Consider the following 231,471-nt stretch of genomic DNA (forward strand, 5'->3'; position numbering starts at 1 on the left):
AAGCACGCATTCAGCAAATAAGCGTGGAGTTTATGGGGTTCTCAGGAGTGGAGTTTGATGGCATCCAATGTGGATGACACTTTTGTGACACTTATTTTGGAGGCAGTTTTCCAGCTTTGCTCCCTCTACCGTAGCTTGGATTGTCTGCAGACACAAAGGTAAGGGTAGCAGAACTCTAAATGTTTGAGGTTTCTTTTTTTAAGGGTAAAGCCATTTTTAAAGCTCAACCAAGCCCAGCTAGTTTTAGTTCTTGGTAACGCACTGTTCAGGCAACTAGTGTTCTTAAAGTGCACAAAAATGATGCTGTCAGTTTTCTAACTAAGCTCAATCTGAGTCTCAGTCCATTTTTCTAACACTTCACTAAGACCTCCACCTGAATTTTAATAAGACTTGAAATGCAGGGCTTTTTTTTTCTAGTGGTTCTTTATTTATAATGTAGGCTGAAGCAACCGATACAAGGTAAAAGGGAGACACGTTACACAATTGTTATTTATACAAGTTTAGAACAAAAAACTGCACAGGGAGAGGTCAACTCTCAGTACAAACTAGCAACTAAACCACAATAATTTACCTTTAGAAACGATTTCTTTATTTTTAGCTGTGACACTGCTTTTACAATATGCAAAAACACAAACAGAACTACCCAAGGCGTTTTGTCACATTCTTTCTACATTGAATTTGGCAACATTTTATATTAAATTTATTCAGATTATACTAACGTTTAAAAACTAAACAAGTGAAAAGCTGTACCAAGGTACAGTTACATCCATTTATTTCAAAGGTTTAAAATACCACTTTTATCTATCGTAATTACCTTGCAGTGATTCCTGCTTTTGCAAAAACCATCTCAAGCATCATATGCACAATGCATCAGCTACTTTTAGTCATCAAGATTGGTGGGCTAAACCACAGGCACTACTGTTGCTTATATTCTGTAAATGGAGCTTGTTTTTCAAAGAAAAAAAGCTTAAACAGTTTCTAATAATCATGCCTTTGCTTGAAAGCCATAACATAAAATGTTTTTGAGCAATCACAGCAGTGTTAAATGTTAATATAGAGAACACTGACTATACAGGTACGTTTCTTTCACATCCAATGCAGTTATGTATTAAAGCAGAAGATTACGTAATTGAAGATTGGAGCCAACAGAGATCTGCAGGGTCTGTGGGACCCACCAGGCTCCTATTCCTTGAGAGGTTCTGTCCCAAACGAGCACTTTCAACTGACCCGAAGGGGCTGGCTTTCTTTTTTAAACAAACAAACACCATTGCATTCCCCAAACGTGATCCCTTTAAATCTACAAATCTCTGCTGGCTTTAGGGGATGGGCATTATAACAAATTTAACTTTCACTTAGGAAAGAAAAGACAGAAATCCATTCCAAAAAACATTACCTAGAATACAAAGAAAAAGGGACAGTATGGTGGTCAGATTCCCAGTGACGAGAAATAAATCCTCCTCTCTTCGATGTTTAGTATGAAGCCAATTAACTGCCATTATTTAAAAGAAGATAAGAAAAACAAGCCCCCAGACTGGTAAACACATTGGCAAGTTGCTAGACTCCCAAGCTGGTTACCCTTGTTAAATCCGCTCCAGTTTTTCCAAAATATTTGGGCTTTTCAACGCACCCAGCCTGCTAGGCACGGTTAAGTAAAAGGCATTTGCTATATCTAAGAATTCCCTGCTATCAATCATTTTTAAATGTTTTCACATTTTTAAAACTGCCTTACCCTTCTGGATGTGTTTGGATTCAGTGAAAGTGGGTATAAGTAACAGGTAACTGAAGTGGGGGGTTCTATGTCTACCTGGTGGCGGCAGCATGCACGGGACTGGAGGTGGGTGCTGTGTGCAGTCAGGAGCAATGGTGGGAGAAAGGAAGTCCTTAAACACCCTACAGAAACAAACACTGCAATCCAGTGTGGCTTATTCGGATGCATTTACCATGAAGCTACTAGAAATTCAACCTACGAGGCTACTCTTAAATGTAACAGGATCGGCTGTGTTGACAGTGTGCCCCTCCCGCGACCCTCCCCCCCCCACCCCACCCCCCCCCCCCCCCCCCCCCCCCCGGTCCCAACGCAGCCTGCCATTTCCAGAGTTCCCTCACTCCTAATATTGCGCATCAACTGACTCCCGCTTTTCTCATCCCGAATGTAGTATACTTGAATAAGGATTTTTACCCCTTACCCATTTTGTTTGTACATTACAATAACTTGAATTTGTGTCTAAGCCAGACTACTACAATGCATCTACAAAAGCTTGCAGGAAAGAAAAGAAAAAAAAAAAAGCTAAGTATAGTTATCCTTTTTTCTGAAATTACTACTTCGTGGTTCCCCTGCCCGACCTCCCCCCCTTATTATGCATTTAAAATTTTACAAAGACTTGTAAAAAATGGAATTTGGCACCTTCAGAAAAATCAAAAGGGAAACAAACTTAAGATTAAAATGTGCAGAAAGAAAAAATATTTACAAATTAAAAGATCAAGGTTATGTCAGTTACATATGTTGCTTTTAATTCTTATCTAAAGGTGTCGAGTACTTTCAAAAGAGCTGTGTTCTGAGTTGCCTACAAAATCTTTTGTTTGATTACAGATTGGAATGGATCAAGACAAACTAGGTCTTATTAATTAGACAGTTCGTTCCCCACTGGCAGCATTTCTTGTGAGCCTAAGAGAGCCTAAGTGAAGCGCGGGGCTGAGCGGTCGTTTGTCGTGGTCTTCTTCAGTTTCACGCCCCTGCGGATGGCGTTCAGCATGTCTTCTCCTTGCGGGGCATCCCTTGGGCTCAGGTCTGCAGGGTCACTCTCTGGAATCTGGCCTGGGGAGGCACTGGCACTTGGGGGATCCCGTTCCTGGTCTTCGGCCTCGCTTTCTGGAATTGCTTGTCTGTGCTCCTCGGGGATGCTCGGCTTCGGGCCTGGAAGAGGAGGGTTGACGGAGGCTTGGCCGCTCCACATTGAGGAGGGCATGCTGGTGCCACCCTGGGGGCCCTCACCCACGGACGGCGACTCGGGGCTGTGCTCACCCCGCTCCTCGGGCCCATCTGGAGGGGCTGGCAACACCCCAGGGAGGTCTGGGACGGTGGGGGTCTTGACAGGGATCACGGGTGTTTTGATGGGGATGGGACCAGCTCCTATGGTCCCCCGGCGGACAGAAGGCTTGGTGGAAGGGGTCCGTCGGATGGTTGCAACCCCTGGGGTGACCATAGCAGGTCCGAGCGTGGTGGGGAGGCCAGCAGTTGAGGCTGGGCGCTTCGCTTGGAACATCCGTCGGTAGGACTGGCTGATGTCACTGTTTCTCGGAATGGTGGAGGATTTGTCAAACTCCTGCTGATCTGCCTCCTGGTCACCGCTTACAGAGAAATAATCGTAATCTGAAACTGATCACAGGATCTGATTAGAAATCGCCGAGGCAGTGGCTGTGCTTTTTGATTCTTTTGTGTTGGGAGGACAAAGGGCCCCAGAGGCCATACTTCACCCACAATCTCATCCCAAGCCTCCCGGGGTTTCCGGGCCAGCCTTAGCAGGCCTCACCATCTAAGAACTCCCTGACAGGGACCGTCGTTTCGTTCACCAAGGGAACGCTGAGCACCAAGCGCAGCGCTGGACACAGCAGCCCCGCACTCAGATACCGCTGAGCGGTGAAGGGTGCAAAACCGCCAGGCCGCAGTGAGGCTACCTCTGAGCGCCTCTGGGAGGAGTAAAGGGGGAGGAAAGAGCAAATAACCTCTACAAGCCCTCCAGCCCGGAATTGGACGCGAGAGACAAACCCCACACGGACCATCACAGACCTCACTACCTCCCTCATGATCAACTCGTTAGGCGAGGGCTAGAAAAGCAGTGGAGCTACTGGTAACGAGTCTCCGAAAACAAGGCACCATCAGTGTGAGGGGTGCTCACTTTCTCTCCAAAAATGGGGTCACGTGGGAGGGGGAAGCATACAGACGGAACATCGTAGAGCTCGTTTCTGAAGAGCAGCGCTCTGACGTTCGGGTAAGTCCTGTGTGGTGGGGCGGAGCTGTGTGCTGTATGAGGGGTGGTCAGCAGCGTCCCTGGCTGGCTACCAGATGCCAGCAGCACCCCCTCCAGTAGTGACCACTAAAAATGTCTCCAGCCATTGCCAAATGTCCCCTGGGCAGCAAAGTGCCCTCCACTGAGACCCACTGTCCTAGAGACTTGGACTGAAGGACTGCCGATAGGCTTGGTCAGCTCTCACAGATCTTTCCTAGCGGCTAGCCTGCCATCTTGCTGGCTTGTGTGTGTGTGCTGGGGAGGGCGGTGAGGGAGGCAAGTTCATAGAGAATTTGGCTGGAGTTTGGGCTTCAGACTCTGACAGACCTTTGACTCAAACTCCAGCTCTGCTGCTTATTGTGTGAACTTGGGCCTCAGTCTCCATGTATGTAAAATGGGGATAAATAGACTTATGACATAAACGATTGTGAAAAATAAATGGGAAAATAAAGAAAGTGCTTGGTACAAAGTGCCAAACACAAATGATGTCGTTATCATTAACAGCATCTGTCTGCCTTCAAATTGGGACATCCCTGTACCCTGATGGTGAAAGACAAACCAAGCTGTGAAATCTGGCCACTTTCCTGCATGGCAGCGACCCGACAACTACAGACGAGTCCTCCAGAGCATTCCAAGATGCTCTACTGTGGCTGGACGGACTCCCGCACGTCTGCCTCCTCCCAGCGGGGAGGGCCCCCTTCCTCACCTGGCACTGCTCAGGAAGCCCGGCTGGAAAGCTCAGGCTCTCCTACCTTGGGAGGGGATGGTGTCCTCGGAACAGCAGGGAGTGGTGGTCTGGGTGCTGTAGCCGCTGGAGCACTGAAGCGAGTCCCGGCTGCTCCTCTGGGTATCAAGCTGGAGGCCCCGAGACAGGGCCAGGGCCAGTTCCTCACAAGCCTCCATCTCCTCTCCAGGCTGCAGGTGGGAGGAGAGAGACAGATGAGCCACCGGGGCCGTGAGTCCCCTGTCTGATACCCCCAGAGCCTTTCCGCACTCCTCGTCCAGTGGGGGCCTCAACAGGACCCCTATTCTGCTCCCGTGACCTCCACTGTCTGTGGGCCCAGGGGGCTGCCAACTTGCTTGGACCCTACCCAGGCTCTAGAAGGTTACAGAGTCTAATTCCCATATAAGGCCTTCCCTGGGGGCCTTCTAAATGCTGTAGCAGGGAGTAGGGGGAAGGGGCTCGGATCCCTCCAGTTGCTGGCCAGCACGTGGCCCCCGCCAGGTCCCGAGGGGCCCAGCCAGCTGTAGAGAACAAGAGCGTCACCCTGGTGGCGGCCGACACGGTCATGCTCCGCGGCCTCTGAGCCTCCTCGGCGGCGGTGGGCGCGCCTCCCGCTGCGACGGGGCCTCCACCGCTGGGGTCTGGCTCTCGCTTGTCTTTGCGGCGCTGAAGGGTGTTCACCAGTGGCTGATCGTAAGGTCCTGGCTTGGCCCAGTCCTAAGTGGAACAAGTGTGGTCAGGCGCCAGGGCCTCTGCCTCCACCGGGAGGCCACAGAAGCCTCCAGACAGCTGCCCGCCCACAGAAGGTAGCTGGTCCCCTCGGGGGAAGCTCAGGCTGGGACAGGCCAGCAGCCCCTCCTCTGCCCTCACCCAGCACCAGAAGAAGGGAGCAGAAAATCCTCTGGGGGTCCCCTGGGTACCTCCCCTTTCCTCACATCCGCCCAAAGACTGAAAACACGCAACAACGGGGCAGGTAGCCTGAGGGAGACTCTTAGTTACAGCCATCAAACAACCGACCAACTGCCTATGGTGTCTGAAGGCACCGGCCAGTGAAGAGCACATCCCCAGGGACCAGGCCCTCCCCTCCCATGTCTGGGGGCCCCCTGCGGGGCCTAGCAGCTCAAACGACCTCACTCGCCTAGAGTGTCCACCAGGGGGCGCTAAAGGGACTTCAGCCACTCTCCCTGAGGCTGGACCTCACTTCCGGGAACCCGCCCCAAAGGGCGCTTTAGGATGTGCTCTCTGAGGTCCTCACAGAGGAAGGGAAGGCCCCTGGGCCAGAAGAAAGATTCTGAGGGGTCTGAGGGGTCCGCACCACTTGTGAGGGAGGAAGTCAAGGCCTGCTCGCAACGGCGGGCCGCCTAGGGGCCTACTATTCAAATTAGGGACCTCCTCTCCAAATAAAGGTAGAATATCCTCCTGGCATCAATCGGACTTGCTAAGAAATAATATAAAAACTTTTCGTTTTTATATGAAAGCAAACATGTTTTACTATAAACAATTAAGACTAAAAATAAAGTCTGCAGGTACTTTTAAGATAAAACATAAGAAGCCACACCACATTTTGGGGCATGGTTCTGTTACCATGGCCCCGTAAGGGTTCAAGGGAACAGTCTGGGCAACATGGCCGAGGAGGACAGCCCCTCCCTGGTAACAGTGACACCCTCAGGAAACCCCCAGGAGGGCAGAACTTGGACTTACAACTTGGGACCGACATCCCTGCAATGCCGCATCTGGGTCTACTGGGGTCTAATGGGGCTTAACTGGTGTCTCCTTTTAAAGGGAGCTCCTCCAATCTCAGCTCCATGTGGACATTCCTATCTCAGCGCCGCCTGCTGGTTCCCGGTTCTCCCCAGTGGGGATTTACTTAGGGAGGAGGTGTTATGGGGAAGGCGGCAGAGTGTGAGAGGAAAAGGGCTGGGGTGGGGGGGTGGGAATCGTGGGGCAGCAGAGGGGTGAGCACAGAGGCAATGAGGGACGGGGGAGAGGGCGAGAGGAGGGCGGAGAGACACAAACCTTCCAGCTAGGGATCTGAGATGACGGGAACATGCCGGGCCCAATGGTGTAATAATGAGCGTAGTCTGGAAGGTGGGCAGAGGTGACCCGAGGGAGCAGGCGGGAGGCGGGCAGGCAATGAGGGAAAAGGCTCGCCCCTACGGGCCCCACATGGGACTCACTTGATAAACTATAGTGAGAAAACCCGTTAGACAACTGGAAACAAACAAAAGAAGGGAGGAAAAAAGGAAAAAAAAAATTAATATAACAGGATGAGTGTGGAGATACAAGATGGCATTGACATTCAAGGGACGGGGGAGATCTGAATATTTGCAAATAAAACAAACATCGGGGCTCTGCCACTCATGGATGGTCCAGGATGCGAGAGAAAAGCGCTACGGTGCAAACAATGCCCGCGTATTTGACACCAAGTAAGTATTCAGTTGGGGAAATATTTTATCTACATTTTAGAATAGTTTGGAAATGATCAGTGTCCCTAATGTGTGGTGCTCTCAATGGTTTTCGCTTATTTCACTAATAATTTCATAGTGATGGTGATTCGCTCATCTCATTGTGCAAATTTTTAAATTCAAAAGTGTCAACTGAAAGCTGTTCATTCCAGGTTTCCAAAATCATCACGGTTCAGGAGCAGATTCCAAATCAGGGTGAAGGGTGGGGTGATTGCAACTAAAAGGCAGGAAAGCACACAGCCTCTGACGCAGTGAAGTGTCACATCCAAGGGCACGTGCCGGTGAAGAGGAGGCCATGGTGGGTGGGGTGCAGGGGAGGGGAAGGGGAGAAGATGGATGACCATCCACGTCCTGGGAAGAAGCCTTCACACCTCCGAGTTCCCCATACCCCTTCCTCTCCCTCCGGACGACCGCAAAGTCATTGCTCAGGGCCAGGCACCCATTCTGGAAAAAGCCCTCAGTCCTGTCCCTCCCTCTGTCCCCAAGAGGGGCCACTCTTGGTGGAGATGTTGAGTTTCCAGGTTCCTGCGGCTGTGCGGGGAGCAGCTGGCAGGGGATGGGGGAGAGGCTGGGACCCCAGCCGGTCACCTTCTCCGTGGACGCCCAGGCGCCCATGGTGGAGCCTGAGCTGACCGAGGTGGGTGAGCTGCACTCGCTCACTGACTGGCAGGTTTCCGAGGCTTCAGAGGAGGCCGAGCTGGACGAGTTCTGCAGCAGGGGAGGGACCACACGAGGGGACCACACGCCACCAAAAAAGAACGGTCATAAAAAATAAAAAGATGGGGGGGCAGGAGGGGAGAAGGGCACGCACAGAGAGACAGACAAGTATACAGAAGAGGGAAGGATGAGAGAAGCAGAGGGTTAGGGTTATTTTTTCCCCCAAAGCTGCACCCACACAGAGGCTTCCAAGCCCTGGAGAGGAAGCATGAGACCCAGCGAGCCCCAGACCTGCCGGACTGCAAGGCCCCCAGAGCCCCGCCATCTGTGTGTGTGCCTGGCACAGGGGAGTGTGGTCAAGGTGCTGGACTCCCTGTGTTCTCTAGTGCCATAGGCCCAGGGCCCAAGGGATGCCATGACTTTTACATCTCTCAGGTGTCCAGGCGTTACTGCAAGAGGACTGACCCCCAACTTGGGTTTTTTGCTCCATGTCTGCCTAGAATGGCTCTAATTCCTGGACTCTCTCCCTTCGTCCCATGCAACCTCTGGATGTGGGTGGCTTCCAGCTATGAAGCTGCATCTTCACAAGACATGATTTTAGGTCTCTCTGCCTGGGGAGTGATTTTGAGGTTTGAGGCAGTGATGTCCAGTGGTTAGGGCAATGTTTCCAGTGGCCGTCGTAGGGAGAGATGAAGCATCCTGGCGAGATCTGGGACATCACAGAAAGGAAGTCTGGCTTGCAAAAACATCTCTTCAGCCTGATTTTATCAAACCTCCAGTCCCTGCCAGTCTCCCGGTGTGGGCCAGGGAACCCGCTTCCAGCTCCTAACCTTCGGCAGAGGCAGAGACTGCCTGTCAGTTCACCACTACATCGCGACGTTCTGGTCCTGTCCTGGCATGTGGCAGGTGTTTAAAAGTGCTGAATGGATGAGTGACAATGACCATCTCTTCCATGTAACTGGGTCCCCCAGGATAGTGCTTCGGGCCCACCCAGGTATCTGCTTTAAGTTTTCTTCACTGTTAACTGCAGTCTCATCCCATTTGTATAAGGAAGTCTGCGCCTTCTCTACTATTTCCCTGGAAGTGTCCCTGTATTCACTGGCAAGGAGGCCAGATCCGTGTTTCTGTCCACCCCTTTCACCCGCCAAAGAAAGGTTCCTACAAAAGGACAGATCTTTAGCCTCCCATCCTGCAAGAGCAAGGAACTGAAAAGGCACTCCACAATGCATGCAGCTCCGAGGAGCCCAAGCAAGGCCAGGCCCCATGGTGGAGGTTCTGGCCACTTCCCCAGCTCGGTGTCTGGTTAACCATCCAGGATCTGAAGTCTGAAGGTTTAGATTGAAGTCTTTTTTTCTGCCACTTCCCAGTCAAGGAACCATGGGCTTAATCTCTCCAAACCTCAATTTTCCTTCATCTTTAGAATAGGGATCAATAATATCTATCAGATGAAGATTAAAGGAGATCTTGTGTTTGTGCATCTATGTATATAGTGCTTAATCAACTATAAATAAAAATCAGTTATCACTGTAATTTACCAGGACTATTTATTTTGGTTCCTGTAACTCAAATATGTTCAATTTGAAAAAAGAACCAGTAAATCACCCCAGGACTGCAGGTTCATATTTCTTTTGACTTCTACTCATTTTTTTCCTGAAGAACTCCTTGCCTTGATGGAGTGAACGGTTCTAGGCAGGAGCCTAGCTGCACACGTGGTCCCTCACTCCTAGGCACACATGGTACAATTTGAAAAGAGCAGAGTGGAGGAAAACGGGAGAATTCTGAACACATCCTGCCACGTGGCATTCATTTACATCCGTGTACCTGAGGGATCTCCCCCTTTCGGATGTTTGCTCCCTTCCTCCCACCCAAATTAAGGTAACGCTACTTCCTCCAGGAGATTGTACCCTCTGGCCTGTGTGATGTGTACAACTTCCTTAAATCTCCCCTCTGCCTTAAAGGCAGCTGTAATGCCTTTTTAAAAAAATAGAATTCTCCATTAAATTTTGCAGTATCCCTGAGTTTATTAAAACTACCCTGGAGTTGCTAGTCAAGCATATCTTGGGTACCGGCTTTCAGATTTCAGTAAATCCCAACAAGCTGCCTTCTGCTTCCCTCGACGTTACTGGAAGACAGAAAGCCCACTTCATTCAGCCTGATCCACACACGCACAGCAAGGCTGGAGCACACAGCTTCTTTTTTTTAGAAAGGAGTGTCAGTGCGCAATACTTTGTTAATGTGTCAGTTGTTAAAAACACACACAGAATGACGCTGCACATTAGAAAAGCCTTTGAGGAATTGCAAATCCCTGCTTCCCCTCTGACCACTCTCACTCTCTGCTGGCAAGACACGCAGGTGCGGTTTAGCGCCACACATAGTGGGGACGGACAGGGGACGGGTGTTGACCCCTCAGAGACTGAGCCAAAGCACCCCAAGCGCATCAGGACTTAAAGCTGCAGCTCCTGGCTCCAAGCGTTTCCATCTGAAATTGAGTGTCGACCCCAGGAAGACAGAGCCAGGCCACAGTCCCCGGGGACGGCTGTAAGATGCCAAAAGGAGCACCGGGCTGAGCAGCTCTGGGTTCACCAACGTCAGACACGCCAGGCGAGTGACCTAGGCTCCCAGAACACCTCAGGTGCTGCTTCTACGTAGAGTGCTCCCCAGAACACTCTGCCAGGGGCACCTTATGGCCAGGGCGGTACAGAAAGGGTGCTGGACCAGTTGCCAGGAACCCTGGTTCCAGATCCCCAACCTGCAGGTCACATAACTGTGCAACTCGGGCAGGTTGCTTTACATCTCTGAGCCTCCGTTTCCACAACAAAACAGGGACAACAACACTCTGCGTGGTTGTTGGCAGGACTACACAGTTAACACAGGCAGAAGCTCCTAGGTTGGTGCCTGGCACACAGGAGATATTCGGTGACTGTCAGGCAAATTGGATACCTGGATGAACAAGACAAGCACGTGACCCTCTGAATCCCAAGGATCTTGAACCAAAGGCTGTGGTCAGCCTCGAAATGTACACGACGGGCTCGGAGCCACATGCTCCCCAGCGGATGGTGCTAAGAGGCACCCTGGAGGTTCACGCTTCCCGGTGTCTATAGGTCAGGTCGTGCTGCTTACTAATCTAGAGGCCAACCCACTGGCACAAAAAGCGGACAGAGGGGAGCAGGTGAAGGGTGTTCCGACGCCCGGCTCCTGCCTTCTGCTCTGGCTGGACCCACTGGGCTGGGCGCCTAGCGCCATCCAACCCAACTGTGGTCAAAGAGACTCAACACCTCCCCTTCTCCCGGGAGCAAGGTGCCAACAGAATTACCTGCGTGGGCTCTGAAGATGCTTTCTCATTCTCAACACAAATCGGTAAAAGGAAGCTGAGAGTGCCAGGGCAGGTCTCCAAGGCACCGTTCAATGACAGAATCTCCGCCCCCATTGGCAAATGCCCATTAATTACTACATCACGCTAAGCCGGGCACTTACAGGGACGCCAGGGAGTGGCCAAACCTCTTTGAGTCTGTGTACGTGTGAAAACTCCCCAAATCAATGCAGTGACTCAACCATCACCGGCATGATGATCGTAAGCTTCAATGCCCCCCCCCCACTTACGGTATCTCTCCCTTCAGGGGAACAGCTCCTCTAGAGATGAGAAATTAAACCAGAGGTTTCCCGTCAGAAGACAGGGGTCTGTCCAAGCCCAGGTCCCTCCCTGGTTCCAGCCACTGAGGGTGGTCCAGGCCCCAGGTGCTGCGGCTGCTCCAGGAGCCAAGGGCCCTTACCTGGTTGGGGGCCTCCGGCGGCATGGGGGATGGCGACTTTGACTGGAAAGCGTCCTGGGAGATGAACCCTGAGTCATGGGAGGACACGCTGGACAGCCTCACGGGCGCCTGCTGGGCCAGGCTGGAGCCGCGGTAGCGGTAGTGGGAGCTGGGCGAGTGCGAGTGGGAGCCGTGGGAGCCGCTGGACCGCGAGTCGCTGCTGTTGACACTGTTCAGGCTGCTGCGGGGGCAGCGGGGGAAGGGGGACAGACGACAGGGGAGAACGACATCACGCAATCAGCCCCCTGCCCCAAGAAGCAGTGCAAACGGCGAGCCATGTTTTCAAAACACCCAATCATGAAGCTAGTAAACAAAACGTTTTTTTCCCGTGAGCAAGGGGGGAACACCAGCCACAGAGACTCAGTTCTCCGACGGCACAACGAGGCGTCCTTAGGATGGAGGCCCGTGATTCAAAAGCTCTGCTCTGTCACCTACCACCAAAGCCAGGGGACCCGATGTCCGCGGCATGAAAAGGGCTCATCTCATCTGCTCGTAAAAACTGTGACCCTGAAGCCAAAACCGCTAAGGCTTCAGCATGACCCGGTTGGAACACCCACGTGTCTCCTTTCGATGGACCATCTGGGTCCAGGAGACCAAAGTCAACCCGGCCAACCATCACTCGGCACCCAGAGACTCCTCAAGGAGTCCCCCGTACAGAATATCAGCAAATCGACTCTCTTTGTGTCCATGTGTTTTACATTTTATTTACAAAGTTGGTGCTTTAATGAATGGCTTGACCCTGAGCACAGGTGTTTCTCTGTTAAAATATCCATGGGCCCAGCAAACAGAACACCAGGCAAGAGGCAAGCAGCTTTCAGGGACTAAAGGTCATCAATCTAAGCTGTTTGCTTCCAGGATGGAACAGTAAACAGGATTTCAGAAAATGACACACGCCCTCTGGTGTTCTGTCTGCGTTTCATTTCCAGTCGTGAGAGACACGTCCTACACTCTGTCTAATCACTCAGATTACGAAACCCAGAAAACTGAACAAAGTCTCGTGGTCCAAACAAGCAGAGCTGACATACGAGAGCAGCTGTAGAAGCATCAGAAGGCGTGAAATAAACAACCCAGCCTGGGATTAGAATGTTTGTGGTTTCTGCTCCTAAACCCGCAAGAGATTCTTGTCAAATTTTGCAAACTCAGACAGCTAATAAGGTAGTCTAGGGCTGAGTGACTGTTCTTTTTTTTTTTTTTTTTTAATTTATTTATTTATTTATTTATTTTTGGCTGTGTTGGGTCTTCGTTGCTGCATGCGGGCTTTCTCTAGTTGCGGCGAGTGGGGGCTACTCTTCCTTGCAGTGCGCGGGCTTCTCATTGCAGTGGCTTCTCTTGTTGTGGAGCACGGGCTCTAGGCACACGGGCTTCAGTAGTTGTGGCACGCGGGCTCAGTAGTTGTGGCTCGTGGGCTCTAGAGTGCAGGCTCAGTAGTTGTGGCACATGGGCTTAATTGCTCCACGGCATGTGGGATCTTCCCGGGCCAGGGCTCGAACCTGTGTCTCCTGCATTGGCAGGCGGATTCTTAACCACTGTGCCACCAGGGAAGCCCTGAGTGACTGTTCTCCACCAGAATTACTTGGTGCGAATGTTCCAACAGATATAGGGGAGTGTGCTGGAGGGAAATCACTGGGGACATTTGCCAGGGATAATTATCGTGATTTTTTGCTTCTCCCCCAGTCAACCAGAAGAGGGCATTTGGAGACTGACAACAAAGCTCACTGCAATTCCACTGCAGCAAGCTCAGAACTGGTGTTGCCCATGTGACATGATTTTCTATTGAAACTAAAACTGTAGAAAGAAAAGATACTCATGCAGCTTTGTTCTATACTAATCGAGATAAAGTTTTCTTGGTTACCAAACAACAAACATCCTCAGTAAAAAACTTGAGTAGATGTGTCAATACACACGAACACACACACAGCCCACAAAGGATGACAAGAAACCAACATCTTCAGGTTGCTGAACGTCAGGATGAGCGTCTTAAGCCTGAACTTCCTGCTCCGTGTTCACTGCACAAGCTCAACTATGAAATGAAACACACACACACACGTGTAGAGAGATATTACCAGACACAGATTCGGCAGATCCATCCTGCTTTTTACTCTCAAGGCTAATTCACAGGAAGTGGACATTCATTTGGCTTTGAAAAGTCAAAGAAAAAGATTAGCAGGTGAAGTGTACCAAGAAAGGAATGATGCACGAGGATGTTTCCACCCTCACGGGAAGAGAAGAAACTTGGCAGTCAGCAAGCCAAGAATGGTGCTGAACAGAAAACTGCCAGAAAACAGCGTTGCCAATGGCAGAACTATTCCAATGGATTCTCGCTGTGAGTCACTAGGTAACGCTAGTGCTTAACAGAGCAGTGATGGTAGTGGTGGGAGTGGTTAACAGATCAAGAATTCTATTCACTTTATGAAGCCCTGAGACAAAAACTGGGGGCCAAATGAGGGCATGAGCCACTGTGACTGCCTTCACTTGTTCTGGCGACAGCAAGATGAGTCTGCACAAGAATCAACCTCTGTTTGCCCTTTTTTTAGCCCATGTGCTTCTTACTCTGCTAAACAGGAAGATCCAATGCGAATTCATAAGATGGGAAAATCCGTACAACGCACACTGAGCGAGAAAGCTGTGGCCACTAGTCTAAGACCTGATGGGATTTTCCTTATGACCCAAAACTAATCCAGAGACTAAAGAGTGAGACCAAAATCATGATGGGATCCTTTCACCTGATCACCATTTCCTGTTTAAAATGAGCCATTTTAGAGCTCAAGACTGACTCTGATGCTCACATTAGCATAAAGAAAAATGCTGTGTCCCCAAAGCAGTGGCCCAGCCCGGTCTCACTTACCTGCAGACACTTGATTTGCGGGACATGGTGGTGCTGGGGGAAGAGGGTGGAGTCTGGTACGACCAACTGTAATCAGAACCTTTCAAGTCCAAAATCACCTAAGGGGACAGAGCCAGGAGGGTAAGCAAGGTGTTGAGAAGCGAAACGTTATCTGTCCAATCTTAACAGCCATCATAACGTGGAAATTCTGCCATCATCGAGGAGTGGGGATCAAAGAAAAACATGTTGTTAAGATTTTTTTTTTTTAATTAAAGAATCATAGTACCAATCCATCAACGTCACAAACCTTTTTCTGAGACAAGCAAAAATATAATTAATGCGGACAGGGGAGGAAAACCATGACATATCCATCAAAAAAAGAAAGAGAAAGATTTACAGTTAGTTACATTAACAATTTATAAGAGCCATTTAGACCCAAGGTTAGAATTTGTAGGGTTTTTGCTTACACCACCACATAGACAATAATGGTTTCAGGATGTGTTGATCTTATTACATCTTAGCTACCTGATATTCAGTGGTCACTTGTGCCCTGTTTGACCCTTAAAACCTGACAGAATCAAGAGCAAACCAATTCTTTCACAATTACTTCTACATCTGTCTCCCTTACTTGACAAAGAGCTGTTTGAGTATATAAGGTCTACCTTCCATTCATACAGTAGGTGCTCAATAAATGTCTACTTACTGAATGAATACCTGCAGGCTGTAGTCTGATAAACACAATTTCATAGGATGGAAAATATAAACTCCCAAATTTGTCTTCCTAGTTGGCTCCCAAGGCAGTGATAAGAACTTTATACAAAAGGCAAAGGCCAGCACATGATTTATCACCTGTTCCCCCAAATATGTCTCTTCCCACTGGATACAGTGTTAATGTCACATGAACCAAATGAATCAACATTTTAAAAGTCACCTTTTTCATAAGATAAGAGAAATCCTCATGCACTACTTACTTAGAATGGGAAAAATTCAGTGAGAATGATTCACAATGATGACCAAGATACACCACTGACATGTCCCTAGGAGAGTTTATTTCTAGAGGGTCGGTGAACACATGGTTAAGAGCATGGGCTCTGGAAATTGACAGCTTGGTTTAAATCCCAGTTCTACCAGTAACTACCTGATTAAGTGACTTTATCTCTCAGTGCCTCAAGGGTCCTCCTCTGTAAAATGGGGATAATAGTAGATGAAGTCTATGTAAAGAGCTTAGAGCAGAGCCTGGTACACAGTAGGTGCTGTATAATGACTAGGGAAGATTATTATGCTTCACAATGTAAAACGTGAATGTTATTTTAAATGAGATATTGCCGCAAGGAACCCTCAGGGCCTTGAACCTTCATCTCTTTGGCTTCCTCTCCCATGCTTACCCCTTGACTCCTACCTGTTCACTTGAGGAGGGCAGTTTGTGAGGGTCCATGGTCAGGCTTTTCAGATCTTCTGATATGGTCTGCAGGTGAGTTATTTCCCCTAGCATTGAGATTTCTTCTTCCTGAAAGTAATTCACAGCCTGTTATCATGAGTGATTCACTTTATCATTTTGATCCAACTGTTTTTATTAGGGACACTATCTAACGCTTTCAGCTTTTCAGAAAAGGCATGCAGGGACTGGTACATCTTTGCTGAAGCCATTACCAGCCCTTTTTTGGAGGAAGTGGAGAGGAAAACGAAATCAGCCATAATCATGGAGAGACTTGTGCACCTGGAACAGGGGTGAACGAGCCACAGAAAACACGTGGGCCTTCCTCGAAGTGTCTGGGGGCTGGTGGGCCTGCTAGGGTGGTCCGCCTGCGTGTCCTCACGGGATCCTGCAGCACAGCCCCTTCTGCAGGCCACGACCCGCCCTCCCCACCCCCGAAGTCACTCGGCTTCAGTGGATGACAACCATTTGGAGATATTTTGGTCCAGATCTGATAGCCCTTTGTGACAGCACATGTGTGTTCACTGGAGGTTAACCTCCCCCTTCTTTCTTGTTTTTTCCACCAACTTAATCAATGGCAAGTGAGGCAGGAACGGGGGACTATGGAAGAAACAGTCATTCAACGTTACCAATGTACCAAGCTGCAGCTGTGGGACCAGGGAAGAACGAGTCATGGAAAAGTGCTATGCTCAGGGGAAGAACTCAGATTTGGGCATCTTGCTAGGGCTGAGCAAAGGGAGCTGGGGCACTTCTACCGGCTTCAAGAACACCTACAGCAGAAGTGTTCAAGGCATGTAGCCGATTTACTTAAAAAATAAGTCTGCATTGATTCACTGAGGCTTTTCCCATATTAACCTCACAGTCACTCCTTGGCATTCAGCTTGGTCAGTGGGTCTCAAAATCAGCTGGAGGACTTGTTTAAAACCCAGATGACTGGGTCCTCACCCACAGAGTTGTGGATTCAGTAGGGCTGGGTTGGGCCTGAGCATGTACGTTTCTAACCAGTTCCCAGGTGCTGCGGCTGGCCTGGGGACCACACTTTGAGAACCACTCTACAGGGCCTTCTTGACTTGGGGAGAAAAAGTAAGTGGAGCCATCAGTGCTCAGAAGATAGAGTGGGCCGTGCAGCCATCAGCAACTTGCAGACAACTATTCATCCATAAAAATGACTCCACCATCATGATTCCTGACACACCGCAGCTTCTTAATGACTCCAGGATAAATAAGGAGGTTCTCCTCCAAACTGGCAGTTTACGCCTTCTGGAACTTTCCACTGACTCACAATCACGGGCCGCAGCATAGAGATGAAGGTGCAGAACCGGCCACGTTCTTCGATCAAAGCCTTCCGGACTGCCTGCTTTTCTGTTTCTTCCAACAGGAGATACTTATCGTTGACGTCTTGGAGCGCACTGTCCAACTGGGGCTGGATGTCACCTCGCCCTGCAAACGAAACAAAGCCCCAAGCTTGGCATGCTGAAACACCAGCTGCTGGAACCAATGCCCTCCTCCCTCAGGTCCTTGCTGGAGTAGAAACCACAATTTTCCAGGACTTTTAAAAAGTATGTATTTATACCCAGAAAGGATTTAAAGAAGCTGTTTTTCTAGGACCAGCCACTTCCAATTTCCAATGCCCAAAGAGCATATTTATCCTGGTTTATTCATGACAAGTAAAATTTCCTGGGGTAACTCGTCCTGACCTGCATTCTGAAGAGGCTAAGGGATGAACAAGGTGAGGGCCTATGGATGTTGCCAAAAATGGGCACAAGCTGGCTTTGTTGGGTCATCCTCAATGAAAGAGCCTCTGTTTAGACAGAAGTTTCTGTCCCGGAATACAAAGGTGGCAAGCATCAGCTCTCTTGGCTCTGGGGGGCCCCTGGGACGCCTTGGCAGTTACTTTAATTCCCTAGTGGAGAGTCCTGAATGCCCTTCCTGTAGAACAAGCCCAGCAGCAGAAAGACCTGCAGTCAGGTCTCTGCTGGTGGAGGACTGAAGGGGGCCTGGGTGCTGAGCCTGGCCCATGCCTGGGCATCATCTGGTCCTGTCCACGCAGCCCAGTTATGCAGAGGCACCCATTTCTAGACTTGTTGACAACTCTAGAGCTTGGTGAGGCAACTGTCTTTATAAAGTCTTATTTGAATCCAGCCACGCCCATTCATTTACAGGTTGTCTATACCCGCTCTCATCACAACTGCCGAGTAAAGTGGTTGTGACGCAGACTGTTTGGACCCTGGACTGAGAAGACTTACAATCTGGCCTTTTACAGAAGTCTGTATAAACATGGGCAAATAGGCACTGTGTCAAGAGGGCGTGGCTACTGTAAACCTGATCTGGGGACAAGAAGGGGACTGTCCCCGAGACCAGCGCCTGAGCTTCCACACTGGGCTCCCATGCTCACCTACCACCTGAACCAGAGGAAGAATTTCTAAACTCCTTCAGGACGGAGGCTTGGACTCTCCGAGTCCAGCCCCCAGTGAAATGCCATCTGTGTATACAAGTACTCAATAGGTGTATACAACAAGTACTCAATAGATGTTTTAAACAGAATATTGGAGTGGAGGGGCGGTAGGGGTTATCCAAGCAAACCTGCTCCCAGTTCAGAGGAGGTGGAGGCCTAGAGAAGGGGAGGGACTGTCCAGGGCCACTCAGGGGGGCAGGCAGAGTCGGGACAGAGCCCACACCGCCTGACCCTCTGACCCTGGACTCCTCCTCCTCCTCCTCCTCCTCCTCCTCCTCCTCCTCCGCCGGCTGCCTCAAGCCGAGGGACTGGATTCCACTCGCCTCCTGGGAAGGGGCCTGACCAGTCACCACGTACCCCTCCGTAAGAATGCGAATGCCACAGAGCAGGAGTCCCCAGCCCCTGGCCTGTCCGAGGCCTGTTAGGAACCGGGCTGCACAGCAGGAGGTGAGCGGTGGGCGAGCGAGGGAAGCCCCATCTGCCGCCCCCCCATCACTCCCCATCGCTCACATCACCGCCTGAACCTCCCTCCCCACCCCCCGTCCGTGGAAAAATTGTCTTCCATGAAACCGGTCCCTGGTGCCAAAAAGGTTGGGGACGGCTGCCGTAGAGAACACTAAATGCAATGTGTTATCTGGTTTGAAAAAGTAGAGGGTCAGGGAAAACTGCCTCGTATGTAGGAATATATTCTGTATTTTCTCACAAGCAGATGAGAAAGCTTCATTTGGAAACAGAGGCAGTCAGGCGTCAAGAACATCCAACTAGCAAAAGTCACTGGATTTTTGGCAGGGGTTAAGTCCTAAGTTAGCACAAAAGGGGGATATCATGGGCAGTCAAAGGTCACCCTCGAAACCGCCTTAGATGGCATTCAAGTACAGCCCGTGCTCCGTATGTGGAGACCTCACTAGTCAGTTGAGCACAAACGTATGCTGGGTACAGCAATACACAGTGTTTAATTCCACGCTGGAGGGATTTTATCCAACAATTACATTACGTGAGAATTTGCTCTGAGAAGTTTCGCTGTATTTTTAAGGTGACCCACTCACCCATTCCTCCACTCAGTCATCAGTCACCATCTCCCATCCGCCCCCCCCAACCCACCCATAATTCGACCAGGTCTTCCAGTTTCTCTACCATGGTCACTGTTTCCATTCCTTCCGCCAGAATGCCAGAGAGCCACCCTCACACATTACCTGAGTCACAGGTTTCACAAGTTTTTGGTAGACAAGACACTTGTCAAAGCATCCTCCCATTCTCCCAGGGGACTTGAAGGGAAGCAAGGGCTCCCTCTTGACACAGGCCTCATGGAGGGTGGGCGGGTGGGTGCACCTCCAGCCCCAAGAGATTGGGAGTTTTCTCTATTTTTTTTTTTTTTTTTTTTTTTTTTGGCCACGCGGCACGCTGCCGTCGGGGATCTTAGTTCCCCGACCAGGGATCGAACCCAGGCCCTCGGCGGTGAAAGCACGGAGCCCTAACCACTGGACCACCAGGGAATTCCCCAGCATTTTAAAATAGAGGAAACTCTGGGAATTCCCTGGAGGTCCAGTGGTTAGGGCTCCATGCTTTCACTGAGGAGGGCCCGGGGTTCGATCCCTGGTCGGGGATCTAACATCCTGCAAGCCCTGCAGTACGGCCAAAAAAAAAGTTTTTTGTAAATAAATGAAATGCTGGCTTGCGCAGATGAATCCACACACACCGAATGTGTACATGATACAAGCCCTCTGGTAATGAAACTCCCTGTGTCCCTGCAGCCTGCCAAACAGCCTGGCCAACCCCGGGCCCTGCAGGTGAGGCCACACGGTTGCGGCTGCTCCAGTCGCCTCCTTGTAAGCCTCTCAGCCTCTCCAAGGGTGCTCCAGCTAAGGAACCACGGCGGCTGCAGACCAAGTCAGCGTGTCCTTAACTCCAGAGGAGGGGGGTTTGATGATGGTAGCAATTTCTTTCAGTACCAACTTACAACTCTAAGAAATTGGGGAGGTAGCTTTACGTCCCTTCACAAGTTATAAGGCACACACCTATCTGTAATTAAAGACACTGACTTTTAAAAATACACTGACATAGGAAAGCAAAGTTACTAGAACCAAGTGTTACCTAATCTGGTAAATATAAACTTAAATTATTCTATGATTAGTCAAGTTATTTTCAATGTGTATTAGGTTATAACTAAAGGACTTCCAGATTGTAGTACTCTAAAATAAGTATAATCTATGAAGACTGCTGTAATTATAGTGAGTACATTTCCATGTAGGATATATCGTGATCTAAAAACACAATGTTTATTTCTTAAATTCACTAATACAACAGGTAATTATATTTATAAGAAAACTACCGTGGAAGAAATTATTCCATGTCCCTGTTGGATGTATTGGTTTTAAGATACAGGCATCTTTCTAGGTCCACAAATTCAGAGTAGTATTGGCACTGACTTAATATACAAAAACCCGTTCATTTCCCTCCCATCAGCAATGTGAGGAGAGCCACTGCCGATGACCTCAGTACAGGTCCTGGTCACGCCAGCTCCCACATGGACTCGACTCTGTCACCTATTTCACCTCTGCTACTGCCACCCTCACTGTGCCATCTTGATCTCTCACCTGGACAGCTCCATCAGCCCCTAATAGGCCACCCTGATTGCATTTGGACCAGCTCGCCCAGAACAGCCCCAAATTCCTTTCAAAATGCAAGTCTTATCACTTTTCAGTAGCTCCCATTGCTTTCAAGAAAAGTCTAATGTCCTTAACATGGCCTGTCCCGCAAGGCATGCGTGGGTCAGCTTCTTAGACCACCCTCTGCCTTTCCCCCTTCCCTCCTCTGTCCACTTCCCAGGCGCTTCTCCAGGGTCTGGCTCCATACCTACACATCCACTCTCCCTCCCCACCTGTCTAGCACCTGTTCATCCTGCAGGTCCCGGTTCTTCACGAAAGCCCTCCTTGAACTCTTTCACCAGATTAAATTCTCTTACTTGATTCTCAGAAGTTCCTTATACATAGCCTTCACGACACTCCTTCCCAATTCTAATTTTATCTTTATTTCTCCAGTTCTTTGATTGATGGCAGTCTCCCCTACTGATCAGGAAGCCCCACGAGGATAGAAACCACAAATATTTTTGTTCAGTGCTGTACCTTCTCTGTCAGCACACCTGCTCGTAAGGCAGGTACTCAAATATTTGCGAATGAATGAGGCACTGATAAAATAGCCTGATCTGAGTTTGCTCCTGGCTCTACCATCATGCCCTTAAATGGCCTAACAGTGGAAAATGAGCAAATTCCAGGGCTGCCCATCAGCCAAAAGAAGAGAGGAGGTGCCTTAAACAGGCTTTCCAGACAAAATTCCTGAGCAAAGCATTGCTTGTGACCTTTTCTGGAAAATCTGAGTCAACTCAGTCTCGAGAATTTTTTTTTCCCCTGCCGGTTTCCAGGTCTTGGTTGGATTCATGCTGGAGAACTCCGCTAAACAACAGCCAGCAGCCCCTTACTCCCTGCACAGGGGAAATCAGATGATTATTCTCTTTACAAAAAATGCTCCTGGGGCAAAGCACTATTAATGGGCGCCATGTCATGGGCCAAAGCAGCACCCCTAAAGGAGAAAAGAATTTGATTTTTTTTTAAAGTAGGTAGAGGTCACAAAGCTTTCCGGAATGAAACCAAGATCCCATATTTTCCCAACATTTACATTTTAATTTTCCTTAATCTCCATACACATAAACGTTCAATGCAGGAATTAACACCCCCATTTGGCAGAGGGGGAAACTGAGACTGAGGGAACTAGGGTGGCTTGCAAGTCCCTGAGCTAGGAATAGGTGCAGACAGATGCAACCCTCCGTCTTTCTCATTCAGAAGCCCACGTTCTTTGTAGCTTCATGCTCACAGCAAACATAAACCCTGGGAACAAGGCGGAAGGGGCTAAACGTTCTACATAGTAACAGCCTGATCAAAAAGCCAGTCAAGTGATTAGCGTTATCTGGAACCTCCCAGCCTCTTCCTACACACACTGCAGCCCATACCTGAGCCTCATGGCTGAACCAAGCCAGATGCAGGCAAAGGGCTTTCCAACGGGCAAGAACCAACCCAAGACACACTGGGCCAAGCTCACTGTCAGGAACACATCCGAAGTCCTCTTTTCCCCCAGACAGACGTATGGAGAAGCCACTAGAATCCCACAGAATGACTTCCATCTGCCCCTGACACACTCATGCAAATACCAAATTTCATCTGAAGATGCCCACTTTTTCACGTTTATACCTTACAAATTAAGATGTCTTACAGTCAGTGGGGATGTCATAGTGTAATCGGCATTTTTTTTTTTCTTTTTTCATCATTCAGAAAATAATAGTGCATCTTACAACTGATGGCATATGAAGTCAATGGAATACGGGATATAAATACTGAAACATGGGGGTATAGTTTCAGAAATAGACATGCAAGGTGATGCTGGAGATTAGAATTTGGAGTGAAAAATTCTTTTTCCACCAAAAGGTGGCTATCCTTATTATCGCTACATATATTATCTTCCACTCTTAATATCCTGCAGCGGTTTTCGATCAATTCCCCAAAGCAAAACCAACCAGAAATCAAAAGAGAGAGAGATTTGATCAGATAAGACTGGAAGCTTTTGGACTTAACCATTTCCTTTTTTTTTTTCTTTTGACTTAAACAAACTTAATTTCTGTTATTCTTTCAACAGGCTGTGCCTCAGTTTCCACTCATCTGTTAAACATAAAAAACAGTACCGGGTTCACATGGTTGTTGTAAGACCAACCAAATGGACTCATTCACTAGAGCATTCAGCACAACGGCCAGCACGTGGTCAGCGCTCGGGAAGTGGCAGGTGCCATCGGCAGTCGCGCAGCATCTCTGACTGAAGTCCTTCTAACCCGGCGCACCGCAGCAGGGGACAGCATGCCTCCGTAACGATAAAATGTGACAAAAACTCTGAAGCGGCGAGCTCCAGGGAATCCATCAGCGTGCCTGGCGAGGGCACAGAAGCTCTGTGCCCACGCCCGCCCCACCTTGCATCCTACGGAGCTCTTCACCTGGGCGCTCAGTGGTTTCCTTTATAATAAGTCAGCAGCTGTTAAGTACCGCACTTTCCTGAGTTCTGTGAGTCCTTATAACAAATTGTCAAACCTGAGGGGGTTCACGTGAGAGCCTAAACTTGAGATGGGCTGGGCGGAAGGGTGGGTAGCCTGCGGACCCCACTTGTGGCTGGTGAATCTTGAAGAGGAGGAAGTCTTGTGGGACTGAGTCCTTAGCTAAGCCAACTCCGGATAGTTAGTATCTGAACGGATGTGACTTGCAGGACACCCTGTTGGTGTCAGAGGACTGATGTTAGAACATAAGGGCCTCCGCCATCCTGGGGACGGCTTGAGGGCAGAGGCTCCTTCTGCTTCCATGGCTGCCAAGGGGGTGTAGCCCAGAGGAGGCACTTTATATCTACTTCCTGAATGAGCGAAGATGCGCGCTTGCCTCACAGGGCTCCTCTGCGGCGGTCACTGGGGATGTATGAATGAAAGAGAGGCGCCGGAAGTGAAGCAACTAACCCCGCGAAAACTGTGAATGGCTTGCAACTCAAGAAGGGCAGGACTACACCCCGGCCGTCCAGTCCTGCACCCGCAGCACCGGCTCAGCGTTCTCGGGGTACATCAAAACCACGTTGTGCAAGGAATCGATATTTCAAGCACGTCGTCCTTTTCGTCCTCCGGCAAAATTAACACGGAGAAAAGCACTGGGCTCCTGCTGTGCGCTCTCCCTGCCCCCCGCCTCCCCCACTGTAAATGCATCTTCCCAGCTTCTAAATGCAGCCACAGGGAAGCCAGGCGCTCCAAACCTTGCCAACAGTCTCGTCATGCACAGGGACGTTTCAGGGCATCTGTTTCCGCTCCCCCAATCAGCCATCTGCAGCCAGAGTCACAAGCAAGGCACTTGATGAGCTGCATCGGGGCAAGGCTTTCCCAGAGACCAACTCTGCGAAGGAAGGGAGCTCGTAGCTCTGGGCCTCGGGGGAATCTGTTTGGTCTGTTTTTACCTAGAATTCCCTGGTGTGAAGTATGACGAATGAGTCCCCTGGCCTCCGAGGACTACATGCTTTCATCTCAAAATGCAACAGTCCCTTTCAGGAACTTCTTGGGTTAGATTCCAACATCCCTATTGACTGCAGTTAGGTACAGCGTTCCGAATGCCACCCGGGGTCTAAAAAGTAAAGTTTGACCACCGCTGCTTGTACAGGCTGGCAGGGTCGGCTGCATCACCCGCTGACCTCTCCCTTCTCTCTCCTCGCTCTGCTGACTGCTTTACCTGGCATTTCTAGGGTCAGAACCTTATGTCAGGCTGTGGTTCTCTAACTCTGACTCATTAAAAAGTCCATTTCACACAGGTTGTCCCATTTAGTAAAACTGTACCCATTCAATTATTTCCTGCATAATTAAATGTGTGCACTCTTATAACACCTTTCCCAAGCCTAGAATGAAGCAGTGACTCAATAATCTTCCCTGCTATGTTATGTGCAGTCGCATCTAAATATCCAGAAAGACCGCAAGGCTACATACAAGTGGTCAAACAACCCCTGGAGGTCTAAGTGATCACCTGTCTGCATTTACAGTCACCCCCTTGACCTCAGAAGGAACTTTTCCAGCTTTAGTTCCAATATAGAACAAGCATTGGTTTGGGCTCAAAGTACCCTTTTCCCAACCGCACTGGTGTGGCAATCCATCCCCCTCCAGGGATGCCCACTGGAGGTGAGCAGGAAGTGGGGAAGACGCCTGGGATCATGGACCAGCTCTTTTCACCACCTCACGTCAGCCTTCAGAAAGGACCGTTGTTATTTTCGGTTGTCCCTTTGCAGACAGCTGACACGCATCACGGGGAGGTGGTCGGAGAAAACATCCAGAGGAGATTTCTGGGTGTCGCTGCCTTCTTCCAGGGCTGGGTCTTGCAACCTAGATCGTCGGCAATACAGGGCGGGCCACCCTTGGCTCCATGCTGACTCCAGGGGCCCAGGAGGTCCTGGGGGCATGACAATTCCTGACCACTCCTGGAGGCACACCCACGACAGATGGGGTTAACCGCTGAGAGGGTCTCTTTGTGCAGGCCACACCACCTTCTGAGCAGTCTGCTTCTTCTCCATCTCCCCTAACTCGGCAGTAGGAACGGAGCAAAGAAGCCTCTGCGCTGTGCCAGGCGAGAAAGCCAGCTGACCCATGAACAGATAAGCCAGACTTCAGATCTGTAGGTGGGAGTTCCCTCTGGGCAAGAGGGCTCCCAGGGCTACTCCTTTCCAAAAACCAAAAGGGGGAGTGGATGGAGGTGGCTGAGACATACCGTTTTCACCACTGAGGCAGGGAGAGTGATCCACTCATTGACTGCAGTTTTGCCAGTTTTGTAAGCACAGAAGAAACGGGTGAGGAAATGCAAACATGCACCCTGATGCAGCCAGGGGCCGCGGAGACCACTGCGCCAGCGGAAAGGATTCAGCATTGCACAGGCTTTTTGCTTTCTCCGCGTGGAAGAAAAGAAGGGTGATGGGTGGAGAAGTTGAGTCCAGTATGGGGGTCTGATCAGAAATGGGGCCGAGTGATAGAACCATCTGGAGGCAGGTAGCTGAGGCTGACACAGGGTGTCACTGTGGTTCTCAGTCCACCCAAGGTGGAACTGGCAGTCTCCCCAAAAGCTGACTTGGGGTATCACCCGCACTCCCCCTCTGCAGCACGGTCACCTTTCCCACGGTTCTGGTGCTCCCGTCCAAATGGCGATGGCTCACACTGTCCCCTCTACCTTGAGCAGCCCTCGTCCCACTCTCCACCAGCTCATCCCTCTTCATCCTCCTCATCACCCACCCGCACCAAGCGTACATGGGTTCCTTGCGCCTTGCCCAGCTGCTACATCTTCTGCTTATACGCGTCGTGGTGCTGAGCTCACCAGATTAAACTACAGTTGACCCTTGAATAACACGGGTTTGAACACGGGTCCACTTATGTACGGATCTTTTTCGATAAATATGGAATCGGCTTCCAAATCCACAGGTTCCGCATCCGTGGATTCAACCAACCACGGATCGTGCACTATCTTCACAATCCTTGGTTGACTTCGCAGGTGCGGAACCGTGGATATGGAGGGCGGACTACAGGGCTTGAGCATCTCATAGTCTGAGGCAGGTCCTGGAACCAATGCCCCTCGGATACCGAGGAACGACTATAATTGGTTTCCTCCCGCTAGAGTCTCAATTCCTGGAGGGAGCAGTGTATCCCTGGCTCAGTACACTTTACTGAGTTGTAAATTTCTCCCCTGTGGAGGCCCCCAGTCATTGCTTATGCAAGATTCAAGGTAAATACTTCTAACTGACCGAGGGAAAGTTCTGTATATACGTATTATTTTCTTCTTTTGTTAAACCAGGACATTTTAACTACCATGAAACTTTGTTAAGATACAGATCTCCAGGTTCAAACATGATTTAAAACTTGTAAACTAAATTTATGAGGGCTTCAAGCCACACAGCTTTCTGAAGTTTTTACCCCCAAGTTCACTGCTATAATATGTCACTGTGGCTCAGCCCTGTGAACTGGCCCCTGCAAGACAGAGAACTAGAGGGGGCTGCAGAGATTCTCCCTACGATGGGCAGAATCTAAGTCACAAAAGGCTGCGTGGTTCCTTTTCTCATCCCTAATCCTACTGTCGGTCACTTAAAACAGAGAGCACGCCCCATTTACTCCACTGACTCAGGCCAGGCTTTCAAGCAAAGGTTCTAGTGAAACTCTGTGTCCTCAAACAGGCCACATATTGTATGATTCCCTTTATAAGAAATGTCCAGAATAGGCAAATCCATAGAGACAGAAAGCAGATGAACAGCTGTCACGGGCTGGGGGGAGGGAGAATGGGGCAGGACAGCTTTAAAAGGAAAGGGATTTCTTTCTGGGGTGATGAAAACGTTCTGAAATTAGACAGTAGTGATGGTTGCACAGCATTGAGAATGCACTAGAGCCACTGAAATGTACACTTTAAAATGGTTAAAACAGTGCATTTTATGTTATATGAATTTTATCACGATTAGCACAAGAATGGCTGTGTCTTACCTTCCTCCCAAAGGTGCACTAAAAACTGTTCAAGCTGTCTCAGAACCACAACACTGAGGACTGGAGAGGATTATCACCTTTAAAAGGTGGGGGACACTATCCCAACATCAACGTGACGGGAGGGAGGCAGAGCTGCGTCCCCCGCGACGGCAGGTCATCCCAGCCCCACCTGTCAGAGGGGACCTGTGTGGTTCGGGTTCATCGTAGATGACAGAATCCAACACAAAAACCTCTTTGGAGCTGCTCAGTGCAAAGGCTCAGAGAACACTCGGGCACACTCAGGCAAGATAAGCTAAACGGACAGCTCACAGACAGACCTCTGCGAGACACAGGCACAGCCACGAGACACCGAAAGCGACTTGAGGTTTTAGTAGCGTTGTCACCCACAGAATGAGGGTCAATTTTCAGTCAAGAAGAATCATTTTGATTACTGAATTTGAAGATCTGATACCTTTGAAATGAAGCATTCCACAAACTCTGCTGAAATAAGAAATACTTTTGATTTTTTTTAAAATAAATGGTTGGTTTCGAAAAAACTATATGGTCCTGGGGGGACAAAGTTAAAGATATGTGGCAAGCTTAATACAACCAAATCCGATTTGGGAATTATTTTGAGGAGTTATTTAGCGTAGCTCTCCACGTTTTGTTTGTGATATAAATACACACATATACACTTAGATATGTATGTATAGTTACATTTATTTCCTGTGGAAAGGAGGGTTTAAGTCACTCTGTATTTCTTTTTTCCATGAGTCTAAGGCTGAATTATGAGGATGCAAAGACTCTTAGAATGTTGAGCTAACCCATTAAAGGGCCAGACTTCAAAGAAAGAAAATGATTGATTGAAACAGACACACACACACACACACACACACACACACACACACACACACACACACACAGAGTTTTCTTAAAGTTATGGAAGATTAAGTAGGCGCCACTGATTGTTCTGAACTGGCAGGAAAACTGGGGCAACTAGCATAGGTCTGGACAACCACGGAAAGCCCACAGTAAGGACCACACCGTGACCAGCCACCAGAGATTCAGGATGACAGACTTACCGAGAGCGTCCACTGGCATGGGGGGGCGTGCGGTGAGAAAGTGCAGGATACACAATTGACACAAAAAGGAAAATAATAAAGTCAAACTGGTATTCGAGCAGCAGTCTTACCTTTCTTTCATGTGTTAAAACAGTCCGTGGCTTGCCACCGAATTCGACATTGGGGCGATTAAACTCACATCCACCAAGAGCTGCAAATCCAAGTTCCCTTCCTTGACTTGCTAATAGTCTTTCCTTCCCATCTAAACAGACATCTTCCTAGTTAGTAATCAGCACCCCTAGAGAATGCAGCAAGGTTTTCTCTTAAAAAGAGAGATGAAGACTATATTCCTGTAAGAAGCCAATTAAGATGCTTTAACAAGAAGAGCTTTCAAGTGTAATTTATTGTAACTTGAAAAGTAACTAGGGAAACCAGGATCGAAAGTTCAAGCTGGGGTGAAAATGAAAATTAAAAAAATTTTTTTTAAATTAAAGAACTTAAAATTTTCGTATAATAGCAAATAATATGCTAATATGGGACTCTGGGAGTCTGTTTATTAGGTTTGTAATACTAGCTTTGCAGCCTCTGGTGAAAACAACTATCTCAACGTCGGGCTCAAGGGTTAACATATTAAAATGTTCCAGTTCCCTCCCTCAACGTCTCTGATAAACTTTTAGTAGTTACAGATGGAAACAGAAGGCTTTACCATAATTAATTTTTTAATTAAAATTAATAATAATATGGGAGTTAACTAAATGAGAAATAAGGCTTACTGGCTATACAGTAAGGTGGCAGAAGTGGGCAAACAGCATAAAACGTTTCCCACTTCTGATCCTCTCTTACTTGCCCCAGTTGGGTGACAACCAGCTCTAGGACCTCAAGGGTCACGAGCTGACGTCAAGCAGCAGGGCTCGATGAGGGTTCAAGAGATGCCACTCAGAACCTGGGGCTTCTGGGTCAGCTCCACACCCCCTCCCCACCCTCCTGGCTGCCTTTGTCTTGTCCCCCTGACCAGTCAACAAGGCGGCTCTGCCCCATGCACTGACCCTGGGCGCTGGCCTGGAACTTCTCGGAGGGCGGGGACCATTCCTCCAGCCCCCAACTCCCTGCCTAGTTTTTACGCCCGGTAGGTGTTCAATAGCCTGCCTTCCACAAAAATAGGTACATTCACCCACAGCTGGAGCACATGTCAAGTTGTTTTAAAATGATTTTAAGGTAAAGTCTAATCAAACCCAAAAAACCATTAAGAGTTTTTTGACAGTGATATTTAAATACCTTTAGAGTACAAATTACCCTTCTATAGCATAATAAAAGAAGAGTCAAACAAAGAATGTGGCAAAAGGTGATACAGCTGCAGAGTGAAAGTTAAGGTAAATTAGTCGCACACAAAAATCACACCCCATATGTGCCTGCCTAGGTCAAAGGGAAGTGCCAGACCCACGCTTAAATGCATAAAGGCATTTAAACTTTGAAAAGGAGAGTCAGAAGATTTTTTTAGATCAAAGATCACAGTTTTGGAAAAAGGAGTGGCAGAAAGCTGTTTGATGACCTTCTGAAAACATATTTAAGAGGAAGTGATTATTGCACTGTATAAACCAGATTCAGTTCTATCAGGACAACAAAAAAAAAATGTATCCAAAGCATTGGATAAATCTCAGAAGGAACTACCAGCACTTTAAAAGTCAAGAGTCTAGGAAGCTACCACTTGAGCACTTGAGGGAGATGAAACCGACAGAGAGGCATTTAGGCAAAAAGGGAAACCGCAGCTAACCAGACCCCAAAATAACCGGGAGTCTCTAATAACCAGATTTCTTCCAGGCCTTAGCTTGTAGTGTTTCCGTTCTCTGGCCATACTGCTTCTAGGAGAGCACTTCATAACATTCACTCAGAATGATAACTCTGGTACCTCCTAGAAAGCTCCATTCACCCCAGAAATATACAAAATGTGAGTTTTAAAAGGCACTTACATATTTTAGAAAAAAATTTTTTTATAAAGGAAAGAAACAAAAACTGTTTTCTGGTTGTTCACTGGAGTATCTAGAAAATCATCCAGAACATTCTAAGCTACTGATCTGCTGACTTGGCGTAAGAACACCATCACTGCTACCTTGTCTGGAAAGGATATGGTGCCCAAGACCATCAGATATACGACTGGGGCTGGAAAGATGGATGCTTCAGAAACCCCTGATCACAGCCTCTACTGTCTCAGCCTTCAGGCCCAAGTGGCCCCAAGAAACCTCACAACTAAAAGCCAATTATGCCCGAGTCCCAGGACCAGAAGCATCCCCTCATGTCATACAGTCCGGCACCTCCATTGTGTCCTAAATCTTTCTATCCAGCGCCTTAATGGGAAACTCATTATCCTCTCTAGGCAGCCTAAGCAGACCTGGGCAAGTCTAATTACCAGCAACTTCCTTTTGTGTTGCACTGCAATCAACCTATCAGGCATCCCCTGTAGGTCCAAATTCTGCTAAATTGGACAATGCCAGTGACTTTGAGTGACAGATGAAGACTGTTTCAGCCTCCATGTAGAATTCAGATAAAAGGATCATCACTGCAGCCAAGAACTTAAGGCCTCTGAAAAGAAAACTCTGGAAGAGAGAAAGGAAAACCTCTACTTTTTCTTACCTCATCCCTTTCACCAAATTCCCAAACCTTTTCCAAACCACAGATCTTCCTTGGACCCTCTCTCCAAACTCATTAATCTCTCCTATCTCAAAGCTGACGTGTTGTCAACTCGGTAGAGTTCAGCTCCAAATTTTTACCATCCTGTTCTTTTATGGAACCTCAGATTCAATGCAATATGGTGGCAGTTTTATTTACATTTACCTTTAGACTCACTAAAATGTTACTGGCCACAAACCCTATTCCACTTGTCGAATGCTAGCTCTCAGGCACCTGAGTTAGACAGAACATAAACTGCAGAAGCACCAAGACCAGGAAAACACATCCAAAAGAAACAAATGGGGCCAATACTAACAGAAAAACTGATCGTGGGCGAATATCCTGCTGTCTTTATCTTGAAACGGTCTCCTGGTTATTATAAGAACTGGGGGGACATTTTTCAGAAATGCCAAAGCTTGAAAACTTGGTCCTGTCCTCGCCCCTCTTCTACCAAAGAATCCCATCTCTCCAGATGTTTCTTTTAATTCCAAATGAGAACTGCTTGCTTAGGAAAGAGGAAATTTGGTTTTGGGGATTTCTACCTTAAAAAGTTGTTGTCTCAAACAAACGCTAAATACTACCCACCCACAGAGCATCCTGATGGGGGGCAGAAAACCCATTTTATCAGCTGTGATGCAGCAAATTCCAAATCGTGGTATCGAGAAGAATTAGTCTAGAGGGAATGTCACCTGCTCAAGTTCGAGAGAGAGTCCCTACATCTTGTTAGGTCTTAGTAAAATGTTACAAATGCTTTCAAAGTGGATGGAGCTAGATTTTTCTCTTAAAACTCCCAGTTCAAGCCGGAAGAGCAAAGCTGGGTCATGGATCTGATAATTAACTGGTTTGCAAATGACAATCAGCTGGGGGGAAGGAGGGGCATCTTGCACCAGCAGTCTCATTTTCCTTATCCAGCTCCCACCCTCATGAACACCATGAAAAATCTCCCTACACAGCAATGATTCCCGGCTCCCACTGCAGCCTTTTCTAACATTCTCACGAGACTTAATAAAGGGTTTTGGAGATTATAGGCTGTGAAGGATAGAGGAGAAAATGACGTAGTTTCTGCAATAATTACTATACAACATTTGCAAAGAGGCTTTTATGCATTATCCCAAGCCCTCCAAGAAATTTATAGGTCTCATCACAACACACAATAAGCATGGAAACTGTCAAATTTTGGAGACCGGGTGGGGGGAGGGAATGAGTCAAGTACAACTTTGCAAGGGTCTCAAATTAATAGATATTCTGCACTTGGGGACTTCAGTTCAGATAGATTCTATTAGCTCCTATCTGTTCACAGGACCATTACATGTAAGGCAGTCTGATTGAAGACTTTCCACTTCAAAGAAAAATCAAGCACGTGCTCATTTTCCCCAAGTAACACATTAACAGCAGAATTTGCAGAATTACCTTTTTTTGCTTTCTTCTGCAGTTTCAGTGTATCTGAGGACTTCTTTTTTATCTCTTGGCGAGCTTTTTTATATTCTAAGAGAAAGCAGAATATTGAATAATTTTACCACTTAGCTCAACAGAAAACACTTTAGCAACAGCCACTACTTTCATCACCAAAAGCATAAACTATGACATGCAATAAACAGCTCTACTGGAATACGAAATGATAAAAATCCCATGAGGACATTTTACAGCAAAGGGGCTATATGAACACGAAAACCAACAAAATGCACTGGGGTCTTTCCCTACGGTATTCGTTCATACCAGCTTTGAGGAGACATGGTACCCGGGAACATTTTAATAAAAATTTTAAAATTCACAATTTCTCAGCTTAAGTATCAGGAAATATTTTCAGTACTATCTACTTTCCCAAGGCCCAAATCCACAGTGCTTCATTCCAAAACGAACCCACGTGGCAAGACGCTGGCCAAATGTTACAATTCAGAAAAGAGCGCCTCAGACTACAGCAGGAGAAACCAGACCACATGGAAAAGAACTGGGAAAGGCCCAGCTGCCTTACTTTCACATTAGTACCGAGGCCAGACACTGTGGACACGGAGGAGGGGCAGCCCACGTGACTCACATCCCCACCGGCCACTTCCTCTTCCCCCACCAGCCTACACCCACCCTGGACTTTTCCATCTCTGTTGTTGGCATCTCCGTCACCCAGGCATGAACATCTGAAATGACGGTCACCTCTGATACTTCTCTCCTTTGCTACCCTTATCAGCTAATCACCAACTCGACCAGTTCCCACAAAGCCATCCCCGACCTTTCCCTCCCACCAGCCCTGAGCCTATCAGAGCAGGGCTCTCTCTTACATGCTCTTGGTAGCACCTATTAGTCAACCCTTTCCGGTTTCATCCCCTCAGATCTGCCCACACGCTTTCCCTCCACCACACTTACTGCAGGTTGTATGATCCGTGGAGTAAGGTCTCCTGCCCCTTCCATACCACCAGCACCCCACCCTTCGGCTCCAGGAAGACTGACAGGGGTGGCGTCTGCCTGGACCATTCTGTCCCCAGACCTAGCACAGGAGGTACTGAGACCCACTGATTGCAGGTTAGCCTACATCATCAAAAGTTTGGTTTTCACAATGTGCTGAAATGCCCTAAGTGCGTCTCTGGCATTTAAGCCTGCTGTTACAAATCACTTTTAATTCAGCTGATCACAAATAATGTCACGGAGCGCAATCAGGCTACCCACTGAGCGATGCTTCATGCCCAAAACCCAGCACTGAGTCCTGCAATGGGATCACTTTTGACCCCTCATCCTCCAACACTGAGATGTCCGCAGGAGCAGTGGGGAAAGAGCAGGTCCTCAGGGTGACATCAGTGAACCCAGCAGAGGCACAGGCAGCAGCCGGCAACATGCCACCTGAGACTAATGTGCATCAGCCGCCTTGCCCAGTACCTTTTGCGTGGTCTTTATCCAGCTGGTTGGCCACTTTCTTCCATTCTTCCATCTGCTCTTGAAGTGGGTTTATCAGACAATCGATTAAAGCACTTGTACCAAAAGAGAAAGAAAAGGAGACATTAAACAGACACATTCTGTTGTCAAGGTTTACACTCAGTTGTCAAAACGTACCTGAATCACAATTACCTGAAGCAAAACAAGGCAGCATACTAATAAGCCCAAGTTCACATCCAAATCCCCCAATTTCACAGCAACCGCGTCCTCAGGAGGCTTTTCAGTGACTCTTAAGAAGCTGTACACGTGACTGGTGGGCGTGACCTCTTCTCATGGCCCCTTTTTCCATTCCCACACTCGTATTAACAAGCAACGCTGCAGATCAGTGGGGTCACACCTCTGGCTGCACAAGGGAACCAGCTGGAGAGCTTTTTTTTTTTTTTTTTTTTTTTTTAGATGAAAGTTACTTTATTTTTATTTTATTGTATTTTATTTTTTTTTGGCTGTGTTGGGTCTTCGTTTCCGTGTGAGGGCTTTCTCTAGTTGCGGCGAGCGGGGGCCACTCTTCATCGCGGTGCGCGGGCCTTTCACTATCGCGGCCTCTCTTGTTGTGGGGCACAGGCTCCAGACGTGCAGGCTCAGTAGTTGTGGCTCACGGGCCTAGTTGCTCCGCGGCATGTGGGATCTTCCCAGACCAGGGCTCGAACCCGTGTCCCCTGCATTGGCAGGCAGATTCTCAACCACTGCGCCACCAGGGAAGCCCTGGAGAGCTTTTAAAAGTTGAGGACACCTGGGCCTTACCCCATACCTGATAGAAACCTGGAGGGTGGGGGGCCAGCATTAGCTTTTTAAAAAAAGGCCCACATGATTCTGACGTGCATTCAGGATAATAAGTCATGAATGTAGACTGCGGACAGCCTAGGGAGGATCAGAGGGGTGAGGGGTCTCCAGGTACATCCCTTCTTATTTTGTGCACTCTCCCAAACAGACTGCAGTTAAATGAGTGGAAAGGTAGCCCTCAACAGAGAGGAATCATGAGTCAGGGGAGCCGGTGTTTTTTGTGCAAAGGAAGTAGAATCGACCCGATCCTACATTACAGAGATGTTGTTGAGAACTTAGAGAATGCCCATAAACTGTTTGAATGGCATTGGTGAGAACTGCAACAAAGGTATTCTCAGACTGCTTTTTGATCCTGGGCCTCCTGAAAATCTCCAAGCTTTTGGTACCACCCCCGCTTCTCTTACCAGGGTCTAGTGGCACCACCCCCCTCGCACGCGCATCCTCTGGCCTCACTTCCTCCAGCTCTCTGTCCAAATCTTCCTTCTGAACAGAGACACTCCCTAACCAGCCTGTGTCCAAGAGCCGCCACCCACCTCATCCCGTGTGTTCCTCCTCCTGTCACTCATCACCGCCTGACATTCTATCAGGTTTACATAAGTGTCTGGAGCGTAAGCTTCATGAGTGCAGGATGTGTTTCCTACTCAGGGCTATGCCCTGTACACCTAAGACAATGCCGGCACATAGTAGGTGCTCAATACACCGTGGCTGTTGAATTGGCATCTCTTCATCACTAAAATGGAATGAGGTGTCACAGGACTGGCCCCAGAATAAACAAGATGACGTGTGTGGGAGGAGGCGCAGGGGGTGCCGTCTCGGGGAGCACTCCCCAGGGGCGAGGAGGGAAGGAGGAAGCCAGATTTTATCACACGCTCCAGCAGGTGCTTTCCACTGTGTGGACACTGCGTGCATCTGCACAAGAACCCTTTAGAGATTCCTACGCCCATCTGACAGGGGCTGAGAGCCCAGCCCAAGATTACGGCATGTCAGCGGCCAGCCCGGGGTTCAAACCTAGGCCCGGTTGACTCCCAGACTAGGTGCTTCCCACTATATTCTGCAGCCTCCTGAGGTGGTCCTGCAAGAGGGTCAGAGGGATTCCACCGTGACAGCCTCTCACGCAACTTGCAATTCACAAAGCAGAGCGGTGCAGAAGTGCTGAATTATGCTGACCTCTTTGGGATAACGTCCCACTCTCACTGGAACACTGGTGACTGTAGACCCCCGTGCCAGCCACTGCCATTTCTACCCATTCTGGACGCTTGTGAAAGAGGCTGGCAGTGTGGAAGGTTCTATGAGCCACCCTTGCCCTCCTCGGCGGGCCTGGAGGACATACACAGGTCCCGGGTAACAGGACAGCAGTGCACGCCTCACCCTCCAGTACGGCAGCTCCTCTTCCTACGAGGTCCCTGCAGGGGTGGGGGACCCAGAGGTCTCAGCAGGGCGCTCGGTTCCTCACAGTGACGGAGCGTGAGGAGAGACACACAGAGAAGATCCCAGAGAGGGGGTGCAGGCTCCATGAGGCAGGGACCCAGGCTGTCTGGTCCTTCACTGGAGCCCCAGGGCCCAGACCGCTGCCTGGCAGATGCCCAGCCAAATACTTGTTCAGTGAGTGAGCAGAGGGGCGGGTTGTGATGAGAGATGGGCTGCGGGGATTTAATGTTACGGGGAAACCAGTGCTGCTTGAGGCAAGTTAGGCTACGTATCACCGCTTCCTCAACCTGAAATCAGCAAGGGCGTCTGAGATCTGGGGAAACACGGTCCTCACCTGGAAAACTGCCTCAGCTTGGCTTCTATGCTCCGATGCCTCATGCACATCCTGGTTAAGGCCGAGCCGATCTCCCTGGTACCACCTGGAAAAGCAACAGAAGCAAACATGAGGGACAGAAGACAAGGAGGAATCACTGAGATCCTTAAAGAGAGAACGAAAGAATTAAAAAACTAGCCAGATTTCACCACGTTATAAAACCCAAGCCACGGTCTTTCAGACTTCTCCCCAGGCTTGTGTACACAGATGTAAACATATACATATGGCTACATATCTTGAAATCATCATCAAAACAAAAGCTACTTTTACTATATACGATACCCTCTAATATTTTCTATTCTGTTTTTTTTTTTTTTTTTTTTGGTTTTTTGATGCTGATTGTGACCCAGAAGTTGATTTTACAACCCACTCATGAGTCTGAAAAGTACTTCGCAAGGAAGATGATTAAAATAGTATCTGACATAGTATCTGATATTTAGGGGAAAGCTGTAGTTTTGTTTTATTATTTTTTCCACTTCTGGCAAAATAATCCTCTTAGCATTATTCAGAACCACCAATGAAGCCACTCCATAAAGCCACACATTCTAGAATACAAGAAATGTAGAGAAGAGCAGGGCTAAAGCAAGATGAAAGAGCAGGGTATGTTTTTTGATGGGTTTGGGTAACACCAGAGAGAGAAGTCCTCAAACGCAGCAACTGTCGAGGGAGTTGAAATACAGCTTAGTGTTCCTGAAATTCTTGTCATACTTTTCCCTTCGGGCACACCCTTTTCTAAGATTATTTTTGAAGTTCCCTTCCTTCCTCCCCTTAGAAACAATGCTTAAATCAGCATTTACTTGGGCGTGGAGGAGGGGGAAGCAGACTGTATCTACAGATGGTAACTCTGCACTGAGTACTGGAAAGCACAATTATAAATGTTATGAAAACACTGGGGCTCATGAAATCAGAGGGAAAAGTGTCCCCAAAACCATTATTTTGTTTTTAATTTTTTTTTTTTTTACAGACAAGGCCTTCAAGGGAAAGCGCAGTAATTTATGGCAGGTTTAACCAAATCAAGTTAATAGGAAAAACATTCCCTCCGCTATTAGCACTTGTGACATTATTATGGGCTGTATTTTCCGCTCTGCCTTCTCTCCTAGAAATGCCAGTGTGAGGCTTCACTTCCACCCGTTTTCCATTTTATTCTGAAAAACTATCAGGTTCCCAGAACCAAAAAATAAAGTAATAATGGTGATACCTATTTAATATTTCTATATTTTATTTTAGTCTGAAAAGAAGCCTTCTGGAGCAATTCTTCCATTCCTCTAAAACAGGGTTTCGCAATCTGAACCCTACTGACACATAGGGCCAGGATGATTCTTTGTTAGGGGGCCGTCCTTTGCGTTGTAGGATGGTTTGCAGCCTCCTGGCCTCAACCTACCAAAAGCCAGTAGCAGCCCCCCGGCCTGTGATATCCAAAAATGTTTCCAGACAGTACCAAGGGCTCCCTGGGGAGCAAACTCTCCCCCAGTTGAGAAACACTTCCGTAAAAGAAACTGAGTAAGAATTAAAGGTCATCTGAGGCTGACTTTCTAAACGGCCAGAAGTGTAAACTGTTGCCCTAGAGCAACTGGCACCTGCCAGGAGTTCGTGACCACCGGAGCCTCACCATCTACACTGCAGCTTGCACCTCTCCACCCGGGAAAACCAGTAGAGGGCGCTGTTTTCACATGAGCCACTTGCCTTCTGGGCTCACTTCAGGTTCTTAAGCCTTTACTGCTTATAAGCAAGGACGAGGAACACTTAATCCGCAGGGAAATATCTCTTATTTTTCCTGGGCCTTCATTTAATTAAAAGTTAATAACCTGGCCACACAAGGAAACTGGCACACTCATTCACAGCTGGCAAGAGTGTAAACTAGCACTTTTCTGGAGGAAAATTTGGCAGCATGTATCAAGGAATGCCTTAAAAACAAGCCCCCTCTTTGACCCAGCAATTCTACTCCTAGAAATTTTACCAGAGGAAACAATTAAGGGTGAGAGCAAATCTTTACCTATGAGGACAGTCACTGAAATGTTGCTTACGGCAGTAAAAACTGGAAATAACATCCCATTCTAGGGAGCAGGTTGAATAAACCCTAGGACACAGCCACACAACGGACGAGCACGCAGTCACCCAAAGTGCTGGAGAGCGATGGTTCAGGTCCCAGGAAGTGAGTCATTTGCAGAGACCTGAGGATGTGCTGGGCCCTGGGATGAGTGCTTTGCACACGTGAGCTCATTTAATCCTCCCAACAAGCCCAGGTATGCTGGTGTTACTATCATCCCAGACAGGAAAAACACCTTCTGTAATTTGGCCAACGTCACCCTGCTAGTTAAGTGGGATTCTATCCCAGGCCAAATCTCCGGAGTCCATGCATTTAACCACTCAGCACATGGCACTTACTACAGACAAAGGGAGATGGGAAAGGGCAGAGCCAAGAGCCCAAAACACTCCGCTAAGCTAACTGAACTACACACTCTTATGGATGTTGAGGCTTTACGGTCCAGCTCTCAAATTTTTGTTCCTGAGCCTAGAACTGTTGAATTGGCACCACGGGAACTAAGCTCCAATCTTCGCTAAGCTGTTACACAGAGCTAAGTGAGCGAGAGCTGCTTCGTTGATTACCCGTGAGTTTGAGTTTCCTCAAAATAAAATTCTGCAGCTGGAAAAGATCACCTCAGAGCTCAGCTCCCTGACCCCATCTCTCTGCTCCCGATTTCTGTTAGCTTCCCAGGTATTTTCATACACTGCCACTGGTCATGTATCATCCCCAGGAAAGCCCAAGGCTTCCCAGAAACAGCTGAACTGTGGGATGAGAACAAGCAGTTTCTACACATGCTGTGTGCAGCCCACCACTGTGCTCTGCAGCGCGGGGCTTCCTGTGAGAGAAGGAAATGAAGAACCAGAGCACACTCCCAAATAGCAGTGTCTCTGTCCAAGTGGCACGAGGGCAGGAAGACAGGCAGCTGACATCCTCCGTGGACCCCAGGACCCAACCATTAGAATTACTGCTGATCTCAGCCACGCAGGGCCCTCTAAAAATAGCTCTATCTATGGATGTGCTTAACAGGGTCTTCTGCTCTTCCTGACCCTTGCTAAGAACTAAAAAAAAAAAAAAAAAAAAAAAAAAATCAGCAGGTTTGAAAAAGCTTCAGAGGAAGCTGGCTTTAGTTACAAAGCCAGAGCAGACATCTGGAAGAGCTCTGAGCTGACAGAGAGAATATTTATGGAATCAAATGACTGCGATGTACTCAGCAGCTTGCGAGTAAGGACAAGATCTTACTTGTTTCTGTTTTCCCTGCACCCAGCACTGGTGCAGACCGAAGAAACCAACATGGACCACTTGGAGAGCATTTTTTTTTTTGCTATACCTGGAGGCGGAGCAAGGGACTGGGTTTGTCTTTCGTTTAACACATAAATATTTGTGTATCATCTTTGGCACACAATAGAAGACTCAAAATAAATACAAGATCCTTATTATCTTACAAAAGGTCTATACTGATTCAAGGTCAGCCTGGAGAAACAACGGTGTATTAGTTTTTTTTTAACTGCAGTATAGTTGATTTACAATGTTGTGTTAGTTTCTGGTGTACAGCAAAGTGATTCATATCTATATATTCTTTTTCAGATTCTTCTCCATTATAGGTTATTACAAGATATTGAATGTAGTTCCCTGTGCTATACAGTAGGACCTTGTTGTTTATCTAATTTTCTATTGTTGCTGTAATAAATTACCACAAATTTAAATTTATTTAAATTTTAAATATATTAAATTTAAATTTATAAATATTTTAATTTAAAGCAGCACACATTTATTATCTTACAGTTCTGGAAATTGGAAGTCCAAAATCAATTTCTCCAGGCTAAAATCAAGGTGTCAGGAGGGCTTTGTTCCTCTGGAGGCCCAGAGAATCTGTTTCCTTGCCTCTTCCAGCTTCTACCGGCCGCCTGCATTCCCTGGCTCCTGGCACCTTCCTCCACCTTCAAAGTCAGTGGCGTCACAACTTCAGTCTTCTCTAACCTCTGCTTCCGTCCTCACATCTTCTCTGACTCTGATCCTCCTTCCTCCTTCTTATAAGAACTCTTGTGCTGTACTGGACCCACCTTAATAATCCAAGATAATCTCCCCCATCTCAAGATCCTTAGCTGAATCATATCTGCAAAGCCCCTTTTGTCATGTACAGTAACATATTCACAGGTTCTGGGGTTGAGGACCTGGGTATTTGGGGGGGCATTATTCTGCCTACCAAAGATGAATAGGAGTCGTTAATTTGGGGAGAGTGCACGGGGCACTATGGTCCACTCTCCAGAGTCCATCTATTCCTCCCCAGAGGATTAATCAGGGCCAACGATCTAATGCCATCCCCTTTGGCAGTGGCTGGTTCAGGGATGAGACAAAGATGGAGAGGTTGATGGGGAGGCCTTTGGGGGAAATGTCCCTATGTCCCTGATCTTTTTTTTTTTTAATAAATTTATTTATTTATTTATTTTTGGCTGTGTTGGGTCTTCGTTGCTGCATGCAGGATTCAGTAGTTGTGGCACACGGGCTCAGTAGTTGCGGCACGTGGGCTCTAGAGCGCGGGCTCAGTAGTTGTGGCGCACAGGCTTAGTTGCTCTGCAGCATGTGGGATCTTCCCGGACCAGGGCTCAAACCCGTGTGCCCTGCATTGGCAGGCGGATTCTTAACCACTGCACCACGAGGGAAGTCCCGAAAATGTCCCTGATCTTAAGATCAACACACCGAAGAGACCCCACAGGTCATGAACTGGAAGCAGGCTGCCCAGCTGCCGTGGTCAGCCCGCTTTCTGGCCGTGGCGACACCTGCCTTAGGAAGAGGCCCGTCCTGTGGACAGAACACAGAAGGAGCCCGAGTCTCCAGTGACCTCGCTGAGCTGCCAAATTAACGCAGTGGGAGCCTGCTCTCCTGGACCTGGGGCTCCTGTTTTGCAAAGTCACACATCTCCTTATTTTTAAAGCAACTTTGAGTTGGTTCTCTCTTTTGCCAGTTTAAAGAAGAGGGAAGGGAGCAACAGCCTCGTGCTTCCTCACAGCACCGGGAACCACCCCGTGGCTAAAAGAAATATTAAGTCCATCATTCGCTGCTGAGAGAGGCACAGATACTTCATGGCAAAAATCTTCATTCTTTTCAGTGTGATACATGTTAAGAACTTTCTCCCATAACAAGCAAAGGTTTTTATGATAAATTAGTGAAAAATAAGCCGACGATCAAAACTGGGTGATCTGCAAAGGAGATAATCAGTGGAAAGAAAGAAGTAAAAAGCCTAGAGGTTAGACTATCAAAGTATGAACACGGGGGCAGAATACGATGAGTTTTGCACAAGAAGACACAAATTCCACAAACATTTTATTCAGTATTGTATTAGTTTCCTAGGGCTGCTGTAACAAAGTACCCCAAACTGGTTGGTTTAAAACAACCAAAATTTATTGCCTCACCATTCTGGAAGTTAGAAGTCCAAAACCAAGGTGTCGGCAGGGCCCTGCTCCCTCTGAAACCTACAGGGGAAGAATTCTTCCCCGCCTCTTCCTAGCTCTGGTGGTTGCTGGCGATCCACAGCTGGTAGATACATCACTCCAGTCCCTGCATCTGTCTTCACATGGCAATTTCCCTGTGTGTCTGTCTTCACGTGAGACATATGTGAAGGCATTCTCCTCTCTGCCTGTATCTGTGTCCAAATTTCTTTCTTCTTATAAAGACACCAGCTGTATTGGATTAGGGCCTACCCCAATGATCTCATGTTAACTTGATTACACCTGCAAAGACTTTATGTCCAACTGAGGTCACATTCACAGGTACCGGGAGTTAGAATGCAACTTGTCTTTTGCGGGGGAATACAACACACCCCATAGTAAGTATCTACCATACAACAGAGATTAAAGTGATTCCAGAGATGACAAAGACCTAGCCCTGGAGGGGCTCACAGACTGGCTGGGGGATTGCTATGAAATGGTGCAGGGAATGTGATTGTTGCAGCAACCCTATGAGGCAGGTACTATTGTCCTCATCTTATAAATGGAAAAAACTGAGGCTCTGGATGGTTAACTAATTGTCTGAGGGCCACAGAACTGGTAAGCGGTAGAGCTAAGATCCAAGCCCTGCTTTTACGGATACCGAAAGGCTCTCTCCCACCACAACAAGCTGGAGGCATTCCCCACCGAGGACAAAGAGGCACATTAAAGTCCCAAACAGAATACAAACCTTTTAATGCCTACTGGGGGAGGACACAGGGAGTGGGGGGATAAGGAGAGGAGAGCCACTGACCCAATGTTCCTTCCCCCGCATAGCCTGACATGGTTACACCCTCCAGACTGCCACCTGCCACAGTGGCTTTGCAGACAGAGGCGGGCCGGTGGCATCCATCAAGTGGCATTGCCCATCCCTCCATGCCGCCTCACTGGCAGGTGGCGTCCATCTCCCCACACAGCGGAGGACTAATGGACAGGCCATCTTGCGGTTTACAGTGTGCAGGTGGTGAACGAGGCTTGAAAAGCTGTTCTTTCAGGCTCGGCTTCTGCTGCAGGAGGGGTCAGGGCTGGAGGAAGCGAGGTGTAAGAAGTGCCTGGGTGGAAGCGCACGGCTACGATAAGGTGCTGTGCATCTTGGCCACCCCTCTGAGCGCTGATGTTGTTGGGAGGCTAATTAAGAATCAGACGGCACCCCTGGACGGGAAAGTGCTCTCTGAAACCTCTGCAGGGGAGAGGGTCACAGGGACAGGCCCACCCAGGGCAGGTCCTGACCTCAGCACTGCTGACATTGTGGACCAGATCCGTCTTTGCTGAGGGAGCTGTCCTGGGCACTGGGGATGTTTTGGTTAGCCCTCCCCCGCGCAAGTCAAGTCGACCAGAAATGTCTCCAGACATTGTCAATTGTCCCCTGGGTGCAAAATCGCCCCCGTTGAGAAGCACTGGCCTAGGGGAACATGTGTCCACCCACGAGGAGGAGTCGCTGATTCCGGTGCCGGACCTCGGGGAGCCTCAACTGACACACTCCACTGTCACGGCAGCTGCTATGGGAGCTATTAGCTGGCTGCCCACCCCCAGCTTCACAAGCTCAGACAGGCAGCTCCTGTCCCCATAATGAAGAAAAGATTCCACTGGCCACTAGAGACACACTGATTTCAGAATACGAAATTGACATTCCCTACAAAGTCAATAGGCACAAACTCCCTCACCCACAGACTTAGGGACACAGGAATTCAACCAGAGGCAGAATGTGTTCAAGTTCAGAATATGAGAATACCCAAAGGATTACGAAAGAGCCCGAAGCCCACGGCAGGCAGAATCTAAGCACAGAAGTCCCACCATCTGTATGGTTAGGAGAACTCCTCTGTGAGGCCAACAAGAGGCAGGGGAGTAAGACACTGACCTCAAACCACTCAACGGCTTGTGACTTCTCCCCGGACACCAGCCAGCGATGCACTGTCAGCCCCAAAGCGTCTCTGAAAATCTGTGACTCTGGACACAAAACAGGCACCAAGCACACCTAACCTGGCAGGCACTCTCTTCCTGTGGATGTGTGAAACTGCTTGCTGCACCCAGTTGTTTATAAGTTTAAAAGATCTAAGAGAGGTGGCCATGTTCCCAGGCACATAACCACCAAACATACCGAACATCAACTACACCTGTAGGTTGCCCCGTGACATATTTTTATCAGAAATCTTTTTCCGAAACGTATGTTTATCCACACCCAATCTTACCTGTTGAGGTGTAAGTGGGCCCCCTCGCCTGCCCACTGACCCCCCAAAAGAGTCCTGGGGGCACCTTAGCAGCTGTATCCCACCCTCCCTCTCCTCCGTGCCACACACCTGGGTGACAGGCAGACCCTAAGCAGCCTGCAAGCCGCAGAGCGTCCGAAGCAGCCGCGTTCCCACTGTGGCTGATTTGGAGTCTTAGCACAAACTCCTTGGCATCTCCCGAATTAGCGTGAGGGTCAGGAGGAAAAGCAGTAGAGCCAAAGGGTTAAGAGCTTGGCTCTGAAATCAGACAATGTGGATTCAAAGCCCAGCTCTCCCATTCGCCAACTGCGTGACCTTGGGAAGGGTCTAACTTGCTTAGATTCAAATGCTGATGACTGTACTCCAAAAAAACGGTTATGCCAATTGGTGTTTCATGTCATCTTTGTTGCATATAAATACCACATCCCAAATGCATCATCTGTAATTTCCAGTTGGGGCTTCTTGTGAAACAATCTGAGGTATCCTAGATTCTTTTTTTTTTTTTTTTATGATTTTTGTCCCGGATCTTTTACAACTGCCTCATCCATATTTAATTTGATGGCAATATATATATTTTTTGAAAAGCAACTTGCTTTTGTCTTTCTAAACATTCCACTTATTCTGCAGAAACAACCAATCTTGATTTTCACACTCCTATCCCAAAGATTTATGTACCTTATAATTAAATAATGTAATGACATACAATTGGCATATACAGGTTTGGGAACACACACAACTGACCCTTGGTTAAGCTGACAGCTCAGGTAGAAGAAGTGTGTGGACACAGAGAGAAGCCTACTTAGCTTCGAGCTTGTTGCAGGCAGGGGTTGGTATATTTTATAGAGAAAATAAAGAGGCCTGGTTACATCGATGGGCCAATTAAGTAGGGCTTTGATGTAGCAATAATCAGCCAAGTCCTACAAAAAGGCGAAGGCCAGAGTAATTAACTCAGGCCCGGCTGGGGTGGCCGTCCACGACGATGCGCTAGCCAGCGTGTGACAGCCCTCACTTCTCCTGCATCTAACATCGCCCTTCCCTGAGGAGCTAGCTAATGGGTACACAGAAGGCAAGGTAAGAGTACAAAGGAACAAAGCCAGAATTGTTCCGCTGGGGCTCAGGGTGGGCCGCCCCCAAACGTGCCATACTGGCATATTGATTAGTTTGAATTAAAGTTACTTAAGAAATGGCCAATGCAAGAGGGACACTCTGACCCTCCTTTCTGTCTCCCTGAAAGCAGGGAAGACATCTCTCACGTGAAAGGTGCCCTCCCTGCATCTGAAAGTAGAAGGACACCCTTTTGGCCAGAGAGGGGGAATGTGGGCCAAGAAACCTGGTTACTTCTTTCATTTACTACGCCAAAACCAAACTCTGTTTAGATTCTTCCCTAACTGGGCACACAAAACCTACATTTCATTGTCCTGTCAATTTCTTACAAATTTATCGGGTTTTTTTGTCTAAAAAGTCTCAGAGTTGCCTGCTTTGGCCCTTTTGTTGGTCCCATTTCTATGAGACCTCCATGCACACGAATTTAAATGTGTGTCTTTTTCTCCTGCTAATCTGTCTTGTGTCAATTTTATTATTAGTGCAGCCACAAGGACTCAAGATAGGTAGAGGGGGGATCTTCCACCTCCTTGACAGTTCCCTCTTCCCAAACATCTTCGAAGACCAAAGGCCAAGAAGGAGTAGTCCAGAGGGCCCGCCGGGGAAGGATCTCCTCCTTATCAGCAGTTATGCACCAACCAAGTGGTCACTGGATGGAACTCAAAGCTGTAGCGCTGAGAGGTTCACGGTCAAGCAACTACAATGAGTCCAATCTCTCGGGGGCCCACACCTTCCTGGTTAACCAGCTTCTAAAGGTGCCCCCAGCCCGAGATCTCTCTTTGTTGTTTATTTTCATGTCACAAAGCTCAAGACCGTTGTGTCATCAGCCTCCTCCTAACAAAGAATGGAAAGGAAAGTTCCTATGGAATCCAGGACCACTTCCGCAATGACCTGCGGCAGGTTGCGGGTTCAGCAAACGAGGAAAGAATGTCTCACTCTCCTTCCTCTCAAGCCCCTGCTCTCAGAGCCCAGAACCCTGAAATGTCAGGTGCCTTTTCACCTTGACGGCAGGCAAGAGGGCAGCCTGGGCAGCGCATCACAGGAGCCACGTCTGCGTGTAGCAGCCGCCACTCTGGCCGGCCCGGCGGGCACACCATCTGCCAGCCCGGGGGGTGCCGGGGGAACCCACGGTTCCGCAACCGCCACGCCAGCGTCACGCCTGACGGTGAAGCCAGTGTGCCCGGGGATGCTTTCAGTTCACGAGCTTAAGTGCTGGTACACGGACTGCGAACGGCAGAGTGAGAGAGTCTCAAAGTGGCACCTGGGTGTGAGCCTGAATTCTAAGAATTAAGAAGGGAACTCAATTCTGATGCCCGAAGAGGCTCAACCATGACGCCCAGCTAACGAAGACCACACTTCACCCAAATGTTCAGTCCAAGGGACCGAGTCCAAAAGGCCATTAGATGGACCCCTACAGTGAGACCAACAACAGGGTCAGCAGGGAGCCCTCGGGCACTCCAGGAAGGGGACCAGCAGGACCTCAGCTGGAGGCCGGCACACCTGCTTGAGGTTCTAGGCAGCGGATCTTCCAGGTGACCTCCAGGCTGGATTAGATGAGCCCCCTTTAGCGCTGTAAGAAAAATGATCTTACGGCAGCTGGGATGCTGGAGGAGAGACAAGGGGCGTTCCTATATGCCACAAACACTACTGTGTTCGACGCTACTGTGGTCTGACTCTTGGACTGTCAGCGGAGGAGACAACCCCTGCCCTCCTGGGACGCAGCTCATCTAAACTCGGAAGCCACTGATTTCAGGGTGACCTTAGGGCTGGGAGGTGCCTCGGAAAACTCACGAAGCAACAGACCAGTGGTTCCTTACTGCTCGGCGCCCAACGCTTGCCTTTAATGAGCAGAGAAGCTCCGGATGCCCCCTCAAGAGTCCCTCACTCACTGCCGTTTCTCTTGCTCAGGGAAATGCATCCGCGTCCTTCACTGTGTCCCTGTGAGAAGGCTGGTTCCTGTCGGGGGCACTGTCATTTTCATTAAAGGTCTAAGGAGGCACTCAGGGTATTAAGAATATCAAAAAAAACAAACTGTTTCTTCTGGCTTCCTCAGCATTTTATATTTATTCTTGGGCGCAGACAGAGGGACAGCGGAGAGGTGGCATCATTTAATGCCCTGTATCTGTTTAACTACAGGGAGGGAAGGGAAAGGGATAAACAACTAGTTCCTGGTATTATGAGTTACCATACAGACCATCTATCATTTATATCAGCCACTCAGTAGAGACACTGGTCATCCATAAATCACTGAAGAATATCCAAATACCTTATGCTAGTCCTTAAAATGGTTTCAAAACTATCCAAACATTTCTGTATGTGCTATTTAAATCACCGAAATATTCTTGCAACAAATACACAATTTGATTTCAAGGAAACGAACGAATGAGAAACATGCATAATATTTTAAGCACTGGAAGGATCTGTCCCTTTGTCTTCAGAGGGTTACTTAGGACAAAAGTGGAGAAACTTAAAAGATTTTCAAAAATAAACCCGGAAAGCTCCTGGACAAAGGAAGCCTGACTTCCCTTTTGCTACAATGGCAGTCCTAACATGCTTCCATCCTCAAGGAGGAGAAAAACATGCAGAGTTTCCTGTTCAGAAACTGTATTCTTGGGCTACTGTATGTGGCTGAGATGTGTGGGACAATCCAGCTGGTGTTCACGGGGCACCTAATACTGCGCATGCAGCAAATGCTGGGGAGGATCGGCCACAGGTTTTGGGAAGACGCACACGCGGGGTACCCACACGCGGGGTGGAAGATACTGCAAACTGTTATCAGCTGACAATCTTTCAGCCAATCTCACACTTCCCAGCTTCTCTCACTTCACGACTTTTCAAAAAGCAGAGGAAACAAGAAAGAAAGAAAAAAAAAAAAAAACTACACACAGTCCCACCACCATCTGGTGGCTTCAGACCAGCAAGCACGAGATCCTGGCATGCACGGTACTGGCAGCCATAAAGACCAATATTCCTCTTCTTATGTTGCTGTTTCAAAAGCAAAGTGAGAACGGTAATATGGAAACACAAAAACAGGACACGCTCGCACTTCTAGGAAAAACCCTAGTAAGAGCAAAGGCGTTCCGACAGGGACTCTCCCCACCTTCATTTCTGATGGAATGGCGCCTGGTTGAAAAGTACTGCGGCAGTGTCACCTGGGAAATGCCGCCGGCTCCCCGACATCTGCCACCATGAACTCCCGCTGCCGGGGTCTGCCTCTGCCGTATGGGTGCAGAAAGATGCTCCCGCTGGAGCCAGGCGTGAGCAACTCGAGGACGCCAACGCGTGCCAGCAACGCAGATGTGGGCTGATGTGCAAAACCACACGTCGTTTTCTTAGCTCATGAAATTGAACTGTCAGGCAGATAAGATGCTCACAGCCACTGATCTGAGCATTACCTCCCAGGCGGCTTTCAGGGATAAATCTCAAGGTGGCTTGAGGAATATGGAAGCAGAGGAGGGCAGTTCGTGTTTTAGGGGTCAGAGTTAAGAGCCTGAGGCACCCATCTCCCCCAAAGGGTTGAGACCCCAGAAAGTGAACCCTTAATGCCTCTTTAGCTGCTCCTTTGGCTCTGCTTCTGTTGGTGACCAGACTCCTTGTGACAGAGATTATCCTTAGGACAGTTTATCCTAAAATCTCCAGTATCTAGAGTCAGGTTACCCTTGTGTGTTGCTGGCCTAAGAGCTACTCTGTTCTTTTAAGGGGCTTCTATACCTCCCTGAACTACGCCAGAATGTGCTGACTTTACCATCTCTCAGGAAGCAATCTTGCTGCTTTCCAAATTATTAAGAGTAGCTACCATTTACTGAGCGTTGGCAATCTAACAGGCACTTGCAAGCACACTGTATTCAATTTTTAAAATCTCATGATATTCCTTCTATAGGTATCATTGTAAGGTAAGGATTATTATCCTCATTTTACAGATGAGGACAAGGGGGCTCAGAGAAGTTAAGTAATTTGCCCACGGTTGCACAGGAGAATTCAGGATCTGCATCCAGGGCTGAGTCCATAGTTAGAACTTTTAACCATCTGTGAAGACATCTCCCTGTTGCTAACATGTACCAACATATTTGGTGGATGAGAAGTTAGGCGTTTGCTCTCCACCCCCATCCTGTGATTGAAGGAAAATAAAAACCCTGCCACCCAGACATCTGTGTTATCAGCCAGACTCAAACCACACTGCCGCCACTTCAACTGTGTGTGAGCGGGCTGGTCTGCGTGCAAGGCCCTGGGATCAGGTGGGCATGGGCTGTCTCAGCATGCCTCACCTCCTGTAAGCTTCCTGTGGCACTGGGGTGCTATTCATTCGTGCAGAGGACCCTTCCCTACTTGCCAGAAGAATCTTTCCCCAAATCACCCTTTCAGCTACTGACCCATCCCAGGAAGGGCCGCTGAAGTACCGTTTCCCAGAAACGGCCATCCCTGCTTAGCCGAATTCAGCATCCCTTGGTTTTCTACAAACACTGTGTTTCTCATAAAACAGCACATAAAGTGCATATCTTTGGACATAGTAGGTGCTCAACGAACCTGACTAAGTGGGACCTGGCAGACATGCCAAGCTTCAAGTTCTAGGCCCGTAACACTGGCTCTTCCCAATTCTCTTAGTACATCTCCCTCCTCCCCACTCTTTTCTCCATCCCTACTCCACACCCCACCCATCCCTGTACTAAGGAACCCATCAGGAGAGGTTAAGATTTAAGATTCTACAGGAAAAGTGGTTGCACTTAGGCCGAGACTACACCTGTGGCACTGGAAATGCAGTCAGAGTTCCCTTTTGTAGCTAACTTTCTAGCCAAATTCACTTAAGATCATTCAAACAGACTTAATTACCATCTTAGTGTCTTCTTCCCCTCTATTTCTATTTCAAGTCGTACCTTCCCCCAACGGTTTCTGAATGAATGTCTGGATGGTTTCTGACCTAAGTAAGAGTAATTGAAACTCTAACCCTGGTACAGCCAACAGGAGGCTGACTCTTACAGCCAAACCGAGAAAGCAGGTCTAAGGCTCCAGGTGGCAAGAAAGCAGCACCGTGACACAACCAACGTGTCCTTAGGACCCTACAAGCCAGGTCAGCCCTGACCTCCCATCCTCCATACGGGATGCAAACTGATTTTAGTTCCTAGTTCCCCAACTGAGTCTCAAGGTCAAGCAGTAGTAATGTGGGTCCAAAAACTATTCCTTTCCCCAATTCCCTGAGAACTCCACCACCACGCAGACCGTGCCAGGTGAAATGCAGGTGGACCAGGTGTCCTTGGCTGGGAGGAGAGACACGTCGAACGTGACTGTTCACCGTGTTGCACGCCCATAGGACGTGCGGGCTTTTGCTGGGACAGGCTCCTGCTGGTGAAGCCTCCCCACCCCTGCCAGACGTCTTCCTGCCAACAGAGAAACGGCAACTCCGGGTCCAGAGAAAAGAGGAGGCTTGGGAGCATCAGACAACGTCTGAGGGCAAAGTGGCTCAATGGAAGCTGAGAGCGGGTCACAAAGTGGTCCTCGGTTCCCACTGGCCTCCATCCCTCCCCATGCCTGGGACAATAAGAAGCCTGCAGAGAACTCAGTATAAAAAGGTGGGCGTGGAGTAATGTTTCTGCTCTGCCTTGCACAGGACTAGCAACTCAGAGGCCTCCAGCACTGGCACTTAAGGATGAGATAACGGAGGGAAGGAGCGAATAAGGGGACCAGATGATTGCTAGCTCACCTCCCCGTTCCCACGCACATACACATGTTGTCACATTTGCAGCACTGTCCTGGGTTTACTACTTCTTGGGCCTGTGTCCCCCATTGATAGGTGACCTCCAGGGACAGTTTCTGACCCACCCCTGAATTCCCAGTGTCTGGCAAGATACATGACCCACCTTTGACTCAATAGGTATTTTGCAGATAAAGGAAACCAAAAAAGCAAAAAAAAGAAAAGGAAAGTTTAATAATTGGATAATATCCTATTCTGAAGAGCTGAGCTAAATCTGAGCTCCCAGGAGACGGTGGTAAGAGGTTCTTTATGAGTATTAGCCTCACCCCTGGATCCACTCTGCCATGATGTGAAGACAAAAGGGAACAGGAGTTCTGGATGGAAAAGCTGTGAACTCTGGGAGGCCTGCCTCGTTTAAGGTTCAATATCGTCTAGGGAAAGAGCATATCTAAATGCTAATTTGATAAAGAATATTTAGACCGATGTTTGGCTATTCTGCCAACCTTTCAAATGAAATATTTGAGCACCTACTACATGCCAGCTGTTGAGGAATAATAAGAGGGTGAGTCTTCTTCCAGGTAAGAACGCACACAAAAGAAAAATAAGGAAGGCAAAACAAAGAATCGAGTCTTTTTGTTTTAAGATACGGGGTTGATAATGGACCTCAAAAATCCCCGTTAGGATGGAAGAGGGTCCATTAAAATGTTCACAATATTCCGAGCATATTTTTTTTAGAAGATAATTACTAAGAATCTCAGGAAGCTTCAGATCCCCTTATATGCTGTTAGAAAAGCCTTTGCAGGAGCAGCTCTGTTGCCATGACAACAATCACTTGGCTGAGTATAAAGGAGGACGAGGGACCTACCAGATGGTATTCTCAACAGTCAGCCCTGAGATTTTTTAAAGCCACTTTCTAAAGGACCTTCAGCATCTCGGAGTTACAGAATTTACAAGCTGAATGAGACCTTAGGAGTAACCTAGTTTTAGCAAGTCACTGCAATTTCTCTTTTCTCACCCTTGCCTGAGTTGCCGAGACTCAGCTGAAACATCTCTAGGGCCAGAGATCTTACTCTGCCCCACCCTCATAGGAAGAGGGCAGGGAGCTCTCCCCGCTACCCCCATCATCCTTAGAGTGGAGTGAGCATAGGTTTAGGAAGAGAGGGAGTTATTTGAAGAAACTTTCCCTCCCCAAGCAGAAGGTTTGGGTAAAGCATTCTGGCCTCTCTGGCAATGGCTGCCACTGTTCAATGAGTCTGAACAAAACAAGAACAGCCATGGAAGGTAGCTCCTCCCAGGTCTTAAGCACAGAGCTGGTTTCTAATTCCAGCCATCGAGTACTACCTGGAAATTCATAATCGTCACCTAAACAGAAAGAGTACCAAGGACTCTGGTGGTACTCAGTAAACCACTTAGGAGGCTACATACGGCAAAAACATAACCACATGGCTTCTCTCCACCTGCCGTATACACAGCGCACACGTGAGCGTGAACATACACACAAACCCACCGCGATGTGCCTCTTCAGTCACCCTGCAGAGCACCATTGAGGACGGCTTCTCCCAGGGCCCTTGTCATTTTTTGAGATGAATGCATGTGGATTCTTAGGTAACTCCCAGGGGGACACATCTATGTAGACCAGGATTGGGAGAAGAGGACGGGGTGAGCTGGAGGGATTGCAGGCTAAGTAATTCATAAAAGTGGGTGCAAACCTTACTGAAGGGGAAAACCCACACCTCGCCCACATGTGCTGCTATAAGAATTTCTACCATCCCAAAAGAAAACTTTGAAAAAATGAACAAGATTTGCATGACCTGCAGTACTCTCCTTGATACCAGACACCCAAGTGGGCTTATTTTCACAGGAACAGATTTGATATGAAGACAGCACCAGTGAGCAGGGGTCTCCCCAAAAGGCTGCCATGCAGCCCCCCAGGGTTTGCCACCAACGTTTCCAATCAGGAACCCAGCACTCCTTGGGTGCAGAACCCAGCAAACCATCTTGATAGTACTCCATCGGCCAACTTTAAAGTTTGAGGCAGGAATTAGCTCCAGTAAGAATCCGTGTCGATTCTGTGGGCATCCCAGAGAGATGGCATTACACCACTCCAAACCAGTGGTGACAACTGGGGGAGACAAAGGCAGAGAGCGGCTCCCGACCAGAAGGCGGAGGACAAAGAGGGTGGGACGGGCAGGTTAGTAGGCTTGTTCCTGGTCCAGAGAAAGAGCTGGCCCTCCCCCTCTGTGGGCCTGTCAGCCAAGTTTCCAGATGACCACGCAGGGCCACAGGAAGCGGCACCGGCGGACAGCCATTAGGTAAGAATGGCTCTGTGTCCGGATGGCTGAAAAGACCAGACCCCAGCCCTGGAGAGGCTGGTTTATTTTAGGAGACAATTACCAGTTATTACAAAGCTGAAACTGACCATTCAGGTAGAAGTCTTAGCATCGGGGACCTTCTGGTTCCAAGCAAGAAAACAGGAAAAGCTATGACATTTGAATGAGGCCAAGTATAAAGAGTGTGCCTGGGTGTCTAGGAGAGACAGATACAGACACGAGTGAACCCAAGAGTAGGGACAGGTTAAGGCACCTGACAATACTAAACCACTCGGTTAACACAGAATTGTATTCAGCCCACAAACAAGCATTCAAAAGCAGATTAATAACGGCTTAAAAAAAGAGAGAGACTAAAGAAACCCAATTTTCTTCTTCTTCTTATTTTTTCCAATTTTCTTATTTTTTAAGGTCAAAAGACTGAGACCCATCTGGTGGATGAATAAGCCCAGGACACCCACCATCCAGCTGAGTGCCCCACCAGAGAAACAACCAAATCCCACATGCAGGCTATCCCTCTAATTTCATCCTTCGGGAAACAGGGAGAAGGGAACCCTAGGGAACGTTTCTCTGGCCCTGGAGAGATGGCCTGTTACTGAACGCCTGCGACGGACAGTAACAGGGCCAGCCGGTCACGAATCTAGACCCAGGCCCCCGGGTACACCACCTCTCAGTTAGCTCAGGGCAAGCCAGCCAAGCAGCAGTGTCCCACCAAGGTTCAGAACTGGGTTCAGGTGTTGGACATCCCTCGTCACTGTTCCAGCTCTCCCTCCAACCAACGGTACAACCTTGGGTGATACCCACTCTGACCCTCAGTTTCCTCCTCAGACAGTACCTCCTCCACAGACCCATTAGGATTGAGTGAGATAATCCAAGTAGGATGCTGAGCACCAGGCCCTGTGCGGACGGAGTTAAGTGCGCAACAGATACTTGCTATTAACATTCAAAACTGCAGCTCTCTGTTTCCAGACCTCTTCACTGCCTTTCTGCTCACAGCTTCACACAAGACTCTCTCAACTAAATCTGGTTTTGGATTTACATCTCACCTCATTCCAAAACGCATTTGAGTTTTCTGTTTAGTACCTCAATGGCAGCAGAAATTTGTGTTATGATCAATTAAGAGAAGGAGGTTACTGCCTTCAAAGACAGCCACAGGCCCTTCAAGCCTCTTGGGGCTGCTATATATGGCTGCACAGGTTGTGCACTGCACAACTCCAGGGGACACCATTCCCATAGACAATGAGTCGTGAGCATCCTAAAGTCTGGTTTCTACCCCAGTCAAGTCTGGAATGAGGTCTGAGTGGAATCTGAGTCATGGCACTGCCAGCTCTGCCATCCCCCATCCCGCACCCTCTTCTTTCGTTTCGTCTCTTGGTAAGCTTTAAAATAGACTAATTCACTCTCAGCAAAGGGACAGCTCCCACCCCAGACAGCTGGAGGACAGAATGGGATGATTATTTACTACTGAAACCTGGTTTAAACAGAGGGTAGTACCGATGGCCCACCCACATATGCTTAAAAAAAAAAGTCACACATTAAATTCTCGGGAATTACTCAACTAAGAATGAGGTTGCAACACCCTTTTCCTCTCCTCTCTGGGTGGATGGGTAGATTTGTAGATTTGATGTAGAGAGGACCACTCATCTTTGCCCTCATTATGGGGCTGGAAAATCATCTCTGATTTCCAAACCAACAGCAGACTCACCAGCTGACTTCAACTTACCAAAGAGGTGCATGTTCCAGAAAACTGTTTATACTTCAGCTGTTTTGGAAATAGACATGATTTCTTCCCCCAAAGAAGCAATGTCGTGAATGGTAATTATGTTCTCAGGGTAACTGACAAACTGAACCCATTGCATATCTAACCCAGGTACTACTGAACCTAAGTGTTTCTATCGGAAAAAAGTACTCATTTTCAACTTGGGACGTGGGTTTTAGTGGCAAAGAGAAAAGGGCAGAGAGAGAAAAGGAGGAGACTCCTGCATTTGAAAGGACGACACTCCCTGCACTTAATAAATATTCTACACCCTCCGCGCACAAACACCACGATGAGTCAATAAAACAGTCCTCGCTCTAAAAAAAGCTCCCAAGCCTGGAGTACAAAACGACAGCTAAATAGGAATGGATGATCCAAGGGGATAAGGTTCCAGATTTGGGGAGTCAAGGAGAGCTTGTCTAAGCTGAGACAGAAGGGCCCAGACAGGCTAAGACAGGATATTGGAGGGTCCAGAAGGTTGGGAAGATAGAGCATTCCAGACAGAGAGAAGAACATGTGCAAAGGCCAGGCAGCAAGAGGGAACAGAGTGTGTCTGGGGGCCTCTAAGGAGTCCAAAGTGGCTAGAGCATCACAGACATGGGGGTGGCTCAGAGGATGAGGCTGGAGGGAGAGGGCAGGCTTTGAAATGGTCTCGGCAATAAGGTCAAGCTTTGTGGGGCGGGTAACTTCACCCCAAGGCAAATGGGAGCCACAGAAAGGTTTAAAAGAAGGTGTATGGCCAAGAGGTGGAAGCAACCCATGTCTGCCCACGGATGATGGATAAACAAGATGTGGTATATACACACAATGGAATATAATTCGGCCTTTAAAAGGAAGGAAATCCAGTGACATGCTACAAACATGGATGAACCTCGGGGGTATGACATCAAGTGAAGAAAGCCAGACACAAAAAGGCAAATACTATATGATTCTACATATACGAGGTACCTAATTTGATCAAGTTCATAGAGAAGAAAGTAGAATGGGGGTTATCAGGGGCTGGGGGCAGGGGGAAATGGAGAATTGTTTAATGGGTATAGAGTCGGTTTGCAAGATGAAAAAGTTCTGGAGATCTGTTGCAGAACAATGTAGATATATTTAACACTACTGGACTGCATACTTTAAATGGTTAAGATGATAATTCATCAACTAATGTAAAAGTCAGGTGTGAATGGCAGAGGTCCCAGCTGAAACGATCAGTCCTTGGCTATAGGTTTTTCTTTTTTCAAAAAAATAATAAAATAACAAATAATAGTCACTCACATCCATTTTAAGCTCTTTGACAGCAGGGACCGCCTCTCATGAAACAGGTGTCCACGGGCATTGGCAGGTGGAAGATCTGTGAATGAGATGCTCCTACAGGAAGTGCCTGCTTTCATGCCTGCCTGCAACGACCTACTTAAGCCCGGGGCGTTTCTGATACACATACCCGAACAACTCCTCTGTGCACTGAGTTAGTTATTTGTCTCCCCTCTCGCCTGTGTTCCTAACAGAAAGCCCAGTCCTTGGCCAGGGCCCCCTGAAGAACAGTGGTTCAAGGGCACAAGCACCAGAGTCAGAACTCGGTTCAAATCCCAGTTCCCCCAGTCCCTACCAGTCCTCACCTTCCCAAGCCTCAGTGTCCTCATCTCTAAAGTGAGGGGTAATTAACAGTAGCAGGTTGTTGAGAGGACTCAGTGAGAAGGCACCCGTGAGACACAGGGCCAAGCACACAGTCAGCACTAACGTGCTGGCTGTTATTTGTAGAGTCCCTAACACTGTATCCAGCGCAATTAATAAAAAAAATTTTTTTAACGGTAATGTCCATTCAAAACTATTCAACAAAATGGCAGCTGTGGCTTCCAGGCCCAAGTGAAGCACTGGCAAAACCTTTCAACAAATGCAACAGTCGTACTTGGTTCATATGAATCATAACACTTCTTAAAAGCAGAGGAAGTGGGGGCTTCCCTGGTGGCGCAGTGGTTGAGAATCTGCCTGCCAATGCAGGGGACACGGGTTCGAGCCCTGCTCTGGGAAGATCCCACATGCCGCGGAGCAACTGGGCCAGTGAGCCACAATTACTGAGCCTGCGCGTCTGGAGCCTGTGCTCCGCAACAAGAGAGGCCGCGATAGTGAGAGGCCCGCGCACTGCGACTAAGAGTGGCCCCCGCTTGCCGCAACTGGAGAAAGCCCTTGCACGGAAACGAAGACCCAACACAGCCAAAAATAAATAAATTAATTAATTAATTAAAAAAAAAAAAAAGGCAAGAAATCCTGGCACAGGCTACGGCATGGGTGAACCTTGAAGACATTCTGCTGAGTGAAATAAGACAGTCACAAAAAGACAAATACTGTCTGATTCTACTCACAGGAGGTGTCCAGAGTAATCCAAACCATGGAAACAGAATGTGGAAAAGCCAGGGGCTGGAGTAAGAAGAAAATGGGGAGCTGTCATCTAATGGGTATAGTTTCAATCTTGCAAGATGGGCAAGTGCTAGAGACTGGCTACACGGCAATGTGAATATACTTAACACTACTGAGCTGTACACTGAAAAATGGCATTTTTTAATATAAAGATGGAAATTGTTATATGTATTTTCCCACTATTAAAAACTAAATGAAACATTTCAAAGGATCGCAACAATCTCATCTCAGCCTGTTTCCGCTTTAGGGATGGTTCTGGAGGAGGAACTGAGGCCAGCACAGGAATGGGATGCCGAGTCTGACCAGATCAGTCTGGTGGCCTTAGAATGAGTCATTCAGAATCACAGGGTGAACCAGCCTGGGCTCCAGGGCCTCTGAACCTGCAGGGTCCCCTGTCCCTCCTCAGTACCACTTTCCCCTTTGCCACCATCAGAGGTGACAACATCAGGTCCTCACGCCTCTGGGCCACATCTGCCTCCAACCGAAACAGGAATGCAATTTCATGTTTGCAAATGCAGGGCGTGGATCCACCAGACCAAATATGAAGACGCTCAGCGTACAAAGGAGCATGCAAACACTCTGCCGAGACTGTGTCAGAAGGCTCTGCACTGTCCTAGGCTTGCGTCTGCAACACGTGACTCCAGGGCAATGGACTGCACACAGAGCCATGTTCATGTGCATCTGGGTTGACTGGGAAGCTGGTGGAGGTTAAGAACACGGGCTCAGGCACCTTCTCAGTCTGTTTGTGTTGCTGCTGCTGCCACTGCTGCAAGTGTGCTTCGTCTTGAGCAGTAAAAACACACCATCAGCACTGCTCTGTTACGTGGGCTTATTAGCCCACCGATATGTCTCAGTATGTTCTGACATCCTGCCCACGTGCCAGCGCTGGGCACGGGAGGTATAAAAACAAGTAAGGCCATCCCTGCTGCCAAGAGTCTGTGGTCTCCTAAGAGCGTTAGATACGGAAGCTAGTGGGCACCTGTTCCTCACAGGTACTATGATGGACTAGGGGGCATGAAAGGAAGAAGATGGAATGACTGGATCCGGTGAGCACCCCTCCCCCGCCAAGCCGCTAACACGCTCCCTTCCTGAGTCTGAAGTGATTGCTGCTGCTGCTAATATCTGGGAGAGAATTAAACTCTTTCTCAATTCACCCCTCGAGCGATAAGGCATTTCCCTGTTGAAATCTTGATTGCTTTTTCATTTCAAACTTTGAGCTCCTTTAGGAAAACAGGGATTGATTAGCAAACAATCAGATTAACTCGCAGAAATCCACACCTAAGGACTAGCATTTCATCGGCTCTCTGCCTGCGGCAAATCCTAATGTTTTTCCAATCAGGATTATGTAAGTAGGCGACCCACAGCTGGAAAGGTTCTCTGCTCAGAGTGAGGGCAGGGTGTCTCCTTCAGCCTTCAAAGTCCGTGCCTAATGTTCTTCCCAGGATTCCTTCCCAGAACACTGGTGGCAAAAAGATGCTTTGCAGGCGGCCTGGGCATCCAGTGAGGGCTTCCTCCCTGCTGTAAGAGGTAGTCATGTGGCCGCCACGCAGCCTGGAATCATCGGGAGACCAGCAGCTGCCGCCACGAGGTGGGGTCCCATGCCTCTCCCTTCCACTTGCAGGAGAACGAGTACCCACCAGAGGGCCAGTAGGGTCCCAGGGAGTCCCCACTCAGGTCGGGAGGGAGCAGACATTCAGGCGCAAAAGCCATTAACTCCCTGAACCCGCTTACTTAAATTTTCCTGGCCAGTCAATGATAGAAGACCTAAAATTCAGTTCCTACTCCTTAGGAATGAGAGAACCAGGGGAGCTGGGAGGATCCTTGAAAAACCATCTGGTACTTCAGAAGGGATCTTGCCTGAACCAGAGGTTTGCAAAAGAGTAACTTTTAAGCAGCAAAATGCTATTTAGATTTGAGATGTTTCAATGGAGAAAAGAGGTCCAGCTCTGGCCGGAGCGGGTAGGGACGTGCAAGGGGTCTTTGCAGACACCATTCTCCACCCCAAGGGCCTGGGCACCCTCCAAGAGCGCACCCACCTGACAATGCCACTGAAAACCAGAGCATACCCGAACTTTAGAGACCTCTGAGATTTAAAACAAAACAAAAAAAAGGGCCACTGGCAACGACGTGTTACAATTCCTGCTTGGGACAGCAATCTTGTGCTAGGCAACGCATATACTGTATTTCTAGTATTCATGTCAACGTTTGCGGTGGGCATGAATATTCCCATCACGGATGAGGAAAATAAGCTACAGAGACTACAGTGATTCCAGGAGGTGGCCTGGTGCTTTATCCCTCACCCTGCCCCCAACTCTGTTTTTGGAAGGGGAACTCCTTACATATGCTATGCACGCTCTCTCAGTCTTGTATAAGTACCATGTAAAAGTACTCCTTCCAGACGGACTACTATCTAAACACTTCCTCTAAAACATTCTCAAGCTGCCTGTGCACAGAAAGGGTAAGTAACCTGCCACAGGTCACACAGCTAACATGCAAGGGAGCCGGCCTGCAGATCAGGTTCTGTGCCTCCAAAGCCCATGCACGTTCCATCAGACCCCACTGCTTGTCTAACTGAAATCCCTAGGGCTGCTGACCAGGCCTCAGGGGAGCTGAGGAGGACCAGTCACCACCCCAGTCCGTACCAATTTTTCACATGCGAGCGGACAAGTACCCAAAACACACTCCTCTGCTTCACAACGTGTCTGGCCTTCCTTCATGCAGAGAGGAAGCTGCCGCCACTGCGTCCTTGCGCATTATCACAAGACAGGTTTCCAAAGATGACGTCAACAGGACAGAGTCTGAGTGCCAAGCTTTTCATATTTAATCTGCAGTTGACAAAACAAACACCTGGGCAGCTGGCAGACCAGACTTGGTGACCCTGCTAAAACCGCACTGCCTTGTACGCGCGTTGTGACCAGGTGGAGGGACGGCAAAGAGGAGCAGGAGCCCGCTGTCACTCCTTTCATTCCCAAGGGGACACCAAGTACGGGGTTCCCTGCACAGCCTTCCCCGAATCGGCTCCGCGATGACCCTGGTCCCCAGCAGCCTTCATAAGTCAGGAGCCTGCCCACCCACAGCACCACAGACATGGGGCAAGAAGAAGAGGCTTCCCCAGACGCAAGGGACAAGGATGGAAAAGCAAACAAACCCCCCAAAGCGTCAGCTAATAATAAGCATACTGAAGTACGGTTCCAATGACCAACGTTAAAGGGAACAGATGTGATACAGTCTCGGGCTTAACAATGACTTTTACACACCCTCAAAGTCATTCCACGACAACAGATTTATAACATTTTGGGATAAAATGGCTGGAAAATGTAAAGATGAAGTGCTTTGCTCCAAATGATTTGGACAGATGCTTGCTAAATTGGGTTATTGCAAATTTCCTTGCACGCGGTTAACGGGAGGTAATTAGTATTCACGGGAGGAGGATTTCACCTGAATTTCATAGAGTTGACATCTATTAAAGTCAACAGACAGAAAGGCAGATCTGTGAATGTTCTTTTAAACTGGCACTTGAGAGTCTTTGCAAAAAACAATCGGCACCAACTGCCAACACACACGCTCCAGACGACAGGCTTCCCAGCAGCTCCCAAATGCCCCGTCCTCCCTTCCCCTCGTCTCTCGGCCTCGGTACATGCTGTTCCCTCCACTGGGACTCTGCCCTGCCTGCCGGCGTCTGTGCCCCCGCGTGACCCTGCCTGGGTGTCACCGGGACTGAGCAGCATTCCGGGAGCTCTGCCTGCAAGTGGCCCCCTCTCTGCTTGATCTCTGCGCCCATCACAGCCCATCACACACCATCCTGCCATTGCTTCTTCACGCTGTCTCCTCCGTCAAGACTAGGCTTCTTGCAGGTGGGGCTCCTGTCCGTTGCACAGTGCCCGGCACGGGCAACACTCAAAAGATATTTGCTGAATAATGGAAACCGGGACGCTGGGAAGGAAGAAATCACTTGGGAAATGGTGGGTGAGGGCGGCGAGGTTCATTAAAGCCAATGGGAATGCAAACAAATTCACACAAAATAGATTTGGTTTCTCTTTCAGACTTGCTCCAAAAGACTTTTTGACATCTCTAGCTGGTTAGATATTAAGTACCACAGAGTTTATTAGACTCACGGAACTGGAAGGGATCCTCGGTCACGTGGCCCAGCGTCTGTATAATGCAGGAAACATGTGTCTGCTTTGCTCCCAAACACACCACTGATGCTCTGTTACCCTGGCAGACATTTCTCCCCAAAAAAGCCACCAACTGCAAGCCGGAGAATAACAGTACACAAATTACAGCCGAATTCTTTTCTTCCCACTGCTTCAGCTTTCTCCCTGCTTGTCCTCTCCAACAGATGCAAAGAAACTTGGGAGTTAGGGCTTCATACCCATAGCTGGGCATGTTTGCCCTCGGGAAAATGGCATGGAGCAGTCTTCTGAAAGGGATAGCTTTTGCTCGTCCCCGCTAGATAAGGCACTCAGGGAGGTCATCGGACCAACTCTAACTCCCAAGGGTGCTTAGCAAGGTCTTGGCGTGCAGTGGACACTCAAAATATTTCACAGTTGGTCTTTACCAACATCAATCCAATGTCAACCACACACCTTCCCTTTCGAGGTCCTCAATTCCTTCCCCTTAAATTCCCATCAGGTAGAGCAGGGCGAAGCACTTTCTAGGACTCACCTAAAGCTAATTAAGTCAACCAGTTTTAGAGCAGAGTAACGTCTGTGTGAGGACAGACGTTACAGTGGCAGGAACGGCTGGCTTGTGCACACAGCAACACTCCCAGAATTTCCAAACATCTTTTCTTCTGCCAGTTTGCAAAATTAAATTAAAAAGCAGGACAATGGGATTTCAATGCCTCACCGGGCTCTGAGAGGGCAAATGAAACACCATCTTGAATGACTGGACAGGGAATACGGTTTCTCCTATTGAGCTCGGCTGTCTAGTTCAAAGGCCGTCCTCGCCCACATTCCAGCCCCTTCCCGGCATCCCTCTGGATAATCAAGACAAGAGAAGGCAAAAAGAAAAAAAAAAAAAAAAAAAAGAAAAGAAAAGCACATCCACCCTGACCACCTGGAATCCCTTCACCCATAAAGGCAACTTCTATCAAACCATCTTCCTTCCCACACGCCCCTTTCTTCCCATTCCCCACCCAAACCCACAAGGAAAGAAAGCAATGACGCCACTGCAATCACCATGACTCTGACCTTTAAATGTTTAACCACGGATCTATTTTTTTCAGGGCCCGATAAAAAGGCAGGTGATTTGCTTTCAATGTGAGTCACAATATCCCCGCAGTGAAATAATTCAATTATTTAATGAATATTAAATTATTGAATTAATGAATTATTTAATGAATTATTTAATGAATTTAATTGAATTTTAATAATTCAATTATTTAAATATTTCATATTTAATGGCCTTAGGTTTTGTTTGAGGCACTGCTGATGGCTGTGTCGTGTCAGCGCTGGCCATGGTCTCATGAGTGAAGGGGTCGGCCCCAGGAAGGGAGAGGGGCTCAGGGGAGGGCGGGCTGCCCTAAAACCAGAGAAGCCTGGGAAGCAGGCTCGGGGGTGGGAGCGGGGCCAGCAACGTAGCACCATCTCTTGATAACACAGAAGCAGAGGCCGTGACCTCTCATGGACTATTCCCTGTCGCTTTTCCCAGAGAAATCCTTCTTAACCCTTGGAGAGACAGACACCAGGATTCTCGAGGGGGCTCTTGGCACTGAACCGTACGGTTCAGGAATTGGTTGGGTTTTGCTTCTCTGGGGTGATGTGCTACCACGAGCTGGCTTTACTCTCTCAGTTCAAAAGACCCTCCCTGACTGGAGTCGCAAGAAAATAAGGGGAGGGGGCCCAAGGGCAAGGTCAGAGTGCAGACACACACACACCACCCCCCTACAAGAGTAAGAACAAGCCAACCTACTCGCCTTTATCAGTCCTTTCAGGAGCTGAAGTCTTGGGTATTAGAGAGGAAGCATCCAAGTGATACCTAATCCAGAGAACTGTTGCATCTAAAGGATTCCAGTAACAAAAGACTCCCCAAACTACTCAATTTAGCTGTTACAGGGTATGGTTACCCTATGGAAAATGTTTAACTTCATTTGTTGTCATCTGAACACACACAAGTATTTATCCTTCTTACAAAGAACACAGGGGACTAAACTGCACGTGTTCGTACAGAGGTATTAAACTTGTCGTATTTCCCCCAGATAATTTCCATTAAGGTACTGATCCATCGCCTTCACAGGTGGCAAATACTGAAAGGCTGAAATTATTAGAAAACGTGGTTTAGGCTCAATTCTGTGAACCCCACATTTCCTTTTTACCCAACATAAATAAATCCAGCACCCAAAATAGTTTGGTGCCCTGACCTTCTCCCAAAACCACTCACTCATCTGCACAGTGAATTTCTGTTGAACTAACAAATCGGCCAGAAAGCGAAATTTATAGTATCAACCATCCAGTTTAAGCATTTGGCTTAAAAAACAAAATCAAACAAATAAACAGCACCTAAAACACAAACAACGCCTTCCAAAATATGTTGCCATCTTGTCCTTCCCTGAGAAGACAGGAAACTCGGCCTTCTCCCGTCAGCTCATCAGAGCTATCAACCATTGCTTCCCTGGGTGAACGGATAAGTGCTGCTTAAATCAGCTTAAAACAAAGGGGAGAGATTTCCTTGCAGGCCCCACTGAAACATGCTAGTCAGCACTCACGCAGGGTCGAGAAAACTCGTCAGTGTGCAAAGACCTGTACAGACAAAAGAAGAACAAGACGGCCCTGCTCCCAAGGACCGGATCCCAGAGTAGGGGAGATAGGAGCCCACACATACTGTTTAACAGGAGCTACAAAAGAGCTCCAAACCCATGGCAAGGGAGTGCCATCTTTCTGAGCAGGGCAGGGCCGTGGCGCAAGATTTTCTGTCCAGGTTGCGGAAGGGCTGGTGAGAGGCATGGACCGAAGTTCAGAGGGGAGGTGAGCCAGAGCAGTCTAGACTCGGGGGTGATGGGACAGAGAGAACAAAAAAGGAAGGGATGCGTCTGGGAGGGCTGCAGGGAGCAGTATCTGTTCACCCTGAGAGCGGAGGGGGATGAGCGAGGCAGGACCAGGAATGGAAAGTAAGTTTGACATCCAAGGAGCAGGCAACCTCGACTGGGAGTTCTACGAACAGACACGGAAATCAAGAGGCGACAGTTTGGTTTGGCTGAGTCTCAGGTACCACTGGGAGGGCCAAATATCCCTGTATTGTGCCAGGTGTGTTGATGGCGCTGAAACAGATGTCTGTCCGGATAAATGGAGACCAACCAGCAGACAGCGGGAGGAGACTGCAGGCTGACCCAAAGGGGTGGACTGGCCCAGAGCGGGGAGGTGTGGGCACGAGAATGAACGAAGCCCTCACCCAAAGCTGTTCCCTACCCTCCACACGACAAACGGCAGATGTCTGGCAAATGCCTGGAAACTTCCTGACACTCAGCTCCTTGTCCTTGTTTCATAGATGAATGCTATAAACGACACGGCCACATGTCCCCGATAGATACTTCAGCGGCTGGAAGAGCACGAGGCCCCCAGTCTGTCGGGGTTTCAGATCCAAATATGCAAATCATCCCCTTTTAGGGGAAATGGTTTTCTGGGCAGGACTTGGGGCTTGGGAGCCAGAAAGAAGAGTGAATGAGAAGGCACATGTGAACGGCTGTCCTCTTTGCTGGGCAGAATCAGACTCATGGCCGGGCTCTGCCTCCTGCTAGTTATGTGACCCTGGGAAGGATTTCTCTGAGTCTCGGCGTGCTTGTCAGCAAAGTGGGCCTTTTAAGATTCTACTCAGGGAACATATGAGATAAATCACCTGAGAATACACTACAAAATGCAAAGAGCTCCACAAGGGCAAGTGGCAGAATCCTTCTAATCTTTGCATTGAACCTATCACAATAATTCTGACTCATTCTTATAGGCCGGAGTCCAGTCCAGAGAAATGAACGCGTGGTAGAGAACTTAAGGATAATAATAAAACCCAAAACTTTAGACAGACCAGTACTTTCAGACACAGACTTTTAGTTCCCCAACACAGGTGGCTTTCATGGCCAAGTTCAGCTGGTACAGACCATCTGCTTGCGAGGCAACTCTACCCCCAGGGGCAGCCCAGTCTTGGCTCTGAGACAGAAGGCTAGTTAAGGGACCCCAAACCCCAAATACACACACAAAAACTGCAGCTTTGAGAACCACTGTGAAAGGCACTTAAATGCTCCAGCTGCAAGTGCGGCTATGCTGCCTTCTTTAAACACATCGAGTTTTCTTTAATTTCTTAATGAACAGACTCCTAGGCGCTGCTACAGAACAGGAAGGCTACACATCCATTTTCATGAGCAAACCCTCATACACAGCAGCGTGTCCATCCAAGAAATCCAGACGACAGGATTACATCCGGGCAATGTCCCCAGTGCCCGCCTGCACCTCCCAGGGGGCTTACCGGGTCAATTTTCCATAGTGTGTGCCTTCGATGTAAGCAAAATGAGCACCCACTACATGCAGGGTACTGTGCAAAGCCTGATGAGGACAGGAAGGGGGAGGCTGAGATTCAAACCCCATTATGCCTCCAGGGCCAGGGCTCTTAAGCACAACACTATGCTGACAAGGATGATGATGATGATGATGATGATGATAATGAGTGAAGGAACCAGACAAAGGCAAAACCACAGCCTATCTGAAGGGTGCGGGAGAGGAAGTTGGGGTGCATGGATCTTCCAGAAGTAGAATAATTTCTCACTACACGGAGCCTTTCTAATGTTTCACTGGTTCTTTTCTGGAGAACCTTCTACATGCATTCTACATGGGTTGGTCCAGCCCACGGACAGCTTTTCAGCTGCCTTTTCTGCCAAGATGCTTGAGCTAGAAAACGATCCCATAGCCCAGGTAGCCCCAGTCAAAAAGACCTGAGAAGCATGAAGTCCAGAAATTAGCAATCTCAGCCACAGAGCAGGGGGTCATAGGAATCTAGTGCGATTCCATTCCATGAGGCAGTGTTTATTGGGAAGCACTCCTCCTGCCCTTGGAAAAGAGGTGATGAGATGTACCTGACCACAGGACAGGGTGGTCAGAAATGACCGAAGCTCAGTGAGAAGAGATCAGAGTGCCCTGCAAATTCCATCTGGGATATCTGGTTGCAGGTTTCTTCCTCTGGGCGTGGCCCCAGCCTCTGCTCCAGCAGACAGAAGAGAAAGGAAGCAGGGATGGCATCTACATGGTGACGGTCGCAGGGGCTGGCGCATGCTTCCCTGGCACTAAGGTCTCCCGAGGCATCTCCCGGTCACTGCGGCTGATGAGCCAGCAGTTTGTCCCCAGCCCCTGGCCAGCCTGCACACCTGGAGGCGGAAGTGAGCCTGTCACAGGATACTGCCCCACCCCTGGGGTCCTCCCCACATTCCCGTTCACCAGGTCAAAGTTCGCACAGAGAAAACTTTCCAGGGCCTCAAGAAGCTGTCAGCCGGTTCTCAAAAGAGAAACTGAGGCTATGTTTAGGCTATGTTATGGTTGACTCTCCCGCTCCCTGGCACCTCTGATGGCGTCTTCACGGTGCCTTTGGGCTATCTGAAGACCCGGAGTCCTCTTAAACTATCTAGAACTGGTTCCATTAAATTATTTAAGTGAGTGCTCGAAGGATGAGGGTTGGCGACCAGGGAGAAACTGGAGCCCCATCACTGCATGAGCTAACACTTCTGGGCTCCACTGCGTGCAATGGGCACTCGACACTTCCCCTTCTCCACAGTCCCACAAGGCAGGCACCTCTACTTGATAAAGAAGGAGACTGAGGCTCACAGAGGTTGTCACTTATCCAAGGTCACAAGATGAGAATGTGTTGGAGCAAGGATTCAAACCGGGGCTGTCAGGTCCCAAAACCCCATTCTCAACTCCTCCTCCATAACACAGAGCTGCAGCCAAGGAGAAGAGGTGACACGGGACCAGGAAGGCAGGAAGGTGCCAGGAATAAGTCACAGAGAAGGGAGGATGGGATCAGAGCCCGAGCAGCACCCTGGGTCCCCCAGGGACCGCCCAGGGGGTCAGGTAGGGAGGTGAGAGGCCTCGGGTGCCAGCCTGAGGTGTCTGAATTTCCACAGGTCACAGAGAGCCAGGGAAAGAAGACCGGGGAAGCCACATGAGCCACACTTTAGAAAAAAAAAATCGCCATTTCCTAGGGATAGAACTACCCGATGGATAGAATACTAGCTGTGATGCAAGGTACAGGACAGGTCCCTAAAAGGAGCAGAGGCTAAAAGCTTGGCAGGGGAAGAGGGGTGCTTCCCGTCACAGGCAGCAAGTCTGAGCTCCATCAACCTCGCCGCTCCTGGCCTTCTCACTCTTGGATCATGCTCCCAGTACACAGCACCAATTATCTGTTCCAATTAAACCACTGCCACAGGACACTAGATCCAATGACACAAACCAGCAGCAGGATGCTTACCCAGCCCCGGGCTGGCATTTATGCCCCTGAGTAGCAGGAAGGCTCCATCTCCTGCTCCCCACAGCTCGCCCAGGGAACCTGGGACTGCAGGTGAGCCCAGCGGGAACCCAACCTCCGTCCCCCACAGGCCCACACAGCAGGGGCTCTGGAAAAGGGCTAGAAGACACCGACGGCAGGACCTGCAGAAGACAGGGCTCGCTCACCTTCAAGTCCACTGTCCTGGGCAAGGAGGCTTTCGGGATGCCAAAGGCAATGGCACCAATCCCAAAGGGGGTTCTTTCCCCACTGACAAGAGCAATTTACAGAACATCCAAGTTACAAGCATTCTGTTAGTTCACTAATAGACTCCTAAGCTTGGGTGTCTACAGTGGGCCAGAAACTGTGAGAAGCACCTGATATAATTTCATTTAATCCTCACTCATGGCAACCCTCGGAGACAAATGTTACATTATCCACCTACTTCCATTTTATTTTTTTACTATTTATTTATTTAATGTATTTATTATTTATTTTTGGCTGCATCGGGTCTGAATTGCAGCACGTGGGATCTTTCGTTGAGGCACGCAGGCTTCTCTCTAGTTGTGGCACTCAGGCTTCTCTCTAGTTGTGGCGTGCGGGCTCAGAGCACGTGGGCTCTGTAGTTGCAGCACGTGGGCTCCCTAGTTGTGGTGCGCAGGCTTAGCTGCCCCGCAGCACGTGGGATCTTAGTCCCCGGACTAGGGATTGAACCGGCGTCCCCTGTATTGCAAGACAGATTCTTAACCAATGGACCACCAGGGAAGTCCCCACCTCCATTTTAAAGATGGGGAAACTGAGGCTAAGAGAAAGTTGCTGTATGTGGGTCAACCTAGGATTCAAATCCAGATAGGGTCTAGCTCCAAAGTCTGTCCTTCAGGTCCCATTACACCATGGCACGTTCTGGAGGGAACATGCATAGATTTCATGTCATCCTAGACTATCTACAGGAAAGTTTTATCCACCAAGAGGGCCCACGGGGCAAAAAGCGCAATGACAGTTAACATACACGGAGTGCTCATGAGCCAGGCCAAGGCTTAAGCTTTATACACACGTTCATTTATTTTAGTCCCTCTAGCAAACTTGTGAGGAGGTACTATTATCATGCCCATTTTATAGACGAGGAAACTGAGACTCAGGGCAATTAGGTCACTTAAAGTGACACAGCTTAAGAAATGCTCGAGCTGGGTACTGAGCTCTAAGGGTACCTGACTCTGACACCCAAGATCTGACCACTGAGCCACACTACAGCTGGATTTTCTGTAAGCCCCTCCCCAAAACAGACCCCAAGTACAAGTGTCTACGTTCCCAGTTGCTGAGACAGACAAGCGCCTCCGATGTAAGTAGCCTACTGTCCTGGTGGAGGTTGGGCAGGCATTGTTTCCATCCCAACCCACACAGAGCCTGACTGAAGAGTGGGTCCCTTCTCCCAGACAGCACACCGTAAGGCCTCCCCAACACCCTGGAAGAACAAGAGGTCTCCCTAAGTGAATCATCTGGACAACGAAAATTCCCTCTGTGAGCATCATGAGACTTCATCTTCATTTTAACTGTGAGCTTTTTAAAAACACATTGCACATATTATGCCATCTGTCAACACAGCCATTGAGAGCCAAGCAGGCCCCTGTTACACTGAGGGATGTCATGCACACGGGGAAAAGGCGACTCGGGGATGGAGCAGAGCATGAGACCTGGAGGATGAGGAAGGGGAAGGACTGGGAAGAAAAAGGACGAGAGAGGCCACTGATAGTTTTCATTATTTTGATTTTCCTTTTTTTTTTTTTTTTTAATTTATTTGTTTATTTATTTTTGGCTGCGTTGGGTCTTCGTTGCTGCACGGGCTTTCTCTATTTCGAGAGCGCAGGCTCAGTAGTTGTGGCGCACAGACTTAGTTGCTCCACGGCATGTGGGATCCTCCCGGACCAGAGCCCGAACCCATGTCTCCTGCATTGGCAGGCAGACTCTTAACCACTGCGCCACCAGGGTAGCCCTTGATTTTCAAAGATGTCACATCTACGATCTGATTTCTCCCCACAATTCTAAGGAAGGAGGAGCAAGTGAGAACTGCTGTCCTTGGTTTACAAACAGTGGAAGTGAGAGTCAAAGAAATTCAGCCACATACCAGGTGGTATAGACACTTGCTGTACAACGGGACCCACGGACCGGCAGCAAGACCTGGGAGCCCCTGCTCTAGACCTCCTACATCACGGCCTGCATCCCAACAAGACCCCCAGTGATTTGCAGGCACTTTCAAGTTTGAGATATGCTGGTCTAGTGCACAGGCTTTGAGGTCAGAAGAATCTGGGTTCCGGTTCCAGCAACACTATTCACTGGCCATGTGACTCACAGCCAGCTACGTAGCCCTACAGGCCTGAAAACTCTCATCTGTAAAGCAGTACTTATTGACAAGGAAGTTGTAAGAAGTAAACAAATAATGCATGTAAAGCACTTAGCACAAAATCATTACCCGCCCCCCAAAACAGCAGTGAGCTCTGCTATTGCCAACATTTAAGGGTAGAACCCAAGTCACCACATCCCGCCTCTCATTACTTTCATCCTTCGGGAAACCTCTGGCCAAGGCACTCCAGAACCTGCCTGGTAGGTTGCAATGTTCTGCCACCCACCACTGTGTCTTAAATACACAATTTAACACAGCATCGTCACCGAGATAAGGCTGCCAACCACACTTGGAGCCAAAGACCCACTTGTGTAAGGAAGGGAAAATAGTGCCTAACGGTGGCACTTACACATCTCGTCAGCCAGCACCACAAGGCTTTGCCCTTGAGCCTAAAGCTCAAGGCTGGATTCACACACCAGGCACTGAGGTCAAAGGCAAGGAAGCCGGGGGACGGGACAGGCCAGCTCTTCTGGACTCTGATTCCAGGCGAGTTGCCACAGCTGGGGGCCCTGAGGACATGGTCTCTACCTTGACCCAAGAATCTCCCCATTGACACAGAATGTCCTTTACTTCAGGGCCAGTAAACACAAGACACACAACACGTGAGCCCTTCCAGACACCGAAGGCACGTACGAAGTAAAGGTTTTGTCTACACAACAGGGTCCCAACACCTCTGTGCAGGTCAGAGGCTGTCCCGGGCAGCTGGCCGTTACCCCGCTCACAACCCTGCTTTTCCCCTGAGCCTCACCAGGCACTTGGCCTCGAGTCCTGGTCAACTCTTACCTGTCCCTCACTCATCTCAAGGCTCCCCAACTGTGTCCTAAGATGTCTCTGGCTCCATACGGTGCACTTCACTCCCAAAGGCCCCTGGGTCTACCGGCTTCTGTCTCTTCCCAGCTCAAACCATTTGCAGCACCACTCTCATCTTTGTCAACCTCCTACAACAGATCCTGCCTCATCGGGCCCTACTGCTTACAGAATAAGACCCAGGGCTCTCCAGAGTCAAAGGCAGCAAAGCTAAGGCTCCCATCACTGCCCGACCACCCACGCCCAGCCTTCTGGCCTCGCCCCTGAGATAACAGATCTGGAGTTGGCTGGTGGTGATGGTTGTCCTGCTGGTTTGGTTTTAACAGAAGGTAAACAGAACAGGGAGGAAGAGGTAAGGAGCTGACTCTCCACGCTGCCCTTTATTAGCGCGCACACACCACAAGCCAAAGTCAGCAAAAAATAAGCTGGATCTTGCTACCAACTGGAAATTTCTCCAACCATGGGGCTGTTGCTGTCTTAGGAGCCAACACTTTAATAAACCTACTGTTGGTCAGAAACTTTTGGGAACTCACATTTAAAGACGGCATTCAGAATCAGGTTTATAAGTAACTTAAGAAAACCCGTTTCTGCGACTGTTTCACGGTCATATGCACGTTCTGATCGTAAGCGGTACTGAACAGCTTTGTCACCCAACCTGGTACCAGGACTTGGCTCCAACTCCTATTGGAAAAATTAGGTCCGATCTCAGTGGGGTACAAAGTTACCACAGTGGGGACTTCCCTGGTGGTGCAGTGGTTAAGAATCCACCTGCCAGCGCAGGGGACACGGGTTTGAGCCCTGGTCCGGGAAGATCCCACATGCCGCGGAGCAACTACGCCCGCGAGCCACAACTACTGAGCCCTCAGGCCTAGAGCCCGTGCTCCGCAACAAGAGAAACCACTGCAATGAGAAGCCCGCGCACCGCAATACACAGTAGCCCCACTCGCCACAACTAGAGAAAAGCCTGTGCACAGCAACAAAGACGCAACGCAGCCAAATATAAATAAATTAACTAATTTAAAAAACAAATTTACCACAGTGAATGGTTTTAAAGTAATGTTTGTTGATTCCAATTTGATATTTGTGTAGAGTTCTGATGGTGGTTCTAGAAATGGTTCCCTGGAAGATCTGAGCAATGGCCACACTGATGGAGCAAAGTGAAATTAGTTGCGGAGAGCAATTAATGCAATGACTGCTCTCACACTTCAAGGTGTGATCCAGATCCAAATTTAGGTATGAAAGTAGACATTCATCAAAATGACAAAACAGCCATGACCTTCTCCAGGTAGCTTCCTTTGAGACCAGTAAGAAGGATACTATATAGGCCAGTCCTTCTTCTAAGTGAGATACACAAAGCTCCAATGACCCCTATGTTTCTTTGTACTTTCCTTCATCATCCTTTCAAACCACATTGTATAAATATTTACAAATACGAAGAGATCTCCACCTGTCACCAAGGACACACCGTTTGCCAAAAGGGTTATGACAACTGGAAAATATAAGTCACCAGCCTGATTTCTGTGATCAGCTAACTAGAGCCTTCACATTTCCTTGATCTAAATCCCTTTTCTCCCCTGTTGCTAAAAACAACATCGGGCAGATGTACAGTCCACGCCCTTGGTATTCAGTGCGTGGTCCCTGAATCAGCAGCACTGGCGTCCGGGAGCTCAACAGGAATGCAGCATCCCCGGCCTCACCCAGACTGGCTGACTCAGAACCTGCATGTTACAAGACCCCGAGTGATGCCTGTGCACATCAGTGTTTGAAAAACGCTGCTCTATGTGACAGTTTTAAAAGATAGCAAATGATTTTAAAGAGCCCTAATGAATGTTTTGTCTTTACAAAATAATGAACCCTCACCTTTTTGTTTTTACAAAACAACAAACTCTCCTCTGACTCCGTTTCCTCATTTACTAAAAGGGAACACGGCACATTCTCAACCCTGCACAATCTCCCTGGATTTTTGTTAAGTTAATGCGGAATCAGCCTTGCTCAGAGCCTGGAACATAAAAGGCGCTCCGTTAAACGCCCACTTCTTAACCCTCCAATCATCACTTCTCTCCTCTCCCTTTCTTCCTCTAAGCAAACCTCATTTTGGGGTTGAAAAGGAGAAAGACTAAGGAACAGCACTTGAGAGAAGAGGAGGAAACAAATGCAGAGAACAAGTCACAGGACACAGCTGCTCTACTTTGCCTCAAAAGTAAGTAAATAAAGTGAAAGGATGCTGGTTGTAGCTTCCCCTTCAGGTAGCAGATCAACTCCAGTCAGCCCAGAAACATGGCTGCGGTCCCCAAAGCTTAAGAAGACTTAGACTTCTTTCCTAAAACGCTCAGCTGTAAATTTACATGTAAACAAGAGAAATGTGTAATGCTTGATACATCCCAGCCAAAGGCCCTAACACCGCTGTTCCTATAAAGCCCCCAGGTCCCTCTAGCCAGAGCGCAGGAAAATCTTTATCACTGTCACCTATTGTGGGTTATCTCCCATCTGCCACGCTAAGTTGCTTGAGGCTGGGGAGAGTGGCTTATTCATCTTTACACCCTCCAAAGCACTGCAAGACCCAGGAGACAGTGGGTGTTCAATCACTGCTGTTGCGAGGATGTCCTGAGCTGTTATTGTCTGTACTGCAATTGCCCTATTTCGAGGTGGACTCCACTTATTTTATGGCCCCCCCGATTTCTCTTTTGTTCGACTGCTATCATGCTTTCCATCTGGCTGCTAAACAAAATAATGAGGAAGTTTACTTTCTCAGTATTCTCACCTAGGCTAAATAAAATGCCCTGTACATACACCAAGTATTGCACGGGTCTCTGAGGAAGGTCTTGAACACAAAGGTGAGAGGGTCTGTTTGCCAGGCTCCTCGGGCTATGACACTAAGTCCAAAGCAGCCTCAGTCACAGGTTCCTGGGTTTATTTGCAGTTACTGGCAGATCTCTTTCTCTCTTTTTTATTAAACATGTTTTGAGACTCCAAATGCGAGGAAACTGTAACAAAGGTTATTAACTCAGGGAGCTTACCTCCAAAAAGTTTTCCAAAGGGCAGCCAATGTGACACCATCATTCTGACAGCTGTGACAAATTAAGCTTTATTTGCCCAAGAGCCCTCCCTGTTCATTTAGCTGTGATCACTGACGCCTCATGATCCTAGCTGAGGAAAGGCACACCCAGCTGTCACTCAGAGCCTCAGAGCTCACAGATTGCATCTCCAAGTATTCCTGTACAACGAACAGAAAGCACCCGAACACCATCACCATCGGGAAGGGCGCCCTCGAGAGGGGGCTGCCTCACATCTTGGTACATGGGGCTCCATCATGACCTTGTGTGATGGCCTCAGAGCCTCTTTAGAGGAACCAAAGGTCAGCATCTGCTGTGGGCAGGGAGCCAATGGCAACTGACTCTACCGACTGCATGATCTTTCAGGACTTGCTTACATCATTTAAAAATTCAAAGGTATAAAACCTGGAACTAAGATGAGACTTTCCTCTGGTGTCCATGGAAATAGCTAAGGAAGGAAGGATCTTTTAATCTTCTGCTGCATGCCCTGTACCTTACATGGTCCCCCACTCTGATATCACAACAACCCAGAGTCAGACATTTACCCCAAAGACCAGGAAACTGTGGCCCTGCTAAGGCCCCAGAAGTAAGTACCAGGCTCCAGGACTGTCTACTCCAAAACAAGTACACTTGTTCTTACTTTTCTAAAGGGCCATCCTGTTCCCTCAAAAGGGAGTTCAGATTAAGGTGGCTAGATTTTAAAATCAATTTATTAATCTAATCCCTCCCAAGGATATATTCTGTGAAAGAGAACAGGGAAACGGGGTGGGAACTAGAGAAGCAAACAGAAGCAAGAGAGGTTTCGGATGGTGACAATAAAGAATCACTCACGGGACTTCCCTGGTGGTGCAGTGATTAAGAATCCGCCTGCCAATGCAGGGGACCCCCGGGAAGATCCCACATTCTGCAGAGCAACTAAGCCCGTGCGCCACTACTGAGTCTGCGCTCTAGAGCCCGCGAGCCACAGCTACTGAAGCCGGTGCGCCTAGAGCCCGTGCTCCGCAACAAGAGAAGCCACCGCAATGAGAAGCCTGCGCACTGCAACGAAGAGTAGCCCCGGCTCGCCGCCAACTAGAGAAAGCCCGCGCATAGCAACAAAGACCCAACGCAGCCAAAAGTAAATAAATTAATTTTTTTTTAAAAAAAGCATCACTCACGGCCAATACCACATGAGGGTTGCATGGGGTGAGGTGCCTGAGTGGGGTGAGGCGGGGGATACAAGCCCAAGGAAGCCCTTCTCCCAAGGGGGAAGCAGAGTACAGGGCTCTGATGTGGATGGGCTGGTGCGGGGCTTGGTACTGGAAGGTGAGCACTAAACACTTGCAGAAATGCAGGCAGGAGGGGGTTAGAGCATCTGCAAACCTCTGGCCTTGGCCCAGCTGCTGTTTCATGCTGGGGCCTGCAGGAAACAGGTGGTCATTTCCATTCACATCCTGGCAGGAATGGAATTTCTGTGTCACATTTGGGCCTCAGATTCTTCACCCAAAGCAGTGTTCTCCTGATGAGCCTTTAAGTGAAGGGGTGATCTGCCTCTAAAAGCTAGAGGGCTGGGTTTCATAGCTACACTTTGGAAGCATGCACTTGCTCATTCATTCGTTTCATACAAACTCTGACTGAGCCCAGGTGTGAAGGTTGCTATGGGAACACGAAACCAAATCAGTCTGAACTTGCCCTCAAAGAAAGTCTGCTCTCATAGAAGACTTAGACACAAGTTAGATAAATTAAGGAGGTGAAACAGGTTTGGGAGTTTATAAAGGAGATGTATTAATTTCAGTTGGGAGTTAGGATAGTGCTTCCCAAGCTTTACTGTGCATAATAAAAATCACCTGAGAAACCTTCCCTTCCTTCTCATGAAATTCCGTGATTCCTCTATCTTTTTTTAGGGCAGAAGACATTGACTTTATGGTATTTTCCTTTAAGTCAGAGAATGTAGCCTTTGACAATAAATCTAATAAAGATGTTAATCATAATTTTTTTTAACCTTAGAGAGATCTAAGGAAATTTCAAATGTCATGACTACAAAAGGTCTAAAGATTGAACACTGCTACCCAACGTTAAAGGTCATTCCCTTTGATCAATGGAGAAGACATAGTTAAGAAAGTACACAGAAGTGTTTGTGATCAAATCCACAACCAAACTGGCCCTTAGAATTCAGTAGTGCTGCTGAATGGAGCTTCAAAGGAAGCCCCAGTCATCCAAAAATAAGCTTGGAAAGAGAAGAAACAGGAAAAGGGATCACACTCGCACATTCCATTTCCAAAGTTCCTTCCCTGGAGGAGATCCGTGCCCTTTGGAACACTGTCAGGAAACCGCAGGGTCCATGGTGGGATAAGCAGACACCTGCGGTCCCCACATCCTCAGAGCAGTTCTGGTCTCCCCGATGCTCCAAGAGAACAGAAAGGGCCACAGAGCTAATTACTACCATTCAAGCATGAAGCTGAAATATCCCCCAAATGCTTCCCTTATAATAACCCAGGAGTTTTTAGATTAACACCCATCATAGACATACTTCCTGCCACTTTGGTCAGGACACAGGAGGGTGACAGGGACCCTGAGGCCACGAAAGAATGAGTAGCAGAGGACAATGGTGCATTTCTTAATCACTAGTGATTAGTGCCTTAATGTTAAAAGCAAACAAATGATAAATATCATGTTGGAAATACAGAAACAGCCCTCACAAGGTAAAGAATTTTAATTAACTGGGAAGGCCACTTTGAATTCATCGAAAGGCTGAACTGGCGATACAAATGGATGTATTAACTAGACATTTTAACAACAAAAAAAGGACTTCTATTTTTCAAATGCATATACAGTAATGAGCTAGGTTAAAAGGTGTTGGCAAGCAGAAGTCCTAGCAACCTGCTTTAATGAAGATGTAAAATTCTCACAACAAAACTGTGTAAACAAGCTTCTCTAAAGCGCCATAAAAGCAGATGCTATTAAACAGACAATCTTTCTGATAGTATTAACTTGCCTCATAGATTTCTTTTCTATGTAGTGTTAAGACCGTTATTGTCTAAATGTGCATAAACTTGGGAGCTGGGAAGCCTAATTGAACAAGATTTCTGCTAAACTGCCTGCCCCCCAAAACTAATAATAATAGTGAATGAGATAAACATTATAAAGACAGACTAATATAATAAGCCTATCACGCTGAGCTGACATTTAATGAGCACCTACTATGTGAAAGGCTCTTTCACATATACTGTTTACTAGCTGGACCCCTCTCAACTTCAGTGTTGAAGAAGAGCTGTTCATCCCATTTCACAGATGAGGAAACTGAGTGGCTTCCCTTAGTTCTTACAACTGATCATGCTGGGCTAAGAACCCAGCTCTCTCGACTCCCAGGCAGCCCACTCCCTATTCTTTCACCCTCTTGAGCCTATTTCCCACCAAGCAACTGGAGGCAATGCTAAGAAATGCAGTCACTCTGGGTCAGTAGAAAAACTATCCTGTCTGATGTGATGGTTGTTTGATTATTTTAAGAAGTCAGAGCAGGAAAGGACTCAGAAATTATACACACTCTTTAAACACTTTAACTTAAAACATTCATTCTTCAGTCTTGTGATAAAGGGCCAAGGTCTTTCCTTTCGAGTATGGATCTGCTGTATGGAGGTCTGTGGTCTTTCTAGCAAAAAACCACACCCTGCAATGTGTGATTTCAGGTTCCTTTAAGGAGAGTTTCACTACTTGCAAAGAGAAGAGTCCTTCTAGATTTGAACCACGACGATCCACCCCCCCCCCCCCACTTTTTAAACCGATTCAGCTCAACCATACCTAAAACACCAGGATTTTTTTTTAATACGTAGTTTTTCAAGTCTTTCCAAAACACACAATGTAGTTTTAAGAAAAACCGTGTCTCTTCACCCTCAGAATTCATCCGTTACTATATTTCATTCAATTACATAATTACAAAAAGCAAGTACTAGTGGTAAAAACAACTTTGGGGGACAAAACACAACTAACCAGGAAGGAGAGCACACTCCTCTGGAGGGAGCAGATGTGGTAGGGGACAGACAAGGGAGCAATCACACCCCCACTGTGGACCACGGGGAGGGAGGGCAGCATCTCTGCCCACTGGAGGCCAGTTAAGATAGGGTTTGTCACACACACCTGTAAGTGCCTTGGGACAAACACTGGGCGATTCCATCAGAAAGCAGAGCAGTATTAGAGCAGGAGAAAAGGTGAGCCCCAACAAACATGGGTCTAAATAACCATGACCTTCACAAGCCCCAGGACCTCTGTGAGCCTCAATTCCCGGAATGAGTGGTTAAAACAGTGTTCCTCACACAGCTGCCACAAAAATTCAATAAGAATATAGAGAAAGCACCCAGCCCCAGCCTTGGAACATAGAAATGCTCGATAATCATGAGCTCCTTCTCTGCCTGTGTACCTTTCTCCCTCAGCGGCTAGCAACGTGCTTCAAAGTTGAGAGCACTGAAGATGGATGGATGGATGGATGCACAGACAGACAGAAGGAGAGCCAGAAGGACAGCTGGTGTGGTGGCAGAACTTTAAAAACCCTTCATTTTAGTAACTTCCTTGGCTCACACAGCCCAAATAAATGAATCAAGAAGCTATATCCTGAAGCAGAGTTTTCCCCACCAAAAGATGAATGAATTCTAATTTTATCAACAACATGGATAAAAGGAAGAGAGGCAAGTAGAAGAGAATTCAGAAAGTATCAGTCCCGGATGTTAAACAAAAGAACTGGCTCACTGGTGGATACATCTTTTTTCCCTCTTCCTTCCAATTGCAGTTACTGAGAATGAGGATACAGGAAAACGAGTGTGGTTTTTTTCCAAGGGGCAGAGAAATGCATAGACAACTAAATCCAGCAAAAAGTTAAATTATTTACCTTTTGTTTTCAATAAACAGCAAGTCTAAAAAGGTTAAAAGGAAAATAGTTCCAGAAGGACAACCATGTGGCTTGGTTTCAAGTATAATGCTTAGCATTTCATAAAATGCACAGTTAACTGGAAAGATGTTTAAACTCTGAAATGAAGCAGGTGCAGAATACACACTTTCTGTGGTGGAAGTGGTATGAATGAAAAAGCAGGCAGAATGGAAGGCCCTAAGCTCAGCACATCTTAAGTTTTTTTAATGGAATCAATCACAGCAGATAAAGCTTTCACTCATTCTGTAGATTTTTTTTTAAACAAAAGCTCAGAGTTCAAGAAGACACACCCAAAATACCTTGGGAGGGGAAACTATACTCAGAAGAAAAACATCTCAATTTTAAAAGGAGCCAAAGTCAGCTTACCCTTCTCAGTTTCAGCTAATTCCCATCTTCCTTCCAACAACCCATGTGGGTGTCACTAAGCTTTAAAACTCCAGATATTTCCTCAGCTAGTAACATATGCATGAACCCACCCAATTGGGAAATAATGAGTCTCTTAAGGCAACCTCACTTTTCTTCTATGTAACTTAAAGAAAATATGAAAACAGTCAATGGCCTCTGTTTCTCTAAGCCTCAGTTTCCTCATCTGTGAAATGGGGATAGTGGAACCTATTTCAGACAGCTGTTGTGAGAACTAAAGATACATAACAGACTTAGAACTCCCTGCATAATAACTCCTCAATCCATAGTAGCTGCTATCATTCTTCTGCTCTATATAATTAGCAAAAAAAAGAAAAAAAAAGTAAGGATCTTCGATCAATAAACTTGGCAGAGTGAAAAAAAACCCGCTAACACTTAATGTAAAGGAGACAACTCTCCATCTAGTGAGAGGTATCTGGCCAAATCCTTCCAAAAAAAGCATTTGGCAATAAAGAACAAAAGCCTTAAAAATGCTTGTGCCTTGACTCAGTAATTCTACCTTAGGACTCTAACCTAGGGAAATAAGATATGCAAAAAAATGCACAGGAATGCTTGCTGTGGCATCATTTATAATACCGGAATGCTGGGAACAAAGATAAAATCAACGGCCGGGAAATGGCTGAAGAAACAGTTGTATGTTCATATGAGTTCATGTTTCTGCAGCCATGAAAAAATTATTACAATATAATTTAAAAATTAAAATCTGTACCCCAAACTTAGAGACTTTATGTGTAATATATTAATATATTTAAAATATTGTGCATTCACACAGTTGAACTATACACATATGCATGTATATATGTATATACATATTTATGGAAAAATATTAGAAGTACAATAAAATATTATGCTAGGTATTTCCAGATGGTGAAATTACAGGTTATTTTTACACATTTGTAAGAGGATAACTGCTCTGTGTTTTTGAAATTCTGTGCAAAGAATTTATTTTAAAAATCAGAAAAAAAAGTTATCAACAAGTTTGTGGGAGAGGGAAGGGGGAGGGGCAGTATAGGGGTAGAAGATTATTAGGTATAAAACAAGCTACAAGGATGTATTTATTGTACAACATGGGGAATATAGCCAATATTTTATAATAACTATAAAAAGAGTATAAAAAAAGGTTTGTGAAGTGTGTGTGATGGAGAGAGAGAAAGTACATTAAAGAGATATCTCCACAGCCTATCTTCATGAAAACCAATTGGAAGCACACTGTTAGTAGCTGATGCTTGAACACACTGAAAGACGGGACAGAATATGATCCCCTTAGGCCCACAGTTTGAGACACATTAAGCTTGGGGTCATTTCCTTGAAGACCTGGGCACAAGGGCATTGCCCATTTCCACGTATGTATGAGTGTGTGTGTGTGTGTGTGTGTGTGTGTGTGTGTGTGTGTGTGTGTGTGTGTGTGTGTGTGTGTGTGTGTGTGTGTGTGTGTGTGTGTGTGTGTGTGTGTGTGTGCGCTCCCAAACCAAAACCACATTTAAGTGCGTGAGTAGCACATAATTCTGTAGCACTTTGGTTTCCCCGGCAACCTTATCTCTGTCTTCTTTGATCTCAGCCACAGATGAAATCATCTTGGTCCTCCAAAGTCCCTGAGATCCACTGCCAGCTCCAGAGTGGCCGACCATGGCAGAATGCTCACTCGCTAAGAAGTTCTAATCAACAAATTTTTTCATAACACAATGGATCTTCAAGAGTGGAATCTTGATATCTTCACCATTTGAGTTCCAAACTGTCTGATTTTCATATGTTACCAAAATTTAATTTTAGCATCACGTAAACATAATTAATCTTTTTCACTAAGAGGAAGGAAAAAGGAAATTACATTTAAGTCTCTAACTTTGCTAAACAGTACCAAAGTCTAAACATTTACCTGCTGTCTCCACCTGGGGTCCCTTGAGCAGCAAGTGGGGGGTTTCCCAGACCTAATTTTAACAAGTGAATGTCAAAATGGGGGAAAAAACCTTCCAGGGTCTGTGAGCAAGGCTTTGACATCTGAACACTACAGGCAGAATATTATGGAGAAACCAGGAGATAATTTCAAACAGGGGATGAGGAAACTGTAAGTCATCCATTTATGATCCGGTAACTATAAGAGGACTTAAAACATTTTATGAAAATGTGTCTGCCCCTTAAGTCATTTTTCTAAGGATGTGTCTGTCTAAATAAACTGGCTCAAGTTAGGCATGTCATGCAGTTCTTTAACCATAAACACTTAGTGGGGGCCGACCATTAGGCTGGCATTGTGATAGGTCTTGGGGACCCAAAGGTGAAAAAAGGTCGCCTGACTCAGACACTTTCTCGGGTTTGTCAAAATATACATCTTTCCGTGTACAGAACAAAACAGGGGCTCCCACACACGCAGGGTGGCTGGTAGGATTGTTCTTCCCCACAAAAACCCTAATAACACTGATCTTAGAGCAGCTACAGTAATGTGCGTCCACTGTGGAATCACAAACTTAAAGCTTGTGATTCCTTTACAAAAACAATTTTTAAACTATTTTCCCAAGTCTCATTTTCTCTGTTATATAGCTCAGCATGATTTCCAATTTTAAGCTCAAACGTTTGACTTCAACTCCTTATCATAAGTGCCCGGAAAGCAATAATGACCACGTGCATCTTACTATTCTGAGAGCTTCTAAGCTTTCAGCGGAAAACAGTTGTCCAAGTTCCCAAAAAGACAAAACCCAGCGTCCTTCTCCCTCAGCCCAGGTGGTAACACAAGGACCTTTGCTCTCTAGGGGCAGGAAGGTCAATGACCCTCATCTAACTTCAAAAAGACTGTGGTACCACCATGAGCTGCTAAGGCAAACGAATCCCAATAGTTCCTGCTATATTTTTCCCCCACCGCCACCCCCCGCTGTAAATATGTCTATTTAGAAAAAATGATGATGTATTCAAAATACATTTAATGGACAGTGGGTTTTTTTTTTAATTGTATTTAATTCTTTTTTTTTTTTTTTTTTTTTTTGGCGGCACCACACGGCATGCAGGATCTTAGTTCCCCAACCAGGGATCGAACCCGCACCCCCTGCAGTGGAAGCGCGGAGTCTTAACCACCAGACAGCCAGGGAAGTCCTTAATTCATTTTTTAAAGGCAGTCCTGGGCCATGCTGAAACCTCAACTTCAGGAAACCAGGAATCCATTTCCTTTGTATTTTCTTCCCTTCCTCCCAAGGTAATATTACCAAGGCTGAGTTCACAAGCTTTAGTCCTTTAACCTAATGGCTCTGCCATCTCATCTTTAGTCAATTATATATTAAACAGTTTATGATCTGGAAAATGTGCAATAATAAATATAGCTGACATCTAATCAGCATTTCTTTGTAAATAAATGGAATAAATAATCAGATACTAGGAAATTTTTTTAAGCTTCTAAACATATTTTCCTGGATCACAAAGAATAAGTCCTGGAGTTTCTCAAATTATCTTTTAAATAAGGCATCTCTTACACATTCACTGATTTTTAATTTTTATTTATTTATTTATTTAATTGTTGGCTGTGTTGGGTCTTCGTTTCTGTGCAAGGGCTTTCTCTAGTTGCGGCAAGTGGGGGCCACTCTTCATCGCGGTGCGCGGGCCTCTCACTATCGCGGCCTCTCTTGTTGCGGAGCACAGGCTCCAGACGCGCAGGCTCAGTAGTTGTGGCTCACGGGCCCAGTTGCTCCGCGGCATGTGGGATCTTCCCAGACCAGGCCTCGAACCCGTGTCCCCTGAATTGGCAGGCAGACTCTCAACTACTGCGCCACCTGGGAAGCCCTCACTGATTTTTAAAAGCAAGTTAAATCCATACTTTGATAATTTAGACAACCTGCAAGAAATCCAATGGCAAATCCTTAAAAACTTAAACTACTACTGAGAAAATGGTATGCAATATTTGGATACAACAGAACCAAGGTTTCCCAAGTGCTTTTTAAAAGACTAAATGCCGAGCTTCCCTGGTGGCGCAGTGTTTAAGAATCCACCTGCCAATGCAGGGGACACGGGTTCGAGCCCTGGTCCAGGAAGATCCCACATGCTGCGGAGCAACTAAGCCCGTGCACCACAACTACTGAACCTGAGCTCTAGAGCCCATGAGCCACAACTACTGAGCCCGCGTGCCGCAACTACTGAAGCCCGTGAGCCTAGAGCCCGTGCTCCACAACAAGAGAAGCCACTGTAACGAGAAAACAAAGAGTAGCCCCTGTTCACCACAACTAGAGAAAGTCCGTGCACAGCAACGAAGATCCAACACAACCAAAAATAAATAAATAAATAAATTTATTTTTTAAAAAAAGACTAAATGCCCCTGAGTCTTAAGCCTTTCATACAGAAGAGAGCCATTAGAAAGCTATTACCCACTCACTGAGAGCTCACTTTGCCCTCCTCCCCTAATTCCTCAGGCCCACAATGAAGCTCATCTAGCTCCTGAGCAAGACGACAAGACTAGCACCCATAGGAGTGCACCCTATTTCCAGAAAATACGTTAACTTGGAAACGCTTGGGGCCTTTGCACCAAAGCCAGTGGGAAGCGCAGTGACATTTCCCAAGGAAGCCCAGCAGCCACCCACACCCTGGTCTCAGGTTCAGGAGGCAGGAAGCAAAAGCCACCCTCCCCTCAAACTGCATCCACTCCCAGCTCCTGACCAGGAGATATTTCATCACAAAGTGAAATAAAGTGAGACTCCAAGGCTGCGGGAGCTGCAGCGAAACAGACATCATATGGTTGTGACTATGCCACGATGAAAAATGCCTAATTTAACCAACACCCATGGGGTCCACGTCTGCAATCACCAAGCCGTGGGGTGCACACAGCCAGCCCTCCCACAGCTTCTACAATATCCAGCCTCAAGCAAGAATGGATTGTGATTTAATCTCCTCCAAAAAAGAGTTACCCTTCCTATCTTTTGTGAGCTACCTGTTATCCATCTTCCAAAAGTGTCAGAAAGTAATAGTCCTAATAATAATAGCCATTTCCTGCAAATCAAAACTACAATGAGGTATCACCTCACACCAGTTAGAATGGGCATCATCAGAAAATCTACAAACAACAAATGCTGGAGAGGGTGTGGAGAAAAGGGAACCTTCTTGCACTGTTGGTGGGAATGTAAATTGATACAGCCACTATGGAGAACAATACGGAGGTTCCTTAAAAAACTAAAAATAGAATTACCATATGACCCAGCAATCCCACTACTGGGCGTATACCCAGAGAAAACCATAATTCCAAAAGACACATGCACCCCAATGTTCATTGCAGCACTATTTACAATAGCCAGGTCATGGAAGCAACCTAAATGCCCATCGACAGACAAATGGATAAAGAAGTTGTGGTACATATATACAATGGAATACTACTCAGCCATAAAAAGGAACGAAACTGAGTCATTTGTTGAGACGTGGATGGATCTAGAGACTGTCATACAGAGTGAAGTAAGTCAGAAAGAGAAAAACAAACATCGCATATTAACGCATGTATGTGGAACCTACAAAAATGGTACAGATGAGCCGGTTTGCAGGGCAGATGTTGAGACACAGATGTAGAGAACAGACATATGGACACCAAGGGGGGAAAACTGCGGTGGAGTGGGGATGGTGGTGTGCTGAATTGGGCGATTGGGATTGACATGTATACACTGATGTGTATAAAATTGAGGACTAATAAGAACCTGCAGTATAAAAAAACAAACAAAAGTAATACTAAACTTTCATTGGGTTATTTGTATGGAAATATGTTAATATAAATGTTTCAGACATTATATGAAATTTCTAAAAATCTTATATGTTCTGGTATAATGTTATAAGTCATAATTCTAGTTATTACTTTAAAATGTGTATCTCAGAAATAACTAAATTTCCTTGTCAATTGCATTATTATGAACTTTCATCACATCTTTAACCGTGATCATTTTTAAGTCTTTTGTCATTTACAGACAGTTCTGGGTGTACTCTGATGCTTTTGCAAATATGTTCCTATAAAAGGGGTTCATCTTCAAGGAATTCATGGAAAAGACTCTGACAAGTACAGGTTTCTGGTAACTGACTGTACTGCTGAACTGAATGAATAAGCATTCATAATGAAAAACTGATGAACTCATAAAAGTGCTAACAAAAGATCAAGATGAAAAAAAAATTAATTACATGGGACTGAGTGAACTGATGAGGATGATTATAATTTTTGTGACTTTCTGTTTGAATTTAAAAAAAAAAATCCCACAAGCACTCAGAGGCAAAGAATATACAAATCAATTTTCACTGCAAAGTAAAGGAGCTGTTACAGTGGAGGATTACTGGACTGAATGTCAATATTATGACATAGTATGAGTGTGTTTCGTGTTTGGTAATTGCAATCATTGTTGCTTTTGTTGTGGTCATCCACTTACAATGCTTGGTGTCAGTCTATTTATCTCTTGTAAAAATAAAATACAGTGTGTGTGTGTGTGTGTGTGTGTGTGTGTGTGTGTGTGTGTGAAAAAAAAGTAAGTAAATAACTAACTAAAAAAATAATAATAATAATAGCCATTTCCATTCAGACTAAACCCTTAATCAGGAGTTGGCAAACCACACACTGCAGGCCAACTCGGCCCCACTGCCTGTGTTTGTAAATAAAGTTTTATTGAAACACAGCCAGGCCCACCCATTTACCTATTTCCTTTGGCTGCTTTTGCTCAACAATGGCAGAGTTGAGCAGTTGTGACAGAGACGTGATGGCTCTCAAAGACTAAACTATTTACTCTGTGGCCTTTACAGAAAAATTTTCCCCTAAATGGCACAAAGCATTTGATCCTCTAGGATGTACATACCATTATCAGCAGGAAGCAGCCCTTACCTAAACAATGCGCTGGTGTGGACAGAGGGCTGGGGGCCCTGCTTCTTACCAGTTTTCATGACCACCACATGACCCTGGCAGGCCGCAGCTCCTCTGTCTATACAATAAGGGCATCGATACCAGCTTTACAAGGCTGTTGTGAGGCTCAGACAAGAAGGCATATATAAAAAGCCCCTAGAACCAGGCCTGGTTCTTCAAGGTCCTCCATTAATGCTAGTGACCCACCACAGCTCCCTGAGTAAGAATTTAGAACTAAATGTGAATCACTGAGATACTACTTTTAGTCATTAAGGCCCCTCTCGCCGTGATCTCGAAAGATCACAGACTCAGAGCACTATAATGCAAGGAAAGGGTGCAATGCTCTTAGAAAGTGATAGAAAGTTAAACGTTCAGGATTTTGTTCTTATGCTTGGGGGAAAATACTGTGAACTGTTTGAGGATGAACTCCTTCAATACTAAATGGAAGGCCACCTCCTGGATATGGAAAAGACCCAGAGCTTAGCCAGCCGCCCAGAGTCTGCCTTCAAACACCGTGTGTAACCTTATTAACAGGCATCAAGTGGAACGGGGGATCCCCAGATGGTGACCAAATCACACCACGGGCCAGCCAGGGCGGTGAGGAGACGACATTTTAAAGGGCTGTGAAATCAGGCTCCTGTTGCTTCGTGCTGAGAGGAGGGGTCACTCCAGCCAGAGCACATAGTGATGACAAGGAACCAGGTCACCAGGATGTGGTGTCCGACACAACCAAATCACGACACTGTCCCAGGCCAGGGCAGCCGTGTCTCCTCCCCCCCCACTCCTGCCCTCCCGTTTCCACCCCATCTTCTTGGACACTTACAAACCAGAGCCATGCACACACACAACCTTCAACCACTCCACACTGCCCCCAGACATTAACATGACATCACCCTATGTCAGGGCAACCGACCGTAAAAAACAAATCTCATAAAGTAGGCAGGGTTTGGGTACCAGTTTTAGAGTTAGGGAAACTGAGGCTCAGAAAGTCAGTATGACCTAGCAGCAAAATCACAGCTATCAGACTTATCCACCACTCCACATCCATCCCTGGGGCCAGCAAGACCTTGGTAGCTAATATGGGTGCCCATCTACTAGCTGTTGACCTTGGGGATGTCAATTTACCTCCCTCTGCCCAAGTCCACTCCTCTGTGAAATGGAAAAAACAGTAACCTAGCACACGGGGTTGTCATGAGGCCTAAGTGAGTTAATACCTGAAGAGTGCCCAGGACAGCGCCTACCACCAAGTACGAATCCATTAAATGTTGGCCATCTGGTGAATCAAGTCTATCTGACTTCAACCCAAATCTTTGGACCACCTCTGCCTTCTCATTCACACCGTCATTGCCCAAACACACGTATGGCAATTTTTTAAATTATGATCTAAGAAAAGCCACCTCCTAGGTTGTGTTAAAGCACCAGGCAACAAGAGCCTTTTTCCAAAGGACATCTGGCTTAAGCTGATAACATGCCACAAAGAAAGCTGATAGCACCCACTGGTCATGCGAGGAAGTCTAAAACAAGAACTTGAGTAGGACACGCCCCCTCAAAGAGCGTTTCTGTTACACACACGTAGCACACATGTAGCACGCTCACAGAAGTTACACTGATCAGCTCCACCTGCTTCGAGCTACCAAACACGGTCCTCGTGGCCCATTTTTTTGGCCAGAGATGACTATAGTTGGGAACGTGTCACATTAAAAACATTTCTCTGGAGTTCTGCCCTCTAAATAAAGGCCACTGATGAATTCTGACTGTAGAAGGGCCCTTCTCTGCAACCACAGACCAGATAAAGAACAATGTGAAAGCCTTTGCAAAAAAAGCAGTTATTTCAGCCAATCTGGGACCTGAGTCTCCACAGAGTCGCACAGTCCCCGCTGACACCCAGCAGGAAAAAACCCTCACTCAGGAAGAACTTGCTAAATCGCCCAAGGGTCACAAGGACAGGAAAATGCACTGAGCCTGGGTCACCCTGATCCCCAGATTAGGGGACTCAGTGACTTCCCGTTTGCTGGGTTTCACCCTTTCCTGTCTCAGAGCTGCCATACACGCCATCCTAGAGGGAGAGCTTCTTTTGTGATTGTCTCCCAGACCCCTGTTCCTCCTCGGGGGCGGGCGTGGGCCATGCCTGTCTGTCAGAGAGGGCCCCATTCTGTTTCCTTTTCCCTAAAGGATTTTCACTCCCCAACTTCAAAACTCAGTCTAAAGGCCACCTGCCCCTGGAGCCCTTTCCTGCTAGTTCCACCCATTTCAACCATCCCTGGGGGTCCCTTCTCCTCATCCTCCCTCCCTGTCTACCCATAATCATAAACTCCTTAATAACTAGATGAGACCCAGAGAATATCCATTCTAATTTCCTACCCAGTACAGGAATGTACTTATACATTAGCAATGTCCAAGAGAAACATCAGGCAAGCCACATAAGTAATTTTCAAATTTCTAGTGACCACATTAACATAAAATGAGATGTATGAAAATAATTTTAATAATATGTTTTATGTAACCCAATATATCTACAATATTGTCATTTCCATATGAAACCAACATACAAATTATTAAAGAGATATTTTAATTCTTTTTTTCCCCATACTAAGTCTTTGGAATCTAGTATGTGATTTCCACTGGAAAATACATCTCCATCAAGACCGGTCACATTTCAAGTGCTCAAGAGCTGTACGTGGCCAGTGGCTACAGTATGGGACAGGGCAGTTCTATACCACGGTCTGTGCAAGGAGTGTGCTCCTTTAAACAATACATAGGAAAAACACAGTTCCTTCCTACAAACACAGCACATTAGTAAATCAGCAAAGGCTACCATGGCTGGAAAACACAGGGCACATGCAGGAGGCCCAGCATTTCCCTGTTAATTCACTAGAACAGGAAGGGACCTGAGTGGTTTCATTGTCCAACTTGACAGATGAGGACACTGAGACCCAGAAAATTTACGTGAATAATCTGAAATCACACAGATAATAGCAGACAGAGGCCTCAAATCTAGATGTCCAGTCACGGGTTCTTCAAATATTAAATATCACACACACACACACACAACCATATATCTATTTGGTCACCACCGTTGTAGTCTACGCATAATTTAAGATCAAAACTGTTTTAGAAGGCAGCACAACTCTGCTTCCTCCAAATAAGCCCTAAATTTCTGAGATGTAGGAAATTCAACAGAGTCTCACCAATTCAGTCCAATGTTCCCCCTTCCCATCCTTAACTGGGACATGAGGAATAGCACAAGAAAAAACAAAAAAACAAAGATAGTCACAGGCACACCAAGCATGCCTCTTAACTAAATGTACAAAATAAGCAGTATTTCTCTAGTCTAGAGGCCTTTAAGACACACCCACCTCCAATGGACATACTAAGACAGTGAACCTTCCTATCTTTCGAAATTGGATAGGAATCTGTAATAACTGCCATCAAAAGTGCTTCCAAATATTGATCCCGTTGGTTCTGTTTTAATGAATAACCACCTAAACACTCTGAAGTTCTGCCCTTGTGTGAGACACCTGTGATGAGTTAATCTCTGCAATCTCGTTCACATCATGGCTTGACCGAAATGAATTCTCTGCCTCACCTGGACCACCTGTATTCCAAGCTATCTGTCCATTTGGGGGCAACTTTCAAAAGGAAGTGACTGGGGAATTCCCTGGCAGTCCAGTGGTTAGGGCTCACGCTTCCACTGCTGGGGGCATGGGTTCGATCCCTGGTCAGGAAACTAAGATACCGAATGCTGCACAGCGAGGCCAAGAAAAAAAAAAAAAAAAAGTGACTGATTTAAAGCCAAGACATATTCCGTTCTGTGCCCAGATACACGGGGGCTGGCCTTTATCTAGATTGCCTGGATGGGGCACAAGCACAAGGCAGACGAGAGTGGGAGAGGAGATGGCGTGGGAATTCAGAAAGCTGAATCTGATAGGAAAGCGCAGACTGGTTCCTGTGCCAACAAGGGGGTAACCAGCAGCCTTCTGTGCACTGACAGTTGGGGACAGTACATTAAGGCTTCGGCTCAAAGTTATGCCAAGTACGCTGTGTGGCTTTAGTCTGCCATCTTCAAAAAAAAGGCCGGCTAATAACTTTCCACATACTGTGGCTTTTGTAAGTTTTTCTTCATTACAACTATGTTGGTAGAACATCAGGGAAAAGGAGATACGTGCTATCTTTTTTTTCTTTCTTAAATTTTATTGGCGTAGAGTTGATTTACAAAATCATGTTAGCTTCAGGTGTACAGCAAAATGATTCAGTTATACATATATTCATTCTTTTTCAGATTTTTTACCTGGATAGGTTATTACAGAATATTGAGTAGAGTTCCCTCTGCTATACAGTAGGTCCTTGTTGAATATCTATTTTATATATAGTAGTGTGTGTATGTTAATCCCAAGCTCCTGATTTATCCCTCCATCCCACTCCCCAAACCACGTCTCTCCTTTGGTAACCATAGGCTTGTTTTCGAAATCTGTGAGTCTGTTTCTGTTTTGTAAATAAGTTCATTTGTATCATGTTTTTAAATTAGATTCCACATATGAGTGATATCCTATGATATTTGTCTTTCTCTGTCTTATTTCACTTAGTGTGATAATCTCTAGGTCCATCCATGATATGTGCTATCTTTAAAACAGTACAGAACAGGCCTTCATAACACTACTATGCATAGAAATACTCCTTTCCTCCTAGGACATACAACATATATGACTTTCTGTGACAATGTTGGGGGAGGTCTACAGTCCACAGGACCACTAGAAGTAACATGCTGTCGAAGAATGCTGAAAACTTTAAAAAATCTTAACTCACTGATCCCCCCCACCGCCCCCCGGGAGTGCCCATCAGGAGGCAGCTGGAGGCCTTGGCTGCAAAGAAGTCCTCTTCCCTATCACAGACTGAGGCAGAGCAGCAACGTCTCAGGTTATTTGCATTCCAGAGCTCCTACTGCTGGGCGGATGCCTCCGGAAATATCTTACCACTACCCCACACGAGGGTAATGAGCTGTATCAGCGTCACTAACTGGCCAGCTAACAGAGCAGCCTCAACTCCACAGAAAGGAAGGACAGGCCTGAGGCATTCCTGAGGACAGCTGCCAAGAAAATCCTGAGGATGAAGATCTTTGCCAAATGAATTATTAACCTGTATTTAAACGTTTGACCCTCTTCTCCCATCCAGTCTTCATTTAAAAGAAACGCGTCATTAACAAAGAAAGAATTCGCTGTCTTGAGAAGCGTAACAGAAGCAAAAGTCCTTGCCTCTCCCTCAGTCTCTGACACTTTCCATGGGGATAAAAGCGTCTGTAAATGCAAAGCGCGTTAAATTATATAGCAGAGAAGTCCTTCTTCCCTCTCCATAGATCACGAGAAAGGATACCTCAAAATTATGGAGAGTTTTAAGAAAAACAAGAGTTCCATTAAGTATAAATAAAGGTTCATACTAAACCACATGACGTATATTCTTATGCCAAGAACACCAAGAACCTTGACCCTAAACCCAGCTCAATCACTACTAACAAGATAACCTTAACCAGCTGGGAACCTTTCTAGGTCTCAGATGCTGTACTAACAAAAGGGAGGGCATAATTCATATGACTATTCTGTGAGGAGCATAATGTAACCCACCTATTAGCAAACCTGATAACTAATGTGAACAGCCTTTACAGTTTACTTACACGTCTCAATCAAAGAAGAAGTATCTTCTGCACATTCTAGAAAAGAACAAGTTGAGGCTCAAATACAGGCACACCTCGTTTCATTGTGCTTCGCTATATTGTGCTTCACAGATATTGCTTTTTTATATATATAAATTGAAGGTTTGTAGCAATCCTGCGTTGAGCAAGTCTACCGGTGCCATTTTTCCAACACAAATTGCTCACTTTGTGCCTCTGTGTCACATTTTGGTAATTCTTGCAGTATTTCAAACTTTTTCATTATTATATTTGTTATGGTGACCTGTGATCAAGGGTCTTTGATGTTACTATTGCAAAAAGATGACGACTCAATGAAGCCTCAATTGATAGTATTTTTTAGCAATAAAGTATTTTTTTATTAAGGAATGTACATTGTTGTTTTAGACATAATGCTATTATAACACTTAACAGACTTACAGTAGAGCACAGATGTAACATTTGTATGTATTGGGAAACCAAATAAACTCATGTGACTCGTTTTATTGCAATGTTTGGTTTATTGCAGTGGTCTGGACTCAAACCCACAATACCTCCGAGGACTGCCTGTAACATTGATAAGCTGTTCAAGGCCACAAAGTTAGAAAGTAACAGAACAGGGTGCTGGGTTCTAGTTTTCCGACACCAATACTTCTAAGAGTCTAATAATAAGGCTCAAAGATCAATTAGGCACTTGATTCTGAATCATAAAAGCACTTCCCACGTGAAGCACCACGCCATCCTCCCTCTTCTGCTCTGCAGCCCCACAAAAAGCAGAGCAGAATGTGGCCTGGAAAATGATGCGATTATGAGAGAGGAGTGATCACTGCAGCTCTAACTGTTGACACCCAGGCTTGGGTACCTGCCAGGAGGGCCCACAGAGCCCTGCCTGGCCTACAAACCAAGTCCACTGACCCCTTCTAGGGAAGCTTTTGTTCCTGAAGTCACTGCAAATGGTTCTAAAAGGCAACATGATAGACGCTGACTCTGCTGCCACAGCCCACTGGACAAAGAGAAAGGCATTTCTGGGCGCCTGGGACTTCTGACTCCCACAGCTGGGCCTAGAGGTCCGTGGAATTCCCGAGTATGGAGTTACATATCCCCTTCCTGACGTCAGCAGAGCAAGAAGGGGTCACCACAGTGGCCTCAACACAGGTGAGAGCAATCAGAGTCCATGAAACTCCACAAATATTCAACTTATACCATGTCCTGGGACATGGACTTGCCTGGCAAAAGCCAAAGATGAAGATTAAAGCTTTCTGCTTTCCACACTAAAAAGTTTTTTTAAATGAAGTCACAAAAATTAGAAAAGAAAGATGGTTTTCCTTCTTCTCTAGACACGTCACTAAAGGCAGTCGGCTTAAAAAAAAAAAAAAAAGAAAAAGGACACAGTCACAGATGGACTGGGTGTGAACAGAGGCTAGTTCCCTCTGCACAGAGCAAAAAGAGAGTGTGAAGACACAAAGGCTCATCAGCAACACTGTGCCAAAGAGGGTTCCAGGGTCAGCCCCAAGCCTACTGCACATACACTGTGGACGAGGCAACTGTCCAATCCAAATTTAACCCGGAGACCAGGATTGCACAGGACCCCCAGGTACCTACCTCCATAAATGAAGCATGAGACCCTCGGCTCACATGTGCATCTGTAGGTGGGGTGGAACCCACCCTAAAATCTCACTGTTGACCCATTTCAAGTTGTCAGGTTACAACAAGCATTACAAAATGAAGTCCCTCTCCAACTGCTATGGCTGAATGTTTGTGGACCCCCAAAATTCACATATCGAAGCCCTAATCCTCAGTGTGATTGTATTTGAAGGTAGGGCCTTTGAGAGGTAATTAGATCATGAGGGTGGAGCCCTCACAAATGGGATTAGTGCCCTTATAAGAAGAGACACAAGAGACATGATCTTTCTCTGCCATGTGAGGACACAGCAAGAAGGTGGCCATCTGCAAATCAGGAAGAAGGCCCTCACAAAGAACCGAATTGCCTGGCACTTTGATCTTGGACTTCACAGCCTCCAGAACTATGAAAAATAAATTTCTGTTGGTTAAGCCACCCAGTCTATGATATTTTTGTTACAGCAGCCCGAACTGAATAAGACACCATCTTTGCATTATTTCAAATGAATCTGAATAAACCCCAGTGATTTTGAACTTTGTTATATATGCTAACAATCTATCAATTTAATTCTGACAAATAATTCCTTTACAAGAACTTAACACTGGTTAAGGACCTGATATAACTGGAATCATGGATGATCAGAGATGAATTCCACAATTTGCTATGAAAATGACCTTTCTGCCCTGTTCACAACAGTTATTTCTGACATTAGGGCAACTTTAATAATAGCCAAATGGTATCCATTACCACACTGATTTAAGAGCTCAGATTCTGTGTATCTGAAAGTTATCATTTATTAAATTTTCCCCATGAGTCTTAATCCATTTCAGTAACTCGCATCTCAGGAATGGTCACAGATATGGCGTGCCTTTATTTGACAATATCAGGAAAGTTTCCCTTTAAATAAAGCAAAACACTTGGATCACAACACATGGATCACCACTCTAGGCTTATTCCAGAAAAGCTACCTAAAAATCACATGGAGCTACTCAGCTCATTTCTCAGGAGATTAAGGCTGAGAATTCTGATTTGACTTCAGAAGCACAGAGCCAATACACTTAAACCAAATTGTTCCCATTGGTTAAGTTATAAAGTCCACAGAAATCCTTGGGAGGAAACAAAATACAATGGTCACAGTATCAAAAGAGACCACATAAAAGTACCTGGTCATCATCTGGATCCTCTCCCTAAGCACACTGATGGGACACCACCTGGGCCACTCCACTCCCACCTGGGTGCCCTCCCTGACCTCTTACAGAAGCCCCTCCAGCCCCTGGACCCCATTTTCCCTGGGGCTGGTTTCCCAGGGATATGTCCATCTAGACCAAGTCCCTGAAGGAGAGGCCTGTGACTCACACATCTTCAAATCAGCAGCATCAAGCACCATGCCTGGCACACAGCTGGCACTCAAATGCCTGCTGAGTGAACAGTAGGTGGATGGATGGATGTGTAGAGAACCTGTATCCTGAAAAATTAATGAAATATACAGAAGAAACAGAATGAACTAAAATACCCTGACATTAAGGTATGGATATTTTTATGAGGAACAATTAAATCAACTTCAGGCAGTGAGAGCTGTCCTGAACACAGAATTAAATGAGAGTCCAAATAAAATAACTACGTAAGTAGAAATACATCCACATATACACCACTGGAAGGAATAATCCCTCCTCCTGACTCTGTGTGTCTGTTAAAACCAGACCTTGTGCTCCATTTCCCAAGGAACTTGAATAACAAAAGCCACAGAGAATTAGAAACAGTCTCTATTTTCACAGACTCAAAGGCTCTGCCTCGACACGCCCGTCCCCCATGCCAAATGTGGCAGGTGGGATAGTCGTTCTAACCAGGTAGATCTCAAAACCACACAACTGTCCCAATGCCATCCTTGGACTTCAAGAGCGTCCACCCACGGCCACATCAGAAAAGAACTTTGAAAAGCCCTACTCTTCTCTGGGCTCAACTGCGGGAGATAAAAAGGCACCCGGCAGCCCAGAGTTAGGTTTCAAAACAGCACAAATAATCATTGGAGCGGGTTAGAATAGGCTGGGCCCCAGAAACACGAGGCCTAAACAAGAAGCATTTTAACCCACAGAAAGTCAACAGCGGAGGGAGGGGGCAGAGAACCAATGACACAAGTTTATAATCAGAAGGTATATTTTGGTATTTAGAAAGAAGTACACACACACACACACACACACACACACACACATCCTTAAACAGGGGAGGCAAGATCACGGCAATAAACCAGCAAGGCCTCTCCCACAACAGCACAGATCACTACCCCATCCCTCCAAAAGAACGGCACCTCCTGGGTTGGAGCTTAACCCCCTCCCACACGCCTCCCGCCGTTGGCCAAAAATGAGGCCATGGCTTCGTGAGGGAATCCACACAGTCACAACACTTCTTTCTGTGAAGCACGTTCTCAGTGCACATGACACCAATGGTTCTGAAATTCTGAACGTGGTGCAGTTTCGAGCTAGTTCAATCCCAGAAGCCCCCGAACTCTTCCACGCCTCCCTTCCTCCTGGGTCCACCCCCTCCCCGGGATATCCTGGCTCTCCCCTCTGTGAAGGGGCTTCTTTCAGTATCCTCCCCAGGAGGGCAAAAGGATGAGGGATTGACACCCTAAAGGGACCGGGAACGCAGGCACACACACGCACACACAATTAACCTGGATCACACTCTGTCCTCTAAAAGGCACCACCCCTCTCAGCCCTGAGGCCATTTTTAATCTACAGAGACAAACTGGTGAACAGGAAAAACCAGAAACAGCCCCCAAGCAAAATGCCAGAGGGCAGGAGGATGAGTGTGGTCAGTAGAACGTTTATCACTCAGAACCTTCACCCTCTGAGGAAAAAGAGTTTCCGTAAGAAAAACTCACTAACACATCCCTGTTTTCTAAAATAAAGTTGATCGCTTTTTCCAAAACCAAAGGGGAACAGTGAAATGTAAAAAGGCTGGGAAACCATCACCCATAAAACCCACCACCCGGAAACAACTCCAAAAATTATATATGTCAGTTTATTTCCTTCTCGGGTTTTTTGGTCCTGTAAACAGATGGATATTTGCAAACAATTCATGCCTGCACAAGCTGATTATTACAGTATCTAGACAAAGAGCGAGTTTCATCATCCCCAGTTCCCACCAGAGCGCTCCCTCTTAGAAACAGAAGCTACTATTGTCTCAGGCTAATTCAAAAAGAACCCTGCAGTTGGGACTGTGCACGTGACCATCACGCAGGAAAACTGGCCAAATGGTCAGAGAGTGGGATCCTAGCAAAGCCACGGGGGCAGACACCGCTGAGAGAGAACACACAGCAGAGCCTCACCTGCCCAGGTGAGGAGTGCAAGGCTTCCTTCCTGGACCAGCCTCATCCTTCACAGACGAGGCTGGGGGGACCTGGGGATCAGCACAGCCCCATAAAGGCTTCCCCTATTCACTGAAGCCACCAAAGCCACTTTAGCGATGAACCTGTTCACAGTTTGCGCAACACACATTCAGAACCTGTTACACTTCTCTGCACGTGTCTGTCTCCCAACTTAGAGTAAGCAATCCTTAAGGTCTGGGGCTGCGCTTCATTCATCTTCGTGCCCTCTGTGTCTAGTCGGCGCTCAAGAAATGTCTACCGAGTACATAACCCACGAATACCGAGTACTAACCCACGAATACAAGGAGTGGATGGAAGAGACAAGCCTTGAAAATGAAGGAGGTGGCCAACTTCAGTTTCCTTTTACATTAAAGGGGCAGGATGCATCCCAGTCTTGTCTGCAGGCTCTGTTCTTTAGTCTCAATGGGAAAGTCATGGTTGGAGTTTTAGATCTATTTATCCCGTTTGCTAACACTGACAATATTCCAGGGGTCCCTTCTTGGTGAGCCGGGCTCCAGGTTCACTGTGGGAAAGGGGGTAACCTCCATGCTGCTGATACTTGGTACCTCCCTGATGGCACCTGGGAAGTCCAGGATCCAATGATGTCTGAGAATGAAGAGAAGCTGGTCTCCACACTTTCTTGCTTCTAACACAAACAGGGATTCCCCCCCCCTCTGGGGGGAAGCTCCAGGAGTACCAACAACAGTGGTGTCCAGCACTGTATTCCAGGGCCTGGCCCACAGCAGGTGTTCAATAAACACTTCTGAGTGAATGATAAAAGGTACTACATGCCAGGTAGAGCAGGGGACCCCAAGATATACACAGGACTCAGTCTCTGTCACCAAGAAGCCTTCCCATCTAAGGCAGTGGTTCTTGATCTAGGCACCCATAACAATTACCCTTTCCAAAATACTCAGGAGCCATGCTCTGTCCCGGACTTCTTGAACTACCTCTGAAGACAGGGTCTGGCACGCGTACTTTTCAAAGAGCTACCCAAGTGATTCTGACACTAAGTTAAGAACCTCTGCTCCAGAGAGTAAAATCAAGCTATTGTTATAATATTTATAAATAGTGGAGTGCAGGCGTTTTTTCTTATTTTTTTTTTTTGTAAGCACTAATACCTCCCTTCCCACCCTCAGCTTTTCTAACCCTGACAGCACTTTGCCATAATACAAAGCAGGCAGAGATCAAGGGCAACTCCCTAAGGGTCCAAGTGGATAGAGCCGTGGCGCTGAGCCATTTCGGAGCGGAGGGGCAGCTGCTCTCTTTAGCCACACGATGACATTGGATGTCAGGTCCCCCACTTGACACCACCTCTTAGGGCCACTGTGCCAGGAGTTGCCTACGTGCTCTCCAGAAAGTGGCAGCCAGCGCTGGCCTGCACCCTGAGGTCTGTGAGCACGTCTCTTCAGGAGAGAAGGAGCACCCGCAGCCCGAAACTCCCTTCTGGGAATTAGCAGCACACCGCGCTTGGAGGTCTCCTTAGGCCACCTGCTAAAACCTCACGCTAAGTGAACACCGCACGCTTGCTGAGAAAGCTGTAGCCTCAGGTGCCCTCTGCTTCCAGAGGCCTCGGCAAAGAGGTGCAGTGGAGTTTCTTCCCTGGAGTGAAGAAAATCCCAGCATCTGGTGCGCGCTGAATGGTCCATAGCCCCCCTCCTCCCAAAGCCTCCAAGAGCAGGACTGGGGACTCAGGAGGCCAACAGGAACCCAGGTTCACGTGTGCACGACCGGCCCCGAATCATCCACCTGCCCGAGCCGTGCCCCCATCAACGTCAAGGAGGGCTGTCCTCACCTCCCTTCCCCCACACTCCTTACTGCAGCAGACTTTGTGAATTCTCTTCCCTTTCTTGGCTCCCCTGCCCATGTGGCCACTGTTCATCTGCATTCAAGGGCTGCCTTCCCCTTCCTCCTCCTCCAAGGACGCTCAGAGTATCACCTTTGCTATTCTGCTTTGTCCATTCCACTGCCCTTTTGTAAACAGCCTACTATGTGCTGAGCATAGTAGACACAAAGATAAATAAGATGCAAAGACACAGAGAACAGAAAATTGGGATAGAAAAACACGACAAAAGAGATAAGCCAGGGCATCTCAGGAGCACAGGGGCTGAGCGAGGATCACGGACAGCCTTCTGGGAGGTGGTGCCCAGCTTGAGGCCAAAAGACCAAGGACGAGTCGGGGATGGCCGAGTGGTGTTTGCAGACCGTAAGCAAAGCACAGAAGGAACCCTGTGTCTGGGTCTGCGGGAAGAAACTCGACACCTGAGTGTGACGAGCAGGTGCAGTACAGGTGGGGTATGGCGGGCAGGGGCCAGCGCTGCAGGGCCACCCTCTCTTGAATCCCCAAGGTGCCACCCACGGTTTTGCTACGCTTTTCCCAGGAGTGGTTTCATGACATAGAACCACAGACCTTACTTCAACCTGTCATCACAGGGCAACCAAGTCTACAGCCCTAATTAAAGTCGCCTGAGCACAGGCGTGGCCACCTCCACCCAGCAAGGCCCGTCGCTACATAACGGCTTCTCGACCACAAGCGCCAGAGGCCAGGTTCTCCGCGCAGCTTCCCACTGGCCTTTAATTTGGTAGCACCCAGGCACTCTGGCCGGCACCGGACCATTATGGTTACAGAATGTCTCTCTAATGGTTGGGAATGTATAGATCAGAGTGCAGGGCTAAGGCGAGATTAGAGGCCAGGCCCTGCAATTGAGCCCTTTGTTCCCCTCAGGCTTGGAAAAGCTCGATGACCACTGGGTTGTATCATGCCTAAAAGCATACACGGTCCCAGCCTGCAGTAACACGGAATTACAGGCAACAGGGGCTCTCGCCTGTCTGGATACCTGGCCAGTCTGAGATCTGAGAAATCTGCAAAAAGAGCACTTCCCTGATAGCTTTTGCTTGCATCAAGTTATTAGACACTGCAGCCTCCAGACCTGCTTCCTTCTCTATATAAATATCGCCGCCACCATCACCACAGCAGTCTGAGTACTTACTGCCTGTCCAGCACTGTCCACAGTAACCCTACGAAGTAGATACTGTATTTCATTGATTCTAGGACAATCCTAGGCTCAATTCTGTGGCCAATCCTTTTTTGCCCCACATTTTAACATCTCTGAAAAGCATGTCACAGTTTCATTGGCAGGACTTCTTTCCTTAGTGGTACGAAAATTTAAAGTTGCAGCTTAACTGAGGTTATCTTGGGTTTGAGGAAGTATCTATTTTTATCCTGCTCTTCCTGATAGGGACACTGAGCAGGGAGAGGGTAAATAACTTGCCCTAATGCAAAGGCTTATGCCAGGTAATCTGCTGGGTGCCTTTCAGCATGTAAATACTTGAACGTGTGTATATTCAAGAAGCAGCGCTGCCTTCCAACACTGAAAACAAAAATTAGCTCTGCAGGGTCTAAGACATTTCGCTCCCTGGGGTTCTTTAAAGATTCCTCTGCTCAATTCAACAATCTGCTCAGTGGTTAATTCTATTTTGTCCCTCAGTCTATTCAGTGAACACTGCCTTCCTCCCCTTTCCTAGCTCTACAGACCTTCGTTCATAAAATTTCATCCCAAGTTCATTCACTCACTCAGCCTTGCCTTTGGCCCTTGGCTTACTTTCTCTCTATCCTGCACCCTCCTCCAGGAAGCCTTCAGGGATTTCCTCTTGGCTACTCTCTCTCTCTCTCCCCTCTCCTTGCCTCCAGCCTCCTGTAGTGTCCTGGCTTCCTGGTTAGTGGATGGGGAGAGTAGAGGGAGAATGAAAGGGGTCACACATTTCAGAATGAGCCCAGCTGGAAGAGGGTTAGAATGCTAGTTGGCAGAGTTTGAGGTTTATTACGCAGCAATAGGGAGCCATGGAGGGTTTTCAAATAGGGAAGTGGGGTGATCAGATTTGAACTGCAGGAAAGAAAACCCATCAGCACATGGAGGCTGACCAGGAGAGAGGAAGAGGAAGACAGGTTGGGAGACCGCTGGTGGAGTTCAGGAGAGAGAGATGCAAACGCAGGTGGGAAAAAGAACAGAGAGCAAGGTTCCCATCTGCGGAGCAAGGAAATGCTCCAGTGCCCCGCAGACAGAAGTCTAGCCTTGCGAGCTCTATAAAGAGGAAAGAAGAACAAATCAGGAAGCAGGCTGGGGTTCAAGTGGAGGGGAAAGCAATGCCTCCATTTCCTCCTCTCTTAGAATTTGATTTTAGTTTGTAAGTTGGAGGTGTGGGCAGGACATCCATGGGTCACTCTTCCCGGGGGATCTAGAGTGTCGTCATCGGCGAGAACTTCAGCAGAATGCAATAGCAAGCTTCATTCGTCCTAACTCTCAACCTACCCTTAGTGACAGATCAGGGAATAGGGTATGCGTTCATTGAGAAAAATGCATCTTTGTAGATGGTACCAATTAACGTAACAGATTCTTAGGAAATGTCCAACATTTAAGACAGCAAACCCTCTTGAGTTGTGATGTGGTAGAAAAGACACCACAGAGCCAAAAATCCTGGGTTCAAATCTCAGTTCTTTAGGACGAGAGAATGGGGAATTTCTGTTTAATTGGGTATAGGTTTTCAGTTTGGGAAAATGAAAACAGTTCTGGAGACGGATGGACAACAATGTGAGTGTACTTGATGTCACTGAACTGTACACTTAAAGATGGTGAAAGTGGTGGGAATTCCCTGGCGGTCTGTCCAGTGGTTAGGGCTCTGTGCGTCCAATGCAGCGGGCACAGGTTCAATCCCTGGATGGGGAACTAAAATCCCATATGCTGCGTGGCGTGGCCAAAAAAAAAAAAAAAAAAAAACGGTGAAAGTGGTAAATTCTATGTTATATATATTTTACTTCAATAAAAAATAATAACCCTACAAGGGAGGTGTTATTATAGTTTCGGGCAAGTGAGGTGTTATTATCATTTCAGGCAAGTGAGGAAACTGAGGCTTAGAAAGGTTCTGTAATTACGACGAGGTCACACAGCTGCTAAGCTGCAGTGCTAAGATCCAAAGGCTCCACCGCTTTCACCCTCACCGCTGACTCTACAACCAAGATGGCAGCAGGATGGGGGCAGCCCAGGTCAACAGGCCACATGAATTCCCACAGTGCTGCTGAGGGGCTGGAGGAGGGCGGCATGACAGAATCTCTACTCTATTGTTGTGTTCTTACAAGCTCGATCAGCTCCACATGCCACATCTTGTCAGGCATGTTTTATTATGGCCCTAAATCTACAGATGTCTGCATGGAGAATGACGCTGTAGACAGGAGGTGTCACCAGACCTGCTCGATCCAAAAGACACAAAGCTAGGTTGCCACACACACCTCAGTTCACAGTTACAGCAGGAATTTCATCCCGTCTCTTCTCCATTCTCAACCTCCCCTTTCTCTTTCCTACCCCTACTGGGTCTGCAAATGGATTCCTCACTCCATGTGACCACGGCCAGCTAAAAACTTCCCATCCGCCATTTTATTTCAGCCATTCTGTTTAGTCCTACAAGGTCAACTTGACATACATCCTTGACACTAGTCAACAACACGGCAGATTTGGTTATCGGGGCGGGGGTGTGGATGGAAATCAATACCTCTGAATGTGACCAGACAACCAAAATGCAAAGATGCCTAAAAGCAGTGAAGTTGAAATCAAGATCTCAGTGTATTCAGTCAACCAGTCAAAACTGACCACCCTTTTGAAAACAACTCCTATACCCAGAACCCAAACTCCATTCTTAGCTGTATCTACAGATCTCACCTGCTCCAAGCTTTGATCCAGCAAATTCTACAAAGCTTATCAAGGTTTGACTCACTTTGTTCCTGTGACATAAAAGAAACACCTTTTGGTACACACGGGCCCTTTCCATCCAGCTATGGGCCTTCAAAGACGTCTTGAATGTATCAGGTTCCTAGTCAAAGCTGCTGAATGAACACAAGCCTCGTGGTTTAGACGGACATTTTTGGTCTATCTGGCTTCTGAACCCTTGTTTCATAGTGGGTTTACTGCCACTGGATTTCATTTTGCTGCACTTGAAACTTTCAGCAGAATCTCTCAGCAAACACCAGCAGCAAAATAAGACCCGCACCACCTACACACTCCAAAAGTGTAATCCTTAGGAGATGGTGATAACATGGTACAATCAGAGAACGTTTCATCCCCACAGTTTTAGATTTTCCCTACAAATACTTACTCATTTTCTAATTAAACAAACAATTAGTAGAAAGCACAGCCTGAGAAACTACGTGGGTGTCATCATCTTACTACACGGAGATAGTGCGACAAATGATGCTAGCCAAGGGGCGAATAAAACATGTTTGGCTCCGAATGTTTACACAAGCTGTGATGACCCATCCAGCCTGACGTTTAAAACACAGCTTGCTCCAAGTTTGAAATATACACTCTTAATGACAGACATCCTAAATGGAAAACAGTCCCTTTAGATATAGCCTAGATTTCTTGGACTGGGCGGGAAGAAGAAGAAAAAAAAAAAAGAGCTGGCTAGGGAATACATCAAGGCAGATTTTTTGTTTGTTGTTTTATAGGATGCTACAGTACTGCAAAAGGCCCCAGCCAGAAATGAGTCAAAGACAATGAACCACGTATTTCTGGTTGGTTTTTTACTGATGTTCAGCATCCCTGTCTACACAAACTCAGGGATACAAGGCAAAGTGATGACCTTTATAGCTCATGTGCTAAAATGGGCTCATTCCACTTGACTAAGCAAAGTTAATATTTGTTTTTCTTGGTTCAGTTCTGATAAAAGAAAATGGATAGTTGTCACACTAGAGTCTCCCTCCACTACATAAAGGCAGATGGTCCAAGCGTCTCGCTCCTGCTCTACTAATAGTATCCAAATATCATCTCCGCAGAAGGATGTGCCTGCAAGCACAGGCTATTTTTAAGTTCATTCATTTAAAATTCTGAATCATTCATTCATTCAATACATCTTTACTGAGTGCCAGGTACTGTGGATACAGAGATACGTTGCCCTCATGGAGGGCAGAATTTATCTCTTTCCTTTCCACTTACGTGCTAGTGGAAAGGAAAGAGATGAAACAGGTCATGCAAACAAATTAAAGCTCCATATAATTCCAAGTGCCATAAAACACGGCTGTGGAAGAGAGAGTGAATGCGGGAAGGAGAGTGCAGAATTAGGAGGATGGGGGTATTTTATCTAGACTGGTCAGAAGGTCCTTCCAAGATCACATTTGAGCTGAAATCATACAAAAGTCTGGGGAAGAAAATTCCAGGCAGAGGAACCTGCAAGTACAATAATCCTGGGATGGAAAAACATCTGGCCAGTATGATTGAGCACAATAAACTGGGGGGACAAGTGATGGGGGGGGGGGGGTTAGAGATCAGGAAGTGGTACCATGCAGCCTTGCAGGCTGTGGTTAGGAACTTTTGACTGTGTTCTACCTGCAAAGGAGTCACAGAAATCAACAAAGAGCTACTACTTTAAATACAAATATACGGACACTCTCAGCAAACATACTACATTTAGAATTGATGGTTTTGGAGGATAAAAATAGGGAAGTGGGCTTATGATAAACACCATTTGTATAGCACCCTAGGGCCTACCAACAGCATTCACAGCATCTCATTTAGATGGTCATGTCGAAGGCAAGGAGCATCAGAGGTTAAGAACAAGCTCTTAATTACTAGAAACCAATTCATCCCATCTCTAAAGTGGTTAAAGAAGACAACTCCAGAGACTGCAGGTGAAAGAAGGTGGCTTTAGGGCTCTTCTCCCACTAAAGACTTCAAATCATCTCTTTAACACAGCTTCAGATACAGACCCATGAGTCCAAAAGGCCTGGTCACCAAAAAAAAAAAGAAAACAAACAACAAAACCCACACCTGTCATATTAAAATACAAGACACAGGCATCCTTAATTCTCCATGTTGATTGGTTCCCCTGAGACCTTCTGGAACACTTGCCTTTTGGGGGGTTGTGTATGTTTGTTCGTTCCTGGAGTGCCTCTGCTTCCCTACTGCTGCTAAGTTCATCAGGTCTGGGTGGCTCCAACCACCGTCTTTCTAAACTGGGCTCCTTTCCGGGTCCATCTAGCCCTCCTTAGATACCTCTCTCCAAGTATACTCCTTCCCCAAGAAATCCCGCCACGATCAACATCCATTTCCTTTGTAAACACAACTTAGGAAAAAGAGATTGAGAGCCTCCATTCATAAACATCATGATCAAAACTATTTGCACAGGACAACAAGAAGACAAACAAAAGCTTGATTTCTGCTATTTTCGGTGGCTTTATAGGAAAATTCCCAACCGATGCAACACACACTAAGAATACATGTCTCCACACCTAGTAAGTACTATTCTGCAGAAGTTTTACGGGAAATTAAGCAGTCAAAACCACCCTGCATCTTTAGGGATGTCAACTGGAATACATGCTTCATAATTAGCTCAAGGAATGCTAATTAAGATGCACTTTTTTTTAAGCATGTGGAATAACCAGATGCACCCAGACTGTAAGGGACACAAAGGCAGTATCGACCCATTCATATTATTTTCATCCACTTAAAATTATGGAGAAAGGAGACGGGCATCATGAGAAATATGGCCTTTCATTCATTGTCCAGGAAAGAGAATCAAGCTGACTTCTACTTCCTCTCCTCTTAAGTTAAACCTCAAGAATCCAATCCATGCACCTGGCTCTGGGGCTAAGTCGTCAGGGTCTCCTCCAGGGACTCCCCAAGTTTAAAATGAAAAGCTCCACACTGGACTGATGTGTTATGTTAGTAAGGCGAGCTTTGCTTTAAAGTGGTTCTCAAATACGCAATGACAGCTCCATAGAGGTGAAGGAGGGCAGGCCACGTAAAATGAAACACTAAGCCAAAGAGGAGACCACACACATTCTCCCTCTCGAAGAAAATCACTCCTAGGAGGGCTGCGCGTGGAGCAAAGCTGGTCACGAGCACACGCCTGACCCAGATGTGGCCATGCCAAGTGAGCCCAGCATGGGCCGAGATGCTGAAATCCTGGGTGAAAGTCCCCAAGGGAGATTAGAGAGAGAGGGCTGCTGTCGGCCCCGCCACCCTGCGCTATTTTAAGCACCATGACTTCATTCTTGTTTGTTCTGAAGCAGCACAGATGGGCCGCATCAATTTCTGTTACTACAGGAAGATAAGGAGACCCAGGCTTGAAGCAGCATCTTTCTCTTGCCTCCTGTTAGGGCATTAACAAGCTGGAACCGTGGCATGTAAGCAGCTGAAAGCACTGTTCCTTCTTTTCGTTTCTTTCCTTTTTTTTTTTTTTTTTTTTTTTTTTAAGCCAAGAGCATTTCACAAACATTGCCATGTTTCTTAGAACTAGAAACCAGACCCACCTGAAAAATGGCACAAGGTCAACTGCTGGGAAAGCACTTTAGCCTTTTTGGTTTTGTCGAAGCCACCCAACTGCGAGAACAGCCCCGGCCACTCTAGACACGGGAAGGCTGGTCCTGGTCAGAGAGCAGAAAAAGGGAAAATGCCCACAATTCAAGCTGGAGCTCAGTTTAAGGTCACTGGGGTTCCCACACATCTCATTATGCAAATATACCTCTAAAGGCACAGAGCTTTTCCTTGAAGCTTGCCAAGAAACTTAATGAACCAGACTGTACAAGGGGCAGGTATATACATAACAGATTACATTTACTACACCTCTCCCAGGCGTTGTACATCTTATGAAGAACTCCTAACGATCCTCTTATAATTCTTATCATTTCTATTTTAAAAGAAAGAAAACCAGCTCAAAGAGAAAGGGGAAAGAACCAGGCCAAAAGCACACAGCTAGTAAGAGTCAGAGCAAAGACTATCCTTTCTGCACCATGGTGGGGGCTGTCAAGAAATTCTCTCTTTGACAGAGGCAGACTTGAAGTTTCCGGAGGAATCCTGATCTTTCCCTAGTCTATCCAGTTTGTCAGCTTCTGTCACCCTGCCAGCAACCATCATATGGAAATAGAGAAGACGGACAGGAAAACCCAGGAGCCGGTCCTACAACTGCCACTTCCTAATGACCCTCGAGCCTCACCCTTGAGCCTCAGGCCCCCCATATGCAAAGCTGTGTTTAGTTCTCCCTCTGTTACAGGCTGGAGACCAAGCACATCAAGGACTGACAATTCCTGGCAATTCAGCAGGTGTGCCACACATGGTGGCATTGACACAGGTGTTCTGTGTGTGTATGTATGTGTGTGCGTATGTATATGTGTGTGTATACATACACACATATACACACATATTTTAATGGAATTGAAATTGACATAACATAAAAGTAGCCATTTTAAAGTGAACAATTCAGTGACATTTAGTATATTCACCACAGCTTTGTAATGACCACCTCCATCTAATTCCAAAATATTTTCATCGCTTCAAAATAAACTCCCATGCCCACATGGCAGTCAGTCTCCATCTCCCCTTCCCACCACGAACCTGCTTTTTGTCTCTGTGGATTTACCTACTCTGAACATTTCACATAAGTGGAATCATGAGACCTTTTGTGCCTGACTTTCATGTAGCATAATGTTTCCAAGGTCCATCCGAGTTGTAGCAAATACCAGTACTTCATTCCTTTTTATAGTTGAATAATATTCCATTGTGTGGATATATCAGATTAGTTTATCCATTCACCCCAGGATGGACAGCAGGGCTGTTTCCACCTTTAGCTACTGTGAATAGTGCTGCTATGAACATTCATGTGGCAGGTTCTCTCTTAAAGCACTTTTACATTTGATCCTGACAAGTCTGTGAGGTAGACCTCAGTCCTACGAATAATATTTGAGGTGCGCTGCCTTCTTCATTAACTTATCACACTCGAACCCCTCTCCCCACTTTTTTTTTAATCAATAAAAATGACTCCTGGGCATATATCCAGAAAAGATGAAAACTCTCATTTGAAAAGATACATGCACTCCAATGTTCACTGCAGCACTATCCACAACAGCCAAGACTCGGAAGCAAACTAAATGTCCATCAACAGATGAATGGATAAAGTTGTGGTATATATATATACACACACACATATACACACAATGGAATACTACTCAGCCATAAAAAAGAATAAAACAATGCCACTTGCAGCAACATGGATGGACCTAGAGATTATCATACTAAGTGAAGTAAGTCAAAGATAAATATCACATATATGTGATACAATATCACGTATATGTGGAATCTAAAAAAATGATATTTATAAAACACAGACCCACAGATATAGAAAACAAACTTATGATTACCAAAGGGGAAGGGTGGGGGAGAGATAAATTGGGAATTTGGGATTAACAGATACAAACTACCATATATAAAATAAACAACAAAGACCTACTATATAGCACAGGGAACTATATTCAATATGTTGTAATAACCTACAATGGAAAAGAATCTGAAAAAGAATACATGTATAAAACTAAATAACTTTGCTATACACCTGAAATTAACTCAACATTGTAGATCAACTATACTTCAATTTAAAAAAAAAAAAAAAAAAGAAAAGAAATACACTACTTAATAACCAAGAGATCACCGAAGAAATCAAAGAGGAAATCAAAAAATACCTAGAAACAAATGACAATGAAAACACGATGACCCAAAACCTATGGGATGCAGCAAAAGCAGTTCTAAGAGGGAAGTTTATAGCAATACAATCCTACCTTAACAAACAAGAAACATCTCAAATAAACAACCTAACCTTACACCTAAAGCAATTAGAGAAAGAAGAACAAAAAAACCCCAAAGTTAGCAGAAGGAAAGAAATCATAAAGAGCAGATCGGAAATAAATGAAGGAAATGATAGCAAAGATCAATAAAACTAAAAGCTCGTTCTTTGAGAAGATAAACAAAATTGATAAACCATTAGCCAGACTCATCAAGAAAAAAAGGGAGAAGACTCAAATCAACAGAATTAGAAATGAAAAAGAAGTAACAACTGACACTGCAGAAATACAAAGGATCATGAGAGATTACTACAAGCAACTCTATGCCAATAAAATGGACAACCTGGAAGAAATGGACAAATTCTTAGAAATGCACAACCTTCCGAGACTGAACCAGGAAGAAATAGAAAATATAAACAGACCAATCACAAGCACTGAAATTGAAACTGTGATGAAAAATCTTCCAACAAACAAAAGCCCAGGACCAGATGGCTTCACAGGTGAATTCTATCAAACATTTTAGAGAAGAGCTAACACCTATCCTTCTCAAACTCTTCCAAAATAGAGCAGAGGGAGGAACACTCCCAAACTCATTATATGAGGCCACCATCACCCTGATACCAAAACCAGACAAAGATGTCACAAAGAAAGAAAACTACAGGCCAAGATCACTGATGAACATAGATGTAAAAATCCTCAACAAAATGCTAGCAAACAGAATCCAACAGCACATTAAAAGGATCATACACCATGATCAAGTGGGGTTTATCCCAGGAATGCAAGGATTCTTCAATATATGCAAATCAATCAATGTGATACACCATATTAACAAATTGAAGGAGAAAAACCATATGATCATCTCAATAGATGCAGAAAAAGCTTTTGACAAAATTCAACACCCATTTATGATAAATACCCTCCAGAAAGTAAGCATAGAGGGAACTTTCCTCAACATAATAAAGGCCATATATGACAAACCCACAGCCAACATCATCCTCAATGGTGAAAAACTGAAACCATTTCCACTAAGATCAGGAACAAGACAAGGCTGCCCACTCTCACCACTATTATTCAACATAGTTTTGGAAGTTTTAGCCACAGCAATCAGAGAAGAAAAAGAAATAAAAGGAATCCAAATCGGAAAAGAAGAAGTAAAGCTGTCACTGTTTGCAGATGACATGATACTGTACATAGAGAATCCTAAAGATGCCACCAGAAAACTACTAGAGCTAATCAATGAATCTGGTAAAGCTGCAGGATACAAAATTAATGCACAGAAATCTCTTGCATTTCTATACACTAATGATGAAAACTCTGAAAGTGAAATTAAGAAAACACTCCCATTTACCAGTGCAACAAAAAGAATAAAATACATAGGAATAAACCTACCAAAGGAGACAAAAGACCTGTATGCAGAAAACTATAAGACACTGATGAAAGAAATTCAAGATGATACAAACAGATGGAGAGATATACCATGTTCTTGGATTGGAAGAATCAACACTGTGAAAATGACTATACTACCCAAAGCAATCTACAGATTCAATGCAATCCCTATCAAACTACCAATGGCATTTTTCACAGAACTAGAACAAAAACTTTCACAATTTGTATGGAAACACGAAAGACCTCGAATAGCCAAAGCCATCTTGAGAAAGAAAAATGGATCTGGAGGAATCAGGCTCCCCGACTTCAGACTATATTACAAAGCTACAGTAATCAAGACAGCATGGTACTGGGACAAAAACAGAAATATAGATCAATGGAACAGGATAGAAAGTCCAGAGATAAACCCACGCACATATGGTCACCTTATCTTTGATAAAGGAGGCAAGAATATACAGTGGAGAAAAGATAGCCTCTTCAATAAGTGGTGCTGGGAAAACTGGACAGCTACATGTAAAAGAATGAAATTAGAACACTCCCTAACACCATACACAAAAATAAACTCAAAATGGATTAAAGACCTAAATGTAAGGCCAGACACTATCAAACTCTCAGAGGAAAACATAGGCAGAACACTCTATGACATAAATCACGGCAAGATCCTTTTTGACCCACCTCCTAGAGAAATGGAAATAAAAACAAAAATAAACAAATGGGACCTAATGAAACTTAAAAGCTTTTGCACAGCAAAGGAAACCATAAACAAGACGAAAAGACAACCTTCAGAACGGGAGAAAATATTTGCAAATGAAGCAACTGACAAAGGATTAATCTCCAAAATTTACAAGCAGCGCATGCAGCTCAATATCAGAAAAACAAACAACCCAATCCAAAAATGGGCAGAAGACCTAAATAGACATTTCTCCAAAAAAGATATACAGATTGCCAACAAACACATGAAAGAATGCTCAACATCATTAATCATTAGAGAAATGCAAATAAAACTACAATGAGGTATCATCTCACACCGGTCAGAATGGCCATCATCAAAAAAATCTACAAACAATAAATGCTGGAGAGGGTGTGGAGAAAAGGGAACCCTCTTGCATTGTTGGTGGGAATGTAAATTGATACAGCCACTATGAAGAACAGTATGGAGGTTCCTTAAAAAACTAAAAATAGAACTACCATACGACCCAGAAATCCCACTACTGGGCATATACTCTGAGAAAACCATAATTCAAAAAGAGTCATGTACCACAATATTCACTGCAGCTCTATTTACAATAGCCAGGACATGGAAGCAACCTAAGTGTCCATCGACAGATGAATGGATAAAGAAGATGTGGTACATATATACAATGGAATATTACTCAGCCATAAAAAGAAACGAAATTGAGTTATTTGTAGTGAGGTGGATGGACCTAGAGTGTGTCATACAGAGTGAAGTAAGTCAGAGAGAGAAGAACAAATACCGTATGCTAACACATATATATGGAATCTAAAAAACAAAAAAAAATGGTCATGAAGAACCTAGGGGCAAGACGGGAATAAAGATGCAGACTTACTACAGAATGGACTTGAGGATACGGGGAGGGGGAAGGGTAAGTTGGGACGAAGTGAGAGAGTGGCATGGACATATATACACTACCAAATGTAAAACAGATAGCTAGTGGGAAGCAGCCACGTAGCACAGGGAGATCAGCTCTGTGCTTTGTGACCACCTAGAGGGGTGGGATAGGGAGGGTCGGAGGGAGGGAGACACAAGAGGGAAGAGATATGGGGATATATGTATATGTATAACTGATTCACTTTGTTATAAAGCAGAAGCTAACACACCGTTGTGAAGCAATTATACTCCAATAAAGATGTTAAAAAAGAAAAAAAAAGAAAGAAAAATGGCAAAGGACTTCTGAGCCCAAGTCAGACACACGAGGACTTTATGAAGCAAGGAATGAAAAGGTGTTTATTAATGATCTGATTTTTTTTAATTCATCCTAACTGAGCATGTATAACAGGACTTTCACAAACCTGGGCATCACTCCTAACATGTGGAAAACGTAAAGGCTGTAAAAAAGATTAAATTCTTTAAAGAGTAAAGATACTGCAGTAAAAAGATTCAATACTTTTTTTTTAATAAATTTATTTATTTTATTTGTTTATTTTTGGCTGTGTTAGGTCTTCCTTGCTGCGTGGGCTTTCTCTAGTTGCGGTGAGCAGGGGCTACTCTTCCTTGCGGTGCATGGGCTACTTCTTCCTTGCGGCGTGTGGGCTTCTCATTGCGGTGACTTCTCTTGTTGCGGAGCACAGGCTCCAGGAGCGCAGGCTTCAGTAGTTGTGGCACTTGGGCTCAGTAGTTGTGGCTTGCAGGCTCTAGAGCACAGGCTCAGTAGTTGTGGCGCATGGGCTTAGCTGCTCCGTGGCATGTGGGATCTTCCCAGACCAGGGCTCAAACCCGTGTCCCCTGCATTGGCAGGCGGATTCTTAACCACTGAGCCACCAGGGAAGCCCCAAGATTCAATACTTTAAAAAGTAAATGAGACCGGGAGAGAACAAAAGCTCATCCCTGTTTCAGACCTTCCCCGACAACTCATTCACGGCCTTCAGAACATGCAGACCTTCCCTCGGACAGGACTATTTAATCATGTCAACGCTTTCACTATTGTCCAGAGATTTTCAGCTCAAAACCCTATATAAGCAAGGCAGGCAACCCGTGAGCAACCACGGATGTGAGGGACCCTCACAGACCCTCGCTGCACTCGTCAAAATGGAAGGACAATTTGCTCAAATCTAAACTTCGGCAAATTAACATGGGCATTATTTGGTTTCCAAGACCACTCCTCATCGAGGCAAAGAGACCCAACTCCTTGTTGGTGTTAAGAGGCTTAAGTTGTCAAGAAATAAGTCTCAGTGCCCTTGAAGTCTTTGTTCATTTAAGGTTTGGGGCTTCAGATACAGTATAAAGTGAATCCCATCACAAGAGGCTCCTTGAAAGGGCAAAATGCAACCTCACCCTAGGAAACAGGCTTGCCAGCCGCAGGCACCCAGCACACACTGATTAAGAGAGCTTGGTACCACTCACTGTGCCGTGTCAAGTACTCTTCATTGTAGCCCTAATAAAGTCAGTCAGATGAACATTCTCATACTGTGTTCCCTATGTGATGCAAAGGAAAAAACTGTTCAAATTGTTAAAGGTCTTGGGGTGAGACACAGAAGTGAAGGGGGTGAGAACCATATGAATCCTTTTGCTGAAAACTGTATCAGAGCCTTCCTTTTCGCTGTCACCACTATCACCACTTGTTAATTTTTTTCTTTTGTCTTCCCCAGTCAAGACTCTGAATTCAGGGATATGCAAATCAGGAAGGGGGAAAAACCTTTAAGAGATTCATTTTAAACATTCAAATTTTACCCGAAGCAGGAGAAAAGTAAGGAATAACATATTTTCTACCTCTACTCCCCCTACCCCCCACTCCCTCTTCTCAAGCAAGCTCCGTTGCTTTTTTTTTTTTTTAATTTTTATTGGAGTATAGTTGATTTACAATGGTGTGTTAGTTTCAGGTGTACAGCAAAGTGAATCAGTTATACATACACATATATCCACTCTTTTTTAGATTCTTTTCCCATATAGGCCATTGCAGAGTATTGAGTAGAGTTCCCTGTGCTCTACAGTAGGTCCTTATTAGTTATCTATTTTATATGTAGTAGTGTGTATACATCAATCCCAATCTCCCAATTTATCCCTCACCCTCCCATCCCCCCTGGTAACCATAAGTTTTTCTACATTTAAGCTACTTGGCTTTAAATCAGGGGTCGGCACACTTTTTCTGTAAGGGGTCCTTTAGTAAATATTTTAGGCTTTGTGGGCCATTCGGTCTCTGCTCCTCCACTCTGCCACGGCTGCACGAAAGTAGCCACAGACCAACCGTGAACAAAAATGGGCTGGCTGTGTTCCAGTAAAGCTTTATGGATGGACTTTTAAATTTGAATTTCACATTAACTTTCACATGTCACAAAATATTAGTCTTTTCATTTTTTTCCAACTATTTAAAACAAACATTCTTAGCTTGTAGGCCAGCAGTAGGCTGGATTTGGTACACGGGTTATAGTTTGCCAACCCTTTAAATTTTTAGGGATGCGGTATATATGGTTTTCTCTTTCTTTTTTTTTTTTTTTTTTTTTTTAGAGGTAAGGGAGGCTTAGAGTTCTGCATAAAGCAGAACAGAACTAGGCAAGGGGAGTGTTACAACAGTATATTTCAGAAAGAAAACACATACCACTGTTACGTAAATCCCAAGACACTTTGAAAATTCTTTTAATCACCTCTTGGCAGAGGGCTACAAATTTTAAAATGTGCCTGCTTACTTCTAAAAGTTAAAATGTTTCACTCCCTTCTCATCTAAAGAAGCATATAAGAGACATTATTTATATTTTCTGAATCAGGTCGGTAGGTACTCACTAGATGCCTCTGTGTGTTCAGCACTGGTCACGGTGATGGATGTAAAGGACATCAAAATATATCTTTTCCCCTAACGGTCTTTGATCCCCAAGAGGTTTCAGGGGTAGAGCCTCAGAATGGAGGCGATAAAATAGGCTGATCCCTCCCAAACCATGATCCCAGTTGATCCCCCTTTGATCCACTGCACGCATTTTAGAGATGATTTTAGCTAGGGGTTAGCAGTATACATATTTATAGCAACAAAGTTAGCATGGTCCTGTAGGAACAATTCCAGACTTTAAAATACTGATTCTGCCACTTAGCTCTGCAACCCTGGGAAAACTAATTAACCTCTCCAAATCCTCTATCCTAATAAGAACAAAAATAAAAATTTCCTCAAATAATCCTGACACTCTGGTGCAGGGCCCGGTAGGCACTAATTCATCCTCTCATTCAACAAAGGTTCAATGAGCCCCTACAATGTACAGGGCCCCAGGAACACAATGAACAAGGCAGATCCAGTCTCCAACATTGTGGAACTTACAGACCAATGGGAACTTGTTGGTTTTTTCTTTAAAAACAAATATGCATGCCTAAAACGCTCCTTAGACTATAAAACGCCTATCCTTCCTTCACTTTCTCTACTTTTAATTCCATTTCAACCTGTAATTCTGAGAGTGACACCAGCTTTGGAAGCTTACAGACCCAGATCAACGCACAACGTCTATCAAATATCTGCCATTTTTGCGTGATTTCAGGAGACCACTGGCATTCAATGATTTAAACACTCCTGATTCAGACTACGCTTAAAAAATTCTATAGTCCATGGCAAGTGCTAACTCATGGTTTTGCCAAGGCAAGGCAGGATATGCTGCCCCCAAAAGATGCCGCTTCCGTGTAAGAAATATTTTAAACTGAAGGGATTTGAGAAACGGCAGGTGCAGGAAGCACTCGCTGACCTCGGAGGGGCGCCGAGAGGGATCCAAACAAACAGTCCTTGCTGTGTTTCCCCCAGTAACAGCCCTTAGTTCATTCCCTCCCGTCCCATCACATTTTCCCACGACTTTCCACTCTTCCTTAAACTTAGTCTAAAAACGCCCAGGTTTAACTGTTTCTCGGGGGCTTCATTTCCTTGTGAAGGCTCTCATGTCACATAAAACTTACATTAAATAGATTTGTATGCTTTTCTCTTGTCAACCTGTCTTGTGTCAGTCGAATATACAGTGCCCCAGCCAGAAAACCTAGGAAGGTCAAAGAAAAAGACGTTTTTTCCTCCCCTACAGAGGCAAGGTTGGTTTGTGAGGGCAAGTAGTTCGGCTAGTGAGTAAGCCAAGCCTAGCACCCGCATCTCAACTCACTTTTGTTCTTTTCACTTAACAAATGGTTTTATTTTATCCTTGCAATTACTCTAAGAGACAGTTATAACCATCTTCATTGACCACGTATGGAATCTGAAAGTAACTGCACACAGTACAGGCTTTTTAGCATTTGAAAATCCACAAGGATCTTGCGCTGTCACCCTTCAATGTTTAGGGTCTAAGCGGTGGTTCCTGACCTCGGCTGCCCTTACAATCAACCTGGGAGCTTCAGAAAATACTGATGCCCAGGCCCCACTTCCAACGAGTCAAATCAGACCATCTGGGAGTGAGCCCCAAGCATTAGGACTTTTTAAAAGCTCCTCTGAATCTCTGGGTGGAGGTTGGAAAGTGACAGCCCATGGGCCAAATTTAGCCTGAAAACTCTTAAAAATCAGAAGATTTCACATAATGCCCAGATTCTGGCTGCATCTACAACTACGCTGCCCAACACAGTAGCCATGGGTCACCAGTGGCTCTTTAAATTAATGCAATTGAAATAAAATTAGGAATTTGATTCCTTGGTCATACTAGCCACATTTCAAGGGCTCAAGAGCCACATGTGGCCGCCTTACTGGATGACACAGATATGGGACACTTCCATCATCACCAAGCCTTCTATTGGACAGTGCTGTTCATAAAAATGCAAGAATCGAGGCCCACAATCCAACAACACAACACCGGCCAGAGGGTCATCTGTCTGCTCCAGACAGGGCGCACGCTTTCTCATTGGCAGCCTGACTCCATTCATTCATTTACACGACCTGCCCGTCCCTTAGACCTCATATGCAAACCCTACCTAGACATTACACGTGCTAAATAAAACTTGCCCAAGGGCTTGATTAGACAGATTCAAAGTCTTCACCTCTAAAGCCTAACTGTATGGACTGTGTGTTTCCTTTCTCCCTCCCTCCCTCCTTGCATCTCCCTCTCTGTTTTTACTACAGCGGGAGGGTTAACCAGTATGACAGTGGAATCTACCTGACAAATGACCTTCTGGCTTTTGGAGTCGGTCTCTGCATGATGAACGTGTACTTGTCCTACATAGTTCCCTGTGATTTGAAAGATCAGGTTCATCCCCTGCCTACCAATATTTCGATACCCATAGAAATGGTCCCTTTCTCCTTTGAGGGACAGGTGTTAAGGTACATGCATTCTCTCCCATTCTGGACAGTTAGCCCTTCTGGGCCCAATCCTTGCCTGATCTGCTTCAGAAGCTCCTTCCAGAAGCTGGCCCAGTCCTCTAACTGTGGAACGTGCTCAGACTATGTTGGCTGAACCAAGGAACCAACCGCCATTTGGTCACAATGGGAAACCTGGATGCAGTGCAAAAACCCACAATCAGTCGACTCGTAACTCCTCCTTATCCGGACTCTAAGTGAACTTCAGAGAATGCCAACAGAAGATTTATAGATGTAAGCATCTCAAAATTACCCACACATTCACAACAGCGTTTAGGAGAGCTTGGGAAGCTGTGTAACTCTTCAATGGGAGAAAATTCATACAACACTTTGTACCTGGATTTAACCAGGACTAAACCCAATCTCACAATCTTAATCTCACAAAGCCACTAGTTTCAGATTTAATTAAAATCTCCTCTAACCACTGCCAAGACATTCTTTAGTCTTTTATTATCCTCTCCAGAACTTTTCTTTTTTAGGATGTAGGGTTAGCAAAATAGTAAGTCAGGTTCTCCTGATTGCTATTTATATACTAAGCCCTGGGAAACACACAGGGAAAATGAAGAGTCATATGGGAGTTTCCGTTTTTAGTACATAAAGTGCGAAAGACAGAATGGTCCCCTTGGAAGAGATTTTTAAGTGACAACGTCTTTCCCACTGGCTCAGACCACATCTGGAACATGGGGCTTCTCCCAAGCAGAACAACTCAATCCCCAGCTCAGGAATCGGGCGTTGATACAGAGTACCAGGCAAGGCCCAGAGGCAGGCAGCCCGGACCGGGAAGGAGATGAGTCACCTGCAGGCCTTCACCCTCCACATCAAACCTGCAGGGGCCAGGGCCAGGGCCAGCCAGCTGCGGCCTCCAGTCTCAGCTAAATGTGACAAAGAAGGAAGCCCCGTGCAAGGTTAGGGCACTCGGAGAGGAGGGCATTACTCCAAGGGAAAGATAGGGAAGAGGATTATAAGAAAAAACAAAGGCTCTTCACATGCCACAACTAGGGCACTTAGCTTCCAGAATCCAATATACCATTTCTATTGTATTAATAGTATATAATATACCTATTACACTAATAGAATGCTATTACAGTACTTCTATTATAGTCGTCTCTTTGAAAGAACACCTTTGAAAGGACCTGACCACCAAGGTACTCTTAATAGAGAAACCTGACAACCCATCACCTGTGTCAGAGAACATTCACTGGGGCCAGGCACAGGGTTTCTACCATATGAATGAAGGGCACGTCCCTCAGCAAAGCAGGGCAGGCTGCAGGAGCTCTCACTGCCACCCCCGCTGCCTCTAACGCCCTGCTACTCTACATTTATTCTTACCCCAGCCCTCCTTCCTAAGGGAGGAAAGCTAAGCCAGGCCACAAAGACCCTCGCGGCCAGAGTGGTGGTTTCCTTAGACCACAGGGAAGGAGCTCCCTAATCACATGTAAGCAAGTCAATGATCTATTCAAGGCCACCTGGGGATGAAGCCGCAGAGCACAGAGTAGGCAGGTTTCCCGAGGGTGGAGTAAACTCCAAAGGTCAGTGTTAGAAACAAAAAGGAGGATTACTGCATTCAGCCTCCTCCCAAGTGAAAAGCTGGACTTTGGAATCCTTACACAGACTGTCGAGTTCAAAACAACACAGGGAAGCGGTAGCATGCTTTAAAAAAATAAAGCAAATGATAAACTCAAGTAACTAACCTTCCGCTCTGCGTCACTAATCCCCTCTCGACAGAGAGAAATGCCAGCCGCAGGACTCCTGCATGTGGTTACATCAGAGAAGCTATTTCAGGCACAAAAGGGACTCTTTTGTACCATTCCTGGTTGTGGTCGTTGGGGGGGGTGTGTTATTTAAAATATCCACAATGAAAATGTACCCATCCTACATATATTTCATATTGTTTCAATGACGGAGGCAACCTGACCACTGTTTAGTTTAAAGCACCACCACCTGTCTCAGAACAACTCTCTATAAAAATTAATATAATCTATACATACCAAGCACGTAGCACAGTGCCTGGCACATTCGTGTGTACTGATACACAGGAGCTCTCCTTATTCATAATAATAGCTTCTAAAGGCTACCATGGACCAGGCACTGAACTCTGCCCTTTACACACATTCTCAAAGACTCTTCCCCACAATCCTACATAGGTGCCATTATCAAGTTCAATTTACAGACGAGAAAGCTGATGTACACAGAGGTTAAAGCAACTTGCCAAAGGTCATGCTGCAAAAAAAAGCAGGCTGTGATTTAATCTAAATCGAAGGTTCTTCACCAGCATGCCATGCAATTTCCTAACTAACAACAGGGCAGAGTGTGCACCAGATTCATCTACCCTCTCTTCCATTTTATGCTGCAATGATTTTTGTGGTCTTTTTTATGTGGAATGAGAGCAGGGTGGGGAAGCCGTTTATCAACGTGTGTGCCCATCACCATCTTTGGCAGCCTCCCTCATGCTGGGCTCAGCACTGCTTGCTGAGGTTCTCCCTGTAGCCTCAATTCTTACGGGGTAAGAAGACAGCAGAGAGGAGGCTGGAGTGTCCTGTCTTGGCCCCTGGGAGGCAAGAGGAAGCCTGCATTCAGGAAGCGGGGGTCCAGGCTACTGGAAGGAGTACAGAGACTGAAGTGAGCTGCCGGGGCCAGTGGCCAACCGCAAGGCCAGCTCAGCTCAGCTGCCCACAAAGTTCTTACTTCAGAGAAGGGGGACAGAGTGACAAAGTGGGGAGAGGCAAGGACATGGTAGAACATCTTCCTATGGTGTACACACACACACACACACACACACACACACACACACACACACACACACAGCCCATGACTAGATACAGTAATGTGAAATAGCATTTCATGCCAAATTTATACTAAATACAATCAAAGGAAACAAGAGCGTTTCTAAAGCCAAATCACACTATGAAGAAACCAAAAATGGATGGGCTTAAGCATTATTTACAATTGCCAAGATACAGAAGCAACCTAAGTGTCCATTAACCGATGAATGGATAAAGAAGATGTGATACATATATATACACACACACACGCAAATACATATACACACATGTATATATAATGGAATACTACTCAGCCATAAAGAAGAATGAAATTTTGCCATTTGCAACAACATGGATGGACCTGGAGGGCGTTATGCGAAGCGAAAAGTCAGAGAAAGACAAATACTATATATGATGTCACTTATCTGTGGAATCTAAAAAATACAACAAACTGGTGAATATAACAAAAAAGAAGCAGACTCACAGATACAGAGAACAAGCTAGTGTTTACCAGTGGGGACAGGGAAGGGGGGAGGGGCAATACAGGAGTAGGGGATTAAGAGGTACAAACTGTCAGGTATAAAATAAGCTATAAGCATAGGGACTTCCCTGGTGGCGCCATGGTTAAGAATCCGCCTGCCAATGCAGGGGACACAGGTTCAATCCCTGGTCCGGGAAGATCCCACATGCCGTGGAGCAACTAAGCCCATGCGCCACAACTACTGAGCCTGTGCTCCAGAGCCCGCAAGCCACAACTACTGAGCCTGCACGCCACAACTACTGAAGCCCACGTGCCTAGAGCCCGTGCTCCAAAGCAAGAGAAGCCACCGCAATGAGAAGCCCGCGAGCCGCAATGAAGAGTAGTCCCCGCTCACCACAACTAGAGAAAGCCCGTGCGCAGCAACAAAGACCCAACACAGCCAAAAATAAATAAAATAAATTAATTTTAAAAAAAAGCTACAAGCATATATTGTATATCACCGGGCATATAACCAATATTTTATAATAACTATAAATGGAGCATAACCTTTAAAAATTGTGAATCACTATATTGTACACCTGTAACTTATATAACACTGTACAGCAACTATACTTCAATTTAAAAAATATGGAAAGACAGGAAAAGAATGGATGGGCTTAGAAATATGGCTAACCGTCTGTCTTGCTTTTTAAACACTGACAAGTGGGCGTCCGGCCCTTCCTTCCTCAACCTCTGACCATAACAGGCCATCTTGGATTATCTCCTGATGTTTTCTAAAGTAGTCAATCAACAATACATTGAACTGTATGGCCCGTTTTCTTTCCGTGTGACCTAAGCCAGATGGGTTCGTGTTTAATGTTATAGTGCTTCCGTTTACAGTAAGCCAAAAATGAGAATAATAAAGTTTCTTATGCACAAATGCCTTTGGTTCAAAAGGAAGTGTCCATTTCTCTAGGAGGTGGGTCAAAAAGGATCTTGCTGTGATTTATGCCATAGAGTGTTCTGCCTATGTTTTCCTCTAAGAGTTTTATAGTGTCTGGCCTTACATTTAGGTCTTTAATCCATTTTGAGGTTAAATTGATACAGCCACTATGGAAAACAGTATGGAGGTTCCTCAAAAAACTAAAAGTAGAACTACCATATGACCCACCAATCCCACTACTGGGCATATACCCTGAGAAAACCATAATTCAAAAAGAGTCATGTACCACAATGTTCACTGCAGCACTATTTACAGTAGCCAGGACATGGAAGGAACCTAAGTGTCCATCGACAGATGAATGGATAAAGAAGATGTGGCACATATATACAATGAAATATTACTCAGCCATAAAAAGAAACGAAATTGAGTTATTTGTAGTGAGGTGGATGGACCTAGAGTCTGTCATACAGAGTAAAGTAAGTCAGAAAGAGAAAAACAAATACTGTGTGCTAATGCATATATATGGAATCAAAAAAAAAAAGAAATGGTTCAGATGAACCTAGGGGCAGGACAGGAATAAAGACACAGACATAGAGAATGGACTTGAGGACACAGGGAGGCGGAACGGAAAACTGGGACGAAGTGAGAGAGTGGCATGGACATATATACACTACCAAATGTAAAATAGATAGCTAGTGGGAAGCAGCTGCATAGCACAGGGAGATCAGCTCGGTGCTTTGTGACCACCTAGAGGGGTGGGATAGGGAGGGTGGGAGGGAGACGCAAGTGGGAGGGGATATGGGGATATGGGGATATACGTATGCATATAGCTGATTCACTTTGTTATATAGCAGAAACTAACACAACATTATAAAGCGATTATACTCCAATAAAGATGTTAAAATAAAAAGGAAGTGTCCAAAATTCAAAAACAGAAAATTAAATTTTAAAACAGAAGGGGGACAGTGACCCAAAACATCCTTACTCAAGAAACTGAGCAGAAACCAAGTCTTTCAACAACCTGTGGCATATTATCAAATAATAGCACATGCATGAACACATGCACACACAAAATCTCTGAGCCTTGAGCTCTGAACTTAGGAGGGAATTCCCAAGAGTAATGGCTTCTTTGATAGGCTGGAAAGGAATGTAACAACATAGTCCATCTATGTTGGAGTTTCCATCTCCAGTCTAGAAAACCCCAGCTGGAGTTCAGAGGCAAGACAACCTCTTCCCAGGGTTTTAACACAAAGGACCACATCTGGGTCAACTTCTCTGGTAGCAAATACAGGATACAGGGCAAGTAGGAACATCAGAAACTGACTCACTGAGACGGTCAACCGATGGCTGGGCAGACACACTCAGGACTGAGGCAACAGAACATGGTGGTGAAAAGCCTGAAGGTTCTGAAATCAGACCCTAGTTCACTTCCTGCAGTGGTAGGAATAGAAGCTACCCTGTGACTGTGGTGAGGCCATAATGATTCAGTGATGGCAAACAGTGAGGGCTCAGCACTGACTGGCTACCGGCGCCCCTCCCATCACCTCCCATCCCATCACCTCCATCGCCAAACCAAGAGTGAGCTTCAGCTCCTCAGAGGGCGGGCAACAAGGTGACCTGAGTCTTGGGATTCTCAAGCACTGATCATCTGAACAAATGGAATTTTGCATCTGTCAACAGCAGAACACTTTAGAGAACGGAAATGATCCTTTGGTTTGCAGCCATGGCCAAAACTTTGAGACCTCAAATGCATCACAAGAGTGGAAACGGCCACATTAAAACCAAAACCCTTCATTATGTTTTGTTTTTTTTTCTAGACAAATGAACAGTAAGCTACTCTGCATTCTTTTCAGCTTTTTTTTTTTTTAGTATCTGATACCATGGCTGTTAAAAACAATCTCTAGAAGTCTTTGTTGAGCATCAGAATGAGACAGCTGGGATACTGGCATGAGGAAATGTTCAATCTTGTCATTTTGCAAAAGGAATTCATATTCATAATTAATGATGCTTTTGTCTATGCCAGAAAGAAAATCTAGAGGCTCAACTATGCTTAAGTAAATTCTACCCAAGCCAACTGCAATATAATTTTATAAATTATAGAGCAACAGAGAAAAACAAGATTTTGTGACTTGTGAGCAGAAAGAAAAGGATTAACAAGGCAGCCATACTTCAAGGACAAAATCGGAGTAAAAATGTTGATTTCTGAAAGGATGGTTTCATTTTCTGTCTCCTCCGTGAGAAAGAGTAATCAAAAACTTTTAACATCCTTAGATGTGATATGACTACATGTATTTGAAAGACTCAATACCTCTTTGTTCCCAAGTGTGCCAGACACACATCACCAGGTACAGAACCAAGACCACCATTATCAGCCCAAAATGTCAACTAAAAATAACCAAGATGGGCAGATGAACTTACAAATTAGCTTTGGTTTAAGAGGCATTTCTATGGAGATAACGGTAGAGAAGTAGAAAACCCTTAAATAAATAAATTGCCTTAAAGATAACTTTTCCCATTACAGAGCTATTGAAGAGATTACAAAAACAAATCAGTTGTCTTTGTACAGCTCCCATTACAGAGCTGTTGAAGAGATCACAAAGACAAAGTTTTATTTAGTAACAACTTTGTTAATGGCTAAGGAAATGATGAATACAACACAAAACACACCAGGATAAGGGAGGGAAGAGTAAATGCTTAATGGGCATGGTTTTTTGTTTTTTTTTTGTGGTGAAATATACCTAACATAAGATTTACCATTATAACCATTTTTTAATTAGGATTTTATTTCTTTAAAGCAGTTTAAGGTTCATAGCAAAATTGAGGGGAAAGTACTAAGATTTCTCATATATTCCCTGTCCCATACATCCATAGTTTCCCTAACTAATCAACATCTACCAATAAAGTGGTACATTTGTTACAACTGATGAATTTTACACAAATACATCATTATCACCCAAAGTCCCCAGCTTACATTAGGGTTCACTGTTGGTGTTGTACAGTCTATGGATGTGAACAAATGTTTAAGGACACGTATCCATTATATGGTATCACACAGAGTGTTTTCACTGCCTTAAAAGTCGGCTTTGCACTGTAACCATTTTTAAGGCTACAGTTCAGCGGCATTCAAGTACATCCACACGGTTGTACAACAATCACCACTATCCTAGCCATCTCCAGACCTGTTTCATCATCCTGGGTCCAGGGTTTAATTTGGGGTGATGCAAGTGCTTTGCAAGTAGACAAGGGTGGTGGTTGCACAATACTAAATGTCACTGAATCATTCACTTTAAATTGGTTAATTTTGTGCTATGTGCATTTCACATTAAAACAGAACAACAGTGCCTGGCACACCAGGGCGCTCACTATTTGTTAATAAATGAATGAGTCCTGGCCTTAAGGAAGCTCACGGGTTGGTAAGGGAACAGGGAGAGAGCAGGAGGTGCCCAGATTCTGGGCTTGGAGCAAAACGGGGCAGCTCCTAACCCCTTTGAGGACTGAGAAAAGGGTTCCCAGAGGACAGACTGCCTGAGAGAAACCTTAAGGGATCAGCTAGATTATGCGGGGGGAGGTAAGGGAGAAGAACATCCCACGCAGGGGAAGGTGAGATTCCCTATCCACCAGCAGGGGGGAGATAACTAAAACACTCAACGTTCATTTCATAAACTGGTAACTATGTCAGGTGATGGATCTATTAATTAACTTGACTGTGGACATCATTTCATAACGTATAATACGTATATTAAGTTATCACGCTGTACAACTCTAAAAATCTCACTGTGCAACCTAAATATACACATTTTCATTTGCCAGTCATACTTCAGTAAAGCAGGAAAAAAAATGAAACATTATTAAAAGAAAAATCAAAAATTCAAAAAATCAAAAATCAAAATTCATTCATTTTCCCATTATAATACCCCAAATCTAATAAGCAGTATAATAAAATAATAATTATATGTAATATATGTAAATATTCGTAATAATTAGAAAAAACATAATAAAATGTAAGAGTAATAAACAAAATAGTAATAGGGGAATTTGTAAATGTCAAAAAAAAAAAAAGTCTTTTGGGAGGAAAAACAGTGACCTCAATGGATCTAGAGTAGGGGCAAAAGCTGGGAGGAGACAGGCAAACAAATCAGAAGTGGAATCAGGAGTGAGTGCCGGGATCTAGAGGTGACCTGGAACCCACCGCGTCTGATGTGAGCAGAGGCCCCAGAAGGGACAGGTAATCTTGTGTCACAGCTGTTTGGGGTTCTCACAGCCTCGGCCTCATTGGAGCTCTACGGTCACCCTGACAAGCAGCTACAGCAGACCCGACTGTCCTCTCATAGATGACAAAACCAAAGGGTGTCCGCTCTGACCCACCAAGGCCACACGGCCTGCATGGCCTGCAGCCAGCCTCCTGACCCAGGCACAGCCTCTCCGAGAAGGAGGGCAGCTCAGCTAGAATGAAAACTCCAACACTCCGTTCAACTCCTGTTCTTATTTGAGTTAATCTTTTGGGAAAAAAAAAAAAAAACCTGCATATTTTCACTGTGGGAAATGGCCTTTCGAGTAAAAAGAAAGCATTCCTTTTTGGTAAGATGTGGACTCTTCACAGAGTTTTACACACAACTCAGCATGGTGGTCATTTCCCAGATGAAACAATGCATGGACCGTCAAATTTCTAAAATCCTAAAATAGTTATGAATAATTTAAAGCCTAGCTTAAATGAACCAAGCTGCCCACAACTGCCTCAAGAAAAGGCAGAGCCGCGGGTCCATCAAACTGCCAAATAAAAACACCTAAGAGGTCTAGCTCAGTGGTTCTCGACCAGGGTCATTTTGCCCCACCAGGGGACATTCAGCAATGGCTACAAATATTTTTGATTTTCACAACCGGGGAGCAGAGACCAGAGATGCTGCTGAACAGCCTGTAATGCACAGGAGAGCCCTCACAACAAAGATTGGGCAGCCCGAAACGTCTAGAGTGACGGACTGAGATTCTAAATTCCCAGGTGATTCCATATATCCAACTGAACTCAGAGGTGGAAGGAAGGTGGATTGATGGGTCCTGAAGAGCGGATACACACACTCCAGGCTCTGCTGCTTCAGAGCTGTGTGGCATTTTAACCAAGGCACTTCAAGTCACCGGCCGGTTTCCCTTGTTTGCAAAACGGGGTCCCTTCTACCTTCCTCAATGAGATCAAGCAGCTGAAGGGCTAGCTGAGAGCCTCAACAGGTAGAGGGCCCTCCATAGATCCTCAAGGCCAAGGCTGGACTAAGGTCCCAGCTGCCTGCGACAGGCAAAGGCTCCAAGGTACTTCACTGTTTCCGAATAGCACACACTCCTGGCACTTGCTTTATACACACACATTTGGAAAAGCAAACACCAGAGCACAAAGGCATCCATCTAACATGGCTGGATGCAATTTTATTGTCCTTCAGTCTCATGAAACAGGAGTCTGTTGATGGGCAGTGGGAGCCTGGCGTTGGGGATCATTGCATCTCCCTCACAAACATGCTGGAAGCCCACCTGTGGCCAGTGACCAACGGGACCACCACCACTGGGAGGTCAGGGGTGTGTTTACACGGTTCACTTTTTCCTCTGGGTCCAGCACAAGCAACGCATCTTGCACTTGGCTTTAAATGGTATCATCCGAATGAAGTACCGCTCTCATAATCAGCACTGCCTTTCAACAAGCACAGATGGCAGTCACGTGCTTAAATGGCAAATCGAGGGCTAAAATTCGGGAGAGCTCTCCAGGCTCTCAGATCTGGTTCTCCGGGTGGGTTCTGAGAGAGAGGGGTCAGGAAATGGAGGGTGGCAGGCACGTGCAGGGTGCTGAAGGTCTTTTGTCTGCCATCAAGCCCTTGCGACAAACTGAATGGGCTCAACCAGAGTCAGTGGGAATAAAGCCCGTGTCAGTCTTGCATGCCCATCATTCCGAAAGAAAAGCCTGCAGGTCAGTAGCACAGGATGAAGGTTCCATTTTCACTGTCTCCTCCACAATTCCTTTGTATTTTATCAGGTACCTTTGGCCATCTTCAGAGAACTGTATTGCCCCACTATGGACAATCACATTAAAACAGTACATTTTAAAGATCTCTTTCTGCCTTGGCTGAAACAGTAGTTTCTTTTTATTTGTAATCACTCAGCATTTTCCCCCTCCTAATTTGAAAGGGGGTGGGGGGAAGATGCAGCATTGTAGCGGACTGCAAAATGCACTCAAACGCAGCTCTAAAGGAAAGCACCACCCAGCGGCTCCATGTTGGTTTCCATGGTAACCGGGGTCCCTGGGCCCTGGCACTCACAGCAGGAAATGCTGCAGATTTCCATAGCAGTATCTTTTTACTAGACATAAGATGTCTCATGACAATTTTAAACATTTGGGAATCAAAAAACATACCGTGTGTGTGTGTATGTGTGTGTGTATGTGTGTGCCGCGCGTGTAGATCAATATATTCACAAAACTAAGACAACGTAGATGAAAGAAGCCTAGTTATTCTCACAGATAAATATGCTTATGTCAAACATAACAGATGATTAAAATATAAGCAAAACAGGCTGTCACACACTCACACACACACAGAGAGGGCTAAAAGAAAACAAAAACATCTTCCATAGAAAAGGAAAGGACTGCAATGGAAGTGGAAAACTATTTTGGGAAACCAGACAACCAAGGATTCCGTATAAACAAACAAACCAACAAAAATCTTGACTAACGATAATCAACTGAGAGCCCAGGACGGAGCTTTTTTCCATAGCTCATGTTCTTTCCTACTTGAATGGTCTCAAGAGCTGAAGTCAACAAGCTGTTGGCCAGGTGGCTTTCAGGGGAAACCACAGGACAGAAAGCCCTGACCTAGAGTGAGAATCCCACTGTTCCCCCTGCAAGCTGAGCGGCCTCAGGCAAGTGACTTCAGCTCGCTGACTGTGCCCTGTAAAAATGAAAAGGTTGCACTACATACTAGATGGTCTAGAAGAGAGACTCTCTACCTTCTAAAAATGAAAAACCAGAGCGTTATGTTAAACAAGACAGAACAAGGCATCAAACCTCCAGGTAATTCTCATGTCAGGCCACAGATATGTTTCCAAAAGCAGTGTATAAAAATCAAATTTCTTTAAATTGTATCAGGAGAATTCACTGCCAGATTCTTGGTGAGGGCAGACCTTTGCAATATTCTTTCTCTTTTCTCTGAGTGATTTCCCAATACCACATGTTTCTTCCAGCAGAGCACAAGTGAACAGCTAAGGTGAAATTTTTAGTTCAAAGTAGTTTTCACATTTTGTGCATGTTTTCAGGCTGGGGCTTTATTATCAGAGCAGAGGGGAGGCAGCTATGCAATCAGGCAGAATAGACTCAGCCTAGAAAAATACTAGTTTGACAACTTCTAGTGTCTTCAAGTTCACGTTTACACTACAAATGGTTATTTTTATCTGAGGCAGGCAGAACAAACCAAGTTCACAACTCTATGGCAAATGATCTTCCATAAGCAAGCATTGTTTAAAAAAAAAAATTGCCTCATCTGTATGAATTCAAATAATTGCACTTTTCATTAATGCTAATTTATATTTTACCAAACGTGACTCTGGTATGTCTGTGTGTGTGGCAGCGGGGTGGGATGGAAGGGTATTAGTTATTTTAAGCCAAAACGAAAAGCAAAGGGAAAGAGCTAGGGTGGGGAGGAGGGCGGGAGGGAGATGATGGTGGGAGAGTCCCCCCTGCTTGTGCAGACAGCCCTGCAGGCAGCTGGAAGGATGGAGCTGCTGAGTAAACCACTTCATTATGTAAACTGCCTAATGACACAAATAACCATGCTGCACGCAGACCAACCCAGTCACCCATAAAAACACACATCCCCTCCACGCTTGGACCTTCCTCCCCACTGCCACTGCTACCACCACCACCATGTAATTCACCAGCATTTATTAAGGCTGCCGAGGTTAAACAGAACAGCACACATCATATTTTCCCTGGCGTTGCTTGAATTAAGTCAAACCAGAGAAACACTACTGACTTCAGCGGGAGCAAATGCTCCTCTTGGTTAGTGGGAGGAAGAGCCTTAACTGGACACAAGGGCTTGGGGGTGGGATTTTTACATCCCTAACTCTCCCTGGTAGAGGATATTAGGATTCTAGTGACATCCTGCTCTGGACACCCAGAACATATGCATGTAAAAGTGGGACTCAGGTTAGTGCCCTCCAGGCTAACGCAAAATAACTGTTCAAGGGTCATTTCGGGAAGGTGCAGTGAAAAGCCAAATACCATCTAGGCAGGACACAAGGAACCACAAGGAAACAGCCCATCTCTGGCAACTGTTGCTACCCAATCAAAGATCAATAATAAGCCACTTGTAGAGCGGGAAACGATGCTATTGTCAGGGATCACTTTTAATATCAAGATGGGATTGGAAACGAGGGATTTTCATTTCAGCACCAGTGATGCTTGGCTCATGATTCCAAATCTCCTGGAATATACAAATTTGCCCATCAAATTAATTAAGTATACAAAGTCCCCATCTCCTAACTCCTTTAACACAAAAAAGGAGGGGAAAAAACCAGAAAATAAGATTTTCTTTTAGAAATTTATTAAATTAAAATACTCAATAAATATATGGATTCCTTTGTTATTCCTAGCCCTTACCTATAGTGTGCTTTGTAAAAAAAAAAAAAAAAAAAAAAGTTTAAAATCCACATGTCTCCCTACTGTGCTAGACTCAACACCAAGTCTGAGTTTCACATAAAGCAAACCAAAAAATAATCACGTTTTTAAAAAATGGAAAATGGTAATAAAACAAACCTCACATTCACAGGGCCATTTTTAAAAAGTTGTTTTATCCTAAGCAGAATATGTAGGATTAAATGTATTGTGCTGATGAATTAAAAGGACTCAAGGTCTATCAGAGTAGAAAAACATCAAAATAATGAAACCCAAAGCAGAATGCACATTTATGAGCTCATTTTAAAAGGCATTATATCTTTTTATGTCATCCCTTACTAGGTCAATGATAGCTCCAAAATCTCAGAAGAGATGGAAACTTTATATCTTGAAGCTATATTTAATAGGCGTACAGTTTTTAGCTAGGTTACATATTATTAGAAGTAGCAATAATTTACAAAAGTTTTTTTGTACTTCATATAAGATTGAAACTCATAGGTATTCAATATAAACATAGATTACATACACATATATATACACACATTCGGAGTGGCTTAAGGGGCTGAAGGAAGTGAATAAGGCTACAGTAAAGCTATTGCAGGTTTTGGTCCCACCATAGCCCTCAGCAAAGTTGTAAGCATAGCAAAGATGAGCTCTACAAAGAAACCAGTCATCCTGGAACAGAGTATTTGTCTCTCTGTCATTCTAAGCAAGAATCTGCTAAGACCAGTCCGATGCTTCAGTTCTTTCAGCTAATATATATATGTATGTATACGTATATGTTTATATATATATACACACACACGTATATATATGTTATACACAAAGGTTGTTATATATGTTGTTACAGATACTGGTTGTATAGATATGTGTGTGTATAGACAGACATACACACACACATATCCTCATTAAAAGGATTACAGCTACAAAGCCCAATTAATAAAGGGCAGTTTGACACAACGCAGCATTAAAGTTTTTCTTTGCATTCATCACGGTTCAGAATATTTACAAATGGTGAATACACAACCGTGAGAAGGAAACCCAGTCTTGGATGCCTCTGAATCCACTTACTGTTCAACACTAGGTGACTTTCTGACCACAGAATCTGGTGATACGGATTCATTTTGCCAAGATATTTCAAATAAAGGAGATACGCCAACAGCAATCACCCTCTTCAGGTTCGTGAAAATTCCTTTAATGCACCTTGAAGGGGGCAACAAGCAAAGGCTGACCTTTCTTAAAAGCTAGGCTTCATCACAAAACAGTTTTCTCAAGCTTGTCCGTTTTTTCTGCTCCCATAAAGAGCCTTTTTTGGACACATTTTTCCTAATCACCCCCCTCCTCATAAAATGTTACTTCCACAGACCTACGTATGTCTGTGTATTACTGTATGCATATCTGTACCTGATATATAAAAAGGGTAAGACCCCCTTCTCTGCTCAAGAACCAATTTCCACCCCTTTTGGAATGATATCTTATCCACTGAGAATGCATGAAACGGATGAAACGGACATGCTATAAAAAGAAGGTGGAAGCATTTATTGTTGGGAATTATTATTGTTTACACGTACCTCTCCACCTAACACTCCACCACCACATGCCTGTCTAAACCTTTCTACCACCCACTGACCCAGTGCCTCAGAAACAACACCTCTTTGCATTCTTTACTAGGTATACAGTAAGCTCTCAGCTTTACTGTATAGTAGGTATACAGTAAAGCTTTCTGATATAAAACAGAATAAATCAGATGACTCATAAAATATGTACATTTACTGTTAGCCTTTCTTCGTAGGAATTGTTATACTCCTTATATCCATGCTGTGTCATGTGGTAGCCACTAGGTATATGTGGCTATTTAAATTTAAACTAATTAAAATTTTAAAATTATAAATTCAGTTCTTCAGTTACACTAGCCCCCTTTTAAGTGCTTGATAATCTCAGGTAGCTGGTGGCTACCATACTGGACAGCAAAAACGCATAACATTTCCATCACCACAGAAAATTCTATCACAGAGAACAGCCCTGGCCCAGCCCAAAAGCTCCATGAGGCCAGGACCGCATTGGGGTCACTCACCATGGCACAGGCAGGATGTGTTAAGCCCTGGCAAAAAGCAACGCAATTAAAAGGAAACAAACAAGAAATATGGGAGAAAAGGTAGCTTTGTCTTGGCTAATCCAATTTCCCCCTTTAATCAACTAAAATGTTATTTTTCATAGCTTTGCTCTTACTTACTCCCCACACCCACCTACAATACAGCAATGAGAATTTTCAAGATGTAACTACCGGGCTTCTCTGGTGGCACAGTGGTTAAGAACCCGCCTGCCAATGCAGGGGACACGGGTTCGAGCCCTGGTCCGGGGAGCAACTAAGCCCATGCGCCGCAACTACTGAGGCTGCGCTCTAGAGCCCACAAGCCACAACTACTGAAGCCCGCACACATAGAGCCCGTGCTCCACGACAAGAGAAGCCACCGCAATGAGAAGCCCGCGCACCGCAACGAAGAGCAGCCCCCGCTTGCTGCAACTAGAGAAAGCCAGCGTGCAGTAACAAAGACCCAATGCAGCCGAAAAATAAATAAAAATTAAAAATAAATAAATTTTAAAAAAAAAAAGATGTAACTACCAGCAGGGCAAAATTGGCTTCGGGCTTCCTCAGAATAATTCATGTGAATCAAAGTCAAGAGGTCAAATTCAAAACCCCAAAAATGAAAGGCAATAGAGAGTCATTGTCAATACAGCCTGCCTAGATTCATGTTTTAAAACATTAGAGAAACCAGCTGCTGGTCCATCCACTATGCAAGCAAGATATGAAGTACTTCACTTTATCAATTTTTATTTAACAAATCAGCAACTGCTTCCTGGGCACCTATAATGTGCTAAGGCTCCAGAAAATCAGAGCTTGGCCCTATGGCAACCATATACAGACTCTAAGTAAGATTAACACCAGCAGGTTTCCATAAAACTTTGAGGCTCCAGATGCATTCTGCTAGATTCCTTTTGCTCCCCATTACCTATAAAGCCTCAGTTGGAATAAGATCATCAGAAAAATTAATACACTATCCTTGAATCTTTCACAACAATAAGCTTGGCTCTTAAAGAAAAATTACAATTGAGCTGTTTCTCAAATACTCATAAGGTCTCTCCTCCTTTAAGAATCCTAAGGACAATAACTAAGGAACCTGAACTGGGCCATCCGAGTACAAAACCAGTTTAGTGAACTATCGCCACATCTATAGATTAGCGGATTGCAGTTTTATGCCTTTTTATTTTTAATTAAGTGAATGAAAGTGTCCATGTTTCTTTAAGGTCATCTTCAAAGAATATGCAGTTCCATGCCTGCAAAAAAGTTTTTCTTATGACCTTTCTTATTTTATTTTATTTATTTTTTTCAGTTTGTGGCTGAGTAGCTTCCTAGGTAGAAATCATGACTTAATTACATGAAAGAAAGTTCAAGTCTCAAACACTGAAGTCAACCCAGAAGTTAAGGGCCAGTGAAGTTTCAATTAAACAACCTGGTTAAAGTAAAACTTGGGGGCAAACAAAACCAGTCTGGCTGCCTCTTGAGAACAAGCTTCCTGTCGCCTCCTCCCCTAAAAGGGAAGATTCCCCCTTTTCCCCCACCCCAGCCAAGAGCAGGTAGCTGCCTTTCACCTACCTGTTCCCTTCCTGGGACCCCCATCATGGATTTGCTGGGCCCTCTTTGGCTACAATGAAATACAAACTCACTCAGTCCTGAGACTCAACCTCAGAGAAGGGTCCCAAGATTCAAATTCTGAACTCCCAAGTGGAATTTGGCCAAAGACCCCATCTCACCAGCCTCCTGCCCCCAGAGATGACAGCCTTCTTCACCTGGATCCTCCAAGGGCTTCTTGCAAACACTGTCTGCCCCCTGCTAAATGCCAGACACTTACCAGCATTTGGGAACCTGGGTTCCTCAGAGAGAAGCAGGATGCAGGCCCTGCCCTGGAGGCAGTTGAGTCTAGTGAGGAAGATGGTGACCACACAGGGAGGTCAACACTCTAGCGGGAGAAGGTGCTACAGAGGCCTCAGGCCTGAGACCCAATTTACCCTGGGGACAGAGGAGTGGGAGCGGTGGGGACAAAAGGTTCACAGGTGATGTGATTCTCAAACTGGCTTTAGGAAGACAAGCCGAAGATCCTCAAGCATCTAAAGGGGGCAGAGAGGGGGTGGGCTGGGAAGGGCACTCCAGGTCTGGAATGCACATGTGCAAGAAGAAAGGGATCAACGGTTTTAAGGGATTCAGGGAGCAGAGAGCATTTTTTTGTGGGTGGAACTGCCGGCCGTGGGTAGAGATGTCATTGGACAGGTGGGTGATGGCAAGATGGCGAGAGGCCTTATTCTCCTGGGAAGCCTTAAAAAATCTGAGATTCCTAAGCGCCACCTCACTCCACCCACCCAGTTAATCAGTAACCACAGGTATAAGGCAGGGCTCTGAAATCTGTACTTTAAAAAACAAGCCTCCTGAGCGATAGGATCCACGCAGCGAGATGAGGAGAGCGTGGCATTTAACAAACTCTATACTAAAAACACAACGTATTTTTAAGAACCACGACTGTGCCATTCAGTGTTAAGCTGTGGAGACTGTCTTCATCAGTTCAGGGAACCTCGGCAATCCAGGCTCACTGATTAAAGTCCACCTCTGACCGTCTGGACCTTGCTGGCTGTTGTGAAAGTTCCAGCTTCCGCCTGCCCTCCTCACGCACACACTGCGGGTCTCTTCTAACCGTATTTCTCGCCTAACCTTCCCTCTCCTTTATCCTCTGCTTAACTCTGCTTCCTTCTACTCCCTTTGTCCCCAAAAGCGAAAATTGGAAACTCTAAAGATAATATAGAAAGAGAAATTTTAGACTGTCCAACTTCATTCGTATTTTAAGATTTAATAGGGCCAAAAGGAGATTTTTAAATCGTAGAATATTAGAGCTGAAAAAGGTTACCTGCGATCATCTAGGACCCTACTAGGTCCTGGGAAAACCCCTTTTACAAGTGGGGAAATCGAAGCCCGGAGAAGTGAAACAAAATTATTCAGGGTCACATAGCTGGCCAAGCAGAAGACAAACCCAGGCATCCCAGCTCCCAATCTATTCATTACTCCAAGGTGCTACATAGGTTGGGTTTTTTTGTGTGTGTGTGTTTTTTTAATGCATTCAGGATCAAGTAACTTTAAAAGCAAACTTAAGTTTATACTAAATCCAGGAGCACCTTAAATGAGGAATCATAACTTAATGGTTAAAATCTAGACTCTGGGCCAGGCTTCTGTCTCCCCACTTCCAAGCCAAGTGACCTTGGTCGGTTTAGATAAGCTCTCTTCGTCCAGATTTCATCATCTAGAATGGGCGTCATAAGCACTGACCTCACAGCGCTGTTTCGAGAATGAAAAGACTCAATCCATGTAAAGCACGAAGGACAGAGCCCAGCCCATGTTACGTATTCAATAAAGGTGATTAGAGATGATCTAGTCGGCTGGGGATCCATTTCCTTCCTTCTTAGAATCTTAAACTCCTCACTCTGGGTTTGCTGTATTATCATCTCAACATCCCGGAGATGGTTTTTCAAAGCTACAAAGTAATTACAGAGGCACACTGAGGCAGCCAAAAATGAAAGTCACACAGCATTATGCTCTCAAAGGCCCTAGCTGACACAAGCAAATGATGCAAGGGCCACGAAGGGCCAGTGCTGACTAAGACGTGCCCCTGCCTTCCAGCGAAAGGGGGGCACCAGGCTGTACGCTTACAGGTGTAGGAATGCTACTCCCCAACACCAGCCACCGAGGGTTGAGAAGCCTCCCCCCACCTTTGTTCTTTTCCTTTTCTTTTTTTAAGCAGCCCAGACAACTGCACACCAGTCAGTTCAACAACTCCTATGACAGCCCGTGTGCTGGTCCATCATGGACACGAAGAAAATGGAGACCCTGCCTCACAAAAGTCAGGCATCCTTTGTACAACAAATGCCGAGACACTAATTCTTTGGGGCCAATAACACAGAAACAGGTGTACTTTCACACTGAACACAAGTTGTACATTCATTCCAGAGTGCAAACATCAAAAAAATATGGAACTGTATGTATTATGGTGTTGATTAACTCTTAAATTTCATTATGGTTTAATTATTCACCTAAACATGTACATTATAATAGCGACTTACACTCTTTCGTTAAAAAAAATGAATAAAACAGAGTTCTAATGTATTTCCACGTTCTACTTAATAGTTATATGACTAGATTGATTTTGTTCTTATAATGCCTAGCTTTAGAAGATTTTCCTAAATAAATTATATTCATAGCTACAGGAAAATATTTGCTAAAAAGGACAAAGACCTTTCAGAGCCATTCCCTTTGGGAAACAATATGGAATGCTAATATTTTGGAAACCAGAGACCTGCTAGCTTGAGATTCTGGATACTAGCCCAAAAGAGACGCATTTAAGAATAACTGCTGGGCTTCCCTGGTGGCGCAGTGGTTGAGAATCTGCCTGCCAATGCAGGGGACATGGGTTCGAGCCCTGATCTGGGAAGATCCCACGTGCCGCGAAGCAACTAGGCCCGTGAGCCACAACTACTGAGCCTGCGCGTCTGGAGCCTGTGCTCCGCAACAAGAGAGGCCGCGATAGTGAGAGGCCCGCGCACCCCGATGAAGAGTGGCCCCCACTTGTCGCAACTAGAGAAAGCCCTCGCACAGAAACGAAGACCCAACACAGCCATAAATAAAATTAATTAATTAATTAATTTAAAAAAAAAAAAAGAATAACTGCTATTCCCTTCTCATCTTTCCAGCAAGAAAGACTCAAAAAAATGATATCTAAAGGCTCTAAGCAAGAGACTGGACTTTCCACAGAGGGTAGATATCAAACTTCAAACTGCATCAGAGTTACAGCCTATAATGACCACAAGCCCAAATATATTTGCTGCTGACCAAAACAGATTGAAGCTTTTTTTTTTTTTTTTTTTAACAGTCTTCATTTCCTTGGAGGTGCATACACCATTAAAAAGAGATTACCCACAGATCTCCAAAAGGATGTATACATGGACATTAACTGCAGCGTAGCTTGTAACAGTACATAAGTGGAGATAATCTAAATATTCCTCAAAAGAAAAATGATTAAATCGTGCTACATCCAGACAGTGAAATTCCATTTGGCTGCTAGAACCAATGAGGTAGATCTCTAGGTACTGACATAGAAAGATAATTATAATATACTGTGGAGTAAAAGCACGGGAACAATGTTTCTTATAGGCTACCTTTTGAAAAAGATCTTATGAATATATTTTATTCCATATATCAACCTACATATTGTTCTACGACTAATTTTTCTCCCATATGTGTTTAAGTATGCAAAAAAGTCTATAAAAGACACTAAGCCCAATCTCTGCAAAGGGTACTGAGAGGGTAGATTTTACTTTATATACTTCGTTACAAGACTTTTTTTTAAGCTAAAGAGCATGTTCTATATTTTTCAATTGTTAAGTAAAAATTAACTTAATACAACTAATTTGATGCTTACTGAACATAAGATGTGCATTCAAGTTTCTCTCTTATCGTCTCCATAAAATATATCTTTTTTGTATCAACCATACATATTTTAGGTCGTGTGAGTTGTCACACTCCCATATTCAATAAAGTTATTTCCTCCCAGTGCATATGGATTTTAGACATCGAGATGTAAAGTATTCTGGTATTGCTAAAAGTGACCTAACATCAAATGGTTTAAAAATATATCAAAGCCGGGGGCTTCCTTAGTGGCGCAGTGGTTAAGAATCCGCCTGCCAAGGCAGGGAACACGGGTTTGAGCCCTGGTCTGGGAAGATCCCACATGCCTCAGAGCAACTAAGCCCATGCGCCACAACTACTGAGCCTGCACTCTAGAGCCCACGACCCACAACTACTGAGCCCGCATGCCATAACTACTGAAGCCCGCGCACCTAGAGCCCATGCTCTGCAACAAGAGAAGCCACTGCAATGAGAAGCCCGTGCACCGCAGCGAAGAGTAACCCCCGCTCGCCGCAACTAGAGAAAGCTCAAGCACAGCAACGAAGACCCAATGCAGCCAAAAATAAAATAAATTAAATTAATTAATTAAAAAAAAAAAAATATATATATATATAAAATCTCAAAGCAGCCATCTTGTTCCCTGTGACATTATTTGTCATTTGTCAACGACATCACCTCCAAACTCCTTCTCTACCTCCACCAGCACCACAGAGAGGCTACTTTGGTTTCTTTTCCCACAAATAATTGTTTTTCCTCCCTTCAACCATGAGAACTTGCAGGCCCTTCAATTTCCCACCAAGAACCACTCTCAGGAACGGCGTCTGCAAAAACCCAGGTTCCCACTGCAGGAAATTATGGACAATCAGGGGATACATCTCTATTCCATCCTTTAGGGCCCATCCAGTAATTAAACATTAAAATATAAACTAACGAACCACAGAGCCTCAAAAATGCAACACCAGATACGTAAGTTCTTTAAAATAATGGAGCAACTCTTTTACGAAAGACACACTCTGATGGCTATTCTAGAAAGACATCCATATGACTGATGAGTCCAATTCCAGATCCTGCTGCGGTCGAAGAAAATATGATAAAACCGACCCAATAACACTAACAGCAGTGCAACTGGCATGACCATTGTATTCCTCTTTATACTTGTATATTCTAAAGGTTCCATAACACACACATATGTGTTACGTAAAAAAATTTTTAAGGGGCTTAGAAAAAGATACTGGGTAAGACCCATGTCAAGCTGACAAACCACATGAAGAAACCAATGCTCTGATGTCTCCATCACATTCTCCTAGGGAACCTTCTGAAACACCGTTGGCATCTTGGGAATGAGGAGAAACACTACCTCTCCTGGGAGAATTTCCTCGACTCCCTGAGCTAATTGCTCACTTTTCCATACTCTCCCAGCACTCTGTTCTACCACTATTACCATACCAAACATATTATTTCTACACTGAAATTCTTCATTTGCACATAGCATCCCCCCTGCCCCCCTGCCACTACAAGCTCCTCCAGGACGTGTAGAGTAATATATTGATTTTTGTGGTCCCATGACACTGCCTGAAATATCAGCAGTTTTCAAGCATCTTAAATGAGAAGAGTCCTCACTGCAAATTCATTTGAATATTTAATTAAGCATCTGTGGTAAATGGGTATATACTGAAACCCACTGGAGGTACATACCCATCATGGGCTTCAGATAAGCTTAACTCTTGTGTGACTGGGAGCACTCCCCCGAACACTGGCCTCCAACACCCACATTTTCCCATGTCACCAAGACAATGACAAGAACAGGCATATAGCCGTCAGTGCACAAGCAGACCCAGAAAGAAGGCAAAAAAAGAGGCAGGAGAGATTCTCTGAGAATGAAAAGGAAAGCACCCCCTTTGAATGGGGGGGCGGTCTCTAGGTTATGGGTAATGTCATATTTCTAATGATGGTGCTGGATACAGACAGATCTACCTTCTTCTCTACACCTTTCATATGTTATGAATATTCTTTTCTACGATTCACAGTCACTGAAAAACCATTACAAATTTTCAAAAGATTTCCCTTTGTTCATTGATTTAATAAACATACTTTAAACACTTACTGTGTTCCAGGTACTATGTTTTCGGAGGGTTCAGACATGCACACGTCACCGTCTAGTCTATACCTGGAAGGGTTTGCAGTCAAATGTGGGAGACACATAAACAGACACAACACAATAGGATGCTACTTATAATAGGTTTCCTCGTTTTATGGGAACCTAGAAAAAATGGTCTAACCCATCATTCTCACTGCTTCTCATTCCACAAGGGATTGAGGAAAATCTTAAGATGACACATGAGAGGGAAAAACAAATTGCAACCAAACACACAGCTCAGGACTCTACAACCAGCACATCGTTAAAAGTGATCACAAAAACACATCAAGCCAGGACTTCTCCAGTGGCGCAGTGATTAAGAACCCGCCTGCCAATGCAGCGGACATGGGTTCGACCCCTAGTCCGGGAAGATCCCACATGGCACGGAGCAACTAAGCCCGTGTGCCACAACTACTGAGACTGTGCTCTAGAGCCCTCGAGCCACAGCTACTGAGCCCGCGCACCTACAGCCTGTGCTCTGCAACAAGAGAAGCCACCGCAATGAGAAGCCCATGCAACGCAACGAAGAGTAGCCCCTACTTGCCGCAACTAGAGAAAGCCCGCGTGCAGTGATGAAGACCCAAGGAAGCCAATTAATTAATTGATTGATTGATTAATTAATTTAAAAACACAACAAGCCATCTCAGGCATAAACAGTGGTTCCTTTCATTTATTTTTCACTCTTCTCATGCACTTTATTATCTAGAGAACGATTTGCAGCTTCTACGATGTGGAATCCCACAGAGTTAAAAAATCTACATATTTTTAAATATGAGTCAGCTAAGCTCTGATAACTTAAGCTCTATATTCTCGTAAAGCGCCCAAGGGTAAGAGCCCACACACTGAGCGCCGTCAACGCTGGGAGCCATCCCTCCACCTGCTTACCACGTGTGTTGGTGGCCATGTCAGCCACTTTCTGAAAGGCATCCAAGAAGGCAGCTGCTGCTACTACTGTTGTCCTAAGATGCAAACAGAAAACAAAAGCATGAGGAATGTCTCACACTAGCAGATGCATGACAGCAAAAGGGCTGCAACCGCTGCTGAGGACTGAAAGTAACCCTCCAGGAGAGACAACCCGACTGGACACGAACAACCATTGGCTTTGTGGACCCACTTTATTCTTAAGAAAACTTTCTCCTTCTCATATTAGCACTCTCCCCCGATAACATCCAGCTCATGCAGCGCTAGTCAATAAATGCTAGCAATTCTTCCCACCCCATTCCACTTGACAGTATAAATTATCACCAGGTTAAAATTTCACCAATGAGGAAAAAGGTGTTTCTGCCTAAAAGAACAAATTTTTTTTTTGACGTTGCCAAATCTAAATTTTATTGTCCTTTCACACATCTCTCTTCTTAATGTAAATTCCATAGTCCAAATCCCAGCCAAAAGAAATGACAAAGTATAAAGGACAAAAGATGAAGATAATTCACAAGAGACTGCACTATGATAAACTTTGCATACTTACAAGTATACAGCAATTGTATATTGCACGGAAAATAGAATAAGGATCTTTAGGCAATAAAAAGATAGTTTTCTGCTAAATAAGGTGGAATATATATATATATAAAATGAATAAGGCATATCCAGTACTTGCCATAGGAAGCCAGTAGGAAAAAAAAACCAGACTGGCATTTTTCAATGTCCCTTTCCTTACACATAACTTACAAAATTAGGTAAAAATTAAACCTACTTGCATACTAGAAATAAACTTCAATTCATGGTTCCAATAGACTTCAAAATAGACACAAAAAATTACTAAATGACTAAAAGAAAAAACTACCTATTAATTTTTTAGGAATTCTTGCTTAATGAGTACCTACAAAATTATCTCACTTCAATGTGTACTTTGAAAACTAATTAGAAATCCATACTATAGAGAATCACTTTAAGAATGAGTCAATTACAAAGAAAATTTATAACATTTCTTTCATGTTGTGAATTTTCAGACATGGTATAGGTGAAAGTGATTTTAGAGTAGGAAAACGATATAGCTACATGGATTGGCAGAAGGAATCTTGGAGAGTGATCGTTTAGGTTAAACAATTCATTTCAGAGTTGGGAAAACTGAGACCACAGCTACATAGTGATTGTCAAGATCACTAGCTCATACCAGGGCAGAGACCAGTAGCCCAGCATGACTTACAGTGCCGTGTTCATCCTACTACAAGATCCAGGCTATGTGACTTTTCCCCCTAAATCATAATTATAGGGAAACTGAGATACTATTTTTTCAACGTTAGAATGCTACCTAAACAGCATCTTCTGAATTCCTAAAAGCTGAGAATGAGGAGGAGTTACTATACTCATTTGCTGCCCTAGAAGTTATTCTGAATTCTTCACATCCCCTTGAGCACTGGAAGATGCCTTGAGCACTCTGTGGTCTCCTGGTTCCTAGAGTCATGGTCCAAGATGCCACTGAATGAAAAGTAAGCACCACTGCATCTCAGGGCCGTGATTACCCAGGACAAGCAAGCAAGCCCCAGGCTCACTCACAAGAACTTTATAACAGAATTTACAGCCTGATGTTAATTTCCAAGTATTTCACACATGAATCCAGCCCCCACTGAGCATTCCTAACAATGCAAAATTGCTGAAGGAAGAAGATGAGAATAAGGACTAAAAAGGAATGAGTTCAAATCAGAGAGGGGAAAAAAAAGAAAGAAATGACCTTTGAACATAAGCAAGAGTAGCTATGAAACAAAAGGTTCCTGGAAGGTGATGGGAGTGGTCCCCAGGAAAACCTGGGCTATGATCCCTCAGAGCCAAACTTCAAAATGAGGCCTGATATTTTCCAGTAGAGCAAGAGAATATCCTGCTCAAAAAAAAAAAAAAAAAAAGACACAATGACATACACACTAAACAAAACCAAAACCAAACCAAACCAAAAAAAACACACCACTTCAAAGTATATTTCTTAAAGAGTTGGCACCATGGAAAAGTTAGCTTTATCAAACACCCTGAGATTTATAAATGGCTCATTCTGATTTATAATTATATCTGACACAACAGCTGGATTTATTCTTATTCAAGTCAAGGCCAATCTTCCAAATTTAATGAGCCAGCTGGAGAGGTGCCTTGAGTATTACACAGTCACCAGGGCTCCTGTGAAAACGAAGACTGTGGTCAAGTGTGACGAATTAAGAGCTTTTAAACACCGACTTCCGATGAGCCATGTTTCAGTGACTGCTTTTGTCACAGGACATCTTAGCTCTCTCTGATGGGGCAAAGCAAACATGCATCCATCAGCAGGAGAAAGGAGTGCTTCAGCTTACATGCTCCAAGACTATTTGCCTCTTCTACGGTCTTATCCTTATGCGTTCTCTAACACAGAAAATTAAACCATGTGCTTGAGGCTCCTATGGTGCTCTCAGCCAGGTACTAGTAGTTTGACAAAATAAAGAAATGGTCCCTGCCCTCAGGAGGCCTACATATTGTTAAAATACATACATATATATATATATATATGTATGTATGTATATATGTATGTATATATGTATGTATATATATATAAATATATGGTACTTTGTACCAGTGGGGATAAGATTGCTTTAAGCCTCACTCTGTATGTTTAAGACAACTCATCAGTTAATTCTTTTAAGCTTTAGCTTCCTCACTGGTAAAAGGGGAAGAGCATCTTTTCCTTGGTCAACCCTGAAAACCTGCCAGACAATTAAATTAGGCTGGATAAGAAAAAGTGTTGGAAGGAGGGGTTGGACTTAAATGTTTTACTGTTTTACTACAGGAGGTGACCTCCTACAGGATGGAGACTAACCTATTTGAAATAAATGATGATAGTGGCAGAGCTGGGGGAGAGGGCCTTACATTCTGGGCAGAGGGGTTTGGATCTGATCCAGGATAAAGTAATCGAAGGTTCGTAAGCAAAGAAATGGTAAATGACTTGACAAGTGGCAAAGGGGCCATAGTCTGGAGCCCATGGTCCATCTGGATGCCCACTCATGGATCTGGAAATCCCAGGCCCCATGAAGCTGAATAATGGACAGGGAAAGTTCCACGTCTCCCAAGTTCTTCTCTCCTAATCTACTGGGGAGCCATGGAATGCCCAGTCCTATGGCTAAAGTTCTGGGCAGGGACCTCTGGTGCCAACAGGCAAAGTCCTAAGAACCCCATGTCATTCCTCCCTCCTCTGTCTGTCATCCACATGGCTTTTTATCCCAGAAAACACCTACCTGCTTTGTTCTCTGGAAAACCATCCCCATACATCCAAACCAACCAATACGCCATGAACAGGGGTCGTGAAAATAACTGCTTTTTTTTTTTTAATGTCCCAACCCTCTTGAAGCACCCTCTAAGTGCAATCGCACCCCTCCCCTCACTAATTTCAAAAGCATATAGCTTTAACAAGAAGATGTTGCCGTATTTTCTATTTCATATGAAATGATATATTAACAAGCACAAGATGAGGCAATAATAATAGCCCCTTAGAGCACATCAGCATTAGATCTTGGTTTTTAAGCAGTTTTATTGAGACATAATTTGTATACCATAAAATTCACCATTTTTAGGTGTATAAGTCATCAATTTTTCAGTAAATTTAGAGTTATGCAAACACCACCACAATCCCATTTTAGAACATTTCCATCACCCCAAAAAGGTCCCTCATGCAGTCAACCTAGCCACAGGAAACCACAAATCTACATCTGTCTCTACAGATTTGCATTACCTAGACATTTCATGTAAATAGAATTATACAAACTAAGTTTTAAACTCTATAAGGATAGGCAGTAAGCAGAATGGACTGTGGAGCCAGACTGCCTCAGATCAATTCCCTGCTCTGTCATTTATCAATACTAGCTGTGTGACTTTGGATAAGTTATTCAGCTTATCTGTGCCTCAGTTTCCTCATCAGCAAAATGGAGTAACAACACTACTTATCTCTTGGGGTTGTGAGATTTAACTGTTACCATGTACCTGGCCCGTTATTACCTTACATATAATACTTCATTTGACTCTCAAAATTCCAGTGGAAGGAGACGGAGCGGATATGAGTTTAATTTTACATACGGGAATCAGAGGTCAGGACGCATGGCTAATAAGTGGCAATGGCACTGCATGCTTCTCTATCTGCAACACTTCCAAAACTAACCCTAATTTGCCTCTTGGGTCCATCCTATTCCATCCTTTGTCTAAGGATGCTGCCGTTTTCCTAGGGATGACATGCTTCTACTTACCGAAGCTGGGACTGTAGCTTTCCGGCTTTGTTTATGAAATCCTCCCAAACTGGATAGCTCCCCTACAACAAAACAAAGCCATATGTCAGTAAGCCACGCTGTGATAGACATCTGATGAAGACATTGACAGCACACTCAATTCCAATTATACAGGAAACACTCTGTATATGCTCTCTTCCTTGGCAGTCTACGACATGTTGCCCAGATTACTGTACATACAAGTGTACTGGCTCAGAAATGGGTTGTGAATGTGCTCAGTCCCTGTGATCCTGTAAATACTACAGATACCAAGTGGAACAAGTTTGGCAGAATCTAAGCCATACATGGATGTATCACTTTTTTTGAGTCAACAGATGGGTGGCTCCAAATTCAAGATATGTAGACCATGTACAATGCTTGGTGTCAGTCTATTTATCTCTTGTAAAAATAAAATACAGTGTGTGTGTGTGAAAAAAAAAAAAAAAAAAAAGATATGTAGACCATTTAAGGCTCTACCCTGAACCACCTGATCATGGCTCTGGCTGTTCTCACCCTTATCCCAGAAGGCAGGGAGCGGGGAACCAGAGTGACTGGGGCTCCTCTCTGGGACAGGAGACTATTGGGAAGCATTATTAGACTAGCAGAATCTCACGGTTGGGAAGTTACCTAAATACAGCTGCTCAGCTGATGGCTTGAGCCCAGCACCTACATACAACATGGTTACAGGTGGTTCCCCAGCGCATTGCAGCTGACAGGGAACTCATCACCCTCCAAGGCAGCCTACCTACATCAGCCACCCTGTCGTTTAGGTCCACGCAGCCCTAGTTCTAACCTTCTAGGGATCCACAGAGTTAAGACCAATCCTGCTTCCACACACATCTTTTCAAAGGACGGAGGATAAGCAGCACATTCATCCACGGCTTTCCTTCTTTCAGCTCCCGGATGGAATTCTGTGTCTACACGGGCCCCTGCCTCACATCCCCACAGCATCTTGGGGACACTCCATCACATGTCTCTACTTTTCTTCTAAGTATGGCGCTCAGACACGAACTCAAAACTGCAGGTGCAATTCTGATGGGGGCAAACTAGAGGGGAGCGGTTACAGCTGCAGGCTAGAATGTGAATGTTACGAACCTTGACAAGGTAAAAATAACGTATGACACCTCTTGATTTTGTCATTAAGGAGAGGGGATGGAGAAACTATAATGAAGTTAATCATCTCATCTTTTATTATAGAAGCCCCATCAAAATATAGTCTAAAACTGAAACTGACCTAAAACAATGATTTCACCTTCCTAATGCTTTTAATAATCTTTTTCTCTTATGCTTAGGAGCACAGTTTCTCTACCTTGCCACTACTGACATTTTGAGCCAGATAATTCTTTCTTTCTTTCTTTTGCTGGGGTGGGGGGCGGGGGAGGGGTTCCTGTACATTGCAGGGTGTTTAGCAGGATCCCTGACCTCTATTCACCAGATGTCAGGAACATTAACAGATGCCACTGGATGTGACAAAATGTCTCCAGACACTGCCAGATGTCTCCTACAGGGCAAAATCACCCCCAGTTAAGAACCACTGCCTTAGAGGAATGTCTGAGAAACTGATTTCTTCTAGAGAAGAAACAGTTATCTGAAGTTCAGCAATTTCTTCAGTATTACTTCACTTCAGTCTCAATTCTTCTGTTAAATGAAAGTAAAAGTAAATATATTTTTATTTTGAAAATATCTTGCATAGAACATGTTAATAAAAGTGCCCATTTATACATTTCTCGAGCTATCAAGTCTGTCTGAAAATGTGCACAGAGACATCTGGAAAACCGTCTACCAAATATTATAATGGAATATTTCTGGGAGCTAAGATTTGGACCAATGTGTTGTTTTCTTGTTTGTACTTTCCTCCATGGCCATAGTTTTGTTTCGTTTTTTTAAATAAGGGTCATGTATCATTTTTATAAAAACAATGAAGTCATTACATTAAAACAATTTAAGATCAAATTAGCATTTCTGGCAACAACAGCACCATGAATTTACAATCCACCCAAACCCTAAAGTCTGTTTCATGCATGCTGCTAGATCACAACCATCAACTCTGCATTTGGGCATTTGGGACCTGCTTGACCCAACTGCAGGTGCTGGATTTATTCCTTCAAGCGGCGATGTGCTCCCAATGGGACACTGAGCTGCACCAGGCCAGGGATTCTGTCTGACTGGCTCCTGGCAGAAGTCCTTTGGCAGCTACATCTGAGCTACTGACACCAACACCCATGCACAGGTCCTGTCATCATCTGCTAAACCACTTAGCCTCCATCCCATCTTTGTGCCCCAGGGGGTCTGTTCAACCCAAAAGCATAACTTTATTTGTGTTGAATGAAAGCTTGTGAGGGCTCAGGCTACCTTTCCAGGCCCATCAAGACACTGTGGGGAATCCCAAGTATAGCACCTAATATATTTGCCATTTTCTTATCAAGTCCAGGTATGAACACGCCTTCTACATCTACATCCAAGTAATTAAGGGTAAAGGCTGAGATCAGAGTCCTCTGGCTGGTCACTAGAGATCTCTGTCCAGATGGAAATCAGTTAAGCATCCTTAAGAGCACGAGAGTACAACTAACCAATTACAGCCTCATCTAGCCATCCCTTCTCTTTCTGGTCCACAAGACAGTATGAGAAGCTTTATGAAAAGCCTGAGGATGTTCAGAGACACGGACCATCAACTTCTAGCCAAAGGAACCACCATCACTCATCTGCACACAGGACACGGGAGCCAGGTCCTCCTCTCCCCAGCAGCAGCCACTCCCACCCACGGAACCCCTGGAGAAGGTCACTGAGATGATCCATAATATTTCTTAAGAAAAAGGTGAGGGGCTCCCCTGGTGGCTCAGTGGTTAAGAATCCGCCTGCCAATGCAGGGGACACGGGTTCGAGCCCTGGTCCGGGAAGATCCCACATGCCTCGGAGCAACTAAGCCCGTGCGCCACAACTACTGAGCCTGCGCTCTAGAGCCCCCGAGCCACAACTACTGAGCCCAAGTGCCACAACTACTGAAGCCTGCGTGCCCAGAGCCCGCGCTCCACAACAAGAGAAGCCACCGCAATGAGAAGCCCGCACACCGCAACGAAGAATAGCCCCCCGCTTGCTGTAACTAGAGAAAGCCCGCGTGCAGCAACAAAAACCCAATGCAGCCAAAAATAAATTAATTAATTAATTAAATTAAAAAAGAAAAAGGTGAGGCACACTGAAAACACGCCAGAATGGCAAAAGGCCTGCGCAGGGAGCCCCAAATCCTGAGTTCTAGCCACGGCCCTGGCAGTAAATTATGGGGGGTAAGTCACTTGACCTCTCAGGCCAGTTTCTTAATAATGATCAACAAAAAAAAATGCATAATTCCATCACTGTTATTGAACACTGACATCACGGAACACCAAAAGAATGTTGGGAAGGAATAAGGAACACAAACTCCAGGGGCCCATCTCCTGGCGAGAATCCTAGCTCTCCCGTCTGCCATGGGACATCGGGCAGGTCCTCCGACCTCTGCCTGGGTAAGTCACCACTGCCCAGGGTTGGTGTGAGGAAGAAATGAAGTCAGACATCTAAAGGGCTCAGAGCAGTGCCAGGCACTCAGTAAGTGTTCAATAACCTTTGACAGGATTGATCCAAGCGTCTGCAGGCTCCCAGGAATCTCCTTCGGGATGCTGGGAGAGATGTTTAAAACTCTCAAGGTCAGATGGTCCACCCAGGCTGGGATCCCTCATTCTTACTCCTAAGTACAGTTCGGACTGTGCATCTCACTATGAGTTCACCATAGTTAAAGCAGACACAGAGCAAGGCAGTGGGACACACAGTGTCAATGTCTCTGCTGTTCCCAAGTACATGGCAGGTGGAGTACTTAAACCGCAGATGAATGTGCCTGAAAACAGCTGCTCAAACCACTTTAAAAACTACTTATCTGCCCCCACTGGGAGCCTCATTCCAGTCTTTACCAAATTAGCAACAAAAGGAGGGTCCCCGCTCCAGTTAGGGGGTACAGCACCCAGCTCTCCGCCTACGAACACCCACTCAGCCAGAAGAAGGCTGCCAACCGCAGCTCTCTCCCCACTTGATGATATTTGACAGTCTCTCAAAGAGTGTCAGGCCCACCTGTTTTAGGCAATATATAATTTAATGGATTCTTTAAAAAAAAAAAAAAAGAACTTCTAAGAACAGAAGACAAAAACCTCCTTGTTGAGAAATTTTTTTTAAGTGTATAAATGTTATTAAAATTTAAAGGCAAGGTGATGTTGGGTTGTTTCAGATTTTTTTTTTTAAAGTTTCTTTCAAGGAAAAACAAAAAGTTTCTACCCACCTGAAAGTTTTACTACAAAAATTCAAAAGCTTGGAGGAAGTGAGGAAGGAGGGAGAAGGCACTCGTAGGAAGATAAAAAGGTAATTGAGAGAAAAAGCGCTGGGTTGTTCTAGACGACAAGGCTGGGTAAAGGGGAGCAGACTCAAATTTCAGAAGAAATTTGCCAGTCGAGACACTGTGTGCGCTGAGAACCCTTTTAGAAAGCAAGTCAATGTGGTCCTTAATTTTCTAATCTGCACCGCCCACCAAGAAGTCCCAGAAAGCTGTCTCCTGAGGCTGTGTGTCTGGCGGGCGCTATTCACCATGCATCCCCAGAGCTATGAGAAAGCCTCAACACAGACCCCACTGCGGAGTTCACCCGAGAACACGGAAAGGTTTCACAGCTTTCCAGACATACCAAAGTCAACGAAAATAAGACTCCCACTGAGCGCCTGGGCTCTGCCAAGTGCAAAGTCACAGGTGAAGGGAAACAGGCTCTCCTCCCTCTGGAACCCCCTGAATTTCTTTGGAGAGGGGGGCAGGGAGGTTGTGAAGCCCTGGCAGTTTGTTGAGAATAGAACTCAGATCACACAGGGTTCTGGGAGAATGGAAGAGTTCCCCGTCAAAGCTGGTGTGTTTACAAGCACGTGGAGGACTCTGCATCAAGCTGCCTGACCGTCTCCACTTCCCTACAGGGAGAGAGATGGGGCTTCCCCGAAGACGGGCTCTAACTCTGCAGCCACCAGACGGGGCGCCCACCACACAGCCCCCCCTGAAGGCTGTTCTCTCTTCTAACCTCCAGGGGGATTCAGCAATCTGGAAAACTCCTACTCAGCCGTCACCACCCAGCTCAAATGTCACCTTTTGCAGAGTATCCTGGGACCCACCTGCTTCCCTCATATCATGCAGTTAGCCATCTCTGAGCCTGAGTCTCCCCCGCTGAACTGTGGGCTCGAGGACAGAAAAATGGAGGGAGGAAGGAAAAGCATTTCCGGTAAGAGGAACAAAGACAGGGAAGCAGAAACAGCACAAGTGGGCTCCTCCAAGGGACACTGGAGTGGCACATTTATGCTGGGAGAAGCAGGAGATGGAAGGACGGACAAGGTGACCATGGGCGGCCATCCAGGGCAAGATCCAGGGTTGAACTACAAATGGGGCCTTCATCCAGATGGCGAGTGACATAAATCCCAAACCAGCATGGTGACAAGAGAACCTGGCTACCGCATCACATACCTGACGGCAGCCTGGTCCCTTGGGAAGTGGGCAGGAGAATGAAGTTATTCTCTTACTTCTGAGGGAGAAAGACCACCGGATCTCCGTCGACTCCCCAAGAGTGTGGTGGCCACCTAAGCAAATATGCAAGTGGGCTGCCCTGCCTAGCCTCCAGGTTGAGCTCCAAGAACACCCCCGAGTTCCTGTCCTCTCCTCTGCTTTCCCCACAGCCAGACGGCTGGGCAGGCCACTTGCCTAACCCGAGTACAGGGCTCAGCCAGTGGTCATGCTGACTTGGGGCTCTGTTTTGCTTTGCTTTGTTTTGTATTAAACAGAGGCCTGGGATGGCATCCCACACACAGCACAGAAGAATAAACTGTGTGTAACTCATCAGCCCGGCTGGTTAACGATGCCCTATAAATAATGCAGCAACTGCCTCTCCCAGCCCCGCCCGCTGTGACAGCAGAACCTCAGGGGACAGCTGAGGGAATTAGACACCAGTGCTGCCACTCGGGGATCAGAGAGGAGCCGGGAGCCTTGGTTAGAGAAGGGACCGTTTGAGAGGAGCCAGAGACTGGAGGGGACTCTCACGAGGAGGTAGAATTCGGCTCAGCTGAGAATGAAACAGGGACCAGCGCGGACAGGCTACAGGGAGTCGGGTTCCAGCTCAAAAGTTCCAGACAGAGGCTGGCTCACCAGTGGTTATGGCTGATGAGAATCCAAGTCTTGGATATACGACTGGACAGGTCATCTCCCAAGCCCTTCTCTTCACCTTGACAAGCATCACTGTCACCACCATCATCATTAAGCATCACCATGTTCTAAACAGTTGCTAGATGCCCGATACATACATCAGCGTTTCTCCAATGTTAACTTTCATATCCATCACCTGGGGATCTTGCAGAAACGCAGGTCCTGATTCCCTTGGTCTGAGATGGGGCCTGTGTGTTGCCTGTTTGATCTGAGTAATGCCGAGGCTGCTGGTCCACAGACCACACTCGGAGGAGCACAGCTTGATACACACACTTACTACGTGTTCACGAAAACCCAGTGAGGCAGGTGCTGCTAATTATCTCACAGCTGAAGAAACCAAGGACCAGGAAGGTTGCGTCCTAGTGGTCTAGGCTGAAACTTGATCCTAAATCTGCCCGACTTTGTGGCCCAAGCACTGCCCTGATTCTGCGACGTGCAAGCAGCAAGATGCACAGACCCAGCCTCCCGGCCCAGTCCCAGGGCTGCAGAAAGCCGCTCAGTAGGCAGGCTGGGTCCTGCTTTATATTGGGTTCAGTAGGAGCCCAGACAAAGTAAAGTGGAGAGCAAGGGCTCCAAACACATAAACCCCGATTACAACCGCAAAGGCGCCGGACAAGCTGTAATGTCGACCTAGGAATGGTCAAGATTCTCAACCATGTGAAAAAGAAAACACAAAACAAAGAAAAGCTCTTTGTGCAAAAAACGTCTGATAGAAATGCACGGGAAATGTTCAGTCACCATCATTAGCGGTGTGATTATGGATAATTCTGTTAAGTCTTCAGGTTTCCTGTGGATACCAGAACTGATCTGCTTCTACCAGGAGGTCGGACAGCCTGTTTGGAGCATCTCTATAGGCTGCTGCCACCAGCCCTGCCACCGGGTCCCTCCCCAGGGTGAGTGTGAGGAACGCAGTCCACATCATCCCTCTCCTTCTTCTAGGGTCACCCCTTAGTGACCTCAGGCTTCAGGGAAACGAAAAGCAAAGCTTCAAGAGGAAGTTTCTGACCAAACCAGGAGTGCCTCTGGACTCCATGCTTCTTGAAGCACAAGGCAGTAATCTGCAGCTTCCAGAAGTGGGTGCCTGTCACAGCTCTGTCCCCAAAGCCATCTTTCCCCACCCCAACTTACAAGATGAAGGGCTCCCAAGATCCTCTGATGAAAGGCGCTAAGTAAGCCCATCCATCATAAAAACCATTCCTGGGCTTTTATTTTCTGATTGGGGCTTGCCTAATCCACTAATTACCCGTGTCCATCAAGTGGATGGCAGCCACTCGGATAATCAGTGGTTGCCTCCTTGCACGCCCACCCTCACCCACCTACTCAAGCTCACCAGCAATAAATATGCCTGTGAAAAGGACCTTACGGCTCTGTGCACACTTCGTGGGCACTGCCACCTTCCACTAAACAGATTTCCCCTTTCACTGAACTCCACAAGCCCCAAATCCCAGCCGGGCTATTAGGAATGACATCCAGGTGGGTACCACACAAAAGGGCTGTGTTTGTTACTTCTATAGTCACTGCCCTTTTTTAGTGTCTTTCCACTGAATGTCCTTCTCTTTGCCTGGATAGAGGGCCCTGATGGGCAGTCTAATCCAGTGTCTAAAAGGATCAGTGTGGTCTAGTGGGTGGAGTCAGGCTGCCCAACTTCAGATCTCCCCACTGGGGACCTAAGTGACTCAGTTATCCATTGCCGCTCTGTCTTCATCTCTAAACGATACCCACGGTAGTTCCCACCTCAAAGGATGGTAACGAGAGTAAGTGAAAGAATACGAGGGCAGATAAAGATGACTAGCACTTAGAACTCCAGAAATGCCAGCAACTGCTATTTTAATGAGTCAACATACAAGGCCAGCCACCCTGACTCGGACATTTAATGAGCACCTACTATGCACAGGTACCGGGTGGGGATTAAAACAGGCCAGAGTGTTGAGGAATGCTGCTGTGTAAGCCACCAATACCAAAGCCTTCGGAGGGCACCACACTCCAGATATAAAGCACTGGAAGGTGGGGTTGGTGCAAATTTCTGGAGGGGGGTGATTCCTCACCGAGGCCTTAAAGGACAAAAGGGAATTTTCTGGGTCAAGAGGAAGGAAAGAAAGAAGGACAGGAGGAAGCATTCCCTGCAGAAGAAAGAGAATTAGCAAAGGATAGGAAGTATAGAAGGCTATGCTACATTCAGACATGAGAGTCATTTTGTTCCCCTGGAACACATCCCAGGAGGGTGTGATCTGGGGGGCGGGGACGGGGTGGGAAGAGCAGGGAGATCCTTCCTACTCACCTCATGAGCTGCAGAGGAGGCTCTTGGTGGCTCAGGGTGGCCCAAGAGCCACCCCCACTTCTACTTACTCATGGTACACTCCCCGCACGACCTCCCAGAGACTCACCACTGGGGAATGTCTGCTAAAACTGCAGATGCCTGAGCCCCGCCCCAGATCTGCACAATCAGAATCTCTGGAGGTGGGGCCCAGGGGTCTGCATTTAACACATTCCCCAGGGGACACTCATGCTCTGATGGCTAAAATCACATACAGATTTGAGAATTATCGCTCTAGATAAGATGCCACATCCCTCTGAAGTCTTGGATGCTGTGGCCTCAGCAATTTCTCTGTCCTGATGTTCAGACCTTGCTCCTTCAGAAGTAATCGCTGGTGATAAGCACTTGTACATGGGAATGTGAACTGATACACATTTTCTGAAAGGCATTTGGCAATGGGTTTCAAGAGCCATGAAAGTATGTACCTTTGACCCAGGATAAATCCTTCTGGGGAAACCACCAGTGTAAATCAATGTGTAGCTACAAGGATATATTCACTGGAGTGCTGCTTATAATTAGTGAAAAACTGGACACAGCCTAATCACAAATCAGTATGTAACTGGCTCCCACCTCAGGGCCTTTGCACATGTTCTTCCCTTGTCTGGAACATTCATTATTTCTCTAATATCCACATACTTGATAAGCTGTTGCTCAAATTTCAAATGCTTCTCTGTGAGGCCTTCCCTATTTAAAAACTGCCACACTGGGCCTGCTTTATTTTTTCCCATTGCACATATCCTTCTAAAATATAACACAATTGACTTATTCAGTCTGTCTGTCCCAGACCCCCACCCCTTCTCCACTAGAATATAAGTTCCAAGAGGGCAGAGATCTACGTCCATTTTATTTACTGCTGTATCCTCAGCACTTAACACAGAACCTGGCACATGGCAGGTCCTCAAATATGTTGTCAACTAAATGAATTAACTACAAACAAACAAAACAATGGACCACCACACAGCCATTAAAACTGACCTGGCTTCTAATTACACGCACAGAAAGCACAAGTGAAAAGCTAAGTGGAAAAAGAAACTTCTGGCAGGGCACAGGCCGCAAGAGCCTTCATCTAAAACATGTGTCCATAACCCACTTTGTAATCAAGTGGTTATGGGTGACTTTTATTTTTTACTCACCTGAGGTTTTAGTTTTCCTTTCATTAACTTTCTATTACTTGCATAATCTTGGAGAAGTAATCCCTCATGAAATGCTCTCAAAACATTTGCTAATGCTTTATGCTAAATGTAGAGGAAAGCTCTCTCCTTGGTGATTTAATTAGGGTGTCCCTAATTAAGGCCAGCACAACATCAAAGAGGCCAGGTTCCAGGGGACCCTTGCTTCAGGTCTACTCCTGGTTGCAAGATGACCCCCGTCCCCCAGCAGCAGCTCAGAGCCTCCCAGTGCCCAGATGCCAAGGGCCTGGCCATCAGCTAGCTACTCCTGGCCCTGCTCCCCGCTACTTGCTTCCTATTGGGGTGCTTCATCCAATTATCCAGGCCCCAGATCACATCCTGCTGGAGAGCTGGCTTTGAAGGTTCAGTAAACAATCACTTCAAAACAAAGAGGGACCATTAAACCAAACTCAAAGACTTCCTTAATGGCCTCCTGCTCAGCTGCCGGAGCTGCCGGCCGGGCTGGGGCAAGCCGGGCCTCAGAAGCGAAACTGAGGTCTCCCTGTGAACTAATCTCGAAGCCTTTCCATCCAGCCTCCTACTACACACAGCCCCCTTTCCTGAGGTGCAGTCCTGTAGGTTGCAGAGCCATTACTGGGGCGACCCTGACAGAGGGGGTTTCTCCAGCAAAACAAACATGTGTCATGTGGTTGTCACCTCGGACAACTGTGTCAGTCCCTTGGGAACCACACCCCGCCTGCCCCCCACATACTTTCCTCTGCTGACTAATCAGCGGCCCCTGGCTGAGTCCACCGCCCAACAACTTCATGTCGCTGGCCGGTCCAACTCCTCTTGAAATAAAGGGAGGCCTCCTGAGCCTCCTGAGCCTCCTGAAGCAGCTCAGAGGACAGCCTAGATTTTTCTTGCTTTTTCTGGTTCATCCTGAGTCCTAAAGCTATAGGTAGAATAATCTTCAAAGCAATTGATAACATACACCCATTATGGAATCTGAAAAGGAAATCCTAAAATGCTGTGAGACACAGCTCAGCACTGTGGATTAAGGGCACAGACTCTGGAGCCAGACTACCTGGGCTCAACTCCCAGTTGTACCTCTCGATAGTTGTAAGATGGGGGCAAATGGCTTAACCGTTCTGCGCCTCAGTTTCCCCATCTGTAAAATGGGAATTATAGCAGTAAGTCCCTCACTGATAGATGGACTAGTATTGAATAACTACGTCATTGGGTTGTTGGGAGGATTAAGAGTCTTTGTAAAGCACTAGAATAGTGCCTGGTTGTACCATAAAAATGCTTGTTAAATAAGTAAAATAAAACTCAGGTCTCAGTTTGGGGGTCACCTGTATCAAAAGCCTCCCCCTGATTCTGTCCTCCTACTCCAAATGAGAATCAGAGGGCTTCCCCAGGCCCCCCTCAAAATCTTGTGCTGACATCTCTCATGGCACAGATCACACTGATTTCTAGTTACTTGTCTGTTCCTCCTCTAGACTAAACAATTTTCGGGCAAGGTCATAGGTGTATCTCTAACCCCCAGCAGTGCCTGGCACAGAGCAGTCATCATATTTGTTGAATATGTGTACTGTGTTCTCTCAAATTATTTACACGCTGAAAGCTGAAAAGCATTTCACTCTTGTCTTTATTGCATTATCAAAGCGAAGATATAGGTTTCTTATATTTTCTGAAACATCTGAGTGCCGCTGTCAGCAGGGTACTCTGCTGGAAATTACTAGGGTGGCTCAGATAGATACATAAGAGAGTTTTATTCAGCATTCATTTTGTGCTAAGCCCTTTACATATATTTTCTCTTTTAATCCTCCACAACTTTAATAGGAGAGTATTACTCTACCCATTTTAAAGGTAAGAAAATTAAGTCTCAAGGAACAAGAGTAACTTGCCCAGAGTAATAGAGCTAGGAAGTGGCAGAGCCAGGCTTCAAAGCCCAAGGGCAACCACTTAAGGTAGAAGGTAATAAGTACTAGGTAGAATCAACATGAACTTGGAAAAATGCCCAAGGGCATCTGACCTGGTAGGCAGAGGAGGGTACAGAAATGAGGTAACTTTCTGGTGAGGCCTTGAAGGATGAGAAAGATTTCAATAATGCCAAAAACGGCAGAGAAGCTCTTCCAAGCAGGACAAACAGCAAGAATGAGTAGCACAGGATGTGTTCAAAGAAGCCAGGGAATCCAGGCTGGGAGACACTGGGCACAGAGCAGGCCACTCTGCTGGGCCAAGTCACAGGTGGCCCATATTCAGCAAGTAGGCAGGTAGGAAGAACCCAAATATGGCCAAGTCTTGGGAAGGGACAGAAGCCAGTACAAAGCTGCTGCTAAAAGGCAGACTAGAGGCAAATGAGGCACTTCTCCTGGTAGTCACTCCAGAAAAAGAAGGGGTGACTCAAACAAGGTGAACAGAAAAAGATGGCCCTTATGAAGCAACTCAGTCTCCCCATACACTGGTGTAAACATCTCTACAAGGTTTTTTTTTTTTACGCATTAAATTAAAGGCCCTGAGGACCTCAGCCAGGTACCCAGCCCTTCCCTGCCTTTATATACAGACAGAGGGTTTGCAAATAGAGAAATGCCAATAGGCCCTGCTGAGCCAGATGAGGTTATAATGAACTCAGCAGTGATTTACTTAGCAAGAAAAAAAAAACTCAACTTCTCCATTTCCTGCAACTTCACTGCAAGCTCTAAATACAGCTCAGTAAAGGGTGGGGTCATGTTTGCCCTAAGAAGTGGTGGAGATAATTACTGATTTCAAAACTTCAGAATACTTCATTCCCAAATCTGCAAGACAGAAGAACAACAGCAGCTAACATGTGAGTGCGTGTATGCCAGGCACTGTGCGAAACCCTTTACAAGTACCATCTCATTTCAGAATCCCCCCAACAACCCTATAAGATGGGTACTTTATGAGACCCATTTTACAGAAAAGGAAAATGAGGCTCAGAGAGATGAAGAAATTTGCCCACAGGATTTAAAACCAGACCTCTCTGACTCCAAGCTCAGCAGTAGCTCCAAAATTTCTACAGGAGGGGTTTAGGGGCAGTGATGTGGCCAGGAGGAAATAGAATGTGGGCAGGAAGCTGTGTGGCCGAGCAAGCACACTGTTTTTACTTAGGTGGTATGTTATAGATCTGCACTGTCCAATATGGTAGCCACTAGTCACATATGACTATTTAAACTTAAACAAATTACAAGCAAATAAAATTTAAAAATCAGTTCCTCGGTTGCACTAGCCGCACTTCAAGCGCTCAAAAGTCACATGTGGCTAGTGGCTAATGTATCTGACAATTTCCATGACTGTAGAAAATCATGTTGGACAGGACTATTACAGATCAACTAAAAACAGCCAAGGATTCTAAAGGTGCTTTTTCTGTTGTTATTTTCCAATTTGTTCACTTCAATGTTGTTTCACTATAAATTTATTCTTATTTTTATTAACTGTAGTAAATACACATAAAATTTACCATCCTGAAGCCCAGCAGCGTTAAGCATATTCTCATTGCTGTGTGACCATGTAAAGATGCTTTTACTCAGACTTAGGCAAGATCGAGAAAACACGTTGAGGGTGCTTAAACTGTGTATAGCTGGGGGTGCTTTTAAAAATCCTAATGTCCAGGATGTACTCCAGAAGCACTGAATCAGACCCTCTGAGGAATAGGGTCCAGGAATCAGTGTCTTATGGCTCCCAGGGAATCCAACGCGCTCATCCCTGTGACCATGCCCATTCTACCAAAATGGGCACACCTGCCCAGAACTGCCTCTTCCTCCTCCAGCCAGACCCACTCCTCCGGGACCCTGGAGACCCCTGTCTGTGGGAGGTGGCAGGGAAGGGAGGCCCAGGCAAAAGCTGCCGTCCACCAAACCCATCATCCACCTCCAAGATTCGGGAGGCGCTGGTGCTAATACTTTCACTGCTGTCCAAATTCTTCGAGGGGAAGAAAGCAAATAAAAAGACACACAGCTCAAAAGGCACCCCATTGATTTTTTTTTCCACCCACTTAAACTAGACAGGAAAAGAAAAACCACTTAGAAACTATGACCAAGGTCGTATATGCCAAGAAATCAGCACAGACAGGAGGTTTTTTGGCAATTCCATCAACTTCCCCAAACACAGTCTTGCAATGGCTCGATCGACTCAACCCAACTCGAGGGTGACCGGGAAATAATTAAATACGGAAAGCCCTTTTACAAGAGTGTTCCAGGGCTGGACACAAAATGAGTTCAAGGCAAGGAGTTCTCTTTGAGGAGTCACTGAACTCCGGGTGAACTTATTTAATTCATATAATTAGGGGGACAGATGGGCATAGTCACCCAACCTTAGGGACCAATGGGCTCCCCAGATATACAAAGGCAGCCCTCTGGCCAGTCACGGAGAAGACTGCAGGTGCTTTGTATGGGGACAAGGACAGAAGCCAAGGATGGAGGTGACTTTCCTCTCTGCGCACCCAGGGGAAGGAGAGGAGAGGGGAAAGGCAGGTTGTCTGTCAGAGAAGATTGGTAAGTGGGAGAAGGAAGGAAGCCACAATATGTCGATACATCACAAATTAAACCATTTCCACGAAAGTGACAGCCAGATGGGAGCTGCACACCACCCCCACCCCCAGAGTTCTCCCAGCATCTCAGCTCAGGCTCACACCTCCAGGCTGCAGGCACAGAGATGTGACCTTGATTCCTTCCTTGGGCCTCCTGCAAGACTCAGGCAAGTGAAATGCTGTGGAAATAAATCCACAGCCCCCTCTCTACCTTAGGCATGCTCTAAAGAGCTCCAGCTTTAAGGTCAAATAAACCAAGGTCTGAATGCCAGCCCACCTCACCACGGCATTAAGCGAATTACCGACTCTCTTCAAGCCTCAGTGTTCTCATCTGTAAAGTGGGGATGATGGTGAGGATGACGGGAAATCCTGGCACACAGTAGATTCTCACCGAGTCCCTTGCTGCCCCCTCTTCACTACATGCAATGATTACAGAGCACCTACCACGGACCAGGTGGCACCAAGAGCATCTTAAATTGGGAAGCGGCAGACGACACAGCCCCATACCAAGGTCTTCCCTAGGCTAAGAGGGGGCGGGAAATTAATAATGCATGGGCTGCTCTGGAATCAACACCGGGTGGATTTTGGTTTTGCTTTTGGAGGGGGGTTGTATATGCATATGTGTATATGTGTGTGTGTGTGTGTGTGTGTGTGTCACGGGCGCACACACGTACACGTGCGTGACACACACTCAAATGCAACCTTCTGCAGTCTCCAGCTCATTCGAGGGAGAACCTTGGCAGTCAAATACAATGGGCTTCCTCAATGCTCATCCAATTAATTTATTCCATTTGTCTCTCTGGTTTGCTACTTAATAAGGCCCAATCGGCAGTGCAATCTGCAAATCTGAGTTAAACGGCTTCAGGCATCAGTCAGTTCCATTTCAGGAGTCCCAAATGCATATTGTCTGCTGTCCTAGGCAGCTGAATCTGTCCTTTGGCTTTTGTTTGGTTCAGGGAGAGGTATTTCTTTGTTTTTGCAAAGGTGTGGGTTTTGCAAAGGTGTGGGTTTTAGGGGAAAGTGTCCTGAAGGCAGTTCCAAGAAGTAATGGCAAACTCAAAATGATCTCATTTTTCCATACCCGATCTGAACATCTAAATGGTCTTGCTACAGAAGGAATCTGGCCAGCTCTCGACCGTCCCTAGGAAGATGGAAAAAGCCTAGATGAAAATTACAGATAAAGCACCTAATGGATCAATAGTTTCAACCTTTTCACCCTCCAAGCGTTTTAACAACCTCAAGTGAGCTGGCCAAATTGACAGACATTGTTTTAACTTTTTCCTTTTCCCTCCCTCAAGAGGCAAAAGAGTTCGAAGGCCAACAGGTCAGCAGCAGAGTGTGGGTGGGACATACTTGTACTAAAAAATTGTTCACTGTTTCTCTGAAATTCAAATTTAACTGGGAATCCTGTATCTTGGCTTGCTGATACCAAGCTCGGTGCTTGCAATGTCACTGAGTTCACGTTACTCTCATAAAGAACTAAGTGATAGCTGAACCGGGCAAAATTCAAACTCAGCCTACCTTCCATGCAAACCGTGACTAGGAATGACCTTCTCTCTCCATCTGGGGCATTACCAACTAGGATCTCAGAACGTAAACGTTCACAGCATCAAACAACAAGTTCTAAACAATTTGGTTAAATATGACGTACAAGGGATTTTCCCCACAGAGACACTCAAGCCAAGACCAAAAAAAATGACTTCTTTCCAAACCTCGACAACAAGATTTGCACCTAAAAGCCCCCAAAGATTGATCTACAGAGAATAGGCCCTAAATCTCTGAACAGGCACCATTCTGGGCAGTTCCCTGCTGCTGGTTTTATGACATCTTCACTTCTCCTTCTTCTCCCACAGGCCTAAACTGAGGAAGCTGTAAAAGCCTGGACAAACACAGCCATTTGCTAAGAGAAAAGGCAACATGGGGCCCATCTGTACTTTACAAGGGCTTTGCTTGTCTACCTTTGTGTGTCACCGTTTACAGAGCAGCCCGCCTCCCTCAGAGCACCTGGCCACTGGCGGAGGCCATGGCTGGGTTTTCACTATCTTCCTAGAGAAAACCCCTTTTTTTTTTTTTTTTGAAAAGTCAAAAGGAAGGCCTGCAGGGGCTGACCGATGCCCCTCCCCAGGCTGGACTACCAGCCCTTCCTTCATGGCCGCCATATTGAATTGAACTGGACAAGCAACTCTCCAAGGGCAGCCCTTGTGGATCTTTGGCTCCTCATAGCCCAGCAAAAGGCCTTCCACACAGCAGGCCCTCAATAAACACCGAGGAAGTGAACCTCTTGTCTGACAGGAACCCCAAAGCCAAAGCAAAACAGTAGAGGTGAAAAAAAAACCCTGAAATCATTATCCAGTGCTGGATCCACTGCCCACATTCTTGATCTTGTGATAAGTAAGGAAAAATATCATGACATGTCTTTGAACCACAAAAGATTTCCATGGAATTCAAGAAGTCCCTTCAGCAGGTCTAATTTTAGGCAGAACTTAGGAGAGAGGATACTGGTGGCAAACAGAGGTGGGGGGCAGTGGAGGAAAATTGAACAAGGCCCCTATTCTGCGCGGCACAGGTGCTGGTAACAGGACACCCCTGCCTAAAGTGAGACGTGGGGTGGAGAATTCAAGGTGTGCTTGGGTATTTTTTTCACCCCCAGTCACATTATACAACCCCGAACACACTCTCCAACCTAGTACAAAGTTCTCCCTGCACCAGGCCCAATGCAGCTCCTGACATGCCGATTCTTGAGCAACAAGGCTGAGGAAAATATTTGATTTTAGCGTCCAACTGTTTTTTTTTAAACTAAGTTAGTTATTAAAAGAAGACAGACATCTACAGGCTGAGCTACCCTCAAGTTTGGCCAGGGTCTTCTGGTCTTAAAAGCTCTCCAAACATCACTGAATTCTACATGCTGGTTCAATTACTTAACTAAAAAAATTTAAAAGTACAAATATCAAATCAGCATGTTGTACACCTGAAACTAATGTTATATATTAATTACAGCTCAAGTTTTAAAAAAGAAAAAGTAATGGCACAAATCTGCTGTTTGAAGCATTAGCCTGTCTTTCCCAGGACTTGGAGAGAAATTCCAAAAAGATTCCAGGATCTCCTTAATGCAGTCAACAGTGCTTAAACATCAGAAGTCAGTCATCTGGGCTTCCACAGTCACTTCCAAGCTACTGTCCCCTAAACAAACTGGCGATGGGCCCTTGCCTCCAGCCACATGAATCCCTAGTCTCCCCTTCCCTTTGGGACCAGCTCACTCCAGACAACCTGATTTATGTGGATGGCGGAAGGGCAGCCAGTAAGCGATTTTGCACACCACCATTCATTAGTGACCACCAGAGTAGGATGGAAGAAAGGAAAAAACCACAGGGTTTCCCCTCATCAAGGAATCAATAAGTTATTTAACAGCTGCTGCAGGATCCCAATGGAAGAAAAGTGAGGGTTTCTTTCTTCACTGCATCCGACCCCCTGAAAAGGATAAAACACACACCCTGACAGCCCAGGACTTAGCCAGATGAAAGATCATTAGAAGAATGCAGAAAGAATCCTCTCCAGCTTTTCCATGTCTTGAGGTTCTTTGGTTTGGGAAGATGGATGGTGCTAGGCCTTGAAATTACTCCATTTTTTGCTTTTTTTTTTTTTTTCTTCAAAGAGGAAATTGACTCCCTTCCTGTGCTGCTGTACATTTTGGAGAATCAAATGCTACTTTAAAAAAAAAAAAACATTTTCCTTACCCTTTCTCCCCCACCCCCAACAACACTTCTGAGCAAATAATCTAAAAATGTTCTCAAGATGGCATTCCAAATGGGTTTCCAACATTTCCATGTGTCCTTCATAGCAAACAGAAAGGGAACCAAAGGCGTCATAAACCTATCATGGGAGTTCAAGGAAGTGAAAAGGAGGATAAGCAGGTCCTTAGAAAGACAGCCCATTTCAGATATTAAAAACTGACTTTTGTTGCTGGCAACTCCATGCATAAGCATACTATACACTGCTTATCCTATATGCCCAAATTTTAAAATTCCCTTTTAAAATGTCACTGCCATCTACTCCACGAAGAAGCCTTTTAAAAAGAAAACTCCATGAAAACACTGTCTTAGGCATAAACAATCTTGGAAATTAGACACCCCCCCCATCTCTTTTTCCTTCTTATCTCTCTATTCCCCAAAAGTCTGAAATTCTGCAGACCCCAAGGCATGTTTTCATCTTCCACTCCACTTCGCTTTAAAAATCTTTGACTGCCAAAACAAAATAAACCTTTAAAATAAATGTCTTCCCAACAGGATGTTGAACAAACCCAACTCAATTCAAAGGGAAAGAACTCAGGAACCACAAACTATAGATCCAGCACTAAAAGGGCATTAAATAAGTATTTTTAACTGGAATCTTGGGGAGGGAGAAGCATGCCACCTTAGCACCCACAAATGCCTCACGCAGAAAGTGCTGCAGGACAGTCCCGGGATGGCAGGTAGCAAGCATTAGGGCCTACCTTCAAGTGAGTTACTTTCTGAAGGGCTTTGGGTTCAAACCTGTAAATTGGAAGAACTGAGCCTAGATTCTGGATTAAGGAACAAAGAGCGAGGAAAAAACTCCAGATGTGAACACTCTGGGACTGCAGTGGGCCGATGGGTTAGGTCACTGGGTTCTTGTTTCTACAGAGGGACCGGAAACATCCATTTCTCCCCTCCAAAAAAACACAAGCAGCTCTCCCAACCCATCTCGAATTCTTCCCCTGGTGATCAGAACACACGTGTGCCTCAAACCAAATCCTGTTTGATTATAAGGCCTATAGAATTTCAGTTAACAAGAAATACCCCAGAGTCTACAGAGGGAACACCAAGCTTTGTCTCAAAAGAGCACTTCAATTATTCAATGTGGATTGGGGGCAAAGGAATGAAAGGGCTGTCTTTGAACAGGGAATAATCCATCTAATTCCAAGGGGTTGGATTAGAGGCATTCCTGGGCAAGCAGGGTCCCGCTGCAGATAAGGCTACACGAATGTCAATTTCTGACAAAAGGCACAGGCTCTGTATAAGGATTTCAAAATGGAAAAGACCAGGACGGAGGCACCTTGGAAAAAGTTCACCCCGGGTGAGGTGGCAGTTGGTTCTAAGAGGGGGAAACAGGCCATGACAGCTGAGCATTCCTTCCCAAAGTCCATCTCCGAGGCCGAACCCTCTCCAAACCTTACACTTCAACAGACAAAAGCTCCTGCAGGCGCCGAGGCAGCGGCTGAAGAGGGGCTGTCCACACCCACTCGCTGCACAGCTTTCCAAACCTGCCCACTCGTTTTGGAAGCCGAGCTTTCAATTAAACACCACCTCCCCGGATCCGTTGAGGCAAACTGGGGCTGGGCTACAGCCAAAGAGAAGCTCCCTAAATACACATGAAAAAAAATCCCCCCACCGCCCCCAATTCCCACCTCCAGCCAGCTCGCTCGTATACATTTCCTTTGGATTAGTAACACAGGGCCCTGGTCTATCTCTGTGCACAGAAAATCCACATCCAAAAGATCAGGTTCTCCCCAGTCCCACCCTTGCAGGAAAATGCCAGGGTGTTGTTCCCCGCCCCCATCACACACACGGGCGCCCGCGCGCGGGCGGACACACACACAGAGTCTCCACAATCCTTCCAAGAAAAAACCTGGTGTCTGTTTGTGTTGGGTGGCTAGGGGATACAGTTGTTTAAGGTGCCCCAGTCTGGACCTCAGGCTGGGAGCCTCAGCCAGGGGAAGTGGGGTCCCCGCAAAACTGCTCTGGGAACTTCTGCTCCGCGCCCCGGGGGAGGGCCGAGGGGAGGCACGCACGCCTTCGCCAGCTTTGGAAGAGCCTAATTAATACCTAATTTGCTCAGATCTCCCCCAGGTGGACCTGAAAGCCAACAAGGGAGAGGGAGGTCCCTCCCAGTCTCTCGGGCCGGGGAGCTCCTTCCCACGGCTGGGAAGAGCCCCCGCCTTGTACCCCAGGGAATCAGGTGTCCGCCCAGGCATCCAGCCTCCGCGGGTCGCGGACACTCCGTCCAGCGACAGACAATGGAAAACTTGGAGCCGGGGCCCTGGGCCCCCAGGGAAACGAGATGGTGCCGTCCCCTGGGACAATGAGCGGGGAGAGGTCAGGAGGCATCATATACCCCCAGAAAAGCCGCCTGCCCGGTGACCCAGCAGAGCCCGGAGCGGCGCCCCGGTGAGCAGGTGACACCTGGGCCGGAGCGCTGCCGCAGGTGGCCGGAGGCCACGGCGCAGGCAAGGGCCGAGCGGCTGGCCCAGGGCGGAGGCGAAGCCCCGCGGCGAGGTCAGTGCGCGGCGGCCACCGCCGCAGCCGCGCCCCCAGCGTCCTACCTTCATGTCGCTGATGATGGTCTGGAAGAGGCCTCCGAGCGCGCTGCATTCCTTCTCAATCACAGCCTCCATTTTCCCGGCGTCGTCAGGGACAGGACACACACTCGGGGCTGCCTGGACTGTGCGCGGGGCCGAGGATTGCTCACCCCGGGAGGAATTTCAGCCTCCGAGCGACCCGCCGCCGACTCGCAGCCTCTTCTCCAAAGAGGACGAAATGCCCGAGAATCGACTGTTCTCTGCCCAAAATAAGAACAATAATTTAAAAAGCCAAACCGCTCTGTAGGGCGCCTACATGCAGCGCTCAGCTCCTGGCCTTAAAAATGCCCGGAGAAGACTGACAATCAGGCCACCACTGGTGCCGACGACAGAAACAGCAAAGCCCATCTTGAAGCAGAGAAAACCACCCGCTGACCTAGGGCCAGCGCCATTTAAAAACGCAAGATTTTCTAATTTAATAAATGCCTTTGAAATTAAACAAACAAACAAAAAAAATCGCCCAACAGCAGCGAGTCTGCTCGCGGAGCCCGGGTCTGTTGCTCACAGCCGCGGCCGCCGCCTCCTTTTCAGTCCTGCGCGCCCGGCCCCGGCGCTCGCTCCTGCTCGGCTCCCGGGGACGTTCGCGGAGGCGCACGCGCGCTCGCGGCTGTGCGTCCGCCGCGGAGGCGCGGGGACGCCGCGCGCCCGGGCCTGTGCGTCCGCCGCACGCGGGCGGGGCTGGAAGCGCGTGCCCGCGAGGCGCGTGGGGCGCCGGCTGCAGAGAGGAGTAGGCAGGCAGGCGGGCGGTGGGGGGAGGATTCAACCCCCGCGCGAGCCTCCTCCGCGAGCACCCCCCACCTCGGCCGCGGGTCGCTGAGCCGAGAGGGCGTGTCCGCACGCGGCTAGGCGAGTGCCCACCCCACAATGGCTGCGAGCGCCCAGCGCGAAGGGTGCAGCCGCCGACCCCCGGGACTCGCACGGTGGCACGCTTAGCGCAGTACCTCGCAACTAGGGAGCGCTCGGTAGGGCGGGAAAACTGCCGCTGCTGCCGCTACTACTGCAGGCTTCTGAGAAGAGGCCCGTTCTCTGATGTCAGGACTGCAGCGCCGAGTCACGATTGCAAACAGCCAAATATGTAATTAAGGAGAGTTCGGCGACGTATCCCGCAGCGGGATGCCGAGTTCAATAAAGTTGCAGGATGCTGGGAAAGTGGATTGATTTTGCCATTGCAAAATAAATGGCATTAGAGCTTCCGTGTACTGTTCATCAGTTTATGGAGATTGCTGACTGCCCGTGACTTTGGACGGTTGTTTTTCAGGCGCGCTGAGGGCATCGGGTGGTGGTGTCACTACAGAGAGCCCTGTTGGGAGGTTTAACCTGAAAATAGCACAAATGGGCCCAGGTTGATTTGGGGGCTGGTAGTTTATTTTCCCAGCTCCACCGCCTAACTGCACAGCCGGACCTCTCTCATTTAGATCAACATCAAATAGGCAAGGAGGAAGGGAATCAAATGAGCAGCTTTTTAAAGACCTTAAAACATAAGCCCCCAACTCTGGGCTGTTCCCTTGACCAGGTTCTGTGCTAGTGTCTCCTTATTCTGATGAGACTTGGAGGAGTGAGACCCAGTTCTCAAGAATTTTCCAGCCACTGGCTGCCTGGAACTAATCCAAATCCACCAGATAAAGTACAACAAGCTGGTCCTGGTTTTACTTCTTGCTGGTAGACCACAAGAAGTGCTAATCTTCTCCCAAAGCTCATTGCGCTTATGTCCCAGACCCATCTTGAAACAACTTCCCAAACACAGGGTGCAGACGACTTAGCTTCACAGCATGTGGTTTTAGAACAAAAGAAAAAGCTTAGGTATTTAGGTGTCTGCAACCCAATAAATCCCTGGTACTCTGCTACCACCCCCAAATCCAATGCAATCTAGAGCTGTTAAAGCAAGTACAGACCAAGGAGGTATAGTGTACACTGTGATGCTGGCTTACTTTGTATGACCCTTTAAAAAGGACATTGAAAAACCAGCACCTGTTTGGGGACCAGCTGACCCTTTGAAGCACAAAGCAGGACAAAGGGAAATAGCTGGGGGTAGTAAGAAAAGAAACCATGTGCAACATGCTGTAGAGACTTGTATCAGACTCCGTAATAGGAAAAGGTCTGGTTTTGAAAACTGCATGAACCAAAGAGATGCATGGAGCTAAATATCACAGCTGTGGAAGATAATTTTCCCCTGGGCCACTCTGCCTTACTCTTAACCACAGCCCACCTCTCCATCCCTCTCCTCCAAATCATGAAGAGTTTTACTTCTGGAATTAACTGTTCTCTTGGGCAACGCTGCTGGTCATTTGGATGCATAAGTCTCATCTTCACCTTGCCAGTAACAGTGCTTGACACATAGTTTGCTCTTAATCATTATCATTATTATGATTTTAATACTCTCGGTATTATAGTGATCAGGATCACTGCTTGTAGAGCCAAATGGCCTGGGTTCAAACCCCAGTTTAAAACCCACTAACGGTATGGCCCATACTAAGTGGGCCTCAGTTTCTTCATCTGTAAATGGGGATAAAGATAGCATCTACCTCATAGGGTTGTTTTGAGTTTTCCCTGCACTAATATACATAAAGCACTTATACCAGTTCCTGGCCTATGGTAAAAAGCACTCAATAAATCTCATCAACAGAAATAGATTCATTGCAGCACGATTCACAATAGCCAAGATGTGGGAACAACCTAAATATCCATGGCAGATGAATGGATAAAGAAAATGTGGTCTATACATACAATGATATATTAGCCTTAAAAAAGAAGGAAATCCTGTGGTATAGAACAACATGGATGAATCTTGAGGACATTATGCTAAGTGAAATGAGCCAGTCACAGGACAAATACTGCACGATTCCACTTATATGAAGTATTTAAAATAGTCAAGCTCACAGAATCAGAGAGAGTAGAATGGTGGTCGCCAGGAGCTGGCGGTGAGGGGATAGGGGAATTTCTAATTAGTGGTCATGAAGTCTTAATTACACAAGATGAACAAGTTCTAGAGATCTGCTGTACAACATTGTGCTTATAATTAACAATGCCATATTGCATACTTTAAAATTTGTCAAGAGGGTAGGTCAAATGTTGTGCTCTTATCACAATGAAATAAAATTTTTAAAAGATGTAGGGACCAGGTCAAGGTTCATTCCAGCCCTGGTCCTACAGCGCATGACGCAAGCCTATAATTTTGGCATGCTGTCCCACTGACATTGCTAAGGGCCTACTGTATACAGTCTAGGTGTTTTACCTGTATTATATCTAATCCTCCCCACAGCCTTGAGAAGGAGGTTGTCTTCCCAGCCTTCATTTTACTGTTGGAAAGTGACAGGCAGAACTCTAACTCTGGTTTTCTGACTCCCACGCCTGAGGTGTCCCTTCTACCCAATCTCCAACCCTCCTGGGATAGGGGCCCCATGCCCTAGCCCAAGGATGTTGTGTCCTGCTTTCCTGCCACATGCCTGCGTTTAGATGCCCCAAACCCCCAACCCTAGCAATGCTTGCCAAAGCTCACCTCTCTTGCCTCCTTATTCTTTGGCTTTACACTGGCCTCGGGCCTGAGAGGCAGGCCCTTCTCCTTCATGAGTAAGTGAAGTGTCCAAAACCACCTTGAGGGGGAGTCTGGGAGTGTTCCATGAGGCAGGAAAGGCCTAGAGGTGGGATGACACTTGGCGTTTTTAACAAAGTGAGTCTGGTGAATGGAGGGATTTTGAGCAGAAAAATGAGAAGGTCAGATTTACAGCCCCTATGTTACATTCTTTCCCCATGTTTGAGCATCTCTCTAACTTTTCCTCCTTTCGAAACACCCAGCACTCACTGGGCAGACATCAAGATTCGAATAACAGGGACTTCCCTGGTGGCGCAGTGGTTAAGAATCTGCCTACCAATGAAGGGTACACAGGTTCGAGCCCTGGTCCGGGAAGATCCCACATGCTGCAGAACTACTGAGCCTGCGCTCTAGAGCCCACGAGCCACAACTCCTGAAGCCCGTGAGCCACAACTACTGAAGCCCGCACGCCTAGAGCCCGTGCTCCGCAACAAGAGAAGCCACTGCAATGAGAAGCCCGCGCACGGCAACAAAGAGTAGCCCCCGCTCTCCGCAACTAGAGAAAGCCCACGCGCAGCAACTGAGACCCAATGCAGCCAAAAATAATTAAATAAATTTAAAGAGAAAAAAAAAAAAGATTTGATTAACATGCAATTCTTCCCAGGAGTATCTGCTTTGTTTTTTAATAGCTCTTAGGTGGAGGAACCCAAAGTAATGAATCTTTACTAAAGGAATTTCAACTCCCATGATCTTGGGAAGGAGAGTTTGGGAGGCAATGAAACCTTCCCGAAGCAGCTCCCATCACCCTCCTTGTGGACAGTAGATCAGGATGCCCACCACCGTCTCCCAGCCCTGTGACCTTGGGGAGGCTATTTGGTCTCTGGAGCCAGCCTCCTGGGGAACCGGTTCCTAACCCATGGGCTGTTCCCAGGACTGAAATGGACATCAACTGCCTATCACGTAGTAATGCTGCACTCCCGAGTTCCCTTCCCTCCCGGAAGTGATTCTCAGCCCTGGCTTCAGGAGGGCCCTGCCTGGTTCTCAAACGTGGCAAATGACATGCCCTGGGGGAATATTAAAACACCCACGCCTGGGCTCCACTTCCAGGGAGCCTGATTTAATTGGTCTGTGGCCTGGGCTGCAGGACTTTTTAAAGCCTCCCAGATGAGTCTAATGTGCAGCAAATTTAAGAAACCTGATCTAAGGAAATTGCAAAGAAGATACCCATGCCCAGGTCCTACCCTTAAATAACTAAAGTAGAATCTCTGGGGACTGAGATCCAGAATTTTTTAAATGTATCATACATATTTCATTCCATCTTCCTGTAAGGATATATAAGCGCGCCTGTGTGTATTTTGTCACTATTTGCTTTACACAGATGGGATCACATCACACAACGTTTCTGGATCTTGTTATTAACACTTTCATTAACACCTCTTGCTATCAACAATTCCTGTAGAAATCCCTTCAGGTCAGCTAATATCATCCTACTACATTCTTTATTTACTTTCACTTTGTTTTATTTTGATGAAATTTCAGATGAACAGAAACACTGCAAGAATAGTGCAGAGCTTTCCCATTACTCTTCATTAGAGTTCCCAAATAGTAACCCATTATGGTATTTGCTCCATGCCTGGGTATGGTTTAAAGGCTTCTCAGCTGATTCTAATGTGGCCAGGTTGCTGTGTGAAGCCCCCAGGTTGCTATGAGACTTCGGACAATGTTTGTGAAACCCCTGACCCTCATGAGGGGGTCTTTGCATTAGAGGCAGCTGTGCAAGGTAGTCGAGCGGGTAGGCTCAGAGTCAGGCTGCCTGGGTTTGAATTCTGACTCTTCCTCGCCCCAGCTCTCTGTGCCTCAGTTTCTTCATCTGTAAAATAGATCATGGAAATACAAGCACTTAAAGCTGTGTGAGGCCTGAATGGGATTACTTAGTCTAGTACTTGGCACACGGTAAGTACTCAATAAATGTTAGCTATTAACATGTATTCATCATTACCATGGCTCATCTACGAAATAAAATTGGTTTAAGCTCACTCATGAGCCCTAAGCAGAATTCTTTATAAGCCCAGAGCCACTACATCCCTTAAAAAATTGGGGAGTTGTCAGTATATTAAAAAGTGTCTCAAATTTTAGAGACAGAGCCCCTTTCGAAAATGAAACTAGCAAGAATCAACAAATAATATCTGTGGCAATGACTCACCTTGAGATGTTTGGGATGTGTTTGTGGATGGTGGCCTGGGACACACCCAAGTATAACCTCAGTGTGCAGAATGTGTCACTGGGGCAGGAAACTAATGAAAGAAGGTATCACCTCATGAACTGATTGGTTGCCAGGCCCAAGTAATGCTGTAACAGCCGGGTCACAAGCTCGTACCAGTGGGGGTCAGGCAGCGTACCTGTGTGAATCAGGCCAGCTGTACATTCACAGGGGGCAGGGAGACTGTCAAGATCTGAAGAGCAAGTTCCCCTTCAAGGGCCAGCTGCTCCCCAGTCCGAGGCCAAATGGGAATGTGGGCCCTTAATTGCTGCATGTTCCAATCCTTCCAGAGGGGCTGAAACCTTGGATCACGAAGTGAAGTTTCCCCAGATCAAAATATTTTAAAATTTCCCCATTTTTAGAAACTCCTCTAGAGGCCAGTTTGCAGCTTCTGATCATGGAAATCAATTATTGGGTTTGGTTCACAGGGAAGATATGAAAAAGGGAAAGAAGGTGTAAGCATTTTTGTTTCTCTGGGGCTGTACAAGGAAGGGAGACCCTACCTGATGGTTCCAGGTCACCAGGAAAGTGCGTCTGCCCCATACTGGGGTAGGGATGGTTCAGTGAGTTCCTGTTTTGTTTTGTTTTGTGGGCCCCGCATCATGCGGGATCCTAGATCCCCGACCAGGGATCGCACCCGTGCCCCCTGCAGTGGAAGCACGGAGTCTCAACCACTGGACTGCCAGGGAAGTCCCCTTGAGATGTTTCTTAAGCATCTACTCTGAGCCAAGACACACTAGTCCTCCCAGGAGCCTCTGATATCCTTCTCTATATTTGTATTCTCCCAAATTGCCAGCTGACTACTAACTTGGTTTCTGAGTTACCTAGATATTGAGAATGGTGCTCCCAGGGGAGCAGATCTCCCCATTGCAAATTGTAGAACAAGACCGTCCAGGGCCTGATCTCTTCCTCTTCAAAAGCTTAGCTTTTACTGTTCAATACAAGTCCGATGAGAAAAAAGAACATTTTGTATGTAAGATATGAGTTCTGGTTAGAGTAGCAGTAAAAGAAATGGAAAGCATATTATTTGAGAAAACCCTACTTTTAACACACCATGCGAAGCAATTGAAAACCATCTAGTTATTTCTAATCAATCAGAGGAATCTGAGTTGACCTAGAAATGGAAAATATTACACATTACACAAAACCCAACATTTTGTGATATAAACAGTCTGAAAAGGGGACTTCCAGTTTTCATACAGGCAGATTCTATAACATGAAACCCCCTCCTGCTACAGCCATGAAGACAAACTTGGTAAAATATAACCAGAATTCTTTAAAATACATGGCAGAGCTCGCAAGGAAGAAGGGAAATCCTCAGGGGCCAGAAGCAAAGAAGAAGCTGACAACCAGCAGAGAATATGTGAAAGCTGATGCCTCAATTGCCCTGGAAGGAGTCCTTGGTTTCAGTAATCCAGGGGCCTGGGTGTTCACCCACAAAGGGGGATCAGAAAAAGAGGCCCTGAACCCATGTATGGAGGACACACAGCTAAGAGCCCCCTCGCAGAGTCAGGACACTCCCACCCCCCATGATCATACAGCTTCAAGGACAGGTGAGCCAGAAAGCAATGTGCCTAGCAGGACAGGCAGCTGATACAAAGTGTGATAGCTTTGGTCCAGGCTCTGGTAGGGGGCTAAAAGCATACCCTGAGAATTTGTAACCAGAGGCCTGCACCACATCTGTGTTTGGAGTTTGAATTTGCTTTACCTTGAACAGATCTAAAATGCCCAATATAAGAATTAATGTGAAAACTTGTTACTGGCCTAAAATAATCCTTGGTAACCGGCAGAAGCAAAAGAGAAGTGGCTCTGAGGGGACCCACTTTCAGTCAAGTCCTCATAGGAATCCCACAGATAAAGGCCCTGAAATGAGTTCACAATTCAAAACTATAAATTATATAAAGAAACAGTCTATTCATCATGATCAAGGGTCAGCACACACAGCTAATATCAGGATTTAACCCAAAAGAGTTAAAGATAATCCAACAGTCTGATAGAGATATGTATACTTAAAATGATTAAAATATGGACAGAAACAAAAACACAACATACTGTGAGAAGAGGAAAAGCACTGTGAAAAAAATTAAATTGACTGCCTAGCAATGAAAAATATAATCATTGAAATTACCACATGTATTTGAACTTTGTATGGATAGGTTAGGAAGCCGAATAGACACAGAGCTGAAAAGAGAATTTTTGGTCAGAAAGATCAGAAGAAAGCACACAGAAATAAAGGAGTAGAAAATAGAAAAAAGAGGTTAGGAGACTAGGACACAAGGAGAATAAAGCTTATTGTTAGAGAACAGGGTGGGGGAGGAGAGAACAGATATTCCACAAGATATTGCCTGAGAATTTTCCGGAGTTGATGAAATACATAAATCCTCAGATTTAGGTAGTACAGCACATTCTGAGCAAGATAAACCCAATGAATATATATTCTCATACTGAAAACTGTAATTTCTGCTGTATCCTCATTTCCTTCACAGTGGTTAAAAAAAAAAACCCTTACAATAATAATAAAATCGTATTTACTGGAACATCCTTGTTGCTGGAGGGTGTAGTAAAATCACTTATTATCAGAACTTACTGTCAGGATTAACAAACATCTGCAGAAACTGAAGGAGGGTTGGTGCAACGGCTCTTTGGAAGAGATCTAGCGGTGTCACTGTGCTGACCACACTTTTCCTTGTCAAATTTCTCTTTCAGGCTGTTTATCTGGAGTTTTGTATCAGTAGGGTACAGGAAACAGATGGCCCACTGCAACTGAAAATGGAGGAAGTTTAAGAAAGAGACACGGGCAGGGTTTAAGGAAACCAGTGGGACCGTGCAGTACAGGGGCAGGGGGCCAAGGCAGCATGCCATTGCCACTCCTGGGACTGAAGGGCAAGGAGAGGGGTGGAGCCTGGAACCCAGAGAGGCAGCAGCATGGAGAGCGCTGCCTGGCAGGAGCTGTAGCCCTCAGTAGAGTGATGCAGCCAACCTGCACTGCAGGGACCAAACTCCAACAGAACCAGGACCCCTGGTTTGCCCAAGAGAGTTTGTTCATCTCCATTCTTCTTTCTCAAAAGTGTTCCAGTTTAGACAATAAATTATTTGATCACTTGCATAAAGGAGCTTGTTGGTACAATCCATAGCATCAAGTTCCTGGGGAGCAAGCAGAGTAGGGAAGGATGGAGAGTGAATTGGGGTGGGGAGAGCAATAGAAGGGATGCAGGATGAGCAACTCCTGCTTAGCAGTAAATTTCTTTAAAAATAGCTTTATTATTCACATACCATAAAATGCATCCTTTTCAAGTATAAAATTTCCTGATTTTTATTTTATTTACAGAGCAGTGCAACCTTCACTACAACCAATTTCAGAACACTCTCATCACCCCTCAAAGTCACTCTCTACCCATTAGCATCACTCCCCGTTTCCCCCCAACTTCCCCAGCCCCAGCCTAGGCAAACACTAATCTACTTTTTTGTCTCTGTAGATTTGCCTATTCTGGACATTTCATATAAATGGAATCATAAAATATGTGGCTTTTATGTCTGGCTTCTTTCATGTAGCATAACGTTTTCAAGGTTCATCCATGTCATAGCACGTGTCAGTACTTCATTCCTTTTGATGGCAGAATAATATTCCATTATATGGATATACCACATTTTGTTTATTCATTCATCAATTCATGGACATTGGAATTGTTTCCACCTATTGGCTATTATGAATAAAGATACTGTGAACAATTGTGAACAAGTTTTTATGTGGACATGTGTTTTCAATTCTCCTGGGCATCTACCTATAGTGGAACTGCTGGGTCATATGGAAAATCTATTTGTAAACTTTTGAAGAACTGTCTGACTGTTTCCCAGTAAATGGATTTTTTTACTCCATATATTCATAAGGTTTTTTCACAACATGAAGTAGCTCTAATGGAGTCACTGTCTCTTTATAACAGTAACACCATCCATCCACATCAAGATATTTGCCTGCTTTGTCATCCCCAACTAGTCATTGGTGGTGTGGTAAATCTACTACTCAGCATTGCACTCATAACAAATTGTTTCCCGAGTCTTCCAATAGCATAATTTTAGAGATTTTAAAACTTATTTTAGAATAATCCCATTGCTGAAATGCTTCTAGCACTAAGACTCCTAGGTAAACAGAATTCTACTGTAGCCAATTAACATTCTATCTATACATCTGTCTCTTATAAGTTTGGTTAGTGGGAGTCTATCACCAAGAGTCAGTTAACTCCAGATTCACTGGCAAGGCCAAGATCCCGGACCTGTAAAGCTGCATTCTGATTTGTTTGGACAGCAGAGTACATAAAGTGGCATAAGAATTAGGCAGGCATGGGGGCAAGATACTGAGCACCAGGAACTTAGCACCAACAGTCTTTGCTCCACGCACTTCACACATTTAAGTGACCTAGGTGGCCCAGGGCTCCCTTCCCCTGCAACCCCACAAGCATGCCTGCAATTTCAGGAGGTTTTGCCAGGGCAGACGCAAGCTTCCTTCTCCTATGTCTTGAGCTTTTCTTTGAAATCAACAGCAAAAACGGGAGCACAGGAGACCTGTCTTTAATGCGGCAACGTGCCAGGATGGAATGGGTGTGGGTTTTGGGGTCATAGAGATTCAAGTTCAGATCCTTATGGCTTTGTATTTCAGCTGTGTCCATGAACAAATTACTTGACCTGCCCGTACCATCACTGGCAAAATGCAAACTATAACGCCCACTTTTAAATCTTAAGGATTAGAGATAATGTGCTTCTTGAGCCTAACCTGTAACAGGTACTCAGAAGTGGGGAGCACTCTTCTTAACAAGACATTGCTGGCATTCCCCCTTTAGATGTTCAATAAGAGAGGCTTTGTTTGGGGTAACAGGGGTGAATTTCAGCCTCTGAACCAGGACACATTTAATCAATCATTGCAAAACTGTTCTGCCTGTTTACTTTTAATAATGGGTTTGTTTGCTTTTAATAATAAGAACCAGACGCAACCCTCCTATTTTCTGAAGCTTGTGAGCAAATGCATGCTTGTGAGCTGGAGCTCGGTAGCAATCTTTGCAGGCACAAGTGGCCAGTGGCCATGGGCAACAAGTGAAAACAGGTTGTGTGCCGGGAAACATTTCATTTGCAGAGAGTAAGATCCTATCCAGCAGCTTCAAAAGTGGTGGCAAGCATTACCCAACTAATGAGCACAACACCCCCTGGCTCCCTGTCCTCAAGGCAGGAATGATGCGCTGTAGTAATCTCCCCACTGATGCCCATCAGGAGGTAGAGCCAGAAGAAAGGACTTTGTGATCCCGGGGCGGGGGTGGGGGGGTGGGGGGGAGTCACATATCCTCTCTAGGCTTCACTGTCCCCATTTGTAAAAGGAGAGTTGGTCCCTTCCAGGTGAGGTTAAAGGTGTCTTCCATGTGAATCCAGGACTGAATTTAGGCTCTCTCTGGATTCTGTGTCTGCTTTAGATATAAGTGTAAATGTCTGTCTCTGCGGGTATGTGTCTGTGTCTGTTTGGCAAACAGCTGGAAAAAGAGATTAGAGAAGGAATGTGTGCTGTTTGCTCCAGGCAGTGACTCAGTGAAAGAAGAAAGTGACTTCTCAGAAGATGCTTAATGCTTCCCCTCCCCCCACCTGGATGTACACATAAATGCAAACAGCTGGAGTCCCCCATCAGTGGAAAAAGCAGGGTAAGGGCTACCCATCATCTCATCCTCCCGGCAACTGGGACACTTCCTTCCCCCACCTCTCCCTCCCTGCCCATTGTTTTTATTTATTTTACCCTAAAGCTATTTTAACCTAAACTTATTGAAGTAGGAGAGGCCTGCCCATCTCATACCTCGTGTAGAGGGCTCCTATCTGTCTTTTCCAGAACAAATTCAAACCCAAACTTCAAATGAAAATAGATTTCCACATGGTTGTTCCCATAATCTAAATGTTTCTGACAGGGAGCTTAATACTGCAGATGGCAACCCCTTCCCTTGTTGATCATAGCTACTTGAAATATTTCCTTTACCCTGAGTTGAAATCTTTTCCCCTTGTTGAAATGAATTTCTTAAGGACTTATAATCAGACACTACCTTTCCTTAAACATTATCTCCCAGAGGAGAAATGTAAATAGCCATACAATTCATGTACTTTTTCACCACTGTGTCTCAATAACTGTTATTATTATAGAAATTGTATTCTATATGTTATACAGAATATACCATATTATATGCATATATTTATATATTCTATTCTATAATTTCTGTTTATACTTTAGCATATATTACAATATATAAAAATAATGATTTGAAAATTGGATTATAAAGAGTCAACTTTAGAAAAAGCAGTTCTATCAGGGGCCTCATTCATGAAAATGGAAAGATCCTTTATCAAGTAATTCCCCCCGGGGGGCCTTTAAATAGCAATCTCTGCCCCTCCCCACCCCGCATTTTGATTCAGTCTGTAGCAATCCCATTTAGCTGCATTACTGGACCACCCCCTTGTGTAAAAGGAAGGTCAATTGTGTTGGTAACCGTTTGGCTCTCTTTTTTTCCAGCTTGCTACTAATTCGTTTGGCCATTAATGGGGCTTTCCCCAGAGGCCATTTGATCTGTTTGGAGGATGAGCAGGGAGTTAGGGCCCCTCCTCCAGCTGCGATGGTTTCCAGAAGCAGACAATCCAAGGGGACATTGTAGGTATGACAGAAATGATTAACTGAATAACTCACTTGAAAATTGTGTGCCGCTCTAAAGACCTAATAGCTGTTCAAGTAAGACTCCACGTTGTAACCTGGCTGAGAACAATGCCAGGGGAAAAAATAAAAAAAATTTTTTAAAGAATCCCATTAATGGATTCCTTAAAATCCTAGAAGCATGATTTCAGGCAATAACATTTCTATCATCCTGGTACTATTCACTTACGTTTGCATAACTCTACACAGTTTATGAAGCATTTTCACAAATAGTGTTGCCAGGAGGATGGCTGTGAAAGAACTAAGCTGGACTCGGGCTCCAGAAGTGGAAGCAGATTTGGAGCTATTGAGTTCCCAAAGGCACAGGGCTAGGAAGTGGTAGAAGTGGCACCAGAGCCCAGGGCTTCTAATTCAAAGTCTCTTCTCACGGCACACCAAACCATCTCCCTGGAGCACCACAGCTAAAACCACCTCGTTGAACTCTTACCCAGGAGAGAAGGGCATACGGACTGAGAACTCTGCTCCAAGCCCGGGAAACACCGGGCCCTTTGGGTACACGAAGGTACAGACAAGATCGCTACCCACAAAAATGCATCTAAGTCCCAGGATACGTGCCAGCAATATTTTCCGATATTTTAGAGCAATGGATTCCTTTTGAGGGCTGTGAGTTTACTGCAAGGGGTCCATACATCCCTATGAACCACCAAGCTTTATGTATTGAGAGACAATATATAAACAGACAATGGTCAGATCATATAAAAAAACAGAACTTTGACCCACAACCTGCCCAGGAACCTAACCCTTTATCTATAATATATGACTCAGGTAGCCAGCCTGCTCTAAGTCAAGCTTTTGCAGGAAGCCAGATTGCAATCTCCAGTGACAATCCAGGAAGCTAAACAATAATTCTGTAAAAATCAGCCCCAACCGTCCAGGGCTTAATAACAGCCTACCTAATTTTTGTCCCTGCTTCCAATCAGAGAAAACCACATATGTATCCCCTAACAAGTAGGATACCCGGCTTCTAGTTAGCTTGGAGATTCCCCAAGCCAACAGCCTCCAATCAGGGCCCAACTGAAGCCCTCCGTTCCTTCCGCTAGAAACCTCTCCCACTCCGTTGCCTGCCTTTGAGCCTCTGCCAAAATGCAAGTGACAGCGGCCGACTCCCTTGCTATTGTAAGCTCAATATAAATAGCCTTTGCTTTTCTCATTTGGCTGGTCTTGGTTTATTCCCAAGGTATAAATCAAAGATATAATATGGCTCATTCGTACACATACCACCCCCTTCAAATACTTGCAGCTGCTGTTGTGCTGTGCAAAACACAAATGCATTTAGAATGCACGATTATGCAGTCTCTGAAATGATGTTACGTTAAAAAGATGAAGTCTATCTAGTCTATCTATAAGTACTAGCTTGAAAAAATACTAAGTGTAAAAGCAAGTTGCAGAACAGTATGTATGTTATGATCCCAATTTGCAGACATAACAAAAAACTGAATGATTAATAAATGCCCACAGTAAATTGGATATAAGATTAAACAACAGCAGCAGCAACGAAGGCTGTTATTTTTTGAATATCCAGCCCTCACAATAACCCCAAAATGTGGGTTCTATCACTAACCTCACTTAACAGGGAAAGGAACTGAGGTTAGGAGAAGCCAAGTAGTTTGCTCATGTTCATGAAACTAGTAAGTGGTGGAGCTGGGGTGTAAGTCCTGGTCCACTGGACTCTAGAGTTTGCCATTGATTTTTAATTCCGGTTGCCATTTGCCTCTGTAAACCCTTGTTCTGCTTGGCCATGCTATAGGTGATACTACTGTCTGTTACAATGGGGCACTGGCTTTTATATTTTAGTTTGAGGACAAGAGTCCCATTGTAGTTGTGTTTGCAGTAAGTTTCCATCAGGACAAAAGACACTAAATCAGAACACAGGCGCCTGGGTCCTAGTCTAGACTCTGCCACCAACTGCACATCAAGCTCTGAGATTAGTTTCTCTTGGTAAATGTTTCCAATACATGCAGCCCTACCAGTCTCCTTCCTAGTTCCCAGGGCATTTGTCATTCCTTGCTCAAGGCAGGTCTGCTCAGCCCCTCTGGCCAGCAGTAATAATAACAACAGCCACAGCTAAAACATGCTGAATGGCAGGCACTTTTCTGAGTACTTCATGGGTGTTATCTTATTTAAGCCTTTCCCTGACCCCACGAGGTGAATGCTAATAGCATCTCCTTTTTGCAGATGGGGAAACTGAGGTATGGCAGTGTTAGGTAACCTTGTTCAAGATCATGCAGCTGGTGTGACGGAACCAGGACTCTTCACAGGCAACTTGAATATTTATTTATTTATTTAGGCTGCACCAGGTTCCAGGTGAGGCAGGCGGACTCTTAGTTGCAGCATGCACGTGGGATCCAGCTCCCTGACCAGGGATCACACCCAGGCCCCCTGAACTGAGAGCGTGGAATCCCACCCACTGAACCACCAGGGAAGTCCCTTCACGGTCAGTTTGAACCTCACGGCTACAAGTCCACCCTCTGCCACATCAGTTGCATGTGGTAGAGGCCGGGGCCGCCTGTGCCCCACTGAACTCCCAGCACCTACCTCAGTGCTTAGTACATTAACTGGTCTTTACAGAATGAATGAAGAATGAATGAATGGCTTCTATCTAATCTGTACAGGGCCTAACACAGCATCCCATATACACAGGAAGTTAATACTATTCAGTGTCCCTGATCGAGTTGATCCCATTTTCTCCCGAGGTATCATTAACAACCAAAGAGAAAGGCTTTACTACACACAAATAGTTGTTTGTTTACCCTGCCCCCACCAGACTTTTGTTTGTATTTACTTGATGTCTAATCATATCTTTTGTTATATTTGGATGTCCTATAGGATGAAAAGGCACATTTCTTTCAACAGGTGCTAGAAAAAAAAAGATCATTTGCTTCTTTCCCACCCAGATCTATATCCATAATTCACTCCTCTTTCCCTTTGGGTGTGTTGTTTTTTTTATGATACATTTTATTTATTTATTTATTTATTTATTTATGGCTGTGTTGGGTCTTCGTTTCTGTGCGAGGGCTTTCTCTAGTTGTGGCAAGTGGGGGCCACTCTTCATCGCGGTGCGCGGGCCTCTCACTATTGCGGCCTCTCTTGTTGCGGCGCACAGGCTCCAGACGCGCAGGCTCAGCAATTGTGGCTCACGGGCCCAGTAGCTCCGCGGCATGTGGGATCTTCCCAGACCAGGGCTCGAACCCGTGTCCCCTGCATTGGCAGGCAGATTCTCAACCACTGCGCCACCAGGGAAGCCCCGGGTGTGTTGTTTTTATTTCCCAATAAGTGACCCTGTCATGAACGCTTCCAAAGAGCCCTCACCTAGGGGTCCCCTTCTCTTACCCTCTCTCCGGAGCTCACCCACTTCTCCTTGACACCATTTACAGGAAGTGGTGCTAAGTTTACAGCCTCATGAACAGCCGCTCCAAGAACCCAATTCGCACACACTGAATACCGCAGGATCCTGTTCGCTGCTGGCAGCTTTTTTTGGGTTGTTCATTTCCCCGGCATGGCAGTAATAACTTTTGCAGACATCTCCGGGGATGTGGACCATTTTGCATTTGTAAGCCACCTTTATGGAAAGGGCCTCCAGGTTTGAAGTGTCCTGTGACCACTTATTCAGTTGGAGACGTGTCAAGGCCACATTCCTCAGAAAGTGAAAGCATGGCCCAGTGTGACACTGCGAGTGTCCTTGGGGCACTGGATGTTCATGCGGGACTTCGGTGGGGTTGAAATAATGTTGGAAAAAAAATTGGATTTTTACTGATGCAAGGGTCATTCTGCTATTGCTTTAAAGTATGGTAGTGGGTAAAAAGGAAGTACAATTGTGTGGGGAGAGGCTCAGAAGAGAGGAAAGGAAGGAAGTGTTCAGTCTGAAGACTGGAAGATTTTGCCCTTCCAAAGCCAGGGCAGGGGATCCACCCAAATCCAATTATCATCCTGTCGCCTCTGATTTGCAGACAGAGAGACGTCTCTGAACTATAATTTTGACCTCTTCTTTAAGCTAGGCACTCTTTCATTATTTAATTTTCACGAGATCACTGTAAAAACGTTACTATTGACTTACTTTGTAGTTGGGGAAACTGACGCTCAGGGAAAGGACATGACTTGGCCAATGTCGCACTGCTAAGTGACTAAATCACTATTCAAGTTCAAGGTTGCCCAACGGCAAAGTCAGGCTTTTCCCTCTACACCACTCAAGTACTGACTTGTAAGGCAAACAAATCATGACATAAGGACCTGTTACATTTCCTCAGTCTATTAGACGTTGCTCTTTTTGCTATTTTGGGGATTCTCCCGCCGTGTCCCCTTGGTGTTTAGTAGTAAAACCCCATTCCAACAAGGAACAGTGCTTTCCCTTGTAGGAAACTGAATTCTCTGCAACAGATAATCTTGGTGGGGAAGGATGCCCCAGAAGATAAAGTAGTTGATGGCAGGTACTATAAAAGGAAAGTCCCTTGTGGGGAGGAAGAAAGGCAGCAGGAGGAACTGGCCAGACACTTGAGTCATCTGGGGGCTTAACCTCGGAAAAGCCTGAGGAGGCCCTGGTGTTCGTTTGTTTCCATGACTCCCCAGCCACCCCCGGCAGGATTAATTTCCTCAAGGGTGCTCCCTCATGCTTTGGGCATTCCTTTTACTCGTCAAACATTTGTTGAGTGTTTCCACAGGTTAGCACACAGATAAGATTAGGTTCTGCTGCATATAGTAATAGAAACACATGCGGTGGCTTACACAAGACAGAAGTTTCTCTCTCTCTATGTCCAAGACTACACGTTGGCCATACAGGACAAGTATGGCAGCTCCGTGGTGTCATCAAGGACTCAGGCTCCTATCTTTCTGCTCTTCCCTCCTAGCTTGTGGCTTCTTCCTCAAAGCCACCTCATGGTCCAGGACGGCTGCTGGAGCCCTTCGTAGGATGGAAGAAGGAGGAAAAGCACAGGGGCAGAAAGAGGCCCTTCCCAAATGAATCAGTCCTTTGAAACAGCCTTCCAAGAAGTCCCAAATAATGCTTCCACCTACATCTCATTGGCTAGAATCTAATCACATGGCCACAAGTGGCTGCAGGGGTAGCTGGGAAGTATAGTTTTGTTTTGGAGATGGTTGACCAGCAATATGCATGGCTAAAAGTGAGGACTTACTAATGGAAGAGTGGCTATTATAATAGACCGGGGGTCAGCAAACTATGGCCCACCGCCAAACATGGCCCACCGCCTCGTTTTGGAAATAAAGTTTTATTGGAACACAGTCAGGTTCAATCTGTTACGTATTTTCTATGGCTATTTTTGTGCTACAACAGCAGAGTTAAGGAGTTGTGACAAGATATGGCCTGCAAAGCCTAAAATATTTACTATCTGACACTTTACAGAAGTTTGCTGACACCTGGAATAGACAAATAGCAAGCAGTAATAGCAGACAAATAGCCTACAGCCAGGCACTGGGCTCTGCACAAGAGTACATAGATATGGGTTCTGTCCTCAAGCAGCTTACAGTCTAGTGAATGAGAAGCCAAGTGAATTACTAATTACAGTATGATGTGGTGAGTGGAACAGTAGAATTCTGTTCAGGGTGCTATGGGACCACAGAGAAAGAGCATCTAAAAAGGGCCATGGAGATGGAGGTCAGGCAAGTTTTCTAGATGACCTAGAAGGATGAGCAGCTTGAAAAGAGAGAGAGAAAGGACTTCCAAGCACAGAGGAAAGCATGAGCAAAGAGTGGAGGAGTGAAGTGCCCATCATTATGCATTCATCACACCGCATGTCATAGTTGCCCATGAGTCTGTTTCCTTAGCTGTGTGTTGCATCTTTGCTGTGTGTTGCATAGGTGTGTGTAGTGCCTTGCAGGGGCCTCCAAACGCTCTTCAGTTAGCTGATTACATTAGCATCACCTGTGATCCTGTTATACCAATTCCTGGGGGCCCTGGCCCACTGAACCAGAATTTAGAGTGGGTGAGGGGGGGTGGAGGGATACTGTTCCAATTCCAAGATTGGAAATCACTAAATAAAAGCAAGTTCTTTGGATTAAAATCAAAGCCCCACCCCTTCTGACCTTGCATAAACCTGGACAAGTTGCTCAGCTTTTCAGAGCTTTATTCTTCTTCAACCATAAGGATGGGGACAGCATCATGAGTTTGCAAGGGGTTTTCTACCTTGGTGCTATTGACGCTTTGGGCCGGAGCATTCTTCGCTATGAGGGACTGTCTTCTGCACCAGAGGATGTTTGGTGGCATCCACGACCCCAGCACACTGGATGCCGGTAGCACCCCTCGAGTTGTGACAACCAAAACTGTCTCCAGACATTGCCAAACGTCCCCTGAGGAGGCAAAATCATCCCTGGTTGAGACCTGATGAGCTAGTGTTAAGGGTTAAATGAGATAATATATATAACATGTGTAAGTAGTTGGGAAGTGTGATAACTATTACTGTTATTGTCTTCGGTGCTCAGAAAATATTAGTTGAAGAAAAGATTTGTCTTGGGTTAAAAAAAAGAAAGAAAGAAAAGAAAAGAATAGTCGAAAGAACTAATGCACGTCAAGGAACAAGAACAAAAATCTCATAGAAACTATGTCTGGTTTTAGGCTGGCAAACTCAGGAGAGGACTTCTTAGCCATGACTAACAAGGTTTTCTGTTAAACCCACCTGTCGTGAATGTACATTATTTTAGGAATGTTGGCTGAGAGGCATTTTCAAGTGAGCTGTCAGGGACATCTGTTGTTTTGTTGCCTATTTCTCCAGCTGCTTGAATTAAGTTTCGGGGGAAATACCTACCCCCACTTTCAGCCACGTGCTTTGCATGGAGCTGACCCTCTAGGTTGGTTCTGGCCATGAATCATGGGGAAGACCATTCTCCTGGCCACAGGGTTTGGTCCAGGAGTGGGAAGAGGGCTCAAGCCAAGGCCCAATCAGAGACCCCCAGGGGTTTGCCTGGACAGCTCCAAAGATGGGGTTTCCCTTCCCCACTGGACTTGACCGAGAGAGGTCCTGAGAGCCAGACTGCATCTGGGAAGGGGGATTGTGACTGAGGACAAGGCTGTCATGTGGAGGAGGGCAGAGCTGAGCAGGGAGATGGGGAGTAACTGAACTCTGTGATTTCATCTGAGCTGCTGTATTCAGCTATGCCTGAAACCCAATTCCTTCACTAACTGTTCATGTTCTGAGCTAATAAATTCTATCTTTGCTTGTTAGTTTGGGCTAGTTTTTCTGTCCTTGAAACCAGAGGACTCCTCCCTTCCCAGCTGATACTTGACCTTGGTTATATTAAGAGTAAAACACCTCATGAGTATATTTGTACATTTTGAAAAATAACCTTTGGGGACTTCCCTAGTGGCGCAGTGGTTAAGAATCAGCCTGCCAATGCAGGGGACACGGGTTTGAGCCCTGGTCTGGGAAGATCCCACATGCCGCACAGCAACTAAGCCCGTGCTCCACGACTACTGAGCCTGCGCTCTAGAGCCCACGAGCCACAACTACTGAGCCCACGTGCCACAACTACACAGAGCCCGCATGCCTAGAGCCCATGCTCCGCAACGAAGAGTAGCCCCCCACTCGCTGCAACTAGAGAAAGCCCACGTGCAGCAACGAAGACCCAACGCAGCCAAAAATAAATAAATAAATAAATAAAAGTTAAAAAAAAAAAAAAAGAAAAATAACCTTTGGATCAGCTGAAATTCTTTGGGTGACAAATAAAAGAACACCCAACTCTAAATGGCTAAAGCAATCAAGGCAATTCATTGGCTTGGTCTTAAAAATGCCCAGAAGTATGTGGGCTTCAGACCTGGGCTTCAGCTCGATGTCTCTGCAGGTCTCTTGGCTTAACTGTCCTCCTTGTGCTGCCTTGCCTTAGGCTAGCTTCCCCAGTAGCAAAACTGTGGCAGAGTTTCCAGGCCTCATGGATAAACACCACCAGAAAAGAGACAGGAAGAAGAGTCTTCTCAGCTCGAAACCAGCAAACAGAAGTCCTGGCTTTACTGCAGTTAGATCAGTATAGATCACGTGCTCAGCCTTAAACTGAGGCGACGCGGAGGAGATCTCCAGGGTTTGTAGCCAGGGCCTGAAGCTGGACCTGGGGATTGGATTGGCGCCATCCAGAGCTCAGAGCTGCTACCCAGTGGGGAAGGGGCATGGGTGCTGGGAGGCACGCTCACTGCTTACTTTAAAACAAGAAATTAATATTACATGTCAACTAAAATGTCATCTTTTAGTGACACCTTTCAGCTTCATCCTTGGATACCAGCATTCCTTCTTCTGGGCTCTTTCAGGACTTTCCTGTTGATATATTAGCAATTACATCACTGCTGTTAGCGTTGCTTATCTAATATCTATTTTCCTCATTAGACAATATGGGCAGAGACCAAATCCAACGTCTTTTCTTCAGTGCAACCCTGTACTCAGTGGAGGGTGTCTCTCTGTCTCTCTGTCTGTCTCCATCTGTCTCTGTCTCATATAGTTTGGCTTTATTTTATTTGCCAGATCCAGGAAGAGTATGCCTGGCATATTCTTCATGGCACCAAGGGGCTCTCTTCTGAATCAGAGGTACAGCTGATAGTTGGCTCAATAATGGAAGCCTGTTGTTTGTGAGAAAGAATTCTTTGATTAGCAATACAACTAGCCTATCTGCAATAATCTGCCCATGAACTTCAGTCCAGATGTTGAAAGACTAGCCCTGAAATAAGGGAGAAGTGTATTAACTCAGTCCAATAATTGCTTTCATTTAACAGGTGTTTTGTTTTGTTGTTTCTATTTTTTCTTAATCCAATTAAATTTGTTCCTCCACAAAGCAAGGACAGAGAGTTCAAGCCCAGCTGGCCAAAAGAGTCTAGAATCTCTGAATTGTAGTTCTATGACTAAAGTTAGAATCTCTCCTCCATACTTCCTGACTGTATGAACTTGGACAAGTTACTCAACCTGACTAAACCTCAATTTCCTCAGCTGTAAAATGGAGACAATAGTATTACCCACCTTATAGAGTTATTTGGAAATATAAATGAAATAATATCTATAAAAGTGTTTAGTGCAGGCCTAACTCATAAGAAGTGCTCAGTAATGGTAGCTGTTAATATGATGGCTTTTTTTTTTTTTTTAATCATTGGGTGTGTGAGTTTGAGCAAATCAGACAAATCTGCCAAGGCAACAGTTTCTTCATTTGTGAAAGCAGGACAAGCGTCCCTCGTTACAAGGCTGTTGTGAAGAGCATAGGGTTGGTGTTAACTAAACGTTCTCTCCAATTCACTTCCACCCATGCCCATCCCAACATGGAAGAGGAGAGAGGGCACCCTTCATTCCCCCACCCCTCCCATTGGTAGAAGAGGCATTTGAGAACCTAAAGGTTTGTTTTACAAATAATTACGAATCTAGGGCAAAGAAACCCTGCCTGGCTTAGAGCGACATTATGGTTGCGATCTGATAGTCACAGATCAAGCAATCCAGCCTCTGTGGTTCCTGTTTCAACCATTGTTGACCACATTGGGCTTTCAGACAAACCTGCGACAGTAAGACTGAAACTTCAGTTGGAATAGGAGAGGGAAATGTATATGGGCAGCTGCAAAATGTTCTGACTTATGTCCATGAAACACAATGCTAGTCCGTGCAGGGAGACCCTGTTGCATTTTTCTAAGTTAATGAGTTTTTTTCTCCCCTTTGGATGCTTCCAGTTACCTTGGTGGGGTTGTGTTTCCTAGGACACAAGCCACTGTTTAAGATGGCAGCTGACACGTTTGGAAACTACTAGCCTGAAAAAAGATTCCCAGTCTGAAATACCCCTTGGTTTCCAGACAGTGGTTTATGCACTAGTGGGCGTGTTTGGGGGATGGGGGGATTTCTACTCTATCCCATTATTCTTTTCCATGTTCCAGGCCCCTAGCACAGTACCTGACACTCAGTCCAGGCTTAGTAGATGTCTGGCAAGTGAGTTAGAGGAGGAAGTCAGTAATTAAACGGGTCAATGCACAAACAGTGAATTCTGACCAAGGGTGTTTATAGCCTATTGATGACTAAGAATTTCTAGGCTGGCCAGAGGCTTGTTTTGACATTTACTGACTTGTATTTACAGCAAGACCAAGAGGGAACCTGTTAGGGCCAGTTGATTCTAATTTTCAGTTAGGATAATGGGTGTTGTCAGCCCAGGCAGAATGACCTATGAGCTTTGGATGTAATTGGCCTGGAGCCAGCCAGTTCAGCTCGGGGACAGGACCATGAAGCCACTGCTGCCAAGTGCCTGTAAGGTCATCGCATTCAGGTTTGGGACCATGACATTATTTCCTGGCCTCCCAGTCATCTCCTGCTTGGCAGAACTTCTGTCTGCTATAGCACGGTGAAACACAGGCTCAAAGGAGGTTGCACCTGGAAGGGACCAGTGTTTAGTCACTGGGCCTGCTGACCATGAGCATCAGAATTACCTGGGATACTGATTCATTTTACATGTGAGAAAATTGAAGCCCAGAGAGGTAGAGTGACTCCCCCAAGGTCACACAGCTAGTTTGCAACAGAAGATGATCACACTGTGGTATCATTAGAGCTGTATTCTGTTTGTTTGTTTGTTTATTTTTTGGCTGTGTTGGGTCTTTGTTGCTGCGCGCAGGCTTTCTCTAGTTGCGGCGAGCAGGGGCTACTCTTCATTGCGGTGCATGGGTTTCTCACTGCAGTGGCTTCTCTTGTTGCGGAGCACGGGCTCTAGCCGTGCAGGCTCAGTAGTTGGGGTACACGGGCTCAGTAGTTGTGGCTCACAGGCTCTAGAGCGCAGGCTCAGTAGTTGTGGTGCATGGGCTTAGTAGCTCCGCGGCATGTGGGATCTTCCCAGACCAGGGCTCGAACCCATGTCTCCTGCATTGGAAGGTGGATTCTTAACCACTGCACCACCAGAGAAGTCCTGTATTCTGTTTTATATGTCATCACAAAGTGTTTTCATCTTTATTCTTCCATTCGGTTTTCTCAACTACCCTCCGTATGAGAAAATAGAATTATTTGTTTTCATGTTAGGAGGAAATGCAGTTTTTATTTATATTTCTGTGTCAGTAGCCAGACATGACCTTCTCAAGGAAGGTACCACTAGCCTATATAGTACCTTTGTGCAAATTAGTAGAAGGCACCCTTTCTTCCATGAGGATGTGGGCCTGACCCATGTGACCAGAGTGCAGGCTGGACTTGAACCCCTTCTCTCTCTCTCTCTCTCTCTCTCTCTCTCTCGGTTCAATGGCCTTGAGCAGTTTCCAACCTGTACAACTGTGCCTGGCAGCCCTGCTCTCCAGGAAGAGGAACTTGTCTTGTACTTTGGTTTGAATTCCACAAAGTCTAGCAGTAGGACTGGAACCTCTGATTCTAGGCATGGCCTCAGGCGGCCTCATGCAGGAGAGGGTAAACATTAAGCTAGTAAGCTGTCCATATTCCATCTCTCGGAGAATCGGCCAGTATAATTTTTTTTTTAATTATATATCATGCTTTTAATACAAACTTAAAAAAACTGGAACAATATAAACTGTACAGATTTGATCAATCTTTTTGTTTTGTCTTTAAACTAAATCTCTAAAGACACGAATGTTCCATTCCAAAATATTGCACAACATTCTGAATACAAAACGCTTGATTGTATTCCTCCTTCACTAAAGAAAACAAATTCCTTACCCTGCTCCCCCGAGCTCCTCTCCATGTTGCCTCAGTGCCCCTCTCCCCATCCCCAGGGGTCAAACTAGAGAATCTACAGCTCACTGCATTAAGAAAAAGACATCATTCTGGACTAAAAGTTTACTTTCTTTACAAGACGATCCACCTTTTGATTTGTTCCTGGGAAAGAGGGGTAGACAGAGAGAGGATGGGGAAAGGGGAGAAATAGGTTTTATTCTCCTCTTTTTTTATTTTAAAGTTTGTTTTTCCTGAAAAAATATCTTTCTCTCCTCTTAAGAAAAAATCTTGAAAAGAAAAAAATTACTTTTACGTTAGAAATACATATATATTATATATACCTCTTACATTTTACAAATGTAGCAAATTATTCAATACAAACGAACACCAAAAAATGTAAAAAATAAAAAAAAAAGTTTTCCTATGAAACCAGGTAAATTAGTGCAGATTTTTGTTTTGTTTTCTTAAAAAATATATAAAATTGAAGCAAAAATGCCTAGATTTGAGACAGACAGACTGAAGTGGGCCCAAGAGCCCAGCACAGCAGTCATGCTCCTGATCACACATTTTTCTTCGTATTTCAAAAGACACTAAGGGGTTGGTCTCCCCCTCCCTGTATGTGGCGAGGAACAAGCCGCCCAGGGTGTGGTGGGTGCCTGTGTGCATGAGTGGGGGAAGAGGGGCTGGAAGGGGGCATAAGGCAGCATCCAACCTTTCCCAGAGAGCAGCCTGGGCCTGTCACCTGTGCGGGAGCTGAGGGTAGGGAGAGGGTGGCCCAGACTGGGCCGGCCCCTGAGAAGTCTAGTGGGGACAGACGGTGCCGGGCCGAGGAGCCAGGGCATCGCCCCGCGCGGGGAGGTAGAGCTGGTGCCCACTGCAGGGAGAGGAGGCTGGCAGCGTCTGTCTGGGCCGGATCCGCTGCCACAGCAGTTGCCCACTTGGGGTCGCTGGGGAGGAGAGGGTGGGGTGCCAAAGGCTTTGGTACTTTCTGGTGATGGGGGACCTGATGCTACGTGCCCACTTGCCAAAGCGTCATGGCGTGGAAGCTAGCCCACGAGGGTTGGGTCAAGGAAACGTCTCTCCAGCAGAGGTGGGGAGGGCTCTCCAAGAATCCAGACACGCCCCCTGCCGTGGCCAAGCGCCTGTCCAGCCCACCCAGCCTCCTCGAGATCATTCCTCGCAGCATCGGGCCCAGTGGGCCTGGGTCAGGCAGTGAGGGGATGGCAAGAGGTACCAAGAGGTTCTCAAGCAGGCAGGGGAAGAAATGCATTAAAGCAACATCTACAGCCAAAAGACCAAAGTCTCAATTCAAGGCTTTGGACTGCCCACTCCAGGCACTGACCCAAAACTCTCACCCGCCAGGGCGCTCAGGTGAGTGTTTCCCACCCTGGGCTAAGGTCACACAATAGGAGGGTCCGAGTCCAGGGACTTCTCTTAGGTATCAGAGGCTGGGTATTCCCTCAGCCCCTCACTGCTAACCTTTTTTTTTTTTTTGGTCAAAAACAAACAAAAGTGCAGATCCCTCCGCAGTCTGGAAACCAGTTCCTTGTGCAGTGCTTTCCTCTGGGAGCGTCAGGCTCAGCCACAGTCTCGTGCCGCCACGTGAAGCACCCACAAAAGGACTGACAACCCACCCCCAGTGCGTTCCCCACCCTCACACATAAATAAACACTTGCTGCAACCCGGAACCACATCCAGAGGGGAAGTTTCACATGGCTCGGAATCCTTTAAAACAGGAGAGCAAATCACGCACGCACTCATGCGCACGCACGCCTGCACTCACCTCACCTCCCTACCCACAACCTCAGGCCCCGGAAAGAAGCGGCTACGTGAGAGAGCCACATGTGCCAATGGCTGGGTCTCCGGGGCCTCGGTGATGGTCTGGGCCAGGTGGGAATGGTGGCATGGGGCCACAGGACAGAGATGAAAGGGACACCAGACAGAGTGCTAACCTCCCTGGAGTCACAGACTTCAGCTCTAGGGGGAGGGTGGCAAGTGGCCAGCTGGCAGCTCCCTAGGGCCCAGGCCTGAGAGGAAGCGGGGGCTGGAGTCAGACCTATCTGGGTGGCAGGGCCCGAGAAGGGAAATGTGCACCATACTAGGTGCTGGGCACAGAGATTTAGGGACAATCCTGTCCTTTTTGTGTGCGTGTTTGCTTGGCTACATTTACTGAGTGCTTACTGTATGCCCAACACCACGCTAAGCAGCTCTCGTGGATTTACATGCATTTCCTTTATTTATTTATTTATTTTGGCTGCACCGCGTCGGGATCTTTGTTGCGGCACACGGGATCTTTAGTTGCGGCATGTGGACTTTTAGTTGTGGCACACGTGTGGGATCAAGTTCCCCGACCAGGGATCGAACCCTGGCCCCCTGCATTGGGAGCGCGGAGTCTTACCCACTGGATCACCGGGGAAGTCCCTACATGCATTTCCTTTTAATCCTCAAAGCAAACCTATGAGTAAGTACCATTGCCCCCACTTTCCTTGTGAGATCAAGTTATTCATTCAAGGAAAAGGTAGGATTCCAACTCCAGGCCTGCTTGACTCTAAAGCATGTTCTCACCCAAAAGGCAAGCGTGTCTCCAAGTGCGGTCCAGCGGCTACCCTTATCTAAATCTGGGGGCACATGCAGAAATGCAGATTCCTAGGCCACATGCTAGGCCTATGGAACCAGGACCTCTGACAGTGGGGCCAGGAAATCTGCATTCCCTCCAAGTACCCCAGGGTTGTTTGTTTGTTTGTTCGTTTGTTTTGGCTACAGCTCACGGCTTGTGGGATCTTAGTTCCGCACCCGGGCCCTCGGCAGTGAAAGCACGGAGTCCTAACCACTGGACCACCAGGGAATTTCTCCCCACCCAGGAGTTTCTTATGGACATCTGCATTCAACACTCATTTCTCTGTGTCGGTGCTGTTAACATGGCATGTTCAGTTTTGAAAATTCATGGAGCTGTATGTTTCTGATTTCTCACTTTTCTCTGTGTCTGTTATCTCTTAAAAAAAAGTTTACTTAAAAAAATCTCCTCCCGTCTAGGACCTGGTCTCTTTCCTACGAGCACTTTGCTGCTCTGCTTGTCCTTCACACACATCGTCACATTGTTACATCTCCAACATTGATTCCCACAGGGCCCCTCAGCGCACTGGGCCTGAGAAATCAGGCTATGAGTGTCCCGGAATCACCTCTTTCCTGCCCAAGGCCAGCACACTAAGGTTACTGGCAGTTCTCATTTTCTTTTCTCCAGATAATTCCTCCAAAATAGATCACCCAAGTGCCTTACTCTGAAAACTTCCATCAGGTTCCTTCAACCCTGAAACCCAAATCGGTACAAACCGGTCCCCTGGGGCCTCCTGCTGCCTAATCACCCACATTTCTGCCCCCAGGTCACGGGGGTGGTCCCGGGGATGTCTCTTTGGGGGCTTATCCATCTGTGAGTCACTCTGAGACTAACCCTCTCATCTGTTCTTTTCCCCTGAACACTTGGTGAGGGTTTTCTCCTCTTCTGGCCTCCCTTGTCTTCTGGAACCTCGAAAGAACCCCACGTCAGAAATGATCTATACTCTTCAACCTCCATTGATTGATTCATTTATTCTTGCATTCACTCACTTATTTATAGACCTTTATTAAGCACCCGTACGTACCAGAAACTCTGTTAGGGACGAAAATTTAGAAAATAAATAGGACGTGGGCCCCTTTTCTCGTGGAGTATCAAGTGATTCCAAATCACTTTTGGCAGATTCTTTGGGACCTACTTCTTTTAATAATAACAATGTTGTTGATGAGGACATTGATGCTAAGCGGGGTTGGGGGGGAATGGTGTTTTTTGAGCCCTTTCTCCACGGCAGACCCTCTAACAATCATTTTAGATGTGTTACTCAATTCCCTCCACAACCCCATGAGGTTGGTCCTATTATTATCTCCATTTTACAGATGAGGATATATAGGTCCAGAGAAGTTGAGTAATTTTCCCAAGGTCACACAGTTTGTAAAGTCTAAATCTTAGAGCTGATCTGAAGTCTGACCCCAGAGACAAGCCTCTTTGATAATCAATCTGAGTTCTCAAACCCATGAAATGAGAAGTATCAGGAGTGCAAAGAAAGGAATTCCCTGGAGGTCCAGTGGTTAGAACTCTGCACTTCCACTGCAGGGGGCATGGGTTCGATTCCTAGTCAGGCAACTAAGGTCTCACATGCCCCAAGGCATGGCCAAAAAAAAGAGAAAAAAAGTGCAAGGAAAATGGACTAAAAGAGAGAAGACAAAGGAGAAATGAGAAACAAGAACCTGGTGAGAACATAATTTCATTCTGGTTGGCTCTGGACTAAGGGATTCTGAAAGGTACGTTGGCTGTAGAAGCATGGTCCCAGCTGTGTTGGAGCTGTCCGGTCCAAAAGATAGGATTTTCCCAAAATCACAGAACCGTAAAATCTCAGGGCTGGGAAGGATGTTGATGTGGTGTAATCAAACCCCATTAGAGGCTGAATCATTTTACAGCTTTGTCTCCAGGTGCTCTTCCAGAATACCTCCAGGGATGGGGACATCACTACTTTCTGAGATAGCTTATTCCGTTCATTGTAAACCTATGTGATGGATGGCTTGGTTTTGCCTGCCTGGCATCCCTCCCTCCTTCTTTCGTAACAGCATCCCAAGTTTCCTTTGGGTAGCTGCCCACCCCCATTTCAAGGGGTTCTGCTAGAGGCTGTCAGTCAGCAAGAGAATGGGTATATAATCCCAAATTAGGCCAATCGGACTGTCTCTCACTGGAATCTGAGTCTGCAACCAAGGGACATACGGATAGAAAACTGATAGAACCGAGTCACAGCAAAGAGAAATGACCCATGAGGGCTCCAGGCAGCTCCGGGACTCCTGACCTTCCTCAGCCTTCCCCTCAATTCTGTGAACAACTGTATCCTTCCATTAAATCCTTTTTTTTCCTTGTTCCGCTTAGAAGCCAGAGTTGGATTTTGATGCTTGCACCAAAATACCTTAGCTGGTAAATCCACTTGTTTTTCCTTTCTGTTGTGTTGCATTATTAAATTTGTTTCTTCATCATAAATGTAATTCATGAACATGGTTTAAAAACATTTTCAAATGGCATACAAGGGTAATTTCAAATGGTGCATCCCCCGGCCCCTCCTCCCTGGAGGTAACCACTGTGAATAGTTTCTTGTGCTCCCTCCAGAAACTTCTGTTTCATTTAGTAACAGCTCTGACTGTTAGACAGTTCTTCCTTAGACTGAGTTGCAATTTGTCAGCCCGTGACTCCCATTCATTTGCGCAAGCTCTGGGTTTGGGGAACCACCAAACAGGTTTCACTGACAGCCTTTCGGGTAATTGATGATTCTCAGACCACATGCCCCAAACCTCCCTTGGAACCAGACACTCTCAGTTCCTTTAGCCATTGGCCATGGGGCACCATCAGGAGGACCCTTACCATCCTTGCCCCTTTCCTTCTCAATACATGCTACTATGCTGTATCTTTCCAGAACTGGGGTGCCCAGAACTGCACAGGCTACTCTGCAGTGATCTGATTCAGGAGAGCAAACTCCCGCTGCTGCCCTCGCCTTGCTTGCTCTCCTGTTAAATGCAGCCTGAGATTCCCCAAGTAACTTCCACCGGCAGCCTTATTATCCCATCGACCTTACTGTCCCCTAACACACACACACACATACACACAAACTCGCTTAATCACATCTCCTTGATTATGAATTTCTGCTATTTGTTTTTTTGAACTCAAGTACTGGAACCAATACATATCCACATTCAGTTCTCTCTAGTGTGTAGATACATGCTAAAATTGTAGGCCCTCACTCTATTACTTCTTCCCAATAAGGTCCCTGTCCTCGAGAGTCTATCATTCAATTCTTCCTAGTGTGTAGATGCATGTTAAAACTGTAGCCCCTCACTCTATCACTTATTCCCGATAAGGTCCCGGTCCCCGAGAGTCTATCCTGAAAGCACAGTCTCACTCTGTGTAAGCTGAACCTCTGTGCAATGAGATATAGCACCAACATCAATGTGGGTAGCAAAAGCCTTAGGTTTCTGCATACCTCGTGGCTCACCAAGTCTACTTCTAGGATGTTCTTTGAAACACTGTTGAAAAAATAACCCCAGTAATTCCTCTGTTATTCCCAAATAATTTTTCTGGTGGAAAAAAAAAAACCAAGAAAACCCAAACTTCAAATCCATAAATAGGGACTTGGTTAAATAAACCAAAGGATGGTCATACGATGAAATATCATGTGGTTATTAAAGATCATGCTAGAGAGGAATAATTAATAATGTAAAAAGCCACTGATGCTGTACTGTTAAGTTTAAAAAAAAAAATGGGACTTCCCTGGTGGTACAGTGGTTAAGAATCCGCCTGCCAATGCAGGGGACACGGGTTTGAGACCTGCTCCAGGAAGATCCCACATGTCGCAGAGCAACTAAGTCCTTGCGCCACAACTACTGAGCCTGCGCTCTAGAGCCCGCGAGCCACAACTACTGAAGCCCGCGCCCCAGAGCCCGTGCTCCGCAACAAGGGAAGCCACTGCAGTAAGAAGCCCGCGCACCGCAACGAAGAGTAGCCCCCGCCCACCGCAACTAGAGAAAGCCCGCGCGCAGCAACGAAGACCCAATGCAGCCAAAAAAAAAAAAAAAAGATTATAAAACTCTTGGGGTGTGGGATAGGGAGGGTGGGAGGGAGACACAAGAGGGAGGAGATATGGGGATATGTGTATATGTATAGCTGATTCACTTTGATATAAAGTAGAAACTAACACACCATTGTAAAGCAATTATACTCCAATAAAGATGTTAAAAAACAAAACAAAACAAAACTCTTGGGGTAATACAATCCCACTTTCCTAGGAATTTAAATGCATAGAATAAAGATTGGAAGGATGGACACAAAACTGTTAACAGAGGTTATCTCTGGGTAAAGGGATTCTGACTGATTTTTGTTTTCTCCTCTTTGTCTTATGTGCACTTTCAGGTATGTTTCTATTATCAACACTACTTATATAAACATATATTTTATAAAGAAGAAATATGGCATTGATACCTCATAGAACGATCCAGACAGAGCACTACACTGAGATAAAAAAATTAAGTTTGCAAATCATCGGGCTAACTGGAAGTTCTCATGTTCTTTGGTTCATATGTCCACACCTGAGTCAAATCCATCTGGGTATCAGTGAAATCACAAAACACTCCATGTCCTGGACCTCCTGGATCCTTCAGAAACACTAGAGGCAGCAGGTGCTCAGTGATGTACACCAAGGGTCATCTACCTCAGGGGTCTCAAGCTCAAACGCCTTCAGGGTCAGTCAAGTTCCATAAATGAGGGAAGCAGGCAGAGAACTGTGATGAACTAAACAGCACACGCGACTCAGTTCTGGGCAGTGATCGTCAGGCGGGAAGGCAGGCCCTGTCCTGCCAGATCTTCCAACTTTTCAAGAAAAGCCAGAAATCCTAACACAACATTGTAAATCAACTATACTCCAATAAAAATTAAAAAAAAAAGAAAAGTCAGAAATCTAAATTTTTTTCAATGTGAAGTTTTCTAATGTTTAAATGTTGAGAACAAATTCAAATTTTTAAAATACGGTGTAGGCCAAATACCGTGTCGTAGGTCGTCTCAGATTCTTGGGTGGCCAGTTTGGGACCTCTGGTCCATGGCTGATGGGAAGCCTGGAAAAGAGGCCTTAGGAGGATGACACACAGAACTGAGTCGTCCTAAAAGAGGAGAGCAGGCAGCAGGCTCAGGGCTGAGAGCTAGAGAGCTACCCTGGATGAGGCGAAGCCAGCCAGGAGGAGAGGCGGGGTGCAAGCAATCCTCGAGTCACACAGAATTGTTCAGAGTTACTCCGAATTGTGTTCCCAGTTCCCAGGAATAGAAGGTGACCACCACGAGGAAGGACTGTAGATTTCCCCCTTTTGATGCCTCTGACGACACAGCTTATTTGTTGACGGTATATATTCGAGTTTGTAATCCTTAAATACATTTTAAAGCACTATAAAAGGAATTTTATGGAAAACTGGCTCTTATAACAGCAATTATTTTCTTTGTATACCTTGTCTATAATTTGTATCTAAGTAGTAGTCTTATTGATTATGTGACCGTCAATATACCTTTGATGCTGTTGTAGAAAGGCTGGATCGTCAGTAGGCGTAGGTTCTATACTCAGCTCTTTCAAGCTGTGTGACCTTGAGAAGGTAGTTAACCTTCGTGGGCCTCTCTTAGTATGTGTCTCTCATTTGTAAAATGAGAGCGTCTTGAAGATTCTATCAGGAATGAGCAGAGAAAGAGCTCTTTAAATTCAAGCCTTCATTACTCTCAGGACTGCAGGAAAGTCTGTGCTGTCAGTCAAGGGAGTGATTCTGGTTGCCATCATCTAACGGTCCCTGCAATAGTTAACACTCTGGACTGGAAAATGGCTTTAATGTGCTCTGAGAATGGAGAACACAAGGTAAAGATGCTTTCCCTCCTCAAAAAAAAAATCCCATTTCCTTAGATGAAATTTGGAGACATGGCTTGTCAAACCTTCCTCAGAAACACCCTTCTTTGTCTCCATCACCATGACCTCAGTCTAAACCTTCTTGCTGATCTCCCATCCTTTAGTTTCTCCTCTCTCAGAGGCGTCTTCCCAAAATGAGCATCCTATTCTCCTGGTGAAAAACCAGTGAACTGCCCAGTTCCCACAGGATCAAGTCAAACACCTTGGCCTGATATGCATACAAGGTGGCCCCATCTCCTGTCTTCTTCCCCCACAGACCCTATGCTCAGCCAAAGGGAACTTCGTGTTGCTGTGCAAGGAAACCATCCCCTCTCGTGACCGTGCATTTCCAAATGTTGCTCCCTCTGCCTGGATTGTTTATTCTCATCTTGGCAACCCGCAATCATCTTTCTAAGTCCTGGGGATTTGATGGTATATTTAAGAGAGAAGTCATTCCTGTCCACACACAGCCTGCACTGTGCCTGACAAATGGTAGTAAGAAGGTTCTCAATGCATGTTATTTTGATGGATGAGTGAATGAATAAATGAATGGATAGATGGATGAGTCCTTGAATGAGTGAATGAACCAATGAGTGAATGAATCAATAAATAGATGGTTGGAAGGATGAATGAAAGAGTGAATGAAGAAGTGAATAGATGAATAAATGAATATACACATGTAGGCAATTAATTCAGAGAGTTTTAACAAAGCCAGATTCAGTGGTCAGAACACAGAAATGGAAGACGAAAGACTAGTTAAAGCCAAGCGCTGGTAGCCACCACCCTCTTTTGTTTCTCTGCAGCTACTAAAGAGGGCTAATGTTGCTCTCTGTTCTCCATGGCCCCAGCCTCAATTTTTCTTCTATCCTAGGTGCCCTTGCTCTTGGCAGTCTGAGAAGAAGCCGACCCTTTGCCTGGACACGTTCTGCTCTTTCCTCCACCATGTTCTCAGGACAGACATGAGAATGCTTGCCTGCTATGGCTCTTGCAGGAGGGAGCAAGAAAGGAGATGCTGGGAAGATGAGTTCTGGGGTCTCACATTGACAAAAAGAAGAAAGGCAATAGATTTTCTTTCCTGTTAATATTTTGAAAGTCTTGCAGTCACCCCAAGGGAGCCAAGGAAGCTTAGGATGTCATCCTGCTGGGTCCCTAGAAGGGTTTCTTCACCAATAGCCTAGTCTTCACTGCAGGAGGCTCCAATCCTGTGTGCATTTCCACACTTCCCTGCATTTGCAGCTTAAACTTGACCCCATTCCCTATTGGGCAGTCACAGTACTAATCGCTGCCATTTATTGAGTACTGAGCATTTCCCATATATTATCTCATTTAGTCTTTACAACAACCTATGCAGTAGGGACTCTCATCCTCATTATACAGGTGCAGAAACTGTAGTTCAAAGAGGTTGAGGAAGGAGGCTGAGATCAGACAGTGACCTGTATGTATTGAAGCCGGGATGCAAATATAGTTTTGTTTGACACCAAAGTCCATATTCTTAAGCGGTATATTGTGCAGCTATTAAGGTTTCTTCAAGGGTGTATCCAAGGATCCCAGCACAAAACAGATGACGTGTTCTAAATGAGTCACTGGGCTACTTGTATGTATTGTCTTTTCTCTTTAAACAATTTTTAGACAAGGTCACATTTTCTTCTGTCTTTGTATCAGTTAATTTTGGATAGTATATTCGACACTTTGACTGATATGTTTTAGAAACTCTGGACTTTGTTGTGTTTTTTTTTTTTTTTAAGCCTGGCTGTCTAGGAGTCACCCTTGTGTCTGCATAACTTAGTCATCATCAACTGTGCTCAGACACCTCAAGCCTGTGAGCCTTCCACCCTCTGTTGCTCTCTCTAGGTGTGTGGGAGTGTGCTGGGTTGCAGCCAGTTCTCAAGTTTCCTTGGCTTTTACTTTCTGCCAGGTTGCCTCTGGTCTCCTTCAGGCAGGAGTTCCTCATTCAGTCAGGGATGCCTGGAGAGCTTATCTCAGCTCTTCTACAGCTCTATCATTTCCAGGCTGTCCCCACTAAACCTCTAGCTGCTCCATTGCTTGCCTTGAACTGGGACAACACAGCTGTGGGTTTTCCCTGTCCATTCCCACCCGATCCCACCACTTTCAGTTGGGAAAGCACTGCCTCCCCATTCAAATCCCTCCTCTTATGGCATCAGAGTTGCTGGTTTCCGTGCCCAGCTCCAGGGTGATAAAGCTGTATCTCCCCTCTACTGAGCTGGAGGTGTGCTGGATAAGAGTAGCCAGAGGCAAGAAGGTCATAGACTTTGCCATTCTCACCTGTAGCTCTAGTAGTTCTTCAAGAAAAAATACTTCTCAATGTTTTTTGCCTTTAGTCAACTTCCAGTGCCCCCAAAGGTTGTTTTTGATAATTTTGTCCAGTGTATCATTGCTCATTTGTGTAGAAGGGATTGTTGTCCTTACTCTACCGTTATTGGAAGTCCTTTCCCGCTTTATCCTTAATAACATGTTTGGACCTAATGTCTCCTTACATTGCCTCAGGTTTCTTTAGTTTAATCTTCTCCAGTCCATTTCCTTTCAACCTTTCAGAGTTCTTATATACCTCTCATAGTAGTGTAAAGTTGAATTTTGTTTTTCTTTTTATCCAGTCTGAAAATCTTTGCTTTTTAATTGGAATATTTAACCTGTTGTCTTTTCATGTGGTTACTGACACGTTCCAGTTTAAATTGACCGTGCTATTATTTGTTTTCTATTTGTTATATGTTTTCAGTTTTTTCCTCTCCTTTCTTTTTTCTTATTACTTCATTTTCCCACTATGTCAGCTTGTTAGTTATATATCCTTTTACCATTCTTTTCGTGGTGACCCTAGATATTTCAATGTGCATTCTTAACTTATTACTGTTAATATAAAGGACACTTTCATATAGTGCACTTTTACCACCTCCCAGAAAAGGCAAGAACCTTAAAGCACTTGATTTTCATTTTCCCTCTTGCCTTTGTGTTTATATTATTTCATTTTTAAAAATATATATTAAAAAGTGTATATATAAAATATATATTTTAAAAATATATATTAAAAATATATATATATATAAAACCCAGAGAGAGCATATACCAAAAAGTTAACATTATTAACTCTGGTGGGGGAATAGGGTTGGGGGGTGGTAATACATTTTTTATATGTATATTTTGCTTTTTCAACAATAAGCCTGTGTTTTAGTCAAAAAAAATTTCTTAAGAAAAAGAAAATTTGTCATGCAGACACATTAAGCCAGAGCACTTCTTCCCTGCTCAGCTGCTGGGCACAGACTCCTGTGTCTCCACTGGCTAGCAGGGTGAATCAGAAGCGGGCTGGGCTCTGGGTGAGGCGAAGGCCCTCGGGCCTGTGAGGGTTGCGCAGTTTGGGCAGGAGGAGGAACTGGGGCGGCCCAGTCAAGGCTTGCTCACCAGCCGGCCTGTTCCCAGGGCTTATCACCGCGGGTCAGTCGACCCAGGATGACGAGCAGCCTCTGGTTGTGGACGTGACAGGACGTTGTGCAACGACTGGGCAAATCCAGAGCCCTCTTTTCTCGGAGCCAGTGGATACTGCCAGCAGGGCTGGGCCCATATGAAAGAGGGAATTAGGCACAAAGCCACGGTAGCCTCTTTTTCTCCACGCTGCCTTCTCAGCCCTGGCTTTGGTCCAAGTCATGAGCAGGCCAAGCTCAGGGCTCCAGACCTCCCCTGCCTGCCTCTGACTTCCTGAGTCCATCCCCTCAAAACCCAGCTGTCCTGGGGTCTCAGTCAGTTATGCAAAGCTCCACTCTGTGCTAAATGACAAGGGGTTGAATAAGTGAAAACACTGCTTTGTGTTTCTCTAATGCTTTTGAAGTACTTCCATCCTGATTATATTTTTTGAGTCCTACCACAAGAGAATATAGAAAACACCATATGTGAATGCTCTGAGTTTTGTATCATCACACTCATAAAAGGACCTACATCTGTACCAATTCTCTATTTCCTTCCTGGCATCACAGAGGAAGGATCTCTTCTATAAGAGGCAACTTCTTTCACATGAGCTATGGATTCCCTCCTTGCTTACCTTCTCAAGAACATTTATATTCATTGTTCTACATTTTCTACCTCTCCTTCTGCTGGGTCCTTTTTCTCAATGTTCAATTATACTATAATATCTCCAATGTTTAAAAACAAGCCTCAACAATCTAATCAAAGGCAGAAATTGTCAGATTGGACTAAAAAAAAATAGATTCAGCCATATGCTATGTATAGGATACAAACTTTAGTTCAGCAGAAATAGGTTGAAAGTAAAAGAATGGAAAAAGATATATCAAGCCAACAACAACCATAAAAGAGCTGGAGAGGCTATACTGATATCAGACAAAACAGACTTTAAAAAAAGTCACTGGAAATAAAGAGGGACCTTTCATAATGATAAGAGGGTTAGTGCTCAATAAATATTTATTGAATAAATGAATAGAGTTGACAGAATGGAACCTCCTTTCACAGGTAAGAAAAATGGAGGCCCAGAGAAGCCTGGCAGATGTTAAGGCTCCAATGGAGAATTATTTGATGATCCAGGTCTTGGACTTAGATCTTTTTCCTCTCTACTAACCTGCCTCTTTAGCAACAGTGACAATGACAATCATTACTCTGTACTGGCATTATGTGCTTTTCATACGTTAAATGCATTTAATCCTCGAGGTCCCCATAAATGTATGGGGATGGTACTATTATCTCCATTTGACGTACGAGGAAGTTAAACCAAAGAGGGTTGAGTAACTTGCCCAATATCACCCAGCTAGAAAGAGGCAGAACCTAGATTTGAACCCACGCAGTCTGATTCTAGAATCTATTGATTAAACTACCATGCAATATTGCCTCAATAAAATAATCTTGTTAATAGGTTAGTTCAATAATATGTAATTATCTCTCAGAGAATGATATCTAACTCAACTCAAGATCATAAGGGTCAGGGGAGCCATTCCAGAGAAAGCAACATTTACGCAAAGTCCTGAAGATTGGTAGGAATTAGCCAGCCAAAGAGAGAATTGTATGTGTAAAGGCTTAGCCAAGAGACATAGCAAGACACGTTTAAGGAATCAAAAGGAGAACAGGGCATGAAAGCGTTGAGATCAAGTGGTGAGACACACGGCAGGATGAGGAGGCACCATGTATGAAGGCCTTAAAGCATGTATAACCATTAGAAAGATTTTAGCTGTGGCAGGTTACAAAAGCTAGACTCAAGCTGACTTAAATAATAAAGTTTCTGATTTAACATTATGAGAGGTTCAAAGGTGGGTGGCTTCAGAGTTTGCTGATTCAGTGGGGCCAGAATCTTTAGCTCATTGCTCTGTCATTCTCAGCCTGTTTCTCCTCATGGTCACAGAGTGGCTGCCAGCAGTGACTGAAGCAACAGACTCCCTTGCTGATTAAGAACGATTGATAATTACCAGAGATTGCCATGCATTGGAGGATAGACAGTTCAAGTCCCTTCTGAAATTAGGAGTTAAATGTTTACATGAACAAGTAGAGGTGTAGTTGGGAAGGGGAGAATGAATATTATGTAGGCAACCAATACTGTCCACTACATCACGTTAGAGCTTGGAATTTTTTCCTAATATCAGTAGAAAGCCACTGGAGGATTTTGAGCAAACACTTGCTTAGTGATGAAGTGGTGGAAGTAAAGACAGTTTCCTGATATTCTCACTTGTAGGGACAAACCTACTGTTTCTCTCTACTTTTCTTCCCTCCCTCCCTCCCTTCCTCCCTCCCACCCTCCCTCCCGTCCTTCTTTCCTCCTTCCTTCCTCCCTTCCTCCTTTCTTTCCTTCTTTCTTTTCTCTAAGTGGTTGGTTAAGTTGTGTGAACTCTCCCCTTTCCTCAAAAATTCAGAGCCAGATTTCCCTATTGACTTTTTACTCAGTACCTGGGAACTGACAAAGTTGAGAAATATTCCATTTCTTTCAAATTTGGAAGCACTATAAATCTGAAAATTTCATGACTATTGTTTTACAGCTTTAGTATGAAAAAGAGTAATTTGAAACATTTAAAAACGTATTGGCTTTGCACTTTAAGTATGCTTTGTTAAATGCCTGGCACATAGTATATGCTCAATAAATGAATGAGGACAATGAAATTGTGCCATGGTCTTGCCATCCTAGCTGCAGGATATAGACTTTCTGTAAAACTTAAGGTGATGGCATTAAAGTACTCTCATCAAGTCCAGAAAATTCATATTAATTAAAACATTTTACTCCTTGTTTGATAAAATATTTCTCTTTTAAAAAACACTAAACAAGCAAAGTTTAAACAAATACTACAATTAACATTCTTAGGGACTTAATATGAACTAGGGAGACGTATTTCAATCTCTCCTCAGCAAATTTAATTGTCACAATTCTTTGTCTTTGCCTTCTTTTATACTTATAAAATGATAATCGGTTTTGCTATGTGCCCTGTGCTGTCTATGTATGATCTCATTTTCTCTTCCCTAGGAACTCTTCCATGAAGTGGTTTCTAGTAAGATCTCCCTTCACAGACACAGGAACTAAGGTTTTTACATGAACTAAATGGCTTTCCCAGCATCTTAGAGCCAAGAGTGGAAGATCCGGTCTTGGAACCCAAGCTCACACTCAATCATTTCTCTTTACTTTCTTGGTTTGTTTATTATAGAAGCTGTGTAAATGTCTTTCGCTTACCTATTAAATTTCAGTCAAAAGTAAATTCTCAATGATTTGCCTTTAACCTGATCCAAATTCAACAGCATTGAATATCTACTGAGTGCAAGGCATTGTGCCGGATGCTATGGTGAAGAGGGCATACAAAAGTGCAAGAACTGGGGTCTTTCCTGCAAGGACTCTGGACTCTAGAAAGAAGTTGGGGATGGTATGAAAGTGATCTACATCACTCTAATGCAAGGCAAAATGAACCAAGGTAGAAACTAACACTGGTTGAACATTCTACTTTGTGCCAGGAACTATGGATACTTTATTTACATGGTCTCATTTAATTTTCTGATTTTACGGAGAAGGAATCAGGGACTCGGGTTCCTTGATAACTTGCCCAAGGAACACACGTAGAAACTGGGAGATCCCAACAAACCAGGGTTTGAACAAACCTTGTCCCTAACTCCTGCCTCAAGAACAAATGGAATTTGCAAGGAATGAAAAGTCACTTGAATTTTAGGGGATGAGCAAAAGCGGGACTGAAGTAGAGGTGGCCTTTGGAATCGTTCTTAAGGGAAGGGAAGATTGACGAGGGGATCAAGCAAAGAGGGCGCTGCAGTTGCGGGAATAACGATGTGAGCAAAGGAAGAGTAGGACTCGGGCTCTGTGTTTGAAGAATGGCACACAGTCCATTGATTGGAGGATGTGATGTGCAGGTGGGGGAAAATGCTTAGGAAGGTGGGTTGGGTTCCATTAGAAGGACTTTCTCTTGACAGGTGTTGGGGAGATGAAGGCGTGAGTAGGTGAATGATGTAACCAGAGCTGCGTTTTTGGAAGATTAACTTTACGAGCTTCAGGCTGACTCATAGCTGATGTTACTCCTGCTGTTCTGCCCCCGAAGCTGCTTTTTCTCAGCTTCTCCTTCTCCCAAGCAGAGAAAGGAAGAAACCTCCAAGAATGAAAACAAACGGTATTCAATGTGGATCCCCACTGCTCCTCCTTGAGGAGTTTCTGCCTTTCATCTTCCCCTTAAAGTCAACGATGAAACATCCTTCCTCAGGGAAAATGGCTAATGAATGTACCAAAAAATTTTTAGATCCACTAGTACTGGAGAAATGCTAATTAAAATTAAGCAAGTCAGCGCCAAAATAATAATGATTTTAAAAACTGATAATACTGTTTTGTGAGGATGTGGTGAGGCAGATGCTAACATGCTGTGCTTGGAGGGGTGTAAATTGATGGACACTGTCCGAGAATTCCACTTGCAGGAATTCATGCAAAGGAAATCACTGAAGATTAAGACAACGATTTGTACCCAGACAGGTTCACCACAAAATTATTGAACATAGCTAAGAATCTGACACAATTCTGCTGTCTGATCTGAGAAGAAAGTTTAAGGAAAATAAGGTGCAGCCATATAACATTAAACAATATAATGATGACTATAATAAAGTCTAACTGAAAAATAATTTCGATTATATATGTTACACTTAAAAACTTAAATTTCTCTCTCTCTTTTCAAATTGACCATTGCTGGTAAACCTAATATCCCCCGTTTTCCTCCATCCGTCTCTTTCTTCTTCCTCTGTCTCTCTCCAGAATAACCACTATTTTGAGTTTGAAGTGTGTCCATTCAGAGCTTTACAAAAACACTTTCCACATGTGCACAGAAAATACACATTAGTATTTTGGATAGTGTTTTTCCTGGTATTGGGCTAAATGTATTATGCTGCAACTTGCTTCCCTTCCTGATAATGTGTTTTTTTTTTTTTTTTTTGATAATGTGTTTTTAATTACCTGGGAAAATACCTGTGGCCTTCCAAGTGGAAACACAAGGGATGGTATTATACAAACAGCATAATCTCAAGTACCTACACCTGATCTCATGCTTAGAGAAGAGACTAAAAGAGAATGTGCCAAAAATATTGGTAGTTTATTGTCTTGGGGGGAGTGGGATTTAGAGAAATTGCTCTTTTCTTTATATTTGTCTGTTTTCTTCCCCCAATTTTAGCACAGATTAATTTTATAGTCAGAATAAAGTTATGAAAAATATGTATAATGGATCAAAAATGTCCCTTTACCTGGGAAACACCAGCCTTCTCCTCTCCCCCACCCCCAAAGAAGAATTTTTTCTATTCTCAAGAAGAGGAGGAAACATAAGACATGACACCATAAAACTCCTAGAAGAGATCATAGGCAAAACAGTCTCTAAATTGTACCAACGTTTTCTTAGGTAAGTCTCCCAACGCAGTAGAAATAAAAACAAAAATAAACAAATGGGCCTAATCAAACTTACAAGCTTTTGCACAGCAAAGGAAACCATAAACAAACGAAAAGACAACCTAAAGAATGGGAGAAAATATTTGCAAATGATGCGACCTACAAGAACTTAATTTCCAAAGTATACAAACAGCTCATACAACTCAACAACAAAAAAACAAACAACCCAATCGAAAAATGGGAAGACCTAAATAGACATTTTTCCAAAGAAAAAGTGCGGATGGCCAATAGGCACATAAAAAGATGCTCAACGTCGCTAATTATCACAGAAATGCGAATCAAACTACAATGAGGTACCACCTCACACTGGTCAGAATGGCCATCATTAAAAAGTCCATGAGTAACAAATGCTGGAGAGGGCATGGAGAAAAGGGAACCGTCCTACACTGTTGGTGGAATGTAAGTTGGTACAGCAACTGTGGAAAACAGTATGGGTGTTCCTCAGAAAACTAAAAATAGAACTACCATATGATCCAGCAATCCCACTCCGGTCATATATCCAGACAAAACTATAATTCGAAAAGATACATGCACCCCTATGTTCATAGCAGCACTATTCACAATAGCCAAAACATGGAAATAACCTAAATGTCCATCAACAGATGAATGGAAAAAAAAGATGTGGTACATATGCACAATGGAATACTTCTCAGCCATAAAAAAGAAAAAAATAATGCCATTTGCAGCCACATGGATGCAACTAGAGATTATCATACTAAGTGAAGTAAGTCAGAAAGAGAAAGACAAATACCATATGATATCACTCATATGGGGAATCTAAAATATGTCACAAATGAACCTATCTATGAAACGGAAACAGAATCACGGACATAGAGAACAGACTGGTGGTTGCCAAGGGGGAGGGGGTGGGGGAGGGATGGAGTGGGAGGCTGGGGTGAGCAGATGTAAGCTTTTAGATATAGAATGCATAAACAACAAGGTCCTACTGTATAGCACAGGGAACTATATTCAATATCCTAAGATAAACCATAATGGAAAAAATTATAAAAAAAGAATGTATATGTATGTGTAACTGAATCACTTTGCTGTACAGCAGAAATTAACACAACATTGTAAATCAACTATACTTCAATTTAAAAAAATTTTTTTTAATTTGAAGAAGAGGAGGGATCCTCCTTCCCCCATTTCTCTCCATGTGTCTCATAGATGGTGACAGAGATTTGTAAGCCTTTTACCTAGAACAGCTTTAGCATCTCTGCTGCAAGAATTTCAAATAATCATGTTCTTCCACACCGAACAGAACATTCCGAACTAGAAATCACCACACTGGATGGCACTGTGTGAGTAGTGCTTACGTTTAACCAACCTCCTAAGTAGTTTCAAAAGACATAGTTGCCTGGTCCCAAGTCAAGGCAGACAGGGCTCAGATTATGAGAAAGCACATCCGCATGACGTGCCTGCAGGTCTCCGAGCCTCTTCTGACATCCTCCATCAGTGATCTCATCAGGACCGTACACCCGAGTTGAGTTTGTCTTCCTCGTGTCCAGGACAATGGGCAGCCCACAGCAGGCACTCAGGGATGAAAAGAGAAAGACGATGAGGAAAGCTGGGAGAAGAGGAAGAGGGAAAACCCTAGAAGTCATTACCATCCCCAGGAGGCCCCTAGGAAGGGGTGCATCTGAAGTTTAATAGGCCATTTGTAAGATGGGCAAAAAACAAGGCCTTGAGAACAGAACCTAGGCCTTCAAAAGGAGCAGAGATTCATTCGTTCATTCATTCCTCAGTCAAGAGCTAGAGTGCCTACTACGTGCGTCTAGCTGTGCCAGGGCTGGGGTAGAGCTGTGAGCCAAGGGGCAGGGTCCCTTGTGCTGTTATGGGGCAGTTGAGGGAAGGAGCCAAGGTGGGGGAGACAGAGGATAAGCAAGTAAACAGATAAACAACATAGCAGATAGAAATGCTGTGGAGAAAACAAAGCAGGGTGATGTGACAGTGCCCGGGGGCAGGAGCCAGCGGGGGCAGTCTGGACCAGGTGGTCAGCCTCTCAGCTTTGCCTCAGAACAAATCCCTGAATCCCAATATCCCATTCTGCCTCTGTCCCCCTTGGTCAGCCTCAACTGTACCATCTCAACTTCTCTCATTCATTCATTTATTCACTCATTCTAGAGTTTATTGAACTCTGTTGTCAGACACCGTCCTTGGCGCTGAGGCTGCAAGAATGAAACGACACAGCCTCTGGCCTCCTGAGCTCACAGAGTGGCAAGGTGATGGCAAAGCCATGTGACCTGCGCCATAAGGAGCCCAGGCAGTGTGATGGGGGTGGGGGTCTGGGGTGGAAGGAAGCCTGCAGTGAAGGTTTTCATGGAAGAAATGTGGGCCTTGAGGCTAAGAGTTTACAACATAAGGGAAAAAAATGAGAGTGTCCAGGATTTGCATTTCTTGTCGAAGGAACTAGAAAGAGGAGCAGTGGCACAGAGAAGGGGCAGCCTTCTCTTCATGACTTCCCCCAGGCTGAGGATGACTGTGCCTAGGAGCTGCTGTGGCCCTTGATTCTTCCACCATCCCAGCCAAGGATGGCACCAAAGTGGAGCAGTCACTTAGGGCCTGGGCTGGGCCTCAGGCCAAGGAGTTGCTACAGGTCAAGGAGGGCTCCTTTGGGAGGGGGTCCCAGCCAGTTGCTCTTGGCAAAAGGTACGAGTTGGTCACGTTGGTGGCATATCAAAAGTTAAAGTACTTAAAAAGACATGCGCTGGGGGCTTCCCTGGTGGCACAGTGGTTGAGAATCTGCCTGCCAATGCAGGGGACACGAGTTCGAGCCCTGATCTGGGAAGATCCCACATGCCGCGAAGCAACTAGGCCCGTGAGCCACAACTACTGAGCCTGCGCGTCTGGAGCCTGTGCTCCGCAACAAGAGAGGCTGCGATGGTGAGAGGCCCGCGCACCGCAATGAAGAGTGGCCCCCGCTTGCCACAGCTAGAGAAAGCCCTCGCACAGAAACGAAGACCCAACACAGCCAAAAATAAATAAAAATTAATTAAAAAAAAAAAAAAAGACATGTGCATTCACAGCTTCTCAGCAATAAGTCCTTCCTTCTTCCGGGGGTGTGTGTGTGTGTGTGTGTGTGTGTGTGTGTGTGGTGTGTGTGTGTGTGTGTGTTGAATGCATCAGCCTGCTGGGCTGGTTTCTGTAGAAACATGGGGGTTGCGGCAAGGGAGCGGGGCGCCTTCTTTTCCTATCAGCTGCTGGTTTGGATGGATTCTTGCTCTGCTCCCTGCCTGGGGCACCACTCCCAGCCTCCAGGTTCGACCTTGAGCTCTTCCCCTGCAGACAGACTCTGCTGTGTGCCTCCCTGTGCTTTGGCGATGGAGGACAGTACCACCCAGTGACCTCCTGGGCCAGACTCTGTTTTGGAACTACTTCCTCTGGCATTTGACAAAGTCAGTGGATGAAAATTCTTCTCATGGGGCCAAGGAATTTTGGGTCCCAAGGGGATTTGTTACAACTATCTTTGGTTGTTTTTCTTCTCTTTAAAAATAATGTATAGATAACTTTCTTTATTGTAAAGACGTATATGCTTGTTTGTGTTTAAAAATAGAAGATACAGATAACTGAAAAGAAGAAAAATGAAACACAGGTATACAATGCACTCAGATCTTGGTTTCTAAATGCCATCATTCACTAAAAGCATGCAGTCCCCTTGGAGAAATGGCTAATTCCAAAGCTGGGGCATAGAAGATACACGATAAGCCTAGAACATCTTCCTGCACCAGAAAGAAAGACAGGAGGGGCTTCCCTGGTGGCGCAGTCATTAAGAATCTGCCTGCCAGTGCAGGGGACACGGGTTCCTGCTCTGGTCCGGGAAGATCCCACATGCTGCGGAGCAACTAAGCCCGTGCACCACAACTACTGAGCCTGCGCTCTAGAGCCCACAAGCCACAACTACTGAGCCCGCGTGCTGCAACTACTGAAGCCCGTGCGCCTAGAGCCTGTGCTCCGCAACGAGAGAAGCCACCGCAATGAGAAGCCCGCGCGCCGCAACGAAGAGCAGCCCCCGCTCGCCGCAACTAAAGAAAGCCCACACGCAGCAACGAAGACCCAACACAGCCAAAAAAATATAAAATAAATAAAGGAATAGAAAAAAAAAAAAGAAAGGAAATGCTCAAAATTTTTAAAAAAGATTATAGAGCATGTCAAAGGGCACAAGAACCAGCTTAAATGGGCTCCTACTGGCCAAACCTGTGACAATTTTGAGCATCAAGATAAATACAGACAGTGATGGATTGTAACCTGTTGAATAAAATAAGACCCTATAGTCCATTTTGATAATAAATAAATAAATAAGTTCTTTCTTACAATTAATAAATGTAAAAGGAATGATTAGATTTTTAAAAATCACCGTTTTGCAACAATATATTAACAGTAAAAATTGATTCAAGTAAGATTCATTAATGGATTCTACGTGGGAGGTGGGGAAGAAGTCCAATAAGGAATAGGAAATTTACAGTCTCAAAGTATCTTCTCACAAATTATTTATCAGTTACAAAAGGAGCGATAGAAAACCATACTGTGGAAAAGGCACACTTGATAACTAAGGGGTGAAAGCCACGAAGGGACAAATAGACATCAAGTGTTTCTAGATGTGATACCTTGAGAAGGACACAACATCACTTATGTCATATTCCAGCCCCCAAATGCATAGCCTGAATCAAATTATGAGGAAACATCAAACAACCTAAAAGTCTAGGTTTCTTAAAAACTGTCAGTGTCGTGAAAGACAAAGAAAGGTGATGAACTGTTCCAGATAAAGGAGACAAAAAAAATGGGACAGTGGAATACAGTGCACTGGATTCTGGACAAGGAGAAAAGAAGTTTCTATAATAGACATAATGGGGACAATTGATTAAGCTGGACTGTGGACAGTAGCTTACATAAAAGTATGGTATTGGGCTTCCCTGTTGGCGCAGTGGTTGAGAATCTGCCTGCTAATGCAGGGGACACGGGTTCGAGCCCTGGTCTGGGAAGATCCCACATGCCGCGGAGCAACTGGGCCCGTGAGCCACAACTACTGAGCCTGCGCGTTTGGAGCCTGTGCTCCGCAACAAGAGAGGCCGCGATAGTGAGAGGCCCGCGCACCGCGATGAAGAGGGGCCCCCACTTGCCGCAGCTGGAGGAAGCCCTCGCACAGAAACCAAGACCCAACACAGCCAAAAATTTAAAAAATAAATAAATAATTAATTAATTAAAAAAAAAAAAAAAAAAGAACCATGCTTTGCTTTCCTAGCCACAAAAAAAATCATGAGGCTTACTGGCAAAGAATGGGTTTTTAGATAAAGAATGAAAATCTCAAGAGGGTCAATTTGTTTAAAAAAAAAAAAAAAGTATGGTATCAATATTATATTTCTGGAATTTGCTAGTGGTTCTGTGGCCATGTATTGTAAGAGAATACCCTTGCTCTTAAGAAATGCATATTTAAACATTAAGGGGTAAAGGGACATGACATATATAACTTACTCTCAAATGTTTCATAAAAAATAATTATGTGAGCACAAATAGAGACAGTGAGAGAAGAGAGAGAGAAATAACACAATGAATCAGAGTTTTAAAAATTGGTGGCTCTAAGTGAAAGGTATGCAAGAGTTCTTTGTACTATTCTTGCAACTTTTCTGTAAGTGAGAAATTATTTCTAAATAATACATTTTAAAAATAAAGATAACACTGGAATATCCACTTTGGAGTAATTAAAACTGAGCTGTGAAGAAAGAACACCTGTAATCTTATTAACCTCAGGTGATTCTTGCTTACACCACAGTGGCTATCAATACAGAATTGTTTTTCAAAATAAAATGCACCTAAGCCATCAAAAAAAAATAGAAATAAAATCAGATTTAAGCCAAGACTTGTTAGTAAAAGCAAAGTATTACAAATGGCTTTCCTCTATACACACACACACACATCATTTATAATTAATTATAAATATTAACAGTATTTATCATTATTTTGTGTTATTCAGTTATATAAAAGTACCTTCATTTATTTAATCAATAGCTGCCAAATGTATAATAGGTTGCTTCCAGTTTTTCCAGTTATTGCATTATATGAATAATTAGTATTTCATTAAATCTAAGGACACATTGCTTGTAAAATACATCACCATTATTTTATGTACCATTCAAAAGAGAAAAATACATCCCAATTTCTGAGATGTTGGAAAATGTGCATTTAGGATTTGTGAAATAAGCCCTTTTTCTTAAATGCCAAGGAGAGCTGTGGTCTGATGGCTCAGATTCAGGTCAGAAAATGAGGCCGCCTGGAGCCCTGTGTGATGGGCAAGTTGCTTAACTTTCCAGGATGATTCACAAGTTCTTTGGGATTTTTCAAAACCTAAGAGTCATTATTAAATGAAGATAATAATACCTTTCCTGACCAACTTGTTTTTCACTTTTACTAATGTTTACTAACCACTGATGTTCTGTGTCATTCACAGTGTCTGCACGTAAGAGTAATGGGGAGACAAGCAAATAATTGTTCTGCCTGGGGAAATCAGGTCTGGCTAAGGGAGAGGGAGGAGGGTGGTGGGAGAGGGAAAAAGGAAGCTGAGGAGAGGAATGGGGGAGGGGGACAGGGAGAGAGAGAGAAAGTTGATCTTGAGGGATTTACTCACTGAGCAAATATTTATTCATCTTCTACTATGATAGGTGCTGGGGTTGAGTTGGTATTTATGAGACATGTATCGGAAAGGGGCACCCCAGACAGAGAGAGCAGCGGGAATGGTGAGGCAAAGGGATGGGAGCGTAAGCGTCTGGTGTATTCCGGAAACAGGAAGTGATCCACAGAATGTGGGGAGCTGCAGAAGTTGAAACAGAAGATAGGATATTATTAGCCCCGTTTGGTTGGTGAGGAAACTAAGGATCAGAGAGGGTATGCAACGTTCTAGGGTCCCACAGCCTAAGACTGCTGCATTGTGTTGATTTATCTGTCTGTCTGGATCTCCACTCTTTCCCCAGTGATGAGCTCCTTAAGAGAAGGTGTCATCGTTTATTCCAAGTTCCTTGCATGGTGAGGCCCCATCACGGATATTTAATACCTGTTTGTTGAATGAATGAACAAGTGAATGAATGAGTGAACTACACAGAATGGGTGAATCCAGCCTCCTGGAACTGTTTACATCGTTTCTGTCCGGAACGAGGTGTTTCCTAGAGACCTTGCTGCCCAGTGGCCGGCCCCGCCTTGCCAGATTGTGCAGGGAGGTGGCTTCACTAGTCTAACTGCTCTCGATCAGGACCCCTGCCTCTGGGAAGACAACCTGAGTTGGAAGGACGGGCAGCGCCTCCTCGGATCTCAGGGTAAGCACAGGCAGCCCTGCTCCCGGAAGTGCACCCTCCTGCCAAGACTTCCCGAGCAGTGACTCTGGGGAGCTGGTCTAACCATGTAGGCAAATCTTGTTTCCAAGGCAATCTGCTTAATGAGAAGGATGAGTAAGGGCTTTATGAACTGTAAAAGCCTGTGCAAACAGGAGGGGTTACCATTTGCTGTTGCTTCTGATCTGGTGGAAAGAGTTCAAATAGGGACCTTAGTCATCAGGTCATCTGTCCCCTGTCTTCCATTTCACAGATGAGGACAGCAAAGCCCAGAGAGGGGAAGTGATTTGGCCCAAGTCACCCAGGGGGCAAGGACATGCAGAGAGGTGGCACATGGGTAAAAAGCTCAGGTGCCAGGATAGCCAAGCGGGGTCAAATCACCAATTACTAGCTGGGGTAGGGAGGTGGGGGGCTTGGGCAAGTGAACTAACTCATCTAAGCACCAGATTCTTCCTCTGTAAAATGGGGGTAAGGGTCATTATTTTAAGGACTGTTGTAAGGATTGAGTTAGGTAGCAAACGGCTGGAAAGAGATTTGCATGTACGGGAACGTAGAAGGCGATGAATAAATGTTAGCTCTTATTATATTATTATCCATATCATCATCATCATCATTACTATTATTACATATTGGCAGAGTTGGGCTAGGATACAAGACCTTCCAACTCCGATTTTATCTCCTACAGTCACTGGACTCCTTGAGTTCAGCGAGATATCAGACCCCCTCAAACTTACCCTGGTTTCATTCATTCATCACATACTGAATGGGCACCTTTTATGTGTTGGTCAAAATGCTAGTTGTGGAATGTACATGTGTGTGGAGAGGACGGGCAAATGACAAGTAGGAGGTATAAAGATGAAACAAACAGTCTCTGCTGTTAAAATGATGTGGCCTGGGAGGGGGGTTCAGAGGTGGGAAGGAAAGAAGGAAGAAGAGCTTTCTGTATGTGTAAGAGGCGAACAACCTTAGAAGGTGGAATTAATTCTTGAAGCTATTTCTGGAGATCGAGGAACCATTTGGAAGCCTGGGTGGATCCAAGCCAGTCCAGGATCTCCTGGGATCACCACAAAACCCCCAAACAAGGACAAAACCTTCACACACACACACACACACACACGTGCGCTTGCACACGTGCACCCAGCGCTGATGGTAAGAAGCCTTGGCCAGCCTGCTTCATCCTCCAACCCAGGAACTGGCAGACCCAAACGGCCACGTGTGGGCAATTCAGGGAACCCAAGACCACCCTGTTGCTGGGACTCAGCTCCACACTGTCACCAGCTCTCCTTTTCTAAACAGAAATGTGCTTCATTGTACACAGCAGCAGGTGTCCGTGGAAGAATCAGATCAAGACATCTTGTCTCTGCCCTTGTAAGAAGGGAGATAACGTTTGTGCAAGGGCTGGAGATAAGGCTTTAAATGAGGGCTCTGGGGCAGGTGTCCAGCAGTTCAGCATCAAAATCAGGCAGCATCAAAGTCAGGGAGGCCTCCAAAAATGAACATGCAGCGGGGTTTTCTAAAAGCAGCAATGGAAAATGATTCAAAATCAAGAGAGATGGAGGGGAAAGAGTTGAACGGGGCTGTGACCCAAGAACTTTCGTGGACTCATATAATTTAGTCTTTACGACAATCACATTTTACAGATGAAGACATCCAAACTCAGAAAGGGTAAGAAACCTGCCCCAGATAATTGAGGATGGAACCAAAACTTAAGCTAATACCCAGAAATTAACACACATGAGAGAAGAGCAAGGGCTGTCTGGGCTGATTCTTATGACCCAACAAACCAGAATAACAAGAAAAAAAAAAAACAAATCATCCACTGGAATCTTATTTGTTCCTCAAAGTCTACCTTCTACCCCCTTGATCACTCCAACCACAACATCTTCCCCCTATTCTGAACCCATAACCAAGTTTTTTAAAAAATGCTATTTTTACTATGCTTATAGCCCCTACATCCTGACACGCCTTGCTAGCAAGGGTTCTCAGATGGGTGAGGGCCTGCTCATAAGTGGATGGTGTTCATAAGGAAATTGGGAGGGCAGTGTACCATGTGAAAAAAGCATGGGCCCTGGATTCAGAAAAACCTGGATTCAAATCCCAGCCCTACCACCAGCTAGCTGTATGATGTGCTCTTACTTAACTCCTCTTAGTTTCTTCATCTTAAAATGGAGATCTTAATATCTTCCTTACAGGTTTGTTCAGAATAGAGATTAAAAATACTTAAAGCTCCTAGCATGATGTGGAACTTCCTTTCCCGTTGCTTCATGTTTCCGTGTGGAGGGACATCAATGCGTGTAGCACTTCTGGCTCCTTTCAGGCCCCTCCTCAAGCCTCCCCAGGGAGGAAAAGGAGGGAATTATCTGGCTGGCAAATTTGGGAGTAGTCCTCTCTCCACTTTCCCTCTGGGACCCAGCTGCCGCCGAAGCGCACACTCTACCTGGCTCCTCCACCTTATAGTGTGGGGGGAGACTCACTACAGGGGGAGGCCAGGGCTTTTCCATCACTGCCTGGGGCCAGCTGTTATTAATATATTGGCCTGATACTCATTGGCAATAAAAGGAAGCCCAGTTTTGCCATAAACCTAAGCCGGGCTCGCCAATACTGGCCTGTCATTTTGGTCTCCAGCTGTCAGAGCCCTCTATTGTTTCGAATGGTTCAGAACCGGTGGGGAATAGATGACGGGGGTGGTGATGTCATTCAGAAGCCTGCTCTAATCTCAACACCTTCTGCATCCGGCGCTCAATAAATGGGAGCTCCTGATTTACTCCAGAGACACAGTCCTCCAACTCCGGACGCTGAGTCTGCCCTTGCTGTGTTCTTCCTAAGCATCCTCCTCACGCCCAGGCTCATGTTCCTTCCCACTCGCCCCAGGACTTTTCCTAGTGAAATGGCCTGAGCCCAGCCCTCAGGGCCCCCCTCCTTGCTGGGTGACTTCCTTAAGCCCTGCCCCAGATGAGTAAACTTCCCTTCCCAAGAGGCAAGATGCATGTCTCCTTTGCTGGAGGCTTTTTATGGTAGATCCTGAGCTCCTTGGTTTTTTTTTTTTAAAGATGTTTTTTTTGATGTGGACAATTTTTAAAGTCTTTATTGCATTTGTTACAATACTGCTTCTGTTTTATGTTTTGGTTTTTTGGCCCCGAGGCATGTGGGATCTTAGCTCCTCGACCAGGGATCGAACCCACACCCCCTGCATTGGAAGGCGAAGTCTTAACCACTGGACCACCAGGGAAGTCCCACAGCTCCTTGTTCTTAGATGTAGGATCTCTGAGGCATATATGAGGTGCTCTGCCTGCTTTCCCACTGATGTAAGAACGTGGAGAGAAGGTTGATTTTCAGAACTCAAGGGGCCTTCACTGCTGAATCTCCAGTGTTTGCCCGCAGTGTAAAAAAGTGAGATGCAGGCAAAGCGGCCATCCTAATGGTCAATTAACCAGCAGGAGAAGTAGGGAACAGTGGGATTTAGACATACACCTGTGTAACAGCTGCACTCCCCTCTCCCCACTCCCTAAGATCTTGCACATAAGACAGGGAGGAAATCCATTCCAACATTAATGTAGGTTGAAGGGTCATAAGAGAATTTCACTTTTTTCTTAAGGCTTTTCCATTCTTTATACATTTTCTACAATGATGTTGTAATTGTAAAATTAAAAGAAAAAGTAAAACTCACCTTAAAAATATATACAGTTAGGGGGCTTCCCTGGTGGCACAGTGGTTAAGAATCCGCCTGCCAATTCAGGGGACACGGGTTTGAGCCCTGGTCCGGGAAGATCACATGCCGCGGAGCAGCTAAGCCCATGCACCACAACTACTGAGCCTGTGCTCTACAGCCCGCGAGCCACAACTACTGAGCCCGCGTGCCACAACTACTGAAGCCCGTGCACCTAGAGCCCGTGCTCCACAGCAAGAGAAGCCACCGCAATGAGAAGCCCGGCACCGCAACGAAGAGTAGCCCCCGCTCGCCGCAACTAGAGAAAGCCCACACGCAGCAACGAAGACCCAACGCAGCCAAAAATAAATAAATAAATACATTTTTAAAAAATAAAAAAATATATATAGAGAGAGTTGACCCTTGAAAAACAGGGGTTTGAACAGCATGGGTCCACTTATATGCGGATTTTTTCCAGTAGTAATACTGCAATGCAAGGTTAGTTGAATCCAGGGGTGAGGAATTGTAGATATGGCGGAAACGTGTGTACATTTAAATACTCGGATTTTCGACTGCGTGGAGGGTGGGTGCCCCTAACCCCCACATTGTTCAGGGGTCAACTGTACATGATTTTACAAAATAATTCCTAGATCCTTTAGAAATATCTATTGGGTACGTACCATGTACAAGGCACTGGACCATCCGCTATGAAGGGTGCACAGGGTATAAAATAGGGTTCTTGTCCCAAAAGTGAGGAGGCAACATTAGCAACTACCTGCTGCACTTGTAAGTTGCAGGGGTTGAGCTAGAGAGATCTGTAAGCACACAGAGGCGACTGAAAGATAGTCTCTGTTCCGTTCAATGAACTTTTACTGAGGAGCTATGTGCCAGACCCCCTCCTAGATGCTAGTGATACCAAGTCAAAACAGAAACTATCTTCCCCCTCCTGTTGCTCAGTCTAAGGAGGTGGGGTGGTAATTTATATATAATGCACAAAGTGAAGAGATAAAGGTAGGCAGGGGAACAGGGGTGCATGGAAGGTGGTGAGTTCTGAGAAGGCTTCCTGGAGGAGGTGACACCTGAACAGAATTTCGTGGGATGAACAGAGTCTGCCAGATGAGAGGAGTGGGGAGGGATGGAGGAAGGTGTTTCATGCAAAGGCCAGGAGGTGCAAAGACCAAGCGGGGAGCAGAGAACTAACTATATTTGATATTCCAAAGCCTTAAGAATGTTGTGGCCATCAACAGGGGGGCAGGCACCAAGTCATGAAGGACTTAGTGTGCACCGCCAAGTGCTTGGACTTGGCTTTGAAGGCAAAGGGGATTTAAGGAGTATGACATGATCACATTTGCATTTTAGCTTTGTTGGGGATGGAATTGAGGGTGGGGGGACAGCAAGACTGGAGGCAGGGAGGCCAGTTAAGAGGAGTCTATCTCATTAGCTTAAATTAGAGATGATGGAGAAGCCCTCAGTAGAGCAACGAAAGTATGGAGAGAAAGAAGCAGACTGGAGAATTACTTAGAAGATAAAATATGCAGGATTTGGTGATAGGCTAGAGCAGGGGGTCTCCAAAATTTGTTGTAAATGGCACAGACTTCCTCCCCATAGTGGAGGTCAAAAAAAAAAAAAAAAGTCAAATACTTGCTTTGTCAGTCTCCTTTGAAGCTGGGCCTAAATCAGTGGTCCTGACCAAGGGCCCTGAGTAAAAAAACTGCTTCGAAATGTTCCCCTCCTTCTGCTGTTTGCTGCCATGTCCACAATGTGATGCCCGGAACTGTGGCAACTGTCTTTCAAACATGAGGTGGAGGTGGTGGGGAAACCTAAGGATCAAGTCAGTATTCTGCAGATGGCTGAACTGAAGGATGGAAATTACATGCCTGGGCCCGTGGACCACTGAATTAACCAATTCTAAAAGCTTTCCTCTGGATTTCTAAATACATGTGATAATGCACTCCTCTGGTTAAATCCCTTTCAGTTAGATATCCTTTTCTTGACGCCAACAGAAGAAGCGACTGCACAAGCAGGTTGTCTGAGTGAGTGGTAGGGTTCAGGTGTACACACATGAAGTGTGAGTTACCCACCAGACACCCAAAGCACAGTTGGGTGTATTAGTCTGATAGGTACTATTATGGTAAGAGCTGAAAAGTAGTCATGGGATCTGATAATTATGCAGTTATCAGTAGCTTTTGACAGGACAGCCTGGGGGGAAGAACGGAGGCAGAGAAGCCAGACTGAAGTGGGTTCAGGAGTGAACCAGGAACAGGAAAGCACAGATGGTGGATGTGGACTAATATTCAAGGCAGTTGGTGATTCAGAAGGAGAAAGATGGGTGATAGCTACAGGGGTTCACACAGGATCAATATTTTTTCCCCTCTTTTTTTTTCATCCAGATGAAATTCACATGACATAAAATTAACCATTTTAAAGTGTACAGTTCAGTAGCATTTAGTACTTTCACAATGCAGCACCACCACCACCTCTTTCTAGTTTCAGAACATCTGGATTTCTCCCACCTTTTGGCAATTGTGAATAGTGCTGCTATAACATTTGTGTACAAGTGTTTAACTGTTTGCAATTCTTTCAGGTATATGCCTAGAAGCAGAATCACTGGGTCATATGGTAATTCTATTTTTAACTGTTTGAGGAACCACGATCAAGTTTGTCTGTTTTGAAGAATAATGGAAGAGACTTGAGCATGTTAAGGGGCTGAGGGGGGACACCTCCTGGAGAGGAGGAAACAGAGGACACAGAGAGGGGAGTTCATTTATAGAGCAGGACCTTGGAGCAAGTGGGAGGGGATTAAGCATTACGCGGGATGGGAGTGCAGGCGGAGAGGGTGGACTCAGTGAGGAGCTGGGACATTCATCCTCTGAGACAGGAAGGGACGTGAAGATGAATGTGGAGATAGATGCCTTTAGAGGTGGGTGGCAGGAAGTTAAGATGGTTTACACCTGGTGGTCTCAATTTTCTTCACCAAAGTGAGCGGGTGGAGGTTGAAATAGCAGGGGCTTTGGAGGCAGGCAGACATGGACTTGAACTTTCATCTGCTGCTCACACCCTGCCAGCTGCCACTTAGTAGCCCTGAGCCTCAGGTTTCTCATCTGCAAAACAGATCACGTCCCCGTCCTGCTGGGGATTCCATAAGAAACTGTGTATAACGTGCCTGGCAGGCTAGAGGCTCTATGCTGGGCGGCTCTCCCTGTTGTTATCACTGGGGTGAAAAAACAGAGAAGATTTGGAACAGGCATGGAGGAGGAGAGAAGAACATGACAGTGGATAAATAAAACCCTCATTGAGCATCATTGAAAAGACTTACCTGGGAGCCATCCTCAGGCTGACGAGCTCGTTGTGAAGACAGAATATAAAACATGGAACTTCAATCACAGCGAATGCAGCTCTGGGTGCCGGGATAGTCAGAGGTGTTGCCCTTGTTGGCAAGGAGAGGAAAGGAAGGCTGACAAATAGAGAAGGTAGGAGGTCTTGACTGTCAGGCAGGGGGGTTAGCAGTTCTTTTGTAAAGTGTCGGGAGGAACGAAGGTTCTTACCACACTGGCACAACTTCCAATCAAGCAAGAACAGCAATGGAAGTGAAGGCATTGGAGGAAGCTCAGGTTGGGAGTCCTGTGTCTTTCTGCCTGTGTCCTTTTTTGCATCCCTGCATCCCTGGTGGTGACTCTCTGGTGTCTGCCACAGGCAGGCGAAACCTTCCTGGAAGAACACATTCAGGGAATTTTTCAGGGGTTGACAGAGGTCACATGGTGAACCAGAAAAGAGACCGTGACAGCCTGGTCCTCAGTAGGTCTGGGCCTCAGTTTCCTCATCTGTACAATGCAGGGATTCGTCTGGCTCACAGTGATTCTGATAGCTAAGATCCTGAAAAGACGCGGCTGGTACTTAATGCCACTGCCTGTGGATCACCCTCTCCCCTGCTGCAGAGCCCTGCCTCTGTTCTGCAGCCCCCTGCCTTCTACCAGGCTCCTCTCTGAGCCCTGATCCTCTCCACCTGAATCTTGCTTCCCCCAGCTGTCCTAATTAAATATGCAAGCTACACTCACTCTCCTACTCCCCCGTAAGCCCTCACTGGAGAAAACTTAGCCATGACTATTGGTCTAATAAAAGCTTTATTGCCTCTTCTAAGTTACATGTTTAAGGGTTACTGGAGGCCTTCGGCAGATATGGTTTAAGGCCAAAGGGTGAGTCCCCTGGTGGGAACTGTGGAGGAGAGCTAGGTAGGGCAAACTGACCTAAAATGTGCCCCACGTCTGTTTCTGTATCACTGCCTTGATTCCAGCATAAAGGACGACACAGAAACAGAGGAGAGACTCTTCGTGTTTATAGAGCTTAGAAGGCTCTCCAAGGCATTGTTATCTAATTTGGTCCTCCCAGCAGATCTGAAAGGTAGGTCTGGCCGATGTGAGCAGTTAGGTGTAGCAGATCAGCGTGCCAGCCCTGAGGATATTCAGTTGGGCCGGAATCCTGGCCTCGCCCCTCACTAACTATCAATCTCTCTGTGCCTCAGTTAACTCATCTGTAAAATGAGGGTGATGATGATAATAATAAGATGTACTTCATGGGGTTATTGTATTAAATGAAGCAGTATATGTGAAGCACATTCTGAGAACTCGAAGAGTGAGTCATATTATCACTATTCTTCTTCTTGCCCCAGCGTCCCCGTGGTCCCACTGGCTGGGTACCCGGTAAGAAGGCTGTAGACACCTTCTGGGTGTTTGCTCAGCCCACCCCCTCCCAGCATTGCTTCCCTTACCCATGGGGGAGGGGGGTGCACGCCCGGCAACCCTGCTGGACTCTTAGATGAAACCAGGGGCAGCTACGTGACCCAGGCTGGGCCAGTAAGACCTTGCCTTGGGAACTTGGTATTTTCTGGAACAGGCATTCTCTCGTCAGCTTGGGCAGGTTCTTGAATCTAGGACTTAGGAACTGCGAGGCAGAAATGGATGCAGAAAAGCAGAGAGAGGAAAATAAAGAAAGCGTAGGGAGAAGCATGAAGAGGATATCACGTGGCAAGAGAGAGGGAGAGGTGGGGAGGGAGACACAGAGAAAGAAAATGGTACCTTGGCCCTGCCCTTCCCGGTGCCTAAGAGCATCCAAGGGTGGTGGGGAAGCGGGCGAGCTCTAGGGCCAGGAGTCTTTGGCTTAAACCCCACCCCCCTTTCTCTTCATTAAGAATATAATCTTGGACAAATAACTTAAACCCCCTGTGCCTAGCTTCCTTGTCTGCCCCCGCGAGTGCTATACAACAAAACCCTACCTTTTAGTTGCTATGTCTTTCCCCTATTGTTCTATGATACCCTTGGGTGGGTGTGGCCTGGAGTTATATGAGCTCTCATTGGAATCCCAATTCTAGCTTTCAGTAGCTTTAAGATTTGAGACAGTTCTTTAACTCCTTTAAACCTCACTTTTTCATCTGTAAAATGAAAATGTACCAGTCTCATAGGACTGTTGTGTTGCTGATAAATGCTTAACCAGCTGTGCCGATGGGGGTAACTCCTGATTTGTAGCATTTGCTAATGTCCACGGTACAAATACTCCCACCACAGCTGATTTTAAGATAGCAATGTAACATCTTTGAATGTGGAGTTGGAAAGAGATGTGCTCTGTTATATAATATTTCCACTGTCCAGGTACAATAGACATAATTTGAACCTAGAGAACAGTTAAGGGTAGTAAAAGAAGTAGGAACTGATGAGTCTTCGGTTTTTAGTACATTTGTTGTTAATGTAAACTTATTTAATTGTGGGTTAACATAATTTAATTTTTAAATAATTGTTGTGTTTAGTAGCTGGATTGAAAAATTCTTGAAAATTTAACAATCAGCCCTGGAGAGCGAGTCCAAGCTGCCTTCCTTCCCATGCTTTTGATGAGCTACAGCTCAGAACCAGCTTAGGAGAGAACCCAGCACATAGGAACTGCTCAATAAATGGTAGTTTATGTGATTCTTGTCATGTTTTTTTTTTTTTTTTTTACGCAATTTAAGATCGTAGTGGAAAAATCAGGAAAAAACACATTCCAAAAGCACCTTTTGTGAATTGAGGGTCACTTTGTTTAAAGGAGCAACATAGACTTGAGGTTTATGCAGTGTGATTTACTCATAAAATCACTGTTCTTGGCATAAATACAGAACTGAGATCAAGAAAAGAACTGAAAAATGTTGGGTTAAAAAGTTGATGAAAATTCGGGACTTACCTGGCGGTCCAGTGGTTAAGACTCTGCCCTCGTAATGCAGGGGGCACAGGTTCCATTCCTGGTAGGGGAATTAAGATCCCACCTGCTGCGCAGCACGGCCAAAAAAAGAAAAAAAGTTGATGAAAATTTGGATTCATTGTGGTGTTGCCTGTGAAGGCTGGAAGCTGGAGGCAGTTCCTCATTAGGGGCTGGAGAAGTGAGAGGAGAGATGCACGGGAGCAATGCTGCATGCAGTTAGAAGCAACAACCTGGAGTGTTCACGAAAATGCAGGCCGTATAAACAGTGTTAGGCTAAATGAATAAGAAACAGGTGATATTCTACTCATTAAATACATAGGAACACACACACGTGCACACAAAGGAACATTCCATACTTTACAATGATACATACATCTGTGCATCTGACAAGATCCAGGCAAGAAAAAGATGGGCATACACATATTGCATAATTGCAGAATTAATACAAGGACTGTTTACAAAGGCAGGAGCAGTGTCAGGGAAAGCAACCGTCAATGGTAAAGTGTCCAGGAGCTAGGAACAGCCCTGGGACCTCCCCATGCCCTACACCTGAGGAGCCAAATGAGGTGAGAGAGCTCCCTGGAGAGGACCACCCCACAGGAGCTGCAGGATGCAGCCAACACTTTCTCCCACCAGAGGACCTTACTCGCTGGCAGGTAAAGGGGTCAAATACCCCAGCTTCTCTTTCCTGCCACCTTCTGGCTCTCCTGACAGTGCTTTTCATTGGCCAAACCCAGTGACAAGCCAGGGGGCAAACAAGCTGTTGATGTTCACCCTACAGATGAGCCGCCAGGGACTCAGAGCTGGACCAAGAGAAATGGAGAGTGGGTCTGGAGGTGCAAATAGAAGCCGCCCGGCACAATCTTCCAGGACTTGAATCAAATACATTAGGATGGATGTGAATGGGGGGAAGGGAGAAGGAGTGGAGACTTGGTGTGTAAAGGAACATACTAAAACCGAGGAGTTCTTGGTCCAGGTGTGGAGGATAATCATGTCTTTAATGGAGGAGCGTAATTAACTCAACTCTCAGCACCTGAGGTCTAAAAGAAAACGCAAATCTGGTATTTGGGGAAAGGTAGCAACTATTCTAAAGAAGCCTTTGGAGATCCCCCTTTTCCCTGGTGCTGTTTGCGTTGTAATCCAGGCCTCCCCATGTGAACTCAGGGCTGGAGAGAGAACTGACTCCTTGTGTGAAAGAATGTGGTGGTCACAGGAAGGGGCCCAGGGAGAGGGCTGTGCGATGGAAAACAAAAGCAGAAATGTGGGGGGGGGGGGGAGGTAGAATGGGTCTCTGGAGTATTTTTAAAATCTGTGTTTATCAAGAAAAAGGAAGCAAAGACATGGAGGCAATTAGGAAGGGATGGTATTTCTCTTGTAAAAAAGAAAATGTAAATACGTTCAAAGGAAAACGTCTGGCAGGCAATACGTCCAAGTGTGAATGGTGGATGTTTTGGGGTGTGGATTATGAATAGCTTTTATTGGCTTTCCTATATTTTCTGATTTTTGTAAAGTAAACCTGAATTATTATGTAATGAGCAAGGAGTTAAGTAGAAAAGGTAATGCTATCTTTGCATAACCTAATAGTTGAGAATTAGGATTGACGATATTTGAAAATTTTGCCACATTTCTTTCCTCTGCTCACTTTCTCCTCCTTCCTGTGCCTCCAGGTTCTGTAATGACTTTCATGCTCAGGGGAACGGACTGATTGAATCATTTGCATTGTAAGGTCAGGGAGATGACCTGGGCTTGGTCAACAAGAGGGTTATCAAAACGATTACTTTATAACCACCTCTTGGGAACATTTTCTGCCTTCTACCAAGAGGCTGAGTAGGGATCAAAAAGTAATCCTGCTTAGAATTTCGTACTTATATTAGTTTCCTAGGGTTGCCCTAACACGTTACCACAAGCTGAGAGACTTAAAACAACAAAAAGGTATCATCTTACAGTTCAGGAGGCAAGAAGTCAGAAGTCAAGGCGTTGGTGGGGTGGGTTCTTTCTGGGGGCTCTGAACGAGAATCTGTTCCACGCTTTTCTCACAGCTTCTAATGGTTGCCGGCAATCCTTGGCATTCCTTGTTTTGTAGTCGTTGGATTTAGGGCCCACCCTTATCCAGTATGACCTCATTTAACTTGGTTACACCTGTAAAGACCCTATTTCCAAATAAAGACGATATCACACGTAGCCAGGATTAGGATTTCAACATTTTGGCAGGACACAATTCAACCCAACCCACAATAGTGCCAACTGCCAAAAACTTATAAATGGCCTTAACAGAGAAAATTCATACTTGGGAATTATCCTGATAAAATAATCATGAATATTTTAAAACTCCTTATTGAAGTATAATATAATACAGGGAAGTGCAGAAATCATGTGTTCAACTCCATGTATTGTCACAAAGCGACACACCCGTCTAATTAGCACCTAGGCCAGGAAGCAGCACGTGACCCTCTGCAGAAGTCCCGCTCTCGGCCCCTCCTTTGCTCCTTACCTCCAACACCACAGATGCTGTTTGCCTATTTTTGAAGTTAATATTGGCTTGGCCAAAAAGTTTGTTCAGGTTTCTCTGCAACATACGGAAAACCCAAACAAACTTTTTGGCCAGCCCAATACATGTGAAATAACGTAGAGTCTACTTTTTTGTGTCTGGTGTCTTTCTCTCAACATTATTTTTGTGAGATTCATCCATGTCGTGTGTAGCAATAGTTTGTTCAATTCTAATGGCTGTAAAGATTCCATTATGTGACGGTTCCACAATTTACTGTTGGTGGATATTTGGGTTGTTTCTGTTTTGTTTTTTGCTACTATACACAGTGCCGCTGTTAATATTCTTGTACATGTCTTTCGGTAGATATATGTACATACCTCTGCTGACTATCCACCCAGGAGTAGAAGTACTGAATCACAGGGGAAGTGTATGCTCAGCTGTAGTAGGTTCTGCCCAAGACTTTCAAAGTAGTTGTATCAATTTACACTTTCACCAGCAGTGTATGAGTGTTCTGGTTGCTCTCTATGATCACCAACACGTGGTATTCTCACTTTATTTTTAACCATTCTAGTGTATGTGGATATTTTTTAGAATAAAATATTTAGTGCAACATTGTTCATCAGAGCAAACAAAACAAAACAAAAACGGGAAATGGTTGACATGAAAAGATGCTTTTAATATATTAAGTTAAAATGAAGTTATAGGGACTTCCTTGGTGGTCCAGTGTCTAAGACTCCACGTTCCCAACACAGGGGGTCCGGATTTGATCCCTGTCAGGGAACTAGATACCACATGCATGCCGCAACTAAGAGTTCTCATGCTGCAACTAAAGAGCCCGCATGCTGCGATGAAGATCACACACGCAGGGCTTCCCTGGTGGCGCAGTGGTTAAGACTCTGCCTGCCATTGCAGGGGACACGGGTTTAAGCCCTGGTCCAGGAAGATCCCACATGCTGTGGAGCAACTAAGCCTGTGTGCCACAACTACTGAGCCTGCGATCTAGAGACCACGAGCCACAACTACTGAAGCCTGTGCACCTAGAGCCCGTGCTCCACAACAAGGGAAGCCACCGCAATGAGAAGCCCCCACACCGCAACGAAGAGTAGCCCCCGCTCGCCATAACTAGAGAAAGCCCACACACAGCAACAAAGACCCAATGGAGCCAAAAATAAATAAATAAAAATAAATAAATGTATTAAAAAAAAAAAGATCCTGCACGCAGCAACAAAGATCCCGCATGCCGCAACTAAGACCTGGTACAGCCAAAATAAATAAATAAATAAAAATAAATAAAATAAAATGAAGTTATAAAACTCTATTAAACCCATTTTAAAATTTTTTAAAAAGAGAGAGACGGAAAGAAATCTGTGCATCTCTCTCTTCCTCACCTCCTATCTCTATAACCCCTAGGGTGTTCTGATCCCTCTGCCCCAAATGCTTCTCCCTCGACTCTTTTCACAGATGCTCATTCTCATGCTGAAGGCCTCATTTTAATCACCCCTCCTCAGAAAGGCCCTCCCCATCACTCATTATAAAATATGCCCTCTGATCTCCATTTAGAACCCAGTTTTTTTTCCTTCCCGGTAATTAACAAGTTTCTAAATTTGTATAATGTTGCGTTGTTTGTCTTCCCTATAAATGCAGGGACCATGGGTGCCAGACCATAGATGTGGAGCTCTACTCACAGCATTCAGACATGCATAGAGCTCACATTCTACTGGGGATTAGAGAGACAAACAACATGATTGCAGATGGTAATAAATCCTTCAAAGGATACAGTAGAAATTAATACAACATTGTAAAGCAACTATACTCCAATAAAAATGTAAAAAAAAAAGGACCTACTGTATAGCACAGGGAACTCTACTCAGTGCTCTGTGGTGACCTAAATGGAAATGAAATCTAAAAAAGAGGGGATATATGTATACATACAACTGATTCACTTTGCTGTACAGCAGAAATACAACATTGTAAAGCAACTATACTCCAATAATTATTTTTTTAAAATCCTTCAAAGGAAGTAAAACAAATGGCAACTGGAGGAAGGCAATGCTGAGGAAGGGGAGTTGAAACTCGAAAGAACGATAAGAATTCACTCCTGAAAAGATGTGAGGGAAATTATTTCAAGCAGAGGGAGGAGCAAGTGCAAAGGCCCTGGGGCAGTTTGACTAGAGGGTAGTGACAGAGTCAGGGTGAGGGTTGTAGATGATGAGATCAGAGAGGAAGGGGTGAATGAGATCATGAAAAGCCTGGTAGGCCATGCTAAGGAGTTTGGATTTCTTTGTAAAGCAATGGTAAGGCGGGGGAGGATTTTAAGCAGAAAATGACATGAGTTAATTTACAGCTTTTAAGATATCCATCTGGCTGCTCCATGAGTTATTAGGGGGAATAACAGAGGCAGGAGCTAGGAGGCTATTTCATTGGTCTCAGAGAGATCCCAATGGTTGGAACCAGGGTGATAGCAGTAGTGATGGAGAAGGGTGTTTGGATTCCAGACATAATTTGGAGGCTGCACCACCAGGACTTGTTGATAGATTGGGTGTGGTTTATGAGGATATAGAGGAATCAAGCATGACTATATATGATCTGAGTTACTGGGTGAATGATGGGGCCACTAACTGATGGGCAAGCATAGAGGAACAAGTTCAGGGAAGAAAATCAGCAGTTTTGTTTTAAGCCTGCTAACTTTATGATGAACTTTCAGATGACTATTAGGCATCCAAGTGGGGATATCAACAAGCTAAATGGATACATGAGTGTGGACTCGGGGGAGAGATTGGGACTAGAGATAAGGACTTGGGAATTATCAGCATATGGATAGTATTTGCAGCCATGGGAACAGAAGAGAGCCTAGGCAGACAGTTGGATGGGCAGGAGAAGGGAGCCCCAGACTGAGCCCAAACTGATCAAAGGAAAAGCAAAATCTCAGTTAAGGAGACTGAGGAGTTTAGCTTTCTGTAAAGGAAAAACTCACAGAGTGTTTGGTTCTATGAAAGCCCAAGAAGAAAGTGTTACAGAAATAGAATAGCCAACTATGTTAATTGTTTTGAGAATTGGAGTTCAATGAGAATGAAGAACTGACCCTTGAATTTGGCAACCTGGGGTTGTTGGTACCTTAATAAGAGCAAGGTTTTTTGTTTTTTTCGGTTGGGGTGGGAGTGGGAACAGTGTCTCAAGGGAATGGAAGCCTGTTGAGAATGTGTTGAAGAGAGACTTGTGGTGAGGAGGAAGTGACTCACCTCTTACATGTGTGTATATTACAATGTAAATCACACTGTGGTGGCCATGGCTGTCTCCGCTCCTACCCAGACAGCTCGCTATGCCTTATTCACCTCTGTATTTCCAGTGCTTAGTACAACACACCTGACATAGTAGATACTCACTAAATTGTTGAAATAGTGCTTTTAAATAAAATCCTGTGTCCAACTCCTAGACCAGCCAGGTGCTCCGTATATAGCCTGGACACTTCACTAAACTCTTATTGTTTCATCTATGAAATGGGAAAACTGCAAAATGGGGAGAACAATATTAGTCCCACAGGGTTACTGCGCAGATGGAATGTGAAAATTCAGAGCTTTGGAAGCTGTGGCTCACCAAACAAATGTGAGTTAGGGTTATTATGAGCGCATGACAGAGAATCCACCAGACTCCAGCTCTCTGACGCACCTGGCACATTGTCCCCTGAAATTTTACTTGCAAAATCAATTCAAATTGGCTTCAATACAGACACTTTCTCATGAACTGAAAGTCAGCCAAAAGACACAGAACAAAGAGCTGCAGTAATTGTTAGCATCTCACACAACAGGGCCGTGTTTACCAGAGATGCTGGTTTTAGGATCAACCTTGTCGGAGGAGGTCTTTCATGCATCGAATGGGGAGTCCTACCAGGCAGAATTTCAATAGCATTTCCCAGGGAAACAAAATTGAAGGGTTTTGCCAACACCCATTAGAACCAGGAATTGACAGATGGATTTGAAGGGCTGAAGTCTGTTCATCTGATTTCCCCTCCCAGCCCAGCTATGGGGAGGCTTCCCAGGCATTGGTGGTTGTGACGGAGGCATCTGTCTCCTCCATTTCACCCTCTGAGTGGTCTTTACCCTCATGTTCACCATCACCCTTGTCAGAGCAACAGCGCTTTTTTGAGTCCAGGTGTTTCCTCCGGGCTTGATGCTTTGCAGACATAATCTTGTTTGCTCTTCACCACTGTCCCATGACAGAGGGTCAGTGATGATTCCCATTTTACAAAAAGAGGAAATAGAGGCTCAGAAAAGTTGTCTTGCTCATGTTCCCACAGCCAGGAAGTAGCAGAGTAGGGATTTAAATTCAAGTCTTCCTTACAAATTCAATTTCACTACCAGCGATTGGTCTGTTCAAATTGTCTGTTTCTTCTTGAGTCAGTCTTGGCAGGTTGTACGTTTCTAGACATTTGTCCATTTCTTCTAGGTTGTCCAGTTTGTTGGCATATAACTGTTGGTAGTATTCTCTTATGATTTTTTTGTATCCCTATGGTATTGGTTGTCTTTTCTCCTCTTTCATTTTTTTCTTTTTTTTTTTTTTAATAAATTTATTTATTTTTGGCTGCATTGGGTCTTTGTTGCTGCACGCGGGTTTTCTCTAGTTGTGGTGAGCGGGGGCTACTCTTCGTTGCAGTATGCGGGCTTCTTATTGTGGTGGCTTCTCTTGTTGCGGAGCATGGGCTCTAGGCGTGGGCTTCAGTAGTTGTGGCACGTGGGCTCAGTAGTTGTGGCTTAGTTGCTCCGCGGCATGTGGGATCTTCCTGGACCAGGGCTCGAACCCGTGTCCCCTGCGTTGGCAGGCGGATTCTTAACCACTGCGCCACCAGGGAAGCCCTCCTCTTTCATTTCTTTTTTTTTTTAATTTGGGTCCTCTCTCTTTCCTTCTTGGTGAGCCTGGCTAAAGGTTTATCAATTTTGTTTATCTTTTCAAAAAACTGC

General features: G+C 45.6%; 1 protein-coding gene across 14 annotated transcripts; it reads right to left on the reverse strand.

The window, feature by feature from the left end:
* Window positions 1-2,071: 2,071 nt before the first annotated feature.
* Window positions 2,072-166,308, reverse strand: MTSS1 (MTSS I-BAR domain containing 1). 14 transcript variants are annotated; one of them, XM_068526266.1, is made up of 16 exons: window positions 166,291-166,308; window positions 165,314-165,549; window positions 144,740-144,801; window positions 140,433-140,506; window positions 36,609-36,693; window positions 34,010-34,101; window positions 32,555-32,629; window positions 28,502-28,513; window positions 17,204-17,361; window positions 15,886-15,993; window positions 14,508-14,605; window positions 11,624-11,843; window positions 6,748-6,942; window positions 5,275-5,448; window positions 4,760-4,922; window positions 2,072-3,376 (listed from the first exon to the last, which is right to left on the reverse strand). In XM_068526266.1, exons 2-16 carry the CDS (start codon window positions 165,383-165,385, stop codon window positions 2,676-2,678), a joined length of 2,289 nt encoding a protein of 762 aa, XP_068382367.1. In that variant the 5' UTR covers window positions 165,386-165,549; window positions 166,291-166,308; the 3' UTR covers window positions 2,072-2,675. The 14 variants fall into 14 exon arrangements, with proteins under 14 accessions (XP_068382367.1, XP_068382366.1, XP_068382375.1 ...); XM_068526265.1 differs by lacking the exon at window positions 166,291-166,308 and adding an exon at window positions 165,855-165,952; XM_068526274.1 differs by lacking the exon at window positions 166,291-166,308 and having other exon boundaries at window positions 2,072-2,914; window positions 3,023-3,376; window positions 165,314-165,947.
* Window positions 166,309-231,471: the final 65,163 nt, after the last annotated feature.

This window comes from Eschrichtius robustus, chromosome 17, assembly GCF_028021215.1.
Source record: "Eschrichtius robustus isolate mEscRob2 chromosome 17, mEscRob2.pri, whole genome shotgun sequence".
In the NCBI taxonomy this organism is placed as follows: domain Eukaryota; kingdom Metazoa; phylum Chordata; class Mammalia; order Artiodactyla; family Eschrichtiidae; genus Eschrichtius; species Eschrichtius robustus.

Excerpts from the sequence above, each read along its gene's own strand:
- MTSS1 (XM_068526266.1), bottom strand. The coding sequence starts at position 165,385 with ATGGAGGCTGTGATTGAGAAGGAATGCAGCGCGCTCGGAGGCCTCTTC. Across the intron at positions 34,102-36,608 it reads AAGCTGAGGCAGTTTTCCAG|TGCTTTAATCGATTGTCTGA; the intron begins GTGAGGACCGTG and ends TTTTGGTACAAG. Across the intron at positions 11,844-14,507 it reads CGCAAATCAAGTGTCTGCAG|CAGCCTGAACAGTGTCAACA; the intron begins GTAAGTGAGACC and ends CTGCCCCCGCAG.